The sequence below is a fragment of the Oenanthe melanoleuca genome, chromosome 1A, assembly GCF_029582105.1.
Source record: "Oenanthe melanoleuca isolate GR-GAL-2019-014 chromosome 1A, OMel1.0, whole genome shotgun sequence".
In the NCBI taxonomy this organism is placed as follows: Eukaryota; Metazoa; Chordata; class Aves; order Passeriformes; family Muscicapidae; genus Oenanthe; species Oenanthe melanoleuca.
Window position 1 is genome coordinate 938,820 of NC_079334.1, and position 288,358 is coordinate 1,227,177.

Genomic DNA, 288,358 nt, shown 5'->3' on the forward strand with positions numbered 1-288,358 from the left:
TATTACATTGGACATATTTTGATTAGCACCCATTAAATACAGCTGCTTCCAGGAGCTATGGATCAGAATACCAGTATGATTTCAGCAGTGTGAATATTTCATCTTGCCTGCCTATGACCCATCTCAATTCTAATCTCTGCATCTCAGCATCCTTTGTATTTCACTCTCAAGTCTTGATTCTCATCTCCTACTAGTTGGATGCATTATTTACTTGTTCTGGACCTCACAGACCCAAGCTGTTCTCATTCTTTTGCTGTGGTGCTCCCCTTTTCCAACCCTTCTGATTGTCTTACTGGCATCAGGTCTGTCACCCCGCAGCACTTGTCTTTTCCAAAAATCCCAGCCCAGCAGCAGTAACTGCTTTACAGGCTTTTTTTGCTCTTCCCTCTCTCTAAGAGTTTCTTTGACTCTTTTATTCCCTTATCATCCCAAGGTTCAGCTGCCAGCCCCTTGCCTTGGCTCTCTTTCTATCCTGACCGGGCTTTTTCTCCCTGAAGGAATTCCTGTGACCACAGTGAATTTTATGCTACAAATCAATTCACTCCTCTCTCCCATTTCTTCCTCTTGGAGCTAAACAGCTCAAATACTTCCCTGACTTAATGAAATCCTCCCACACACTCGATTGTAGTTGCCCTTGACTCACTCAGCTCTTCTCTTCCCTCCCCTATAATTCTCTCCTCCTCCCTCACAGAAGCATTTGTGCCTGTTCTTAAATGTTTGCTTCCTCCAGCACCTCTTCTTCCCATCCCATGATTTCATCTCCTCCTGCTCATTTGTATCCCACTATTTTCTGCTTTTCTCCTGAGAAGGCTTGTTCTTTTTATCATCATGCCAGCATGCTTTAGTTTCCCTATCGTGAGTAAAATGCAACAACAGCCTTTTGTCTCCTCACTATTCCTCCCCTCCTCTTTTGTATTCATCACTGAAATTCCAAAATGCAGTGCACAGGATTAGTCTTAAGAGTTATTGTCCTCAGATATATTTCCCCCTGCTGCCTACCCATCTGTCTGGGCCTGCATATGTTTACTTTTACAGTTCTTCTTATTCAGAGACATAGAAAGAAGTCAATCAAGTGTCTCTTCCCCTTTGCTGTATGACACTGTGATCACTGGGAGTTAAAGGCAGAAGGTGAACCTAAACTGTCTTTTAATATTCATGGTGCACAGGTATCCTGTAGGCTATTTCAGGATTCCTATAGTGATTCAGAATGCTAACAAGGACTGGAGGAAAGGGAGGATTTATCATTTTCTTTTCCCTTCTCCATATCAGGATTTTGAAACAAAGAAAATGAGGACAGATATAACATCACAGAGAGTCATGGGAGCCCCATAAGACATGGTTATTAAAAATGGCACAACCATGAATAGAGCTATGAACACCTGATGAAGGAGGAAAAAAGATAAAGGGTTTGCTTCAGACAGAAAGCTAAAAGACAGAGTGGGTGTCATAGGATCCAGCTCCCACAGTTAGAGTAGATGTGTCTGTTTTTAGAAGATAATTATATATGCACACAGAAGTGCATGCAGAATATGGTGAAGGTAGGATGGGCTATACATTTCACCTCTCAGGATCAGGGTATGTCAGCCAGACTAGACACAGAGACAGCAATCTGTCTAAAAAAAAAACCAACAAAAAAACCAACCAAAACAAATGAATAAACAAACAAAAACAAACACTCCCCACACCAGATTCAACATAATGTATTGTTCTTTCGAATATCAAGTTTCACATTAGACCATAAAGGTTTGCCATCTTATATTTCAAACACAACTTACTCTACATTTCTGTACTTATCCTTCTCTGGTAGTTTTATGCTTCAGTGAGCCATAAAATGAGCCTACTGGAGCATTCTAGACCATAATCTAGATTCCCTTCTGGTATAAAACTCTTTAGCTTCCCCTGAGGCATAAATGTTTTAGTCTTTAAATTAAGTGCTTCTAATCCATGTTGCAACAGTGTGGGTGAATACAAAGTACAAGGGCACAAACAAGAACCAAAAACTTTAAGCTCTGTTAATATAAGAACCTTTAGATACCTCTGTTATGCCCAGAGCCCTGGGGGTGGGTAGGACTATGTTACATCCCCTTTCCACTTTCTTCTCTCACTTTTTGTCCAAATGGATAATTATGTGAGAAAACAGGACTTGGAGCACCCAGATTGTCAAAGCCTCTCTGAAAGTCCAGATTTGTGCTGCCCCTCTCCACATTTGAAACTGAATTTGCACTCTGCCTTCCATGGAGCTCTCTCTGGTGGCTGGAGGGGTGGGAATCCAGCACAGAGAAGTTTGTGCAGTCAGGCAGTTAAAAAAAGGAAGGTCTGAAGCCAAGCCCTGGTGACACCTTGTGCCAGGGAGTGACTGGATTTGCAGGGTAAAGCTCTCCATAAATGAGAGGGTGGCTGTGAAGATGCTGGTCAGGCACATTCCTGATGAAAAGGTCTGATGGGAAGAACATTTCTCATGATGATGTGGATGGGATGAACCATAAAAAAATAATTAATTGCTGGCTTCATTTTGATAAAATCCCAGGGGGATCTCTCCATCAGAACCAGCATGGCACTTTGGGTGAGCTGCTTGGTGCCCAGGCTGTCCTCCACCAAATGCACTGTGTGAGAAGGGCTCCCTCCCAAAATGTGCCTTGGCTGATTGCTCCCTTCAGTCCTTTCAGTCCTCAGAAAAGTCTCATAATAATGCCAAGGTCAAGAGAGAACCTTCACAACTGGAGCTCCATCCCACAATGAAGCACAGAAGGGAAGGTAAACCCCAAAATAGCTAATACAAAACTGCTTTGGTCTTTTTTGCCTCAGAGCTTTCTCCAGAGAGTGGAAATATTTTCTTAATGTGGACCTTGATTATTCTTTTGTCTGATCCTTATTTCCAGACACATTATTATTACTATAGTTGTAATAATAATAATAACAACAAATTGCTGCTATTGTTATTATCCTTGCCTCCTAAATAATAGCAACAGGATGCCTGAAATAGCTGATCTAAATAAGAAATACTAATTCTGACAAATATGAAAGAAAATCTCTGTTTTTTCCCATCATTTCTACTCTTGCATAGCTCACAATGCAGGAAGGAAGACTTTATATTAATGGTTGTCAGTTTCATTCACATTTTCCTCTTTTTTATGCCTCCAATTCCTTCATATTCTACCACTTTTTATCAGTGTAATCAGCTGAAGAAAGTCAAGTCAAAGAATATAGAAGACATGGACCTCCAATTAATATTCCCCAAAAGCCAGGATATGGCATATATAAAGGGGGGAGAAGAAATAGATATATCTTTTTTTCAGACTTTTTTTTTTTGTTTCTTGTTGTGCAATTAATTTATCTTCAAAGTCTGAGGCTGGACATTTTTTAGCAAATTAACAGGCAAGGGTATGAGCTGCTGCAGCTCCATCATTAATGTTGTCACTAGCAAACTTCCTGACCTGATTTTGGCATGTGCCTATGGTTCAGAGGGGCAGCATGCACTGGAGACTGCTCTCAGTAGGCATGAGGATATATTTTTTTTTAGTTCTACAACCAAAGTCTATTCTGGGCCATCTGCCCTCAAGGGCTTGGCCTGTTTCTGTGTTTACTGATCAGATGGAGCCTAAACCCCACAAGTGACAGAACAGCAATACCACACACTGCACACAGTTGTGCTGGAGTACTTGATCACCTAAAAGAAATAGAGACATCTGATTTAATAATTCAGTAAAAAATGTATTCTTGAGCAGAAAATCTATTGAGATAAAAAGTGTGCTCAGAAATTGCTAAAGCTTAGCTCCACAAATAGGTTTTCCATTAAGTCCCCAAGATACTGCATTAGTTTAGATAATAGCACCTTGCAATGAAAATCTATGTTACAACAGAAGATATTCATCCCAATTTTATTTATTTTTGTTTCATTTTAAGTCAAACTCTAACTGACATAACCCTCTGTCACCCAGAGTGTGGAATGAGAAATGAAATGAAAACTTAAACAGGCTGAAATAAAACCTGAAATTCAGAGGCTGAACTGCTGTTTCAAACACTGCTCTTAGTAATTCCATGTGTAGCATGCTTTGGTTTGCTTTAACCCTGTTGAAAAAACCCCACATTTATGAAATTACACTAGGCCAGATAACCAAAATGAAAATGCAATTACAGTTTTGCAGCTTTCTCTCAGAATGAATCCTCAAGTTCACTATGTTTTTAGATTAAAATGACACCATTAAAAAAAAAAAAAAAGCATAACAACAAAAGTTTCTTGTACAAAATTGTCCTAATTTACAACTTGCTCTGTTTTTCATTTCTACAGCAGGTAAATAAAAGAAAGAAAACAAGAAGGAAAATGACATAGCCATTAAATTGAGAAGTCCAAGGTACTTCACTCTCTTTTTAACTCATCCTGAAAATTGGACTGTTTCAGGAAGAAATAGAAGCTCAAATAAGGAAATCTCCCCCCAGTCCCATCTTCCTTAAAAAAGCTTGGCTGTCTGGAAGACTACAAGGCATAGAAAATGCAGTATCTTTTACACCATTACATCTGGTTCTAAAATATTTTCTTTGCATTTCAAACAAGTTCTGTTTATGATGGCACAGAAATGTCTAATGTAAAACTTTGCTGGGTCACCACTGGGGCTTTGTAACCTCTGCACAGGAGCATCTTGTGTCTTTCACGAGGGATGCAAAGTTCAGGGCAGGCTCTGCCTCTTTGCCAGCCACTATTTCACTTTCTGAGTCTTTTCAAGTGCATTGATGAAACATTTCCAAAAATCACTAAGGAGGCAAAATTTATATGTTTTTTTTTATGAATGTGCACCCAAGTTTTTGTTTTTTTGTTTTTTTGTTTTTTTTTTGTCTTGTGGTTTCTCAATCCACATTTAATTTTGGAGGGTTTAGCTTTTTTCTCCTACAGCTATAAAGCCCTCCTTGTCTATTTGAATGACAGCTGTATTTTCACATAATCATGTGGTCCTGGAATCAGGGGTTTTAAGGGAGAATCCAAATCAATACTGTAAAATATCCACCATAAATCAAGAGACCTGAGAGTCTCCCAGCTTTGCAAGCACACAATAATACCTGGACATGCACATGAATCCTGGTGAAAAAGCCTGGCAGGCTGTGGGCTCAATTTTCCCTTCTAGCTGATCCCAGGAGGAGGTGACTGGGGCACTTGCTAAGCAGCAAGAATATCTGTTGCAACTCCTTACCTGAAACACAATTTTTTAGAAGGATACAGAGCCTCCTGTGCCTTCCTGCTCACAGACATTTCCAGGTGAGCTATGTGCTTTCATTATCAAGGAGGTGGAACTTTCCCATCAGGAGCTTTTCCTTCCTGTTTAACCGGTTTATGGCAGCGATGATTCTCTTCCCAAGTCACCCCTCAGGGAAAATTCCAACTGCAGTAACAATAAAAAGGTAACACCTTATCTATTCTCCTTCTGATTTGGAAACCAAACCATGCTTTTTACTTTTATTTATATATATATATAGTGGTAGATTATCTCACACTTTCAGTGCAAGTTTCCAACATGCTTAAAATAACAACTTCATTAGAGGGAAAGAATTGCCTCTTAGGGAGATTTCTGCAGAAGAACAGGATTAAAATGCTTTCTCTGCTCCATCTGCATGCTCCAAGAGGAGCTCCCAGCCAGTCATGGGGAGAGGGACAATACAGACCCCTGATGGCAGAGTGGCTTTGGCTCCTCAGTGTGCAGAGCTGGGATAGCCCAGGGAGGAAGAACCTCCCTTATTCTGGGATATTTCCAGGCACCAGTGAGGGTTTGGCTCTCTGCAAAGAGCCTGAAGAGCTGCAGTAAACACAGCACTGGCCACGTCCATCTCCACAACCTGCAGGAGCCCAGTGCCCTCCATAAAAGGGAGCACAGGGGGAGTTCCCTCGGGGACCACTCATACCATTCCTTAAAAAGTTATGCATTGCTCTGCTGGAGTGGCTATTCCCAATTCAAGCAGAATCCCAAGGCTGTAACAGCAAGGAAATATCCTCAGGAACAGGGAGGGAGGAAGTGTCAACAAGCCAGTATTTTGGTTATCAAAAGCCATGCAGTAAGACTGAACAGATTAGGGTAAAGCACAGAAAGTTAATAATTAATGTCTGATATCTTATATCTGATAAACTGAAGTTCTAATTTGCAAAAGCACTCCAGGATAAAAGCCCCAGCTTTTAAAGCATAAAAGCTGTCAGTGACATCACTGTGATGCTGAAGCAGCTAGACAAGAACAAAACTTACTTCAGTTGGTGAAAGGTGATGCTTTTTTTGCTGTATATTCATATATTCTCTATATATTCTGTTAAAATATCAACTTGCTGTGTGAGCTGTTTGGTGGTATTTGTGCTGTACTGTGCTTCTTTGCAGTGACCACTGTGCAGTGATCCTGAGCCAGAGGAACACAGCAGTTTTAGGAGCTGCCCTGTCAGAGCTGATGTGGTGCTGCTTCACCTCACAGGGATTGGGCACAGCTGGAGGAGGAGGATGGAGAGAACAGGAAACACACATGGGGAAAGCTCTTATTCCAAGCACACACAAATTGCAAAATGAGCTGGGACCCCTCTCTCTCCCCGTGGTGATTTCTAGGAGAAGCCTATGAAGGATTTCCTTGGGAAACTCAGAACATATTCAGAATTTTCCCAGGCTTTTAGGGCAGCTGGAATTTGTTTGTTTTGACAGGGAACTGCTGAGTCACTTTCTACCCTAATTCCTCCTAGAACTACCAAGAATTGTCTCCTCCTCTTTGGCTGGCATGTGGAACAAAATCTCCAGAGACAAAGGAACCAGACAAGCCCCGGGATGTTTCCTTTATTTCTGTTCCATATTCTCGCTGCTCCACCAGCCGGCAGGAGCCGCAGATTGAGGATTTATAATGTATAATTTATTTATAATCAGGATTTGATCTAGCTGTGCCAGAGTGTGCTTTTTGGAGCCAGGTCTGACACAGAGCTGCAGGGACAGAGCTGGCAAAGTAACCTCTGCACACCCCAGAAGGAAGCACAGGATCTTCAGCAGGTTTTACTCCAGTGGTTTCACAGGAGCTCTCTGAAATAGAAATCGTGTTTGGAACCTTCAGGCTTTGAGCAGTAACAGGCTTGCAGAGGGAATGCAGCAAAGTGTTTGAGCAATCCGTGGGGATGGAAAACTGGCCAAACAGGGAGGAAACTGCTCCATTTCATGGGATCCATCCCTGTGCTCCTATTCTCCAGTGCCACCTACTGTCACTGCCCCAAAGCTGAGGCGCGGATCAGAGATTTCTGCGTGCAGCACAGCGGAACTAAGCTTTGTTCTGGCTCCAGGGGACATCATCTTGTCTGTCACCATCACTGACAAATATGGTCCCACTCAAAAGCTGTTCTTTGTGGGAAACATCCGTGATTGTCCATGTCCTGCTTTGCAGAGGGCGTGATGCTTCTCCTGGAGCAGTAGTGCTGCACCGAAGTGATGGCAAGGGAAAAAAACAAAAAGGAAAGGAAAGGAAAGGAAAGGAAAGGAAAGGAAAGGAAAGGAAAGGAAAGGAAAGGAAAGGAAAGGAAAGGAAAGGAAAGGAAAGGAAAGGAAAGGAAAGGAAAGGAAAGGAAAGGAAAGGAAAGGAAAGGAAAGGAAAGGAAAGGAAAGGAAAGGAAAGGAAAGGGAAAGGAAAGGAAAGGAAAGGAAAAAAGGAGTTGTTTTGTATCACAGGCCCTTATTTCTTTCTCACAAGTTTCATCAAGCAGGGGTTGTGCCCTCCTATCTTGCTTAGTAAAACCCAGCAGAGTAGATGCTGCTGGGCAAAGAAAATAAAAGTTGCAACAGACACAATAGGGAGGTTGAGTCATTACAGTGATTCATCAGTAAAGGAGACATTTGTTGTAAAGGGCAAGAAGGACTTGTAAATTCTGAAAACACTCCTCACCCTCTGTTTGCTCACACAGAACAAGGGAAAGGACAGAGAGGAAAGAGGGGGAGGGAAGCAAAGTTCCACTTTGCTGAGAAAAACAAATTGAAAAAAAAGATGTTTAACATAGAAAACATTTTCACTGGCTCTGCTGACACCTACATCTAATATACAAAATAACTAAGTTACCAACCCCCTCCTGGGGATTGAAACAGACTGTTGTGGAAGATCAGCCTGCACAGCCTGCACACCCTGACTGCAAAGCTGGCTGGGACTAAATGTAGCCTACGGAACCTAAACTCTCCTTTTATTGAACAACTTTTGTACTTTGATCTTCTGAAAGGAACGGTGCCCTTGGACAGCATTGTTCCTGGCAGAAACAATTACTCTGTTTTGAAAAAAAAATCAAATTGCTGAAAAAATTAGGTGATGAAATGGAGCAAAGTCTTAATGTGTATTAAAATATGCAGTTAAAATAAGAGAAGCAGGCAATCTGTTATGTGTGTATACACACACACTCATGTATGAAGGCGCATGTGTGTGTATCTAAACACATGTTTTGGGTGTATATGTTTGTATATTTGTGGGTGTATAATTTTTAAACCAACTGAAGAGCATTCCTTATATGCAGTGCGTTTATAAAGCAGCTGCTTAGGTAGCTGATCCGGCTGCAGCTTGGGCTGCCTGTGCCCGCCAGCCGAGCGTCCATCCCGCATCCCGGGGGATCGCTGAGGGAGCGCTGAGGGATCGCTGAGGGATCGCTGAGGGATCGCTGAGGGATCGATGAGGGAGCGCTGAGGGATCGATGAGGGAGCGCTGAGGGATCGATGAGGGATCGATGAGGGATCGATGAGGGAGCGCTGAGGGAGCGCTGAGGGATCGCTGAGGGATTGCTGAGGGAGCGCTGAGGGATCGCTGAGGGATCGATGAGGGATCGCTGAGGGATCGATGAGGGAGCGCTGAGGGAGCGCTGAGGGATCGATGAGGGATCGCTGAGGGATCGATGAGGGATCGATGAGGGATCGATGAGGGATCGCCAGGGGAGCGCTGAGGGATCGATGAGGGATCGCTGAGGGAGCGCTGAGGGATCGATGAGGGATCGCTGAGGGAGCGCTGAGGGAGCGCTGAGGGATCGCTGAGGGAGCGCTGAGGGATCGCTGAGGGATCGATGAGGGAGCGCTGAGGGATCGCTGAGGGATCGATGAGGGAGCGCTGAGGGATCGATGAGGGAGCACTGAGGGAGCGCTGAGGGATCACTGAGGGATCGATGAGGGATCGCTGAGGGATCGATGAGGGATCGCTGAGGGATCGATGAGGGAGCGCTGAGGGAGCGCTGAGGGATCGCTGAGGGATCGATGAGGGATCGCTGAGGGATCGATGAGGGAGCGCTGAGGGAGCGCTGAGGGATCGATGAGGGATCGCTGAGGGATCGCTGGGGGATCGATGAGGGATCGATGAGGGATCGCTGAGGGATCGATGAGGGATCGATGAGGGATCGCTGGGGGAGCGCTGAGGGATCGATGAGGGATCGCTGGGGGATCGATGAGGGAGCGCTGGGGGATCGCTGAGGGATCGCTGAGGGATCAATGAGGGAGCGCTGAGGGATCGATGAGGGATCGATGAGGGAGCGCTGAGGGATCGATGAGGGATTGCTGAGGGATCGCTGAGGGAGCGCTGAGGGATCGATGAGGGATCGCTGAGGGAGCGCTGAGGGAGCGCTGAGGGATCGATGAGGGATCGATAAGGGAGCGCTGAGGGAGCGCTGAGGGATCGATGAGGGATCGCTGAGGGATCGCTGAGGGAGCGCTGAGGGAGCGCTGAGGGATCGATGAGGGAGCGCTGAGGGATCGCTGAGGGATCGATGAGGGAGCGCTGAGGGATCGCTGAGGGAGCGCTGAGGGAGCGCTGAGGGATCGATGAGGGAGCGCTGAGGGATCGCTGGGGGATCGATGAGGGATCGATGAGGGATCGATGAGGGAGCGCTGAGGGAGCGCTGAGGGATCGCTGAGGGGTCGCCAGGGAGCGCTGAGGGATCGCTACGCCCCGAGCGCGCTCCCGCTTTCCCGCCCTTTTGCCGCCATCTTTAGAAGGTCACCCGATTCATCTTTGGTACGGCCCGGCCGCCATCTTTGGTGTGGTACCCTGAAGGCCCCTCACAAGGGCGTCTCTCTAAGGCGCCTGTCTGAATCCGGCCCCGACGCCGCGGAAACGGCTCCGGCGGCGGGAGCGGCGGCAGGCAGCGGCGGGGACGCCTCTCTCGGCCGGGGTCCTGCCGGCTCTCAGTCGCTCGGGGCGGAGGAGCCGCCGCTGGTGAAGGGGCCGGGCCGGGGCTCCTGTGCTGTGAGCCGCTTCCCCCGCCCTTTCCAGGCAGCCCCGCGCGCATGGAGAGACCTTTGGATGCGTGCGGGGATGGAAGAGGCGTTCTCGAACTCGGGCGCAGGGTGAGTACGTGCTCTCCCAGCTCGGGGCTGTCCCGGCCTGCGGTTCCCAGCCGGGGGGGGCAGGAGCAGCCGTGTCGGGGCCGTGCGGGGAGCTCGGGGCTGGCCCCGGCCTGGCGCCTCTCCTGCCGGCTCCTTTGGCACGGTAGAGAGGGGTGCCAGGCGCTGCTCTGGGACTTTGTACGCAAGCGTTTTCAAAATGTATTCGCAGAGATTGAGCTGTGGGGGAAGCTGCAGAGAAGGCTGCCCGGCACAGCCCCCCAAAATGGGGCTCCCCCGACTGGGCTCCCGCAGAGGATGGGGCAGTTGCAGCCCCCTGTCATTGCTGTGAGATTTGGTAAGTCTGGGGAGGGGTTTCCTGACTGTCCCTGTCTCCAAGCAAGCTGTGCCTTGTCCAGAAGCCGTGCCTGGGAGGGGACAGGCATCTCCTGTGGGTTATGTGGGGCTGTGCTGTGCACCCTGGGGGTGCTGACTGACCCCCTTTGTGCCGAGACAGAGGAGATGCTGCTGCACCACGTCCCCAGGAGAGCCCCTGCCTCCTTCTGCTCTCAGGGATGGGACTGGGAGACGCCTCCACGCCGAGAGTGGCACTTGGCATGGCTTCAGTCCCCAGTGGAAGAGGCTGGGCTCCCCGCTGCCCAGAGCTCCTGGTTAGGGACACCCACGCCTGCGCCTGGCTCAGAGTCCAGGGTGCACTCAGTCCGGATCCAGCCTCGAGATGTTCCTGCTGCAGCTGCAGGTGAGCTCAGCTCTCCCTCAGGGACACCTGTGCCTGTAACAGCTCCAGCCCATGGAGCCCCTGCACGAGAGCTGTTCCTGGTTCTCACAGCTCCTGCTCCTGCACCCCTTGCTCACTTACTGCTCAGGATATCTGAGGGCCCAGGTGATTTCTGTTCCTTCTGCTTGTTTCACTTGCAGGTGTTTCCCAGTCCAGCTTGCTGAACCTCCAGCTCTGACTGTTCTTCCTTCCAGCTCTGGCTCTGAGATGCTGCACTTGATGGCTGCTCCAGTTCCTTCCAGCTCTGGGTAAATAACTGGTGTCTCTTGTGTAATCTGTGTCCGTGTTCTGTCCTTTGTGTCCATCTGTGTTACCTGTGTCACATCTCCATGCTTTATCAGCATCCTTCCAAGCCATGGTAGCCAGATTCTACTCATGACAGGTCCTGACAAGGTTCACGCTGCTGCTTGGTGAGTCTGGGGAAATTTGGGGTATTTTGGGGTGTTTTAAAGAATTTTTAAGGAGTTGTTTTGGGTTTTATTGGGGGAATTTGGGGGTTATTTTGGGGGCGGGAGGTTTAGGGGTTTTTAAAAGGTTTTTTGGAGGAATTTTGGGATTTTTTTTTTATTTTAAAAAGGTTTTTTTAGGGAATTTTAAAGGGTTTTTGGGTATTTTTTAGTGTTTTTTTAGGGGATTTTAAAGAGTTTTTTTGGGGTTTTTAAAGGAGTTTCAGGGGTCTTAAAGGGGAATTTTGGGGCTTTTTTGGGAGGATTTTTAAAGGTTTTTTTGGGGGTTTGAAAGTTTTATTAAGGTATTTGTTAGGGGTTTTTAAAAAGTTTTTTGGGGGATTTAGAGTTTTTTTTGGGGGGATTGGGGGAGGTTGTAGGGGATTTTTGGGAGTTCGCAATTTTTTGGGGGAATTTCTGTGGTTTGGGATTTTTGTAAGGGGGAATTTGAAAATTTTTTGGGTGGGTTTGTGTGGTTTCTTTTTTTTTCTTGTTTTTGACCTTTTTTTGGTTTGTTTTGGGGTTTTTTTTTTTTGTTGTTTTTCTTTAGGTTTTTCAGGGTTTTAAAAATTTTTTTAATGGATTTTTTAAAACTATATTTTCATTTTATCTCCGCAAAATTTCCCTCCCCAGGTTGGTTTTTTCAAGCACCACTACAGGGAGATGCTGGAGGGCACCGGGAGCCCCAGGATTGAGAGAGAGGAGCCCAAAAATTTTGGGCACTTCCCCCTCCCCCAATCATTAAATCTCCATGGAACCTTGCCCCGTGTATGTGTGGAGTTTTTGGGAATTATTTTGGAATTTTTGGGGGGATTTTGGGAATTTAGGGAGGAGGAAACACTATATAATAAATTTAAAAAGGATTTGGGAAAAAAATCTGGGGAATTTCACCCCAAAAATGGTGAAGGGAGCCCCAAAACTCCACATGGGATGAGGTGGTTTTAGCCACAATCGAGGATTTGGCCCCAAAATCTCCCCAAATTTGGAGATTCACCCTAAAAATCCACCTGGCACACCTGAGTTTCACCCAAAACCCATGCTCATGTCAGCTGATCCATCGCTCTGGGATTGATAGCTCATGTCTGATCCATCGCTCTGGGATTGATAACTCATGTCTGTGATCCATCACTCTGGGATTGATAACTCATGTCTGATCCATCCCTCTGGGATTGATAGCTCATGTCTGTGATCCATCATTCTGGGATTGATAGCTCATGTCTGTGATCCATCACTCTGGGATTGATAACTCATGTCTGTGATCCATCACTCTGGGATTGATAACTCATGTCTGATCCATCCCTCTGGGATTGATAGCTCATGTCTGTGATCCATCATTCTGGGATTGATAGCTCATGTCTGATCCATCACTCTGGGATTGATAACTCATGTCTGATCCATCACTCTGGGATTGATAACTCATGTCTGATCCATCCCTCTGGGATTGATAGCTCATGTCTGATCCATCGCTCTGGGATTGATAACTCATGTCTGATCCATCCCTCTGGGATTGATAACTCATGTCTGATCCATCCCTCTGGGCTGAATTGCTCATGTCTGATCCATCCATCTGGGATGAATTGCTCATGTCTGTGATCCATCGCTCTGGGATTGGTAACTCATGTCTGATCCATCACTCTGGGATGAATTGCTCATGTCTGATCCATCACTCTGGGATGAATTGCTCATGTCTGATCCATCCCTCTGGGCTGTGCTTGAGATCTGGGGGATGTTGCTGTACCGGTTTGTGTCCCATCCTGCCTGCCAATCAACTGCTCTGGGCTCGACTGCCAATGCCTGCCAATTAATCGCTCCAGGATCGACTGCTAATGCTGATCGATCGCTCTGGGATCCACTGCTAATGCCTGCTGATCGATCACTCTGGGATCCATTGCTAATGCCTGCTGATCGATCTCTCTGGGATCCATTGCTAATGCCTGCTGATCGATCACTCTGGGATCCACTGCTAATGCCTGCTGATTGATCACTCTGGGATCCATTGCTAATGCCTGCTGATCGATCTCTCTGGGATCCATTGCTAATGCCTGCCGATCGATCACTCTGGGATCCATTGCTAATGCTGATCGATCGCTCTGGGATCCATTGCTAATGCCTGCTGGTCGATCGCTCTGGGATCCATTGCTAATGCCTGCTGATCGATCACTCTGGGATCCATTGCTAATGCCCAGAGCAATGGACTTTAAACCGAGCCCCGCCCCCGGGATACGTGGCTGCGATTTTTAAAGGGGTTTGGGGTGCTTTGGAGGGTTTTAAAGGTTGTTTTAGGGTATTTTTAAGGGATTTTTAAAAGGTTATTTTGGGATTTTTTTTTTTTGTTTTAGTTTTTTTTTTTTTTAATTTTGGGTTTTTTCTAGGGGGTTTTTGGGGGTTTAGCCCAGCGCTGATCCCGTCCCTCCCGAGAGACCCTGAGGCCATCCCCAGCGCTGATCCCGTCCCTCCCGAGGGACCCTGAGGCCATCCCCAGCGCTGACCCCGTCCCTCCCGAGGGACCCTGAGGCCATCCCCAGCGCTGATCCCGTCCCTCCCGTGTCCGTCCCCCCCGGGACCCTCCCCCAGCCCCGCCCCTGCCCCGCGCCCCAGCCCTGGCTGCGCACCCGCCGCTAACGCCGCCTTGTGGGCACAGCGCGGTACTGCAGCCGCCGCTCGCACCGCGCGCTTCCCGCCCTCGCAGCCGCGGCCGCTCTCGCAGCCCGAGCTCGGCGTCACCCTCCCCTCTATTCACACACACCTCCCGCTCCCCGCTCGATCCGGACAGCAGCGGGGACGCCGCTGCAATCCGGATCTCCAGCGAGGAGAACAGCATTGCTGCCCTGCCGGATTGAGAAATCCCGGCGCAATTCCTTGGGGAGGTGGCGGGCACGGGGAGCTGAGCCTCAGGCCGGGTTCGGGCAGCGGCAATCGGGCGAGGAGGGGAGAGGGGAGATTCCCCGCAGCCGTTCAAGCCGGCCCTGCCGGGTTTGGGTGTCCCTGCCCCGAACCCGATCCCGCCGAGGGCTGAGGGAGCGGCGGGATGCGCTGGGCTGTGCCGAGCCCCGGCCCCGGTCAGGAGCGCCGGGCAGCGCCGGCTCCGAGCGGAGCCCGCCCGCCCCGAGCGTTTCCCGTTCTCCGCTCGGCGCCGGCATCGCCCCGGAGTCCCGCGGGCTGAACCCCGCGGCGGAGCCGGGACCGGAGCCGACCACACGGAGCCGGGCCAGCCTGGCTCACACGTTTATTTCCCCACGCGATTTTTAATTTAAAGCGGAAACGCTGCCGCCCGTCTCCCCAGTGCCCTTTATTGTCGGGCGTCTCTGCGGATTCTCTGCCCGCGCTGATCAGAAATTCCCGGCGCTGCGGGCCCGGCGGGTTCGGCTGCCCCGCCCCAGCGAACGGGCCGGGACCGGAGCCCAAGGGCCCCACCCGGTGCCGGGAGCAGCCCCGGTTCGGCCCGGGGAGAGGGGCCGGGCCGCGAGCGATGGTCCCGCCCCGGCCCGGGCAGGACGGGACCGGGTGGAATCGGGGCTCTGTGAGGCGGGACCGGAGCCACCGCGGGCGGTACCGGGCGGTGATTCGGGGGCGGTACCGGGCGGTGACTCAGGGCGAGGCTGAGGGTGGGGCCGGGGCCGGCCCAGGTGTGCGGGGCCCTAGTGCGGCTGCGCGGGATGGGGTCTCAGTGCGGCTGCGCGTGCCGGGGCCGGGTCCAGCCCAGGTGTGCGGGGTCTCAGTGCGGCTGCGCGTGCCGGGGCCACAGTGCGGCTGCGCGGGGCGGGGCCGGGCCCGGCACAGGTGCGCGGGGTCTCAGTGCGGCTGCGCGGGGCGTGGCCGAGGTGATTTAACTCCAGGTAATTGGCTCGGCCGCCATTTGCTCAGGTTGAGCTCGCTGCCGACGGGTGGCTGCGTTGGAGCTCCGCGCACAGGGACAGGATGGATTTCTGCTTTCCCTCCTCTCAAACCCTCTCCCCCTCCTTCGTCCTCCTCGTGTTTCCCTCCTTTTTCTCCCTTTCCCGCCTTTCTCTCTCCTCCTCAAACCGACCCTTCCCCTCCCTTTTCGGCCTCTCCTCCTGTTTCTCTCTCTACCTTTCCTCCCTCTTCCCCTTGTTCCTTTTCTTTTCTTTCTCCCCCAAACTCTTCCCTCCTCTCCCCCAAACCTGTCTCCCCCATTCTCCCTCTCCTGTCCCCACCCCGCTCCCCTCTCCTGTTCCCCTCCTGTGTCCCCCGTCCCTCTCCCCCCCCGGCCTTTCCCTCCCCGTCCCGCTTCCCTCCGCAGCCCGAGCCCTCCCTGCCCCTTTCATCCCTGCGTCCCTTCTCCCCTGGCTGTCCCCGCACCGCGGGCTTCGGGGCGCCGCATAATAAAGGCCGGAGAGCCCGAGCGGCGCCCCCACCGTCCCTGCAGCCCCACACGGGGACTGCCCGCCCTGCGGGTGTCCCCATGCCGGTCCAACACACGGCCCGACACCGCCGGGGTTCCGGCTGTCCCTACATCACACCGGGGGTCCCGGGGTGGGGGGTTCAGGACGGGCCCCCTCGCTAGGAGGGGGTCCCGGGGGGGTGGGGGGGGGTTCAGGATGGGCCCCCTCCGGAGGAGGGGGCCCGAGGGGGGGGTTGGGGTGGGAGGGTCCCCTCCGGAGGAGGGGCCCTGGGGCGGGGCGGGGGCGGGGCCCCCTCCGGAGGGGGGGGCCGGGGTGGGAGGGGCTTGGGGGGGGTCCGCCCCCCTTGGCCCCTCCCACCCCGGGCCCTCCCCTCCGGACGGGGTCCGGCCCCGAGCCCCTCCCCAGGACCCTCCTCCGGACGGGGCCCGAGGGAGGGAGGGAGGGGTGGGGCGGGTGGGGGGGAAGCAGAGGGGGTCACGTCACTCTGCAGCGTGAGCAGACCAAAAAAAGACGACAAACGAGCGGCCCCTCCCGTCCTGCCCCCCCCACCCGCCCCTCCCCTCCCTCCCTCCCCCGGGCCCCGTCCGGAGGAGGGTCCTGGGGAGGGGCTCGGGGCCGGACCCCGTCCGGAGGGGAGGGCCCGGGGTGGGAGGGGCCAAGGGGGGCGGACCCCCCCAAGCCCCTCCCACCCCGGCCCCCCCCTCCGGAGGGGGCCCCGCCCCCGCCCCGCCCCAGGGCCCCTCCTCCGGAGGGGACCCTCCCACCCCAACCCCCCCCTCGGGCCCCCTCCTCCGGAGGGGGCCCATCCTGAACCCCCCCCCCACCCCCCCGGGACCCCCTCCTAGCGAGGGGGCCCGTCCTGAACCCCCCACCCCGGGACCCCCGGTGTGATGTAGGGACAGCCGGAGCCCCGGCGGTGTCGGGCGGTGTGTTGGACCGGCATGGGGACACCCGCAGGGCGGGCAGTCCCCGTGTGGGGCTGCAGGGACCGTGGGGGCGCCGCTGGGGCTCTCCGGCCTTTATTATGCGGCGCCCCGAAGCCCGCGGGGCGGGGGAAAGAGGAAAAGCGGGCACGGAGGATGGGAATGGGGGACAGACGGGGCGGTCGGGGTGGGTGACCAAGGACCGAGGGCGGGGGGTGCCGGAGTGTGCGGGCCAGCGGGGACGGGGACAGGGGAAGGGGCGCTGGGGGGGGTAATGGGAGAGTGGAGGAAGGAGGGGAGGATTGAAGGGGGTGCAAGGGGAGCAGGGAGAGGGGATGGGGGGCCCAGGGTTGGGGGAAAGGGACGGTGGAAGGAACAGCGGAAGGAAAAAGGAACAGGGTAGGGCAGGGTAGGGTAGCATAGGGTAGGGTGTGTATAGGTATGGGGGGGTGCGGGGGAGCCGGGCCGCGGGGAGGGTTTGGGGGGGAGGGAGGGGAGGGCTAGGGGGGAGAGGGAGGGGGGGGGGTTTGGGGGGGGGGAGGGTGTGGGGGGTGGGGGAGGGGAGGAAGGGAGGGAAGAAAGAAGAGGTGTAAAGAAAAAGAAATAAAGAAGAACAGAAATATAGAAGACGGAAGAGACAGAGCCCGACCCGCGCACCACGAACTCCGAGGAGCAAATGGCTCCGCCGGGCTCGCGCCGCCGTTTAAATCCCCCTCAGCCCCGCCCCGCGCATGCGCTCTGGGGCCCCGCGCACCTGTGCAGGCCCCGCCCCGCGCACCTGTGCAGGCCCCGCCCCCGGCCCCGCCCCCGCCCGCGCCCTTTAAAAGCGGCCGAGCCGCTCCCGGCCCGCTCCATTCGGGAACGCTCGTGCTGGGATGCGGCGGGATCCTCGTCCGAGCGCTGTGCCGAGCGCGACCCAGGGACCGGCCCCGGTGCTGCCCGAATCCCGAGGCGCTCAGGTAGGACCAGGGGTGGGGTTGGGTTCTGGCGGTGCCGCTGGGGGTTCCGGGCGGCGCCGCCTCTCCCTGGGCTGGCGGGTGCGGATCTCGGGGCCGGGATGGCCGCGGGCAGCAGCCGCCGCCCCGGACGGGCCTGCGGCCGAGCCCGGCGCTGCCGCTCCCGCTCCGGCCCGGCGGCCGCGGGACTCCGGGCCCGGTCCCGCCGCGGCCGCGGGGAGCCGGGGCTGTGCCGGTCACCGCGCCCGGGAGAGCGGGCCGGGATCTCCCCGTGCGGGTGGTGGGTCGAGGCTGGAGCCGGCCGGGGCGCGGGCAGCGCCGTGCCGGCCCCGGGAGCCCCAAGTCCCGCCGCTCCCGTTCCCCGTGCCCGCCCAGCCCGGGGCTCCTGCCCGGAGCGCTGCGGAACGAGCGGGGCTGGAGCCGGCTGAGATGCTCCCCCTCCCCCTTGCTCTGCAACGCAAAAAAGCTCTGCACCGGCAGAAGCTTTTATTGAAAGCTGAGAATATTCTTCTTTATTTCCAGATCACAGGATATAGTGGGGTCGAGAGAAATCCTGAAATCTGACTCTCAGGCACGCAGCATGTGGCAGAATTGAACTCACATCCCGGCCAGTACCTGGACTCTGCTCCGACTGACTGAGACAATCTCTGGGTCACAGGTATGAATCTCCTAAGGCTGCGAATCCTTGGCTCCAGCAAGGGAACTGCAGCTCCTTCTCTTCTGCTAAAGCTGCTTTACACACCAGCCCCTGCCATGGCTGTAGGGTAGAACTGGCTGGCAGCTGACATGACAGCACCAAACTTTTCCCATAACCTTGATTTTCCTGCCCTTTCCGGGATTTACCCACCAGCTGTAGATTTGCTCTTGCAACATTTCTTTGCAGAGAGAAGTAAGCAGGACAGGTTCTGAGGCTTCCCTTGCTGCATGACCAGAGCTCTTCTGGAGAGTGGCAGGGGGCATTTCCTGCAGGTGAGTGTTGCCAAAACGAAGCAGCTGCTGAAGCTGGGGCTGCTTTTGAGGCTCAGAGCTGCACAGAGGCCTCGGTGGCTCCTGCTCGCTGCCAGCAATGCTCCTGGGTGTTCCTGTGTGTCCCAGCTGCAGGGAATGGGGCAGGAGGAGGCCAGGAGCCCCTGGAAGGTACCAGCCCCTCCTGTCCCTGGGCTCTCAGGGAGGCCTGTGCCTGCAGTGTCCTGCCTGTGCCTGCAGTGTCCTGCCTGTGCCAGGCACACGGCCCGGGATGGGCGCTGGGTGCCCGGTGGCCGCTGGCACGGACACGGCTCAGGGGCTGCTCTGAACAGGCTCCTGGAGATGCTTCAGCCTGGACACAGCCACTGACAGCCCAAAGGCACCCCAAGGAGCAGCTGGCACTGCCTGGTGATGGCAGCACAGGCTGCGTGCAGAGGGGCTCAGACAGCAATTCCTGGTTCCAGCCTCCCAGAGCTCCCAGGCAGCTGCCAGGTGTGTCCTGTCCACCCCAATTCCCTTCCCTTCCAGCCTGAGGCCATCACCCAACAGCAGCACTAAAGCCAAGGCAATCTTCCCTCACAGATACTAAATCCAACCAACAGCCTGCAGAGATGCCTTAAAATCACAGGTTCAGGTGGGATGAAGTTTTGTTTGGACAATGGTGGGAGTTTCCAGGGAGCCAGCTGGAAGTGCAGAAGGGATGGAAAGCTTTCCCAGGTGGGTCCCACTGGAGGTGTGCTGGAGGCAGGGATGTGCACCCTTTGCTGAGGGAAAAGAACTTGCAGAGGCTCTGAAAGGATCTGAGCTGCTGCAGGGAGAGATGTCCTCCCGTGGGCACGGGGAGCTGCCTTGGCACGGGACGGGAGCGCCCCCGGCCCTGCCTTCTCCTGCTTGAAAATATCACCTGGAGCCCCGGCTCAGGGGGGCTAAATCAGCTGGACTCCAGGCAGCTCTGTCAGCTGCCCCCAGGGACATGGGTGGGGCTGGGGGATGAGGGCTTTAGATAGCCAGTTGTTTGGAGCAGATGCCTGTCCCTGTCCCGATGCTGCTGAGCTTCCTTGGACGCTCTGCCCGTTCCTGGCACAGCTGGCGTTCAAGGGGCAGCTCTGCACGGGAATATCCACCCTCCGTGAGGCACTGTGAGGGTATGGCAGCAGGAACTGAGCAGGGAATTGGGGGCTGTGGGATAATTCACGGGAACTAGCAAAGCTGAGAGCGAGCCCCGAGTCTGGGCCCTGCACAGAGAACAATCTTTGTGCTGCCCTGTCAGCTCAAGCCCCTGGGCTGGGGAGTTTTGGGAGTCAAATATATGGAATGACACCAATCACAGCAACTGGGCTGTGATCACCCAGAGGGACAATCCAAGTCCCAGACAATTCCTCCACAATCCACTCTGGAGAAAACACCCTGTGCCTGCCAGGAGCTCTGACTCTGCTTTTCCCACCAGCTCCTGAGCAGTGTCAGGGCCACCATGAGGGCTTTAAAATCCAGACAAATCCCACACACTGACTAATCCAAATGAAGAATTGCATTGTTGTCATCAGAAGCTCAAAACTCTGTTATGAATTCTATGACAACAATGTAGTGGATTCCCAGGAACCTCATTAATGCTCTTGGTTTCATTTTTAACTATTTTTAATTCCTCATTTGGCAGCTTGTAAAACTTATCCTGGAATTCAGAAGTCAAGCAGGGTTGGCTTTGGATTGACCTTCACCTCTGGTCCCACCTTGTGCAAACACAACTCATGCCAGGTGAGTGAACTCACCACCTCAGCTTTTCCCTCCAAAACATCCCCTCCTTCTGTCCCTGCAGATGGGCTCAGACCCACTCCTCACCTGCACTGCCACCCAGGTGTCCATTCTGCTGCCCACAGTGCCCAGGCAGGTCCCTTTGCCTTTCTGCTGCCCCTCTGCAGCCCGAGGCTGCTCCCTGCTCCCTCTCTGTGCCTCATCCCCAGGGAGCCTCTGCTCCCTGCCTGGCTGCTGTGCCAGGGCAGGGGCACAGAGAGTGCCCAGGGCTGTGCCAGGGCAGGGGCACAGAGAGTGAGTGCCCAGGGCTGTGCCAGGGCAGGGGCACAGAGAATGAGTGCCCAGGGCTGTGCCAGGGCAGGGGCACAGAGAGTGAGTGCCCAGGGCTGTGCCAGGGCAGGGGCACAGAGAGTGAGTGCCCAGGGCTGAGCCAGGGCAGGGGCACAGAGAGTGAGTGCCCAGGGCTGAGCCAGGGCAGGGGCACAGAGAGTGAGTGCCCAGGGCTGAGCCAGGGCAGGGGCACAGAGTCCCAGGGCTGAGCCCTCCCTGTGCCCTGCAGAGCCCTGGCTGTGCTGCCCAGGGGTCTTGGCTTTCCCAGGGAAACTCTGCTGGGCTCCCTTCAGTTCCCTCAGCATTCCCCTCAGAAATGCCACCTCCCTGCCCTTGGCATCCCCTGGCATTTTCCTACACAAACACTTCTGTGTCCTCTCTAAACTGCCCCAGGGTTTCACCTGAATGAATGGCATGAGCTGTGCCCAGGGCTCATCATTCACCCAACCTAAATCAAGAGCAAATGCTGGTAGGGCTTTAAGAACTGGAAATACCTTTGAAACAAAATAAATTACCTTTTTCTTCTGGTTCTTTCTTTTTCTTTCAGGTGCTGGACTTGTCTCTGTGGATGTGTGCTGAGCTCTCACTGCAGGGGACTGCCAGGCCTGAATGGCTGTGAGTTTGTGTTCTTCTCACTGGGAAAACAGAAATTATTGTTAATTAAACCACAGAAATGTTTTCTGAAACCTTTCCCCATTGCTGGTACATCTTCTCTTTCTGCCTTTAACTTTACAGCTGTTCCCTGATTTCCCTGCCTCACTTCAGTGCAGCTCCTAGCTGGGAAAAACTGGGATAACTTAGAGGAGACAGAGGTGAGACTTTTAGCTGGATTTTTCTAAAATTTTCTAATGATACTGAACTTATTTCCAATTGCCCCAGTGAGAAGAACACCAACTCACAGCCATCAAAAGCTCCAAACCCACTTAACTGAGGCAGGTCCAAGGAGAAATCCAGCCATGCCAGGCTGAGGCTGGAGTCTGCTCATAATTCCTTGTTGGTGTCTGCTGCAGTCTAGGAATAGCTCTCTCATTCTTCACTTGCTTGATCTGCTTTTATATCCCTGATTCAAATGGAGTTAGGCAAACTTCATGTTTGCTATCAGGCTATGAAAAAGCCTATTGTAACCAGCACAAGCTTTTCTTAGATGGAAATGTGCATGCAAAATAGAAAGAGCTTTGATACTGAGATTTTTTTTTTTTTCCCCTGAGATTCAAGTATTTTATCATTTTAGTAACATTCCATTTTCCTGTTGCACTCATTTTTAGAGTGCATCTTTTGTATTAGCTCTGAGTATTATAATTCCTTCAGAATTCCTGTGGAGGGCACTATTACCATTACTATACAATTAGCTACAGCTGGATGTAATAGAGATGAACACTAAATAGCTTTGCTGGAGGAGGCTCAGTGTCTTTTAACCCAGACACCTTCTTTACTGCTGCCTGGTTTGTTACTCTGCTTTAGGAAGTATGAGGAACCTCAGATACAAAGAAGAGAATTTACAAGTTATAATTGTACAAGTTTGTTATGCAAAAAGGTGCTGTGGATTTGTTGGTTTTTCCCCCTGTCATTATCTTTGTTAGCAAGTACTAGAATTTGGCATAACCACTCAAAGGCTTTGTACAAGTGATATTTCCCAAGAGCCAGGATGATTTGTGATATTTGGGGAGGGATGGAGGAGCTGATTACCTTGTGGACCCTTCCTGCTCTTGCTCCTGTGAGACCTGTGCTCCATTCCCTGTTCCACAGGGCAGAGCCAAGGCATCTATTCCCCCAGGATTTAGAAAAGCCAGCACACCATAAAGTGAGGCAGGGATAACAATTTGGAGCCAGCAAACAGATTAGGACTCACCAGGGTTTCTGAGAAAAGCTGCATGGTTTTTTCAGAGCTGAGAAGGAAATCAGAAATGAGCCTTGCAGTTCATAGGAAGACTTTTTGAAGCAGGAATAAACTCCTGGAAGCTTGGCAAAGTCAAGCTGGAAGTGCAGGATCTGTCAGACCTGGCTGCCCTCCTGCTACCACAGAGCAGATTGCAAGATCATTTCATCTCAGTGCCAGAGATTCCTGGAGCTGAAAGCAGGGATGAGCTGCACTCCTCCAAGAGACTTTGACTTCTTTCAGTGAGAGTGGGTTGTGTGGGATTATTCCCTCCTGTGTTTTCTGGGAAGCATCACAGTTATGTAAAGAAAAAAAATTCTTACCTTTGATGTTACTACTTTCTCTTATTCCTTTTTCTTTTATGACTTTCACAGATAGTTCATCTGTTTTCCAATTAGAATAGAAATGATTTGTGAGAGTTATAAGGGTTGTGGGATATTATATAATATAGAAAAAAATATACTTACACTGTGATTTTAATTAGGCTGTCAAACAAGGAAAAGAAGGAAGGGTGTATTTCAGTTATGGCAGGAATTATGTACAACTATCTACTATTACTGAGAAAGCAGTGGCAGAAGAAAAAACAGCCAGAATAAAAACTATTAGAATGAAAATCAACAGAGGTTTTGAATTAACTTCTTGTGAACTTAGTTGGTTCTGCATTGGTATTTTCAATGAATAAAAACTAGCTTTGCTTACTTTCACTGATTCCTTCTACATTTCAGCCTGAATTCTCATTCTCTAATTATCACCTAATTCAGACAGTCCCCATCCCAGAGTTTTGTTTCAGGCTCTTTCCTCATTCACAAACCTGCATTGCCACACTGAACACTCACAGCCTCTCCTCTCAATCACTGCCCTCAATAGCAATTGAAGCATTGTGCTTTAGATTAAAAGATTTGTAAAAGCTTAAAAGTGAATGACATAAACTTTGCAAAGAGATGTAAGGGATAGAAGAATAAAAAAAGGTGAGATTTTGGGTAGACTAATCTTGACATTGTCCTTTTATAGCACTGCCCTGGCAGCTTTAACTCCTGCAACCAGCACTCAGGCAGCCTCAGCCTGGGGCCCAGTCACCCTGGCAGCATGACAGAGCTCAGCATTGCACATCAAGGAACAATTTCTCCAGTGTATAAGGCAGCATTCAGCTCCCTCCCTCTCTTCTCACCTGTCCCTTAAGTTTAATCTGGGACTAGCACAGGTACTGTGCACATGAAAATCCTTCTTTCTGTTATCCCTTTGAAGCCTTAGGACAGGAGTGGCACCCTCAGAGTTCAAACAGAGGCACAGAAGGGCTCCTCTTTCTGTCCCCCCCATACCAGCTTTGTTTTCCCCTCCATGTAGTTTCACTTGCAAACAAACCCCCCAGTGCCTCTCTAACTCAAAAGATCTTGCAGAGCTTTCTGAGTGTGAGCACATGCAGTGGGGCCAGGCAGGTGCAGCACCCAGACTCACTTTTTGGATAATACATTTCTTTCTGCTTCAAATGTGACTGGCACTTGTAATCAAGGCACCAGGCAACACACATAGATCTTCAGGAGCTCAAAAGGGTCACAAATCTACAAGCTATAATCAAAGATGTAACTCTTTGGTGCTGAAATCCAAGAAACAAGCATCTTACCTGTTACTGGAATGATCCAGGTGGGTGTGCAAGCACAGTTCTCTGCCCAAATTCTCTGCACAGCTCTTAGAATGCAACCTCTGTGACTTTGGTTCCAGCTCAGTGTTGAGTAAACTGGAAAGGAGAAAGCAGAGGGAATTCTGGATCAGGAAACCTGCACTAGCTGTGTTGTGCTGTTACATAAGCAGTCAACTTCTGCATTTCTAAAATTCCAAACTCAGATCCCATTTCTCTGGGTGAGGCTAGCTCTGCTATAACTGGTGTGCAATTTTTCATCGCACAAAAAAACCCCCAAAACATTCAGAAACAAATCTCTTGGCACCTATTAAATACAAAATAATGATTCCACAAGATTTGATGGACAGATTAGACATATTAATAAGGCTAAGAAAATAGTGAAAGTTTGGAATTTGCTAACTACCTTACAGCATTCAGGATAGCCATAAGAGAATTTTGTGGTCCCTGGAGCCACATGCTGATGTCTGCCCCCTCAAGCTCCTCCCAAAAGAAGTGCTCACAGCAGCCCATCAACTGAGTAGAAACAGCTGTGAACCAAACCCATCCCTCCTGAGTTCCCAATTTTCCTAAGAGCCATCAGGTTACTGCTTTTGTAACCCAAAGGAAAGATTTAAGAAATAAAATTATCAAAGAGCCATGAGACCTGAATTTATGACAAGCAAGGATTCAGAAATTCTGAGGGCCCAACTTGCCCAATCTTTTCAGAGACTGGGTAACTAAAATGCTAAAATGTGCAGGATTAAGCATAAACCTTTGGTTTCATTGCTCAGAGCACCACTTTGGCTTTTCCAGGCAGGAGGCTGCAGCTGAGCACTGGATATGCATCTGTTTGGACAAATATACCAAAGGAGGAAACATGGAATAGGCATGGAGCCCCTTTCAGATAACAAAGAGAAGCTTGAGCCACCCTGGTGCTGATAAGTCTATAGAGGCACCAGAAAATAACCCCAAAAATTATCTTGCACTCTATTTTTTTAGTCAAGCATTTCTGTGTTCTTGTCACACTGCTCTTTCCCTCAAATCTGAACTGATAAGCTCCATGAACTCAAGAAACTTTGCAAAGAACTGAAGTTTCAGGACCCCTTGTTCCTTTACTTGCCAAAGGCAGAAGCTCCTGATCCCTCTGCATCTCTGAGGGCTGAACTGCAGACAGAATTCCCTGGAGCCTGGCCTGAAGGGGCTGCTGCTTCAGTGAATTCCATTGTTCAGGGTATTAAAAACTGAGAAAGTAAAACAGGTGGCAGGCACTGAGGGTGGAATTCTGTCTGCAGAGGGGTTTAATGGGGCTGCCACTGTCTTCAGACAGGACAGGGTTTCACAGAAAACATGCAGAAACATGCTACACAAAATTTAAACACTTCTTTTGTAAGGCTGAGTTTGGCAGTAAAATTCAAATGATGTTGCTGACTTTTCCTGAAAACTCTTCTAACATACAAGAAGTTTCTGATCCTCTGTCTTATCCTCAGAGAAGAGAATGAGGAGAAATGTTGAAGAATTTTGTGTTTAACTTCAACTCACATACAATTTCATTTTTCTGAATATTTTACCTTGATCTCAGTGGCATGATCAGCATATTAAGATATAGGCTGTCTTAGTACTGCCAGATGTAGGGAAGAAGGGAAATTAAGACAGAAAAAGGGCAACAAATAAACCAGGCAAAGCTGTGTGGCAATGGATCAGAAATCTGAAGCAAAGAACAGCAAATGAGGATGGGAGCAAAGGAGAAAATCATCAAAGAGGGCAACAGAGTATGGAAAAAGAAATAAGCAGAGGAAGGAAGGCATTATCTAAAGCAGAAGTGCAATGGAGGCAAAAAATATTAAAACAGCAGAAAGCCACCACAGAAATTAAAAACAAAGTTGTGGAGAACAATCAGACAAATTATGAAAATGGCATAGTGACAGGAATAAGGGAAGCAAAGGAGCTGAAAGAGAACAGAAGGACACACTCCACCTCTGGGAATACATCTAATTGCAAGCAGGAGCTGACCACACTTAGTGGACTAAATTCCAGGGAACTGAGGGAAAGAAGCCACCCCACATCCCAGCCCCACTGAGCACACAGTGAGAACATGAGCTGCCCCTCAGTGCTCCCAGCCTTCCTCTGGCCTAGCAGGGTTTCTCTCCTCTCTGCTTTTCTCCAATATTTTTGCCAACCTCCCTTGACCTCCTTAGCTGTCTCTGCCTGTTTCTCCCTTTGCACCTCTCCTGTTTGCTGTTCTGCACCCTGGTTTAAAAGGACAACTGCAAGGAGTGCCTGTTTCCATCCAGCAGTCACTGAACTGAGGATCACAGCACATCCACAAAACTGCAGAACTGTTCTAATGGAAGGAAAGTGCATCAAGGAGAAAAAAAGAAGCCCAAAAAGGTCGGTGCAATTCAATATTCTGAAGGAAGTTCAGTGAGCAGTTCTGCAGAGCAGAAAACAAGAACTCTTCCTGGTCCATTCTTTGCTCTAGAGAAAGGGAAGCAAACCAGACCTGGAGTACCAATGAAGCACTTCCAACACTCATGGTGTGTGGGCTGTGAGTGACACTGAACAGGTTAAATGTCATTTATTAGAGCTCCTGGTCAGCAGCCATCCTGCTAAACCCAGGACATGTTCTCAGGCCATGGGTTTGGGATGTTGTGCTCAGCAGTGCTCTGTCACCTGATGCACTGCACTAATGTAGCTCCAACCTTCACACTGGATTCATTCACAACAGGTGGAGTTAAGGGGCAGCAGTGGAACCAATTCAGACTTTGTTTCCTCCTTGAATAATTCCTGACTGGGGTGGCTCAGCTGGGACTCTGCACAGCCTGGGTCATGCTCCCTGCTCAGGGACATCTGTTATGCACTAGTGCAGGTAAAAGTGATGTCTTCCCACGTGAAAGCAGCTTTATAAATAGAATAAAGCCTCTCTTTCACTGGGCAGAATTCTGGAAGGACAGGAAGAATCACCTTGGTTATGGGCACAGCTGAACTTGCACCATTCTCATGGTGAACGTTCCTGGATGGAGAAAACTACACATTTTTCAACTTATCTCTGTTCTCTGACTAAATTCTTAATCTTTCAAACCCAAAAACTTCTGTCAGAATGTAAAACTTGCTAGACTATTTATTCCCACCACAAAGGTTCCTTGGTTCTATGCTGACTTTCCTAGTCAAAAACCAAACAAAAATGTAACAAACTAAAATCCACAAAATCCAACCCAAGAAAAAAAACCACCCCAGGTGATGATTCCATTGAGGCACAGTGTGAATCAGCAATACACTATATTATTCTAGGGGACTTTAGAAAGAGCAAACAAGGAAACAAAAGCATGTAAAAAAAGACTTTTGAGCATTTTCACATGAATCAAGCATTTCCCAAAAAGGAAACCAGAGAAGGATTGCAGTCCTGACCTGAACTGAGGATAAAACAGGAGAAAACTCAGGCAAGTGAAAAATCACAAGCATGATCTGTGAAATATTCTGACAGCTGGACAAAAAGTAAAACCAAGAAGAGAGCCCAACTGTACAACCAGAGCTTTTCAAATTGCCTGGCAGGGATGATGCAGGGAGCAGTTCTTCCCACAAATGAAATGCAGCATCCACTCACTTCTCCTTGTGCTGCTGGACCTGCCCAGCTGGCCCCACCTGGCCCCTGAGCTGAGCACTTACCACACTGAAAGCTCCAGAAATATTGCAGTTTTCCAGTTAAAACATTCCAGTGAACCATCAAAACAAGGGGCAAGGGGAACTGCTAAGCATGAAAACCAATCACAGCAGGGATTACAGAGTTTAAATTCAAGTAAAAAGGACTGTTCACAGGACTTCAATGACTGCCATCTTTATGCTCCAGGATTTCACCACACAATTAAAAAGACAGCTCCTCAGTACATGCTGTGTCAGCCAAACTGACTGTAAAGTGCTCTCTGTTTATCAGAAAAGCAATGGACATCCAGCTGAGCACCAGGCTCACCTGACTGTGGGCAGGTTTCTGCTGCACATGCACATTTCAGATTTCCCAGCTCCCAAGGCCTGGGTGAGCATGCAAACCACACAGCAAGAGTGTGCTGTGCCATGGGAGTGCAATTCTTTTCTGGATAAAAGTCTCCCTGGTGTCAGCAGTGTGCTCACACACACACTGAAAATGCACACAGGTTAGATCTGAGACAAGTTTTTAAAATCCTATTTACTGCCTTTCACTCCAGCCCCATTCTACAACAGAGTGCAAGAGGAGAGTTTATCACTGTAAATAAGACATTCTCTGTCAGATCCTGTACATATCCCTGTTTATTTACTGCAAATTCCTTAAGGCAGGGACCATTACTAATGCTAAATACATTAAAATTCAAGTTGAATAGCAGAAAGGAAAATAAGCAACAAGTTAATTAAAAGTGCATCAAACACTTGATTGGAAAATGAAGTGCAAACTGTGCATTTGCAAAGTGCAAAGGAAGATGCAAACACCCCTAAGGAAAATTTGCAGTGGGGAAGAACAAAATTAAATTGATCAAGTGGGCAAACAAAAAGTTTGCAACTTAAAAATAATATTCTGTCTTTGAAATATAAGCATGAAATCAAGTGTTTACTGTGAAAAAAACAGAACTGTTTTCAGGAGACCCAGCCTGCTTTTACCTATTTTACAAGGACACCCACACATTTAGTGTGGGAACTAGAGAGTCCTTTGCACATGCAGAAATAACCCAGAAATTCACAGTTGTGAGAGGAATGCAGGCTGATGGACAATTACAAGTGTTTCCACTAAAGCACAAAACATTCCCTCTGACAATTGTCCCTTATTAAATCTCCTGTGAAGAAAATGTCTGTATTACCAGGGGAACAGCCATGATAAATGAAAAATCTGTCCTGTGGGTCTGACTCAAAACACACCTTCAGACTCAGTTTTCAGAAGTGGAATTTCCAAATGAAAAGTGACTGTACCTCTGTGTCAGTTCAGCTCTGTGTATGCTTCAGGCAAGTCTTGAAAATCTGTTACAGTCCTCAGGATGCCCACACATCTCCAGCTTCTAGAGAGGAAATCAATATACACCTCTTATTATAAAATTAAAATTATAAAAAATATAAATAAATAAATAATTTTTTTTTTTTTTTTAATGCTGACACTATTAAAAGCAGCAGATAAACTCAGTGATGGTCGTGGCATGAAGACTCTCCCACAGTCAACAAGAAAATTTGAATCTTCACAGTTGTGGTGCCTTACCTAATTAGTTGTGTCTAATTCATTATATAGAAAGAGCAGGGGTTATATATATATATATATATATTTATATAATATAAATAAAATATATATTAATAATAATTAATATATTAATTAATAATAAATAAATAAATAAATAAATTAATAATTAATTAATAATATATATAAAATATATATTTATAAATATATAATATTTATATATTATATAAAAAAATCAGGGGTTTCTGTTTCTTTGTTACTTTCATTAAAGCTGGAAAAGGATTTCAGGGTTTTCAGAGCTCATGAGAGCACAAATTGGCCTTGCCCTCAGAAGAAAATAAAGTGTATTTTAGGAAGATGCCGATAAGGTCCTTTGAAGTAAATTCCTTTACATGCTAAATAATGATAAGATGGTATAAAAATACTTTAAAATATTTCTTACTTAGCAGAACTTCAGCATTTATGAAAAAAGAGCCACGCTGGCAGGCCAAGAGCTGAAGGGTTTTCAGTCCACTGAGGATGTTTGGTATGGACAATATGCCCAAATTATATATCCCCATAAATCTGAACTTCCTAAATATTGATAAAAGGAGCTCATTCCAGGGTGAGGAGAATCTATTTTTTGAGACATGATAGTTATTTCTATCCTTCCATCTTTGCCATCTCCCTTCTGAGATGTCATTTCCACCCACATGGAGAGGATTTCTGACTCATCTCACTCAGGGCTCCCTGAAACCAAGTGATATATTCAGCACATTTACTGCCCTTCAGAGAAAGGCAAATCCCACAAAAGGGGGAAATCCTAAAATCCACCTCAGCATTGGCACCAAGGCTGGCACCCAGACAGAGCCTCAAGGGCTCAGAGCTGGATCCACTCTGACCCTGGTCACCCTCTCTGAGCTTCAATTCCTCCATCTGTTTACTCCAACCACTTTCCTCCCAGAAAACAAGCAAGGAAAGAGCTTTGTGATTTCTCTTTTGATACTCACAGGCATGCATGAGGCACAACTTGAAAGTCAAAGTAGAGAATGGAAAAATCAAACCCAAGAACTCTTCTGCATTGGTGAGAAACTGTTTTACTCTTGAGATGCAGATTTTGCTTTCCCAGATGAGGACAATATATATTTTTTTCATGCAGTAGATTCCTCATGCAATAGTAGTGATTTTCTTGTCCACCAGCACCTCTCCATGGCCTTCTGAAAAAAATAAGAGTTCCATGAAAGACTGCACCAGTGGGAAATGTACTTACATTAGCTGTAAAAACTGAATAAGCCTGAGGAAAACACCTCTGTGTTCCTTCAAGCCCAGATCATGTCCCTATTCCACTTATACCCAGTTCTTCCTCATGCCAAGCAACTCCAAGTTCTTCATTTTAGTTTAATTTTCCATCACTTCCATTTTCCTCTGAAGCCCAGAGAGTTCTTTCTATGCTGCAGATTAATGCCTGGCCCTTTCAGCCTTCTCTTTTACACCACTGTAATTCTGATTCAGAGCCTGCAATTCCTTTCCAAAGGTTGGTATTTGATCCTCCAACTTTACAGGATGTTCCTGTGCCTGATATTTCACATTAATCCCACCTCCTAATTTCTCTAATCATCTCAAATGCCACATGAGGATAAATTCACTGCTAACATTCCTGCTGCCTTGTGAGTCATCACAAGTCAGGGACTAAGAAACTGTAATTGAAAAATGCTTCTCTGCAACTTCTCCCCCTGAAACATTTCACCTGATCAACAAATGATGCTCAGGGGACTTCTGTCTTCTCAGCATCATCTTGCATTCCAGAGATAAAATGTTATTGAGTCAAAAAGCTCAGGTAAACTCTAATTTAAAATATAAAAAAAGAAAAAACAAGCATATAAATTCCTAGGACAGAAAACTCACATTTCTCAAGCTGTCAGAGTTTAATTCTTATTATTACAGCATTCTGCAGTGGGACCTTGATGCCTCACCTGAGATTCAGACCTCACTGTGCCATGTGCTGCATGAAAACAGGGTGAGAATCAGTCCTTCCCCTCCTGTGTTTGAAATCCCCAGAAAACCAAAACAATACTCCAAGTGAAGGATTGATACATCACATTCCTGCTCTCAGACCTGCTTATTCCTGCAGTGGAGTTGAGGGGATTTGGGATTTGGGAAGGAAAGCACATCAAAGGCAGGTTCAGACTGTGCCACAGATGACACAATTTGGGAGTGAGGTGGGGTCAGGAGCAGGATCCTGGCAGCTCCATAGGAATTATCCCATTGCCCATTTCCCATGGATTCTGCTGCCTTTGCTCAGCACAAACAGGGCTGGTGCTGGCCAGGGCAAAGCCCATTTAATGCACTATTGAGCATTAACACTGCTATTTAACTATATTATTAATCTCTATTATTAAACACTCTTGAGTGGGTAAAAGAAAGGAGAATCTGCCCAGGCTGTGCTGTCACACAGCTCTTGTTCTCATCCTCATCCTCCTCTGTTGTCCCCAGCCCTGATATTCCTTCAAACTTTTTATAAAACACCAGCACTGAGACATGAGTGATTTGTCATCTTTACACCTTGTAAATGCAGCATAAAAATAAGTTGGACTGATTGAGATTACACTGCTGAGGCAAAACAAAATAGGGATCAAATCCAAACTGACAGCTACATCAATTTTATTAGTTTGAAAAGAAAAATTTACAAAAAAACTCTAATCCAAAAACCAATAAAGCACTTTGCCAAATACGATGTTATCTGAGACTCGTCATATTAAAAAAAAGTTCTATTAAATCTCCCACTTTCAAGTTCAGCATCAAAACCACTCAGTTTAAATGATATTTCTGTCATTTTTTTCTTAACCTTCATGAAAAATTTACTACGCCATGCTTAGAATTACTTGAATAATACATATCTTGTTTTAAATTCCAGTTATTACATGCACTTGTAAAATGCTATTTGATTTGATTTTTTTCCTCCCACACCTTAAGCAAAATATGTGACAATTTTGTTTTCTCTTGGGTAGCATGTACACGAGCTAACCCATTCCTGAGGGATTTTCAATTGCCAGCTAATCCAAAGCTATTTCTTCTAGAATTGCATCCAATGAAGTTAATGGACTCAAGGGGCTTTTTTTTTTTTTTTTTTTTTTTTTTTTAAACTCCAGAGTGTGTGCAGGGTTGTTTTTCACTTTGGGTAGTTTGGGTTTTTTACATAAAAAGGCCCATAATATATTTTCTCTTTTCTAGTTCTCACACCAAAAAAAAAAACCCAAACTACAAGCCCATAGCAGCATGGCCAGCAGCCTCCACTGCCTTAAAGGTAATAAATGGTAAAAAATCCTTTTTCAGAGTCTCTTTGCTTCTATCACGATTATATGCAAGTCCAAGGATATTTACCTTATCTTTCACAGAGAAATTGTTAAATAGAGCTGTTAAGTAAAGAAAAAAAAAGAATAAAACATACAAAAACTCTCCCAATTCCATATGCTCTGCTGTTCCTTTGATCCTCCCACCACCTCACTCATATGGACTTGTTCTCAGAACAAAACTTCACCTCATCTTTGCCTTTTCCCAAAGCCTTTACATCTAATTTTTCCAAACCAAACCCCTGAACTGATTTTGGATCTCTTATGTCTGACTTGGTGGATTTTTGAGAAATAATGGAGCTTTTATCCCCATGTTTTGGAGCTGACACTTGGTTCTAAACAGTAAAGTTTTTCCTTTTGATGAAACCCTCCCAAATATCACAAGGTCAAAATGATCAGGGAAATGTGGAGGAGAAGTCTCTCATCTCTACTTGAAGCAGTTCTGTTCAATTCCTTAACTCTTAATGAACCCCACAGAAAAATGTGAGCATACAAAAGTCTTCTGACTGATTAAAAAGAGGGTATCCCAAGAGGAGCTAATTTAATATTAGATCAAATGAACTGGAGTTGAAATTACCATGTTTTTGTTGACTATTTTAACATATTCAGGGAAGGCAGAGGGATCTTTGCATATTTCTGAGTCTCTTTGTAGTATCATTCTTCACATGTTACACTAGTCAGTGTGGAATACATGGATTTGAGGGGGTGGGAGATGTTGTGGAGTGGATTGCTGATGCACCCCAGAGAAGTTTAATAAAGTGATAAAAGAAAAATCCTATCATAATTCATTTTCTGCTTTGTTTTTTTCTGTGTTAAACTCTGCAAGCCTCTAACAATAAAGCTCCCCCAAACACTTGCTGCTTTCTCAAGAATTAGTAGCTCAGCTTAACACAAAATCAAATTGTCAGAGAAGCCACAGTGCTCTTCCCCCTCCTCATTCCTTGTGTTGTGATCTCTGAATAAAGACTTATCCAAGACTTCCAGGAATATTTTCTGGCAAATTTCTTGCCAATGAAGAAATCATTATAAGGAAATGCAACTCTGCTTTTCAGCTTAGCTCTGATTTTTTCTTTCAGAGCAGCAGCAATGCTTCCTCATGGCAGTTAGGCCACAGATATTTTACAGCAAGGTGGGAGAAAGCAGAAACCACTTCATTTAAAATCTGGCAGTCAATAGTGCTTTGGGTGTACTTGAGTGGTGTGAGGCTGTGGGCTGAGCCACTCCAGTCCAGCAGCCTTATTTTGTGTCTGTGGCTCTGGACACAGAGCCACAGAATGGTTTGGGTTGGAAGGGAGCTTAAAGATCAGCCATGGGCAGGGACACAAGCTAGAAATGTTTAATTCTGTCTGAAACCAAAACATTTCTCATTTGTCCTACATTCCCTGAATTGGTAAACAAAGTTGTTCTATAATTAACTAAGGAAAAACCCAGCCTAAATCCATGGACTATGGTTCCAGAAGAACAGAAATAGTGATGAACAAAGTGCACAACTATTCTTTCATTCTGGGTGCCCTCCCAAGACCTCAAAATCATCCCAGATTAACACAGCAAATAAGTGTTGATGCATGGATGCAGCACCAACTGCATCTGAAGGTAATGGAAATGTTTGGGTTTTTCAACCTCATGTGTTTCAAGTAGCTAAAAAGAGCTTTTCTTCTAGAGCACTGAAAGATGATGGGCTAAAATTTGATTCAGTGATGGTTCAAAATTCAAGGAAAAGAACAGCTACACAACAGATACTGAGTGGTTTTAGAAGGTAACAGTGAGACCTGGAGCACAGCCATGAAATTATTGACTAACTAGCTCTCATCTTTGTCACACCAGCAAAGATAAAACATTCCCAAACCTGCTTCCCAGAAACCACACAAGCTTATCCATCAGCAGGACAGCAAAGCTTAGCACTCAGCCAGATCAAAGATGGTCAGTCACCTGTGCTCCCACAAAAGAGGTCAGAAAACTGGAAGTGCTGGCAAAAGAAACATTTCCTTTTAGGTCCAACATTTCCTTTTTAGGGCCAACACACAGAGGAATTGCTGAGGAACTTAATGGGCATTAAGTGCCAGTCTTTGCCCAACGTTAGAAGAGAGGACAACTAACCTGAACAGCAAGTGTGATACATTCCTCTAATTAAAAAAAAAACAGTAAAGAGAATAAAAAAGCAAGGGCCATAGGCAGTGATAAAAACACATTTGCAAAAGCAATTGGCACTAAAAGGAAAAGTTTCTATCAAACCTACAGCAAATACAGCTCATTTTTGGGAGCACAGTGTGAGAGATCACTGAGGGTACATGACAGACCTGCAGTGCTGGAGACCTGAGCTGCACACTGAGATAAAGAGAGACTTTAAGAAAATAAATAAATAAATAACAGTTTAAAAAATCTATGTAATTATGAACATCACTAAAAAATGTCTGAGGTTTTGACTCCAGAACTATGAAGCATTAAGAAGTAAACTATTCCAGACAGACCTGTGGGTTGTAGCACAGCTGAGAGTTTATTGCAGATGGTTGAGGGTAAAATGCTCAAGGAAAGAAGGTGCAGTATTCAACGTGACAGAAAAGTCACCCTAAAAATGTGTCTTCCTCCTAGTGCTGGTCCAATTTCATCACATATTATCAGGGTGTGGTGGTGCCACCTGCAAGCACACACTAAACATGCACTTACCTTGGGTAGAGCCTGGAACTGTGCTGGTGCTGCTCAAAACAATCTGCTGTAGGCACAAAACAAAAATAATATTGGAACAGTGGTGCCCAAGTTCTGTTTCCTTTTGTTTGGTGTAACACAGAACAACATTTTACACTTTTTGGGCCTTCCCCACAGCTCACTAAAACCAGAGGAAGGATTGCCACTATTTCACTGTCTTTGGCACTCAGTTCTACCTGAGTCTTAAACCATTCATGTTTCCTGTGATGACATACAGAGAAGATTTATCAGCTCAATATTGTTATATATCCTTTAAATTTTTGGAGGAATTGATTGTATGTCTACTGATTATCAGCCCAAGGAAGTTATTCTCCAAGAGGAGAGAAAGAAACAATTCCCAAGCCTGTTTTTGGGGATGTTCCATGTACACATTCTGGAGCTATTGCTGTTCTTCCAGCTGTGGAAAGCAGATTGGACACTGTCAGACTTTCCCCACTGTGCAGGCTCTTCTAGTAACACCCTCAGCAGGTTAATAAATTATTTTATGTCTCTGTTGGGACATTGTTTCAATCACAAAGCAGAAGAACCAGGTGCAAGTTCACCAACTCACCTCTCAACCATCATTATCATCTTCACTCCAAGCACTGGAACAGGAGCTGTGTATCCTCGTGGTTTTATACAAATTCAAATTGTATTAACTGATTTCTGGTGCCACCAGAAACTTCTCACCTCCAGAGAGTGTTGGGTTTCTTTTTGTTTCTAGAGCAGAATACACAATAATACAACAATTTGGTCAGACACAGAATGCAGACCATAAAAACAAAGGGCTATTTACCATTTCTGCCATCTCCCTGTGTGTATCCAATATTTTCCACTCAACAACTTGCTGCCAGGACTACAATTATCAACCAGAATTCAGAACTGTAAACTCCCTGCATTGAACATCTTAGTATATTTACACAGTAAAAGATGAACAGAAATCTTGAAATATAAGAAATCAAGAACATCACTTCCAGCAAAGGGGCAGGTAAAACACAAAAATATTTCTTTTTCTGGGGCCTAATGGAACTTACTTGCATTCAATGGCCATATTGCCCATATCTGAGTAAATGCTTTGCAGGTAAACCAGTTTAACCTGAAAAAGATGAATTAAGCTTAAAAATATATAAAAATTGTTAAAACAAGGGACAATAGTGAGACACTGACCTTGGGAAAAAATATGCAGTGAACATTTTCAGTGGGTCACTGGGTTATGTACAGATTTACAAAGAATAATTGTGATCTCATTCCCCAAGAGGTGCAGGTATAGACCTGATGGATTATTGGAACAACTACAGAAACCTGAGTTCACAATGGCATTTGAACCAGATGGTATTGGCAGGTATCTCCAAAGAAAATCCTTCTCACACTGCAAAGGATCTGAATTCAGAACAATTATCATTCCCTTACACAGGGATCAGCTGAAACACTCATCAACCCACAAGAATGTGCAGCTCAAGGCACTCAGGGTACCATGACCTCCAATGGCTGATGAGGAGATCATAAAAATTCTGTCAATAATAGCAGCAAGGCTGCAGAAAAAACCAAATCAAAGAGGGATGACTGCAAACCCAGACATGAATGTGGCCAGGATTTTGATGGATTAAGACTAGGCTACAACTGGAGGAAACTTTTGAGAGATAATGCATAAAGCTGCTGCAGCAATTGGAAACAGGGACAGCAAACAGAAACAGGGAATATATTACATTTCTCCAGCTCCTGCAGGCACTGGTGCCCCTGTCCAGGTATGATAATCATTACATGACAAAGTTTATCAAAAGCAGACTAGGAAGACAGAAGAAGAAAAAAGAAGAGATTGCTGGAGGTCTAACAGAATTCACCTGGCCAGGGAAGCACCATGTGCACAGGCAGTGATCAGAGAACCACACAGAGCTATTCAATTCTCAGGGATGGCAGCCCATGTCTGACTAGAGAAATCATGGAGAAATACATTCCTGAATGCAGAAAAAATATCCTAAGTACTTTCTGCTGCCATCATTTTAAATCAGTGAGTCACTGTGTCCCTCTGTTTGACTAAACCAAATTATTCTTAATGACAGAGAGCAGGGGTGAGTGGCTCAGCCTCTAGCAACTCTCTTCTTCAGTGCATCATCATTCTAAAAGAACACTTTTCCATTTTTTCCAACACCTCCTTGTGTGGAGGTTGAACCCTCCTCTTCCTCTTTCCATGGGGGGAACATCATGAATTTAAACCTGTGCACAGCAGCAAAGGCACACTGCTGTTCCCTAAAGAACTCAACAAATGGCAATAAGCTCACGAACTCTGTCCCAAAAAAGAAAAAAAATCCCCTATTTTGTGGGAATAAGTAAGTGTACTAATAGGCTAAATTAAAAAAAAAAAAAAAAAAGCTGCAAGTATCAAAATGGTATATTCAGGAAAAAAACAACAACACAAATGTGTTACCATTAAAACATGCAACTCTTTTTTCTTTAGCAAGACTTATTTATCACTGGGGGTTTTGTAACTGGGGTTTCTCAGGGGGACTCTGGGCACCTGAGCTGCTCCAGGCTCAGGGCACAAGGCACAGCTGAAACAAGGTTTGGGATTCTCTCACAAACAGGCAGGGCTGGACCTGTGTGCTGGAATATCTGAGATGTGCAATCTCCCTGGAAAACCACGGCTCACACTGTGCAGGATGCATTTCCAGCACTGAGGCCAAGGAGTTACATCAGGGATTCATTTGGCATTTCCTCTCCTGATGCTTTTTCTGTGCTTGTGGCTGTTCCTGCTCCTTTGGCACAAACCCAGACTAGCCATTAGTCTGTGGATTGCCATTGCTCTGCCAAGCTTTGAGAACATAAACAAAAAATAAAAGCCACTTTGCTAAGATGACAATAAACATTAAAAGCCCAATAACATCTCTGTGCAACTTTGGTAACAGTAAAATATGGAGCCAGCTTTCATGTACAAACATGGAAAATGGGCTAAAATCATTAAGGCATTAGAGCTGTTACATAATTAGAATTGTCATTTTATATCTGCCACAGTAAAAAAAGCTATTTTACTTAGAGTAATTACCATCAGTGATTGGTGTTATTGTACATGCTGATTAAAATGTTTATTTCTGTGAGGAGAAAATTAATTGAGCACAAGAAAGCTAAGGATAAGGAGTAGGGCTTTAACAATATTTTACAAGGGACACAAAAAGAGGGCCTTAACCTATTCTTAATGTGATTTCCTGAAAAGTGTCTTAATCTAGACTATGGCTGCCTTGCTTTGATCTAATTACCCTAAAGAACCATTATTTCCATTTTATCTTCAAAGAGATACAAAAGATCTACAAAAGGCAGAAAAACCTAAATGATGATGTTGTCTTCATGTGGATCACACAAATGTATTTGATAAAGTGAAGAATATTAAAATTACAAAAAAAAATTTCAAGCCTTATCTTTCAAAAGCCAGGAGAATTTCAGGAATGTGAGAAGGAGGAAAGCTGTTTTAGGAATGTGGGATTACTCAGGTTTCTTAAATAAAAACAATAAGAACAATTTGTGATGCACTGGTGGCCTCAATAGATTTGGGTATGAATAATACATGAATATTTGTGTGAGGAGGAAAGGAGAAAAGTCCCTGTGACTCTAATACAGGTGGGTGTTTTCTGCAGCACCTGCCCTGCCTCTGTGAAGAATTATTTCCATTTCACTCTCAGTTTGTGTTGCTGCCCCACAGACACTCACAGCAGTGGTGCCTCAGGGAAAAAAAAAAAAAAAAAAAAAAAAAAAAAAAAAAAAAAAAAAAAAAAAGCCTGAATCAGCCTGGCTTCTATCAAGTCCTGCTGTTCACAGCTCCAGCTGCAGCTTCCTGTGATGCTCAGGGCTTCTTCCAGCCTCCAAAGGGTTTTCCTCTTGGAGTTTATTTTTGTGCTGGATTTGGAACTCCTCTAGAGCTTTCCCTGGTTACTGTTCTGGTTTCTGATTGTCTTTTGTGTCTCTGATGAAGAGAAGTGTGGAACTCTGACATATATTCAAGTCTCAGAGTTTTTCCTGTCAGGTCACTTCTCTAACCAGCTCTTTTTATCTGCTCCTGAGTTTCTCCTTTTGAAATACAAACTGAATCAACAAGAGACCTACAAGTCCAAAGAAATCTCTTCTTTTCTTATGGTCTCTATATCCAGGTTTGTTTTTTTTTGGTTTGGTTTTTTTTTTTTTTTTTTTTTTTTACCAACCAATATGAACCATAGAGCCTTCTCACAAACTGAAAGAGTTTACAGTTCTTGCATTTCTTTTTTGGAACTTGTGCAAATACAGCATCCTTTTTTTTAAAGTAAACTTTACTTTACAAAGCAAACTCAAGGAAAGACTGAATGATTTCTCTCTAGATCATATAGGACCCTTTTCTTAAAGCAGAAAAGGGAGGATTTTGGCTTCTTCTGCTGAAATTGTGCCAATCAAACTTATTCTCCTCCTCTGCAATATAAGCACTTTATAGACCTCATAACAAGCACTGGTTTCTAACACTTATTTTTCCAACCCACCAGAACTTAATTTCACTGGTTAGGAAGCAGGGAGAGGGGTGCAGGAGGAGCAGGAATAGGAGAGGGAAGCCTTGAGCACTGCAGGCTACAAAGATATGCATTTATCAATTTGATTTAGTCCTGCTGCGTTAAGGATACATAAATAGGCAAAATCCAAGGCACAGGGTGAAGTTCCTGTGACAATGCTACTGTGTGTCTATCTTGAATTACTCAGTGTGCCCCATTTCCCTTTAATAAGTGCTCTGATACCCCTGTAGAAACAAACACAACATGGGTGGGACAGTGCACCTCACAGCTCCACAAACACTGGCATCTGTACCCAGCATGGCAATGCCATTTTAGTACAGCCCAACTGTCTCACAGCAGAGGGCTGGAGACCCCTGAGAAAACAATTCAAACAATTCTGGTGCAACACAGCCCTGTCAAGACATGTCTGGATGGCTGAGGAACCAGAAATGTATCTGAGCCAGGGCATCAATATGATTTAAAACTTAATAACTTTCTGTTCCCAGAAATAAAGCAAAGTTGGTATTTAATGGCTGAAGTACTGCCATTTTCTCCAAATTCCAGTAATAATTTAAATTCATGACTCCTGTATTATTCATGTGGTTCAGTTTAATACAAACAGTATTTCTGGTGCTCAGTGTTTATGGAGAGTGTCTCTTTAGGGTATACCTTACTTTATGTCAAACAGATGCTGGAAATAACTACCTGGTGTTCTGCTGCTGTGGACTGGGGATTAAAAATAGGGATCATAATTTTCTAACTTGAACAAGGGAAAACATAAGGATCTTTTCTTGACAAGATACCAATCTCATTTATTCTTCCTTCTTTTCATTTATCTCTGCTGTTCTCTCTCTCTTCCCTCGGAAACAGTACTTGCCACACAGAATTATTTAAAAACTCAAAGAAAACCCCCACTTCTTATATTTCCTTATTTGCTACACCATCCCCTAGGCCCCTTCAGAGATAAAACCCCAACTATTGTAATTATTGCAAAGATGTTGAGAAGCAGGGGGACAACTGCACCAGGGCACCAATTTCCCCTTCTGAGAACACACCTGCAAGTGCTCCTGGAAGTCAAAGTAAAATAAATGGTCATTTGCTATTTATGAAACTAATTACTTTTGCAAAAAATAAAGAAATAACAAAAACAACCTTGAGAGATTGACAGAATCACAGATTCCTTCATCTCTCTTGTGGTTTTTGTTTCAACAAAGTGCTTTGGGATCATTTTCATACCTGTGTTTTTCTGCAGAGTATTAGAAGAAAGAGGAGTTGTTATTTCATTTCCAGTTTTCAGCAGAAGTCACTGACTTGAATAAATACTTCATGGAACAGTGCAGGATATTCAACAGCAGGTAAGTACCCAGCAGTTCAAGGTGCTTCACTTTGCCTTTCTGAATGTCTCAATGTCACCCTGAAATAAAAATCAAAACCTTAATTCAGCTTCATTTAGCAAAGAAAATTCACAGACTAAGTTCAGAAATATTTTTTTATGTCATTTATATTATCAGATGTCCTGTAAAGTATTTGTGTTCTGACCAGGCTGTTAAAATCTGTCCATTTATTTGTTCTTCCATGATTAGGTTTCTATCTATAAACATAACTAGTATTAAGTGTTGTTCTTCTGTTTCCTGCTGACATGGGCTGTAATTCATCAATATTTTCCCTTTGATTAACTGAAATAGAGCATCAGTATTAGGATGTGACTCTAAAATGAAACTCAGCAGGATGCAAAGGTTAAAACCAGAATAAAACTATTTAAACCAAAGATTGCCTCTTATCAACATCCTTACAATAACAGGGTCACTGACCACTGCATATTGCTTTTTTTGTTTTTCCTTATTAAGAAAAAGTTAATTATATATCTACAGATTATTGAAAGCAAAACTACTGAAAACCAATGGAGAGACAGGTTATAAATTTGCCTAGGATGAAAAGCAGGATAGATTTCCATTAGCCTGCTTAGAAGTATCTCAAAATATTTACTTGAGGGACAATCCAGAATTTGTATTTTATCAAGTGTTATGCTCACTCTAGGAAAAACAAAGATCCATAAACAATCCATGAATTGGCTTTTCTTCACAAAAAGCCATTGTGGAAGTTTAGACTCAGCATCACTGAAGATAATATCAAAAAAAGATATCTCTGTTATATGTATCAATTTAATAATATTTATAATCCATGCTCCATAATCTACTGCAAGTTTTCCTCATCCACTCCCAAATCAGCAGTCTAGAGTGATCATTAAATTAAAAAAAAACAACAGTAAAAAACCCAAAAAATCAAGCCAAAACAAAAGAAAATTTTAAAAAACCAAACCCAAGAAACCAACAAAAAAGCCCTACAAAAACCTCACCACACAGACACCCCTCTTTTCTTTTTATTTATCAGTGAAGAGGAATGAATTTCTTTCACTCTAACACTGTGTGAGATGGATCAAGATTTCTCTCCTGCAGCAGGACTAGAAAGGATTTTTAAAACAAGATCATAATTATAATTATTATCATTATTAATTATTATCATAATTATCATTAGCATTTAACAAGAGCACCAGAGAATTTCCATCCTTCTGTACAAACATGCTCACATACAAGCAGGCACACAGCTAATTTTGTGTGATATTACAGAGCAGCAGGGACATAAAGGGTGACCTGTGGGGTGACACTGTACCTCTGTATCAATAAGGAACTATTGTGCCCAAAGCTAGGAAAATAAATTAACAATAATGCATTTAGATAGAGTGACAAAGTTTTACTTGATTTTTTTCTTAATGGTATAAAAGGCCTTTGACATTAGTCCTCACACCTTTGAATAAATCATCATTACCTATTGTCTATTTCTGGATATAACTACACTATCAGTGATTTTTTTCTCAGTTAGCTTTCTGCTTTGTCTCTGACAAAGAGGCCTTTCTTCCCCAAAACACAAAAAAAAACTCCATTAAAAAGTCCTTGCCATTGATTGATCTATTGTACAAGTAAAATCCTTGACATCTTTTATCAAATCCACATTTCAATTCAGTCCAAACCAGAAGTTAGCAGTGAGACTGCAGTGGGTCTGATGGGGAAACAAAATAAAAGATATATTAGAAATAAATGGGTAACAATAGTTCTGGCATCCATGGCTTCATAGAGAACAAGAATAAGAGAAACCCAGAAGTGTGATACTAAAATTATTCATGGCAGAAATTCTGTAGTCTTTATAAGTTTTTCTTTGATCATAATTTCACTGCATTTTTTTTTCATGTCCCACATTCCCATGGAAAACCACAAAATTTTTCCCTTGCAACCTACAGCACAAACTTGTGAATCCAGGTTAAAAAAACTTTGTTTCTTTTCTTAAAGTTTTTTTTTTATTATTAAAAAAAACCAAAAAAGCCCCCAAAATCAAACAAAACCAAACCTGTCAGAACCTTGGATAGCCTAAATGAACTTATAATTGCTCCTATGAAATCTGAAAGGGCAGAAACTGATGCACAGGAAGTTCCACCTGAAAACAAGGAAGAATTTTTCCAGTGTGACCATGAATGCAATTATATCTTCAGATCAGGATTCTTTTTTTTCTTTTTTTTTTTTTTTTTTGAGCTGGGTTGTTCATTCCAGCAATGGTGTTTCATTCATCTATGGAGACACTGCTTTATTTTTTTGGTTTTTTTTCAGCTACAGCTGAGTGAGAATTTTGTAGGAATATCAGATGACAAAGAGGGAGGGGGGAACCAAACCAGGAACCCCCTTTACAGTTCCAGATCAGCTGTTGAGTAACAGAATATCTCACACTGGAGGCTCAAATTAAGGCAGTGCCTGGGAACTATAAAGTTATGAATGAACAAAATGACAAAAGTAACACAAATTTTAAATTGAGATACATACAGCCAGTCACTGATATACCCACACCTTCCACAGAGAGGCCAACCTCTGCTCTGTGTGCTCCAAGGTGAGTTTTTGTTTCTCTGTGCTGAAATAAAGGACAGCTTGGTTCAATCCTGTGTGACAGACACCTGCCCCTAAACAGCCCTGAACTGGAGGGACCCAAGTGAACAGCTCTTGTAAACTCCAACTCATCAAGGAGATCACAGAGTTCTGTGCTTGTCTGCTCATCTTCTCTGTAAAAAAATCAAAATAAAAAAAAAAAAATACCAATAAAATAACCACTGCAGCCTGTTGCCCAGGAGCTATTTCTGATTATACAACAGGGAAATATAGAAATGCTTTTCTTCAACTCTGTTCTGAATTACAGCACTATTCAATCAACAGCAGCAATGATCAGAGAAAGGGGCAGAAAACTGCTGCTTATTTACTGAGGATCTTAAAAGCCTAGATGACAAACTCAGCCAAAGCCAAACATACCATAAATTTGGGGTATTTATCTGCCTTGTTTTCTACACCTGCTGTAGCTGAGCACTCAGCTGAGATCAGAACCTTGTTTGGTTAAACAATGGAAACAGATTCTGCTATGGACAATCTTCTCCCAGCTCACAAGTGACAGAATTCACTCCCCCTTAAACTGGCTATAAACAGCAACAGCTGTAACTAAAATAAACTACTCTCTAAAGCCAAGTAAGCATCCCCCAGGGAGTCTGTGCTCTCTAAAAACATCAGTTTATTGAGATGCTATCATGGCATCTCAGCCTGGGGCAAAGCCACTGAGCATTCCCTTCCTGTGTGGAATCATTCCACAGGCTCCTGTCAGTCAGGATAAAGCACTTGAGGAAACATCTTGTTTCATTTGCTTTATTGCAATGATGAATATTGCTCAAGTGCTTTTCTTGTTTGATAAGTCATTGAAAAATTACTGATCAACACATTAATAATAATTTACTATGATTTGATGCACTATGTACATGATGTTTTGTGGGTTTTTTTCTGAAAGGTAGGAATGTAATACAACAGAAGCAGTTTTTCCAAAATATTTGGATATTCAAGATGTAACCTGTGTATACTTTGACCACCTACTGTGGCAAACTCTGTTCCATCATTGCCTCTGCAACCTTGTGTTTGTAACATGTTATTTTCTGTCTAGAGGCATCAACTTAGTATGAAATATATTTTTAAATACTAAGTGAAAAGGAACAACCACATAAGATATAAAAGACTGCATCATCAAGAATGTCCTTAGTCTAAAACAGAGTTGAATTCAAAATACAAGATCCAATTTTATAAATGCTTATCTTTGAAATAATTATGTATGCAGACACTCAGATTAGAAAGGAACAACTAAATTTTAGGGTAAAGTAAAACTGAATTTTATACCAGGCCATGAAAAGTTCCATTTCTAAACTCTCCCAGTTCTTTTAGATTAAAGCTAGCTGAGGCTTTCCTTATGCTGAGCTAATCTGCATTCATGAAAAATTGATCCCACACTAAAAATTAGAAATCATTAACAGAGCACAAGAGAGGAAGATTTCACAGACTTGGAAGCAAAACTGTTTGTTCCTCCCATGTTCAGTCTATGAACAAATACACACTTAGCTGGAGGAGAAAAAAAAACCAAAAAAAACACCTTTTGGGATATTTTAAAGACCCAGACCCATAAGGACAGGCTTCCATGTAACACCAGCAAAGAAGAAGAAAACATTTCAGCTCACCTTTTAAAACATTCTGGTAGGGCATGGTGTCAGCTAGGACAGGAATAAACATCCATCAGGCATCACAGACTTATATAAGTACAATTAAAATTGCTTTTCCCCCTGCACATCAAGGGTTCTGGGCATGTCTGGGATCTAAGAACAACCAGATATATGCTGCCAACTTCTCCACACAGCTTACAAACTATTTATTTAATAATTTTTAGTGTTTACCAACCTGCTAGAGGGATGAAGAGGTCAATTAATTGTGTCCTTTATCTGAAGATGAAAGGTTACTTTCTGCTACATAGCAAAACTACATCATGGTTATCAAAACCTACAGCCAGAGTGAGAATATTTCCTGTAGAACAAGAACCCTTTTTTCTTCTTTTTTTGTAAGGAGTGCACAGAGGGTGGACTAGAGAATCTCCAGAGGTGCCTTCCAGTCCTCACCACTTTGTGCTCCTGCAATATGCTCTCACTCTTAATTCTTTTGACTGTCACAGACAAAAATCAAAATGTGTAAATTTAATGTAACTTCTTTTATGAATGCTTAAAACATAATTGCATCTTCTTTATGGGTCTTCTGCTAGCTTAGTCTCATTAAAATTCATTCTTCTGAAGGTGCAGTGCAGAGAAAAGGCTGCTAGCATGTCACAATAAACCAACTGGCTGAAACCCTGCAGAAGGGAAAAAAAAAAGATGTAACATTTGCCTTGTACCTTGTAGTTTATGAGAGAAGATATCTAGAAGCAGCTGTAAAATAGTCATAAAATAAAATTGGAATTTATATCAAAATCACTCTTAATACCTTGGGGCTTTTCTATCTCTGCATAGTTTACCCTGGGAGATTTAGTGGTGGAGTTTTATGTTAACAGGCTGGAAGTTATAGTGGAGTTGTCAGTGATGCTGCCTCTTTCTGCTGTGCCTGCCTATATATCACTCTATTTATTTTTAAATAGCAAGACAGCAAGCCCCAGAAGGTGCAATGTGAAAATGCCATTGGCAACAGCTGAGCAGTTTTAGACTTGTTAACCACCTTAATGAAAATGCCACTGAATGCAAGCATCCTTAGATTTTTTTGTTGTTGTTTGTGGGGCTTTATTTTGGTTTATTTTGTTTTACAATAAAGTTGTTTTGTTGTTTATTTTTTTTTTTTAATGGGGGTAATGAGAGGCAGGATGAACTTGCACACAACTTCTTCTGTCAAAAGATATTTCTTTAAAAGAGAAAAAAGCAACAAAATGAAGCAGCATGAGAAACTGCCATAAAATTCCCATACATTGAGAATGAGTGATGGAGCTCTGGATGGTGGCTGGGGCAGCAGTGAAAAGCAGTTACTCTGAAGACATTTAGAAAAGAAAATGTTGACCTGAAGTCCTTGTCTAAGATAAAGAAGATATGTATGTGCATACATATGTGATAAGAAAAGTGCAAGAAACAAGTTTATCAAAGTTGAAGGACTCACATAAAAAACCACAGAGAATTTATGGTAAATTCAAGCATCTTCCTCTAGGTCCTGCCTCATGAGGGATAACATCCCCAGTGTTTTACAGCTGGGGAATAAAAAAAAATCCTCATAAAATGTAAGGTTTGTTTGACATCAGGACTGAGATATTTACTTCCACATTCAGATAAGATGCTTCCCAGTGCCTGCTGAAGTTTCACAAGGAAAGTTCTTACAGCTTTACTGTCCTGTCAGCCAAGTCTCAAGTCTAGCCTCAATATTTATCAAGCTCAGCTTTTATCTTTTGTCTGCAAGCTTGTAAAAATGTGTCATTACAGAACTCAATTAAGGGTCCTGTTCCCAGATGCTCCAGCATTCCAACCCAGAAATCTGTACAGTTAACTTTCAGTTAAGGAGATTCTCAGGAATAAAATGAATGTAAAACTGGTGCAGCCAAAGTACTGCCTGAAATTATTTCTCATTTGTAAAACAAAACAAAGTGCAAATGTTGAATGTATTTCCATTTCTTTGATTACTGCTTTGTATAGTGATGTATAACACAGATCAGTGGAGAAGACTGAAATGAAGCAGGGAACAAAAGAAAATAAAAACCAATTACCCACAGTTGTTTACAGCATGATTACAAAGGGAATTGTCAGGCATCTCCTTTTGATTAGAAAGATAAGATAAAGAGAATCTTATTGCAGCTTCATGAACATTAGAAATGGGGAATTCTGCAAGCTGTAAGAACAGATAATGAGTTACCAAGCCTCAACAATTCACCTGCTCCAGGCAGAGCTGCTGCTGCTCCCTCCGTGTGAGAAGAGCCAGCTCAGTCAGGCCAGCCCAAGGTGAGCACTTGGCTCTGCTTGGGAAAATTGCAAGAGATTAAAGAGCTACTGGGCTGGTTTTTCAAGTATTTCTTGCTAGGGGAAAGAGGAAGAAGTGGAAAAGGGAACTGCAACAGCAGCTGGAAGCAGAGTGCAGATGTTTGCTGCCACACCTTTCAGCAGCTCTGGGAATCCTGGAATGGTTTGGGACCCTAAAGATCATCTGCTCCAAGCCCCTCCAGCCTGGCTTGAGAGGTTTGAATCAATCCCTGTGGCAGCCAACAGTGCTGGGAGAAGCAGCTCAGCTCCTGCCATGCCTAGCCATGCAAAACCTCAGTCTTTTCAGTTTTGATATGTCTGTAGCTCTACCTGGAGCAGTAGGCATTGCTACTGCAGAAAATACCTTAGAAGCTCAAAAATATAGTAGTTAGCCTGATGTAAGACTTTATCAGGGAGAGCTGTAATCAAATATTTTACTGTACTGGGCCTGGCTTGGGGTCTTTAAACACTGTCTGGAATGATGACAGAGCTACAGGCAGTTCAAGAAATAAAGCAAGAACAAAACCTGCACAGCTTTCTTTGCAAGAGATTAATTTCCACTGGGAGTAGAACGGCTGGGTTTGAGTTATCCTAATCCTCTTGAGCCACTACATGCCTTTAATGAAGTGTGGACAAAGCCAGGCAGTGCTTAAGAAGCCACAGAAAAGACTTTGTAAAACAGTTTTGAGCCCACAGAGGTTGGCACACTTCTTGTTAGAGCAAATAGATTTAAAAACTCTGAAAAATTAATCAAATCTAAATGGGATTTATATTTGCCATGAGCAAAAATTCTAATGACTCTGGCTTGGCAACATGGTGACAATGTGACCAGGGCTAACCTTAGCTAATGTCTAATAACCCAGGATTTGCAATTATTTGATTATCCTGGGACCAAAGCCAGCTAAGTATTATATTCCCAGGGATGTGAGTGTATTTGGTACCAGTTGATTGTTACCACCTATGTATGACACCATCTGGAAGCAGGTTGACTGCTATAAAAAATAATAAATGAATAGAAATAGAAATAAATAAATAAATAGAAAAAAACCAAACCCCAATATTCAACAAAAAGGATGAAAAGCTGTTAAGTAAGAAAATCTGGTCTTAGCATGTAGACTGAACAATACAAAAATTTTGTTTAAAAAACCTCCTGTTCACTTTATTATCAGCTAACTCTATATGAAATTGCATTGGAGCAAAAGTAGTAACTTCTGGCAGTAAGAGGTTTCTGTTTGTTTCAGAACCAGCAGGTTATTTAAGGTAAAAACCTCATCAGGGTGGAGACAAGCTGGATGCCACCAGTCTCATTTTAGGAGTGAATCAGCAAGGAAAATTTAGACATCATGCTCCAGTGCCTAAACATGAGGTACCCTGCTCCCCAAAAATCCTGAGCAGATCAGGGTGCCCAGGGTGTCAGGGATGTGAAGGGCAGGGAGCTCACAACAGGATTTACACAAGTATGGGTCAGTGCAGAGGCCACACACCAACTTTTAGACCTGTAAGTAATTAGGCACCCAAGTCCACACTAACAGAAAAACATCTATTTCCTCCAGGACCAAGGGGAGTGAGATAAAGGAATTCATGCTCAAGCTGAGCTGTACCTCTTTCCTCAAGAAATCAGTGAGGACACTCAAAACCCACAGAATTTTAGGAAGCCTGACAGACTGCCCATAAATCTGAAAAACTCCTCCAAATACCTTGTTATAAACCAAGTTCATCTGCAAGAACTTGAATTTAGTTATTTGCCAGCAGCACAGAAGTGCCCTGCACAGCCCTGCCAGGTGTCTGGGGCCATCCCAAAAGCAATCAGGTCACTCTGGGGACCAGCTGGTTGCTTTTATTGAGCAGATTGTTTTTATCTGAGTGATAAAAACCTCGTAGGCTGTGAACAATGCAGGGCATCAAACGAAACATTTTTAATGAGCAACATAAAAGATGAGGAGGAGGAGCACAAGAAATGGCAATTTAGTCACAAGATGGGGAAAAGGAGCCCCCAGAACACGACATTTTATAACAAGTGGGGTTTGCAGGAAGCAGAATTTAGAAGGGGAAACAGAATTTTTCTCTAATTAATCCAGTTGGGTACCCTGCAAATCAACCACGAGTGTTCAGGCATCAGCTGACTGAATCTGAAGAACAAGTATTACCATATTTTGGACCTGTTTCAGATCCAAAATAAGTTGTTGAAACTCCATTAATTTCAATGAAGATGCAAAATTGGCCTTTTTACTGTAATCTTCTGCATCAACATGAAAGGACAAGCATAAACCATTAAGCATTAAACTGCCTTTGTATTTTATTTCTTTTATGAGGCCCCTAGCAGGACATTAACAGCAGATTACACCTTTTGTGAGCCATCTAACAGGATATTAACAACTGAAGGGTGCCCAATAAATAAAATTATTGTTATTACTACTATTTATAGCTGGCTTGTCAGTACCAAGCAATAAAACTTGAACATTTGGAAAGTCAGGATCTACTCCAGCACTCTACATTTCCAAACATTCTCTTCAACAACATTATTTTTTTCAGCCCAGCTTGAACACAACTAAAACTTTGTTTCAGCATCTTGATTTACCTTTAATTTCAGGTGCTAAAGATGCACAGCAGAGATCTGAAGTGCAGGCACAGCCCAGCCCAGAATAGCTTCAGATGGGAAGAAAATAACCAGGAGTTGCAATTCACAATGGCAGAAGCACAACTGGATGCAAAGATGGAAAACAAGTACACAAATATTTCATTCTCAACACTCTTTTTTCATCTGTGGTGCCTTTCTACATTCTGTTCTGCTTTCTCATCACTCCCTGCATACTATTATTTCAATATGTCTTGCTTACAATTACAAACATTTTTTAATTCATTATGAAAAGAAAGGCAACTGTAAACTTGGAATAAAAGGTTATTTTTTTCTAGAACATCCTATTTAATAATAAAAGCTCTAGCCTTCAAAAACTCAAATAATTTCCAGGAGAGAGGGTTCCACAGCTGAAACTAAAGTACAAGTAGATCTACACTCATCAGACACACCCTTTTGAGTGTTTCAGCTTTCTAGAATCAGGCTTCAGGTCTGGGGTTTGGCGGGAAAAATAAAACAAACAACTTTTAAAATTTTTTCTTCTTGTCCCCAACTTTCACTTTCTTCTATCTTTAAGGTTACAAAAAAAATCCAAAGCTTGACATTGCTCTACCAGCATGTACATGGGAGTAATCTTACTTGTATTTACAGAGACTGCATAGGAACAAAAGATGATTTGCCTGCAGAAAATCAACATTTATCTGGGTTTCAAAATCCTGAAAAGCACATATTAGTCCTGATATAGCAGTACTATGTCCCTAGCCTAAACCTTGCTAAACTTCTTGCTGTGGGAAGACAAACTTACACATTTCTGGCTTGGAAAACCTTTATTGCATTTAAAAAGTCCAGAAAGGACTCACAGCAAAATGTTTAAACAAACATCACACTTACATATAATTTTTTTTCAAACACAGACATTAAAAAGCTTAAAAGGTTAATGTTTGCTCACAGTTCACAACTGTATCTTGATTTTTTATTATTACCTAAACTTCCTTTCCTTTTCTTACTCTCTTTTTATAGTTTATTGTCTTATCTTTCTTTTCCCCTTCCATTCTCAGAGTGAATTTTCTGTCTAACAAGTCAGGGAAATATTGAAAGCCTAATTTCTTCCAATGACAGTTGTTTTAGTAAGCCTTTAAAAAATCTGGGATTGGTCCTAATAAAGCACACTAACCTCTGAGCTCTTGGAGAGCAAGCCCTACTCACCCATGGTAAAGCAGCAAAGCCAATTTTCCAAGAACTCTCTCAGATCAGTTTTCCCACTGCAGACAAATTTATTTTTAAGAAAATAGCTCAAGTTTCCATCTACAACTGCTTCTTGGCTGCCAAACACAGACTATAAAAAAGAAAAAAAAAAAAAAGAATCCTAAGAATTGTTAAGATTTTTGTTTCCATTGCTCTCCCCAGCTTTTTCTCCTCCCCTCTGTATTTTATAAAAGGGTTGCTCTGCAGTGTGCTTGCTTCTATGGATACCTTCCTTTGTAAAGATGCAGAGCCAACTGTTCTGACTCATGGGTAGGACACCAAAAACACTTGATGACTTCCACTCAGCATTTACCACAGACAGAAGGACACAAAACAGCCCTGCCAAATACCTTCTTGTTTTGTTCCTTCTGCCTTAAGGGCTTCTGCTTATATTCTGTCTCTCTCTGTATAAACTGTGCCACAGAAGCAGATAGAAACCAAGAGAAACAGAGTTTTGGATCCAAATGACTTCTAAAAGACTTCCACTGGCTTCAGCAAACTGAAAAGGTGAAAGAGGCAATGCAGAGAGGCTGTTTTCTGCATCTAGCACCCAAATTTGTGCCTCCCCTCTGCATGGAGTGTGCCAGTCTGGAGCAGGAACCTCTCCAGCAAATTTCCTCCCACCAAAGCAGCACTGCTCTTCTGCACCTGCACCTACAAACAAGTGGGGAGCTTGGGAATGGGATGCACTTCCAGGATCTCTGGCTCCTGGGCACAGGACTCCAAGCCAGGAGCTGCAGGGACATGGTTGGATGAGGTGTTTCCATGGCTTAGCCAGGTACAGGTGAGAGCAGCCTGCAGCTGCAGGGGAGCAGGTTTCAAACCTCTTCAGCTGGACAGTGATTCCTGCCATTGATCAGCAGCAAACACAACCCCTGCTCTGCTGGAAAGCTGACAGACAGCTCCTGTGCCAGGGCTGGTGCAGCCAGGCTCTGCAGAGCACAAGGAAAAGGCAGGGGGGATAAACTTGTGAGGCACACTCATTAATTATCTGATGGCTGGCTGTGCCTCTGGCTGCCAAGGAGCAGGAGGGGGGACACAGGGGGCAGGATCTGCTGTCCCAGAACATCCATCACACACAGCTCTGCTGCTGGCAGCACCCAGATTTGCACACAGAGCTTGTGGCAGCCCATCTCTGTGCCCTGCACACCCTGGAGCTAGAGCAGAGCTGGCCAGGGTGTTTGGGATGGCACCCAGCCCTGGGAGCAGGGACCTGCCTGAGTCCCTGCCCTTGGCTCACCTACCAGCACCATCCATTCACCCACAAGGGATCACACATGGACAGCCTCCAGCACCTGATGCTGTCCAGAAATGTTTGTGCAACTCCTGCTTGTCTTGTCAGGTCACAGCACAAATCCCATACCCAAAATAGAAACCCTACCACTGACAGCCCACGTTCCAGCTGATTTACTGGTCCCAAAGGTGGTGCAAATATGTTTAAAAAATCTATCAAAGCCCAGTGGTATCAGTTTTTCTGGTGGCAGACTGCAGCTCACCAGCTATGGTCTTCAAGTATTAGATAGCAGATGAAATACAGTTGTTTTTCACAGCAATCACAGGGGATTATGGACATAGTGATGATTTTGCACACATTTATGGTTTTACAATCCTTTGCTCTGTTCAGGATGAAATTTTACCCACAATGTAGAGGTAATCAGATGCTGCTAGTTTATGTAGCAGAACAATGTAAAGCAAAAAAAAAAAAAAAAAAAAAAAAAAAAAAAATTGGGAAACTGATATCAAAATCACTGAGGATAAAGATCTAATAAAAGAACAAAAGTCTTGGCTTAATTTAGAGTCCCAGAAGCTTCCCTCATTTTGTTAAAGCACTGCTGTGCCAGCTTTGAGAGAAAACAATGATTGAGAGCCTTCAGCCATGCCCAAATGGAAGCTGCTGCCAAGGATGGAAAGTTTCTCCAAAACAACAGGTAATAGTTTGTCCAATTCCTTGTAACATGGTAAGGGACTATAATTAACTTCTATTTGTTGAAAAAACAAACAACCAAGGTTCTAAATCCACCACTGCCTACAGGCAGAACTGCTGAATTCAAGGATGGAATGTGCAAACCTGTATCTATAGTTCTGTCTCACACATCCTGGGAATACAACACAAGACATCTTGCAGCCTGGAAAACTTAGAACTGCACAAAAGTTACCCAGCTCAAAACAATTACTCTGACATTCTTCAAAACTAAAAATCTCCACCAAACTCAAGGGAATGTGACACCTGGGATCTGATCATTGTTCAGTTTTTCATAAAAAAAAAAGATGCTGCAGAAGCTTCACCATTAAGAAGTTTTTCCAAGAGTCAAATTTTTTACAACACTGATCCATTTGACAAGACTCAGATACTGAATGGAGCCTGCTGTGTTTCCAGTCATTATTGAACAAAAATAAAGTTATATGGTTCTGCAGGAAGTGGATGGAAAATATTTGACTTAATTCTCTAGACACTGACATACCATGTCCAGTACATAAAAACTTACTGGTTTGATGGCCAGCAAAAATTTGAATTACAAAAGTGAAAAAACCAAAAAAACAAAAACAAAAAACCTGCATGTTGAAGGAACTCCAAATGTAAGGGAATCTTCTGTGTTAGAAAGAAAAAACTGCCTGGTTATTTGCTGCTGCTCCCCACAGCATGCAGAAAGGGACTCACACATCCCAAACCACAAAATATTGGTAAGGAGGGAAGAGGAGCTCACATCTCACAGAGATCTGCAAACCAACTTCACACCCATAAATCAGGGGCTGTTTGCAGAGAGGGTTCAGCCTTTTCCAGCTGTCCTGAAATCAGTTCTGCAATCCTGACTCAGGCACTGGATAGTGATTATGGAAAGCAGGAGACTGCAAAAAATTCTGAACACCAAGATTAATAACCAGTTAGATACAGCCTGCTAACAAATTTAACATTAATATTTCAAGTGAAGAGTGCTTTTCTAGGTTTGAGGCAATAGACAAGTTCCTTCTCCCATTAGTGTTTTTGTTCAGCTGTGCCTATTCCCTTTCCATCATTCTTTAGATCCTATTTGTCACCATTTTATGTTGGTCCTCCCCATTCAGGGGAAATTAGCTTTCCAAAATAAAATAAGTGCTCTCACAGACTAGACTGAATGCAAACTGAATAGCAGAAGGAACCATTTTTGTCTGATAATGTGGCTTCCTCCTGATCATTAAATAAATTTTTCTTTTCAGACTTTGTGAATAAAAATTGCTCTCTCTTTTATAGTTTTCATTTGTGGATAATTTGCAAGTAAGTAATTATGTTTATTTGACAGCTAAAATTAAAGATGTATTTTATTGTTTATTTGTCAGAAAAAATTACCAGGCCACCAATTTTTACTCTGTTTATGGGTTGCCAGTACACAGAATATGCAGGCAAACCACAATTTCATTTCTGAAAGAGATCTGCTATAAAAATATAAATTTTCACTTCCTGTAAACATTTACCCTACTAAAATTTACTCAATTTCATCAAAGTCTAACACTGAGAAGATAAAACTAAGCCCAAGCTCTCCTTAACACATGTGGTGCCCAACTTCTCAGAACTGCCTTATGCCAAATCAAAATAATAATAAATTTCCATTGCTATAATTCTCTCTCATCTGTGGATTTCAAGGCATCATTAGAGTTGCAATTAAAGCTTCTCTGGCCTCTAGGACTGCATGAGGAGTTAGGGTTGCTTGGCCTTCCAACACCCATCTTTGTACTATTAGATCTGCTAAAAGTGCAGTCTGCTGTATTTTAAAAAATACAAGTACTTTTAAAAAGTATTGGAAAATACTTTAAAAAACTATTTTAAAAATAAAAACACTTCAAAAGAAGTATTTTTTTTACTTTCTTCTGTAATGCCCCTTTCTTCTGGGATGGAAACAACCCCATTTACAGGCTGCAAGCCAATCCTACACTGAAAAGCAGCACCAGGCAGGAGCATCCTGCTCCTCAGCTTTCCCATTCCCTCAGAGCCATCCTGGGAGCTCCTGCTGGGAATCCTCAGCTCAGGGAGCTCAGCACAGCCCCTGCTGCCAGAGCAGCTCCTCTGAACTCGTGGCTTTGCTGTGAGCTCCCAGACCTTGCACTGCAAACAGCTGCTCTATGCTTGTTTAATGAGCCACAACACTGGGGTGTCTGCTTGGGAAAAAAACACCAGGGGACAAGGACAAGGCCCTTTTTTTATTTTTTTTTTTTTTGGTGAAATTTCACAGCTTTCGTTGAGTCAAGGAAATTATTTTCTTCTGATTTCTGCTGTGCTACCTCTACTCACTAATCTGAATAAATCCTTATGGCAAGCATGGTAAACCATTCTAAGGAAACATTTAAACAAAATTGCTATTTTGGAGACTTTACTTTTAGGTATCTCCAGTTAGGCATTAAAAAAAAAAAAAAAGAGCTCTGCTGAGCCAGCTGCAGACAAGGACATCCTGCTCTGATCTGTTGTCTAGACTTCCTTCAGCCAAGTGAGAGAAGCAGACAGTTCAGGGCTGGGATGCTGGCAGGCAAATGTAACCATGGGTTTGTGTTCACTGGGCACAGAGAGGATCCAGCCCCTGCCCAGCCCAGGACAGACCCAGCAGAGCCCATCCAGCCAGGGGAACCTCCAGCAAACTCTGCCACGGGACTTTATTCTCCCACTTGAAATATTCAAGTGTGCAGCATTTTTATAAAGGCCTGAAGGGTATTTCAGTCTAGAAATTGCCACAAAATGAAGCACTTAAAAAGATGTGCAAACTGATATTTTGGAAAGTGTTGGTTCAGCTTTAGAGGGGAATATTCAGTGGGCCCTTCCTGATTTGGGCACAGAACAAGACTTTACCTCTTGAAGCTCAGGCTGTTCAGGAGGTTTGGTTATTTCCCTCAGTTTCTGCTGTGCTGTAGTTGGACTGATACTCACTTGCAAATTCAGTTCTTTGCAACTGCAAGTGGTCAGAAGAAATTTAAAACTTAGTTATACATCCAATTAACATCACAACAGATACTCACAAGACCTGGTCTATAACATCTTGAGACAACTTGCACCATCTATTTTTTAAAAAATATTTAGTTTTTAAATACTTTTATTTCTTAGAAAAACTTCTTGCAACTTGTTTTGAAGTTCTACTTTTCCAACAATGAATGCAATGATGGATAATTTCCCCTAATTTTTTCTTTAGATAATGTTTCATGCTCTCTCATTTTCTTCCATTGAGATATTGTAATCATTTCTATGAAATTTATAGAGATGACTAAGAATTTATGCTTTTAATACTTTCATAGTACCTAAACTTCCCCAAAAACTGTGCAAAGAAGTGAAATCAGAGTCTAGAAAACAATCTCTCTCTGATTCCTGACTTTGTTTAGTCAGTTTAGAGGATTTGAATAAAGTTGGTATTTGTTCCTGACACCAACTTCCTTTTCCAAACTTGTGATGATCTCAGCTTCTCAAAATTCCTTGTAAGTTTTCATCAGAAAAATTAATATGCACAAATACCCTTTGAATAACTAATCTCTGCTACTCCATTTAAAGAATACAAAGGGTTTCTATTACAGAGTATAAAAGGTTAAGTGTTAAATTCTGTAACAGAACCACTTAACTACATGTTGTATGTGCCACACCTATGGAGATTTAACTGATGGAAGTCACTATGGATATGTTCACTCTTCAGGAAATGGAATAAAAACAGTGCCCTGCTGCTGCAGCTGCAGGCACATGTACAGCACTAGAAATTGCCAGAAAATAAGAATTTCCCTCATTTGATCTTGCTATTCTTTTTCACAGTGCAAGAGTGCAGTGAAATGTATTTAAATAATTTCCAAGAAGTCTCATAAGCTCCAACACCATCTGTCTCCCCCTTGCAATGCAAGGAACAGCACAAACTCCACAAAATTCACTATGGAACAGAATATTCCCTGTCCATGACATTCACCTCAAACATCCTGTATTCTGAAGGTATTAATTTTGCAAACTAAAACCTGCATTAAAAACATTCTCAAGCCAGACAAGCATGGACTTCCCCCCACCTTAAGAGCAAAAAAGTCATTGAGAAAGTCTGGTGAGCACTGAGCCCAGGACCTGAGCCTGAGAAAGGTCAAGTCTGTTCTAAATGAGTTCAAAAATCCACATCCTCTGCCCTCCCACTATAAATATATATATGCCCTCCCAATATAAATGCTAAATTATTTAGATAAGCTTTTTGGGACAAAGGTTAATGAGCCTTTAGGTCAAAACCCAAGTAATCAGCATTATCAAATTAAACAGCTATTCTTTTTGTTGTGCTCCCCATTTTTCCCCCAGGGGAAAAAAAAAGTTATTAACCCAAATTAGTAACAAGCAAACCAAAACAACAAAAAATCTTTTTCCAAGAATTCTTCCTAAGCTTGAATGTTATATCCATACTGAACAGTCTTTATAATCACAGACCTTTCTGTCAGATACACTTCTGATTGATTCTTCCAGATCATAATCAAGATCTTAGTTTGTTATGTACTTATGAGAGACACAAACTTTCCTGCCTCAAAAAAGAGCTTTGCACCTAAAATGAAAGGACAGTGCTTGTATGAAATAGAAATGTTTAAAACACGTAGAGAAAATAAATTGTGCACTTGTAAGTCTGAACAATAGCTACAAGAGTTCAGGATTCCAGGCAGTAAGTGACTAATGACCACCACAATTAACAGACACATTCTTCACTGCACTTAGGTGATTGTTCAGATTTGCTGAGATAATTTGTTAAACTCCTGCATCACAAACACAATTATTCTCTGCAGCATTAAATTGTGCTACAGGGAATGGGACAGCACAGGATTTAATGAAAAGGCCTGGGAGTCACAGGCAGACATGAATTTCCCTGCTCAGCTCACAGTGACAAGGAAACATCTCCAGGAAAAGTTTTCTGTGGAACTACCAGGACAACAATCCTGGAGTAAATCCTGTCAGATGGGACTGGGTTAACTCTAAGAGTTTGGAGCCCAGGCTGGGCAGGACACTGGGTCTCACCTCACACTTGGAGCTGGTCCTGGAGGTGAAAGTCTGAAATCTTCTGCTCAGGCTCCTCCAGCAGGCAGAGGAGGCAGCACAGCTTCTACTGGCCCCAAATCTCCAGTTACAAAATCCTGTCCTCAGTGCTTATAAAGCTTTTCCATGCTGTCCATTTTGGTTCATGTTTTCCAGGTATTTGCCTCTTTGGCTTTTTTAAGTGCCTCTTTCACAGTTTCAAATAATAATATGAGAAAGGGGAAGAACAGAAAAAAACCCAAACCAAAAGCACCAAGTGAAAACATTTTAATGGGGCTGAGAAGCTGCCATGCTATCAGAGTGGGATTTAATTTTGGCTGGAAACAGAAAAGGCCTTCACCTCACAAAGAGAGTTTTGCTCCCATACAACTTCCTACAGATCTCAGTTGTAGCTCCCCCCTCTTCCAACATCTGTTCAATCTGACCCTGCACAGCTGGTTTTGTGACTGCATATCTAAGATGATTTTATCAGTTATACCAGGGGCCAACTGATAGTCAGCCCTGCAGAAGGTACTTGTCTATTCTTCTTCCCCTTGCCACTGTTCTATTAACAGCTGCTATTACCTTCAAATTAACAAATACACTCAAACATGCATTAACATCTTCAAATTATTTTACAGACTACACCAGACATTTGGGCTGTGCCTTAGACATATTATATCTGCTGCTTCAAACTTTTGTTCTTATCATTCTATACTAAGAATATGTGTATAAATCCTGGTCATGACATATATATTTAAAAAAAAAAAAAACAACTATAAAACTTTTGGATATCTTGTAGAAAGCTAAAGAAACTAATTCATTATAAATCAGGAGAAGCTCCATTGTTACTGCAATGCCAAAAGTTGCATGGAACCAGCATCCAATCCTAAACATCTCTAACTCTTCAAAGGAGAAAGGTTTAGGAAATATCAGACTGCTGGAAAGGCACAACAGATTTTCTTATGTGTTTTAATAGCAGCCTTTGGGATTAGAAACACTGCAGTATCAAACATTAAAATAGTTTCTTTGCCTCCTTTACATCCTCTGATCAACTCTCATCCATGAATTGTAAAGTCTCATGGAGGCATTGTAATTAAAATGCTTCCTTCCTTGCTGGAACCATGCTGATTTCTGAAAGGGAAGGGAAAGACATTCTTCCACTTACAATCGAATGTAAATTGTATAATTTATTAATTATTTCAGCTGCACTTGATATTTATTTTAATTAATCTTTAAGTCAGACATTAACACTGGGGAGTAACAGCAGGACATCACAAGCAGCAAAAGGTTTTTTCTTTTGCTTGAGTCCTTATTTGATGAAAAAATAGATAATGCACTTTTTTTTTTTTAAAGTACGAAATACAAAGTTTGAGGAAATTAAACCATGCACAATGGATGCTTAAAAAATTAAAAAATAGGAACCATTTGAATGGGATACCCATATGAGCAGCCATGGAGACACTGGCCATGCCCTGCAGGGCTGGTGGGAAGAGCAGATGATGACAGCTCCAGGCAAAGCTTGTCCTCCCTCCATCTCATGCCAGCCCTTGCCTATCCCAGGAATTTGTAGCTGGACCAACTTTTTCCACACCACTAATAACTTGAAGTGGCAATAGGAAGCCACAATATTTTTTTTTTTGTTCACTTTTGGCTTTGTTTTTTAAATTAGGAAGCATTTTCTCCTAGTCAAGCTGAGCTTCAGCAACCTGGCATTCTGCTGAATCTTTTATTGCAACTGCAAATTGGGAATTATTTTGGCCCCTTAAAACATTGAGTACAAGACACTCAACTTTTAACCCAATTTTCACCTAAGCATTATTCCTTACTAGACTGTTACAGGATTTACATAAATTCACCCAGTACCAGCTGCTTTACTTCTCTGCCTTTGGCCTCTACAGATACCAGATATATATCAACATAAATATAATTTCTGGGAAAACACAGGCCCTATTTTCTTGCAAAAAAAGGACAAAATCAGATTAAAATAGACAGACCTGTCTAAAAATAGCGTGGGTTTCAATGTTTTGGTTTTTCTAAGATGATAATAAATCTGTTTAAGAATTTTGACTGTTCATGCCCCTAAATAAATCACTTAGTGTGTCATTTTTCTTCATCCACCTAATTGCAGCTGGAAAGGAAGGGGAAGAGAAAAAGCAAAGCAATTTTGGCATGACTTTTGTGCCAGGGTCACTCAGGAACAAATTTGGTTCAGAGCATGGACAGGATTAGCTCTGTAGCTCATCACTTTCTCCTCCTCCTGACACTTCTTCTTTCCCTGTGCCCACACACTGTCATGCCCAGCTCTGGAAAAAAGGCTGACACTGAGTTTTTATCTTGCTTTACTTAGAATTGCAGCAAACAACTACCCTCTGGAAGAAAGTTCTTCTACTGTATGCTGCCAAACTGTAAAAAAAAAAACCAAACAAAAACAGACAAACAAACAAACAAAACAAAACAAAACAAAACAAAAAAAAAAAAAAAAAAAAAAGAAACAAACAAGAAGGGAAAAAAAAATAGAGCCACAACTGGCACTCCTCACAAACTCAAGAATTTCAGAAAAAAACCTCTGTCATTCCACCTATGTTAAGTGGCTCAAATTTGAACAAGATTTGAACACTGGACAAGACAGCTGCTGGGTTTTTAGGCAGGAATTACTTCTCAGCATTTGACACAGCTTCAGATACTAAATATTTTCATTACTCACACACGTCCCTCTCCAAAAACCTCTCTCCACCAAAAAAACACATAACCCAAGAATAAATACTTTATTGTAGTGTAAAAAAAGAGGAGAAAATCTCCATGCTAAAGTAACCAGAGACATGTGCTTAAACTTCAGGGACTTTACACTTCATGGAGGTTGCTCTGCTAATGCCAGCCCTTGTTTTTGTAACCAATGCACAGAGAAATGCAGTGGGGAAAGCAGCTGCTGCTCTCAGGCAGGCACTGCAAATGCCACTTCCATGGTCACAGCCCAGATAAGAAATTCCAGGGCAGAAACAACATAACTTTCCTTTTCATAACTGTTTTCTGAATCTGTCTGGTCACTCTGAGTTCATGCCATAATTTCCCTTTTTTATATGCCTTGCTGCTTTGCACATTTCAGTGAATCTTCACACACAATATCAAGTACAGACAATATAATGGGAATTAAAGCTCTTTGGAAGCCACAAATTGAATTAGCAGTATGAAGAATCCTGTAGTTAGCAGCAAGTCCAAAAAATCTAATAGGATTACTTGGGGATTTAGGGATGAATCAAGTCCTACCCAAATACTTTCTTTTTTGGCTTTCTCCTCCTCCAAAAGTGAGCATATAGTGACTGCTCTTCATAAAAATGCCCAGAAAGAATAATTCTCCTAGTTAGTCTTTGAAAGATCCACTTCACTTCAAATTCCATGAGCACTGGAATAAATATCATGAGCAGCCAAATAATTTTGTTACCGTGTCTACAGTTTAAAATAAACAAAACTAATCTCTATTAACAGAATATATATTATTGTATTTGCTGCCAGTTCCATTCAGGACAGATTCTCTGCCCAGAAACATGGGGAAATGAGGGAATAAAATTCAGTACTCTGCCACTATACAAAAGAGCTCCTTCTAAGGCAGAAATTATGACTTAAAAGCAATCAGTGCCAGGCACAAAACTACAGAGCAGTGGAGCCACCCCCCAAACTGGAGTCAATCCCAGGGGAATGGAGAGCTGGAGTTTTACATTACTGCTCCAGGAATCAGCTCAACCCAAACCCTGTGGGAAAGCCCACAGCCAGGCATTTATCTACCACCAAACAGGCAAATTGCCACCGTAGATTTAGAGATTTAGATTTAGAGAAGTCAGCTTTTCCATCTCCTTTCTGCTCTCTGGCTCCAGCAAAACTGTTTCAGTTGATGTTTGTTTTTTTTTTTTATTGCCCACACCACATTGGGAAAACTGGTTATGGCTGAATTATATCCATCTGAAAATGTGCTTGCTGTGTCTAGGAATACCCCAGGGGGCAGGTGGAACACACACACACCTATTTGGGACACAGCAAAGTCAGTCACCCTCTGCTACAATACACCCTCATAACTTGAAGCACTCAAGAAAAATTCAGCTCTTTGGCTGGAAAGAATTCATAAAGCTCTGCAGTATTAGCACACTAGAAGGAGCAAAAAGCTTTGATGTAATTATTGCCAGTAGGTGGTATGCATTAACTATTATTTTCAAGCCAGCAGGTTATTCAGCAGCTTCAGAAACAATAAAACCCTCAAGACTTGAGGGGAAAAAATAAAATATCTTAAAAAAATCATTAACCAATTTTATGCATTCATGATAAATTGCAATTATAAGCAGGCACTCATGCTGGGAATAATTAGCAGCACACCTCAACATTATTGAATGTCAATGAAGTCAAGAATACTCCTCATGGAAGAACAATACAGAGGAGGTGGCCAAGTTGTATCTAAAAGGAGGCAGGAGCAATTTTGTGAACTGCAGGAAAAAATGCCAGCTGTAAATAGAACAGGCTCTCAGTTTGCAGCATTTCTTCCAAAGCAGGAACCAAACAGGATGAAGGACAAACATTTCTTGCTAAAGTTTAAGAGAGGGTAGACAGATTTTTTAAAAGACTTGTTGATAATCAGGTATTGTTCCTCTAAATCAGATCTCTGGTGAGTGTTTTGAGTCCTGTCATCCACAGGAGTCTCCCAAGACTGTAAAGTGTCCATCTAAGGGAATTACTAATTTAACATAAAATGCACTTTGAAGAAGCAGTCACATGAATACAAAATGCACATTTCAGTGCAATGTGGGCAGGTAAGGGAGATCAGCTCAGCTCCTGCTCAGTTTTGGGCAGTTCCCCTACTTCCAGTAACTCCAAAGTCAAGTTTCATTCCTTAAGCATGCATTTGTAAATAAAAGAATTTCTTACCAAAGTTGTTGTTGGCAGTGTCTGGATTCATTTTTCTCTCCTAACAAGACTCTGTTGTCTGTTTTTAAGGAAAATGGCAGAAGAATTATTCTTTAAACAAGACTGCAAGAAGCTGAAGCAAACAAAAATCCCCACAAATATGTAAACCCCCAGATCTGCAGCACCTTGACTCTAAATTAATTGCCTCAGACTAATCAAGAGCCTGAGTAGGAGCCACAGACCTCTTAATATCTAAGTTTGTGCTCCTATAACTTGGCTGACAAATGTAGAATTTATGGGCAACTAGAAGAATTCCTAGCTATATGGAAATTCTTATGTGAAAATATTTCCAATGAAGCAGAGAAGGCAAAAGATTTTCCTGTTAGTCTTGGAGAGAAGCAGGATGGTGGGTTAGTATCACAAGATGATAAAATACTTCGTAGTCCAGTAGTAACTAAGGAATATGTAAAATAAACACAATATTAATATCCCTGGGTAACTCTCAGAGAACACTTGAATTATATTTACAGGTGATTTCTATGGCCCACCTGTATCCAAACACAATGCAATTTTTGCCTTGTTGCAGCCCTCCAATATTGAAAGGAGGTTTATAAGAAAGATGGGGACAGATTTTTCAGGGGGACAAGTAGTGGCTCTAAACTAGAAGGGGCAGATTTGAACTCAGCACAAGGAATAAATGTTTTTACAAGGAGGGTGCAGAAACACTGGAACAGGATGCCCAGAGACACAGGGAATTACCCATCCCTGGGGACATTCAAGGTCAGACTGGAGAAGGTTCTGAGTAAAAGATTCATTGCAGCAGGGCTGGACTGATGATCTTTAAAGGTCCCTTCCAACTGAACCAATTCTGTGATTTAAACTGAATATCCTTTACTTCCACATCACATGAACTAGCACCCCAGGGCATTCTGATCAGTGCTCTTTACAAATAACAGTAGTCTTAAATAAATATATTCTTATTTTCAAAACTTATTTTAAATAAATATATTTAAAAATAAATATATATCAACACATATTTACTATATTAATATAGATTCAAGTAATTATAATTAAATATATTAATATAATAACTTTATTATTATATATTAATAATGTATTTACATAATTATATATTATATAAGGATATAATTTATATAATGTAATATATTAATAATACATAAATTATATTTAAATATATTTTTAAATGAATATATTCTTATTTTAAAACTTTGTTAAAGAACTTTGAATAGCAAGATTGTGCTCAGAAGAACCACAAACTGAAAAAAAAAATATATCCCAGCTTTTACTGAAAGACTTTTTATCTCCTGGCCATGCTACAGGACATCATGCAGGCATGGCCTGACTAAGCTGGGCTTTAGCACAGGCTTAGGAAAGGCTCTGCAGGGTGCCTGGTGCCAGGAGCTGAAGGCAGGGACATTCCACCCCAGCCCTGCCCCAGATGTGTCTCCACAGCTGGAATGTGAAGGAATCCACCAGCTCCAGGACCCTGTGCCATGTGAGTCTCAGAGAGAGAACAGCATGCAGGACTTGAATTAAGGTCTTTAGAGAAATTAAATTATATTAAGTGTCACACAGACACGAAACAGGGGTGCAAGCTTTAGTTTTAAGTAAGTAGGAACAGTATTAAGCTGCATGGATATGAAGTAGAAGTATGAATCTTAGTTTTAAGTAAGTAAGAATATGTTTTCAGTGCCTTAAAGAGCACAAGCCATGGAATCTAGTGTAAGAGCAAGCTTCCAAAACAAGCTTCAGTGAGAGCTCAAAAACAGAGTCCTAGACATAATAAAAAACAGTTAAAAATATATATATAGTAAGACTATTGCTTACATACTTCAGATAGAGCAGATAGGCTATATGCATAAGTTATGCATGAACTTTCTTATTATAAACTAGAATTCTGATAGGTTTAGAAGAAATGCTTCAGATTTGTGTTTTTAACTCATTGGGTAATCTGTAAATAGAAAATAAATCTGTGTATTGGAGTGAGAGCTCTGTCACTCTCTCTTCCTTCACCATCATCATCATCCTCACCACCACCACATGAAAGAAGAGGAATGAACTCAGGACCTTCAGGTGAGACTGACAGAAGGGGATGGGGGGTCTGGAGAGGGAGAAAGGACCAGCAAACCTGCTGCAAGGCACACTCCTGTCCTACAGGGACAATGCTGGTGCTCCCAAAATCCTGCCAGGAACCCACTGCTGGAACTGGAGACAGGTTCACTCTGCAGTGAATACAGAATTATTGCTGTTTGACTCGAAGGAGATTGATTTGAGCCAGCTGATCACATAAATACCCCAGAGCTCCATTTCTGGCCATCCCCAAACCAAGGCAGATGATGTCTGGAAAGGCTGAGCTGGAACAGAGAGCAGGCAGAGCAAAAGGAATAAAACAGGAATTTATTGAAAGGATCCACTTTGGGCAGTGCAAGAGCCCAGCCAGGGCTGCACCCAAATTAAACCCCAGATGATCCTGGTCACAAGTTTTTACACTTTTGTAAGTTTTGGTCCATCTCCATATTGGGGTCAATTACCCAACCACAGCCCCAGGGTATGAAATCTCAGCCCCTGGCTTGCCCCCCATTATTTGCCACACAGAGAATAAGACCAAAAATACCAGTTGACTTTGAGCAAGTTGTGGTTTATATATTTTTTCACTAAGAAAGTGTGACATGTCCTACTGATTTATAAAGTGTTTGTTTCTATGACAAGTGTTATTTTCATACACATCTTCCAAAACTCTAGTATATTAGGTATTCACCTGAGTTTGGAAGGCAGACAAGACTTAAGAGAAGGTGTAAAATACAAATTGGGTGAACTCATTTGTTTACTGTATGAAAAGATCATGTTACTGTTGTGGTGCACAAATTGGAAATAAATAAACACCATTTATGTGCATTTCTGTCTAACACCAGCAACACCACAGCCACAAACCCAAGCTCTGCACACAGATGTATTATGAGAAAGGAAGAGAGATTTGACATCCATGGAAAAGCAAAATAGCACTCACCTCTTAATTTAATTCTCTTCCTTAGAAGAAATTCGAGGGTGTCGTCTTCACTCCTAAATTATGGTGACACCTCAGCCTCACTGAAGTCATATCCCTGCTCATAAACAAATTATTTTAGCCAGAAGCTCATGAGGCCATAATGTCCTCATGGTACCTATTCAGCAGCAAACACACTTGGAATAACAGCACAGGCAAGGGATGGGTCATTATCAAGTGCTAAAAGAAGGCCTTTCCCAGAGCAGCTCCAAACAGAAGATTTTCTGATGAAGTAAAACACCTTCTAATGGCTTAAGAGCACACGGGATGCACATCAGTTTTTACAACACAGTTGATTTTTTTTACTTACCCATTACTAACTACAAATTCTCTTCCTTTGGCCAAGTCTGAGTCAATAAGCACCTTCTGCTACCAGGCTGCCCCTAAATCATGAGCTGTTTTCTGGAAGATTCAGGGTTCTTTTGGCAAAAAGAGCAATCACTGGATTTCCTCCTACTGGGAGGGCACGGAGGCAGAGCTAAGGTTGGTGTGCCATTAACTTGGGCACTTCCACACATTCCAGTGCCTTGCTCTGCTTGTTTTCCCAAATGGGGGATGGGACAGAATTTTGTTTTCCCCGCTGGGATGTTTTTGTTGTTTTAAAAGACCTGGACTTTCCCAGAAAATAAATTTAATTGCTTGAACCAAGAAATCTGAGCTATGCACACAGCAAAACGCTGATTTTTTTTTTTTTTATTCAATACATTGATCTCTGTGCACACACAGTTCAGTTTTACTTTATGTTTCAACTCAGGCTGTTTTACATAACTGGAAAGAGATCACAGTTCCTGAAGAACCTACAAAATTCAAGACAAAAAGCAAGCTGGACATGTGAATGATAATCACAATCTAACATGATTTTAAAAGGAAGAGCAAATCACTTAACTCTTTTAAAAAGCAAGCACTTTGACAGATACCAAAGACTTTCAATTCCTGATACTGGCACTTAAAGGTAAAAAAAAAAAAAAAAAAAAAAAGAAAATTGGGAAAGCCAAAAAAGACAACAATAAAATCCTCAGAAACAGTAATTTTGGATTTGCTGGGCAAGGCACTAAACAGAAAGGTCTGAAACCAACCTGCAAGCCCAGAGTGGTGTTCCCCAAGGCTGAAACTTGTCCATAATCCTTTATCATGCAGAAGTGCTGGCTGGAACAAACCTCCAGATGTTCACAGCTCCTCCATCTCCAAGCAGTGCAGCAGCTCCTTTGCACAGAGGTTTCCCACTCCTCTTCAGCCTTCTATCCCATCCTCCATCCCATTCCTGGTGCTCTCCAGCACCTCCCCAAAACATTCCTCACCTGTGCAGGCTCAGCCATCCTCTGGGGAGGAGCAATCCTCCAAGGATGGAGAGAGACCAACAAGCAGCTCCTCCCCTACCGAGCCAGACTCTCCTTTCAAAAGAAAAAGTCTCAGCTGCAGTTTAGCAAACTCACTAAACAGCTCTGCAAGCAACAGAAGAAAGGAAGAACTCTAAAGATGAAAGCAAACAGCAATATTTTCTGACCTCTCACTGAATTTGAGGGATAAAACCCCCCAAACCTAGAGAAGGCGTGAGAAAAATCTCCCACAGTAAAAATCTGATGAGCTTTGCAGCATCCAAGGAGTTCATTTGAGCTCAAGGAGTGCAGTGTATGCTGACACTTAAAGAAGGGTCAGCAATACCTGGCTGCCCTTAAAAACAGCTTCAGTTCAGACATCAGACTTCCATCCAACATTAGCCAGCAGGGTATGTGTGGTATAAAGATTAAACCACAGATCTGACAAGCATCTGCTGAAGCCCCACCTGCAACAATACAATGTTAAGATCTCTTAAATAATAAACTGAATTACCTCTCCAATCCATATTGCTGATCCTGGTGAATACTTGAGAGTAAACAATGAATTGCATGATCTGTGAAGAGTCACCTCTTTCAGATTTGGCTTCTGAAGTTTTAAACTGACCTTGAAATGAGCTTTATCATAAAAAGCAAGCACTTTTGGAGAGCATAATTTGCTATGAGGACAGTTTAGGCTGTAGCCTTAGACTAAGACTGAAAAACATTAAATCCTTATCATGCATGAGGTTCAGGACTGAAGTGTAGGTTCAACTAGAAGGAAGATATAAAAATGGCCCTTACTTGCCCACTATATCTCCTTGTGTCTGTTTGCTGCCCTGACTCTTTTTTCCTGCAGCAGTTTCACCCTCCAGAGCAGGGACAGGCAGAGGCAGGCTGGATTCAGGCATGCATCAGTGCCCAGCCAGCCAAGCTGATGTTTGAACCTTCTGCAGACTGGAGCAGAAGTAACAGCCTTGATCCTCCAGTCTGAGGCTGACTTTGCAGTTCTGGAAGTCAATAAAAATGTTTGACTTGTAAACTGAGCCGATTTGGTCCGGATGCCACTGAGAAAAAAGAAATGTAGTGCTCTCAGCATGTCAGCTTGACAGGGTCACTTTGCTTTTCTGACCACAATTCTGCTTTAAAACCAACCTTTCAGCAGCTGCTCAGCTCCAGTCATCAATCCTGCTACTGCTGAAAAGCAACTGCAAAAACACCCATTGACTTCAGCAGGAACAGGATGAGGCTCTTATCTTATAAATGATAGTCTTATGACACACAAAGTGAACATAAAAAGTCTCCCTATGATTTAGACAGGCAGAAAATGTCCCCATTGACCCAGCTCAGATCACTAGAAACCTACATCCATTTGTTTTCAGTTCAGCAAACAGAAGGGTTTATTATTTCTTTAAAATAAATTGAGCCAAGGATTTGATAGAAAACAAAACCTACTCTGTCTCTGATGGAAGCTGCAGATAGGTTTCATAATAAAGTGGAAAATCTGTGATTCTTAACCATATCTAGAAGGTAAGCACAGCCCCCTGACTAAGGCTGCATTTTATAAATTGTGATAGATCCACACTCAAAACACTCCTGGCTTACCAAACTCAAGACTTTTACACTGAAAATATCTGAGCCCTTTAAACGGAGCAGCAACATTGTAATGCAAATTATCAAGTTGCAGGACCATTAAAATTCTCCTGTTTCATTGCCCTCTGGGCAACAATTGGTTCTGAGACACCAGAAGCCTCCAAAGGGAAACGGAGCAAGAAGAGAAGCAAAGACATGATCCAGCCATGTGAGAGTTTCAGAGCCAAAATTCATTTCCTCCACTGCAGCATTTTTACACAAAGAGTTGTCCCCAGCAGAACATGCTAAAATGGATTTTTTTTCCCCTGGTTGGTTTGTCTGCTTCTGCAAATCCATTCACTGACAGTCTGCTTGGTTCCTGGCTTTCACTGCATCTCTCCCAAATTGTTTGGCTCTGTTGCAAACAGAGATTCTTCCCACCCCACACACTGAGCTGTCATCACTAAGTGTGTTCTGAGCAGTTACAGTTTTCCATGCACTAATTAAAGCTTCATATAGAACCTCAGCTAATTAAAATTCCAACGAAGCAATTCTGAAATAAACTGTCTGCAACTGGGTATTTACATGACAATACCTGCTGATGAACCTGTGTTTCCATTCTTCTTTTCCCTCCTGCTTCTTTCAGCAGCACTGAACAGCTGTGGGCACACAAGGCATCTAAAACAATTCAAGATTCAGATGTTAAACCTTGAGGTAATTTTCCCTTGCAGCCACAACCCCCATTAGTGCCTCTGCAATATGCTCTGCACTGTTTTATACCTGAGGTTTATTTCTATTCCTGAATTCCAGAATCCTACAGCTACCTCTGATTTTTATTTATGTTTTTTACTGTCATTATCCTCACTGTGTGCATGAAAGTAAAATAATTTATCAATTTCTCATAAGAGCCTATCAGCAGGAACATCTCAGAGTCAAAGAAAGTCCAAAGAATGTCAGTTATAAATTTACACATTGCTCTCAAGAAAAACAAATAAACAAACAAAACAAAAACCTAAACAAAAGCAACTAAATACAAGCCAAACCCAAAAGCTTTCTGTGAATATGTTGTATTTTTCTCTTTTTGTTTATAAGCCAGAAAGGTACAAGACCTCCCATGCTGTAAACAGGTCCTTGCCAGACACACTTTTAGTGTGGTACAATCAAGACAAGCTTGAGTCAGACCAGCTCCTACTAGATTTGAGACCAATAAAAATATTCCATGGCTTTTGTTTTCTTTCTGATGGCAATTCCTCTGAATTAATAATTCTAGCCCTGAACTGTTTGCATTATCTACTGCACCAAGCAAAACAAAACCCTTAGAGAGAACCTGAAAATAACACTGGCCATACTCAACTATAAAAATTTCCATTGCCTAAACAGAGAAAAGTTCAAAAAGTACATAAACAATACAATTATTACTATGATTTTGGACAATAAAATCACTTCAGAATCTCAGTTTTTATCTACATAGGAAACATAACCAAAATATCTACTGATTACCATTTTTATCTCCAGTGGAACTCTGTGCCTGAACACTTGGGCTATAAGCACCTTACTCTGATTAAACTGCACTTAGTAAAACATGAAGTAGCATTAAATGAAAATATGATGCACTTAATTAGAAAAACTGACCATAAAATTTTAAGCCAAATCACAGCTTTAGTGTCAGAGGCTCATTGAAAACCTCAGGAATGTAAGTGCCAGTTTTCCAAGGGCAGTTCTGCTCTCAGTCACTGGAGTGCTCTCACTGAATGACACACCACCACACACTAATAAATAACTGCAGTTACACTCCACTTGCAAATTCTCTGGGACTGTTTTTAGAGAGCACAAGCCCATTACAGAATGTAGGCAAAATCACAGAGTGTGTTATGAATTGTCTGTTCTGGCTGATGGATATTGGAGGGCTCAGCTCCTTTTCACATCTTGCAACAACAGTGCTTTAAAGAACTTCCAAGATCTTTTAAAGATGTTTTTTTTGTGGCTCAGTCATAAATGAAGTGGGAATGGATTTAACAGGACCTTCAGCTAAGTTTACCATCACATGAGGGTCCAGCCAGATACTCTGTGCCATCATCCAGGCTGTGATTGAGGATATCAGATAAATTAGATAACAGTGGTGACTGGGGGACACCACTAGTGGCTGGATCTCTTCTGGACTTTGTGGCACTGATCAGAGCCTTTCCAAAGCTCCAGTTTTGAATGGTGTCACTGGCCATTGCCCTGGCCAGCCCACGAGGATGGGCAACCTGTTAGGCAGCCAGGATTTCCCTTGTACTCAGCCTGACACTACTTTTTCAATCTGAGCCTGCTGTGTCTTGTCCTCCCACATCAAGAGCTTGGTTTCAGCTTCTCAGAAACTGAAAGGGAGCAGAAAGGTTCCTCTCCTCCCAGGGCAGGTGCTCCAGGCCCTTGGCAGAGTTTGCTGCACTCACTGCAGTCACTCTTACTCCTCTTGCAGGGGAAAGGGATGGCAAAACCAAAATCAGCTTTCCAGGCACGGTCTGATGAATGCTGAGCAATGCTGATCCCTTCCCATAAGCTGCTGTCCCTCTGAGCTTTTCCTGAGGCTGGCTGCAAAACACATCTTTTCCCAGTCCTCACAGACTCTGTGACATCCATCTCATCATCTTTCAAAGGCAGAGAGCACTTTAAGGAGCCTGGGGTGCAGAAAAGCTGTTCCCAGAGAGTTGTTTGGCTGAAATTTGCCCAGCTCTTGTAAAGCTGTTCCAACTGCAGGCTACTTTTGAAAGGAGCAGCTGAGTCCCTCATCCTGCCCATGGTCACATATTCCCACATCCTTCTCTATCCTCCTGTTTGGGATGCAGAGTTGGGTCAACTCAGTTAAGTGACTCAAGATAAAACCAGATGCAAAACCTCTTTTTCCAGTTTATTTTTGTACCATATCAGCAAACTGATCCATTCAGTCAAGACCACAAGATTTGAGTTCTACAGAAATCACTGGAAGAAACAGAGGGTAGAGCTGGATGTAAACAACTTTTTATCAGCTCAAGATGGACATTAAATCTTTTCTTGAGTGTTTTCCTGGATCTAAACCATGGCAACCACAGAGCTAGAAACAGCTCTGTATTTTCCTGCAATGTTTAGATTCTGATGCAATTAGCATATTGTATTTGGAGAGTGAACAGCTCCTACAGAGCAAGCCATGAATAAATGTTGACTATTTTCATTTCTACTTTATCCTTCTACTATGTATTGGCCACAACAACACAACTCCTGCACTCTGAACTTCACTGTACTAATCTAGCAGAAATTAAGAGTTTAGTAATTGCTTATTTATGTGATCTAATAAAAGCCTAAGCTGAAATATACTGGCATGAGATGCCATATAGCTCACAAATATTTTAACTTGTAGGACAGGCAAACATCCAAAAACACATAACATATATAGTAAGAAAACATAAAATCTTTAAAAAGAAACTGTGTCACTCCTTCCCACATCCCATAATGATTCAAGTAATGGATTTATAGCAAGATAAGCCTTGCTGGGAAAAAAAATTCCTCTGCTTCACATATATGTTGACAGATTTTTCAGCATATCTACAATAAAAAAATGCACAAGATCTGATTTTGGGAGTGGGGAAAGTGACTGGCTCTTCAACCCATTGCAAAGTTCCTTGTGATCTGTTTTTCCTGCTTCAGTATCTGGGAAAATTTCTAATATAATGCTTTGCTTGGATCATCTGTTTCCACCCCTATTTCTTTCACATATTTTAGGGGAAAGCCATCAGTTGTAGTTCCCACAATTATTGTATATAGGAGACTTGTTTCCAGACTGTAGGAAAAAGTAGATATAATATACAGTTATACATATATATATATATAATATTATATAATATATTATATGTATACACTATATATATAATATATACTATATATATATAATATATATAATACCGTTTGTACTAATTTTGTAATATACTAAATCCTCTTCATATCACAACTCCCCATATTTTTTCCTAATTAAAAAAATTAAAAATACATAAAATAAAGCACTATCTCTCTGCTCTTTCCTAAAAGAAGTTGAGTCTTAATTGCTTGTAGACAGCAAGTTCACAGTTTTTTTTCTCCAATTGATGGAAATTACATAAGTTTTTTCACTATGTATTTTTGTGAGTGTCATTTTTCAGACAGCTCAGTAGTTTTTGTCCATTATTTTTTTTTTTAATTTTATTTTTTCTTTTCAGATTTGACCATCCAAATGGGCAAACCACCAGAAATGGTCTTTGATTGTAAAATTGTAAATTTTATCAAATCAGAGATGGAAATTTAGTTAAGGAAAAAAAAACAAAAAACAAAACAAACAAAAAAAAATTATTGTGCCAAATAACCTGTGGCAAAAGTTAATCTTCCTCAAATGTCATGGCTCCTTCCAGAGCTTTTTACCACAGCTGCTTTTGGTTTGTGAGATTTTTTTGGGGTTTTGTTTGTTTGTTTTTAATTTCTTGTATAAATAACATCAGTGACAGAGAATAAAAACTGGTTTCAACCATTAAGAGTTTTGCAATCACCTGGGATGTAATAGACACAATTTTAAATTGTTATTTGATTCAAGCCAGGGTTTTTAAACCTTAAATAAATGTTTCTCTATCAGAAGACTGTTTAATTACTTTAGGATGAAAATGTCTGTCTTATTTTAAAACTTTTGCAAAGCATATCTGGACAGTAATTATTTTTCCTCCAATGCCAAAAGAGGGGAAAAAATCTCAAACATCTAGAATTATCTCAATAAGGAATATTCCTGTCTGGCAAATTCCATTACAGAAATTATTTTTTAAATTTCAGAGATTATCAATAAGAGATACCAATTATCAATGAGATTATAAAAAACTTTCTCTGTATACAGTGTTCAATTTGTAATGTATATTGCAAAAAAAATATAGTACAGAACATAATTAAAGGACACAAGAAATTCTGTTCTGTTACAAATAAAATTCTGTAACTTGAGATAACATTGCTCTAGGCACTAAAAATAAAAATTGTCTTCTTTATGTTGGGATTTGGGTATAAGCACCCTCTGTGAGCATTTAGCCTTGCAACTCACATTTTTCTGAACTTGGATTAGGTTAAATGTTTAAGGATTTCTGTTTTCTGGGAAAAGTCTCTCATATGAGACTCAAGCAAAGTAGAATTCTGTCTAAAAGTAGAAGTTACAATAATTATATATAAGGAAGATATATACCATTTAAAATCCCTTGCCTCTTGCCATTAACACCTTAATTATTCAAGAAGGATTTTTAAAGCTTTCAGTGCAAGCCATATGATGAGACTATTTTAATGCTGTAATATTTGCACTGCAGTGAAATGTAGAGGTCTTTATCTTGTGCTAGTCCCTTCATGCTTATACATTCAAAAAAGAATTTGTCCTCAAGTTTGTGTAGAACAGGCATAAAAGATGGTTCAGGTATGTACTCAGAGTAAGAAACTTAAAATCAGCTTGTGCACTAACAGGACTTTATCATTGAGGAAATTTGTAATTTCTGCAATAAAAACCCCAAACCAAGCACTTTCCCACGGCCAGCAAGATAAAATTTCAGCCCCTTAATAAAACAACCTACCTGTAAGAGCAGTTCAGCATTTTGAGGAGGAAAATGGCAGTTTTCATCTGTTCCATTGCACCACACAAGGTGAAATACCTGGGATTATGTTCTATCAGATTTTCTTTCTGTCATGAATAAATACCTCTGCATGTTGCACTGAGGAATGCATCCAAGCCTAGAAATGATGAAAACATCAAATTCAGCTGAAAATCCTGTTCTGCTAGTTTTGTTTAGTTCTGCTGTGGTTTTAGACACCCTGGCCTAGTTGACCAGTTTGTTTTCATGTTAAGAGCAGCAGGTGGAAAAGTTAAAGCACTCCACCTGAAGATTTGGTGTAAAGTGGATTTTCAAAGATCTTACCTGGAAGACATCACTCCATAAGCCAAAAGGGGATTATTAAATCTGCAGGGACTTAACCTCAGCAAGTTATAGAAATTCTGTGCCATACACAGAGAACAGCAGGCATCTGCTTCAGCCAGTGGCTCCCAACTGAGTTTTTGGGATTGAAGCATCATTGTTGCTCACAGAACACAAATAGTTATATCACTTGCAGAATTCTGAAAACTTTTAGCTAAAGCAATTCAAAATCAATCCTCTACCACGTTCACTGAAAAAAGTAAGTTTTTTTGGCTAATCATTTTTTTTCATTGTGTCTATTAGAAGCCAACTCTATTCACAGCAGAGACTCACACATGCAAGCAGAGTTTACTCACTTGTCACTTGAGCAGAAGAGATTTCTCTCATTTTTGGCCACCAGACCTGAAATTCACATGTAATCTTCTGCTCAATGGAGAGATCAGCTGTTTTCTGTGCACCTCTAACCTTATACAGATATTTGCACCCATGGGTAATGAAGGCAAAAGCATCCCAGAACACACAGATTTGGCACTGGAAGGAACAGAAAGTGACAATTGTACAAGTTGCACATAAGGACAGTGAACACTTAAAGAGTGCAAGCACCTAAGGCAATTTAACAACATCTATCACAAACTTCTATACAAAAATCCAAATACAGGCAAATAATTCATAAAAATATATGGTCACTTTACAGCATTTCTTCTAGCTTCATGCTAATCAAAACTTTTCAACAAACAGATCAAAAAGTATTCATTGCAACTTGAAATGGTGTTGCTTAGATAGGTGAGCAACTTTTGCTGGGAAGTTTTGTGTGGGTGCTGATGTAGAGGAAATTTGGTATTTGTCCTTCATGTGTGGAGAAATTAAAAAGTCTCTGCATATAACCTTGTAAAATGAAAATGCAGCAACTGGAAAATGGACAGAAATGTGGCTATCCAGGAGTTCCTTCCATTATAAATTTTCTCAGTTCCACTTAGTTCTAGGAAGGGCTGGAGAAAAAAACTTTCAGAAAAGAAATGTTCACATTGTTTGATCTTCTATTAAACTTAATTTCTCTAATGCATTAAGTTACATGCATACCAAATATGCTCAATGAATCATCTCAGTCTTCTTAACACATTCATTTTGTTTTACTAAAAGAAATAAAATCCCAGGGCAGTACATTCTTTAACATGTGAAACACCCTAATTTGGTCATCATATCTGCTGTTTAAGCCAGGGATGTGTTTATGTAGCTAAGTTCAAATAATGGGAACAGAAACCTGGATACTCTTCTTCCATTTGCAGAGGGTATAAAATAAGAATTTGGACAATTCACATCTCAAGTGCAACACCTAGTACCACAGCATTTGATTTTTAACAATTCAATATTCAATATTTAACAATTCAACTCAATATTGATGCTCAGGTTCCTGTAAAGTCTCTCTGTCTTGTTAAGTGGTTTCAATGTATATGAAATAGCCAAATATCAGGTTGTGTCTGTTAATATTGGCTCAAATCTAATCTCAGCATCCTGCTATTTCAAAAGCAAATGTTAAAATAGCCAAAAAAAGTCAGACTAAAGTTCTTTTAGACACTTTAGTAACTTTTGTCTCGTGAGCAAGCAAAAGCAGAACAGGATGGGGGGGAATGGTTTCAGATGGTTTCAGGGTCAGATCAGATATTAGAAAAAACTCTTCCCTGTGAGGGTGGTGAGACACTGGCACAGGTTGCACAGAGCAGCTGTGGATGTCCCATCCCTGGAAATGTTCAAGGCCAGGCTGGATGGGGCTCTGAGCCACCTGGGATAGTGGAAATGTCCCTGGCCAAGGCAAGGGGTTTGGAAATGGATGATCTTTAAGGTCCCTTCCAGCCCCAGACCCGTCTATGATTCTGTAAAAAACCTCCACAAAGCAAAATACATGTTTGCTCTGGTCACACCTCCAGCCCTGAGCGACTTTTAACTTGAGAGGCAAGTTGCATCTGCCTGTTAATTTCTAAATGTATTTTCCTACAGTGAGCATTTCCATCAGCTGTAACAAACACATTTAAAAACCTGCCTGTGTTCTTGAGCTCATGTGAATCTCTTGTACCTGTAACACCCCCTAGCAAGCACACTGCAGCAGTGCTTTACTGAATGATTTATATGATTCACAACAGCTCCATCAGAATAGAGTAAAATACTGAAATATATACTTATATAAACCAAACCAAATAAAATAAACATGAACAGAACAAGCATAAAAGTGCAACCAACCTGGATGTTAAAACAATCTCTTATTTCAGGACTAAATAAACCTTTGCACAGAACCAAGCAGACATTTGAGAGCACTCGAGGAACCTCAGAATAGAAGGGGTACAGCAGACACAGGGTGTCTTTTCAGGGGTGTCTTTAAGCCTTTTCTACCTCTCCACATCTGTAGGATTTTGCTATGTCACATTTTCCTTTTTCACAGGGGTACTGCAAGTCTTAGCTGGACACCATACACCACATTACTCTAAATTTAAACTCAATAAAAACATTCTCAGGCACAAAAAGGCAACCCCACAGAAGTATTTTACAAGATTAGAGCTTCAGTGAGAGTCAGATGAGAGTTTTGAAACCCAGGGCAGAGAACAGACAAGAGCAAATAACTTCTATTTTTTTTTAACAAGTTAGCCTCAGAATCACTTTTTTATAGAAGTCCCTTTGGTTTCTTCACTTTCCTATTCTTGGTGTAAAATGATGACAAGCCTGCAAAACAAACTTGGAGCAAAACCAAACACTTGCACACAAAGGGGAATCCTCTTTTCTCTCTTCTCTTCTCTTCTCTTCTCTTCTCTTCTCTTCTCTTCTCTTCTCTTCTCTTCTCTTCTCTTCTCTTCTCTTCTCTTCTCTTCTCTTCTCTTCTCTTCTCTTCTCTTCTCTTCTCTTCTCTTCTCTTCTCTTCTCTTCTCTTCTCTTCTCTTCTCTTCTCTTCTCTTCTCTTCTCTTCTCTTCTCTTTCCCTTTCCCTTTCCCTTTCCCTTTCCCTTTCCCTTTCCCTTTCCCTTTCCCTTTCCCTTTCCCTTTCCCTTTCCCTTTCCCTTTCCCTTTCCCTTTCCCTTTCCCTTTCCCTTTCCCTTTCCCTTTCCCTTTTCTCTCTTTTTTCTCTCTTTTTTTCTCTCTTCCTTCCCTTGTTTTCCTTGTCCCCGTAGTTCCTGAGTGCCCGGGGGGAGCAGGAATCGCAGGAAGGAGCCCTGCAGAAAGTTTGTGCGGCGGGGGGAAGGCGCTGGGGCACTTTTGGGAGGAGGAGGAGGAGGAGGAGGAGGAAGGCGCCTCTCAGGAGCTGAAGAGCCGGCCCCGCTGCGGGCAGCTGCACCTCCCCCGGCGGCGGGAGGAGGCGGGATGAGGGATGAGGGATAAAGGGCGAGGGATGAAGGATGAGGACGGGGCGGTGGCACCAGGCGCTCCGGGATGGCCGAGGTCAAGGTGGCCGTGCTGGGCGGCAGCGGGGCCGGCAAGTCGGGTAAGGCAGAGCCGGGAAGGAGCGGCCCGGGCTCGGTGAGAGGGAGGAGCAGCTAAACCCGGCTGTGCTTCCACCCGCAGCGCTGGCCGTGCGGTTCCTGACACGGAGATTCATCGGAGAGTACGCGGCCAGCGCCGGTGAGAGAGGGAGGGAGGGAGGGATGGAGGGAGGGAGGGATGGAGGGAGAGAGGGATGGAGGGAGGGATGGATGCAGGGATGGAAGGATGGCAGGATGGATGGATGGATGGAGGGAGGGATGGAGGCAGGGATGGAGGGAGGGAGCGAGGGAGGGATGGAGGGAGGGATGGATGGAGGTAGCCAGGGATGAATGGATGGATGGATGGATGGATGGATGGATGGATGGATGGATGGATGGATGGAAGGAGGGAGGCAGGGACGGAGGGATGGAGCCAGGATGGATGGAGGGAGGGCTGGATGGAGGGATGGAGGTAGCCAGAGATGGATGGAGGGAGGCAGGGATGGCAGGGATGGATGGATGGAGGGATGGATGGATGATGGATGGATGGATGGATGGATGGATGGATGGATGGAGGGATGGATGGATGGATGGAGGGAGGGATGGATGGATGGATGGATGGATGGATGGATGGATGGATGGATGGATGGATGGATGGATGGAGGATTCCCCGGGGACAGCAGGATGCGGCGCCTCCAGCGCTCATTTGGGGGAGAAATGGGGTAACCCCGCGGCGTGGCAGAACTTTGCGGGGAGATCCGGGTTCCCGCCGGGTTATCGGTGCCGTGCGAGCCCGGGGAGCGGAAAGGGGAGCCGGGTCGGGGCAGAGATCGCTCCGAGGCTCGCAGAGCAGCCGTGGAGCGGCTGGGACGGGAAAAGAGCCGGGCTGCGAGTGGGAACCGGGGCGGGCTCTGGTCAGCTCGGCCAGAGAGGGAGAGAGTAAAGGAATAGACTGAACGACCCCAAACAACTCCTCCTCTCCTGAATATCCCCCCCGGCTCCAGGGGAGAGGGGAGGCAGCTTTTAATGCAAGCACCGAGCGAGGGAACAGGAGCTTTGTGGCGCTCGCCGCCCGCAGCACAGAATGTCACATCTCCTGCCAAATGAACATCCCCGTCCTTACCGCACCTCCAGCTCCTGGGAGGCGGCAAAGCAGCGCTTGGACCTTTACATCCCGGGTGGAAACACTGCCCAGCTGGCACACAAATAACTCTGGAAGTGTGCTGCCACCCCAGCTGGTGTGGCAGAAGTCCCAAAATTTAACGAGACGCAGAGATTGCCACCCACCTCCCTGCTAAAGGGAAGGACCCTCCCCACACTTCCCTCCCCCCACAGAAATCAGAGTAGCTTCTAGTGATCTGTAAATAATAAAGAAAAAGGAAGTGTTAAGCTGAATTGTATGGAATATATCCAAATGAACTTATTCTGAAGGAGGAGCTACAACTGCACGTGTTCCTGCCATTAGTTGTTGTTACACAAACACAGACTGAGCACAGTTCGTGTCCCAGCTGCTGCTCTGGGTCTGAGCTACCACATTAAATTATGTGCTCACATTAAATTATGTGCTCTCTGTGCTCTGTGTGTGCTCCTGTGGGAAACAGAAAAGGTGCCAAACTCTCAGAAAACTGCGTGAAAGCAAATCTCAGGATGGAGAGAAAAAAATCCCAACGTGTTCAAGTCACCTACAACCAAGACCAGGCTCCGTTCTCAGCCTCCAGTACTGCAAGTCCTGTAAAAGGCTTTTCAAACCCCAGAACATTTTAATTTTTAAAAATGTTCTTTGGAAGATAAGTTGAGCACTGTTTCTAGAGATGAGGAAAGTGGTAATAGGAGTGGTAAAAGAAAAATCATGCCACTATTCGTGGAGTCAAAATAATAATTAAATTTTGTTTAATTAAGGAAACAAGCAAGAGGCTGTATATTTTATATCCTGAGATGCTTGGGACTGATAGTTTATCATCAGATGAAGATGCTGAGTTCCAGACACCACAGAGCTATCCCTCATTACACAGTTTTAAGTGTGTTTTCTGTAGTGTCAACACCAATTCTTGTCCCTGTAGTTCAAAAAATGACAAACTATAGTGCAGAAAGCCTGTTGGCAATTACAAACTGGTTACACTTGCTTAGAACATCCTGCTGGTTAGAATAGTAGTGATGGTGTGTCTGCAGTAGAGTTCCCAGTGTTGATGGAGAGCTCTAAATCTGAGATGCTACAGAAATATTTTTGGACTAGGTCCTAAGGACATGGTCCTGGAAATACTCTTGGTCTAATGCTGCCTGGTATGAGATGTGATGTGAGGGTTGGGAATTCCCCTCATCTCCATTTTGGAGGAGGAAAAGCAGGGTCTGAAAGTGTTCATTCACCAGGACTTTGATGGGAACACCACAGTGAAATGGTGTTGGTCTGCCTAAGGGATTGGGTGATGCAAAATTAAATACATTTGTTTCCAGAGTCTGTTCAGAAAAAAAGTCAAGCTACCAGCCAACAACAACAAAACAAATAAAACAAACACAATAAACAAGAGAAACAAAAAAACCCTCCCTAACAACCCTCTTCACCTGCAAAAAAAACCAAAACTAAACAGATCAAAGACAAAAAATCCTCAATTTCTTGAGAAACCAAGCAAATAACCAGTATTCAAGGAATCCTCAGTATTACCAAATGTCACTGTTGGTTTTTCTTTTCTTTTCACTGTCATTCCCAGTCTAACACTGGTTTTCTCTGGATAATATCTGTCTGCTAGATTGCATCTACACTAAGCACTTGTGCCTGGATGGGAGGCAGATACACCTGGAAATTTATGATCCTTGTTCACAGGTAAGAATTGAGCAGGAGGAGGGTAAAGAAATCTGTTCTTCATTACCTGTATATGGTAGAAAGGGTCAAGGGGTTACAAACTTTTAGTTGTTGCAATTTGTGCCTGCTCTTTTTAAAGACTGAAATTTTATAATTGCTGGGGCTCTGAAGTCCTGAGTATTTTCCAATTTCATCAAAGAAACCCTTTATTGCTGAAATTTTCTGGAAATGCATTTGCAATTTGGATTAATACTTACAGAAATAACATCACTTTTCCTTCACATAGGTAAATACAGAGATAAGTTACTGGAATACATGCAGTTTTCTAAAATACCCTAAATGAATGAAGTTTAGCTTATAAAGCAAACAGTTTATTACATGGTGCACAAATGGTCTGGAACTAAGCCTTGCATTCACACAACAATTTCCTTTCCCAAGGGAAGGCATTATGCAGCTTGTACACATTGACAATTAAAATTTAATCCCAGTCAACCACTCTGAAATAAAGTTTTGTATTAATTTACTTAATTTACAGGAATAGAGAAGCTTAGGTACTGTGTAACACGTGCAGACCTAGGTCTGGCTGATCACCCTGGCTCTCCAGGTTCCTTTTTGGGCAGCTGGGGTGAAAACCAAACCACTGAAAGTCCAACCCCACACTTAAATTCAGGGGTGTAAAAACTTAACCAGTGTTTAGACAAACAGCATTGCTTGTGCCAGGGCAGGAAGGATCCTGAAATAGCCACCATGACCTGTCTTGTACTAGTTCTTTCCATAGGAACAAGGTCTAACTTTAGTTATTTAGAGAAATAATTTATTTTTTTCTAATCAGATTCCAGTATTTTATCTATTTTTAGGTCACATGGTCTTGCTAGCTGCTGCCAAATCATGCTAAAAAATCATAAGCTAATTTTAAAATCATAAGCTAATTTTAAATAGTTTGATGGGACAGTCTATAGCTGTTGCTTTCTGGAAATCAGAAGTGTGGCAGTTTCTTGGTGTGAAGAGGGTCAAGGATTAGTACAAGCCTATAATCACTCAAGTTACTTTTGTCACTGATATTATTAAACTCAGAAGCAGATTGAAAGAAGATTTTTTTTTTCCTAGCTCCTCAGAAATTTAACATGGGTAATTAGTGTTTGACACTTGGACAATTCAAAGAGGAAAGAAAACAAATGAAGACAATGTTAAGGTTACTGCAGTCAGAATATTAGGAACACACAAACCAGAGCTCTAACCACAAAACACACAAATGCTCATGGCTCCTGTATGCTCCATTCTCATGTGACCCTGCAGAATATCAAGCATAAGCAATGGCTGTTCAGGGTGTGGAATTTCACTGCTTAAACAAAGAGTAAATGTCTCACAATGAGCTGTTCAGTGATCCAAAGTGCCATCTTTGATGCTGGTTATTTATAAGGCTTTGGGAGCAGCACTAGCCTGAGCTCAGTGCCAGCAGCTAGACTGTGGGGGTTTTACTGTTGGTTGGATGGTTGCTGGACAGGCTCAGGAGCTCTCTATTTTCTGTTCTTCAGGTCTGTAGCTTATTATAAGGGTGTGGGTGTAAGAGAGAGTGTAGAGCATGGAGAGTGAGAGAGTAAGAGCAAGGGGGTAAGAGGTAAGAGGGCGATTTCCCGTTCACAATACAATAAGTATTCTTCTATGATGAATATTCTAATTTCCATTAACCAATCTAATACAATATACTAATTTCCTAATATTTGCATGTAACCCATAGGAATCACTAAATTACCATGTTTTCTGGCTTTCTTATCTGTAACCCTTATCTTCAGACCTTTCCTGCCAGCCTTGGGTCAGGATCTCTGTTGGTTCTTTGGTATTTGTGGCATTTGGTATCATCTAAACAAAGGAAGAGGCCTCAAACCTTCACATGGCTGTTTTCAGCCTCTATGTTGAAAAATGCTAACATCTCTATTTCATCTACTGTTTCAGAACTACTTGCTAGGCACTCATAAGGTTTTCCTATTTCATTCCCAACACCAGACCTATTAAATATCTTCTGCCATGGAAGTTGCTCTGTTCTGGCATTCTCAGTGGCAGAGAACATGCTCTGAAGGTACAGGAGTAACATTCCTTTTCCCTGTGCATGTGAACCCCTCCAGCCTCAGCAGGGGAAGCTCTCCCTGCCAGAGGAGCTGCTCTGGGCTGATGGATTGATCATTGTTTACGACATCAGCGCCCGAGCGTCGTTCGCGTTTGCTGAAGCGCTGCTGGGCCGGATCCGAGAGTCCCACACTGCAGGCTGTAAAAAGTAAGTGCTGCTGCTTCATTTTTTTATCCTCAGCAATCATAGAGAAAAGCTGAGAACACTTTTTGTGAGCTTGCAGGCCACCCTAGCAGCAATTAAAATCCAGCAGCATCCAACACAATTGTTAACACAATGCCAACAGCAAGGTACCTGAAGGTAAAATGTGTGGCAAATTCCAACCTATTTTACCATATCCAAACCCAAGGACATCAGGATTTGTGTTCTTATTTCTTACAGAGCTGATATTTCAATGATTGCCATAAACATTTCTGCTGTGATTAACATGGGTAAAGAAGCCTGGCATAGTCAGTCTGTGCTTTTACTCTCCCACTCAATTACCAATGCACAAGTAGAGGGGATGAGGAAAGCATTCCCCACATTAAAGGAAAGAAAAACCACAAATATCTCCTAAACTGCATTTAGCCATGACCTCAACATCGTTTGTGCACATGGGTGACCATATGGTAAGAAAGAAAGTATTGAAAAAAAACAAAGATTCACCAGAACTGCAGGTGTGAGCGTGGATGGGGATGTGTATTCCTGCAGCAGTCAGCTGAGGTGCTTTCTAAATAAAAGAGTGAAATCCTTCATCTATATCAGAAGCAGAGTAAAAACCTCATTTTTCTGTCTGTTTTACTGCTGACCTTTCATAATTAAGATTAATTTCTGGAAGGAATAGTTTTAGCAGAAGCTTGGAATTAGATTTCCTGTGTTTCCTTCTGAGTTATGCCACTGACACTGATGTACCTCTTGGGCTCTGTTCTGTTACCTGCAAATGGAGATAATGATCAGGTTGCTTCTTCATGTAGTCCAGGTGCTGACAATGTACTCAGCAGCACAGAGCATGAAGAAAGCAGTGGATTAAAAAATACATTCATTCTTTGAGTAGAGAAAACAAAATGAAAATCTACTGGTAGAGAATAGCTTGTCTGGAAATTCCTTTGCCAAATGGAAAACTAGAATTCTTCCCAGCAAGGCGAGGGGGCTGGTGAGTTCATTTTGGGTTTTTTTTTTTTTTTTTTTTTTTTTTTGCAATGCTTGCTATCCTGAACATACATATTTTCATACACACTGAATATGATATGATGCAGTGTTGCACACATCTGTTCTCTAACTGGAACCTTTTTCATTTCAGAATGGTCGAGTCATCGATATTTTTGGTCGGCAACAAACAGGATTTGTGCCACATCAGGGAAGTTGGCTGGGATGAAGGACAGAAGCTGGCAATAGATAACAAGTGCCAATTCTGTGAACTGTCTGCAGCAGAGCACTATCAGGAAGTTGTGGCAATGTTCACCAAAGTCCTGAGGAATATCACTTCCAATTCCAAAGGGAAGGAAAAGAGACGACCAAGTGGTTCCAAGTCCATGGCCAAGTTAATCAACAACGTGTTTGGAAAGAGAAGGAAATCTGTGTAAGAGATGGTTAGGCTGGAGGGTTGGAACAAGCTGAAATAATGGAGCAGAGGCAGCTCTTGGGACTCACTGAATTTCCTGCAAAGGTCAATATCTGCAGGAGTAAGACAGTGGAAACCAAAGGTGGGAGATATGGTCTAGACTTAGGAGACCTGACCTACTTCAAGCTCTGCTACAGATTTACTGATTAGGGCTGTGCCACTTATACTGTAAGCTGTTCCAGAGGGGAGGTTTAGTCTGCATTTATTCAACACCAACATGGTCTTGGATAGAGCTTCTAGGTGCAACTGAAGTATAAACAGTTATTTCACAAACTCATTTATATTGGAAAAGACCCTTAAGATCATCAAGTCCAGCCACTAACCAATCACTACCAAGTCTACCCTAAACCATGTCCCTAAGTGCCACATAACATACAGTAAACTCAGCCCAGCTGAGCAAAATCTTACTTCAGAATCTTCAGTAGTTGTTTCTTTGTGTGCAAGAACATTTGCACTAAAGAAAAGCAAAATACTGCAGCTTCACGTGGTAATGTATTTGTATTTAACTCAGGTCCTTGTGTGCCTTACACTTGCTGAAATTCATACAAATTAAATGCTTAGACACCAAATCCACAAAAGGCATTCACCTGCAAAGCTGCCTTGCAGAGGCACCAGAAGTAGGGAAGCAGATATATAAAGCAGTATTGTCTCAGTACTGTTTCAGTATCTTTTTTTTTTATTATTGTTTTTTTTTTATTCCATGAGTGATGAAAGAAAGTAGAGAGGGTTGAGGAGCGTGGAAACTGAAATGTTAGTGAAAGGTTAGTCAGTGAGCACTGGACTGTTGTTGAGTGAAATAATTTTACAGCAAGGGCCAGCAGAAGGCCTGGGCTGATCCCTTTCACAGAACAGTTTTTTTAAGCTTTAACAAAAGTTTCATTGGCTGTAGGGTGGTTGTGGCTGATTGATCCCTTTCACAGAACAGTTTTTTTAAGCTTTAACAGAAGTTTCATTGGCTGTAGGGTGGGTGTGGCTGGTTGATCCCTTTCACAGAACAGTTTTTGTAGCTTTAACAAAAGTTTCATTGGCTGTAGGGTGGGTGTGGCTGGTTGATCCCTTTCACAGAACAGTTTTTGTAGCTTTAACAGAAGTTTCATTGGCTGTAGGGTGGGTGTGGCTGGTTGATCCCTTTCACAGAACAGTTTTTTTAAGCTTTAACAGAAGTTTCATTGGCTGTAGGGTGGGTGTGGCTGGTTGATCCCTTTCACAGAACAGTTTTTGTAGCTTTAACAAAAGTTTCATTGGCTGTAAGGTGGGTGTGGCTGGTTGATCCCTTTCACAGAACAGTTTTTTTAAGCTTTAACAGAAGTTTCATTGGCTGTAAGGGTGTGACTGCTCAATCTCAGATGGCAGAGAAGCTTGGAAAGGGTGGACTGGCAAAGAGCACAAGTTCTTTAGGATGTCTGCCTGCATTTAAAGGTCAGCCTGCTGGTAGGAGCTGTGCTCACAGAGAGTGTTTTTCCCAATAACCAATGTCCTTACAGCTGCTCATGGCTGTGGCATTGAAATGCCACTGGAGAGAGCTCTCAGCACTGCCAGCTACACTTTTCAGCTGTGGACATTAAACAGCAGATGGGTGCAAATGTGCTGTCAGGTTACACTCAGAGCTCTTCCTCTAGACAGCTAAATAAGGGCTTAGCACAGCCTGTTTGCAAGGGCTGTGCTCATACAGAATTATGAAAGGGAAGTGATCTGAAGATGAATTGCTGCCTTTTATCCAGGGGACAGATGGGATTCAGTCTTTGTAGGATGCTGAGTTGAAGCCTACCTCTGCTCTGAAATCTTGCCTGCATTTCAACTAGAAAGGTTACTTTCAGTTTTTGAATGTTCACCCATATGACAACATACAAAGGTTATATATAATCCTAGCACTAAGGCTCTAAAATAGTACTAAACACATTTTACTGTGTTGACCAAAGATCACATTCTTTTCTAAGGCAAAATATACTGTTTATTTCACTTGCTATAAGACTACAAATATTGGAACATAGTTCACAGTTACAGGCACAGGGTTGTTCTGTTTTCCTGCTGCTCTGCCATATCAGGAGCATTGTATTTTAAATCTGTGCTCAACATCCATGAGACTGAATGTGCAGATTACTGATGTGCACCCCTCAGCTTCCCAGCCTACACAGGGTTCCAGAACTACCAACAGCTCTTTGTGGCTTCATCTTGCTCTAGTACTGCCAGATTCCACAACTCTTATTTGTATTTACTGCTCTGGTATTAAATAAACTGGATATAAGATGGATGTATTAATGTGGGTTTTTGTTTCCTCTTTTCTATAAAGCTACAGACTTTTGACTTGTGTGAAAGGGAAGCACTGTGCAGGTCTGAAATTCAGAATGGAGGAGGTAAATCTGGGAATCAGCCACTTGCACTGAAGAGAACTCTGGCTGTGTTTGCTGAGCACAGTGAAGAAATCCTCGTGTGCCTTGAAGCAGTGAAGAGAGCTTTTTAAAAAAATGCTTTATCTTTTAAAAATTAGTCAAAACAGCTGCAGAGAGGCCAGTTAGTTTTGTTCATATTCCTGGGGATGTGGGCTTTCAGATAGATTGAGCCTGTAGTATAGCCCAAAGTCTTTTTGTCTGTATGGAATAAGTTGGGACACAGAGCAGCTGTCACCTGGGCCATGTGCTCCCCTGAAAACATCCTGAAACTGCTGGATGATTTAGGAACAGGATAATTAAGCATACTAAAGCACCTAGCACACACATAATTTGGTGTTGTCAGCATCAGGATTTCACTTGTCTTTTATTGCTGATAAGTGCTGATGTAGAAGAATGCAGAATTTTAAAGCAGATACACATTCTCCCATTCTGAATGTATTTTTAAAATAACTTTTACAAATGAAGGCCCTTAAAATTGCCTAAAAGGCTGAGACACATGTATATATATATTTTGCTAAGTGTTCTTGGAGTTCTAAAGGAGAAGGAAATATATTAACTGGCACAGCCACATTGCAAACAAGAAATTAGTAAAAGCCCTGTTTATATACCACAGAAAATGATGTAAATGATGTCTGATGCTCAGCCTTGGCAGTGACATCACCTAGAGCATATCAGACACATTGAAGAGTGTGGAAATGAAACTATTTGTGTTGTCACATATTCCTTCATCATACAACCTCATCCTTTCTCACCAAAAGATTTTGAAATTGCTGTCCAAGAATCAAAAGTTTCTTGCTGTCATGCCTAGAAGTCCTTGCTAAGATGAACTTTTTAGTTTCAGTAAAATTTTGCCTGAGAAAGGCACTCAGAATTGATGTTCATTCTCGCTGCCTTCAACTCATTTTTACTTTGGAAACAGTAGCATGGAAGCCAAGAGATCCTACTGAAATATAAAGGGAACAGCCCCTGGCTCCCAAATGCACTCTCAGGGATTTTTGAAGCTCTTCCTCACTACAGTTTTGAAATAAACAGTTTAGACTAACACCACCTCAGCTCCCTTTCCCACTATTCAAGAATTGCTTAGAAAATCCCACTACAGCCACATTCACAACAGGGCAGAGGGGAAAATGTCACAGGAAAACTCAGAGCATGACACTCCTGGATAAAAAGGAATAACCAAGTGCAGTACTGAGTAGAGCAGCCAGACAGAAGACAAAAATAAACACCACAGGCTTTTTTATCCACTGCTAGAAGTGGTTTCTGAAATGATGGACAGGGGAACATTGGGTCATGTGGGGAGTGCTGATGCTTTTCTGTCTGACTGCTCTGCTTTGGAGATGTCTGATCCTGGCACTCTCCATCTCCAAGGCAGACAGAGGTTGAACAGCTGATCCTTTCCTTGAATAGCTGTGATCCTTTCACCAACAGCCAGACCCAAATCTCTCAAAGGCATTTTCACACTAAAATAAGAGGACTATGAAAACCACCCAAAGCAGAACTAAATTGTCCAAGAACATGGATTTTCCATCAGGATTCCTGTTGGAACAGGTGCTTCAGGTTAATGAGGTTTCATGCATTGCTTACAGACAGAGGAACAAACTCCAGCTCTGACTTGGCTGGAAAGCAATCCTTGCCTATCCTCTCTGAAGTAACAAACACATGGAAAAACAAACAAACAAACAAACAAACAAACAAACAAACAAACAAACAAACAAACAAAACACCTAAAACAAAACAAAACAAAACAAAACAAAACAAAAATCAAACTAAATTAAAAAAAAAAAAAAAAAAAGGAAAAAAGAAAAATTAAAAGAGAGATCCAAATAATCTCAAGCAATATTAGACTGTATGTTAAAAAACATGAAACCTCTACCTGCTGTCCATAGGAACTCAGGACTCTTCATACACTTAACATGCCCATGGGGAATGAAAAATGAAAATAAGGGGAAGCTAAGTTCTGATGTGCCCTTCAGCCAGTTTCAAAACCAAAACCTCTGTTTAAATGCCTAAAAGTGCACCTGGGCTCCTAATTGCCAACTTCTATTGTGATAAAACTTGGGTTTGGTATTTCCATAAAGAAGCAGTGTTTAAAGTCTTCTCTTTTGTTAGTTTGGATTCTTTCCCCCCCAGTTGATATGATGTGAGACAGGCAGACTATTCTGGGTAGAAAGTTATTTTTAAACAGGCATTACTCTTTTTCAGAAACAGACTGTAAATTTCTGTCTTCTTTTAATTGCTTTACAAAGTAAATTGAGTCCCTCTGGTTATATAATTAATATCCACATTTAGCCCTGTATATTTGACATGACTTGAGCCATTTATTGCTACATTCATTTTTCATGACTGGCTAGGAGTTCAGATATGCATTTAATTACTGCTGAACTCTGGGAAATATCCAAAGTTCTTCCAGGGAGGTGTCCTAGCAATAGTGAGAAATACATACCACAAATAATAAAATTGGAGAAGAGTGATCTCTCTGAGCAGGTCTTTCTCCTTGTACACCCCTCTGCTCACATTGAGCAGTAAAATGTCACCATATCTATACTATATAATGCATTTTACCACTTGAAATAAATATAAAAGAAGTGGAAAATACAACATCTGACCTTAAAATGTGATGTCTGGTGAAGATATAATTTTTAATAAACACAACTTTTTAAGTAGGCTTCACACATGTTTTTGGTTGCAGTGTGGTTTGTTCATTTTGTTGGGGTTTTTTTGTTTGTTTCTGTTTTCCAAAGCTATTTCCAGCATTCCAGACAAATTCCCTCCCAGAATAAACCTTCTTTTAAAGATGCCATGAGCTCCCAGAAAGTTCAATAAACTTTTGTGCAGTGCCTTTTAGAGGTGACCTGCTGTGTAAGGCTGGGAAGCCCGAGAGCTTTCCTGCTTCCAGCATCTCCCTCTCGTGGCCTTTTCCTCACACTCCATCCCTCCTGTGCTCAAACATCCCTGCTAATAAATAAATCCAAGAGCTCTGATCACAACATCCAGGTGAAACCCTCCTGCCTTCCAATGCTCCAACATTTTGCAATCGATTTTTTTGTGTTTAAAAACCTGAAATCTCATGGGCTTCACTGGGCAGGATCCTAATTAATGAAACTACAGGTTAGGGTTTTTTCAGGACTGACACTTCTGAGCTCAGCTGTTTCACTGAAATAAAGTTCAGCTCTCTTGTCTAAGGTGCTGAAATATTTCCTATTGACATCCCCTCCATTATTAATATCCTCATAATATTAATATCCTCAATATTAAAAAATTAAAAAATATTATAAAAAAGGCTCCAGAGCTTCTGTCCTGTTTCCAGACACATATTTCTCTGAGAGCAGGTTTGACTTCCAGCTTCCTGAAGGTGTTATCCCAGAGCATGGCAGGGAGCAAAGCCACACTTAGGCAGGGAGCTGAGCTACACAGAAAGAGTTTTCCTTCTCTTTTCTGCAAGCTGCAGTGCAGATTCACTGCATCAGCCTTTAAATAAGCAAGGTCACTTCCTGAAAAGACCCCAGTGCTGGGTTTGCCCAGATCTGCTTCTAGATTCCCCCCTCATCCTTCTGCCTCTCTACCCAACAGTTTACTTCATCAAGGTGATGCCTCAAATCTCATAGAAGAGTCACTCTCCAAAAGTCTCCACCAACCCTAAAGGCAATTAGGGCTGGGGATCTCTAAAGTGGGGTGAGATGAATCATGTTCCAAGTACAGCCTCTTGGGGATCCTGGCTTGTTATTCTGTCCTTCATCCTCAGCACAGAGCCCATCTGTCCTGCTTTACAAAGTCAATTGAGTCCCTATGGTTAGACAATTAACATCTAACTTGAGATGGCCTCTGGGTCATTTAATGCTAAATTTATTTCCTATGATTGATCAGAGTGCTGGGTTACATTTGATCTGTGCTGAACTTCACCAAACACCCTGAAATCCACCTGTCACGAGTTAAATTAATGGATGAACTGGAAATGAAGCTGAGGCTAAGTTAAGTGAGTGCTGCCACAGACTGCTTCCAAGCCAGCTCATTAAAAACTAACTAGCAGACCTTGATGCTTCACTGCAGTCTGCAGCAGAGCCATATTTTAACTGCTTGGCTATGGTAACTCCAAAAACCTGAGGAGGAGAAAGTTGAATCAGGTCTCCCGACTTCCAAGCTCCTGATTCAACTGATGGGTTGTTTTCTGACTTGGAAAATATGTTCCTACAATTTGTTGGTGAGCAAAGGCATCAGCTCACTTTGTGACTTATTCTGATAGCAATTAGCAGCCACATGGAATGAGCCAAGCTCATTACTTGCAGACAGACACCATAAAATCCCTGCACCACGTGTGCCTTCATTGGCTGTTGCATGTCCTCCTCTTTGCAACTGGGGGATTTGGCACCAAATGGCTCTAACTCACATTATTTCACTAGACAGGAAGTTTAACTGGACAGCAAAGCTGTTCAGGGAGTTGTTTCCTCTAGGCCACCAGTTTCTGACCACATCCCCAGTGATCACAGCACTGCACACCCAAACCTCAGAATGGGAGACTCAGCAGATGTGAGCTGCTGACTGCCTTACTGAAAGTGCCAACCAGGGGTTCTCCCTTACATCCTGAGACTTTTTTGTCAATAATCTTAAAGAAAATGCACTTGGAAACTTGGCTTCCTCGTTCAAATTTCACTCCCAGGTTCAGAAGTTGGTGGAGGACAATGTGCAGACAGGGCTGTTCAGAAAATGTTCAGTGGGCACCAAGGCTGAAATGTTGTTTTCCACTTTTTCCCACCCCTATGTATTTAAACTGGTAAACTAGAACAGAAATGGCTTCACAGTTTCTTTCACATGAGACATCACCAGGGGAGCATTTTTCACTTGGCAATGATGTGGCTGCATACAAAAAAAACTAATTGAAAAAAAAAATCCTCATCTACAGCAATGGATTATTAGCAATGGCCCTTGCTGGCATGTATCTAGCTAGGCCTTATTCTTCCAATTCTCTGCCTGAGAGTGCCCTCTGAGTGAGCTTTCTACTTATTAACCATGAGTCACATAGGTAGAGGTACTTGTGGATAAGGGTTCTTGTGATTGCTGGGCTGATCTAAGTGGATGCACAATTATATGATTAAATACAACAACATTTTTTACTAACTACATATAATTTTGGCTGTCACTCAGGATTCAATTGCATTAGATGATTCACTAAATGACTGAGGCAGTCTGGGATCTGTCCTATACAGACCTTAGGGAATACTGCAAATACTGAACTAAATCACATAACTTATCTTAAATGCAAATGGGAAAGCTTTACAAAGAAACCAATCTATACTCATCTTTTACTGTATTTGGCATCTCCTTCTGTTTGCCTACATTTTGGATCATTAATACAGATTTACAAACCTATGCTGTTCTTCATGGAGCTTTTTCTCTTTCTAAGCATGCAGTTAGGCCTATGATAAAAAGAAGCAAAGTTGATCTGTCCTGAATGGTCAAGTCTGGCTTCACAGAATAAGCTAAACTAATTTTTTTTCCCCCATATCAACTTCTAAACAGTTCCTCCAAAGAGACTTTCTCTTTGCTCTGCTCTAAATCTCCTAGGAGTCACACCAGCTCTGCTCTGCTGGTTTCCTCTCTGTGGTTTCCTCTCAGTCCTGCTTCAACCTCTGGGTCTTATTGCCAAGAATTTAGTAGCAGACTCTGATTATGAATGAATAAAACAGATTCAGTACAGTTATGATCATATCCTGATCCATGTTTGACATAATGCACTGGTACATGTTGGAGGCATGGGGAAAACATTTCCCTCTCTCTTCTCTTTCCATAGGCACATGCAATAAATCTGTTTGTTTCTGGAAATCCAGAAACAATTATAAAATATTCCAGTGCAGATATACCCATGCAGGGGTTTGACTAGGGCAATATATTCAACATTTTATATGTGTATAACCAGGACTGGTGAGGTTTGCAGAGATAAACAGACCATGCTCTGGAACTTCTGCATTTCCATTTGGCTCTGCCCTGCTTTTCTGAAATTTCCATTTCCCCAGACCCACAGATCTACCTGGTACCTTTGGGAGGAACACACACACACAGGCTTTAGTCCAAACCTTCCTTTTCCCCAGCTACCTCCCTCCCTTCACCCAGCTGCTCAGGAGAGATGCAAGTCCTTGTTTTTAATTTGATTAAACCTGGGGTCAAACCCTGCTTGCTGTTATTCTGGAACAAGCACAGAATGACTCCAGGCTCACAGTGCTACAAGTGAGAATTAAATTACACCCCGAAAATTCATTTAAGAATCTTTCAGACACTTCAACAGATGGATATATCAGGCACAGATTCTCAGGTCAACCTCCACCAGAAGGCATCTCTCATCTGACTTCCAGCAGGAGCAAGATGTGGTGATAGCAGCTAACAATAGAAAGGGAGTTACAGTAAGGGTGGGGAATATTTTTCCTTACCAAATTCACTTGATTTAATACAAGGCTTTCAGAATTAATGGTGGCTTTGAGTGATACCTGTATGTTTTATAGGTTTATAAATTGATTGCAGTAAAATCTTCCACGTCCTATATCACTAGGTATTGTTTCAGCCTATTACAGGAGATATCTATCTAGAGTTGACTGAATTGTATTAATCTGATCCTAGTTTAATGATGCCTTAACATTTTTATGGGAGAATTTAATGTTTGCAATATCCATGTTCCTTATTTGAAAGTGTGACTTATAGGTTCTCATCTCCCTTAAATTATGAAATCCTTCAGCTAATAAAGGAAAATGATTATGGTTTGCAAAAAAGGCAAAGTCATTTAACAATCCATATAACTGTCTATTGTAGGTCTTTGCATAATGATTGTAATTTAGCTATTAGAAGTTCTAAAGGCAGTTATCAGTCATATGCTGCAATGCTGAGGAAATAAGTGAAAAGTCAAATTATTTAAGGACTTTGTACTTTCCAAAGGCAGGAAAAAACCCAACAGAAATCAATAATACTTTTCATAATGAAAAAAAAAATGTTCTATTGGAATAACCAGTTGTTGGTGGCAATTTTTCTAACTATTCAATATGAAAATTTTCAACTTGTCCCCATTTCACTGTCACAAAAGGATCTTATAAAGATATTTCTGTGAGCAAAGAAATCCAATTTAGGAATGGAACCTGCGATTCTTGGTGCCCAAGATTTCTCATTTTCCTCCTAGGCACTTGGAAAGAGGGGAACAAAGAAATCAGAGGGGCTGTAAACTTGGAAAATATTTCTTTTTGAATTTTAAATGCCAACCTGAAGTTGACTTCATATCTAGTGTATACCTTGACAATTTCCTTCAAGGATGATGGCACTGCATGTTGAATCCAGCTTATCAAACTGGATAAAGCAGCTTTGTGTCCCTCCAGAGAAACAGGCTGGAGTCAGTTCTACAGAGGGACATGAAGATGATCAATAATGGCACATGACATGTGAGTAGAGGCTGATGGAAATATTTAGCCTGAAGAAGAGAAGGTAAGAGAAGCATTAGGGATTTAATTGCCCAATCGGGGGTATAGAGGATCAGCACACTCTGAGATGCACAGTGAAAGGATATGGGCCAAAAAATACAAGTGACAGAAAGGAAAATTCCAACTGGAGGTATGGAAATAAGTTGAGAGTGGTTTAAACACTGAAACAATTTTTCCAGCAAGGTTGGAACTTCTATTCTTGGGAGTGTTCAAAGCTTGGCTGGGATATTTATCAAGAATTTCAGCTGTGTTCTTAATGGAAGCTAAGGTGGCTAGATAAAAATTATCTAAATGAGTATTTCTTAAACAAAAGTAGCAATCTGTTACTGCATGATATTCAAAATTGACTGTGGTAGGATAACTTCTTTTACTTCAGCTCTGACATTTGCCCCACCCCACTTACATTTGGCATACAGCATATTTTCTGTAGCAGACCCAGAGGTCAAGGCACAGAGCTGACAGAAGTGCCAAGCACACAGCTATTAACAGGCACTGTAGCATGAAATATCCAGAATGAAGCAAATCTTGGCATTCACCACCCACCTATAACACAGAGCACTGCCTGACAGACCAGATATTGTGCAAAGACACACCTGTAAACCCTGTATTTACTGTAGTTCTAACTAGCTGCTGTCAGTGAGTGCTGACCACCCTGCACATCAATTGATTTCTGTAATGACATCTTTAGATGGATCTGCAGAACATGCTGAGAAAACAAGTGGTAATGGCCTGACAGAAAATGCATTGCTCCTGTGAACTGCTCATCTTTCATTCACTTAAAATAGGTGTAAAACACACAGGCAAGTTACAAGGAAAAAGATGCCAGGTTACTAAAGGTGAAGGGAAAAAAAAGCTCTTTTCATGCACCCTGTGCATGTTAAGTCCTTTGAGAAAAATGGCTTTGAAGAATCAATTAGTTCCTTGCTTCTTAAAAATTAACTTATTGTTACAAAAGAGTCTGATCTATCCCTTTCAACAACATTCTCTGCTTACATCAAATCCAGATATGTCTCCTGTAAATTGTTCTGGATGCTGTATGTCCTTAAAAACACCCAACATCAACAACAACAAAAGCACCAAAACTCTCCCAAAGAACAGAAAACTTTTTACTTTGAAATTAACATTTGAACTATTTAAAAGAACCAGTTAATGCTGCCTGTGTGAGTATTAAGAAATAAAACAGTTTCTAAGGAAAGCCTTTGATAAAAGCATGATTACAGTTTAAAAAGACAAAAAAAGGGCTCTCAAAATGTCACATTTCTGTTCAGAAAAAAAGCATTCCCTGTGACTTCTTACAGCATATCAGCCCTTGCTGCATCAAAAGAGCTTTTGCAGGATCCTCAGACAATTTAAAATGACATGAGGCTCTCAAGTCCCCAGGAGATGTGACAAGGACACAGACAGGCACTTCCACCCACCACTCATGTCTGAGAGGACTCTTCCAAATTGTCCTTTGCTGTACTCGTTTTTCATAAGCCTCTTTTCACCTGCATCATTCTTGTTGCTTTGAATCTCATTTTTTTTTCCCTTCTCAGCTGACTAAAAGCAGGATTCCCAGCAAAGATGTCAGCACCAAAGAAATTATTGGTGGCACCACATCTAGAGAAGGTGTTATGCAAATTTGGGTGGTGAGACTCAAACCCAAAGAGCTGGAATGACTGGAAATTATATTATTATTATTATTATTGTTGTTGTTGTTGTTGTTGTTAGTTTTATTATAATTAAATTTATTATTATTATATTATTACTATTGAAGATGCTGTGCACTGCATCTGGGTTTCAGAGAGGTTTTGCATTAGTGACCACTGAGTAATTTTGGCTGAACCATGATCAGACTTATTTTTTTTCTTATTTACAGCATAATGTTATGGAGTGAGAGAGAGGCACTGGGTGCACATCTTATCAACCAACTGTTCTGATTTAGGCAAATATAATCCACAATTGGAAGTTGATTACTTTGGATAGTTAAGCTCTAAAGCTCCATTTAAATATGATGAGTAAGAAACTGGGCTATTAATAATAATTATTGCAAATGTCACTGATTTCAGATTATAAAACTTAATAGCCTGTCACCATCAGGCATGTGCTCTCCATAACTGAGCTGTGTACCAACCTGTTCTTGATTCTCTCTCTGAATCACTTCAACACCATTTGCAAAGCTCTTCCTTAGAAAATAAAACATGTTTTCCATGCACCTGGGGAGAGGTTGAAGGGAAGAACCCTTTTTCTTTTCAGGATTTTGTGACAGAAACAGAAGTCTAAATATTTTCCTCCTTGTAAATATTTGTGTTAAGCCTTGACACAATCAGACAAGTTTTATGAATTGTTTTATGACAGATACCTTGACCAGTTCTTATGTCAGGCTTTCAAAGCTTGATAGCCTGAGAGTGCAAGATGGTTTTGGCATTTGAGCTACATTTCACTTGAAATCACAGCAAAGGAACTGGCCTGGTCAGGTTCCATCAACTGACCCTTTCTCTTCTACCTAATTCTTTCTTCCAGCTTCCTCTAAAAGCTAAAACCCAAGGCATCACTCACAGATGGGTAAAGGTGAGCCAAAATACAACATAAGAATATTAAATTATGAACTCAGTGCTTATTCCAGTTTCAAACTCAAATTTACCACAGGAAGATTTTTTCTTCTGCTTTCTGACTCCTTACAGAGAAATCATGTAGGAGCTCTAGCAATGTGCAGAGAAAGAGATGAGGGAAATACACATGAGTTAGGGTGTAGATCCAGGCTCTGGAAATCAGGAAACACATTCTCCATATAGAAAAGGAGTGTTTCACAAATCCTGACTACACCCACTGTCCAAGTGACCAAGTCCTTTATGAAAAGGGGGATTTTAGCTGCTCTGAAAACCTGCCACAGTGAATCCCTTACAATTTTATGCCTTGGTTTCCCAGTACAAAATTTGTGTGCTAATTAAAATGTTTCTTTAAACAAGGCTTGGAAATGCTCAGCTCACAACACCTCATATAAACAAACACTTGCCATATTATGACTCACAAAATTGGAAAGTTTTTCATATAAAATAAATGAGGTTCAGAATTATTCCATAAACCAGAAGGACCTAAAGCCACAGTGCCATTTTAACATGGAGCAGATGCCTTGAATAGAATAAAATATTATTATAATAGCTTATTACTATTACTATTACTATTACTACTACTACTACTACTACTACTACTACTACTACTACTAATAATAATAATAATAATAGTAGCATGACCTAGGGACCATTTCTGATCTCTTTTGAGTGTTTATTTATAGTCAATAAATTTTGTGGTGGACAATCTCCATTCAGCAGGAAGAATCTTACTTCAAAATAAATGATTAATTACACTATATATGATAATGTCACTAGATGAGAACATTTTATAGTTGTGTTTTGTTTTGCTTTCAGTTTTTGGGGTGCCTTTTTTTTTTTTTTTTTTTTAATAGCAAGAGGTTATATTTAAAATTCCCACCTGTGGAACATTTTGTGCAACTGAAACAGAAACTGTGACAAAATTATCTAGATAGGATTATGTGACATCTTTCCTTTGAGGATGTTTTGTGGGGATAGGGAGAATACTATCCCCAGTATTGAATTAATAAAACTTCCAGGAAACTAGGAACACTTAGTTTGGTAAAAAAAGATCAAGTTTTTCTCAAGCCACATTTTTCCAATCTGACTATCAATTGCCTCAAATTATCAGTACATTCATATTTACAACCATGAGCCCATGTCCCCTTCATAATATTAGCTGCTACATTAGCAAAGAAATTCAGATTTACAGGGGATCTGGAAAGGGAGAGGGGGTTTGGCACCAAGGAAATGAAGGTGCCTGAAGGGTAAAGAGCCACAAGATCCCAGCTGAGGGGGTGTTGAGATGGTGAAATTCCTCACTGGGCCTCAATGCCCACAGAATATCTGCAGAATTATTCAGTGTCCAAGCTGGATTGTTCATACTTTTCCACAGCAGCTCAAATTCTGTGCTAAGAACCTTGCCTCTCTTTTAACTCATTTAACCACTTCAGACAAACTTGTTTTCAAATACAAATCTGACTGACCACCTTCAATAATTCTCAAATAAATTAAATTTGTTGTCTGCTGTCACCACAACCCCATACACACCACTGATCAATCTTTTTCTCCTACTTCTGGTTATGTATAACTTGATATCCACATTTATTTTTTTTTTTTCCCTTTTAACAAAGTGTTTCTGGGAAACAGATCCTACAGTCAGGATATTTGTCTCTCTCTTCTTGACAGGCCTATGCAGGAAGATAAGAACCCTGTTGGGATGCTGAATAACCTACCTGTGTACAGTGCTGCTCTAAACATATGGCTCCAAAATTCAGAACATATATATCACTGGGGAAGTCCAGATAATTGATTCATAAGTCAGCAGCATCAGGCAGGTTTTTGATGGTATCTTTATAAATAGGCTGGTGCTTTCAAAGTGCCTGATGGTATCTCTCATACTGACATGAAAGGCATTTGGAGGTTGGAATATGCTGGTTATGCCATTTGTATTCTTGGTGCAGTTCATGGCAGCTATCAGGTTCTTAGACTATTAATGCAAATGTTTGGGTAAATATCTTTTGCATAGTTACACTCTGTAGTATTTAAACTTTCAGTCCTTTTAGTAACTTACTGCATTTTTAAAAATAATTTCAAGGTCTGGACGTCCTTGTGAAGAATAAGCATATTCTTCAAAACTGACATGACTACAGTTTATGGCTGAAAATCAACAAAACAAAATTCAATTCAAAAGAATGCCTTTGAGACTCTTTTAAACCCCCCAAAACAGATCACCAAGTCCTTCAGAAACAACAGCTGAATGGAGCCACACATTCTCAATTCAGTGAAACTTTGGGCCAAACTATAGAGACAAAAAAAAACAACAAACCAACACACAAATATTTGGTGTGGCTCACTCCAGGCACACCAAAGTGCTGGGCAAGACACGTGATTTGGTTAACAAATTATCAAAGTGAAAGCAAGATGAGCTGCTGAAGGGATCCCTGAACTTGCAGGAGGATTTGCTTTCCAGGAGCTGGGTGTGCAAAATTAAGGGGGCTGCTTTGAAAACCTCTTAATCTGTATTTTTCATTTTAAGAGAGGGGGGTAATTGGTAAAACTGATGAGGGTATTCTTCCCTCTTCTTAAATATAAACACTTAAAAAATGATCATTTTTATATACTCTTTTCTGTATGTACATTTGCATACATATAAGGCATAAGTATTTTGAAGCTGTCCTGGATTGTAACAGGAAAAAAAAAGGATTAAAGAGGTGCCAATGAAAATGAGGTATATCCACATCTTGCTGGTTGGTTAACTGGAAAAATTCACATCTTTAATAAAAGATGTTATTCCCTAGATGTCCTGGCTACCCACATTCCATACATCACATCAATGATGTTTTCAGTCACTCTGTGACATAAAATGAGAATATCTGGCACACACTGAGACATCTTACCTCACACTTTTCACACTTGCAAATGCTCACAACTACTTTGAATTGTCTAATTGTGGTGAATTCCCAATAAACAACCCACAAGTCCAGATTTGTCTCTCATATCTGTGTTCTGGAACACCCCCATGATCACCAACAAAAAAACACCCTGAGCATTTGGAGAAGCAAGATGTGGTAAAAATCACTGTGGTGAAAGCTGTGGTGCCAAACTCTGCCCAGGGGGAGGGTTTGGTGATGCTCTTGAGGAACCCCAGCAATGCTTCAGGTGGGAATGAGCTGCACACATCTCCTTTGTTAATCTGCCTTTTAAATTTACTCCTTTGTTAATCTGCCTTTTAAATTTACTCCTTTGTTAATCTGCCTTTTAAATTTACTCCTTTGTTAATCTGCCTTCCTAATTTAGATTTGCACACAGTATGTTTTCTCAGGATGAAAACTCATTTTTCAGTTTACTCATAAGCAGAGTTTATCAAGGAAGCTTAACACAATTTCATCAAAACTACTGAGGCTGAAACATCGTGTGTTTTACTCAGTTTCTGTTTTCAGCACACAGAGGTGGATCTCTTTCTGAACAGCCTCTTGCATTTATCATATGCATAGAAAAACACACAAATTTTAACCGTGGAGTGTTGATATAACTATCAAAATCTTTTCACAATATAAAGAAATGAAGCCACTCCTGACATGCAGAATAAAACTGAAGTGCCAGTTCCCAATTCCACACAAGCTTGGGAACAGCAAGAGGGCACAAAGTGCTGCAAAGGGTCTTGGTGGCTCTCACTGCACACTCCCAAAGTCTTCCCAAAGTGCCAGGGTGGGAATTATTTCCCCCTGCAGTTATTCAGACTGAATCTTTCTGCTTGGACTTCCAGTCTGGGAAAAACCTGACAGCCAAAATCTGCTTTGAGCAGCCTGGTCTGGTGAGAGATGCCCATGGCAGGGGGGTAGGAATGAGATGGTCTTTGATGTCCCTTCCAACTCCAAACCATTCCATGATTCTGTGTGAAACAGAGGGAGAGTTCCCAGGCTGTACCCTGCAGGGGATGGAGAGCACCAAACCCTGAGCTGCTCACAGCAAACAGCTGCCTTTGCTTCTGGCTTGGAATTCCTTCCCCCTCCCTCCCTACAAACACTCCAGAAGTAAATCTGCCTCTTCAAACCCCATTGAAAGGATAATCCTCAGAGCTGGAGAGCCCAGCCCAGCACTCAGCTGCCCCAGCAGAACTGCAGTGTGCTTCAGCAGACTTTCCCTTTCAATACCAACAATAAAGAGAAGGCAGAGATGGAAATTTTTATTTACACAGATATCCAGATATGAAGCTGTCTAAATATGAATAGGCAGCTGAAGAATGTAAGAGAATAAGAAGAAAATAAGGACAGATGAGAAGATCATAAAGGGTTAGGCCTCCTCTGCAAACTAGGTTTATATCTTTTGTATTTTTGCTCCACTAAACCACTGGATGGTGCAAAGGAGAGCTCACATACATTCTCCTGTTTTATCAGTGTCTCACAGATTTTTTTTTCTTTTTGTAACAGTTGTTTCACATTAATTTAAAAATATTTCAAACAAAATTCCACCAGCAAGCCACTCAAAAGTCTTAAAACTAGGGAAAGTCCCAAATCTAGAATCATGGAGTGGCACCAAAGGAGAAGAAAAAAGTTAATGTGCTCCTGCTTGCTTATCTGCCTCTAATAATCCCTCTAATAATCTGACCCATGGTGCTTTATTCTGCAGCACCAGGGCAGATCAGAGCAGCTCCCAAGGAGGAGTTTCCATCCTGTAGCAACAAACACTCTTCTTCTTTCGGTGAACACTGTGGAGGGGTTAATCACCTATCCCACTCTGTCTCTTCTGAAGTCAAATTTCTTCTGCCTTCCAACCCTCCCTCCTTTCTTTGTCTGGACCCTCACCCCATCAAAAAAAGAGGAAATCTTTCTTTCCCTCTTCTTTCAGTGTTGTTGCTGTCAGGATGGTGGCATTCCCTATCTTTTGGATCTGTTTGTTAATGGCTTGCTCAGCCAAGGCCCCCAGGGATACACACTGTTATCTCTGTGGTCTCTGTATCTCTTCTGAATTTATGCATCCTGAATTACTGGGGTTCCTGTGGGAAACTTTTCACTGCATTATCCAAAGGGCTGGGAAACCTTTCAGCCACTAGGACTTACATCTGTCCTTAGAATATCCCTCCATTAAAGAATATCCCTCCATCAAAGAATATCCCTCTAAAGCTTCTTGCACTTCCTTATTGGTCATCCAGCTCATATATCAATCAGGAATTCTTCTACTTTCTCCCTCACCCTCAAATCAAAGCATCAGATTCAGGTGGAAACCACTCCCAACTTCCTTTCCACCCCACTCTCCAAACTCTGAGAAAGACTCAAAGCTGGAAAAATTCTCATGAAAACTGGGCAGGAATCAGCCAAGACTGAGGCTGAGCTGATCTGGGTGCAGCCCATGAGTTTGGAGTGCCATGATTTACAGAGACACACATTTCCCCTTCTCTGTCCCTTATTGTTCTTCCAGGACTGCATTCCAACACCGGAGTGCCTGGCAGTCCATAGTGCATTTAATCCTAATGACATCTCTGTGAGCCATAATTTTCATTTCATAGATGGGCAACTGGGGCACATTACACACTCTGTTCTTCTCCAGGAGTTTTATTGGCAGGGGAGATTCCAGGTGGAGCCTGCTACAGCAGAATAAGGATGTCCACACAGAGGATTATATCAGTGTTAAGGATTTTAGGAAATTCCTCAGTGCAGTCACATATCCATATACTGCAGCAAAGTAATCTTCTAAAATTTAAAGGGTGGTTATTTGGGATATTTTATTTTTTCCCAGGAAAAAAAAAAAAAAAAAAAAAAAAAAAAAGTGATGGTGGGAAAAATTATTTAGAGAAAAAAAAAGAAAAAAGAAAGGATGGTCCCTTCGGTCCCAGTAGGGTCTCCTGAACTTTGCTGGCAGATATTCTCCTGTTTGGTCCAAATCAGATTTATGCTTTGGCCAGAGACAGGGAAAATCTTCAAAGCTAATACTGCTGGCATTAGCCCTTCATAATCCTCCCCAGTATGAATATTACACTTGCTGATTTCCAGTCCGATGCTACCACTGCTGGCTCAAATGGTTTATTAAAACTTTTCCACTGGACCTGCTTGGTCATGCACCATTTCCTGGGCAATTTTGGGACAGAGATTGTCTATTCCCACTAACCTGATATCACCTTATTCCATTCCAACCCAAATGAATTTGCACTCATTTTTCTTTTGACTCCTAAAAGCATCATCACTGAAAACTATTAAAATTTTAAGACCAAGACAGAGAAGCTTCTGGGTTTTCTTACAATTTCAACAATTTCCTACAAATTTTCCTAGACAGGGTCCTGCAAAATGCTTTTTAGCTCCAAATTAATCAGAAACACAAGAATTTCTGAATGCTTTATTTGAAGCAGTGTCTGAGAAAAAAAGATACAAACTTGAAGCTTTTCTGTTACTCAGAAGACTAAGGAATGCTATCATTATCATCACCTTTGATCACAAGATTTGGTTCTGTGTTGTCTTTTCAAATTAAAAAAAAAAAAAAAGAAATAAATTTGAAAAGGGTTGAATAGTGAATTATAACCACCTGAAGCACAAATTTGACAAATAATTAAAATTCATCTTGGGGGTTACTACAAGCAGCTTAGCTAAATCTGCTGGCTCAATACTTTCTAATACTTTTCAGAAAACAGAAATATCTCAGATCCCCATTTTGTGAAAGTAAAATACATTTTCCTGAACAAATGTATGAACACATACCTTATTGATGTTATCTATATTTAATTCAGCTATTAACTCTAAATATCTGATTCAGGTAGGAAAAAATATTTTTACTTAGAGATATGCTATAGCTTGAGGAAAACAATTGAAATAAGCTTATACTAATAAGTATTAATGGTATGATGTCTATAGATATGTACCTCCATCATGCTATGGATTATATGCTATAAAATCAAAAGAAAATACCTTTATAGCCAATCCTTATTTATTAAAAAAAACTAAACAACAAGGCATCAAAGGCTAAGAGTCCAAAACAATATTTGTTACACTTATATAGATTCTTTCTTACAGAATTTTTTTTTCTTAAGTGTCATTAAAAAAAAAATCCCAAGCCACTGGACACCAGATTTTCTTGAGAAATTCATGAACCTTTTGTCAGGCCTGGTGTGATTTTCATTACAGAAAAAAAAGAAAACTCAGAAATGTTTTGTGTAGCTCCTAATTTCATCACAGACATTCCCCATAATCCCAGTACAGAAGCAAAAATCAGAATTTAGCATTACTGTTAATCAGACTCCTACATGCATATTGCAATTTGGTTTTCTGCAGGAATCTCACATATTCTCTCAACTATTTCTCTATAAGTAAACTAAATTTTGACACTTACACCAATACTTTACATGAGCCCCCTGGATAAATAAAACTGAGTAGGTGTTCCAGAAGATAAAATTAAAAATTAATGAGTCACAAAGCACCTGGATATTTTAGACAAAATGCAGGGGCTTTTATGAATAGAGCTTTGCTCACTGACTTTATTTTTAGCTGCTGCAATGTGTCTTTTACTCTCTTAAATGGAATTTCCATCCCCAGGAGGGACAGAATAGAAACCCAGCACTTAATATAAACCCAGCCAGGGTTTTGCTAAACCTTGAATTTAGGCAGGGAAGTGGGCTACACACCAAGCAGAGCCCAGAGCTGTGCAGGCAATGCATCACTTGTGGGACAGTTTCCCTGCCACCCATTTAGATATTTTCAACACACAGGTTTACTGCCAGTGCAGTTTTGTTAGCTTGGATATTTTAATAAACCTGGAGAACCAAAACAAAAGCAAAAGTTCTGTGTTTCATCATCTCTTTGTGTAAAGGCCATGTCAAAAGAGAGGATTTCCAGGATAAAAAAAAAAATAAGCAAACTCAAAGAAGTTTGGAAAAGGAACTTAGATGCAATTAAAAGAGCACGTGTAATTACAGAAATCAAGTAAATCTGATCCAAGTTTTGTGCTTATAGCAGAACTATATGCAGAAGAGTTAAGAAAACTCTGAAGATAAAACTTAAAGACAGGTAATATATTTTTTTACAGCAAATAGCATGGGTGGAAAATCTAGATCAACTTTTGGGCACTCAGCCTTATTTGGAGCTGACACATAATAACAGCCTATTCTTGCTTTACCAAAAAAGGAGGAAAAAAAAATCTCAGAGGTTCTTTCAAACACTTTACTTCTGAAACAGCCTCCATTTCTTTTTCTTGAGTGATGTTCAGGGAGATTGGAGACCTTGGCTGCTCCTTGAATCCCTTCTACTGAGTTGTGACCAAATGGTTTGGGTTGAAAGGTTAAAGCTGATTTAATTCCAACCCCCCCTGCCATGGGTAAGGACATTTTCCACTAGACCAGGCTGCTCAAATCCAGCCTGGCTTTGAACACTTCCAGGGCTGGGTCATCCCCAGCTGCTGTGGACAAGCTGCTTCCAGTTTCCACTGGAAAAATAAGAATAAAAGAATAAGAGTAAGAGTAAGAGTAAGAATAGGAGTAAGAGTAAGAGTAAGACTAAGAGTAGGAATAGGAATAGGAATAGGAATAGGAATAGGAATAGGAATAGGAATAGGAATAGGAATAGGAATAGGAATAGGAATAGGAATAGGAACAAGAATAGGAACAAGAACAAGAACAAGAATAAGAGTAAGAGTAAGAGTAGGAATAGGAATAAGAATAGGAATAGGAACAAGAACAAGAATAGGAACAAGAACAAGAATAGGAACAAGAATAAGAACAAGAACAAGAACAAGAACAAGAACAAGAACAAGAACAAGAACAAGAACAAGAACAAGAACAAGAAGAATTTCTTCCTAATATCTAACCTAAACCTTCTTTCACTTTTGAAGCCATTCTCCCTTGCCATAACAAGTCCTGGATCATCCTTTAGGTACTGGAAGGGGCTCAAAGGGCTCCCCAAATCCTTCAGTTCTGCAGGATGAGCAGCCTCAAGTCTCAGCCTCAGTGGCACAGGAAGGCAAAGCTCACCTGCTGTGCAAGAACTCTCTGGATTCACCCTGCCAGACCCATGTGCCTTGGTGAATGGCTGCACATGAAAGCAAAGATGTTTTGCTCTGTTAAGATTAAAACCATGGATGTTTTAATCTTCACCTGCTTTTGCAATCCTGACCATTAAATAGAGAAGGGATTTAGAGTAAAAATAGCAGTGATTCAGCCAGTACATTAAAAACCACAAGACCCATTAAATGGAGTTTCTAATAAAAATTCTTGCTAACTAGTTAATTGGAGTTGCTAAATGATTTCTTTTTATAGTAAAAGCTTTATAATTAACAAGCCAGACATTGATTTCTAGTCATTATCAATTTCTCTATGATTATTATTGCTTCTATAATAATCTTCACTGTATTAACATAGATTAAGAAGCTCTTTAAAACAGAGCAGCTTCATTAGCTCCTGCTATCACAGGAGGACCTGCAGAACTCCAGTTCACCAGCACACAGAAGCTGAAAATAAACCCTGCAAGTCTCTCTTCCTGGGGGCTGGCAGGAAACCTCAGTGCTCAACTCTGAGCACTTAACTGCCAGTCAGTAAAGCTCCTAAAATCATTAACTTGTACAGCCACAATATTTCTTTGTTCATCTTTATTGTTCTATTAATGAAACATCTTTTATGCCATGGACCCACTACGTTTGGGAAACCTTATAAATCCACTTGGAAAACCAGAATTTTTTAACTGGGCAAGGGAAAGTGGGGTAAAACAGCCTTGAAAAAATAAAGAGCTGTGTAATAAAACACATTTAGCAAGCCTGGGGTGGGGGATGAACAGCTCCTGACCTTCAGACATTAGGGTGGACTGAGTGGAATAGGGATGGGACCCAAAACACACAATTTTGCTCCTCTGAAATGTGCCTGGGAATCTCAGCAGGTTAAGGTTAGTTCTCATCAGGGAGAGCAGCCTGCTGGCTGAGCCTGGCTGATATTTCCCAGGGAGATGTGCAGAGATTGATAACAGTGATGGCTGTCCTTAGGACACACACTGACCTCTCATTTCTGCCTCCAAATCTCTGAATTCAATAAAGTTTTACTCCAAATTTGTCTGTTTATAATAAAGTTACACTGACTGCTTTGCACTGAGACTGATGTTTGATTCATGTGGCTGCAGAGAACTCACCAGAAGTTTTGCAACAGCACAACATCTTTCTGAGCCATGCAGGGGTTTTATTTCAGCTATAGTTCCCTAATTAATAGACTAATTAATCTGTGACATAGGGTATCTTGTAAATATTTGTATTTTGGGTGAACTGTTATACTCAGGCAGTGCAAGTGATCTCACTCAACTCTCCTCCATGAATTTGCAGAGGGTATCAAAAACAGAGCTCAATGGTTTTTTAAATATTGTGGGATGTTTTATACAATGGATGGAACAGGCAGAAGGAAAAGCCATATGCAACTCTTCCATGTCAGCACAAACTTACAACCCATGAATTCAGACTTCCCACACTCCCAAATATCTCAGGTATGATGATATGGGTTTGCCTGTCATGAAACCTGATAATAGCAGGGAAATGTTGAGTTTTTAAATGCTGAAACCAAGCTGGGCTCAGAGCTGCCCTTTGGCACTCACTCATTTTATATAAATGTTACAATTGTGGATGAGAGAATGCAAGAAGGAACAAATTGTAAGGTAATTATACTGATGAAGTAAAAATAAGAAGCATTAAAAAAAAAAAATCCCTGTGTTTGAAACATTGCCTCTATTTTTCAACATAGTTCAAAAGTGAAATGTGTTAAAGCTGCTTTCTCTTGTTATCTACAAAAAATCTTTTCAGCTCTCAATAAAGTTAGTCATAATAGGATTTTAAATCAAATTTCATAGATTTCCTTTGTCAACTCCAGCCTAAACTTTGCTCAGTTTTCTCTGTCTTTCCCAGGAACTAGTAGCTAGGATTCCACCAAGCCTGCCCCAAAGTGCTCAAGTGCTAAAGGAAGAATTTTGTGTTTTCCTGTGATTTGTTAAAGTTCATTAAGATCTGTTAGACTGACTCAGTGATTTTTATATTAGCAGAAATCTCAATCACTCCACAAATGAACACAAAAAACCTTACTCTTTTTATAGCTCTCCTCATTGAGAATAGCAGAAATATGAGCTAATTATGTGAATGTGGAGGATGGTTGGGAAAAGAAAGAAAGAAAAAAAAAACCTTTTTGAATAAAGCTTCAAGAGGGAAGAGGGTGGGACTTTGACTTACCCAGAAATTTTGATTTGGGGGAAAACAGAAATAAAATCATCATCACAGTATCTCACAAAGAGCATGTCATCAGGTTGATAAGGGTCAAGAAAGCAGAAACCTCTTAGTTCCTTCCATTGTAAATTCACTCTTTATAGTCCTTTCAGGACCTGATCTTTATAGAGCTACCTTGGAATTTCTAATTATATATCTAAATAGATACATAGATTAGATATATAGATATCTATATATATATATACAGATATAGATATATATATATACAGATATAGATATATAGATATATACAGATATAGATATATAAATATATAGATATATAGATATATACAGATATAGATATATAGATATATAGAGATATATAGTTTGGTGTAAATATACTCAAAGATCCTTTGCCACCTGCCTGCTTTTAAAAATTTCAAAGGGAGCTTTACTTCCCTGCCATGAGACCTGGCATTTCATATTTCATGCTCTTTATTCATGAGGCTCAGCTGAAACTTGATTTAGGAAAAGCAAAACTGCACTATGCAACAGTACAAAACTATTAAAATTAATTGATCTGACCATACCCATCAGTGAATAACTGGGGATGTAACCATGGAATCATCATGCTTTTTGAAAACTGTCTAGATAGATTTAATGGATATACACAGCAGTGTGATCTAAGGGAATACATGCATTCATTTCCCTTTTCCATTCACCTAAGAGGGTACTGCAACTTTTATCTGATGCCACATTAAGCTATAATGTCCACTGATATGCAACAGATAAGGAATTGCCAAAACTTTCTTTGATGTCTTTCAGTCATGTTTCCATCAAATAATTCGCTGCACAAAGAATACACAGAGAAATCACCAACTGCTTTGTAACCAGCTAATTGGTTTAGACTAAAACCATCCAAGTTCTTTTACATCTTTAATACAAATCCTCTTTTTTTTTTCAAAAATCCTTATTTTATTTATTTCATCTAGAGGGGGAAATGGCACATATTCATCTGAAAAACTTATGGAGTTTTTCAAGAACAAACTCTTTCATCCTGCAATGCAGAGAACATCAAAGGGCCACACCTAGGAAAATATTATTTTTCCTCTAAACTTTTTGTCCCAAGGCCATAAAAAGTCTCTTTGCTCATGTCTGATTTATGTCTCAACAGTGTTTTCAGTAACCTGGTGAACAAGCACTCTGGAAAACCAGCAGGGAATTGCTGTGTTCTAGTACAGCACATACAGAACAATGAATGCAATGAAACCAATCTGTTTTCTCAGATATGAACAGCACATCAGTGTAATTGGTATTCTAATTTATGACAAATATCTTGTGGCTACAGCAACAAGGGAATTGTGACATAAAAAGGCCCAAGAGCTTTGCCTCTTCCAACACCTTGCTTCTCTAAATTCAGTGCACAGCTGGGTTAGACACACACTGGAGTACTCAGGACACAAGTATTTCTTCTAAATGCTCCACAGCAAAGTCACCTTGGTCCAACTCTAATAATTCCTTGAGAAATATTTTTGTTTCCTCAGAAAGTGGATGAAATAAATTTGAAACACCAAGAATAAAATGGCATTTTGCTGTGGTCCTACCCCAGTCCTGGATATTCCTGTTGCCACAGGTGGGAGTGACATGGCTTGGATCTCTCAGTCATTAAGTGACCTTTATAATCCTTTATAATATTATATCCTTTATAATATTTATCACTATAGTGTGAGAAATCTCTGATTGACAAGACTGTGCTGGTTATCCTCAGGACACACTCAGAAATATTTGAGAGTTTCCTGGGTTTTCTATTATCCTTTAAAACATCCAGAAGTTTTCCCCAGATGAGGCTTTTTTTCCCTTTTTAATTCTAAAGTATTATTATTCTTCTTTAAAACAAAAACAAACAAACAAAAAACCCACAAAAAACCCAACCCAGAACTGATGAAATTGCTACCTCCTGGCTTTGCTAGACAATGCAGAATTTCTTCTGATGCTTTTGGAGTATTTGATGGCAGTGCCAGGAAAGCATGTGGGGTGGTGGGACTTTGAGGATGCAAACACCTGGGTAAGTAAATTTACAAAAAGATCTTTTTTTTAATGCAGAGTGCCACCCTCTGGTAGCTTGAGTTCCACTTGAACCCCTCCTCAGGGTTCCAGGAAGATTATTTGTGAAGCAACACCTAAACCATCCTTTTGTTTTCCTTCTCTCTCAAATTGGCTCAATCCTTCCCTGGGGTCACAAACAAAAGGAAATTCTTGCCTCTAAGAGACAAACTAATGATGAGAGCCTGGGGAATGACTGTACCTGTTGGTTTGCTGAGGGCCAGAAATGATTTGTTTGTTGTGCTGTTTATTGTAGGGTTTTTTTTTTGCCTCCCATCCAGCTGAAGTTTGACCAGCCCAGGCTTTTATTAGAGTTTGCTTTATGCTTAGCTTGTATGACTTCCTAAAGAAATAATCACTTTTCTCCTTCCAGAGACACTGGGCCTCTTTAAGAACTCTGAAATATGGTGGGTTGTTTTTTTATTCTTTTTTTTTTTTTTTTTTTTCCTTCCTCAGATTGTTCTGAAGCTTAACAGCAGTACCACATTTCTAATTAAATGGACAGATAGGATGCTGATAACATCTGCTTTCTGTAATAAAAACTATTGATATTGTTGACCTGACAGATTATCTGCAAAAGACAGAGCACAATGGCCAAATCTAAAAACAAGGGAGGAAGAGCAGCTTAGCCCAAGAATACATACATTATTATCTGTCCTTCTGCCTCTTGGAATTATTAGAATGATTATAGAAATTATCAGTCATCTCTGCTTCTTGTTCTGGCATATGAAACAGAAACACTGATTGAATGTCATGAAGAACTGACTTTGATCTTTTTTTTTCTTCTTGATGGAATGACTTTGTGAGATGTTTTTTTTTTTTTTTATGGCAGCATCTCCTACAGGAATACCCAAGATTTATAACAGCAGCTGCCATTTTTCAAAATTTTCCATCATGTTGTATAGAGCAACACTTCAAACAGTAAAAAAATATCCTAAAAGTAATTGAGAGCTACAAAGCCTTTCATTGAAAAACCTTAGCCTGTCACAGCCCAAACATGAGTTCTATTTAAAGTTACTGGTTTTTTTGGGGTTTTCAGTGAAAATCTCTCCCTCTGTGAATTAAGGCCCAGTAAATACCCACTCAACAGTTTCACTACTCTGCTCAAAATCCCAACACTCAAAAATGTCACACACTTTCCTCAATTGTGGCAAAACATTGAAAGTGGCAAAACCAATGGTGCCTCAAGGAAAAATCTGAAATATTCAAGAAAAATCTTGGCCCTTCATGCAAGGACTGGAGCACTGAGAGCTGCCTGTGCCACTCAGTTTTGTCTGGATGTCTCCAGGTCATGGGAGAGGCAACAGCCACCTATTTATCCCTGGCTCCTGAATTTCCAGAGGTAAATAAACAAGCAAACAAAATGCTACTCTAGTAGATTTAATCTTTTCTTTTTGTTCCCAGCAAACAGCAGCATCTTATTTTCAGAAGCTGAATCATTTGCCAAGTATTCAATATTCAGGAGTTGGTTGAATATTTTAGCCTGACTGGCATCCAGGTTTTTTTTTTATAAGAAAGACTTAATGGAGAGTTTATCTGCATTTGCCAGTAATCACAGGAGTCAAGGAGCATGGGCTTTAAGAAAGAAAACAACCAAATATCTGTGTAGAATCCTTATCTTTAGATTACAGTTTGACTTTCTTTGTGCAGGTTTTCTATGCAAAATTAAAAAAAATTACTGCAGAAGGAGAAATCAAAATACAAAATTAATGAGGCCAAGAAACTCAGTATATATATTTAAATTACTGTGCCTTAAGAAAAAAAAACCCCAAAAAACAGAGGACAGAAATGCAATGAAAATATATTTAACTTCTAAAAATTTTCCATTAACTCTACCTAAAAAAATATTCTGTTTTCAAAATATGAACAAAAAACTTCCATTTAAAATCAGATGGGAGTTTCCAAAAACCATTTCACCTCAATTGTCTGTAATCTCACTCACATTCCACACAGGTTCTCCTGCCACCTAATGTGCATTAATTTTAAATTCAGCAGATAAGATAATATGCTTGGTCATGGTCTTCAGTCAGCAAGGTTCTTGTCACAGATATTTTTAGTTGATGTGATGCCACTTCTCCCAAATTTCATCCTAAAGTGAATTCTCAGGCAATTTTTGGGCTAGAACAATGTCTACCCAGGCTCTTCTCATTTCAGTGAGCTAGAACTCCAGTAACTTAGCTCAACATTTTCTCAGCTGCCAGAATTTTGCACAAATGTTTTCTGCCCCCATTCTGATGGGATCTCTAAGGTGAAAGTTTAAAATTTGGCCTTCCTATAAAGATTGGGAGTTCTGGAATAAAGTATTTGCACAGCCTGTCTGAACCTCACCTTTCTGAATTCCAGGGAAAAGCAGAAGTCTGTCAAACTTCTCTGCAGGACCAGGCAATTTTTTCTGAGCACAATTTACAGCTCTTAAATCTTATTTTTCTTAATAGATGGAATGTTTTATTAGCAGCACCTTCATCTCTGACAACTTTCTTATTGCAGCTTTTGCTTTCTACTCCAAAGGCCTTGGAATGTGCCTAATAACTAAACTCATGTTCTACCTTTCCATCTAAATAGCCATGACTGCCATTAGGGAGATCTGACAAGCTTCACAATCCTTCTAACTCAATTTTTAGCCATCCTAATTTTTTAAACTTGTTTATGCAACCAGACAGCTTTTCCCATAAATATTTTTTTCCTTATTTTTTTTTTAAGTTACAAAGCAAATTGGCACCACATATATGTAGCCCAATGCCCAAATGAATGTAAAGTTACCACAACAAAAACCAATACAGGGGAGATTTAGAAACACTTTGGATAAACCCAGATGAGTTTCTTGCTCTTGAATGCACAGGCCATCAAACTTTGTTTTGGCTTTTAAGTCTATTAAAAAGGGAAAGATAATCCAATACTCTTAATAATCTAGAAGTGAAAATAAAGGTAAATAATCTGAAGTGAAGCAGGAAGGCAAAGCCATGATTTTCTTCCCCCACTGTATGTTCTGTCTTGGGTAAAGAAGCTGCCTTGGGAGGGCCACAGTATGGATAAAGTCATGGAAGAAACTTGAAGATTATTATCTTCAAAATGCAGCAAATTGAAAGGACAAGTTTAGTTGAAATATATAAGTTGCCTACAGAGTAGCTCCAATTTTTGTGGTACCAGAGGAAAAAAAAAGAAAGATGCACATTTGCTCTACATTGCATGGGGAGACATTCCTGAAATCTTTTGTGGGTAAAGGCACACTAGTCAAAAACCATCTTTTGAATCCTTAATAATTTAACCTGTTTGGTTTTTTTAAACTTCTCAAGCTTGAAAAAACATTTGCCTGATACAAAAATGGTCCCCAGGGTTCTACACGGATTTTTTCACGGGTTTAAGGCTCAGGTCTAAAAGAGTTTTGCCATTCCCTGGTCTACATAAAGTCAGGGAATTGGAAGCTTTCCTGCCACCCCCATAACCTGCTCACATTTCTGCCATTACATCATCTGTAAAAAACCCACAGAGGTAATTTCTCTCTAAAGAGAACATTCTCACACTCTGTTCTGCCTCTTGGTGCCTGGGGAATCCCAAATGGTTTGAGCCACTCAAGGCTGCTCCTCTCTTCTGGTCAGACCAGAAGCAAAATGGAAACCAGCTCCTCCTATCTCACACACTGAAAAGACATGTAAGGGTTTTTTAATATGGCAAAAAATGAAGCTAAAAAAATATTTTAGCTGTGATATCACCTTGACTGTTGTTGAGTGCAGCAGTTATTCACCATCCACAGCCTGAGCAGAAGCTGCTTTGCAGTCAGAGTTAACAAGGCAGCTCTTGCTTCCAGCAGAATCTGAAATTCTGGTGCTGCCACAGCCCAGCCCTGGCAGCCAAGAGACCCAAATGGGCAGTGCCCAGTGTCCTGTGTGCTCTCACTCCTGGCCCCAGGCTCCCTCCTCACGTTTACTGCAGACTTTGCAGCCTTGATAGGACCCTTGGGACTCCACTTGCTATTTCCCTGAGTTTTTCCTCTGGCAGAAGCAGCCAGGGCAGCAGGGATGAGCTCTGCCCTGGCCCCCTTGGCTCTCACAGCTCAGCTCTGCCCTGCCTGTGGCACTCAGGCACACAGGGCTGTGCTAGGAGACACACCAGAGCTGAGGGTGGATCACTGAAATGCAGGTTTGCTGCAGTCCCCCAGGAAAGCAGAAGGTGTCAATACCATCCATCTGAATGGCTCAATGGCTTAGGGGAAGATGATTTTAATGGGACCAAAAAGAGCTCATGGAACAGGCAGTGCTCCCCAAGATCATCTCAGCATGGGACAGAAAACACAGTCACAGATGTGACATTAGACTGGAGAAAACATTCATTGAAGGTGAAAAGGAAAAACATTAATTTGTGTCAGGAGAGGAGAAAAATCTATTCTCCAGCAGCCAAAAGAAAGGGAAAAGAAGAAGAGGAGAAAAGAAAACCTGGAGGACAATAGAAAATTACTTCTCTATTTGGAAATCTGTTAATCACAAAAGTAATGGAATTGTAAAATATATTTCCTTAGTATTGTCATTATGATTGCTAAATAAGGAAAAGGATAGAATGAGAGCTGTTTGTTTATTCCCACAAATTTAATTTGCACTAAGTACAAACTAACTCATTAAAACAACTAAACCCTCAGAAACAGTTAAACAAACAGGACCCTGCAGCATTCAGAGGAAGGATCCTACCAGAAATCTGTGGGGGTAGAGAAAATGGAAAACTTTGTGGACATAATGATGTTTACAAGCCACTGTTATGAAGTGGGATAACTGCAACATGATGTTTGATGAACTGAAATGGGAAAAGAAGGCAGGAAGCAATTCAGCCAGTCCATATTCCTGGGGTTACCCCCTGAGAGTCTAAGCTGTCATTAATATCAGTGTGCAGATGCCCAGCCCTAATTGAGAAGAGCTGCAAATCTCTGCAGCACTACATTATATTTCTATATGTCTGAAATCACTGACACTAGGACACCTCCAACAGCATTTTGCATCAAAACCTCCCAGTTTCACTGGGCTAAACTGGAGGATTCTTGTGCATCATGTATCTGTCTCACACTGTGGAACAGCCAGAAACAAGATCCCATTTACAAGAGCCTGACAGTGGCTCTACCCTGGATGGACCCCAGACATGAGTTTTCACACTTTTATAAGTTTTGATCCATTTCCATATTGGGTTAATTGTCCCATTACAGCCTCAGGTAATGAAGTCTCATCCTCCTGGGTTTCTCCCTTCAGTTCCCCATTGTTTACACTTTTTTTTTTTTTTACACCTGAGGCTGTAATGGCTATCCTTGACTCATGGGTTGGAAAAGGATTGTTTTGTCTAACTAAGCTGTGAAGAGAATTTGCTAACACTTATACGAAGCTCAGAGTCCCACACCAAGAGTCTGAGAAATATGGAAGTTAAAAATTTCAGGCACCAGAACAACCTGGTCCAGTGGAAATTGTCCCTGCCTACAGCAGGGTGACCAAAACCAGATTATCTTTACAGTCCCTCCCAACCCAAATCAGCAGGTGATTCTGTGATTTATCTCTGTCACAGTATTTCCCTTCCAACTGAGGTCATCCCACCTTAGAATATAATTTTTGAAGAAAAGACAATTTGAGAAAAAAGTAACCTCAAAAGAAAGGTTCAATTTGGTCAACCTAAGGAAAACACTTTGGTTTAATTTAACAGAATATTTAAAACTGTCCTATTCCCAGAAAATATTTCAGTCTCATCAAAGATGAGACAGCATTTTCCAACTAACTATTTTGATGAAATTTTTCTAGCCCCCTCTAATTATTAATGCCACAGTCTTTTTATCTTTGAGGAGTTTTCTTCTCCTTAATCCCATTTAACCCCAAATCTGAATAATAACTTTCCATACATAATCCTATTGATGTATATAAGATTTTCAGATCATGCTTCCCACCAAGCAAGGTAAAACAGACAGTGCTTAAATATTGTAATAAAGAGATTTTGTACTGAATGACAGTTTTTTCTCTTTATGATCTCAGCACTGAAGAAAAAGCATCGAACTGATTATATTTCTTGTTTTAAATATTCATGTGACAATGTTGAAGAGAGAAATGAATATCAGAATGAAAAAATGACAAGAAAAAAACGACTACAAGAAATCTCTAGACATTTATCACAGGCCTAGAGGATACAAACCAATCAAGTGCTAAAATCTGCTCTTTGATCGAGATGCCCAGTTAAAGCCTACATTATTAATATATGATTCTGTTTAAAAAGTCTATTAATCAAGCAGGGATGAATGATTAAGTGGATAAAGCACTAGCCTTTGACCTAACAGGCAACTTTCACAAATCTCCTGTGAGTTCAATTCATAAAAAAAGAACAAGAATGCTTCAATGGCTGCATAAATTATCTGGAAACAATGGTTCCCATTGTGTCATTAAACGATTTTCATTTGCATGCAAGGCCATCTCCATTATCTGATTGCCAGGCTTGCTGCAGGGTGGGGGTGATCAATAAAGCCCGTGGCTTTCTCCAATAATATCAGTAACAACAGCAGAAAAATCTCCTTTCAGCACCCCAGCCTTGTCTTGCAGGTATTCCCAGAGCTTTGGAAAGATTTGGGGAAAGGCCTGGATGCTGAAGGCAGCTCTGCACACAGGAATTCTTGTTTTGGTGGGATGCTGGGTGAGGAGACACAGAACAGAGGGAACACATCCACTCTTCAAGGCCTGGGGATCCTCAGGAGCTCCAGACTCATCTTGTCATGCACTGGATTCTCCAGGAGCACTGGGCACACAGGGGTTTCTGTGAAGTGTGTACTGAAGTGAGCATTAAAGCAAGTAAGGACTGAATACATGGCTTTTAAATAAATGACAGACTCAAGGCACTTCACACTCTACTGATGCTGCTTTTTTAGGTTTTTACACGTGCCCCAGATTGCCCAGTGGTAATCAGTGTTTCCAGTTCCTTTTGCACTGGCAGCAGAGATCAATTTACTAATTCTGGTCGAGGGCAAGCAGGGGTCTGTCTCACTGAGCATCACCAGGGAAATCCTGTTGACTTTGGGCAGCCAGGAGGCTGCAGTCTGTTCTTCCTCTCCTTCTTGAGAAGAAAAAAGTGATTTTTTTAGGGCTTTGAACACTAAACTGCTCAGTATCACAAGCCCTCTCTTCTGTCACCGAGCACTTGATTTGTCATCATGCGATATTTATTGAACCAATATTGCAAAATATTTCTCAGACTTTTTTGTTCTCCTCAAATGTGGGAAATGCTGACTTTATGTTGATATACAGCAATTATTGGGCTTGATGTGGAAATTTCTGATGGAGGCTCTGTACCTGTGCCATGCTGGGGTTTAGGTTGGGTCACACAATGATCCTGTTTGGAAATGGGGCAAATTAACAGTACTGTCTATGAAAACATAATTAGAAATAGAGTTTGCCAAATTCATCTCACAGCTGAGGTCAGTGTAGAATACCTTTGTTTTTTGTATGAAGATTCATCCTTGAATGGAGCAGTTTGTCTGGAGAACATTAAAAAATCCTACTTAACATATACAGTAAATTCCTAAATATTAGGGCTTACTATTCCTAAATATTAATAGTGACCACTAGCAAAACAAATAACAAAAGTTCTGCTGGCAAAATATTGTTTTATGTGTGGATTTTATAAATAAATTACCCTAACCAGACCAGTTTTCCAGGTGACAATCAACTGAAAATTAATAATCAATTTTTTTATTGGCAAAGAGGAAAAAGAAACAATGGCACCTCATGCTCTCTCCATAGGTAAACAGTTTCTGATGGGAAAATGGCATGAAATATTTTAATGTCATTAAAATAAGCAAGCAAAGAGTAGGAGCTGTGTTTTATTTTTGTGGTTTCTGTACAAAGCTGAAATTTAGATCAGCTTTGTAGAGTGGGTTTTTTGTTGCTCAGAATTGTACGGGCAAATTTCAGCCTTTTAAAAAATTGAAAAGTAAAGGGTTTTTTGGAAGGGACACAATTTTTCTCTCAATAGAACCTTTTGCTCTTTACTCACTTTAGGATCAGACTGTTAAATTGTCCCTACCCACACAAAACCTCGAATTTTTTCCCCATTTCTGAGGTCTAAAATAGAAACTATTGGTGCAATTCTGATCTATTCCAGGACCCATTCAGATATCCCACAAACTCTATTGAGAATGACTAGGAAATTTGCAGTGTTGTATTAAAAATTCAAGTGTAATTGCTTTGCTGAGCCTTCAAGGCACTTCACTGAAATACTCTGAAGTGTCCCTTCTCCCCAGGAATGGTGTGAGCTGGGTGGAAAACAGACACAAGCTCCCAACTCTCTTCCTTTTGAGAAAAAAAAATAAAAAATAAAGCATTAAAAAAATGCAGCTTACAGCAGAAACTGAGCTCAGATTTAGAAAAAATTAAAAATAATACTAATTCCTATTCTGAACAGATTGAGCAGAATTTGGTGCCTGCCTTTGTCACACAATCAAACCATGTTGTTAATGTGGAAGTTTCACAAGTTACACCTGCACAGACATCTCACCTTTCTTAGCACACACAGGACTGACTTACTGGAATTAGGTGGGCACAAAAAATACCAGAATATTTTATGGAGCATCTTCCAGAAGGGATCAGGCTCGTGCTGATCACTGCTAAGCCATGCAAATACCCTGCTGTAAAACTGCCTGTGAGGTGCTGTGGTTGGAAGGCTCAAAGTGAAAGCTGCACCCACCATTCAGGTGGGGGATTTAATGATTAAAATCTGGGTTAATCAAAAATTAAAGTCTGGGTTAAAGGCCTTGCACACACCAGGACTTATGGAAAGGTTTTGGCCAAGATATGTGGAATAAGAAGTGGAGTTGCCATAACTTCACCTAGCAAGGCAGGTCACAGAGAACCAAAGGGACAGGAAGGGGAGAAGAGCACACACACACTGGCCATGAAGATCCCAGATCAGCTGAGACCAAAAAAATGATTTTCCTTGCTTTCCTCATGAGATGAGCTAGAGCTGAGCTGCTGTTCCAGCAGCTAACATCCCTGGACAGGTATTCCAAAGATACAAAACCTGGGCAGCAGGGGAGGTCCAGTGTTATCAGAAGCAGGACAGAATTAACCAATATCAGATTACTGACCTTCACTGGGGCTCAGTGCTGGATCCCAGTGCCCTGTGTGCTGTTTTAGCAAGAACTCACCAACTATGGTACATACACAGGAGTAGATCTTTAAATAAAAAGAAATATTTGAAGATAAAAGTTGACTAGGAGGAGTTTTGGAAGGCAATTATGTCTGGAAGAAAGGGACTGAAACATTTCACAACATAATGCCCACTGATTTTTTGCTAGTCTCTAACTAGCTAATGAGTTCTCCATAATTTATTGGGGAAGAAGTGGCCAATGCCTCCTCATTGGAAACAGACTATGCACCTATGCCACATAAAATCCTTCCTTGTTGTCCATCAAAAAACCTGGAAATGTTATGCCCTTATAAAAAATTTCTGACTGGATGTTATATCTGTAAAAATCCAACCTAAATCCTTGCTCATATATCCTGCATGCTCCAGAAAGTTTCATATCTGAATTAATTTTTGACATTTATGGCTTAGCCCTACATTTGATCTATATCCAGGTGTATTTCTGCATTAATTTTTTGGCCACACCAACACTGTCACAATGAGCAGGAGCATTTGCAGTGTCTGAAATCCACCTGAAATTGGGAGATGCACTGGCAGAGCCAGGAGAGGGCTGATAACTGCAGAGTGCAGCCCAGGTAAAGTCTGGGTGTATTATGAACCATCCTCCAAATTTGCTACAGCCAGGGAACAAGTCCTCCTTTCCCCTTGGAGAGCAAAAATGACATTTAGAAACAAATATAAAAACGCCTTTGGTGATTTAGAAGGATGAAGGAGGAGACTTTGTTTTTCTTTTTTTTGGGATAGCATTGGTCTTAGGGACATAATGCCTGGAATTCATTCATGTTCTGGCTATTTACAGAGCATGTGTGAAATGCTACATGCTCCTTCAGCAGGTCAAGGCCTTGACCAGGTGGAGAATGTCCATTAATGCCTCTGGGCAGGCAGGTGACACATCATGACTCCAACCCCTTGTTGCCCCTACTTATTCCAGGCATTTATTTGCTCCCTCTCTTGATTTATGAGAGGCATTTCTAGTTAAATGCGTAAGTAGGTAAACACTTTGTAAAAGAGTACACTCAATATTCAGAATTCACAAATGCCAGGAGAGGCTAAAAGACAAAATCCTGTATTCTTTAACCATCAAAAGTCCTCAGTATATTCCTAAGCCTCTATGTAATCTTGAAAGGTCAACAGACTTGGATTTTTTTTTCTGCCTGAAGGGAATATAAGCTCCAGGGGGTAGGTTTTTCTCCTTCTTGCCTCTTTCCTGCAGTTTGGAAATGCTGAAACTGATGAATATCAAATTAGGAATATTATTCCTGTTAAGTAAAAGTTGAAGCTCTTTCTACCTACAGTGTGGGCAGAACTTTTTACAAACTTTAAATGGTTACAGGAGAGACTCAAACCAAAACACTTTGGCTGTGGATCCAAACTTCAGGTAACTCAAGAAGGGAAGAAATTCCAAATTGGTTTGGGGAACAGAATTTAACAAATTTACTAAGATGTTTCATAGTCTTTGCACAAGCCTTACCAAATCATTGCAGTGGCTGAAAATTCAGAGGTTACTTTAGAACACACAGAAACAGCTCCCAACAACTTCGAATGGGATGGAAATTGTGATGTCAGATCTGATTTAGAGTAGAGGGGTGATTAAACAGAATTGCACAGCAGTGATTTGGAAATGCTAAAATCCTTATTCTGCAAATATTAAGGAAAATCTATAAAGCAGAAGCAAAAAGAGGAACTTCAAGTTTTTGTTTAATGTATTAAAAGGGAGCTTTGAGTTGCTTTTGCTCCAGTTTGAGTCTTAAGTAAAAATCTGGTTTGATCAGCTTTTATGCATTTGATGTCTCTATACATTTTGCTGAGCATGTTTGTTTTGCTGTCATTCAGCAAACTTTGAACTGCACTTCTTACTTTTAACCTACTTAAATGCATGTGTGTTTTTCTTAAATTCCAGTTTCACTTTGCTCTGCTAGCCTTTTATCTGTTCAGGACTGAATATCCCTATTGTCTCTGCAGTATTTACATGTATCTGGTTGTTTCAGATACATCACAGCAACAAATTATTCATGTTAAAAAAAAAAAAAAAGAAAAGACAAACACCTTAAAATAGATACTACTATAAATATTATTAGGTGGTGTTTATGGTTACATGCCTGGTTTCTATCTAGTTGTGTTGAAAAGAATGAATAGAAATCATATTTAACACTTGGCCATGACATAAGCCTGAAGACTACATGGTAAAAAATATCTGTTTGCAGCAGAGTGTTTGTCCTCAGTGTGAGAGCTGCTCTGATAAGGCAGGCTTAAATAATCACCTCCCCTGGCCTGGCTTTAATTCAAGTGACAGGAAGCAAGCACTGACTAGAAATCGATCAGAATCAATGGCCTGATGGCAAACTGGCAGAGAAAAATCCAGAGCATCAGCCAGGAGCAGCCCCAAGAGCTGGGGCTGCAGGGACAGGTTGGTTCTGTAGCACTCACTGCAAACCCAGCAAGCACTGAGAGCACAGAAAGGTGATTGTAATACTCCCCCTCCCATTTCTATCTTAGGAACCTTTCAAAGGAAGAACAAGTGGCAAAATGTTTTGCTATCAGCTGTCTGATCTGCAGCTGCAGAGCCACTGCTGCAGGATTTGGGGTTTTTCAGCATAATCTGCTGAACAGAGCAGAGACGTGGCAGCACACAGACAGTTGTTTTGCTGCCTGGTTATTTAACAAATATATATTTATATATAAATATATATATTTATAAATATATATTTATATATATATATATAGTGCCCTACCTCTGCACTTATATATTCCTTTTCTCTAATGAGTCTTTGACAACCACCAGGTAATTAGTAAGAAATGACTTGGAACCATGCCATGATCTCTCACGTTTCTGTCTGACTGACACAAGCCTGGCCTCAGAAATGCTGAGGTGATTTGATCAGGGTGAGCCAAAGCTCTGCCATCTCAATCTCTTCCTTTGCCTCAGCCCCAGGAACTTCTCCCACTACAGAACTACTTCAACATTTCTTCCCATCTCTTTCTCTGCCCAGACAGCAGGCAGCCTATCTATTCCTGAAGCAGAACATCATGTTTGTCTTAAAGATAAATGAAGGTATATTAAAGTCTAATGATTGGATTTTACTCCTTATCAAGGTACTTATATTTTTCCTAAAAAAAAAAAAAAAAAAAAAAGTTGGATTTTAATTTTCTTTTTAATGCTTTTAATGTTAAGGAAATTGCACTCCCAAGTAACTAGTTTGTAATTTGTGATCATGCATGATTCTGATAGTGAAGGAATTTCATTACAGGTAGGGTAAAAAGAGGAGAATGCATGTACATTTGCATGTCCATGTGCAGGTAAATAAATACTAAACCACATAGATAACAGAGGCCATTATAATTTGAATAAGATTATATTCTCTCTAGGAGAGATAAAGGGTAATGAAAGACAATTCAAAGCTAGTTTGTTATTATTTCATCAAACACCTCAGCCTCAAGCTGATAAAATTCCCTTGCATAGCTCCCAGGAGACATTAACTGCAATGATGCTGCCAACCATTTGTAGTGATCTCTAAAAGCATTAATTTTACTATTTAAATGAGTTTGTGATGTAGTATGAGAGAGGGTAAAGCTAGAGGTGAAACTGCTACACAAGCTTTCATAAAATGACTACCAGTGTGTTACTGGGCATGACAAAATGAATTATTTTCACAACAGACAGGTGCTCCAAAGAGACTTCAAAAGATTTAAGCAGAAGTCAAGTTGGAAAGTGCTCTGTGAAGTAACTTTCACTGTCCTCATCACCTTCAAGGAAAGACAGAAATTTTGTTTTCCTATTTTTTCAAACTAGCAAGGAGTATCAGACTCCAAACTGCCAGGGAGTTTAACTCAAACCTATTTGTTCTTTTCTTTCCCTGTTCTGGTTTATAATTTTCCTTAACTGTTTAAGGAATCCTTCCTTTTGTGGCCCAATTGTTGAGCAGGTTTGGGCAAGTGGTTGCCACATCCCTGCAGGATTAAGCACAGATTGGTTTATTGCCACATGGATTTCTGCTCAAAGACTGGAGAATTATTAGTCTGGTGTCATTCAGAGAGCACAAACCTGAAGCTGGCCATGGTTTGGCACCAAGGGCTTCAGAGGAAAAGGAGTTTCAATTCATTTTACTGTGTCAATCCCTCCCTAGAACCAGAACCAGAGAATTTTCAGCTTCTAGGAAATCTGAAATGCAATTAATTGACATTTTCTGAACTAAGGAAGTGATGGGGAAAATGAGACAAGTAAGGCAGTTGTTTGTCTTATTTCACATCAAAATGTTTGTATACTTAAAAAAATTCATGCTTGACTACAGACTTGTGTTAAAATCTCATTGTGAGCCTGTTCAGTCAGACTTTCTCAGGGGGAGTATTCCATTAACACTTGGGAAGAAGAGGCACAGAAGCAAAAGGCACAGTTGTCACAGTGTGCCACCTGACAGGCTGGGAGGGAATTTAACAGTCCCAAGCAGAATTTAGAATTTCAGTCCCTTACAGGAATGCACTGGGAAAACAAGGTGATATTGGTAAAAGGTAAAATAGGCTGGGCTGAAAAGTTGCTCAAGGCATGCATATGTTACACAGAATGCTTGGGTGGATATTCTTCTTAAAAGAGAAAACAAAACAGAACCAAAAAGCCCCATCCCAAACAAGGGACAGCATAAGGACTGCCCTGCTCCAGCATAAATAATCACTTCATAAATGAACCTCTCATCCACAAAAACCAATATTGTGGCTGCTGAGCAGGACTTAGCCACTGGCCCTGGATATCCAAGCAAAAACCAGAATATTTTGACTTGAAATTTTATGTGGTAGACCAAATTTAGTTAAAAATAAAACCAATTACTAAAAAACAAACAAATAAAACCCCCAAAAAACCAACAACAAAAAAACCAAACAAGCCATGCAAGAATAAAATAGAACAGGAAAGAAGAGGAATTATTCAGGCCTTTGCTAATTTAAAAAAAAAATTATTTACAAAGCTTATTGTAGAATTTAAGGATAAAATTTTAAAGAACTTGGTCAGGTTCCCTAGCAAGTGCCTTTATTTCACTGTATAATTAAATAAACTGTACACAATGCATGAGTGCTAGAGAACATTACTGAGTTTCATTCACACCCAGACACAAGGCAACTTATTTCTCCCTTCTTCTGCCTATCTGTGATACTTATGATTTGATAATATAAAATAATTGATTGTGCTTAAATTGCCTTTCAAATTTTTTTTTTTTTTTTTTACTGTAATCAAGAGGGTTTTGCCAGAATAAGACCAATGAGAATGTGAATTAATATGGATGCTCACCTGGTAATTAATTGGTAGTATTCACACAATAAGTTATTTTCCCCACAAGAAGGGACAGTAGAAATGTTCAAGATTATTTTGTGGATTAGATTTTCAGTGCCCATTCTAAAGATTCTCATTTGGAATAACACACAATATTGTATTTCCTTTTCTTTCTTCAAGATTTTTGTTTTCTTTGAGAACAGAAAAAATATTCTTTTTTTTTAGCTATATAATATCTTTTCTATCCAGAATGAATGCAGTCACTAGAAGTACCTGGTAGTAGTGAAAGGGGATTTTCTACTTCCAATCTGATTTTTGTTCTCTGACAGTTACCAAGTGATGGAGAATATTTCAAGGTATCTAGCAAATGCTTTAGAATTTTGCATTCAAAGCTGCCCCTTTTTCTGAGCTGACAAAATAATGAGGATAAGAGTGAAGTTGCAGGTAATACTTTCAGTAAGAAATATTTTTCTTTTCACAGCAGAGATTTTTGAAGATTCATAATCTTTGTTTGGTTTTTTGGTGTGTTTTGTTTGTTTGTTTTCCCTTTACACCATTTCCTCAGCCAAAAGCAATTCTAGCATGCACCAACAAGCAGTGCCCATCTCCTGGAGAGCTGGTGTTTCCATCCCTGCCACACTCACAGGCAGATTTCAGAGCCTGCTTGCCAGGACTGTTGCTGTCAGCAGCTGAATCTCCCCCTTCTGCTGCAGACATCAGGACTCAGGGCTGCTCTTCTGCAGCAGAGAGGTGACACTTGCTCTGCCTTGGCTTTGCTTCCAGGCTTTGGATGAGCAGTGACAGGGATGTCCAGTGCAATATGTTCAAAGATCCACCCAAGGAACCTCCTGCTGCAGGAACCAAGAGAAGCAGGAGAGCCCAAACTACTGGCAAACCAAGCCTGAGTTCAACCTGCCTCAAGGAGGATTTATTACCTGGACAAGAACCTCTTGGACAGGCAGTTTATCATTCCACTAACACTCACACTCACTGAATTATGTCCAATAGGACACAAGTGGAAGCCACAGGTCTGTCCTCTCCCAGATCATCAATAAAATATTTCCATCCACCTTAGTGGAAGCAGAACTGGGCACATAGTTACTATCAAGTGCTAGGAGGGAAGAATTGACAGAAATATTTACTGCAGAATTGGCTTTGCCAAGATTAGACTAGAAACCAGAGATTAGTTTCAGCCACAGAAACACAAATGGAAAATTATCAGGTTTGTGACAGTTTCTAAAGGTCTATGACTTATTAAACCATTTTTAATGTATTTTCTTGAGAAATGCAGAAACATTAGCATCAGAGATGATCTGATAAATCACATACTCATGACAAAGTCTCACCAAGTCAGGGTGAAACATGCAAAGTCATCAAGAGTTTTTCTCAGTTCTACCCTTCAGAAAGAAATGTTATGATGCACATGGAGAAATGAAACTTTTTCCTTTTCCAGCAGAGGACCATCTCCTAGCACCTTTGGGCAGGGCAAAAAGAAAAGTTTAGTGACAGGATGAAGGAGCAAGATTGAGATCAGCCTCAAATCCTGCCTGAGCTGTAAAACTTCCAGGAGAATAAATTTGGATTTCAGTGTTTCCTTTCACCAGCAGCAAGTGGGCAGTCATGGCAATCCAGGTGCCACCAAAAACCTTCCACAGTGAGATAAGGACCCAGCTAGGGGAGCTCTGTGCATCCCACTCCCAAAGTGGGATCCAAGCAGGATCTGTTCACAAATTGATCTTGACTGATGCTGCATCACAAGCCTGCCACAGATGGTTTTAACAGGACTATAAATGGCAGCTTCAAGAAATGCTTATGAATCTTATCCACAGCTGGTGATGGGGCTTTCACAATAAGGAATGGATCTGCAAAATCAGCACAGATCCACATTTTCATTAAACAGTTCAGATGTTCTTCATGTTCAGCTTTTTCTTTCATATTAATCTGCAAAGCTTGATTGCAGACCCAGCTCCCCAGACTTGATGGAAATTCAGCAGTGGCACCTCACTCTCACCCTTGGAGTCTTCACAGGGGTAATATTATGTATTTTCCACAAGGTGGGAAAAAAAGGTTAATGCATCTTTTAATGCCCTGAATAAGGAGCATTGCATTACTCTTTTGAAGAGTTTGATCCCTGGGGAATAATTTGGGTGAAGGTTTTCCAGTCATATCCCAGCCCTTCTTAAAATCACAGCAGATATAATCAGTTTTTGAAATGCCCTTTATACCTGTCAAGCTAAATAAGATTACAGATTTGTCTGCTCACACAAGTGTGATGTCATATAGTCCCATTTGCTGCAGTTCAAGTCATTATCTATCTTGTCTGAAAGTGCAGTGTGCATGATCTGCAAGATCAATGTTGGGTTTGTGAGAGGGGCAAAACCAAAGGTGAAGGCTGCCAAATCCCCAGATGGAAAAGCAGGAGCCAGGATGTGATAAAGCAGGGCTGTCCCTGGATATGGCAGAGACAGACAGGGAATTTTCAAATCAGCAAGAGGCAGCTTTAAGGCAAATATCAGAAACACAACAGGAGAGGAGAGCATGGGAGCAGCTCAGTGTTTGTTGGAGCTGATAAGCGAGATCAAAGCTGTGAGTGTGACAAAGAGCACACCAAGATAATCACAGGTGCTCTTCACTCATCTCTCCAACACCCCTGGGGCACCAGGATCCAGGGAACCATTTCCCTCCATGCTGCTCCCACTGTCCTGGAGACACCTGCCTGTGGGACACAGCTGGCTGTCCACAGCATCCTCACACCAGCAGCACAAGGGAAGGGCACAGCTTGGGCTCTGGAACACAATTCCAGAGACTGCATTCAAAGGTTCAAGACTGAAATGCTTTCAGGCCAAAGCTCTAAGCAGTAAAAGAGTTTTTCCAGGCACAGGAGAAATGACTGGACCTGTGATGTATTGCTTTCAGATGAGCACTTTTCCATAGGTGTGCCTGCTCTGAAACTCAGCCTGAATTTCATGAAGCTGTGATGAAACTCAAATGTGAACCTTGCCAAATCTGTTCAGTGCTCAGGGTCTGTCCCATCCTCTACAATTTAGCTTTTTCAAAGACCTCTTTTTTGGTGTTTCTGTAGGGCTTTTTTTCCATATGTCTCAACAATGCCTTACAAGCTGACCTGGAGTCAGGTGGATGTATCAAAGTGTTAACTATCCACAGTTATTTTGGAGAAATAAGTTATAAAGCCAAAATAGGGACACAGATTTACAGTGGAATAAAAGAAATGGTAAACCTTGCAGACACTAATACAGACATATGTTCCCTGAATAAATTCCTAAATGGAAATCCCATGTCTCTCTCTCATCTCACCCTATTCTGTCAAATATGGAAAGACAACAGCTCTTCTTTCCATATTTGACACGAGCATCTTCAAGAACTGCAATATTTTATTTATTTGGCATATATTTAAATCTCATGAGCAAAGACATGAAGTTGGCTCCAAAACCCAGAAGTTACTGGAAAGGTTTTGGTTTTTAATCTAGTGAGCACTGTGTCTTCTTTGGGGTAGAATTCTGCCTGGGTTGTTGACTAGCAGAGCTGAGTGAAGATTTTTGAACTGGGATCCATTTCACCTGTTTTCATAGAGACCAGAGTATTCCTAAACCAGCTTGGCTCATCTGTTTCTACAAATAACACTTCATGAGTGTTCAGATACTTTACCAGGTATCTCTTAATTCCCAGTGTTCAGTATGGACTTGGCTATTTTACTGTGCATTAAGCATAAAAAAAAGTTTTATTTAATTTTGCTGTTAAAAAAAAAAAAAAAAAAAAAAAAAAAAAGACCTGCCAGCTTTACTTCAACTTGATTTTTAACTTGCTTCACCCTTGCATGTGACTTTCTGCAAGTATTAATCTCCCAGGCTGTATGTACTGTAATATACATATATATATATATATTTTGTTGTTGTACTCCTGAATGCAATTCCAATAATCTTCCTATACACCTGTGATGGTTTTCACTTCAGACCAAGCATGAGCTTATCTTATATTGGGTCAAGTTGTTTACCAAAATCTCTATCTTTTTTTCCACTAAATAATTAAGTCTATATTTGTATATAGTTATTTTGTATCATAGAACATTAGATATTTTATACCTATATGCAGTGTTAAACTATCACTGGCAGTTTAATGAAAGCCAAAGCTGATCTACATCTGTTCCACCTTTGGAGGCAGAGCTGGTACAGGGAAGGAGTGCTTTCTCTAGGGAATTCCAGCATTTTTCTTTCTGCTGGAATATTTAGCAGTTACCTTCAGGAACTGATGATCTCAGTATTCCCATCCTGTAACTGGGACATTGTGAGGAATCTCAAAAATGTGGGGTTAGAAATGTACCCAAACCTCCCCTTTCTGCCTGAAATAGCACATGCAAACTTTCTGTGAAAAGATGCCCCTTACTCAAACTTGGTACTGAAACTTTTAACAATTCCCTGCCTATAAAAACATGATGACAGCAGCAGTTTCAAACAGGATCTTTTTTCCCTGTGTTGCTGAGGTGATCAGCTCAGCTGCAAACAGGACAAGCAAACAGGGAGGTGGAAGAGGAAAATGTTGTTAACAGGGATCATGATGTTATTTATTGAAGGAATATTCTGATCTGTTTTTCTCTTCCTGCCACTATCCACTTTATTTCTAACTTTGAAAGAAATCATTCCAAGAATTTAGTCTGCAGGTTAAAAGCATAATAAATATTCAAAAAAGAATATCCTTCCAAAAAACCCTTCACTGGAATGACTCAAAAGTGCTGGGGGATGCTGGTGAGGCTTTCATTAAGAATTTTGTCAGGTGCACATATTTTAGAATAGGTGTTCTACTGATGTAAACACTTAAGTCAATGAAATTTCAGGTTCATGAAATAAAGCTGTAATTAATGAAAGTTCAAATTCAAATGTGCAATTGGAAGAGATAGCTTAAAAAAAAAAAGAAATTCTGGCAAAATGCAAGGCAGCCCTGACTGTATGATCAACAGGATTGTGTTAAGTCACTCAGTCATGCTAATTCATCCAGTTTTATTGCTAGCTCTTCATTAACACTCACACTCTGTAATTATGCAAATATCTCTGAAGGAAAAAAATATTCTTTCCAAATCTGTTTTTTAGCTCTGGGGGGAGTGTAACAACATATGCTTTTCAGATACTGAGAGATGATTCCACCACTAACAACATGTCCTTAAATTAAACTGAACATCTTCTTCACACAATCTTTTTGTGTACCTGAATATGACTTTGGCCCAATGCAGGAGCTCACTCTCCCCAAGGTGGGATTGAATCTGGTGAAATTCCTTTTACCCATCATTACTCTATGTTATCTAATGGCTTAGGAGATACCCTGATCTGTTTGAATCTTCATTTTGGCTTTCTGCTTATAAATGCCTTTACCTGTCTTTCTGCAGGTTAGGGGCATGTTAGGGGTGTGAAGTCAAATAATAAAAAAGAGAAGCAGAAGTCATGTTCTTTTGGAGAAAGAGGAAAGTCTGATGTGCCAGATGTGCTGCTGTGTCTGGTGCAAGAGCAGAGAGCACTGGAGGGTTCTGAGCATGGCACACCAGGGATCAAGAGGTATTGGTTTAAAGAAGAGTGTTTGTGTCTCCACAAATAGGGGGAGTCAAACCAGAGGCATTTCAGTCCCAGCTTTGCAAACCCTGGCTCTGCAGACACTTGCTGTGTCTGTGAGGGGATGCTCAGGTCCAGCAGTCAATGCACAGTGCAGGAGATGCAGGGAGAGGGAAAACACCAAATTCTGGAGCTCAGAGTGTGCTCAAAGGCCAGGGTCCATTTCATTAGTGAAGAGGAACTAAAAGACCTTAAGATCCTTTACTTCCTACTGGTTTTTGCTAAAACCATCACAGTAATTTGCCCTCTGGGAACCCCCAGCCTTCTGCAACCCCTTAGATCCCACATTAGCTCACAAATCATGAGACCAGTGAACAAATCATGCACCTGTGGTTCCATTTCAACACACAGTCAGCCTTGGCATCCAAACACATTCCTGGAGTTGTGTTAAAGCATTCATCCTTAAAATAAAATTTCTATTCAGTTTGTCACTTGCTTGTGTCCATTGCTCAGCACATTCAAAACAGAACCTCAGGAGCACCCAAATAATCCTGATTAGTACAGTGATGAAAAAGATTCAACATCACATTTCATCTCCACACTTTTCCTTTTCTATAGAAAAAGGCAAGAGAAGTGCACATAATTAACTGTTCTGCTCACTGAAGAGCTTTAGGATCAGGTTCAAGCTTGACTTAATATTTAAGGGTGGCGTGGTTGTGGGGAATTTTCTTTCTCAGCAATAAGGAGGAAAGGGACTGAAGCCTTGGGCACAGTGAAAGGAGAAAAAAAACTTAAAAAAAAAAAATTCTGCATATTATGAGGGTTTCAAGTGGATGGAACCTTCAAGACAGGATGCTGGAATGATAGGCAGTGAGTCTAAGAGGGGGCACTACTTGGACAAAACCTGCATGAAGCTGAGCAATCTCCTCCCAGCTCTGTGTACATACACATCTGAATGCCAAGCTGCCAAATATGACAAATGTGACAGAAATTTGAAGTTATTTGCCTCTTGAGTTTGACTGATAACATTATTTAGTGAATATATTTTTCACCTTCTAAGTCACTGAGGTGAAGAACTGGTTCTGCTTTGGTCATATTATTTCAGCTTCTTGGGACACCTTCATGCATAAAATACACCCTGACTGCTCCCCTCCCCCAGAGGGGCCAGTGCATGGCAGCAAATTCCAAAATAAATGAACACATTCTAATAAAGACAAGCTTGACATGAAATCCTGTGTCTCTGGGCACGTGCACACATATCCTCCACTGCTCCATGATCTCACAAAAAAACAAACTGTTTAATTCTGATTTTTAAAGAGCAAAATCATTTGCTATATTGAAACAGCCCATTCATCACATAAAGCATTTGATTCTGTCACCTCAAGTACTTGTTAAATCACTTCCAGCTGCTACAATCAAGGGCTAGGTACTTCCAAGGCCTGACACTTTCTGAGCTCTATTACACCTCTAAGTGTGATTCTCCAATCCAATTCTAGCCTTCATAATAATCAAGTGCCCACTCCACTTAACTTCAAGGCAACTGGGGAACCTGGAATTCTCCATGTATGCCTGTGTCTGATTTTCAATCAGATCTCTTCAGCCCAAGACTGAAAGCTCCTGAATACCAGCTAAGTGCTAAAGTGGCATCATTTGCAGCTTGCAGCAGTGTCATCAGCAGCACTCCCATTGTGAAGCTCCTGTTTTTTCCAGGTCCAAAGCAGTGTGTTTAGTCTGAGGCTGAAATTAAATATACAAGGCAGAACATAGCTGCAAGCATGCAGAGTGTTTGCCAGGTAAACAAACTCTGTCTGCTCACACAATTTTCTTGTGTGGGTCTTAACTAAGCTGCTGCAGGTTGCAAAAAATTATGCAAAAAAAAAAAAAAAAAAAAAAAAAAAAAAAAAAGCAAAAAAATTATATTTTGTGTGCTACAAATGGTAAACTCTGGAGTGAAGGGCTGGTAAGGAATTGTGAATCTGGCTGGACACAGGTTGTGATACCAGCCTCAAAGCTGAAACAGGAATCTGAGTCATTCCAAAAGAAGCATCATTATAATACTTAGGATTATTTCCCCACTTCTCTTTCCTTCTTTTTAGGAAGATCATCTATTGTTTTTGCCTTTCTGTCAAAGCATCAGCTCCTGCCCACCTCATGGGAGAGGCATCATTGCACAGCTGTTCCCAGGACCCTGAAATGCTGTTGTGACAGGAGCTGCACCCAGATCACCTGAATATTCCTGCATCCCTGAGCAGCATCTCCTGAGTTTCCCTGCTGGTGCAAACCTGCAATTCAGCCCTCACTGGGCCTTCTTTGTTTTCCAAAAATACAGGAGATTGCTTTTACAATGCCTTGTAGGAAACAGCAAGAAAAGAGGGACAGCAACAGTTTTCCACTGACACAGACTAAGGAATCCCATTCCCCACAGAACTTCAGTTTTCTCTTCTTCTGATGGAAAAGATAAAATATTCCATGCTACAGCACACATGACATTTAGCCTTGCTTTCTCTAGTGCCAGCTAGCAAACTGCTGATATATTTATACCTTTCATAATAATAAAAAATAAAACCCTTAAATCCTAAAATACCCCTCACAAATGCAGCAGCACAAGGCAGACCATGCATAGCTCCATTTTCTAGGGTTTTGTTTGCTGTGTTTGGGTTTTCTCTTCCAGTAAGGCACAAAGGAGTTTTAGCACTTTGCTGTGCTTAATTCATTCCTCCAACACTTTCAGGGATTAAATCTCTAGGGACTTATAAACCTCAAGTCCCCATTGTGTTCTTTTTATGGGAGAGACTTGTGGGACTCTGCCTATGTTCTTGAAACCTGTAGGACAATAAGTGCTCATAAAACTGTTCTTTTGCAGTTAAAATTAGACAATCTATTCAATTGTTGTTAGCAGGGTCAGACAGACAAATGGCAATTCAAAAGCTCAAATTTTTAAGATCAGCTTAAAGAAGATAAAGATTTACCAACTTGCACAAGCATTTGCATTTGGCAAAAAGGATTTTTTGCTTAGTCTGCCTGTTATGCTGCTTAGAACACCTCAAAGTTTTCTGTGGTTTTCCCTGAAAGCATTTTTTTTTAAACTCTACTTTTCAAAATACATATTCATTTCCTTGTGGCAAAATCCTCCAAATTTCCCAATACAACTACTTTAGGAATTTAGTGGCCAAAATACTCTTGGACAAAATGATTAAACATCAGAACTGATTAGATAAAACATCCTTAAGAAAGGGGACCTTTTCCTTTCTTTATTTAGAAAGAAGCATTGCTACACTCTGGATGAGTGAACACATTCTACATGCAAAGCTGAATATACAAACTAAATTCCCACCAGATAAAACACAAGGTGTCGAAGAACACTGCCAATATTTTGTGAACTAAAAGCTTCCTGTGTTTTGTGAGAGAAGCACCCAGAATACCCCTAAAAGGCAGGACTTTATGATGAGCTGGGTGTTTTTTTCCAGACATTTGTCAATTAGCACTCAGCCCAATTCCTGCTGCTGGCTTGGGGAGGGGCAGGAGAGCCCTGGCTGTGGCTTCAATCCTCTCAGCCTGGAGCCAGAAATTCCAGATGAGGCACTCCTCACTGTTAAAGGGCTCTCAAAAGAGAAAGAGGAGCAGGGATATGGACACCATGAAGCACAGATGAGGAGAGCTAAGGTTTGACACATGCATCGACTGCTGCCCTGAAAGAAAGGGGAAAAACAAAGCAAAATAGCTTTTTCTAGCCTGCTGAATGAAGAAATGGAAAATGACAGAAAGTCTTTTGGATGCTTATGAATGTCAAATACTTTTAAGTGGCTGCCTTTCCTTGTCACTTAACATTAAAGAGCCATCTAGAAATACACTTATGCTCAGTCATTTGGTTAGGGACATAAGGCTGTGCTGACTTACAGCTTCAATATTGATTAGGTGAAAATGGCAAGGTTGGATTTTCTTTTAAAACAGCCCCCCTTGGTAGTTTATGCATTATCTTTGTATAGTTTTTCCACTATCAGTGTGTATTACTTAAACAGATTAAGAAACAGAAATGTAAATTAGTCCCACAAGAAACCCTTTCAAACTCAAAATCTTCTCTTTGCCTTTGTTATTATTTTTCCTTCCTCAAAACAAGTGCCTGTACTGTATATATTAAAAAATACATTACTCCATAAGGTTTTTCAAACCAAGCATTTTTCTGGTGGATGAAAACAAAAGAAGGAAAGAAAGAATTAATCCTTCCCAACTAGAGATGTGTATTTTGCTTCTAAGCACGAGTAATAACTAATCAGAAGAAAATCATTATTGTTTCCTATTCTCTTGTTAGAAAATTCCATCCTTTCATTTGTGCTAAAATGTAAATTAACTCTTTGATGGCTGTTAACAGAGTGAGTTGGTGTTCCCAATGAAAACAGGAGCAAGCAAAGGCCAGAAAGTAATTGTATGAAACAGCTGGACCAGATGTCTGAGAGTTGGTTGGGTGGTTCAGATTCTAGCTCAGTGAGTGGGAGAACCAGGTGAAAACCAAACAGCACCATTTGTACCCCTAAGTACTCAAATATTCCTCCCTGTAACAGTGAAGTCTGCTATTCCAGCCAGGGAAAGGAATTATTTTCAACTCCTTTCCCTGTGCCAAGAAGGCATAATTCAGGTGTGCCATGCAAACCTTCCTGTCACTGAGTTTTTAAACTTTCTTCTTCCCCCTTAAAAATGCTCATCTGCAAGATCAGATTATTTTCCTTTGTGCACTCAGGCTCATCACTGCACTGATTTTTATTAAAATTAGATCCCAGTGAGGAGTTAGGTTTTTCAGGCAGCTGAAGTAATTGTGAAGTCACTTAAAAAAAAAAAAAAAAAAGGAACCAAACACCAAAGAGAAAACAACCAATGAACCAACTAACCAACAACAAAACAAACCATCCACCCAAAAACACCATCACTCCTGGAAAACTCAAATTATTGAAACATTTCAGATTAAAGATAGAGGTTCAGAAGGTTTTTAAGGTGATAGAGACAAAGCACAAGTTCTGCTGTGGTCCTGCACAGATCTGTTGTTTCAGAACAAAAGATTAATGCACAGCAAGATGCCAGAATGAACTCACAGCCACCTGCCAACTCCTCTCCCTTTTCAACCAGTTCCATTGAAACAAAGCAGCACAAACTCATTTGTTTCTGTGGTTTAGAGTTTGACTGAATTGTATTTTCAGGATTTTTAACCCTGTGCCACGGTTTCAGCTCAGCTGCAGGCAGAGAGAGGATGAGTAAGGAGCTCACCACACTAGTGTGGCTGTTTGCCATCAAAGAATTGAATGTGGGGTAAATTGGGATGGCCAAGAGTGCTCAGCACTGCCAGCAACTCATGGTTTTGATGGATAGTGAGATACCAAAACCAAAATTAGTTGTAAGGATTTGTGGAAGAATTTCGTAAGAGTAAAATAAATTAAATTCTCTGCACATGGTGAAAATAAGCCCTCCCCTCAGCTTAAAGTCTGATTATATACTAGTTATTATCATTAAGGAACAGGATCTTGGAGCAATTTTAGCTAGTTCAGTAAATAAGCCACATCAGAGATTACTAGTGATTAAACAAGCAGACATTGTTAAGAATGAGTAAGAGAGAAAGAGAAAGCAAACCAGAAAATATTGTCATGATATTTAATGAAAATTTAAATATTTAATACTGAGATCAGAAATATTAATAAAAGGCTTCAAGGATGCTGTGAAGGGTGACCCTACTTGAAGGAGGAATAATCAAATATTAAGAAAATAAAAACAAGGGCTTGATATTTTGATCAGGCAATGGACTGCATGCATTCATGACAATAACTCTTTGCTGTGCTCATATATACTTTAGGATCAATCCCTTGAGCTGTGTTGAAGAGAACTAACCCCACTGAGAGAGCACACAGGAGGGGTCAGCCCTCCCTGTGCCACTGCAGAGATGCAGGACATGCCCAAGCCCCCCTGGGACTTTGCTTTCTGCCTTGGACCCTGTTCCATCAAACCCAGCTCATTATGCAGTTCTCTGTTTTCACAGAGCCCTTGGAGCTGCCCTTGGAGAAGCCACTGATGAGGAAGGTGTTAGAGATCAAAACCAGACTGGAACTGCACACTCAGACCCTTCATCCATGGAAGTTTGAATTGGGAACTCAACCTCAACTTCTGCTCTTTCCATTCAGCACTGGCTGAGGGTACAAATATCCCACAGCCAGGCTCAGGTGCAAACCTGAAGGTGAACTCTCTGGATTCTGCCCTTCTTCTGACTTTAAAGTGCATCTCAGTGGCAGCCTCTTGCACATGGTGCATTCTCATTGAAGTGCTCATTTTTCTGTGTGATACCAAGCACTTCAAAGCACACTCCTCTGCTTCTCTGCTGCTCATGGGCTTCAGCAGAGAACAGCAGCTAGGTTGGGAGTATTATATCTGACTTCTAATTCCACACAACATCAAAGGGACATATGTATATTTTAAAGAATTACAGCTAGAGCTGTGCAAAACTTGCCTTACAAGCCCCAAACCTTAGTAGTGTGTTTGCATCCTCACCTTTCTTTATATTATCCTTTTCATGCTCTGTGTTAGGATCACAGAAAATCTGTTGATAGAACAACTCCAATTATCCCAAATAAAACCAAGACACTTGAAAGGTTCAGATAATAAATGATGTCCTTGGTGTTCACAGGCACAGAGGAGACTAACTTCTTTCAGCTAAGAAGGAATACCAAATAATTGCACAAATACTACATGCTTGAAGTTTGTCATCTGCTTGCTCTCCTTCCTTTTTACTCTGCCTGATCTGAATTCCCCCAAGTTTTTTAATTCTCTCCAAACCATTTGCATCACTACTCTGCCTCCCTGAAATAATGACACAAAAGGACTCCCCACTCTGACAGAAACAATACCATGCAAACCACTTGGGAAGCTTTTAAACCTGCACTTGACATTTTTGAGTTTAGGGATGTGAGGGGATGTTTGTGCTGAAGTTGTTCACCCAAAGGCACTTTAGGTGCCCCCATTGCTGGGTCACCATGTAGCAGCTCCAGCTCTCTCAATCTTTGATGTACTCGTGTTCCTGACACCCCAAGGGAAGGCAAGAAGTGCCATTAGCTCAGGTTTATAATGAGGACAATGGGGAGGAGTAGGAGAAGAAGGAGGAGAAGGAGAAGAAGGAGAAGAAAGAAGGAGAAGAAGGAGAAGAAAGAAGGAGAAGAAGGAGAAGAAGGAGAAGAAGGAGAAGAGAAGAGAAGAGAAGAGAAGAGAAGAGAAGAGAAGAGAAGAGAAGAGAAGAGAAGAGAAGAGAAGAGAAGAGAAGAGAAGAGAAGAGAAGAGAAGAGAAGAGAAGAGAAGAGAAGAGAAGAGAAGAGAAGAGAAGAGAAGAGAAGAGAAGAGAAGAAGAAGCCTGGTTTACAGGAGTACTGCAGTTCCTAAGTCACTTAACCCTTGCCACGAGCAATACTGTGGTAAAATCCCAAGTTCTGTGCCCCAGGAAGAGCCTGGCTGAACCTTTTCTGTGCTGCCCCTGGAACCCAGCAGGGGCTCCTCTGGGAGCAGCCTGCATGCTGCTGCTGGAGAAGGAATCATTACACATGTTTATTGTCCCTAAGCTCCACCAGAGAGACCTTTCTGAGAGCACAGCCTGTTCTGGGCCTGGCTTTGAGGTGTTTGCACAGTTTTCCTGCAGCCCATGACCCCTCTGCCCCACACAAGGCTGTAAGTGATGCTCTTGTGTGTAAATGTCATTCAGGCTCCTGCAGCAGCACTGCTCCTGACAATCTCACCCTTGCACAGGTTTATTTGAATCTGAATTGAATTTGAATCTCCAGTAACCTAAAAGCCTGTCCTCTGAAGGACAGACCTTGTTCATGCCCAATTGCACATGTGTAGCTTTGCACAGGTCACAGCTCAGAAATTCAGAAGGAACTCAGAGATGAACAGAAACAGCTTGTTTGCTGCTTTTTGAACCACTGACCATTATTAAATACCAAATTTAAAGGGATAAGCAAGCTTGCAGTGAGTTTTAGAATCACAGAATGGTTTGGGTTGGAAGGGACCTTAAAAATCATCTCACTCCAAACCCTGCCATGGGCAGGGACACCTTCCACTGCACCAGGCAGCTCAGAGCCCATCCAGCCTGGCCTGGAACACCAGCAGGGAGGCAACCACAGCTTCTCTGGGCATCCTGTACCTCACCAGCCTCCCTCCATCTACTTATTTACCCCCATGGGATGCATGAAGTGAGAGTCAAAGCATTTTTCCCCCTCCTCCTTTGCAGTAAACAGGAAGACACCATGATTAAAAAAAACAAAACAAAACAAAACAAGAAAACAAACAAACAAGCCCCAACCCCCCCCAAAAAAACAATAAACAACCCAAACACCCATCCTCCCCCAAATAAACAAACCAAATTTAAAAAAAAAAAAAAAACTCAAGAAAAGCAATATAACATAAAACATTTCCCTCCTGCTGGTATTTTACAGATGACAAGGCATGAAATGATTGATCACACCCTGTAATGACGGATAAGGACAATTGGCTGAAAGGTCAAAACTATTAAGTAAATAGTAAAAAAAAAAAAAAAAAAAAAGTGAGAGAGACAAGACAGTATATTTCTCTCTGAGGCATAGTAAGTTTAAATGGCAGGAAACCATGTCATAGCCACACTGCTTCCATTTAAGCTTAAAGGGTATTGAACTGAAATATCAGCAATTAGGTAAGCATTTTTTCATGTTCTTTTAAGGAAAATTTGAGCAGGGTTAAGATTGTTTGGATTACCTCAAATGCATATTTACATGGGATAAGACAAGGAGGAACATTGTTAAACTGAAAGAGGAGAGATTTAGATGGGATGTTTCAATTAAATTCTTTGCTGAGAGTTGTCCAGAGCAGCTGTGGGTGCCCCATCCCTGAAAATCAAAGTTAGGCTGATGGGCTCTGAGCAAGCTGGATAGTGGAATGTGTCCCTGCTCATGCAGGGGGCTGGAATGGGATGAACTTTTAGGTTTTTTTCAACCCAAGCCTCTCTGTGATAACATTTATGACCATAGTGGGACTGCTGTATTAATTTCCTTCCCTTAATTTAGGTGTGCATCTCCATAGGCAAGAAGAGATTTTTAAAAAATAACAATTGATGAGTACAAACTGAATGTGTTCACATCTCAGGGCTTGTGGAGCTCCCTGGATTTTAATGCAGTTTTTCCCTATTTGGATTTAGCTGGGCACAGAGGAGAGCCCTGAGGAGATGCTGGATACCCTCAAGGCCTGTGGCCCAACTCTCTGGGTGGGATGCCACAGATGAAGAGGCTCTGTAGGAATTCCCAACTAGCAAACTGATTTATTTCCATTTTCTAAAAGCAAAAGCGTTTTTTATTTTGTTTAAATATAGTATTTTTTGTAGTTTTTTTTCCCCTTTTCTTTCTTCTCTTTCTAAAGAAACCTCTGCAAACATCTTTCTCTCACACCCACAAATCACTGGATCTACTTAGCATTTCCTGAAGAGGTGCAATTTTTAATTTTTTTCATATGTGACTTTTTTTGTGCTAGTGCATTTGTCAACATTAGAGTAATTAGCTCAAGTTTCATCAACTAGCTGGTGCAATCTGTTCAGAAAGCAACTTTGGAATGTTAAAAATCCTAATAAGCTTCAGTTAAAGCCTGAGGGATTTGATTTCAGTTGTGTTTAAATTCAGAGGAAGTTTTTTGGTAGATAAATCAATAGCACTAAAAAACACAAGAAAAAAAAATAGACTAATTAAGAATGATGATATTAGGAAGAATTATTTTTTTTTTAATGATATGTTAATTTGCAGCACACTTTAAAAAAAATAAGTAGTATTCCACACAGGAAATACTGAATTAAAGCACATCCAGAGATCCAACCCACAAAAGCTCCCATCCATCAGTAACCTCACATTTTTGAGTAACCCAGCTGAAATAAAAATATTTGAACCACAAATAAGAGGTTATCCAATATCAACTGCTGGTGAAATAGATCCACAATAATAAATAGTTTCTGTACTGCTCTTGGTTCTTGCTTTTCTTGTGGCTGTTTGTGTCCCAACATGAGCATTTGTACATTTTAATTGCAGACAGAATCAGTCAAGGCAGAAACGAGGAAAAACATGTTTTTAAAAGCATAAAAAGCACTTTCTGATAGGGGTTTGTCTCCACCAAAAGGCAGCACAAAAAATGGAGCCTCTGGAAAACATCTTGAACAGCTGCCTGATCAAAACCATCATTTTGAAAAGCAATCTCTCTCCCCTGGAAACCTTTACTTAACAATTCAGGAGGAAAGAGGCTTGAAAAACTTTCAAGCAGGGAAGTCACTCAGTGAAACCACATTAACAGCATGGGACTGTGCAGCATGGATGATGAGGGGTGTAAATTAAGATGCACAAACATATGACTTGTGTGGAGGGTGACTTCCCTGAGGCAGCTGTAGGGGAAAATAATATGGGAAGAAGCCAAGAACAAACACCTGCTTGGTCACCTTCATTCAGAAAAGCCCTACAAGCCATGCAGGAAAATTCATGGCTGGTACTGTGCAATAAAAGTGGCAATTTGCACTTCCACTGTGGCTCAAAGCTCCTTCTCTCCCTGATTTTCTGTCCACTGCACTCTCTGATAGATAGATGTGATATTTTCACAGGGATAGGACCAGCAGAGAACTTTTCCTGAAAGAGTGGAGAAATTGGAAAGGTCTAAGGAAAAGGGCAGCAACAGATGCCATGGATATAAAATATGAGTATTGTTCTTCAGCAGCAAAAAGAAGGAAAAACCCAACCTGATAATGGCATCCTCCTTATTTGATCACTCCACAGAAATACCTCCTTCCTAAAAATGCCTTCTCTGAGAGACCAAATTAGGCCATAATACATTTACTACTTAGCAATAATGTACTGAAAATTATAACTTGCAGGGTTTTAGCTAGTACTGATTATTTCTCCAGCAAACAAAATTAAACATGCTTTTAAAATCTGTTCCCTGACACTTTTCCTGGCTTTCCTTCTGCTTTGCCTCACAGCACCAGAAATATAGGGCCATGTTCTGATCTTTAGGAAACACACCTGTGCCTGTGTCTTATGGGCACAGCCAGAGCTGGGAGAGGATACTGGAACACTGGGTGGATGCAGGCAGAAATCCTGCAGCACGTTTTGGTTCATGCCATGTCTGTGTGGGGTACAGATCCCATAACTCCAGTCCTCTGTGGTTATCCCATAACTCCACCCCCAGTGGTTATCCCATAGCTCCACCCCCAGTGGTTATCCCATAACTCCACCCCCAGTGGTTATCCCATAATTCCAGCCCCAGTGGTTATCCCATAACTCCACCCCCAGAGGTTATCCCATAACTCCAGCCCTCAGTGGTATCCCATAGCTCCACCCCCAGTGGTTATCCCATAACTCCACCCCCAGTGGTTATCCCATAACTCCAGCCCTCAGTGGTATCCCATAGCTCCACCCCCAGTGGTTATCTTATAACTCCAGTCCCAGTGGTTATCCCATAACTCCACCCCCAGTGGTTAAACTCCAGCACCAGTGGTTATCCCATAACTGCAGCCCCCAGTGGTTATCCCATAACTCCACCCCCAGTGGTTATCCCATAACTCCACCCCCAGTGGTTATCCCATAGCTCCAGTCCCAGTGGTTATCCCATAACTCCAGCCCCAGTGGTTATCCCATAACTCCACCCCCAGTGTTTATCCCATAGCTCCAGCCCCAGTGGTTATCCCATAACTGCAGCCCCAGTGGTTATCCCATAACTCCAGCCCCAGTGGTTATCCCATAGCTCCAGCCCCAGTGGTTATCCCATAACTGCAGCCCCCAGTGGTTATCCCATAACTCCAGTCCCAGTGGTTATCCCATAACTCCACCCCCAGTGGTTATCCCATAACTCCAGCCCCAGTGTTTATTCCATAGCTCCAGCCCCAGTGGTTATCCCATAACTCCACCCCCAGTGGTTATCCCATAACTCCAGCTCCAGTGGTTATCCCATAACTCCACCCCCAGTGGTTACAAATTTTTTAGGTTTTTTGGCTGTTTTTCTGGCTAGTGCCTGCTTCTTCTGCATTCCTTTGGAAAGAAGAAACCATCATCTGTGTCTCTGTTCTCTCCTCTTTCCCTGTAGTTTATGGTGAGTTTAACAACATCTCTCCCCTTTCTATGGAAATCCAGGGAGCTTTGACCACCAGTCCCAGGACTGACACTTGATATCTACTCTGCTGTGACACCAAGAAAACATTGGGAGCAAGCTTACACAAGTTGAGGAGAAGCAACTCTTGTTTTGGTTTTGCTCTTTGTTTTTGCAGATCTACCTGAATAAATGTCTGTAATTTGTGAAACATACATTCCTTATTACACAGAGTGTAATAATTGCTTAAATTCCCTATTACAGAGTGTACCAATAAATAAATGCCAACTTTCTAAACTATATTTATTGCCTGAACTTGTTTAACATGCATTTTTTTCCATCTATTGTGTTTTAATAAGAATTGTGGTTTATATATTACTATTTGTGCTCCTCTGGCTTTCTGGGTTTCCTTGCACATATGGCAATCACACAAATAACCTCTTTTTCCTCCTAGTTGGCAAGCACAAATGCTATTACAACCAGTTCAGTGCAGGGTTCTGCAAGGCTGAATGCATTGGATACTCTCAAAGCTCAATTTGAAATCTCCTTTTTTTAATTTCAGCCCTTCATTGCTGAATCCTGCCTATTATGAAGTACCTTGAGAAAAGTTTATAGGATCCATTGTAATCACCAGCTTAAAGATGGCCACAATCTGAATAGAAAGAAACTAAATATTGAGGTTGGTGTTCAACAGGGTGATCCAGTGTCAGGATGTGGCAAACAGGCAATAAATACTGAGGGTGTTGATCAGACTTCATGATTGCTTCCAGGACCATTTTCCCTGTTAGCAAAAGGCTGGTTTTGCTGTTTAGCAAAGGGGACAGTAGTCATAAAAAAACTGCTCTGATTTTTGTTTTTTTTCCAACAGACAAACCATCTCCCTTTGCAAAGAGACTGAGGGGGCTTAAAATCATTGCTCAGTTTAGCAAGTCTGAGGGTTTTAGGAACAGAGTTGCAGTTACACATATTCTACAGCACAAAAAGAAAGTTGAATGACAATCTTAATATTCCTTTCTGATATGATGTATTGTGACAATACAAATCTATTTGTAGCTTTTAAATATAGCATGCTATATTTCAAAGAAGATTAAACTGTTGACAAAACAAATCTCCCAACAGTTAAAGTGCTCCTGCTTTTAAGATACCATCAAGTGTTGGGCAGTGTTTTCCCCGTGTAATCAAAAGATTTTTGGTTTTTGAAAACATCATCATCTATCAGAAGATAGCCAAGAAGACTGGATAGCCATCTGCTGCCAATTTTTAATTTCCACTGTAATAAACTCATTATTCTAATAATAAACTACTGTGCAATAATTTAGCAGCAATCCCAAAGACCAATGGATTTTCAGCTGTTAGTGTAGGCAGAGGCTAAACCTGACATGCAGAAAAGCAGCACAGCCAGACAAACAGTACACACATTTCTGAGCTGCTGTTTCAGCTGAATAAAATCAGAAACCCCTGACAGACTTCTTCAAATTTGATTTTGCCAGCTAAGGTCACCCTTGAGGTACAATTGGATCTCACTGGGGTGAAAAGAACTAATTCAACAAAGAATATGGTGTGCTATCAGACCTATCCAGCGATTTCCTAGTGGAAGTGGCTTGTAAAACAGAGAACAGCTGGCTTTTACAAGTTTTATTTCATTTGCTTGCCTGCCTGGAAACAATAAAAAGCAGAGAATTTCACTTGAAGAACAGTTTGGCATCCTCACTCCAAGAGCAGAGCTCTCCACATTCCCAGAGTGTTGCCCCTTATTTATATTCCTGAGCTGCCTGCTACCTCTGGGCCTCCCAGATTCTGAGTGCTGCCAGGGTCTGCCTTCTCCCAGTAGAAATCAGAGCCTCAGAGAGCAGCTGCTTTGCAGCAAGAGGGGCAAGAAATCAATTCTCAGCTGTGCCAGTGGCTCTGTGCCAGTGGAGGATACCCCCACTGATATTTTCAAGCAAGACCTTGCATCCTCGTGGCAGCACAAAATTTCCAGGGTGAAAAACCAAATTGAGCTCCCCTTCAGAGATACAGATATGAATCCAAGCCTGTTTATCAGCTCCAAATGTACCAAAACTTTGAAGAAAGTTTGGATCTATAGCTGCATTTTATATCATGAGCCCATTCCTACTCCTGACATATCTCGCTGTGCCTGTGATTAGGAAAGGTTATGACTGTGAATCATGGCTTGAGGAAATGTGTAGTACACCTGTGTACAAGAGTAAACTGAATTCAGTTTGCTATTTATCTACTGTATTTATCTCAGTTAAGTAAACTTCGAGTTTGTCAAGATTTCCTGCTGGAAATTCTCATGATAATACGAGTATAATTGCCTTTTTATTGCCACAGACATCTGCTACAGTTTTCAAACAAAGAAAATACTGTGGGTTTTTTTTTTTTTTCTTCCCCAGGCTTTCTCTATAATAAGATCCTCTCTTATTTTGTGTGTGATAGATTACAAAGCCAGCTGAGGGGCAGTAGAAACCAACCAGCCAAACCTTTCTCCTCCAGACCCTCTTGCCATAAGGACAAGAAATAAAAAGTTGTACAATAAAGACTGCAGTCCACCAAATGACAAGCAGCTCCCTCCCATCCTTCTCATTTTCCTTCTAAGGGTCTTAAATACTTTCAAAATGCCTGTGCCAAAGGCAATGTGGCCAAAAAGTCATTTATGTTAAACCTCTGGCTCTTGTTTATTCTGCAGGGAAGTCCCTAAGGTGAGCAGATCAGTGTTTAAATACCTGGGCACTTCAGGGGTCATCCCCTGCCACCACAGGAGAACTTGTGCTCTCCTCCTCACTGAGGGAGAATGGGGATCACAGCTTGCACTTGCTGGTTTTGATACATTTTGGCACGAGAACTAAAGAAACTGCAATAAATAAAGCAATTGGAATAAATCTGGTGCAGTACAAAGGAAGGCAAATCCTGTCCTTCAGCTAAAAAGCACTCCAGAAATATTTTGGGAATATGTGCATGATGTCCAACAGAATCTGTCCTTACTTGAGACATTTCAGTACCTTGAGGGATGAGGAGGAAAGAGTTCCTCAGCTTTCCTTCAGAGATGTTTCTGGAGACACCTGCAGTGCAGGCAGCCACAAAAACCTCTTGCTGCAGACTTCCATCTGCCTTAGCCCCTAACCCAGGACCAAGAGTCAACTTGTCAAACCCCCTGCCCTGAGCCAAGAGAGAAATACCAGAAACATCACCTCCCACATGGGGCTGGGCAAGGGCTGGCTGCTGCTGGAAGATACAGCTTGGAAGGGAAAACTGGAGGGAGGAACACACAGCAGCTCCACACTGACTGGAGTTACCTATGGGCTCAGAATAACAGGGGCACTTCTTTATTTTTTATTTTTTTATTTTTTTTAAGCACAAAAAACCCCCCCAAACCAGAAATCAGATCTTTAAACTAGGAGACAAAAAATGGATTTTGAACTCCTGATGTCCACACAGATGCTGACAAACTCAATAGCCTCACTGTGGGAAGAAATTTAGAAAGATATTTCCTGACACACAGTGGATAAAAACAAAGTGTTCAGCTTTCATTTGTCTGAGGTCACACAACAATATCCAGGCAAGATTTCCATCTGTGACTCAATCTTGCTAAATGGTCTCTGTTGAACAGTTTGTTGTGTGATAGATACACCACAGGACAGAAAGGCTGCTATTCAAATTAAATTAAATCATAAATTAATTAATCTATAAAAATATAGAGTATAAAATGCCCAGTGTTCTCTCATAGACCAACAGCTACATTTTCAACCATGGCTATCCTGATACCCACCACATTTTTTAATGGGTATAAGCTTGTCATGAGCAGCAACACACCTCAAGATGCTCAGATGTAACCTAAATAATATTCAGGGCCTTTTTTTGCTTTTAGTATTTCACTGTGTAGTTAAAAATATACTATGGAAAAGTACAATTCTACCTCTCCCCCAGCCCCAGCATCTTCCACTTCCAAGCCACAAGAAACTTCCCTGACAATGACATCCAGCTGGAATCTGATATGTGGGAAGGCAAAGATCTGATCCTGTGGTCACACAGAGAAAATTCAGACACATAAATTAAAAAAAAAAAAAAAAAGAAAAAGTACTAACTCGTATTCTTTTCCATTTTCACATTTTAATGTTTATTCTGTTCTTTGTGTGGTGAAGTGTTAGTGATTAAAGGAACTTTTTACAGATTATTCAATGTGCTTCCCTAACATGTAGCATATTTAAAATGAGATTGTCAGAAGGACAGACTCTCCAGAGGCACTCAACTCTCAAATCCCTCAAAATCATCACTATGTTCTCAAGGCAAAGCTCAGGATACAGATACAGTGGCACAGAGGATGATCACCTTTAAAAGGTGGTAAAATCTGTTTAGGTGAATTACATTGCTATTAAATTCCTATTATGTATATTAATTAGATTGAAATATATAAAATATATAAATATATATAAAATATATTAAAATATATATATATATTTAAAGACTTTCATAAGTTAAGCTTTTCCCCCCCAACTTTTTATAAAAAGAAGTTTAAATAAACACATTGGAATATCTAGTGACTCAATGGTGTCATGTTCAGATGAATAATCATTAAAAATCTGGAGGCACACCACTTCTATTAAAACTGCTCAGAGGAAGGAAACTTAAGTGAAGTTTTCATATATTCTGTGTTTAAATCAAATATATTCCCAGTGATAAGAATCATTCTTATAGTCACCTACCAGGAGGAGCAAGATAAGTTAGACAGCTGACTGGTAGCATAATTATGCTCCAATATAAAAATATAACCATTCTCTTTGCTTTGTTAATAGCTCTGGCAATCTGAACCAACTCAGAAAAAAGCAAAAAAAGGTATTTGTCTGTCTGAAAGTCATCACAGCACTCCTGAGTAATGTTACTTTGAATAAAGGGCTGACTCTGTTAGAACTGACACACCAGTCAGAGTTTCTCAGGGACAGAAGTGGTGTTTAAATCAGAAGTGAATGTGTGTTTAAGGCACTTTTCAAGACATTCTTCCTGCTGTCCTTCTGACTGCTCCACAGTCACTGCAGCCTCGTTGGAGATGTGACCTTTGGGCAATTTCATCAAATTGAGAACTGAAATCCAGGGGCTGGCCAAGGCTCTCTGATGCAGGTGCAAAATTTCCCACTCAAACAAATTATAAAAATAATAAATATGCTTTAAAAAATAATGAATCATAACTGCTGTGAGTGCACCCTGCCATGCCTTTCCACCTAGATTTTTCACTTGCTTGATGAAGAGAACAGCCTTGAACACATCAGGAACAGGGACTAAGTTTTTCAGAGCCTGTGTGGAAACAGTGCTGGGAAGGAAACAAAATCCACCAACATGCTATCCTCTACTGCCATGGGTATCTTCCCTTTCTTTGATGTGAAGAATTATTTCTACCCTTTAGATTTAGCAAATCCTTCATAAAATGGGGGAAAAGCTGCAAAATAAGGAAAAAACCCAACACAAACAAACAAACAAACAAAAAAACCCAACAAACCAAAATACCCAAAACAAAACACTAAAAAAAAGTATATACAACCCTCAAATTTTCCTTTTCTTTGAGATTAGAAGAAATTATCATTGTCACATTTCCCTGTGCACTTTAAAAATAATAATAATAAAAGAAAAGGGTTGTGATGGTACACTGAAAAATAAGTCTGTGCCCTTAAATGAGTACAGATTAGGCTTTACATGCTGGGGAAATAAAATGCAGAAATTGAAGAGCTCCATAAGAGATTGTCTCATTCTGGCTGACACACACAAGCCCTGCCTGCTCCTTTCCCACCCACTCAGCTCTGCCAATGCAAGTCTCTACATCTAAATCTATGGAAAACCAAAACAAAAACCCCCAAACCACACATCCCTTGAATGTTGCTTTAACTAACAGAAAATGTATCAGTGTCTTCCTTTTCTTGCCCATCAGTGAAGTTTTATCCAGAGCAAAAAGCAAAAGCAAGGCAGTGTCCCTTTCCCCACAAAACATAACAATAATAATAAAATCAGTAAGGGAATTAAAAATCACAGATTTGAACACACAGCTGGCTGCTTAGCTATCCATTTTGACAGTAATCATCTTAATAAATTTATTATAAATATCCTTAATAATAATTTTTGCCCTCTGCTGTCCCCCTACTCCCCCAGCAGCAAAAGTCAACATAATTTTCTTTATACAGACTCAAGCCCTTTTTAGTAACATTAATATTAGAGGACTGCATTGAGGGTGGTTGCATAATTTCTAGCACAGTGAAGTCCTGAACTAGGACTGGAATTACTAATATCACTGAAATTCTCTTATTCCTAATAATAATAAATTGAAAATGACTGCTTGGCTTATCTCTGTAAGTAATGGGATCACACTAAGACAGGAGCACCCAAGATAAATATTGGATCTAAACTCCTGACAGGAAGACAACTTAGAATGAGAGATGGGAAGAAGTTCTTTCCCTTGAGTTATACTGATTTAGAACAAGGGGAAAGAGCAGAAGTTGTAACACTGCACTGGACTGGCCAAAAGCACAGGGGGGATGGAGGAGACAACCCAGATAATTTACACTGCAAGCCTGCAGCAAGTGAAAATAAGTACTGGCCTAAAATCTTGTGTGATGCTAACTGGAACAGTCTTACTGAAATTTGTGGCTGGAAAAAAAAGTCAGGAAAGGAAAAAATCATAAGGGCAAGTATTTGTTAACAGTTGATCCAGACTAATGGTTGGATTAATTAATTAATGGGTGAATTCAGACCCTCAGGAACAGGATCTGCCTCTGACAAACTTTAAATATTCTTGTAGGGTGCATCTTGGTACAAAAGTTATCTGAATTAAAGGAAAAATATTTCTTTATTTGTTTCTACACAGAGCCCAACAGCTACAGGAGAAACTCCCTTGCTTGTATGAAGGGGAGGTTTAATTTTTTAATTAAAAAATTAATGGAGGATGGAGCACTCAGTACTGTGATGAGCAGGTCAGGACTCCTCTGCAAGCTGGCATTACCCCACGAGGTAAGGGATGCTAAAAATGACATTTCTGACTGATCAACCCTCTGTAGTAAGCAAAGGGAGAAAAAAAAAAAATGGGGAAGAATCTTTGTGGCAGGAGCTTTACTGCATGCTCCAAATTACTTCAGAAACCCCCTCCATCTTTAAAATAAAGGGTCAGGACCTGCTCCTACAAACAAACATTTTCCAACCCACAGAAACACAGCAAATCTCCCCATCCAGTTGGATGCCATGTAGCAAAGCCAGTGTGGATATTTAGGAATTAATTCTTATCTCTGCAGGGGTGGCTCCCTGAGCCAGGAGAGCACCAAAATAAATCAATTTGTGGGAGCTGCTTGGCTGCAGCACTGAGGGAATCTGGGCTGGGCTGCATTTCTCTGTCCATGAGCACTGGCAGCTCTCAGCCACTGTGGCCAGCAGCTCCTCCCCATCTCTTAAAAAAAAAAAAAAAAAAATTAATTCTCTTAATGTCTCAGCGTGTTTTGCACTGCTACCTGCTCTCAGTAAATACAACTCTGCAGGGATTTGGTGTTTTTCTAGTTACCTGGCACCTGGGGAGTGGGAGCTGGCTCCTGCCAAGGGTTCCCACAGCAGCACTGGGGGGATCACAAAATTCCCCAGCAATTCCCAGCTGTCCCAGGCCGAGCCCCAAGCTAAGCCCAGCTTCCCAAGTCTGTTTGCATTGCATACAGACACCTCAGTGTGCTGACCCTGCAGGGCACAGCAATTTTCACATCCCAGAGCCAAGGAGCTCCCAAAGCTGGCTTCAGCAAAGTCAGCAGCCAAGCCAGCTCAGGGCTCAAGCCCAGCAATGTCTGGGCTTCACCCTCAGTGTAAACTTGCAGAGAGGGGTCTGGAGAGCCCAGCTGACCTCTGGAAAAGCAATCCTAAAGCATCCTTGAACTTTTGTCTTTTTATCCTCGAACTTCTGAAGTGCTGGGCTCATTTTGGCTCCCCCTGGAGCCAGCCAGACCCCCAGGATGCTGTGCAGGTGAGAAAGTAAAGATATTGGGGGGATGTTTGTAGCTACCCACGTTTCACATCCTTCCAGTCATCTGGTCCCACACCCCAAGAGCCTGGTACCCTGCCTGTGAGAACTTTCAGTGCTTGATATTTTCATCAGAGATTATAACAGAACAATTAATAACAACCTGTTGTAATGATATTTTCATTCCTTTTCCCTAGGAAAATTAGGATCACTGAATATTAGTTTATTCCAAACTCACAAGCACAAGCCTGCCACTCTTTGGTGCTGCTCTCACCAATCAGCTGGGTCACAGATAAATGGAAAAGTGTGTGTGTATATTCCATTCCTGCCTCCCTGCAGCACCAAATAATTTCATTGCCAATACTATCTGTGAGAGCAAACCTGCATCAAGGGTTGTTCACTCAGTAAAACAATGCAACAAATCTGGATTCCTGACTTGAGCCTGATCAGAAGAGAACAATGCTGCTGAAAAATCATCCAGACAATGTGGCTCTGCCCATTACCTACAGATAAAAAAACCTCTTTGGCAGGGGAGATGTTTACAGCTGCCCTCATCAGAAGCTTCTCACAGATTTTTATTCCACCCTGCACCTCCTGTTGTAAATCAGGCTTTAAAAAGCAGATAGCAGCACTGATCTCATGTCAAGGGCTAGAGATGTTTGCTTAATGGGCCTTTAAACTGTTTGTTTTTGAAAATACACATACCACTGCCAATACAATAACTCCCCACCATATTTTTTTTAAGTTACTCTGTCTTTATGCAATAAAAAAAAAAAAAAAAAAAAAAAAAATACCAATAACTTTTGTTTGTTTGCATTTTTCCCAAACACTTTCACTCTTTTCTGGTTTCTTTGTAGAGAGCTTGTGGCAGGAATAAGGTTTAGAAATACACCCTCTTCAATAATTCAAGAAAAAAATAAAGAAATAAAGCTGATTGTATGAATCTGAGCTGAATGGTCACTCTGTTTCACAGAGGAGTGTTAGTGCATCTTTGAGGTGCAAATGCCTAGAGCACACAGATCTGTAAAACTCTGATTCTAGAACTCTGCCAGGAGTTTTAGGGGTTGCATTTCACTTTTTTCTGGGCTTGAGAAACTCAGCTGTTTTGTTTTTAATAATTACTTGACCTGTTGTTTAAAGCACAACAAATTACCTTGCTCAACAAGTGTATGTCTTGAACCCTTTATAGATCTGATGAAATATGATTTATTATGTACATCTATAATTTTTCAGAGGCCTTTTTTCCCATCTTATTGTGTAGATTGCTGCAAATATCAAAGAGTCCAACTTGTTTTTGTTTTCCTTATCAGGTGACAACCAAAATGAAAAGAGATTTTCAGCTTTTAACAAGTTTACATATTTTTCCCTTTAGGTCCATTTTACAGTTCTCAAACATATGAAAGTTTTAAATATAATTTGTTCCTAATTGCAGAACAACTTGTTTTCTATTTTGATTTCCTGTGGACACATCTATGCAAATTTTCTCCAGCAACAACAAATTATGTCAGGTCATAAAAACACAGAGCAGGGGGATAGAAAAAACAGTTGGTTCTGAGGGTCTGCTGCATCTCCTAGATTTCCTTAAAAGATAGAAAACTGTAGTGCTGATTAACTTAATAAGCTGGGCTAATTACAGAAAGTTCCAGAAGACATTGCAGAGCCAGAAATTCCCTAAAACTAACAGCAGGTGATGCTATTTATACTTTGTTTTTGTAAATTGCAAAATGATTTAGAAAATAAGTGTGTCTTGAGTGATAATAAACTGATTTAACATAAATTGAATGGAAGAAGCAAACACACCTCCCACCCTGATCCATAATTAAGGTTTCTAGTTTCAAAAGATTGAGAAGGTTGAACTAATAAACAAAACCTGGACTGAAAAGGTAAGAAATTACAGAGTGCATAAGCTTTTTCTACTAGTAGCCCCAAAGGCACAAAAATTGGAGAGAATTTGTATTTTGCACAAGGGAAGAATTATAGAGAGGGGTTCTGAGTACTACAGGATTAGCAGCAGTGTTTTTAAGAATGCCAGAAGGAAGCAGAAAGCTTTCAAAGGGAGGAAGAAGGCATTTATTGTTCATAGCTGACAATAAGGATTGAGTGAGAACAACTGGAGTCCAACAGACTGCAAAGTAATGGAAATAAAACATAAATGACTCTTCACTCATATGAAGCCAAAAGGAAAAACTGCTGCTCTGAAAAGGAGGAGCAGAAACTGAAAAAGAATAAAAAAAATCTGTATGGACTTAAATTAAAGCTAATTTTTTGATAAGGTTCACGTTGGCAAACCTGCTCTAAAGGTGGAATAGCTAAAAAGGAAAAAAGTGATAAACTTAGAGCTGAAGGAGGAGGAAAACAAAGGACCTGGATGCACTCATGTTAAAACAACAACTAATGTGTGCACAAGTGTTGTGTTAAAAAAAAAAAAAAAAAAAAAAAAAAAGACAGGAAATCACAAATTATTTCTTGATGCTTCAAAGAAATATCTGGGTTCAGGCAGCACAATAGACCATTAGCAAGTCTGCATTTAAACCTGCATTTAAACACTGGGGAAGAAATGAGCAACTCTTTTCTCTTTTCCCTCAGTGCACAACCTGACCTAGTGCAGAAAGCTTCAGGGAAGAAATCTTCTGTGGGAAATGTTGACAAGAGAATTGCAAAATAGGAAAATAGTGACATAAGTGGAGAGTAAGATAAAATGCAACACAGGTTTGCTAAAGTAGGAGTTGACAAACTTGACATCCTCCTTTGATACAATTTTCTAGACAAGGGCAACACAGCAGATCTAAATCTCTTTGGTTTGAGAAAAGCACTGGATTTTGTGTTACATATGGCATTCCTAGTTGAAAGGGAGGGGATGAGGGTTAGAATTACACAGTTTTACATAGCTATTAAAAAAATATATATTATATAAAAAATATATATATTATATAAAAAATATATTTATATATATACAAAAAATATAGCTACTAAGCTCTACAGCTAGTCCTGCACAGGTACAAGAGCTAGCAGAGCTGGCAGCTCCCAGTGCCAAGCCAGAGGGATGCCTGAAAACACTTTTTCAATGGCTGGCCCTGCAACAACCTTTATTTTCATTCAGCACCCCGACACACAGCAAAGAGACCTGCTGAAGCTTCCCAAGCATCACACTTTTCAGAAATATTGCCAATACACAGAGGATCCAACCACTGCAGGGCTGCAGGAGTGCTTGGAGTGTTGCATTTGGGGCAGCATCTCTCATTGTGGAGTACAGAGTTCCAGGTCAAACATCTAAGATTAAGGAAAACCCCTCACATTTGGAAATGCCAGAGGGGAAAGAGGTTGTGCCTTCCACCTGGGACCCAGTCTGGGCACCTGGGAACAGCCAACAAACAGAGTCTGGGTTAAAACACACACACACTCACTCAAAATAAAAAATACAGCCCAGATGTAGTGACAAAGTGAAAACACACTGCTCTGACCTTACCCACCAAGGGCCTGAGCAGACAAGGCAGTTAAATGGGGTGCAGACCCCCTGGTCTCTGAGCTAGAGGTGCTGCTCCCTTGGCAATGTTTATCTGAGTCTGTCTGCAAAAGGAGACCCACCCAGAGCCACTATTACTAACCATTCAAATTTACCTGCTACATTTTTGGGGGTTTTTAGCTATTTTTAAGAAATCATTTTGATTCTTCAGTCAAAGTGAAGAACTTGTCAGGGTGGAAACCTCCCCAAAGTCCTCTCTGATTCATGGGATATGAACCTACTTCAGCTACATTCTGCTCAAAACTGGATGACATGGAACATCCAGAGGGAGCTAGATCAATCAGAAATTAAGACTTCCAGATGCCATTTTATAAATTAATGATTTGGTTTCCCATTTGCACATGTGCTGATGTAAACAACAATTCTCAGAAACCTCCTAGTACAGAAAAAAACAAAGGGCCCAGCAGCATATTTTAGTGTTAGAGTGGATCAGTAAGTGCATTTATTGCAGTTCTTTGAGGGGTTGTGCAATATGTATCACAGACAAAAATATGTTTTATGGGTCAAATCCTGCTCTCAAACTTCATTAGAGGCTTTAAACTGGCATAATGGAAAATGAACATGCTTCCTCTGAGATCTCCAGATCGCTTTTGAAATAAGGACAAAAATAGGAACTAAAAATATTTACCATCTGGAAGATACATATAATCTACAAAAGGAAAAAAAAAAAAAAAAAAAGGATGCAAAGTAGCCACCTACTCATTAGAATTGATTACCTCTTCTAGATATAGAAAGCCATCCACCCAAGTTTTCTCCTTTTGGCACACTCTGGCACAAATTATAACTGTGTTTGACAATGATCAAATGAGTGTTGATGCCTTTTTTTTTTTTTTTTTTTCCCTGAAATATCACCTAGGTGATTTATCTTTATTAAAAAGGAAAGAGCTGTTTGTTCTAATTGTACTAGAAATAAATCATGTGGTTGGCTGGGAGTTCCTTCTAAGGAAAGGCACAGACACCACCCCACCTGAAACTTTGGTTGTCCCATGCTGTCACTCCTTATGTGCTCAGGTGTGTATGAACAGGTATTTTAATGGCCCTGCTGTATCTCTGTGAAGGGAATGAGCTGGCTAGAAAAGCCCTTAAAACTAAAATAAAATAAAACAAAACAAAACAAAATAAAATAAAATATTAAAATAAAATAATCAGAAGGATAAAGGTGTTCCAAACATTTGTGTCAGCACTGCAGGATAAGCCAGCTGAAGTGCCCAAAGAAATTCACCCATACCCCATTGTGTTAAGTCTGTGTGAACTCAACATCTAAAGTAAAAAATTGGACTGATGTTTTACAAACCATCTATTTCTCATAACTTTCTTCCTGTTTAGTGCCACCTGATAAAATAACCCAAACTCCAGCTCCCAAAGGCAGAGCAAGGTATACTAAAGAAGGTTTTTGCTTTTCTGATAAAATGCCTTTATAACAATATCATGAGAGCATTCAGTTGCTCCCTATGCTTAGACTCTAGCAAACAGTCTAGAAATCACAGTACTCTTCAAAAGAATGATGGTTGTTCCAGTTACTTATCACAATCATTCAAACAGCTTTAAAAATACATGCTTCATTTTGCTTAATATGTTTAAGACCACAGTGAAGGGGGAAAAAAAAGCATCCCAGTTTCCCAGGAAAAATAATTGCCAAAGCAGAAGGGTCAGTTTCTTTCCCTCCAGGCTTGCAACAAATCAATGGCATTGCTTGAGAAACGGCTATGGAGAACTGGGGAAATAACTAGGAAATTACTAAGAAGCTGTTTTATTATGTCTACAAGAATCCAGTTATAAACTGATTACTGAAAGAGACAATCTGTTCCTGCACTCTAAAACTGAGCTGTCTGTTCATTATTCTGAATAAAACTGGGGCAATCCCAGAGTGAAGGAACATTGTGTTGCCATTTCTAGTGGAGGGGCTAAAACAGGGATTCTGGTAAAAGTAACTGAGGGCCAACCCTGATACTTGAGATGAAGTATCTTGGGAAAGGGACTTTTGTGACTCTTTGAGCAATCAGAGCAGCTCCTCTGAAGATGAATGGTTGCTCCACTAAGATAATTTCCACAGACACTGATTACAGAGCATTACACTGAGACTGACATTAAACAAATCATAATCTGGAGGAAAGGATTGCAGTAAAATAGACACCACAGTGACCAGAAGGTCCACAGGGTTTGTTATGGGCTGCACACATTTCTACTTGGGGGCACCAGTTGGAATCGAGGGAGAATCAACAGCCTGACATTTACCCAGTGAAAAAAATAAATGCAATAATCTCAGCACATCAGAAAGTGCATCCACACAAACACATGAGCACATCAATCCTGTGTTGGCAAGCTCAGGAACACCTGGCAGGGAGAGGGTTCTGCAGAGACAGAGATGGGGAGAGGCAGAGCAGCAAACAGAGCTGCCAGCTCCCAGATCATACCTGGGATACTTTGGAGCACAAAAACAGGCTTGAAGGAGCAAGCTGTCAGCTAGGGATAGACCCAGCTCCAAGGAATGTTCAACCAATGGACAGCCATCCAGGTTCAGGGGATGATTTCATAGATGAACATGAAAAAACCAGCAGGGTTGGGCCAGTAATGAGTTTGTTACTGTTGATTTCTCAAGTATGAGAATGCAGCATTCCTACTCCCCAAGGAGATGGGAACAACTAAGCCAGAAGTCCAGAGACACCACCTGGTTTGTGTCTTACTGAGTTGAAGGCAGTCCTGGTTTATGGTCTGAAAGCTGCCCCTAAAATTACCCCAAGCAATTTTACCCCAAGTAGGTAACTCTTTTGGTTTCAATGGAATTTTGTTGGATTTGAAGACAATTTTGGTTTATTCTGTGTAGACATTCTTCCATTTATACCATCTTCTGAAAGCCACTTTAACACTGCAAACTGTTTTCCTATTATTCTTTGCATTAAAGACCTAAAATCATAATCCAAAGATGAAAAAATCTCTTTTCCTGACCCACCCTTCTTCAAGTGTTTACTGTTTTAGTTTCATGTAAGCTTTACTGTGATAATTCCTAATTCAGGACTACATGAGATTTAGACTGGAACACATTTTTCTGCTCCCATCCAGATTCTCATGCTCACAAAACAGCCAAAGCACTTTGGCTAGAACTTTTCAGCTCCACATGAAGGCACCAAATGAATTACAGAACACACTGTATTCAATAACAGTGAACACTTCAAAGCTTCCCAATAACCAGGGCATGAATGTAAAATGTGTTGCTCTGCACATCTAAGAGTTTTCCCCTTTCTCATCATGTTCTTTGAAAAGGTGGCTTTATTCAGATTTTTGTGACTGTTCTTGTTCTACAAAAGCACTTTTAGGATTTTATTGAGGTTTGCATACACCAGTGCTCAAGACGAAAGGCTTTCATGTCAATTATTAATAACAAAATCTTTCATCTGTCTATTTAAAAAAACTAAAACATGATCCTTTTTTTCCTTATTTTGATGTTTAATTTAGAATGAAAATCAAACTTTTTAAAAAAGATTTCCTCACTATCACAAGGGAAACTACAATGCTTTTAAGAATTCTCTCTATGAAGATAATGCCTACTAAAAATAAAATAGAAAATAATAAAATAAAGGGCTTAATTCTTTTTTAAAAAGCATTGAGCATATTTAATTATTTCAACAGGAGTGGAAATGCAGTCAGGATCTCATGGAACCAGAACACAAAATGCTGTTCCTACTAATGTATTTGGGGATAATCAGCTCATTGGCTTAGAGAGCAGCTCAACAGGGACTTCAAGAGTTTTAAAATCAGAACTGCAAGTGGACTCTATTCCAATTAATTTTTATTTCTGCAGCACTAACTACCACAGAAAAACCCTGCTTCCCTGAAACACTCATCACTTTATACAGACTTCCCTTCAAAATCTCAGCTAGACCTACCAAATTTCATATTTAGGGTTTGAAATGAAATTATTTTGTTTGGCACAGCAGCACTGTCAGTTCTTGAATTTGATTTCAAAAAGTTCTTGCCCTTCTAATTACATTTATAATTCAATTAAGATTCAATACATCTAGCCTGATTTCACATTTCTAACACATTTCATCTCTGAATTTTGAGCTTTAGGTGGATGCACCTTTGGTACTTTCCTATAGCCCCAACACAATGCAAGTGCTGGAAGCAGCTGCACAACAAAAGTCAGGTGGCTGCACACCTTGTCTGGCTGTGGGCTCTCCCATCAGCTCCAGAATCACACTTACTAACCTGTCCTGTTTGCAATACAAGCAGAAAGGATGCCAAAATCCTGTTTCTAAAATGTGGTTGGATTATTTGTTTAAGGAATCAGCAGATAAAATAACCCAAGTATATTTTTTCTGTAACTTTTTCTCCCTGTACACCATGTAGCTGCACCTCAGAGCAGTTCCACATTGCTTTCTCTGTACAGAACTGACACTTAGATTGTCTTCTCTAGCAGCTCCTAGGACAATTAAAGCTAAATTTGTTTCATGGCCTTCACAAAAAAAAAAAAAACCAAAACCCAAACCAAAACCACAAATTTAGGGCCTCTAAAAAGTTTGGAGGCCATTCCAAAATACCATTAAAAAAGCCACAGGAGCAACTTCATATTTTGCATTTGACAATGTAGAGAGAGGAAAGATAAAAGCAGCATGAGTTGGTGCTGAGGTCTAATGACAGGGTTTAAAATATTTGAACTGCCATTTCAGCTTCAGATTAATCCCATAATCTCTGACACATTATAGCCACACCATACCTCAGTTTTACCCTCTGTACATCGAGGACAACAACATTCACTCCCATTTTTGAAGAGGTTTAAAAGTTTTGTTAAAAGAACACCAGATAAGTATAAATAATTATAACAATCAGTTTTGGTTATCAGAGAGCTTAAGGGGCTCCTTCACACATGACTGATGGGTGCTTTGGGAGACAATTGAAGTTTTTAGGCAAGATTGTGCCTTTTGTTACCTTTTCTGCCTTTAATTATTACTTTTCATCTTCTGATTAGGCTGGTGCTGATCAGGAAATCTTACCCACAATTGTTAAGTGAAATAAATCCCTCACCTTTTTACTTGACAGCCCTGAAGCTCTTTCATTGTACATGGAGCCACATTAATTATCAATTCCTACTTGCCTTCCTTCTCCCCACCACACAAATGAAGAGGCTCATCCTGTTTTACTCCTCATGAATGACAGCAAAGGTGTGATCCATTTGTTCTAATTTAGTCACCACCTGCCCAGGATCTGAGGCAGGCACCCTCAGCTCTGTTTATTATCAGCAGAGAGAAACAGGTACCCCAGAGAGCAATTTGTCTTATCCCAAGATGGGGGTGTCTAGAACAGGTCACAAAAATCACACTCTGGAGATTTTTGGGGGCATTAAGGCAGCCTGAGGTGACTGGCTCAAACTTGGGTGCATAACTTCTGGACATCCCACTCAGAATGCCCACAAGAGCTGCTCAAGTGATGCAATAATTCTCACTGCAGGCTGACACAATCTGAATGGGACCAGCATCTCCCAGCACAGATAAAGTCTGGCCTGGACAGTCACAGTTAGCAACCCTGCATTTGATGCCTGACATGAACCAGGAGATAATGGTGGGATTGCAGCTTTGAGAGCCACCAGGTGAACTCCACCCAGCCATCATTAATCAAACACACTCTGCTTCCACATCCCAAACTCTGGGGCCTCCAGGCATGAGGCAGCAATGCTCAAATGTGCAGCTGAGCATCTCTTTGTTCTGGAGCAGCAAGTTCCTTATTGCTAGTGACAGTAAATTAGTTACTATGGATTCACAAACACCTGGTGATCCCAGTCTAATCATTAACCTTCCTGCAAGGTGGGAAGGTTCCCTATCAAAAGGAATTAATTGTAAATTTGGAGCCTCACTTAAAAAAGAAAAGATTCTTAAGGTTTGTCATAATTGCTCAGAAGATTGATTAGAGGTACCTTTGACAAAGCAATAAAGATGTAGGAAGCTTTATTTTCCAACTTAAATCCAAACACAAGACCCAGATATGTGGATAATCATCCCTGCAATGCAATTGTCTCTCAGGGGACACTGGTACATCCTACAGGGCACACTGCAACAGCACAGAGCAGCTCAGGACAAGAATTAACTAAACACACCCAGCTGCTGACACTCCTTCCCAAGAAACTCTGGTTTCTGTCCTACTGGCAGAGAGGCCTCAAGTGAAAAGATAAATTAACAAACTTCCAACAAATTCAAAAAGAAGAAAGAACAAAGGTGGTGCTTCTGTCTGTAAAAGCCTTTTAGCTCCTCCAGAAATCTGTCTGTACCTGTCCCACCCTTGAGTTCTTCTCTCCTGCAATCCTGCTGCCATCCTAATCACTTTTGAATATCACAGTTGCTTCTTTTACTGTTTTATTAAATCCCAACTCTTCAGACTTCAGGTGTTGGAGGTACTGAACATAAATTATGTTCTGCCCTGGGAAGGGACCCTGGTCTCAGCAGTATGGATTTTCTTTCCTTAGAAATCTGGCTTGAGTTAATTCAATGTGACACCATCACCCTCCTCCCCAGCAAACAAACAATTACCCTGTTGGGAACTGCTACATATGTGATTTGTGCTTATTTAAGTTTGTATCTATGTAATTAATATACTTTGTATTCATTTATATACAATTGCTGTTATTAATACATTGCTGCTATATTTAACTTTGTTGTTTGGTTAATTAGACAAAATCCAAAATCCAAATCCATTTATAACAGAACTCATGCCACTTTTTGTTCATTATTTCCTCTTTTCTTAGTTTCAACTGACTCTCAGTCTTAGCAGCTGTCCCACAAACCTCAAACACATATTTTCATCTCAACATGAGCACCACAAAAGGAAACTTTCCCAGAAATGCCTTTTAAGGGACCTTGCACTTCAAAATCAATCCAATACTTGAAAATTTGACTTTATATCTTTTCCCTTTTGAGAGAATATATTCTTCATTAGATGCAAAAAAAGCTGAAATATAAAAAACCTGGAGTACTCACAAGAATGAAGAGAGCACAGGAACCAACAGCCTCTCTGCTAAGGAACCATCCAAGCTACAGCTGCCCACCTGATCCAAATTTAAAGGCTTGCCTGGAAGTGGGTTGGGTCAAAGAAATACTCAAACTTTTAAAAAAAAAGCCTTTTTAAAAAACTTTTATTTGTCTGCATAAAATCACATAAACTGTTGAACTCTTTTATTGACAGCATTGTTCTTTCTTTTATATAATTTCCCAAGAACATTTTGTGTTTTGTGGTGACATCCCCAAAAGGGACCCTGTGCAGTAAACCCCTATCCAAACCCTCATACTTTCAACAGGAATCAATATTGATCATTTTATTCAAGGGATCCCCAACCTGCAGGAAACTTTACCCAAACAACAGTAACAGGTTGTTATTATTATTCTTTACAAGAAAAGAAAAAGTTAATAGACATACAGTAAAACATATCTCTGTCAATTAAGCTTTGAATTCCCAAATTCAAATGGGCATTTTTCTCTTGATGTTTGGTACAATTTTGTACAAATGCTTCACTTGCACACCCACATCTTAATCTACTGTGTTTATAAGGTTTAACTCCACAGACACATCCTTGTCTTGGAGTCAGAAATCTTCAATTTACATTTTAAGCTAAAAATGGACTAGAAGGAGAGTACCAAGGAATAAAATGACTTCTATAGGTTTGCTTCTTGGGCCAATATTGGAACTGGTAATAACATCACATTCTCCTGATCCCTGCTCTAGCATTATTAACAGGCTCAACTTTATTTTAAACCAGAGTTTGGCAAGCAGACCAGCACCAAGTCTAAACTGTGTGTGTCTCACCTGAATGCAAATTTGCAGTCAGCCTTTTGGTTTTGTGTCACCATCATACAGCACCATAGAGATTTTTCAGGGTTTATTGTACCCAAATGATAATTGTGATAACTGGAGAATGACAATCTCTTGCCTGAGTCTTAGGGAGCCAAACTGAGCTGAGTACAGATGCACAAAGGCTCCAGCCTGCATCCCAGGTATCATCATCCTGACTAGTGAAATAAAAATGATTTAGGTCACACCACAGAAGTACTCAAAAATCAACACTGCCCTGAATGCAAAATGAGGGTGAAGCCAATAGCTAGCCTGAACTTTGTTCACAAATTCAAATTTGCAACAGCAGCCATGCCAGCTCTCACTGTTTTCTTTGGGACTGTTGTGATATTTGTTGTTCTTCTTAAAGTCCTGACACCTGAGGTCTAGGGATTAGGTGTTGATCTCTGCTTTCTTCTGAAATAAAAGTAACTCTTTCAGGTTTGAGGAAATGCTTCTAAATGTTGCCTGTGCATGGCAGGCTGTGGGCTGGTTCTTCCTCTGCTGCTGGGCTGCCAGACCCAAAGCAGCTGAAAGTGTTTTTAGTAACTCCTGGGGAAGTGTATGTCTGCTAGCAAGGTTTTTGGAAATTTTTTTTTTTTTTCCCTCTTTTCCAAGCTGTCTAGTATCAAGATTTATGGAAAGCTGCTTGCTTGTGCTCTGGTGTAAAGAATAGGTAGACCAAATTCATGCTTAACTCTTCAGGCAAAAAGATAAGAGAAAATAAATAGAAAAAAATTTACCTCAAGCCCGTATTTGCCACCAGGATTTGCTCCTGGTTTTCTTGCCAGGAGATGTGTGTGGGGTGCAGGATGTTTCTGTAGCCTAAGAGGTTGTGAAGAGACACTTAAATGTGAGAAAGTTTTCCAGTGCTGTCCTTTCCATGTCCTGCTCCAAGAGGATTGTACAAATCATGGACAGGATGTGCTTCAGTTTTCAGTCTTGAAATTTCAACCCATTCCCACCTCTAGTGGGACTAAAATAGTCACTTTTCTAAATTTAAGAAGCTGTTAGGAAGAGGAAGATTTTGTGCTGTTCATAAGCACTATGATTTATAAAAAAGAAAATAATGTTTGTGAGCAGCCTCAAGACAAAATTTTATGTTATTGTTAATTTTCTAGGATTGGCTAGTAAAAATAAATAATACAGAAATCAAGGAATGGAGGTGGCCATTGGGAAGAAGAGCAAACAACAACTTCATATATTTTCTTTTTTGCATGGAATTTTCCTGGAAGGGCACATTTGAATCAGAATAGAAATGGTTTTTATGCATCTAGAATCAAGAAGTGTGAATTCTCCTGATGAACAGGGTGTCCCCTTACCCAGTAAACACTTCTCATTTCTGATGTTGTTTGAATCCCTCTTTCAAACAAAAGGTTTAAAATATGAGGAACAGAAGTGAAGGATACAATTTTTTTTTTCTATCTGTGTCTTTCACTTAGCCTCACAAGAAAACATCATTGAAATTGTGCTGGGTTTCCACCTCTGTAGGGACTTCAGCAGCAATTCCTGCATGAATGAATAATGTGTGTAAAATAGATCCACTCTGCAAAGCTTTCCTCCAAGATATTTCTGTTCAATGAACTCTTATCAGTTCAGACCTAGCTCCCCAAATTCAAATACCAACTTTCCTAGTGTTTGGAAAAACCATCGTATTTAGCAATTACCTTCAAGCTTTTAAAATTTTTATTTACATCTACATCCTGGCACATAAAAAACTATTCCACATACTTTATTCTTTTTTGTAGCTGTTTTTTCCAAATGAAATAAACCAGGCAATGCACAGACTAGATTACAAAGATTTTACCTGCTGCTCTGAGGCCAGGTGTGCACATAACCAACACTGGGGAAGCACATTTCTAATTTTGCTGTACAAGACTGGACATTAAATGAGAATTTCCATTCAGAGAGAGCAGCCTTCCTTTAAGGGCATGAACAGCATGAGGTAAGAAAAGTATATTCAGGTATTGTCTGCCTTGATTATACCATCTCTTTTGGCTTTTCACAGGAGTAGGAAACTAACTGGCTTGCGTTCTCAGCAAGTTACTGAAGTGTAATAGCTCCCCCTGCCAGGTTTAGATAATAAACTACATTTCATACATGTGTAGATAGATACCTTCACACACACTCCAGAAATAAATTAACACCTGTGTTACCATTTGCTCTCATTGCTTTAATCTTCACTGAGTATTAGATACCTAATGTGTATTAAAGTAATTTTGTAAAACTTCCAAAGGAGCAGATATTAATATTAATTTGAATTCAGTGTGGGTGAGAGAAATGTAAAATTATTCCAAACAGTAAGGGAGAATTAAACTAAATTACAAAATTTTAATTTTGCTTTAATTTCGTGTTAACTTTTCAGCCTTCTATCAAATTAACCTATTTTTTAATCTTAGGCAATTAATTTCATGAAAGGTAACTGTGGTCCAAAACTGTGGGCTGCTGGCAAGCTGGGACCAAATTCTTTGTTGTTGCACCTTGTTTGGGCCATTTTTGTCTTCAATAAAGCTGATGGAAAGAGTTCAGAGCTAACAGCCTTAACCTTCAGAAACCTACGATTATGACTGAAACAAGTGCTACAGATGATTCTGAAAGTCCAGCTATTTTAAAAAAATGGTAGCTGAACAGTTAGAATTCAAATCTCTCATAAAGTCCCTAGTTAAAAACACTTAGCAACTCTGTGGACACATTAAAATGTCTGAATACATGTTGATATTAGAGAGGAGATACAATGGTAATGACTGTGTTGAAGTTCTGAAAATTTGTGTGAAATTATGTAATACTAATAATGATGATAATAGTAATTATAACAACAACAAATCATTCAAGAAAATATATTTTTGCCATCCTCTGCTTCCATCTCATCCCCACCCTGGTTTATGTATTAATATTTAGAGCCAGCAAATTTTTTGATAATCTTGCATTTAATTTACAATGAGTCAGTCAGGCATCCTTCACCTTTAATGCAAATTACCAGTGTATGTGATTAATGAATTTTTTATTGCTGGATGTTTACTAGAGTCAGTTCAAAATACTGATTAACTCTAAATTAGGTCCCATGGAAATCATGGAATTGTTTAGGAAATCGTAAATAAAAAATGGATTCTTCAACTTTTGCAGCTGCTGCTATTTGAGGTCACCTATTTTCCAAACTGGGACAGAAGATTTTCCTGTGGTTTCACCAAGTCCTTAAATTTAATTTCCTATTCTGGAAGGAGCTGGACTGGTAGGAACAGAAGGAGAGGTGACATGGGACATATGTGGGAATCAAAAAGGTGTTTGCTGAAATAAAAACTCCTCCAGGAGACAGCTGTGATGAGTTCAGGAGGGAAGGCCCTGGCAGAGCCAAGTCAGGCTGGTGGTTTTTGGGGAAGAAACAGAAAAATCTTATGAGTGCCTAGCAAGTAGTTCTGAAATATTCTGAAATAGAGATGTTGGCAATCTTTGACATAGAGGCTGAAAACAGCCATGTGAAGGTTTGAGGCCTCTTCCTTTGTTTAGATGATGCCAAATGCCACAAATACCAAAGAACCACCAGAAATCCTGTCCCAAGCCTGGCAGGAAAGGTCTGAAGATAAGGGTTACAGATAAGAAAGCCATAAAACATGGTAATTTAGTGATTCCTATGGGTTACATGCAAATATTAGGACATTAGTATATTGTATTAGATTGGTTGTGGGAAATTAGAATATTCATCATAGAAGAATGGTTATTGTATTGTAATGGGAAATTGAGCTCTCTTAACCTCTTTGCTCTTACTTCTTCACTTCTTACTCTCTCACTCTCCATGCTCTACACTCTCTCTTACACCCACACCCTTATAATAAACTACAAACCTGAAGAACAGAAAATAGAGAGCTCCTGAGCCTGTCCAACCAACAATTTAACCCCACAGGTTAAAGCCTGTTTGGTCTCTGTGAGAGCTGTTAGAACAGTGAGTGTGTGTATGGAGCTAAAAACCCTCTTTGATCTCAGCCCAGGGACAGAGCTGACAGCAGCAGCAAACAGAGTCTGTCTGTCACGATTTGAGATGCTGAGCTTTAGGGATACACAAGGGGAGATGAAATTGGGATGAAGATAAATGCACTTATTTCCTTATGGCTACTCCATTTCACTGTCATTAGCAGCAGCAATTCTCAAGCAGCATGTTCAGAAAAACTCATCCAACAGACACCTGTTTTTCAAGACTGCCCATTGCTAAGTGAGAAAGACCAGGGTGTACTTTAAATTTTTTTCCTGTTGTTCCACCCTTATTCCTGTCATAATTTCTAAGGAGAAAAATAAAGAACAAATTCCTATCATTTAATGCTTTGATTTTAAACCATTGGACACTTCTGTGATCAGCTCCAAGCTCACATCCTGTGCTGCTGACAGCTGTAATGGCATCAGGATGGATCCCAGGAAAAGCTGAGGTAAAGTCAAGTTAAGGAATTCAAAGCTTGAAATCTTGTGTCCTTTAGAAGTGAAATGATTTTTTTAATGCCTGTTTGTATGAAATCAAAGTCAAGGCTCCTATTCAACACAAATAGGGACCTGTTTTCCCATTTGACCAGAAGTTTGAGAAGTGAATACTTGGTTTGAGAGATACCAAGTAAATCCAGGAACTTGTTAAAATAAATTTTGAGAGGAAATATTGCAGATTCCCTAGATTATTAGTCACTTGCATTCAGGAATCTATCTGGTAGGAAGCAAAAAGAAAAGGAAATCACAAAATTAATCACACATCAGAGAACCTTGTCTATTAGGAATTTTGTCTTTTATGAAAGCATTACAGAGACAGAAAATAAAACAACACATGTTGATTTTTTGGGAGAATACAAGTCAAGGATAGAGAAAACCATCTAAGCTTTTATGGGAGGTGGACAAAATACATAATAATTTTTATATTGTAATGTGAGAAGACTTTAAGTCTACTTTTGCATGATTAAAGTACACACAGGTCTTATAAACAGAGAAAAGTGAAATGGTCAAGAGGTGACCAGGGAGAATAAGTGCACAGGGAAAGCACAAAGCACTTCTGTCCATGTCTCAAAGAGACTGTGGTACGGCTTGATTTGAGTTTATATCTGTTACTAAGCACAGAAAATTGTGTAAATGCATAATTAGCATGTCCATTTGACAGCCTACATGATCTGCCAGTACATCTGAGGGAAAAGATCAAAGCAAAGAATTCACAGACTCGTGCATGCAACTAGGAAGTTATTGTGTGACTTTTTCAGTTTAACTACAAATTCTACTTGTATGTAAAAATGTCATTTACATTTCTGCAGAAGTTCTTCTAAATTAACTTTCATTATTTATTAATTTAACCTGATGATGTCTTATAATTAGAACTGCTGAGAGATTGACTACAGTGTGGCACTTCCCTATAATTAGAACTGCATTGTTCATGGCTGTAGAAGTTTTTAATGCACTCATTCACACCTCTGGTTGCTTGAGGAATGAACTGGGTGAAAAGACCTAAAGACCCTGAAAATATGGGCACATGTAAATATATATAACTACAGTGTTACAAATCTAGGCTAGGAGTAGTTTAATTTAAATGATTTAGATGGCAAATAGTTATTCTGATATGGAAAGAAGCAGTGGGAAAGTGAATGGTAGCCCAGAAGTTGCTAAATTATACATATGGATTCCTTGGAGGCCTGGTTATATTGTTATATATATGCATTTTATATAGGAAATGCAGGGATATAGGAATATTTTGATATAGTGGCAAATGATAGTTGCATACCATAATAATAATTACTGTTTATTTACAGTAATATGAATTACCTCCATTTTCTACTGGAATAACAAAGACATAGATCTGGTCACTGACTTTGCCCAACAGTCCTTTCAGCCAAAGAGTGACAGAAGCAGAAATTTCCTCACTCTCTTAAAAGGAAGAGAAATCATGGAGTAAGGACATCATCAAACTCTAGGTTTAACTCATTCCCTATATTTCCTATCACAAGTGTTGCCTTGAGCATCTTTAATGGGCCCAGCAAAGAGAAAAGAAAGATGCTCTGTCCTCACTGACCTCCCTGGCTGTGGCAAATCCCTGAGGTGCCAGGCAGGGAGAGCAACTTGACTTTTTCAGGATGGCAAAAAAAGCAGCAAAACCTTCCACTCTCCAGATGGAGCACTGTTAATATTCCGGATTTGTGGCGAGACGCTATTCTGAAACAAATAAAGCAAAGTCATAAAAAATGAAGTTTATTTGCCATATGGCTGTTTATTTCTGTGTGCTCCAGCTCAGAGGTAAGTGATGTATGGTTTCTCAATATGGCACATCCCCACACTCCTCCCAGGTGCACAGGACCCAGCACACCTAGATCAGCACAAGGCAAACTCCTTTTGATTGCACTGAACATGTGGCACCGTGGCTTAAGGGATTTTCTCCTTCACTTGAAGAATGAGACATGTTTGACAGCCAGCAGAGGGAAAGATACATTTAGGACTGAAAGGATGAGCACAGGGGGAAGAAGCAGGTGGATGCAAAGGCACAAAGATAATGTGGCTGGTTGTTCAGTGTTTCCTATGTGAAATTAGTGCTGGGGAATTTGGGATTCTGGCAGCCCAAACAAGCAAAGGTTTGTCTAAAGGGAGAGTGAAAAGTGAGCAGCAGCATCCCTGGCTCACCACCAGCTGATACAAATGTGAGCAGGCACAAATTCCTGGTACCCATCAGAAAATGGCAAAAACCAGAAATGGCAAAACTTCCAGTTTCAGACACTCACAGGTGTGTCCAGGGAAGGAGTGGTGCCCGCCTTACAGGCATTTAGTGGCATTTCACACTAAAAATAAATAGCATAATATGTATATAAAATATACAAATAGCAGTATCTAGCAATGTTGACTCAGTCTCCAGAATTTTCCTCTGCAGCAGAGGGCAGCCACAGTGTGCTGGCCTTTCTGCCCTCTCCTATCTCAGCACATGCACCTTGAACATTTTTTAAAAAGTAAAAATAAAAAAAAAAACTTGCTAAGGACCTTAACATCACGTGTAAGTTAATTTTCCTGAATTTGTCAAAGCAATCAAAGCCTGCCACAAGCACAAGAAGTTCAGGAGTTTAGAGCATCTCTTCTGTAGGAGAGTAGAGGTGTGCATTCTCTGCTCTGCTGCAGGAGGATGAAAGTGTTACAAATATTACATATATATACATATATATATATATATATACACACATATATACACACATATATATATATACACACACATACATATATATACATATATTACATATACACACATATACATATATATATATATACACATATCTATATATATATACACACACATATATATAGATATACACACACACATATATATATATATATATATATATATATACACATATATATACAAATATAGCCTACAGTGTTACACTGTAGGTAATGTTAGCCTTGCAATAGGACAGTTCCAGTCTGGAATGGGTAGCATTCCTTTTACCTTCCTTGGCCCTGATTTTTCTCTCTTGTTTCTAGGACATGACTGAAGTTTGGAGTAGAAGCACATATAAGTGAAGTGCATTTAGACACAGAAGTATTTTGGGGGATATTAGCACTCCCAGCCTCACAGCTCAGTGATGACCATATAATGCTCATGGAAAATAAAAAAAATGTACTGAGAATCTCACTATCAAAGCAATTATTCCCACACCTTCCCCTGACTGTTCATCCAGGACATCCATTTAAGAGAATCAGTGACAACATACAGAATAATTTCAATGACTTTGCAACCAATGACATTCCAACCAAAGGCCCAAAGCAAGGCAATAAGAATTCTATGGTATCCATAGAAAACCAAAAATCTCTTTTTGCTTTTGTTGCTTTGTTTTGATGGAGCTGAGACCTCAGAGCTCCTGCAGGTTTTGCTGTGCAGAAAGTTCTGAGGAGGCATCAAGAGAAACTTGAGGGGGAAAAGTGTGGTGGCTCATCCATTTAAATTCTGGATAACAAGGCAGAACTTTTCTGCTGGTGGCTCTCTGGCTATTCTGGTGATAGGAACCTCACTTAGGCAGGGACTTAATTTTAATCCTGATTGAATCAAGACTCTACCTTTGTGCTTAAAGCAAAGCATGTGCTTAAGTACCTTGTGGTGTAGGGGCCTTAATTACATTATGTGTGTGAGAGGATATGATAATCTTAGTTGGCTTTCCCAAGAGAGCCTTTATTTAATAAAATAACTAGGTTTAATACTCCACAGAGTCATGTGGGAACAGAACTGTGCTCCTCCTCCTGAAGCCCAGTACAGGGTAGACTGTAATTTAATTGTTGGAAGCACAGAAAGTGCTGAGATGCTGTATGTCTTAATATTGCTCTGCAAGAGCATGTTTGTTTCTATTTTGGAATACCTTGGGAAACCCCTGTGCAATGCTACCACCAGCTATTCACAACCATGTTTGAATTTACTGATGTTCTGTTCCAGACCAGAGCTGTTTCACCAGATGAGAGGATGGGAAATAAAGTCCAATTAAATGGAATTCCTTCAAAGAGAAGGGATGCAAACAAAGCAAAAATAAAGCTCATGTTCTTTCCCAACAGAATCACCTACCTGCTCCAGTGAGGAAAATTCAGCACTGTAAGACCAGAATAAAAGTGGGGCAGATTTGCTTGCCAAGAGTTTCCTCAAAAGCCCTTTTTTGATTATTCTATGAGTCTGTTCTGTGTGAAAGGAGCAGAGGAAGAACTGCTGAACTCACTGTAGTTCCTCACACATCACACTGAGGTGTTCATGTCAACCTTTGCTTCTCCACAGCACATCACCAAAACGTTTCCTGCTGCTCCCCAAAGTTAAAGGTGACACTCCAAGGTAATTATTTGGGCTGGGCAACTGCAGGCAGGTGGAACCCAAGAGCCAGGATTTCACCTGAGCCTTACACAATTTATTTTGACAGCTGTGGAGTCTGGGAGAGATTTTTTTTTTCCTATTTTTTGGGTATATTTCAAGTGGCTTTATGTATATAGCATTTCATCACTCTATTGGTTTGCAGCAGCAAAGCTGATTTGGTTAAATGGCAAAGAGCAACAATTTCTATTAGCTGATTAATATATATTTTGCTTTTATGCCATGGACAGGTTCCATGTTGTGTTAGTTTGACAGCAACACAGTGTGCTTTTGCTTAAAAAAGGGTCCTAGGCTGGGAAAAAAACAAAAATATTTTGAATTAATATTAAAAACGCATAACAATAAAATAAAATTAAAACAAATAAGAAGGCAATATTATATTATTTGTTTGCACATTTATTTAATGGAAAAATTATCTTTTACCTCAAAGTAGCGAATGATATTTTAGCCCACTCTTTTAATTTAGTATATGCAGCAATTTAGGATTAGGTTTTACAAAGCTAAAGATTAAAAAAAAATTATCCATTAGAACTGTTAACTGTAAGTGGCTTCCAAGAAATTCCTACTCAGTTCTCTTTGGGATTGACTAGCAAAAGGGATTTCTGGAGCTAAGGACAACTTTGTGCACCCAGCTTTCAAAGTTTAACTCTTCATGCTCAGGTGCCACCTTTTGGTCACCAGCTGGAGTTCTGCAGGATCAGATATTCCACACATTTCCCAGTGCCTGGAATGCAGAAATCCTTCCACCTCCTCACTGAGGGAGGAAGGGATTAACAGCAGTGACAGATCTGTGGGGTTTTTCCCAAAAAACCCACAGGTGTGCAGTGCATGAAGGTCTGCAGTCCCTTCCCAGGCTGCAGACTAGCAGAGAAATTACAATTTTAATGGCTACATGCCCAGGAGTGTCCTCCCCACGTGTGGTTTTCCAGCCCTGCATTAATGGTTGAGAGGTGTACAAGCCCTCACACAGGATTTTAGGGGACAAGTTGGGTAAAACCAGCCTGGGTGTTAGGAAATTGCAGTTAAAAAAGTGATTTTCAATAATGTTACTATTTACAGGCTTAACCTTGCTTCCATCTGAGTCAGCAGCAGACAGCCAATGGTTTCAATACTGGAGGCTAAAGCACTCAATACCTTTCAAACTGTAAGGTCAGAACAAGAACTCTGGATGTACAGCAAGGGAAAGAGGGGAAGGAATGAAGGTCTGTAAGAGATATTCAGAAATTTGAGACTCAGTTCATCAGCATCAAATTTCACTTTGAATATGTATAAATTTCTAAGTGATGGAGGAACTAAGCTGTCAATGCACTTACACATTAGTCTAAACTCAGATTAATTCCAGATACGTGTAACAAACAGCACCCAACTTCAATCATTTGCTTAGTTTAAGTATTTGAATGGCTTAAACTTAGCCATATGCTTAAATCCCTAATGAACAGAGACCAGACTGCCTTCAAAAATGAAATTTTTACATTTAGCATTTGCCTAAATACCGATTTAGGCTCAGGGAGTTAAATCTAGGGAATAATTTTAATTTAGAGAGACAGAGGTAAAAAGAGGGAGGAAATTCTTTCCTTCTGAGATGGAAAATCAGACAGAAGGGGACTCTGATATTCCATGTAACACCCCACAGCATCCTCCTCCTGCTATTTTCACTGTAAATAGAAGTTCACTTACTGCCATTCACTTCACAGGAATCAACTAATTTGAAAACTGCTTTTACATCTCCCCTCAGTTTTCTGATCTTCTGACTAAACAAGCCCAGTCCTCTCAAATTTGCTTGTAAGACATTTTTCTGTATGTCTTTGATCATATTTGTCATCTTCCTGTGGACTGCTCCTGCTTTCTTCACATCTCTCCTAAAATGTAGTAACTTGAATGGGAGATCAGAGTTGAAGACTTTACCAGAAAATTGAAAATATTACTTGCTGGGATTTGTATGTGATGCTTCTTTTTATACATGGTGGTTAAATGATTCATTTATGTCCCTTATAACCCCAAAATAATTTCTGGCAAGTCTACTGTGCCCTCCCTCATTTTATATTTGTGCAGAAGTCATGAGTATGGTCAGAGAGAATAAAATTAAGTACAGCTGCTTGGCCTGTGCATCATTTAACCACCTCTTATTTTCCCAGACTATGGCTCTAATTTGCTAAAACTGTTTTGAATTCTGATCTTCAGGGTGCCTGAGAGTTTTCCCAATTGGATATAATCCACAAAAATTAATAAACATGCTCAATTCCACCCTCCATTACTAAAAAGGGGGGAAAACACAAAGCCCAGGAGAGGTCAAGGTATGACTCCTCCTTCTCTGCATTGCTCCAGTCTAACAGAAACCAATTAGTGCTGGGTTTTCTTTTGGTTTGGTTGCTTTTTGGTGTTTCTTTTTAAATATAATTCAGTTTTCTAACTGGATGTGCACACAACACTTGCCCATTTTGCATTTTCTTGGTTTATTTATGGTAACATCTTTCAAATCATGTCAGAATCAGATGGTGACTCACAACTGCTTCATTCCATGAATGCTGTTACCCTGCCATTGAAGGAAAAGTGATTGGTTTGACAGCTTAGTCTGATGTATCTGTCAGCTGTTACTTATCACTTTTACATCCTTTGCTTACAGGTGAGTTGAGCATTGCTCCTTATCTATTTGGCCTAGAATTTCTTTATCTGCAATTCTCCCCTGTTTAAAAATCAGATACTACATTCCCCCATTTCCTGTATTCTAGATTTCCAATCATTCTCTCATTTTCCCATTCACCTGTTCTAGGTTATTTCAGCACATCCAGAAATAATAGAAAAAAATCCTATTTTTCAAAGTAATCTCTAACTTATTCTTTGCTTATATGAATCTCATTTCTTTGTGGTGGAGAGCTGAACTTTTTTTTTTTTTCTTTTAAGTAAAGAATGGAGAAAAATCCCCTTGGGAATTCAACGACATCTTTATCATTTTTATGTAACCCAGTAGCTAATAAAGGAAATAATGGGAGATTCTCCTGGACAGAATCAAAATTAGCAGAATCTATCCAAAACATATCCCAACAATGTAACCAAAGACATGGGGTTTAGTTTAATATTTTTCCCATACTGTATGGACACACCCCTACATAAATATATATCTATCAAACTGCATACTGAGCAATTGCAAAATCAAATTAGCAGGAAGGCAAAATAGCTTGAAAGCTACTTCAAAAACACTTTTCAACATCTGTAAAATTATTAAAATCTTGGGAAAAAGCCTCCTTGTACTTTTTTTTCACTGAACTAAAAATACAGTAATTATAGTTCTGTGCCATGTTGTTCCCAAATTATTACAATAAATATTTTGCCTGCATTTCTTTTTTCACTTTTTCATCTATTGATTCTTATGCAAAAGTGAATTTAACATGATGCAGAAACATCAGACAGGCAAGGTTCCCCTTTGCATTTGCTGGGAGCAATTTATACATACACCATTCATTGATCCTTTCTCTACATTCCTGTGAATATTGCAAATTTCTAGTCTGTTTTATAAACGGTGGAGTAAGGCATGCAGAAGCGTTGGGGCAAACCTGGTGACATGGAAGGGCTGCTGCTTTTTCAGCCTGATGAGCAGAGAAGAGGTTAAGGAATAGGAGGGAAAGGATCTGTAATAGTCATCTGACACCTCAAAATTTAAAACCTGCCCAAGATAAAAACCGAATCAGCATGGCTGTGCCTTTGCATTATCACCCTAAGTTCCCTGGCCACTGAAGACTGCACCCTGGAAATGAGGAGTTGATGAATGTCAAATTAGACAGGCTTGGCTCTGCAGTGGCAGCCACGGCTGTGACCTGCAGCAGGAATTCAGAATTCCTTTCAGCCAGACTGCCTCTCACTCCCTTTGATGCCCTTCCACTGCCAGGAGGGAGCACAGGGAGTTCAGGTTTGTGCCCTGCTCCCCTGCTGTCCCTTATTTTCAGGCACTGAAACCCAGATGAAACCCTGAGCAGCACACACAAAACCCCCTCCACTTCCATCAGCAACTTTTGCCCTTGTGAAAGTTTCCACCAGAGAGCCAGTGAGCCCATAAACATCAGCTGTAGTCTGGTGCTCCAGCAAACTTCTCTGTCAAAATCCTATTTATCACCTGCCCAGGGTTTTGAAAGGTGGGACAAAGCTTCCAGCCTCTTCTCTAACTTAAAACTGCTAAAGTCAAGACAGCAAACTGCACCTGGAGCTGCCTGGAACATTTGGAGCAGCCCAAGGAGAGGGAGAAGTGGCTCACACCCTTCTGCTCCTCACTGGGTTTAGCAGAGCTGGGCCATGGGAGCACATCAAGGATGGGGTTAACACCAAGCTTAACACATCAAGGATGTGGCAGGGCTGATTTATCCTAAAACCAGCATGGGATTGTGGATTTGTTTTGTGCTTGCATCCTGATCAGACTGTTTTTTGGGACTGATGGTAATCTCCTCAATTGCTTGGAGCACATCCATGTGTGTGGAGCTCAGTGTCCCTACTGCTGCTCCTGCTTGGAGGAAGCAACTGCAGACAAATTACTGGTCTTAACTTCCTAATTAAGGAGGAGCTGGAGGGAATACATCATGGGCAGCAGGAAAAAAAAAAAAAAAAAAGAAAAAGGAGAAAAGGAATTTTTTTTCAAGTTTATGCTTCAAATGATTCATGGGTTTCAATACATCACATGCAGTCCTGGTTCAACAAGAGTCTTAGGCAAGTGGATTGCTTTAACTTGTAACCTTTTCTGAAAATGACTGGAAAGCTGAATAGGGTTTCATTTCAAAAATGAAAGACTAAGAAAGGGCAGAAGTTAGACCTGAGAGGAACCATGTTTGTTTTTCTGTTTTCAACACTGGCTGGGGATAGTTCTTTCACATGACTCTTTTGTAGCTGATCCCCTGTAGTGGGAATAAAGATTGATGTGTCTATCACTTCAGAAACATGTCTTGACTTTTACAAGCCTGTGAGATCTAATAAAGTTTGTAGAGATGCAGAACTCACAAACAAAATTGAAGTAACCTACCCTTAGCTTTGGTCAACTCCATATCCACCTGTAAAAATGACATGATCTTATATAAATGATTTTATCATACATAAGTAACATCTGTATAGCATTGTTTAATAGAACACCCCCCTAAAATTGAAATAGATTAATGTTTTCCTTCTCTTCTGTAGCCATAATTTCTACAAAACTAATACTTCCATTCAGCACCCCTACCATCCTACTTCCTCCCTAAAAAAGTATCAAGAAATATTTATGACATGCAAAAGGGTTTCCATTTCTAAGGATATGAAATGTGTTCAAGTTCTCACAAGAAATAGAGCATTACACTTGGGTTTTCATTTAAATATGATTTCTGAAAACTAATAAAAAAAATTAGAAATGTTGGTGCACAGAAAAATGACAAGTGAGAAAAAAATGCATATAAAAATATCCACAGGATAGCATGGGGAACTAAATGGGGGAAAATTACTTTTGCTTTGGAGAGAGCATTATGTAGGCAAGGCAATTTTATTAACACGGTTGGATAAAATATAAAGGGTTTTCCTAATCTCAGAGACTTCAAAAGAGAATTTTTTGGAGACAATATTAATATCAAAGCCAGTTGTCACTATTATTAAAATGCTCTTTGCTCTTCATTAGTCACAAATGATCCCCTCGACTCACAAAAAGGTACTTGGTAAATTAAAAGCTTTTATGTAACACTCCAACAAAAGTTGAACGACTCCAGAGTTAAAAGGCAACTCTCAGGTCTGTCAATATTCAAAGTGCCCAATTTTTTTCCTTTTTTAAAGCAGCAATTTCCTTGGGGCATTTACTCATTTCTAGATCTGTGAAGAGGCTGATGAGGAACGGGGGATTCATGGAGAGCTCTGTCACTCTGAGCTCTCACAAGCAATCGTTAAAATCCATGTACAGCCCCTCTGGGGATAAACAGGTCTGTCCATCTGCAGGGCTCAGCCTGGATTTGTGCCTGTGTGAGGGCATCCCTCCTGCTGGCTGCTTCTCCCGTGCCTAAGAACTCCAAAAAGGTTTTTTAGAGTGGTGCTAGCCAGAGCACAGCCCATCCCTGCATCCTGCCACTCTCCATCCTGTCTAACTGCAGCTGAACTCCACAGCAGCTCCTCACCACCCCCAGGGTGAAAGACTGCAGGGATGGATTGTGGAATTTCCACACATGGTGTGGGGAGCTCACCAGGATTTGGCCACCCCTGGATTTGTTTTCCCCACTGGGCAGTGTGTCTGTGAGGCTGAGATGGGGATTCACTGCTGGTTTTCACCTTCACACAACCCTGCTGGTGGTTCCATTTATCTGCTGTGCCTTTGCCTTGTGGGGAGGTTGGTGCTGCAATGGTGGAGGCAGCTCTAAAAACCAGATTTCCAGGATTTTATGCCTGCCCTGACACTGGTTTGCCTTCTGCCTTCAGCTGTATCACTTCTCCCCTCTGTGCCTCAGTTTTTCTATTTATAAAATGGGAAAAGAAACGGTGGGCTAAGGCTGAATTAATACCTCTAGACTGCAAGAGAAAGGTAATATAGTAGTACAAAGTATTAATTATTATATTATCTCTCTCCTTTTAATGGATTTATATTTAATTCAGTTACAGAGAGATGCTTTGTTCGCATAATAACATTTTCTACTGCCTTTGAGGCTCATAGGAGCAAGCTTGTGGGAAGGAAACTGCTAAGTGTTTGAATTTAGAAAAGCTGCTGGTTTCAGTGTATTTAAAATGCTGTTGAAGTCAGGACGATTTGAATGTGTGAGATTTCAAATGTCTCATTGACACACATTGCAAATTCCTTCATTGCCTGAGGGAGCTACAGCAAAAGGGAAAGTTGGAGTCTTTTAGTTTCACAGTTCAGGCAGCTTTTTTTTTTTTTTTTTTAAAGTGAGTTAATGATGGAGCATTTGCCTGAGCAGCTGTAGCAGAGCAATCTGTCACTGTGAGAAGGCTCCTGGGGTGACTACCAGGACGTGTCCACTAGCATTGTACCTCCTTGTCCAGGACCCGTGTGCAGAGCATCCCAGCCAGATTCCTGAGTGGGAAATGGGAATGATTCGTGGTCTGGGCAGAGGCACAGGCCCAGCTCAGCTGTAAAAACGGAGGGTGAGGCTCTGCTGAGGGTCTGAGCCATGCTCTTGGTCTCAGAGGCGTGCTGGGTTTGTCACACAGTGTCCCCTCACTGCACACCTGCCAGGGGACACACTGCAGGGGCAAATCATGGACCTTTACCAGCCTGATGGCAGACACAGATCTGCTGCCTCTGCACCTCATGCTGATGTTCAAACAAAAGCAAACAGCATGCACTGGGGCACACCAGGCTGCACTCTCCCTGTGTGCCTTTACTGGGAGAGTGATGCCCATCTCCAGCTCCAGAACAGCAGCAGATTTTCAGGTGTGGGAATGAATTCCCCCACATCAGGACTTGGCAGAGGAACCAGGATCTCTGGGCTGGAAAAAGCAACCAAGTGGTCAGACAAAATTCTTGCCCTGGGCACAGGAGAAACAGCACCATAGGTCACGCCTGGGTTTGTTCAAGGTCACGTTTTGTGTTACTGGAACAGTCTTTCAGTTATGGCAGATAGAACACAATTGACTTGCACTCTCCCATTCATGTCATCCACAAAGATGGAGCATCCAATTGGATGCACTGGATATTTCTAGTGGGAAAAAAAAAGTCCAAGTGAAACCAGAGAACTGGTTTCCTAAGCTTTCCACCTTCATTCTGTGTGTTGTAAAGAATATGGCTGCAAGAAACATGCAGTGATATTCCATGTGAAAGTTTCTATTCCAAAGCCATAATTTCAGCTGATGTCTATGTCCAAATAAAAAATCAAAAATATGAGTAAACCAAATCCAATATATCTCATATACTCCTCCAGCTCTCAGAAGATAAAATTCTATATATCTAATACATTTTTTCTGGTTTTGGAACTGAAACTCTGGAATCACAGCTGCTGATTGTGAATAATGTTTGAAATGAGAAATCCAATCTTTCAGTGAAGAAATTCTTCCTGGAGTCCAACTGAACCTTTCCTGGCACAACCTGAGGCCATTTCTGGTCCAGTTGGAAATGTGAGGGTGTACTCCTGTCCCTGCACAATGAAACTCAGTCTCAGGAGATTCTGTGTGGGATCACATCTACTTCATTTCTGTCAAGATCCTCTCAGGACTGGAAAGTCATTTTCTTTTCATGTCACACTGCTCTACACCCAAATAAATTATTTGCTCCATTATTTGTGCAGAAATTAACAAAATGCCATTTTATCTGGAATTTTGCCCCACATCCTCTACAGATACCAATCTCAATGAATTATTTTTCTTTTCAACCCACTCCTAAGAGTCTGCTCTAAACTTTTTTGTCCGTGTCATCCAACCTCCCCAGTCCTTCCCCACTAAATGAAGATGTTCCCATAGGTGTGATTGACAGGCAGATCAAGCTATTTTTATTTTTAACTAGATTCCCAAGAAAAAAATATCAAGCTGTAGTATGTTTCAGTGAAATGGACTCTGAGAGAATACCAGGAACCTTTACAATTTTTCCTCAAATTTTTACACCATCATTAATCTGACATATCTAATTACACTCTGTGTGTTCTGATACAGAGCTGGTAGAGACTATTTATTTTTGTAAGACTGGGTATTAATGGGCCCTGAACACTGCTGGGACTTCCAGATGTCATTGTAGTAAAACTAAGTAAAGGTAACCTTATGAAAAGTTTCTCTGAGCTGTAGCACATTCCCACACCTGCAGGGAATAAAGATACTGAAGGTGCATTACAGAGCTAACCAGAATGTAGAATAAAGATACTGAAGCTGCATTACAGAACTGCCCAGAATGCAGAATAAAGATACTGAAGGTGCATTACAGAACTAACCAGAATGCAGAATAAAGATACTGAAGGTGCATTACAGAACTGCCCAGAATGTAGAATAAAGATACTGAAGGTGCATTACAGAACTGCCCAGAATGTAGAATAAAGATACTGAAGCTGCATTACAGAGCTAACCAGAATGCAGAATAAAGATACTGAAGCTGCATTACAGAGCTAACCAGAATGTAGAATAAAGATACTGAAGGTGCATTACAGAATTAACCAGAATGCAGAATAAAGATACTGAAGGTGCATTACAGAACTAACCAGAATATAGAATCATAGAATCTCCTGAACTGGAAGGGACCCACAAAGACCATCCAAGCTCAGTTCCTGGCTTTGCACAGAGCAGCCTGGGAATTACACAATATTCTTGCACTCTGTCAGGCTTGGGTCCATGACCACTTCCCAGGGGAACCTTTTCCAGTGCCCAGCCACCCTCTGGGTGAAGAACATTTTTTTGATATCCAGCCTAAACCTGCCCTGACTCAGCTCCCTGCTGTTTCCTCAAGTCCTTCACGAGTGAAGAGATCAGTGCCCCTCTTCCCCTCACAACCAGGTTTGCCATCAGTCTCTTCTGCAAGGAAAGAAGAATTTGGGATGGAAAGAAAAGCAGCACTGCAGGGAAACCTGTGCTGTGTTGATCTCCAGTTTTCCCAGTGTGAATTCTCTCATCACTCTGGATCTGCACATTAGTGGGTGTTAGGCTTGGCTTAGCCAGCAAAATCATCCCTGCTTGTGCAAGGGCAGGGCCACTTAGTGCCTGCTCACTGACCACTAGGTCCAGGCTATCCTGTGTTCTAATGAACACATCACAGCAATAGCTCAGAGCTCCCCATATTTCCAAAAAGCATATGTTGGACAATGTAAGCAAAGAGAAGCCCTAACAGGCTTCACTTGTCCTCACAGTCCATCTGTTTCCTGCTCCCCACCGAGCACATCTCTTCTCCTGCCTCCCTTTCAGGTGCACTCTTACCTTATGTAACGTGCTTTTTACTGGAGATCGATGCTGTGACCCTGTCAGAACTGCTACAGCAGGGGTGACCTCGGTAATGACTGTCCACAGCCTGCCAAGCTAAGTTGGTCAGTGTTAGCTGATTAAACTTTTAACAACATCCCCTGTGCGATAAAGGGCAAAATGACAACTTTGCCCATCGTCAAGGTGTCTGTATAATAAACTAATTAGTAAACCACACAGTCTGTGGAGCTTTTAATGAGTGCTATCGTCTGGCCTCTGTAATAAAAACCCAGCCTGCCCCCTTTTGGGATTCAATTAAGGCACAGACTGTCACATGCTTGGCCTGGCTGATCAATGAATCCACCCCGACCTTTGTCGGAGCTGTTTGCAAGGTCGCTGGCAGTGGGGAGGGAAGCCAGCCTGGTGCTGGGGAGACAAAGCCACAGCACCCAGCAGGCACCAGCATCAGCTGCTCCTGTCCTCTGACATCAGCACAAGTTTCTCTCACACAGAGGTTAGCTGAAAGAGAATGTGGCAATGTGAGTGGATATAAAATTTAAATGGATGGAGGCCGGTTCTTCTGGACAGAAAGGTTTCCCTGTTATTTAAAAGCTTAATAATTCCTCCACATCTGCATATGCCTAGACACCTGTGGGGCTTTTAAACAGCAAAATGTGCTATCAAATGTTTGCTCTCTAAGCTGTGTTTATTGCTGTGATCCAGATACACAAACAAAACAAACACAACAGAGTAGCCTTAGATTATACAAAGCAACCTCCTTTTCAGGTCCTTGCATGCAAATAATACTTATCAATGTACAATTCCAGAAGGGGTTTATAGGACTGAAATAATTTTTATGGTGCTCTATTGCAATTTTACAGGCAGGAAAAAAAAAATTGTCACAGGCAAGGACTCAAAGAGATACCCAAGTGCTGTGGTGAAAGCATCTTTAAAAGTAAGGATTTCAAGTTTCAGTCCTTTCACCTCTGACTTCCACCCTCAGGGGGATAGTAGAGTGAAGACAAGACCTTTGGTGCCATTATCACCTGTCCTGAGCAGTGCTGAGGATACCTGAGCTCAGGCAAGCTCTGCCCACAGCTGAGCCATGGATGCATTTGGCTTTTATTCCTGCTGCAGGAGCAGTCTGGAACCTCCCAAACATCACTTCCTACAGCCAACAAGAAAGAACTGCACCTGGATGGAGTTTATGGCTTCTGCACAGGTGAGAGCACTCACCTCCAAACAGTGGGCTTGCTCTTCTGTCCTCTGCTTGTTTTCATTCGAGTTGAATAATCTCTCCTCTGCCACCTCGGAGTGTTTTACAGCCTCGGGGAAAAGAAGTGTCTGAAAGGTGATTTTTAACTGCTGTGATACAAAGAAAATGAAAAAAGAATCTGGTCACAATTGTCCTGCTGATTCAGAAGCTGAGCAATCTCTGTAGGCAAAACCCACTTGAATTTCTATCAAGAGATCAAGTTCTGTTGGTCTTCAAACACCAAAAGGGCAGAAACACGAGGTGATTACAGTGGTACAACAGGGATGGCTAGTATTTGCATTCCTGCTATTTGCATTCCTGCTATTTGCATTCCATTAGAGGTGGAAAACAATGGGAATGCAGATCTTTGCTTTTTCTAATGTAGGCTAAATAACACTTACCTGCTCACCCTTGACTATTCAGCTACAGCAATCAGGCAGTTTGCTTAGATATCTAACAAAAAATCTATATGTATTTTAAAAAAATATTATTCTTCATTATCACTACTCCAGTGACTCCCCTGCCTCTCTGAGTGTCTTCCTATTTTCTCTGGCACTTGTGCATGCAGCCAGCCTTGCATTGCTAACTGTGGTTCCTACCTGCACCTCAGCTTCCACTGTGCTCCTCTCCTGCCAGAGCTGTGACGAGTCACAAGCCCTGCTGACATTTGAGACACAATTTTCTGTGCACCAACACCTTTCAGCAGCAGGTCCCTGATGCCAGCTCTCTGCTAGGGCCCCCACTTTGCCAAAACTCAGGATTATTAACTCTGCATTATTCCTTCAGCTGCTGCCTCCAAACCACAAAGGAAAAGATGATCCCAGCCCAGGATGGCTCGTGGGGCAGACAACAGGTGAAGCAGCCACTGAAGGACCAGAATTCTGCATTTCTCAGCAAATTCAAACAGTTCCTTTCTCTGGGGCCAGCCTTGCTCCTCCACACCAGCCCATAAAGCACCAGCAGGAGGATTTTGTGCCTGGCAGGTGTCACTCTGCTCTCCTCCTTCCAAATGCAGCTCCAGCAATTAGTTTCAGAATTTTTCCTGTTAAGATGATTGAGAGGTAAGGAGTTGCTTGAAGGGGAGCTTAATAAAAGAGAAAAAGAAAAAGCAAACATTACCTTACTAAAAATAAAACAGAATATACATATATATATATTTTTTTTTTTAAATTTATTTTTTTTTTACATTTTGGAATTCAAGTAGAAAAAAATGAATGCTTAATTAAATGCTGTGATTTTTTGTACTCCTCTCTGGATAATGCAACATTTAAACCAGGAATATTATGTTAAGGGGCAGTATTTATTAAAACCATGTCAAAGCTGAATTTAGATTTCAAAGCCTCATATGTCTCTGTGACAACCTGCATATGTCTCTGTGAATTTTTTACAGAAAAATTGCATTTTGGTACTGTCCTCTGCTGTTTCTGAGATGGCTACAAGCCACTGGAATATGTTTCTTCCAGTTGTATTATTTTTTCAAGCAATAATCTGTGACTTAAGGTAACATATTTTGATAGTTCTGGTTATGTTGCTTTGTGCTGTTGAATTAACCCCCAGATCTTCAAAATAGGTTTTAAGTTGTGCCTACATGGTCTCACCAACCTCAAGGCTCTCTAGACATATATATGGGTGTAGCAGTAGATCATATGCACTGGAGAAAATGTTCAAATGTTTTCAAAGAAGAAAAATGTGAAAAAAGCATACATAGATGTAAAACAAATTTAAGACTCAAAAAGTTTTTCATTAAAGAATAGCTTAAAACATTCTGTGTGTTATTCTTTCGTTCTGCACCAAGAATTTAAAACTTTGAGAAAATGAACTATATAAAATAATTAGTGCTTCATTGTACCTTTTCTGAGTTTCCCAGCTGTGGCTTTATATGAGCTGCTCATTTAGACCTAAACTCAGAATTAACAAACACCATACACTTAGATACTATCAACCTAATTCTTACCAGATGAGCAAAGGTGTTTTGAAAAGTTACTGGCCCAGATCTCATATCTTCACTAAGAAAATTACAGTGTGCAATCTAATTAGCTTTTCCTATGGTTAAATTTACTTTTTCCTTGGGTTTGCAGATGGCTGGAGCAGGATACTCAGACTAACATGCAAGAAGGCACCATGAGGTTCAATGACTTGTGCCTCACCTAAAAGTCATGCACAGACCTTGAGCAGTTTGACTTTGTGGCTGATGGAATTACCATGAATACTCATCTGCACCCACGGCTAGGGATGGGAAGGAGGTTTTCATTGCATTCCATCATTATTCACTGTGGATCTTTCCTCCCCAGACCCATGAAAACCAGCTCTTCTTCCCAGCTGAATTAAGTGGCAGACGACCAAAAATATAAAATTTCTGGCTACCCTTTTCACTCACATTGCAGAATAATGGAAAATATTTTAGGAAAACTCTCTGAAGAGGCATACTAAAGATCAAGACAGTAAAAATAAATATCCCATAAGCTAAATCTCTCTTTTTTTTTATGCTTTGCAGAGGCATTTTGCATCAAACCTTAAGCAGCTGTGACTGTGCAAGATGTGCTTTATCCACGAGGGTCCTCTGTGCACAGAACACATCTGGGACAGGCAAAGCAGCTCCAATTACATTTGATCACCAGCATGGGAGGTGAGATGCAGGAGGCAGGCAGGGCAGAGCATCCTGACTAGAGAGAGGGCAAAATTGCTAAATTCAGATCAGATGAAGTCTTGAAGTTTTTTTGAGAAGGGCTGAGATGGGTCAGGGACTGAGCAGGTCTGGGGACAAGCAGCACCTGTGACAGAAACCTGACCTGCTGATGCACAGTATCTTCCTTTTCCTCTATTCCTGGGCAGACATGCACCCTAAAGAGCTAACATTTGATAATAGCCTCTTAGCTGGAAACCCAAACATTCCTGTGAATATTCATAACCATTTCTGATTTCACCTGAGTTTGTTAATTTGGCACCTGAGTGGCTCTCTAGCTCAGAAGCAGCCATGAGAATTGCCCATGAGTTTTATCTGTCAGAAGGTTGGTGAATTGATAAATTATGAGTGTGTCAACACAAAGATTTTGCTGCATTTATTTTCCTTTAAATGAATACTGGGTAGTATTGGGTATGAAAGGCTCCTTGGGAAACTGTAGCTAGGTAAAAAGCCAAAAAAAAAAAAAAAAAAAAAAAGCAGAAAAGTATAAATGAATTAAAAGTTTTACAAACTCTTCACTCTAGTATTTAAAAAATTAAAGCTCTGAAAGAAGGCTGCTCACATGGATTTACTGATAAAATCAGGAAGTTGAACTTTTCCTTAAGTCAGCCACTGCTTCTTTACAAGAAAGCTTCAGATTTTGCTACTTGGGCTCCAGTATGAAGGGAACACTTATAAGAGATTAATTTCTTAATCAAGGTTTTATATACAATTCTGATTTAGCATTCTTGAAATTTCACCAATCACAGTTAAATTATATTCATCAGTCTGCTTTTTAGCTCCTTCAAAATAACTCTAAGTACAAGAAGCTGTGAATTTCTAAATCTTCAAGAAGAAAAGACTGCTGAAAGAAGATTTGAGCTCTGATTTTCAGTGGTTTTATCAACTGGAGTACTGGCAGTTGCCTTTCTGTTGTAAAGGGAAATGCCTCAGAAAAATTGATCGTTTTAACTTCACACCACCTCAAAGATCCTATCACTGCCACCCTTTTAAAATGGAGATACTAAGACTAGATTTTTTCACAGGTTTGACAACATTTTTTCTACTTCTGTGCTCAGGGGTTGGAGGCTTGATTTTAAAAAGTGCAGAACATCAGCTCCAGCAGAAATCTGCAGCTCAAGAAGCTGCTCAGTGGCCCCATGGAGAAATCATGACCTGCAGATGCCCTTCAGGCACAGCCTTGCCCAAAGCCAGCCAGTGAGATATAATTACTGCTGAAACAAGAGTTTGTGACATGGAGAGATTTTTAAATGCTATTATGTGTTTGTATTGTGATAAAATTGAAAAACACTCTAAAGAGGAGGTCACCTCCCAAAGACATTTTCTTACACTTACATTTTCCCTCCTGCATTTAGAGCATTATGGTACCAGTGGTGTGGGAGAGGCACAGCTCACAGGAAGATGCTTGCCCAGAAATCTAAGTTTTGCAGGAGGATTTATATCCCTTTTGACCCCTTGCAGGCTCCAAGCTGACCCAGCAGGGCACTGTGATCTAAGACAGCATTTTAGGACACTTGCAGGGAGCTTAGAACTGCATTTAAAATCAAACACCTTGCACTCAAATATGTTTTTAAGTGCTTACTCCAGAATTCAGGTTCTGGTATATAAATTTTGTTAAAGCATTATCTACATCCAGAAGGGTTCTATGAACCCTTCTTGCAAAGGAGGAAGGGCATTGCAGAATATCCACATCATGGAAAGCAGGTGAGTCTCTAAGTCACATAATTATTTTTTTTGGCATGAGCAGAAGGGAAAGAACATTTTCTCCAGCAAACCTTGGCAGTGCCACTTTCGTGGCAGGGCAAAGGTGCAGATCCCAGGAGAACACAGAGTGTGCTGCACCCCATGAGCCTCATTCCAAAGGTTTTCCCAGATCAGAGCCTTGAGGAGGATGTTTCCTTCTCCTGCCTCTGGAATGACCAGCAGACTTTCCTGGGATTCTCTCCCATCTCGGGTTTAACCACTCTCACTTTCTCCTGAGCTTGCTCACAAAGCCTTTATCTTATTTGTCAATGTTTGATATTAAAATAAAGAAAGGTATTAATCTCTGCAGTGACCTTTCTGCTTTATTTCTCCTGGAAGGGGATGCTGCATCTTTTGTAAGTAACTTCAAGGCAAGACATTATGCAGTGTTCAAACATATGGCTTTTATCCAGTTAATCATTGTGCATTACCTGCTTTCATCAATGCTCAGAAACTTAATTCCAGGATTACCCATTCCCCAAAAAACCCAAATAAGAAAATCAGAAGAACAGACCCAAACAATAGAACTTTTATACCAGGATAATTAGAAAAGGAACCTATTAGCCAGGATTATAATTACTGACTAACATATTAAATGACCTTTAACATTTACCTTAAGCCCCAGATTTCTAGAAAACCAGAAAGGTTATGAATGCCATATTAGTAATCTTTAATCTTTATTACTGCTGTGGACAGAATTTTAATGATTTTTAAATAGGCAGCGGTCACTAACATATCCCTATTAAAATAAAAAAAATCTCATAAAAAATTAAATGGATTAAGACTTCAAATGTACCATCATCAAAAGTATTATCTAATTATGGAGTTCAGTGAACAGGCCAAGTGAAATGGTTGGTAATATTAGTTACTTACCACATGGGAATGCCCGAGATTTATGCACAAATAGATTCTGCTTCTGTTGCAACATAGTAATTAAGAATTTGTCAGGGAAATTTGACCCTCTAGGGTAGATATTACTTTGTAAAATAAGAATGGCAGAGCACTAGTCTCCTTGCTGCACATAATTTAACTTGATTATTTATACATCAAAGGGAGTCTGCAGTGACTGCAGTATAATATTTAAGTAGAGGGATATTAGAGAAAGAAGCATCTATTGAAATCTTTTTCCCAAATCTCCGTGAGAAAATAGAGGAAATTTTCATAAAGCATTTCATTTTGCATATAAATTGGTGCCTAGATTGTGCCTGTGAATTTACTGCTGTCAAATTTAATTTTTCTTTAATTCTTCAGGCCCAGATGTGAAAAGCTCTGTGTGCAGGCTGCAATTTTCAATGCTTACAGGTAGCACCCAGATCGATAATGTGTCTTTATGAGAAATTACCATCAATGTTATTGAGTATGCATTTTGCTTTATAGGATAATAAGGTAATATGAAATGCCAATTCATTCATTAGGAGGAAGCTAAGTGCTTAAATGAAATGGGTGACAGGTCTGAAAAAAGATGTAGTTGTGGGCAGGAAGTCAGGAATGGATTTTTAATGACCTAAATACCAAAAGGTTTTTACCACTTATTTGCATTTGCTTCCTATAAACAATATTAACTTTAAAATAAAAGTGCTTGAATATTTAAATTGCAGTAAGTGATTCCACTTGAAGAGGCTATTTGGAAACACTGGTTTCTGGGAAACTCTCTGCCTGGCCTTTTTGAAGACCACAGTGTGAACTCATCTAATATAAAAATTAAAATAAAACTCATTTAAATTGACAGGCATAAAGTGAGCACATTGTGGGCAAGGCCAAAAACCAGAGGTAAGTGTGTGAAAAACAAACAAACAAACAAACAAGTTCTTTAGCTCTTTGTTCAAAGTACAGTGTTCTGCCAGCTCAGTACAGTAAAACAGCAGGTATTGAAAATAAGGCAAAAAGAGTTTGTCAAGAGAAAAGAACCCAAACTAAACCCAGATCCCATTGTTATTGTTCAAGACTGCACCTCCTTAGAGCACAATATTAAAAAACAAACAAACAAACAACAACAACAAAAAAAGTGGTGGTGTTTAAAAGTCTGCTCATAAAGAAATTAATTGACTTCTAGATACCTTCAGTGTCTGAAATCATGACCACGAGCAAGGAAGTTAACAGACTTTTTGCAAAACCTCACCAGGTTTTTTTTCCCCCAGGTTCTCTCTCACTTTTTTTAGTTTTACAGTTCTCAGTGAGTTGTTTGCCCCTCTTTTCTCTGGACTGGGTGCCCCATAGGTGACCCCTGGGGCACAAGGGGACTCTTCCATCTGATCCTGTGTGGGTTGGAGCCTCTCCAAGGACAGGACCAGAAGTTTCAGGACTTTATTTGCCTGGCTGGGAGCAGAGCTGGCTTTTCCAGGAGCAGAATTCCCTGTTTGACACACAGCCCCATCCCCTGCCCTGCCCAGCATGGAAAGCCTCCACCTGCCAAAGCCTCATGGAGAAATGCCAATTCTTGCCTTACTGATATAATTTATTAGGATGTAACACAAGACATGACAAGGAAGTAATTCACAAGCCTGGCCAGGGAAAAGCACATCCGGGTTCTCCAGTTTTCCCCACTCCCACTGCAGTGTGTTATTCCAATTACAGGAGCAGCTTCATGCTGGGTTTTTTTCTACAGAGATACAGGGACCTGACTTCCACTAAAAATGATGGCATTCTCTTCAATTAGATCAGAATTCAGAATTCCTCAATAATGATTTTCCTGAAGATTTCATTTGGTCTTTTATGAACCTGACATTTTTCTCTTCAGCAGTAAATAAGACACTTTATTTACTATCAACACCTTAATACGGCAGCTTTATCTTTTATTTTTTCCTTTTGAATAGCTAACATTGTAAAAACAAAATAGATACCAGGAAAAGCTTTAAAGTTTTATTTTTACTTCTACTTTAACTTGGAAATGGCTGCTTTGCCTAAACTTTTTTTTAAAAACTTTTATGTAGGGCTCTTTTTGCTTTTTTTTTTTTTTTTTTTTTCCTTGACCTTCAACATCTCAAACTACAAAGAGAGGACTTTCTCTAATGCTGTTTGAATAGACTGTATTTTTCTTTTAAGGAGCCTTCCACTGATTTTTATCCTTCAGGGATCAATGGCTGCCTCAGTTCCATAATCTGACAAGCTCTAGAGGAAGCAGAGGGCCCCCACTTCTGGAGCCAGAAATGTTAACTTGAGATGGCAATGGATGCATTCTCACACTGAACTCACAACAGCCTGAGGAGAGCTTTAAAGTATCTTAGCCTAAGTCCCTCTCTTTGGGAGGACTGAGATATGGGAGGAACTCCAGTATTATTGTTAATCTGTATTACAAAAGCACCTAACAGCCTCTGCTGAGTTCAGGGCCCCATTGAAAGCAAGGGTGGATAAAGCTGGTTCAAATATGTGCTCATTTCAGCATGACCTATGAGTGCCTTTGCTTTCTGCTAATTCTGACTCTTTTCCACAAAACTCTTTGTTAAGTTTGGAAAGAGGGAGGGGGGAAGGAGAATGGAAATGCTGATTCACGACTGAATTAAGCACTGCTGATTTTGTTGCAACAGTTACTTGGAAGAAACAACATTTAATGCTGTAAAGCAGCATTGTATGCATGCATATTTTGATCAAAACAATCTGCACATCATCACACAGTTCTCAGAATTTCTTCCCCAATGTCTCCCTGTGGTTTTTTGCCTAGACCACAATTGCTTCCTCCTGTTCAGACACATACTATACAGAGCTAACACTTTGACTTTCTTTAGTGCTTCAGCACTGTTTACTTTGTCTCACTGGCATCCCAACACCTTGAACATTCCTACAGATTGAGAGAACAGGCAGGGTGAGCCTGGAGCAGCATCCCACAGAGGGACTGTGTAAAGGGAGGAGGGATGGGTGAGCTGAGGTGTGGTGGAGCAGCAAGCTGCCCTCCTGGTCCTCCCCCAGAAGAGGCTCAGAATCCTGGCTGGAGTCTCTGGGTGCTGTGCTCAGAGGAGAGCAGCCAGCAGCTGCCATAATTCACTTTATACTGCCAAGTCTGCAAGTCAGGGAAGTGGAGATGGGCCCTGCCACATCTTGCTCTGCCACTTTTGTACTGCCTCTAGAATGTGCTGACTTGGAAAATCAGAGTGGCACCAGAGGGACTCTGATAATTTAACAGTCCTTTGATATATGCCAGTGCTCACACTGGGATGGGACAACACCATTTCTGATTTGTTAGAATTGGTGGTGGAGTAGAACAAGTACTACCTAGGGTTTAATGTAAAACACTTAATGGGATTCAGAGGGAAGATGACAGAATATATTCACAATGAGTCATATATTTATGTCCATATTATGTAGAATGTAACAACATATTGCAACCAGAATATGATAGATTTAATTTACATATAGGTTTCTAACTTCTGTCTTCAGTTCTCAAACTGCATGGGAACTCCAGACACTCAAATTTCTACTTCTAGCATCAAATTATATGCTAGCCCTTGGCTGGGAGTGGGTATCAACCAGACCTGGCAAAAATGAACATCCATATGAGCAGCAGACCCTCTGCATTTTCTTACCTTAAGCAAGAATTTCAGAATTTCACTCCCCACCTCTCTCCTGTGGATGAGCAGTCACTGCTCTCTATTTCTTTGACCTTGCTTGCTGTGTTGGCACTTTCAGGAGCATCATCCTCTGCTGGCCAGGGTCTGACATCCCTCATGGGTTCTTCTTCCCTCTGCAATTTTGAGTCAAACCATTCCTGTGGCTTATATGTCACATCCAAAGAGCACTGCTCTGAAAAACTCAGATATCTTCTAGCAATCAAGTAGGCCCAGTGAAACAAAGAAAGCTGAGAGAATGGATATTTACTCCAAGGGGTTTTGGGTCAGGCTTTTGATATGCTTCATCTTCTATACACTGTCTACAGCTCTAACAAATTTACAGCCAATTACCAACAGCAACAACTGCAGAGGTTTCTGATCATCTACACAGTGCAGTGGATGATCACTGAGAGATGTTCCCTTGCTGCATTGCTACTCTTAAAGTGGTTGTGTAAATGATTTCTCTTAATAATCTAGAAACTGCTTTGGGATCTTTCTTAATAAATGGATTTCTACAGCACATGCATTCCTTCTATTGTTACTTATCTTGAGTACTGTCACACAGAAATAGCGATTCTCTGTGTTTATTTGGTTTTGAAATAATATATAATCAGTACAGTTAAAGATTTCAATCCTGTCTTGGAAAGCAAAGCACTCTCTGTTAAATATATTGGCCAAAAGTATGCAGACAAATGCATCCAACAAAGTCCTCTAGTCCTTTAAGAATGCAAGAGTGTGTGTTTTTTGTTGTTGTTGTTTTTATAAAAAAGCACCTAATCTCATATCCAATATGTCAGGAGAGCTCCTCTCTGTCATTTGCACAGGTTCTTCCTGTATTACTTTTATATTCACCTGTTTGGACATTGGATGCAGTTTCACACATTCCTTCCCTAAAATGAGGCCCACATTAAACACATTTTCCCTAAATTGTTACTATCTCCTATTTGTAGTTAACAGAAAGCAGTGCAGCTAGTGTGAGTATAATTATCCATAATCTGTTGAGCACTGATGGCATCCATCATTCTTCTGGCAGGAGGAAACCTGATTCCCACACCAAAAAGCTTATCAACAAAAAAGAAAATTTATAGCTGATACTAAAAATGTGGGCACTACATACCTCCCCAATAATACCTGTGGTGAATTTCGACTGATATTTGGCCTAATTTCCTAATTTTGGCCAAACAAGCTTCATATGCTAGAGAAATTCAAATTTAAATCCTGACATTAGCTTATAATAACAGCATTTAAAACATGTGAAGCCTGGGAGCTTCAGTGAGGGGGAAGAATTCTGTCAAGATAATTAAATGCTCAGTGTATGCTGAAAATTTTGAGATAGCAGTACTTATTTTTTATGTTTTTAAAGCCAGAAGTGAAGATTATACAATTATGCATTCTTACTCTTTTCTGCACTTGTGTGTTTATGTCTACACAGCCACTTAACATTTTATATTCATGTAGTGAACTTTTTTGGTGGGGTATTGCATAATTCCTTGAAGAAATGTCTTCACCAATGACTGAAACTTCCAAGCACTGTCCCAATGCAAATAAATATGAAGAGAAGAGAGAGAAGAGAAGAGAAGAGAAGAGAAGAGAAGAGAAGAGAAGAGAAGAGAAGAGAAGAGAAGAGAAGAGAAGAGAAGAGAAGAGAAGAGAAGAGAAGAGAAGAGAAGAGAAGAGAAGAGAAGAGAAGAGAAGAGAAGAGAAGAGAAGAGAAGAGAAGAGAAGAGAAGAGAACCAGGTAAAGTTCCTGGGTCAGTGGTTGGACATGGTGATCTCAGAGGTCTCTTCCAACCTACATGGTTTTGTGTGTGAATATTTACTAGGTTAGTGATTTTTCTAATGATCAAAGAGTGAATCTGCATGAGACCACAAAGACACAGATTATCAGAATCTAACCTACCACAGAAGAAAAAAAAAAAGATTATGTTGAATTAAGAGTTAACCTAAAAACCCAGGAAAGTCTCCTTCATTTCAGGGAGGAAATAAACAGAAAGTTCTCATCAAATTTGTACCTTCTGAAGGACATTGGAATCTCTTTCACAAAATCACAGCTCACTTTTGGTATCTAAATATTTTCACTTTAATTTTGCACTTGTCTTAAAAAGCTGAGATTTTGTCCTTTCAAACAAGCATCTCAAGGAAAGAGACAATGGAAATTAACAGACAGAAAAGAGGGGAAGGAAAGACAATTTTTCCACTAAGACAAAAAGTTCAGCTTGGCCTCAGTTTTTTTTTAATCAGCTTCTCATTTGCATGAAGTAACATAATTTATTATTGTCAGCAAGCAGGACTCATTGCCTTAATAATGGTGCACCAGCATCTGTAAGGCATCCAAGTCCTCTCCCAATCTCCATCTTAACAAAATCTTAGTTAGATTAATAATAATGCCTGGGGATTCTGAGCTAAGCTTCATTCAGTCTTACAAAAATTTAAATTCAATATGCAATTCAGTGGGAAATAAGTTTGCAAGATGCCACAGAGTTTTCAGTTTGTGTTTCAAGAAACAAGGAGCAATAGGTAGAAGGTGAAAAATGCATAATGTAATCTCTCTCTCTCTTTTGCACAACATAAATGTGAGAATTTGAGGCAGCTGTTAGCAGTCTCAAACAATTTTGTGAGCAGGCCTCGTGAGGCCTGACACTCCCAACAACCAAGAAAGTGCACAGATCATTTTTAGAGTCATTTTCTCAGTTAGTCTGGCTAGAAGCAATGATGCTGAGAGGTTTGCTATGCATTACTCTGGAGTATCTACTTTTGAGGGCTCAGAAACATCAATAAAATATGAAATACATGTGTTTCCTTACCTCCTTCATGCTACATCCCCAAAGCATCATCCAGGTTTTAGGTGAAGGGTGTTGCCTCCATCAGCGTTTTTGTAGATTTGCTTTCATGCCTCTGCAAACCTTTTCTCTTTCCATCTCACCAGAAAACAATCACAGAACTTGGGAGAGTTAAAAATATGCTGCTCCTGCAAAGAACTGTGTGGCTGGAAAGTAATTATGCTGAGAGCTGCTCTGGGTGGACAAAGGCAACCAGATTGCTTGAGAGTGTGACAAAACGCTGAATTGATCAGAGCTGTCTAGAGACAGAACAAAATTTCTTCTTGGGATGTTCAGTTTCAAGACCTTATTTCTGTAACATGTCAGTGACTGTATGTCACCACCATGAGTTACTCCATTTCAATGTGCATTTATTTTCTGTTAATGTTATAACTTAGGAAATTCAAGAGGATGGAAAGGGTACTTGGTTCTATCCCTAAATGTCAACCATGTAAGTGCTTTGACTTTTATTTTCTATTTGCTTTGGTCAGTGTAAATTTCTATGGGTTTTGCTGGTTGGGGGAAGGGGATTTGGAGATGTGCAGCTCTTGGTTATTAATATTTGACTTTGTTAGTGCTATCTGTTTACCGTATGGCTTCTGGAAAAAGATAGGAAATATTAGCTGGTGAGTCCTTAAAATGCACAAGGTGTGAGCACACTCCTTGTGCCTGCACACTCTGCATTTAGCCTGACTGACCATGCAGGGAGCTTGATATTGTTTCTTGATACTACTTTGCTTTTACTTCATTGTTTCACTCTTTTTACTCTTAATACATTTGGATGGTTGAGTGTGAGTGAATTCCACATGCTTTGTACAGGCTGGTTTCTCTCCTTATTTCTAGGATAGAAAGATGAAGGCTGTTTTTAGCTGCTGTTTACATTCCCAAAGCTGGATCCTGCACATAAATGAGTTTTTATACAAATGCCTGGGATTTTACACAAATCCCATTCCTCTTTTGCTTAGAAGGAGTTACAAGACAGCTCTCTCCAAAAGCAGAAAAGGCTGCTGTTAAAAAAGCAATAGTAGGCCAGGCTTAAGGTCCTTAGCTGGGCTCTTTTATTTTGGGACTTTTACCAAAGGCTGAGAGAGACCCAAACAAAATATCAAATATCCACCAATACTGACAGCCTAGCACTCACACTTGGCAGGGTATGAAATCTGTTTCTATAGGAAATCACCTTATTTTACAGAAAATTGGAGCTGTTGCCCTTTTTTTTCCCTTTTCCTTAAACTGTACATGAAAACTTTTGGGGGTTGGAGGTGATGGCTTATTGTGCAGTGAAAAATTGGTTTATGCTCAAATGCCTTTTGCAGTCACAACACTGTTCCTCACCTCTTCTCACATGAAAAGGCAGCAGTCAGAAGGTTGGGGTTTTTTTTCCTGAGATCATTTATTCTTTCCAAAGCCAGCTCCAGGTCCCAGCGATGGAGCAGGGCTGTCACAGGGTGCTGTCCTGCAGCGTGCTTCCAAACAAGTTATTTCCCTGGTTTTCTTCGTTTTTCCCCCTAAAAAGTGATGAAAAGGGACGTGGATGTCAGTGGGATGGTCTGAAATCCCTTGGAATGCTGCTGGCACTTTCACCATTCCATGGGAGGCTGTGCAGTTGTGCTGGGAAGCCACTGGGTGTCAGCAGGAATGTGAGAGCCAGGCAGAGGCTTTCCCTCTCCACAGAACACAGCACTTCACATCCCTAGGAATTCCAGCCAGGAAATGCCTGGCAGGACTTCTGCACCCTGGAACAGGAGCAGCAAGTGGTCCCCGGGTCAGTCAGCTCGACCTGAGGAGCAAAACTCTCTCAGTTCATCTCCATCCTCCAGCTCTGAGAGTTAAGAGAAAGTTGGAGAGCCAGATTTTAAAAGCCAGGGCCTCAGCCAGCTAGCAGGACTGCTCAGGATCAGAACAAAATCATCACTGACAAGACACAAAATCCTTTTAGCACATCAGCTTTTCAGACATTAATGCAAGGTTTGTTTCTACTTACCATAGACCCAAAGTTCTGCACAGCTTTCACTGATTTTTTAATGTGTATTTCAAAGCACCCAGAGATCATGTGAAAACTGCTCTGTTATACCACTATACAGTAATCCTCTGGTAATTTGGACCTCAACCCCTCTAAAACTCAAGCATATTGTGATCCCAAGGAAAAGCAAAATAATTGAGTCTAAAAGTGCTCTTGCTCTTTGCTGTTATTGATACAATAGTCTGGCTGGTTCTGAGAGACAGAACAACAGGCAACACACTCCAAATAGTAAACTCAGAATGAACTCATCTGCTTTGAAACAGGAGCATTAAAAAATTTTGTAGGCACACTGTTATGGATCTCACTGTATGTCTTCTTTAAATCAGTAATGGAAACAGTAGGATGAAACAAAGATCCAGCAGCCACAGACACTTCTGGTTTTTTAGGAGATGTAGACATCAGGAAAATTTTGAATATTTTTCTCTAGAGAATTCTAGACTCACTACTGCTAAATAACATCTGAGGACCAAACCCTGTGAGGTGCAAAGTTTCTTGAAGCTGTGCAATCTTCAGTGAGGATGGAGAGTGCCCCTCTCATGCACAATTAGGCTTTTACCCTCAGAGATTCTCCAAGTGTTTATCTGCAAATAACACAGGGATGCTCCCAGAGTGGGAGGCTGCTGAAAAAGCTCCATCCCCTCAGAAGTGGGGCTTTCAAACTCTGGCAGCAAAGTATTAGCTGATGTGATGCTCTGTGGAGTGGCCTGATTTAAATAAACATACTTTATTCATAATGAAGGGAATGCTCAGATTTACTCTCTCTTTTCCCTCTCCTCCCTTTTCATTGCTCTTTTAAGGTGCAGAAGGTCGTTTTAATTCCACTCAGAATTACTTCTCTAAAAATGTTGGTAATTCTGACACAAGCATCACATTTTACTCTACAGGCACTCAGTGAGCATCTCTATGAAGGTTACAGGAGAGCACCAGCTATAGCTCTGTTGTGTTCATTTGCATACAAATTGTCAGCCAGAAGCAAATATTTTCAAACACTGAATTATATAAAACCTGCTTTTTTGGACCGAATTTTAATTTAATTTTTTTTCCACAAGAATTTCTAAAGAAGTAACTATTTTGTTTTAGTTTTTTTTTTTTTTTTTTTTTTTTTTTAATAGCCATATAAACTCAGGGTAATTTCTCCAAAAGATAAATATTTTGAAATTGTTGTATAATTTCTTTATAACATAGAATTTGAGGACTAGCCATCATAGATTTAGGTTCCATTATTCCAGGTAGTCTACAAATGAACACACTATTCGGGCCACAACTGCAAAAGCATATTTATGACAAGAGAAAAAACAGACATACATGGAGACAGCAGGTGGGAAAATGAGGAAAAAACATAAAAGAAATGTTTTTTTTTGCATAACAGACTCTTTATCACCTGTGCAGGAACTGTCAAATGATAAAGTGGGGAGTGGAGATTTCAGAGGTACTGGAGGAGACTGAGGTTTTACTTGGGAGCTTAACAGATATGTCTGTGAAGATGCTTTGGTTTCTTTCACACACCAGAGGAGAAATACAAGCTGGATTATTTCCACTCCTACAATGTGAGCTTCACTTTTTTATCTTTAGCAGTGAGAAGCAGACATCAACAGGGATGATTTGAAAGAGCAGAGGGCACAGAACCACCTGAGTTACCCCTCACCCACCTCCCCCCTCTCCAGTGGGGTGTTACACCTCGGAGAACTTCTCACAAAAACTCTCCTGTCCCCATGAGACAGCAGGAGATGGGCTGTGCCTGTTCCTAAACAGCCTCTGCTGTGGTGGAATTCCAACTCACCTGGGGCAGATTTTAGGGGGCAGTAACACCCTGGTGCTGTGGGAAGCAGCAGACTGAAGTACACTCAGTGGAAACATGCTAGGAATCTTGAAAAACAAAAATCTCGACTGATTAAATGGAAAAATTCATTACATTTGGGGTCCTATTCTTTTGAAAGGAAGAGGCTCCTTTTTTTGGTAGATATTAAACATGAGCACATCCACACACATCCAAGAAAACACATCCACTGTGCCCACATGATGTGGCTACAAACTGTGTGGACTTGTCTTTCCAACCTCATTTTAAAAACCCAGGAGAGGGAGGTCCTGTGGAGATGTGAGCAGTTCCCTGAGTGAAAAATCAAATTTCAAAGGAAAAGGATTTCTGAGTGGCATGGACACCATCCTCTGCCCTGGCCACTTCTACAGACATGAACTGGGAGCTGCTACAAAATCAGTCCCAGGAATGCCAGGAATGACTGGGTGTCCAATCTTTGGACTGGGACACAACTCTCCAAGAGCAGGTGGTGACAAGAGTGGCACAAATACCTGTCTCACAGAGTAGAAAGGCATCTTATCTGACTCTGAAGTGAGTCCCTGGCTATGGAGATGTGAAGGGAGAGAGGAGAAGAAGGTCACCATGCAGTAAAAGACAAACATATCTGATGCATGCAATCAAGTGGGGCCCGTAAATTAATTTTCAGCTCTAAAAATTGACTATCTCCTGGGGAAATTCTATTATCGAAAAACAAGATATATTCCAATTAGGAGAGAGGTCATATAGAGGGCAGGATAAAAAAGAGAAAAGGAAGAAGACACAAAAAAAAAAAGACTTTACATATTAGAGCTCTAAAGGTATGACTGTCACTAAATGGGACAAAGGGGAGGAGGCTGCGAGGAACCTTCATTTGCAATGCCCTTGATTCCTGTCATTTGAACTTGAAGCCTGAATATTTTAGCACAGTGGTGCCTTGCAGTGCTCTGGCACACGGTGTGTGCTGCTGCCTGCTGTGGATCTGGACCTGGGATCACTCTCAGCACGGTGGGAAACACTGAGGGGAACATTTTCAAAGCAGGGAGTGGGGATTGCACTGCAGGACTCCCACTGAAGTCAGTGTAAGATGTGTAGCTGCAGCCCTGAGAGATGATTTCAATACTTCCCATATCACTTAGAATTGCCAAAAAACATTTCTGTTACGAGAACTTTCCAGGGACTGATGTTTGACTTCAAACTTTTCACTTTCTAAATTGTGGGCTTTGATGGGTTTTTTGGAAATACCAAATATTGTTGCCATCTGTTTTCTGTAGGTGTTGCCAGCTGATTAGCTCATTATGGAATCTACTAATTGTTAGTGGAGAGAATAGGTATCCACCCAACTCTTCACTCTTTTGCTTAGCAGAATCCATACAAACAATGCACATTTTGGTACCAGGTTTCCTGTCAAGTTTGTCTTGCAAGATTTTATGGCATTTTGGGTCACAGAATAGTACTAAAATTTCTGTGTTAATCTGAGACTTTCTAAACTTCTCCAAAAATGAAATGTTCTTAATAGTACTAAAACTTCTGTGCTAATCTGAGCCTTTCTAAACTTCTCTAAAAATGAATTATTCTTTTATCATGCAGCCCCCACTTCCACCCCAGAATGCATATTTTTAGTTTTTCAGAACTGATTTTTTTTCCCTACAGAAAATTGGATCTTCTGAAATAAATAAATTTTATGTTTCAGCAAAACTAAATTAAAATTCAGTCTATCAGCTAAGTGAGGAGCTGTCACCAGCTCTGAGTAATGGTAAAAATATTGAGCAGGTAAGGGCAAAGCAGGAGGCTGAGGTTTTGCACAGGCAGGACACATAATTTTTATGTATCTCACTGATGCAAAATTAGAGATGTTAATATTTCAGATAAAGAGAACTACAGGATCACTGGAGCTGACTCCACAGAGAGCTGGTTCATGGAGTGGGCATTAATGTAAACCTTAATTTTTACACAGAAAATAATGAAATTGCTATCTGTATTGGATTCAAGTAACATGCTGAGTGAGCTGGGAGCTTTGGACTGGAACACAAGAGCAGCTTTCAGACAGGAGTGGGAAGCCTTTCCCACCAGGACAGTGCTGTGGACAAGGTCCTGGCTGAAGGCAGAGCTGCTGTGGCTTGTTCTGCTTTAAGCTGGTTTAGTTTCCTGCTTTCCTGCTGAGCCCAGCTTAATAACAAGAGCAAAACACTAGAGAATGCTGATGACAATTTTGGGAGACATGAGCAGCATGGAACAAGATTAGAACCACATCTAGAACAAAAACAAAACAAAAAAAAAAAAAAAAAAAGAGAGAGAGAGCAAGTGGGAATACAAGGGCTTTAGAAGCCAAAAAAATCCAGTTGCTCTGTATGCTCTGCACCTCTCTGTATGACAGAGAGGGAAGAGTGACTGAACCACGAATGAGGCACCAACAAGGCAGGGAAATGAGCATTTGATCTGGAAAGGTGATTAATGAAATCATGCAAGAGTAAAACACCTGTGAGACCTGGAATGCTGTGTGTAATCCAGGTCAGCCTGCTACACGAAATATGAATGCAAACTGGAGCTGATAGAACAAAGTACCAGTAGGGTGCTCAGGAGAAGGGAGACCCTTCCTCATAAGAGAAAATGCAAAATGCTCTAAGAAGCTCTGCAGCACAGCAGCCACAGCTCAGGGCAGAGCTGGCAGGGAGCTGACCTGCCCAGGGCCAGCAGGGTGGGGACAACAGGCTGAGCCTATTGGGGCAGCTGGAACTTCTCCATCAGCTTGACATGGGAGAGCAGGAGTTCCCCAAAATCTTGAACTTGGCTTGTCTAACACTGTGGGTAAAGGATTTGAATGTTTTTATAGATACAGTAAAGGGATGAATGTCCAAGAGCTAGAGGAGCTAAAGTTCTTAGGATTCAGAGTATTCTGGTGAGAGGTAAAAAAAGTTACTAACAACCCCTGGAAAAACTTCGGCTGAAAAATTACAATAATCTTTCAAACACTGGTAGGAGTTGCTGAAAACAGGTTCCAGTGAAAGTAGTGGAGTGCAATTAATACGACAAGCTCAGGAAATTGAGTATCTAATCCCAAATGTCTTTGTGATGCATCTGAAAAAGATTCTATAAACACACACCTGGAGAACTCTTACACAGCTTGTGTTTCACCTGTTTCATACAGGTGTGAAAAACTACAAATCTTTTTCTCCAATTTAAATAAATTTTACTTGACATAAACATTATCTTCTGTTAAAATCAAACAAACAAGCCACCCAAGGAAAGCAGAAACCCTTTTCTCTTATAGATGGAAGTGACTGATGGGCAGTTTTCAGCAAATCAGGGTTTGAACAATGGAAGGTATTCCACCAGAGAGTGTTGACAAACTCTGCTTTCCAGGCAGTAGATGTGATGCTAATTCCTACAGCTGTTTGGAAACAAACTTGCTGAAGGGAGTAATGGGAAAAAGCAGCAGCGTGCAGCAGATGCTAAGTCTACAAGAAAAATCTTGTAAGGAGGGTCAATTCTTACATGCTGCAATTGCAAACCAGCCTGTTACCCTTATTCAGGAAGGAAGGGATGATCCCTGATCAAAGCCTGGAATAAGGGTCAGATTCAGCAGCAGCACAAGGCAGACACCTCAGTCACTCCTCTGTGTGTCTGGCTGGCAGGACTGTCCCATCTCTCATTTTCTGAGCACTCCTGCTAGATTGGCTCCATTCTTCTGCTAAATGGGTTCACTGATTAGAGCATTCATATGGGAAATGTGGGTTCAATTCTTTTCTCTGGCTGAGCATAAACAAGCCTGCATCTCCCAGGGGAAAACTCCAACCATTATGCAAAGAGTATTCGGGAATGATGATGCTGCTCAGTCCTTCTTGTTGAAGCTTTCTATGGAATAATAAACATACATTAGACCAAGGAGGAAAACGAGCCCTGAGTCAGGATTTGGAGCCAATGGGGAGCAGACTTGCACCAGGCTAGGAGCAGCTACACTCATGTGTAGGTCTGTGCCACACTGATGAGCATTTCCTGGAGCAGGGAGGAGCCCTTGGGGTTTCTCCTCTTCCCAACAGGTCCCACTGCCAGCAGAGAACACAGCAGTGCCAATCCTTGTGTTTTCCAGCCCCCCACACTCCCTTTTATTTTGTTACCTGCAGTCCCTACCCATGGCAGGCAGAGTGGGATGGATGGGCCAGTGAGAGATTCTGGCTGGGAGGTTCATGGAGTCACAGGCTCACACTTCTTTTTTCACAAAGCAGGAATGAAAACCCCCAACTTTCACTGCCCAGTTTAAGTCCTCTGGGCGTTTGCCAATGTGCTGGGAAGAGAGAGGCAGATTTTCCATCACCATGAGCTGTGAGCTGGAAGGACAGCACAGGGTTTGATACCCAGCAGGGCTTGGCCAAGGCAGGGCAGAGGATCAGGTCTGACCCTTCCAAACCCACTGCTGCTGGAAGGGGCTGCTTTGGCTGACCCAGCTTTCTTTACACTTTATATCTAATTTTCTGGACCAGTTGTAGGACCCAACTGCTTCCATTTTAAGCAGCTTTCCATTGCTGGGTTGCACATTCCTGCAGCAGGTGTTTGAGGCTGAAGGTGCTGGGAACAACCTGCACTGTGATCTGTTGTGAATTTAGCTCTTAATGAGGGCTGTAGATCTAGTCCTAGGCACATATCCCATTTTGGAAACGTTCTAAGAGATTGAATAATAAGCCAGTAGTTATCAGTTAATTACTGAATTGTGAAAAATGTCAGAGCAGATGAAGAAATGCTCACACAAAACCAATGTATTCATCTCAACAGCTACATTTGCCTGATAATGCAGTTCCAAATTATTTATTTACGCTCATATTTGCACTGCAGAGCAATAATAAATGTTGTGAAGTATTTTTTTATAAAGAATCAATCTTGTTGTATTTTGCAAAAAGTCAAGAAGTTGCAATAATGTGAGGCCTTCCAAAATGCTGTAGCTGCTATTAAATATTTGCTGTGAAATGCTAAAGAAACCATTGTTTTTTATGTCAGTTTTATGGGATATGTGGATAGGTAAAATGCAACTTAGTGAGCTTTTACTGTATTGCTTACTGATTCCAGGCATATAACTCACAGAATCCAAGGATGGATTTGCATATGTTTGTCTTATTACATAAACTGAACAGAGATTTCTTGTAGATATCAAACAAAACCCGCTTGAAATATATTCCTATGGCTGCCAAAAGGGGGTTTGCAATGTGCTGCTGGATAAAACTTGTCAGTGGTAAAGGAAATACAAGAAACCCCCAAGAAATATGCAGAAAAGAGATGTGAAGGTGCACTCTCTCAGTTACAATTACATTTTACCGTTTTGAGGACTTGCTGATGGATGTTTTCTCAGCAGCAGGTTCAGGGAGACCTGGCCCTGCTGATCCTCTCTGACTTGCAGTGTGACCAAGCAGTTTATCAAATCAGGAGAGATGGCCTGAGATGTGAACTTGTCAAGGGGAAGAAAATGCAGGAGGACAGGGAGCCTGTGCTGCAGCAGAAGGTCTGACCATGGCACAGAATCCTTCCCACCCCAGCTTTGTCAGGCAGAGCTGTGAGCCACCTCCCCATGACATACAATGTTCTGGCACAGACAACAACCAGCAAGGCTTCAGAGAGGGGCTGGGATTCCACTCACTGGATTTAAAGGAGCAAGGAGAGAAAGCTCTCAGACTGGAGAGGGGGAAAATGAGCAGGAGTTGACTGTGATGTTGGGTTTTTTTATGCAGGGAGGTAACAGCACTGTGAGAAACATGGGGTTTGTCATCACTGATCAGACAAGTGCTCTGACTTCTGCCTCCAGCTGTGACCAGTGCCTGATGCTGGGATAAAAAAGCCCCACAATACATTTAGCTCAGCTGAGTAGAGGGAAACAATTGAACCTGGCTGTTACAGCCCAGAGTGTGAGGCCAGAATTCCCTTATTTATCCACTCTGCCTGAGTGCAACATGACATTTCTCCATATCCAACCCTTCCTGCTGAAGTCAGTGGGAATGCTGAGTGCACATGAACTGCAATGATCATAAAATTAGTCAGACTTATTAAAAATCCTCTCACAACATTTAAAACTCCATGACCATCTGTTGAAATGAATTCAACACTCCAACTAGGGAAAACTGAATTTAAAAAAAAAAAAAAAAAAAGCCCAAATTAAAATCAAAACCAAAACTCCTGTACTTAGTAATTCCAGTCAGAGAACTGGAATTCTGAGCTTAGCCACAGCTACAGGAGGTGTGGATGGCAAGAGGGAGGAAAGAGTAGAGAGCAGGAGACACAAGAAAATCTGATGCATAAGTACCATTTCAAAGAACATTTCTTTCAGCAGCAGGTCACCATAAATATCCTCTGGACCACCCTTCATCCCACTTTTACTACCCACTGTCCCTCCTGAGTGCTCATGCAGCTGTTTGGGTTATTTACAGGGTGAAGAATCCTCTGAGCCAGCCTCAGACACAAGGAGGGGAAGGGAAAGCACAAGGGAGAGAAGAAATGGCTTGTGAGGTTTTGTGACCTTGATTTCCCTGAGTCCTTAAAGAATTCAGACCCCCACAGTGCTTAGGAATGGCCAAAATACAGTTGAGAGTGCACATTTATTTTTGGTTGTTGTCATTTATTGTTGGTTTTTTGGTTGTCACTGCTGTGCTCCCAGTGATCACAAAGCTCTGCTCTGTTTCCTCTGTGGTCAAGGGTCAGCTAAAATTTGGGGTGTCAGAGCCTGCTGCACCTCTTCCCTCCAAGCAGGTGCCAATCAGCTTTTCTATCATTATATAGAATAAAATATAAACTATATAATTTATATCATTATATTTCTTGTTTATATGACTGTATTAGGGTTGGGGTTTTTTTTCTGTTTGTTATGTGCAATTATTTGGTTAAATCTCTTTTGCAAATAATTTTTTAAAAAATAAAATAGAGAACAGAGAGAGCTTACCTCTGTGGCTGTGAGTTGCCAGCTCTGTGAATGTGTTACCAGGTGTGTTGGTATCTGGGATACTCTTGTTTCCTGAGGAGATTACTGCAAAAAGAAATGTGCTTATCACCTGAATAAATACAAGGAATACAAGGATAAATACAACAATAAATACAACCAATACAAGGAATCCCACACACCAGGTGAATTGATCATCTTCATACATAAGAATAATTTTTTTGCTCTCCTTACTGTACCCTCTAAGCTCCACAGCCTCAGAGTGCAGGAATTTCCTTCAGAACAATCTACAAGTGCTGTTGGATACACATTAAAACATGGTAGATGGATTCTGAGATACTTGTATGCCCCATGACAAAATGCAATGTAAATATCTCATGTTCATGCACTGTGGAACTGGAGATCTCTTACCTTGTGGTCCTGGATCAAGGGTTCCTCAGTCTATTAAATAATACTGAAAAAAACAAACCAAACCAAAAAATGTTAAATTGTCAATCTGTTAATGGAAAAAAAGCTAAAGATATAGAATATATAAATATAAATATATATAAATATATATATATAAATATATATAAATAATAAATTATATATATATATATATATATATATATATATATATATAAAAAGATATAAAGATGCCTCTTTGTCCCAGATATTTTCACTGTGAAATATAATCCATGCCAGCATAAACTAGTGTGAAGAATACACTTGTCTGCAGGTAGGATAGTCAGAAACTAACATCCATTTTTCTGAAAGATTCTTTTTGTAATTGTTTGAACTCTTAAAATCTTAAATATTAATGGAAACTTACAGTATTTGTAGAAAATGCTGTTTTAGGAACATAACTATTATTGCAGCTATGGCTGTAAGGAGTAAATTTCAAAGACCAGAGTAGGATATTATGAAAAATCAAAGTTCCAGATGTTCTTGCCAGGAATAGAGAGTTAAATCACAGGATAGATATCTGCTGTGGAGTGGAATACCTCATGGCAGAATAAAGATTTGTTGCACTTTAAAAGAAAAACTTTCACAAGATTCTCCTTGCAGGAACTTAAAATAAGAATAATCCAACTTTAAAATGAATGAAATTTTCCCAATTACATTTTTTTCTTTGAGAATGTTATGTTTTCAACAAGAAGAATATTTCAGCATCATTTTTTCCTCAGTACCAAAAATGCTGAGTAAAAAGCTGATTTTTACCATCACTGACCTTCAAGGGAACTGCAGTCCATGTCATGTTTTCTGTCACTCCAGACACTCCTGGACACTCTTTTTTCCCATCACACTTAATCATAAGGAATTTTTATTAAGATGCATCACTAAAAAGGGACTCTGACATTACAGCAGATATTGTCTGAAAAGAAAGTTGGACTCTCAATTACAAGAAAGGAATTCAACAATCTGTATGTTTTTATTTTCATGAACTAAAAACAAAGCAGAACAACAAAGTCTTTCTGGACAAGTGTTAACAATCTCTATGCATGTGTTTGTTTTCTCTGAAATTTTCTATGAAGTTAAAATTTGCCCAAATCTTTGCAGACTTGAAACCAAATAGAAAAATCAGTTCCTTCTGGATATACATATACTAATAAATCAAATTCAAAGTTCCTCTGGCTGAAAAAGGAGATAACAAACAGGTGAGTGAAAGCAATGGAAATAGGAATTTCATCTAAAGGAAAATGTAAGCATTGTGTGGGGTTGTTATGTAACAGGACAGAAAGGACTGAGGCTTTTTTTGCAACTGGAGAAAATGAGCTTTGCAGGTTTTCCAAGGTCACATCAGCTGTTGGGTGGAAGGTTTTGTATTGAAGTGGGAAGAAGCAGAATAACTCTGGAGTGATGTTTTGGCAAACCAGGCACTGTGATGCCACCCTTGGGATGGAATGTTGTCACCTGAGTCCTCACTTAACCTGAGGACACCAGGGCTGCAGCCCCAGTGAAAGAATAACTCCACAAATTACACTTTTAAGGTAAAACATCAGGGAACTCCTACTTAGACAGGCCTGTGGAGCTTCTTCCACAGCTTAAAAAATGCTGAAAACAAGGCAGCAGCTCCCAGGAGGGCAGTGGCAAAGAACACAAATCCAAGAACTCTTCCACAGCTTTCATTTCCACTTTTTGCTCCTGTGGGTTGACAAAGAGATGCCCTGCACTCAGTGGGGCTTTCTGGAACCCTCAAGGAGTTATTTCTGTGTTCTCATGCAGCTATTGACAGAGGGCACAAGGAGAACTTTTATAAATTTTATTTTATTTTAAAATGCAGCAGGGATGCAGCCCAGGGAGTCTTTAAGGCTACAGCAGCAATTAAAGAGGTTTTTAGGAGGGCTTGACAGATTGCAGTCTGGTGGCACTACTGTTCCTTTCTCAGTGACAAGCTGGCTGGATCTGATTAACAAAACAGCACAAAAACAACACTGAAATATGTCTCAGAAACCAAGGAGCTTTATCAGGTTTCTTTGTTTTTCCAGGAGAAAAAAGAAAAAAAAAATGAAGAAGAAAGTTTTACAGACTTAAGTGAAGCACAAAGTCATAATTCATTTATCTTTATAGGGTGTGCTAGCTGAGATCAAACTGGACTCTACCTCATGGTAAGCAATATCACCAGAATGATTTCCATTAAAACAAGGTCTGTCTCCATAAAGTGCTGCAAGAAATCATGGCATCAATGGAAAATCCCAAAAAGGGAATATTGAAGTACCAGTGTCATGGGAAGAAGCCTAGTGGGGCACACAGAACCTTTCTACTAACAGGGAATAGCTTGTGCAATGGTAAGAGAAGATTTTGGGTTTGTCAGACTAGCAATTAAAATTAAAAAATAGATTTTATTTCTAGACTGAAATTTTTTTACAGGGAATAACTAAAAAATATTAAGCCTGGTGCTGTTCTAACGAAATCCAGTTTTAGGGTAGAACACTTAATCTAAGTTGTATGCATTATGAAAGAAGTCAAATAAAAATACATGGTACTCCCAGGTATGTAAAACAAGAAAAATTGCAAGACAATTTGCATGTGCATCTTTGTCATCTGCAGAGCCAAGCCTGAACCTGCTCCCAGCACAAGGAACTGAAGTTCTGCCATTAAATTCAGTGAGTGTGGATGTAACCCCTCTAGATCTTGCATGTGTATTTTAATAGATATAAATTCACACCATCCACTGGTTAGAAATCACCTTTTCTCTGTATGGATTTACTGTCTGATGCTGATCAACTTTATATAGATGAAAAACAATGACCTAGAAGCAGAAGAGCTTCACCAGTTTAATATTTCCTCAGGCTACTTGCAATAACTACTAAAGTAGAAAACAAATAGATAACAAGAAATACAAGATCCAGAAACTGATTAAACAGGGCAATATGTTTGTGTTTAAGCAGGCTCAGCAACCTCCTAGGAATAACAAAGCAGATTTTCCCTCTGGGAAAAGGGTACAACACCACAGTCAATTCCTGACAAGAGCCATAGGAGAGGACAAAATTTGAAATATCAAACAGAAGAGCACTAACAAAATTTTAAAGGGCCATAAAAACATCAAGAATTTAAGGTGCTAACAGCATTATTAATAATGCCCAGGATAAAATTTAATGGTTAAGATAATCACCAAAACAAAGTTCTGTGCAATGTGTAGCAAGTGGCTTTAAAGCAAATTTTCAGGTACATGAACAGAGAATTTCTTGATAGGAGCAAGATTTGGGCACAGAGCTCATATTAGCTAAAAAAAACCTTCACAAGGCTTTACTGGAAGGCCTTAAACTTGCAGCACTGAACCACTGCCTGTGCTGCAATATATGTAATATATTCAATATATTCAATATATGCAATATATGCAATATATGCAATATATGCATATTTGCCTTTGAAAAAATATTGTGAATATCCACTGAGAGAAGATCATTGCCCCTGATCTGCAGAGAGCAGAGTGGGAGATAAGTCATGAACAAGGTGCATAGATACTCACAGGAAAATCCAGATGGTGCTGCTGGCCATGCACTCCTAAAATTAAAAAAACAAAAACAAAAAAAAAAAAAACCCCAAAAAACCCAAAACAAAATAAAAAAACCCCCCACAACCAAAAACCAAACAAAAACAAACAAACAAACAAAAAAAAACAAACAAAAAACCACCAAAAACAAACAAACAAAAACCCCAAACAAACAAACCAACAAAACAAAATAAAACAAAAAAAACCCAAAAAAAAAAAAAAAAAAAAAAAGCCAAACGAAAACAAAAAAACCAAACAAGCAAACCAAGAAAAAAGGAAAGAAAGGTCAGTGGAATAAACCATTAATATCCTAATCGGTTTCCCAATCTTCAAATGAAATTCAGAAAAGAGAATCCCTTACTCAAAAGGTCAATACAGTTAAAACAACAGGTAAGCAAGCCCTGTAATGGAGGATTTTCTGCTGCTCCTTCTTTTATTGCCACCTTGGTCAGTCAAATACAGATGGAAGTCAGATAGAAAAACACACAAAGCAAGGAAAAATTCATCTGGCATTGATCTCAAAAATGAAAAAGCAATTCTGTGCTGATCTTTGTTTGCATAAAGTTTAAGATGATTTTCAGGGGGGTTTAACTTGAATTTCTGATAAAATTATTGCCTATCTTATTTTTTTTTTTCATATAATTAAAGCATTATTATCAGTAAAAAAACATCAACAGCCATTTCAATAAACAATGTTGACAAAAAATATCATGGCAGATTCCAAAACAAGATTTTTTGAAAATATGGAAATTCTGTATGCAAATATATTCAGTTTTAAAAAAGGTTCAGGCTGATTGTTTTGCAATAAGCACATGCAGTTTTTACTGCTTTTATTTTATTGGAAGAACTTCAAACTATTTCAAAATTTGGATCTGTATTTGCATTTTTGAAATTCAAGACAGCTGTCAGTTTTCATATAAAAACCCACCCTCCTCTACTGAGAACTGAACAGTTCTTAGAGTGAAATAATAAAAACATGAGAAATGTTTGCTTAGGCACACCATCATTTCTCCTTGAATCTACCATGATGTTATAAATTTAAATGTACCCAATATTGATGATTTTGTTTGGTTGCAACCTTAACATAATTGAAACAGCCAAAAAATTCTGGTGAAGTCAATGAAAACTTTGCTTCCATGACAGCTTCAAATTTTTACAATGTTACTGACAGAAAAAAATAAATCCAAACCAGTTTATCATGAAGATAAAAATTAACTTTAGAGTGTTAAATCTCTGTAGTACTTAGGAAGAGGCAAACAATTAAAAATTATATAAAATTTAAAATTTCAATGAATGAAATTTAAAGGGAATAGCATCCTGCACTGTCATAGAGTTGGACATTTAAGAAAGGAGTCATGCTAAACATTTATTCAAGCCTGTGTTAGAGTGGTTACTGGAGAAAATAATCCTTTGTAATGGTGATGATTCTCTATTTTATCTGTCACATTGTATAACCATTTCCTGACTGCCAAATTATTACAACCTACCCCAGCTCAAGTTCACTGCTGCTCTACACCCATCATGCACTCACAGGCCAAACAAAAATATTAATGCAGAGCAATACAGGAATAAACCCCCTTTTATCCCACACAGCTTCATTAATTGCAAACTGAATTTCTAGGAAGCTCATGCAAGGTATGTGGTGAGGAAAACCTGAGCTGGGCATTCATTCCTTTTTTAAAAAAAAAATGTTATTTCTATTTTTTAAAAGGCTGTGTACAGTTCTGTGCTTCGTGCAAGAATTTCTCCTTTTTTGATTGTGCTGAAAAAACAAAATAAAATAAAAAAATTAAAATTTTCCAAACCCCCAGTTTATTATGGAAGTGAGAAGGAAGTGAGCAGGACACAGCAGGCAGAGGCAGATGAGCCACCCCAAGGATGTAACACAGCAGAGATCTGAGCACACGTGTAGCTGGACACACATGAGCATCCTTTAGGACACAAGGCTGTTAACATTCAACAAACTGCAGAGCAATTCACCCACAATAAATCTGAAAAAGGAAACAGCTGAGATATGAATATTTAAAACTTTGCTGCAGCAGTGGACATGTGTAATAACTTTTCAAAGAGATTTTCAGACGATTTTTTTTTTTTTAATACTGTACACACAGCACTTGTCCTAAATACATATTTACATTATGGACTGAAAAAGCTCTTTTAGAAACTGTTCTGGTCTTTTGGGTAAATAATATTCCTTTTAAAAAAATTATGAATACATATTTAACTGATAAACTAGAATGGCTCTATTAGAGACATCATAAACAATTTTTTAACTGTCTAGTGAATATGTTTACTGCAGCACAGAAAAGAACCCAGATTATTTAAGATCTGGAATTTATTTTTCAACTGCAGCTCTTTTGCAATTTTAAGCCCCCTCCCCAGACAAACAAAAACAATTCTCCTCCCTCCCTTGCTCTCAGTACTGTCCAGTATGAAGCTTTGCAGAGGTAACTGTGAAGGAAAATAAACATTTTTCTGTGAACAGTATCATTGAAGCACTGTGTTCCAAACCATCCATCAATCACTGTTGGCTCCTAGACACACAATTTTAAAAAACTTGTGATCCAAACTGTTCTGTCAATGGTATGGGTGCACTGAAGAGTTAGAAAAAGGGATTGGAATAATTTTTCTCTCTGCCCCCAAACAGAAAACAAAAAATCCTAACTGACCCCAAAGAACCTAGTTAAGAACTGAACTCATTTGTGGGAAGCTCTAAAACTTAGAGCCAGTGTTGGTTAATCTATGAATATTCAACAGAATAGAGAGTTTTGCCTTTTTTCTACTGAGAAAATATCTAAATACACAGATTTATAAAAATGGTGTCTGTTCAAAGGGAAAAAAAAATCCTTGAACTGACTCTTCAGCCCGATTTATTGACTCAGTTTTGTTTAATGTCTGCACTATTTGTGATGTGTAAAAACCCTGGCAAGCTGATCCAGATCTCCACCTTTCCTGTAAGATCTTTGGGCACCATTCTTCCATGACTATTAATTACTTTAAATGGAATTTTTAATATTTTACAAATCGTGTAAAGGTTGATTTTAAAACTTCACTTTGCTTACTTAAAATTATATGGATGTTTATAGCCTAACAGATACCACAGATCTTTATAATGTGAGATGGAAAAAGAAGGTGGTGAGAACCAACAATTTCTCATCTCTAGGACATATTTCATTCATTTTTAACTGAGTCCCAACTTCATTTAGACACCTAAAGGTTTCCAAACATTCCTAAGCAGAAGTTCCCATACTGATATTTTATAGCCACAGTTTCAAAAGCTCTCAACATCCAAAAATGCTTTTGGAAATCTGGCCCCAGCTGTGAGCAGTGACCTCTCCTGAAAATCTGCAGGGATCTGGCATGAAGGCATTTGGAACACTGCATTTAGTTGTGGGAACCTTAATTACCAAAAACATATTGACAAATTAGAGAGAGTGCAGAGAAGAGAAACAACAATGTTCAGGGGACCAGAAGAATTTACATATGAGGGAAGATGAGAAGAGCTCTCTATGAGTGGCTCAGCTATGATAGAATTTAGAGAGGGTGTTCCTCATCTTGTGTGGAGGGTGGGGAGGAAAAAATTACATGGAATATGAGGTTGTAGCTACAGCTGCAGGTAAAGAAGGGAAAATAGCATTTTCTGGGTCTTCCAAAGAGCAGCCTGGCAGTGAGGTCAGGCTCTGAAATGAAGGGAGCAGGGTCCATTGCTGGGGTTGCATCAGAGTTTACCTGTGGGATGCAGCTCTGAGAGTCCAGAGAAGCCTGTTCACATCCCACCTTCAAACCAAATGGTTCTTTGGAGTGGTTCAGCTGAGTGGAAGTCTTTGGAATAGCTGAAACAAAGCCATATGAGAAAAAAATAAATATTGAGAATACTTTTTTTCAGAGTAAAGAACAGTCACTGAGCTATCACATTTTTAAAGAAAACACTTTTACCTAAAGAGTAATAATGAATAGTTGTTGTGGCCCTGATACCAAAGGAAATAAACACCAGTTCTTGACCATAACAAATATTTCAGAACCATGGGATTAAGAAGAACAGCAAATTGTGACCCATGAGGTCAGGAAGGTCACAAGCACATGAAGTGGTTACCATGTGTTTGGATACCTGTGTGTAGGCAAAATAGGCTTAAACTTTGAACTTTTATTATTAGAAACTTGAAGAAAAAAACCTAAAACTTAGAATAAAACTTTCAGAACACCTTCTCTTTTCCACAACTTTTTTTTTTTATTATTATTATTGGCAATGTACAAAAATAATTGAGTTAGTTTATTACTAAAAAAAGGTATTTTACCAATTTATTTGGGAGAGGAGACTTTTTTTTTTTTTATTTTATGGAGATTTTTACGCAAGAAACATTTTTTTGTGGTTTTGTTGATACAGTGAATTAGTTGTCTGGGAGAATGGAGACTTTTCCAAGGTCTATTAGTTTTAAAATGTAAATCTCACAAAGGGGTGTCCATCTTTTTTAATAGTTTAATCAGTTATCAATTCTCAAACCCCATCACTGATAGGTTTTTATTAGACATAAAGGAAGTCTACACTATGCCTGCTCCATGTGGGAAAGAAGAACAGTCCATCTAATTCCAATTCAGAGTAATTTTTTAATTTTAATTTTTTTTTTTAAGTGACTTTGGGCTGAAGGATTCCAAGTTCATCCTTTTTGAAAGGCTGGCACAGTTTTACCTTGTCTGCACCTAGCCCCAAAAAGGGCTGTGTTGGGCAGAACTATGGCACAAGAAACTAGAGAGGTCAGACAAAATGAATTGAGCAGAAAAATCCAATGCAATTTTGACAGTGAGTTTTTATCCACCTTTTCCTCTCCTACCTTGCCTAATTTTATAATCAATATAAATAAATTTTTCTCACCAAAATGTAGTCCAAGCCCATGGAACCAACTGCTGCAGGAGGTCATTGAGTCAGATACTGCAGTTAGATTTAAAAAGGGACTGAATACATTTTATGGCCAAACAACATCTGTACAGCCATCCAAGCTGGGGTAATGGTGATGAAATTTCATGCTTGAGTGTGTAAAATGATTGCTACATCACTCAGAAAGGATTTTTATTTTTTCTTCCCAGGTAGAGGACTACACAATTGAGAAGATGCATTATAAAGAGCTTGGATTTTTTTAACCTTTCTTCCAAGAGTGAAAGATCAGCTCATGGACCTCACTGAGCAATAACTGAACCTTCTACTTCTTCTTAAACATAATGAGGCTCTTCAATGAGATGTTTCATTTCAGGACCTCCAAGTTTCTTTCATTTTTCGCCCACTAATCGATCTCCTGTGCAGGTAAAATAGCTGAAGCAAATGTTAGGGGCTGTGAAGGATATTAATCCACCCTGCTGACCTCAACAGGTGAGAGATGTGAGCTTGCACAGGAGCACAGAGAGGCCTGAGCTGATATTCCATCCAACAGCTGGCTGCATTTCTCATGCAGCTTGCACTTACTGAACATCTGGCTTCATTCAATTATAAAGCAAAACAAACAAAAAAAATTTGATCTTCCTTCAGCAGTCAGCAACTTAACGATGATTTTGACCATTTTTTCTCCTTTTCATCAGCTCAATTCTGTTTCCAGGACTTAATCATGGAATGAATTAAGCAGGGACAGAATATATATCTAAGCAGAAGATCTCTGTGATAACTTGAAGCAAATTTAATTCACTGGGAGGAAACTGTGGGGTGGAACGACTGCTGAAGCACTTAAAACCTCATTACCACATATCCCACTTCACCCTGAGAACTCCCAGCCTGTCCATTTTTGTCCTGGCTCTACCTTCTGCAGGACTTTGAAAAGAAAAGGTTCAAAGAGCAAGACTTTCATGCTCCCCTTTCCCTGCCAAACACTTTCAACTCCTGATTTCAAAGTGGCACTAGCTGGCTGTTCAAAGGGCTGTGGACACACAGGGGGTGAGGTGGGAGGGAAAGGTTGCACTACAAAGCCTGCTGCATTCAGAGCAATACCCAGCTCAGAGGTACAAATGATAATATAAACCAAGTGCCTACCAATAAAACTGCCAGCCTGTGGAGGGAGGGCTGGGAAAATTCTAAATGGCCCCTTCCAGCCCCTTCTCTCACACTGGCATTGTGTCATTATTGGTTTGGATAAAAGCCTAATTTATATTGTGAAGTGCAGCTTTTCCCTCTGTTGCAGCAATGGCCAGGGGACTGCAGAATCAGGAGAGAGGCCCAAACCCTAAATAAGTTAGCTAAGAATACCTAAAGAAGTTCCTACCAACATCTGAAAAAGCTGCCCTGCTCTCTTTGAGTATTCATCCACCTCCCCTTCTCTATCTGGATCCTTTTCATCTGCCTGCCCACAAGATTTGGAACACCATTAATTGGTCCTCAGGGAGGCTGACAGGCCTGTGCTTTTATGACTTGATTCTTTGTATTGTACACATGTGGGCATCTCTCAGGAGACAAACAAAGGGAAAACGTGCTGGAAAGGGGGGCAGGATTTGTATAAGACTAAATGCAGAACAAACTGCCTACCCAATTTGCTGCTAATATCCTAAATTGCATGAATAATCCTCCCATCCTCCCTCTTCCCAACACCTGCTTCTCTTAATCTGCTTTTCCTGATCACTACAGGCTCATCTTCTGAGGAATTCCACCTCCCATTTGAAATCAAACAGCCTAACTCTTATTTTGCCTCACCCCCCTGCCCTGTTCTCCCTCCCCCTTGCCAACAAAAGAGTGAGGTGGTCTTGTGGGAAGATAAAAAGAATAGCTGATCATAAGAACTAACCTGGAGCCAACACCTTGGTCTTTGGTCCCTTCAGCAGTTTCTAAACCCTCAGCACCTGCAGATAATTCTCGTGGCTTCCAGCCTTGGTCTTGGATTTGCTGAGAGTGGGAGACTTTCTGGAATAGCTTTCACTGCTCAGGAAAAACAAAATTTAAAACTCAGACAGTCACCAGCACACCAGCACCAGCCCCAGAGCTCATGTGTGCTTGTGCCTGGGGACAAAGCAGACTGTGGTACAAAGGCACCCATGTTTTTTAAATATCTTTTAAAATTGTTAAAAGCAACCTTGGGTGCTGACCAGCAACATCTCAGAATTCCTGCAGAGATTTGGCATTTACCAACACAGCAGGAAGGTTTTTCCTGAGCTGGACATTTCAAAAGGAGTTCTGGATCAAGCCCTCCTGGCCTCCCTCACAGAAGTTTTGACAGAAAGACAAGGATTTGTCCTGACCTGAAATCTACTGTGCATTTGTGAACCAGATTCACAGCTGCAAGGCAGGTGTGTGAGTGCTTTTACATCCACCCCAGCACATCCTAAAAATCTGGTCATTAGTGCCTGTGCCTAGAAGCCAAAACAACAGAGGCAGAGCACAGAACTTGGGAATCAAAATCCAACATTTTCATTCCATCTCCTTCCTCCCCTTTCTCCCTTAGCCTGGCTGTATTCCAGTGGTTAAGTAATAGATATTTGAAATATCTGTATGAGTATATTTGGAATCTTCAGCAGAGGAGGAGACATGGATCTGCATATTCCATGGCTGGAATGGAGGCTCTGACTCCTAAAAATCTGTGTAAAATGTGGCCCCTTCTTATGCAGAATATTCTTCAAAGAAATTGCTGGCCAAGGTAACCAAAGTACTGAGTATTGCCAAGAAAATTGGAATTTATCACAATCTTGTCCTGAACTTTTTAAATTCATTACAATAAGGAGCTCCAAGCTCAACATGTCAATTTTTTGGTGAATTCAAAGCAACTAACTTTTCCTTCCATGCAGGGACAATGTATATGGTGAGTGTATTTTGCAGGTTAGACCCTTAATTTCAATCTGTTGTAATGATATAAGTCCATTTTTTGATGTTAAGACTTGAGAGCCTGTAGGACAATTTGAAAATTTTAGCTCCATGAAGAGCTTATCTATACCTCTGACTCAGTTTACACATTTGAAGAAAAATCCTATTTGCACCTTGAGTTCTTTTTTTCAGTCCACAAGGAATGTTTACATTCTTAACCTTTGAATAGATCCTAAACATTGGTGTATGGTTTACATTCTTTCAATGAGAATCAGATATATATATGACACAATTTAAAAAATATTTTAAAAAAATTGAATTTAATTAAAAAAAAATTTAAAAAAAAATTCTTTTTTCCCCAGAGACTAATCTGTGAACACAAATTCCTTCAGAGAAACTAAAGGAAATGCCACAGTGAACACTTTACATATGTCAGCTCTTGTTCTTCCAAACTTTTTCTGAGGCATGGCAACTTCTACCTGGTTTTCACACCATGCTGAACAGCAGGAATTTCAGTGTGGGTTGTAAAACCTGCTTAAGAGCCTGTGTAATTTACCTCACGTTGATTACTCTGTGTGGAACAGCTAATGGTACATGAGCTAATTAATCTGTAGCTGCCTTGCCTGTCTGTGCTAAATAGTTGCAATGGCTGTATCTTTGAAAATCTTGATATACCATTTTTTTTCAGTTGTTACCAGTGGCTTTGTGCACCTGGCAGAAATAGGCATTTAAATTAAACCAGGTCTGATTTGAGCCCAGGGTCTGAAGACATCCATAATGGGAAAATGCCCCTGGAGAGAAATAAATACATTGCTACAAGACAAACACTGCTCTCAGCTTGGGAAGAGACAGCAGCCAGGCAGGGCAGATTTTGGTAAAGGTGAAGAACTGAAAAAAAGCATCAGGCTGCAAGTTTTTGGTCTTGAGCTGTTCCCACTATGCTGGCCTGAAAACTAAAGGGCAAAAGGCTCCATTGTTAATCCAGCCATACAAAACACTGCCACCTTTAATTTCCTTTAATTTAACTCCCCTGAAAATGAGCTCAGCCACCACTCCCGAGGCAGGTTTCTATGAAACAAAAAGACACATTTTAAATCTGCAGTTTGGGGGCAGAGCCAAAGTGGCAACCTCGAGGTTTGCAGGGGCACCAGAGAGCCACAGCAATGCACCTCTAAACATGACAGAGAGATCATTTAAATACAGTTATTTGTCACTGGCTTATAGCCTAGCTGGCATCCAGTCCTAAAATCAGTGTCTGGAGCCTGACTTTCAGAGGTTTTGTAGCACTTTTCATGAATAAAGGACTTTTCCTTTCAATGCTTAGGAATACATCGTTGCACTAAAATTGTCACTTTTCAACCCCAGCTGAAAATGTCCCTTTGGGGATTCTCAGCATATGGATAGTTACATTGAAAATCAATTCTTCTGACATCCAGAGCTTTCTTTTGGAGAGGTTTATTTGCTCTACTAACCATTTTAAGCCTCTGTGGCACCTTCTCACTCACCATAACTGCTGTGCTTAGTACCTGGCTCATGAGCATTATTTGATTTCAGCAGCCTGTGCACTGTATCACTTTTTAAATGAATATAAAAACTGCTTCAGCAGTGTCCTGGTTTGTGTTGGTGCTAAACCTCTCTGGCAGAAATGTGAGTGCTGATGGGAAGTGTGGGGCATTGGGGATTTGGGCTCCTCATCTCTGGAGTTCTCCCCAGCCAACCAGGCACTTACCAAAGGCATTTCTTCATCCAGCTGCTGATGGGAGAGGTCCCTGGCTCAGCTCACAGGTCCAATTCTGCCCCAGTGTGCAGGAAAACCTGCCTGAGGAGAAAATAAAGAGGCTGAGTGCTCATATTGAGAAAGGTGAATAAGAGCAGTTGTGGAGTGTCACACACAAGACAAATTACAGGCCATGAGTTTGCTTGAAACATGCAATTTCCTACTAATAAGCCATAAAAAAATATAATTAATTACTTCCATTGTATGTCTTAAAGCAATGACATCTTTTGGCTGCAAGTTTCTGCATTGTTCCAATTCTGTTAGGGGCCAAAGAAGTCTGTTCTTTAAGTTTCCAGTTCAATATTTTCTACCAAACTTATTTTTCTCTTGCCTTTTTTTTATTGGTAGAGGTTTTCTTTTAAGGAGAACCTAGTTTGAAAAACACAGACAGTTATTTGGGGGGGGGTTTAACACAAGCTTAATCTTGAAAATTCTTTTGGAATAAATGGTATTTCAATTTACTTCTCTGCAGAAGAGATTGTTGTTCCATGGACTTGTGTCCCCATTTCAAACTCTAAAGTTCACTTCTTCAGTAGATTTTCTTGCCTTTCAGAGTAAAAATATGGTTAATTTATCTGAACTCAGTGCTAAATTGCTACAGTGCCCTGAAATTGGTCAGTCTTAGATGCTAATAAATAAAGCCTCATATAGCAGCTATCTTGAGACCTGCTGGGCAGAGTGTTTTGGGATTTTTTTTTTTTTTTTTTTTTTTTTTTTAATTTTTTTTATTTTTTTTTTCATTCAGATGGCGTATCACCGAGAGAAGAATCCAAGCACCTATTTTGGAACATATGTTTTCCACAGCAACCATTATAACTTTTTTTTTTCTTGCCAAACCAGTCTAATAATTACAAAGAACAGTATCCACAGAACAACAAATTGTTTTTCTAGTTCATTTTTAAATATCTCACTGTGACCTTTATTGCCATCACTGCCCTATTTTTTTGGCTGAAGTCTCTTTAAGATGGGGAAGTTACATCAGCAATTTCACCTACTCTGAAATCACCTCATCCTGTCCTGATTTATACCCCATGAAATCCTACTGCCCTCAGGGGGGATCTGCAGAGTGTGAGGCTGGGCAGAATTTGATCCAGAATGTTAAATACTGGAGCATCAAAGTTATAGGTTTATTGCAATTATTATTGGTCCCCATTGGTTATTTACTTATGCTTTATCTCATCTACAGTTAAAATTCCATGCTACAAGGTATGTGGGGAGAAATAAAAGCACAAATAGCAAGTGAGGGCATTGATTTGGAATGGGCTGGAGCCTGTTTTCATGCCCCAGGACACTGCAGAAAGGGAGGGCTCCCCACAAAGTGACCTGAGAGTTGGGATTCTGAGCTGTCTGGAAAAAAACTCTGCTGCAAATGGAGGCAGCTCTGGCACTGACACACCAGAAGTGCAATTTTCTCAATCTCAGGGGCAGGATGGGTCTTGGGACCCCCATCTCCCTCCCTGCCATGCCTCTCTCACTGATGAACCTCTTCAGAGGCCTTGAGCATCTTCACCAAAGCAGCACCAGCACATCTGATTCCTCCTGCACCCCTGGGGATATTCTCCTGAAAATTAAGGGGCAAACCTTGGTCACTTCTCAGTTAATTGTGTCTAGAGAAAGGCTCCATGCTCAATTACCACAGTTTGCACTCAAGATTTTCCACACCTTATCACAAATTTAATAATCTGGTATTCTATCTATATCTGTCTGTCTATCTATCTATCTATATCTATATCTATATCTATATCTATATCTATATCATCTATATCTATATCTATATCTATATCTATATCTATATCTATATCTATATCTATCTAATCTAAATTTAATCTATATATCTATATAATCTATATCTATATCTAATTTATTTATCTATATATCTATATGATCTATAACTGTATTTCTATATCTATATCTATATATATCTAATCTATATTTAATCTATATCTATATCTGTCTATCTATATCTATAGTTATATCTATATCTATCTATATCTATATCTATCTATATCTATAGTTATATCTATATCATCTATATCTATATCTATAGTTATATCTATATAATCTATATCTATGTAATCTATATCTATATATCTATATCTATATCTAATATATATAATCTATATATAATCTATATCTATATTATCTATACCTATATCAGGCCTTTTACCACAGATTCCCTCAGTCATGCTCAAGAAGCTAAGGCACAATTGAGAAATTAAATCATACCTAATTATGTACCACTTCCACCCCCAGAAATTATTGTTCTAGTTTATGTGCCCAATTTCAAAATATCACTGCAGATACTGCAGGAGTTCTTTAAATGGCTCAAAGATGTTAATGGACATGTACACAACTGCTCAAGTCAGGTGAACATTTAAAATCAAGTATTTACATGTCAAAGGGAGATTTTGTAAGGGTGGGCTAAAATAAAGCCCTAGAGGCAGCAGTATGAATATCTCTGCTCCTGAAGATTTTACATTTCAAGCTTTTCCTCAGCAGTGTTTGGGCTGACTGAGATGGTTTAACCATGAACACCACAGAGTGTACTTGAGAGAGTTCAAAACACAGGGTAACACAGATCCCACTTTGCACAGAATTACCTTAGAAGTAATCACAATTATAGGAAATCTACCAACACCCAACCAAATTTAAAATTTAAACCATACTGATAGAGGTGCCAGAACAATGGACAGCATAATGAATGACTGTTATAAATTTACATTTTTCCCTTCCTCATGCTAGGCATGAAAAAACAGTGTAAAATCCTCTATAGATAACCATACCTCTTATATCAAGTGAGTACCAATCTAGAATTTCTGATCTGACATATAGGCCTTCAACACAATGAAAAATGTGTCTCCCATGCATTTTTTTTTTCATATAAAGTCTTCATTTTTAAAATCAAATAGATGGAGCTAAGAAATGCTCCAAATTAATTCTCTATTTTCTTTTGCTATGAAAAGTCATAAGAAGTCATACCTTTTTCAGTGGTTGGGAGAAGAAAAGCATTTTACAATCAGTTCTGTAGCAGTGAATTCTGTAGCAGTGGTGAAAGAAATTTCTAATTGAGAAGTTCCCTGTTGCATTATTTCATGCATCTCTTCCCCATTTGGCCCACACTATCTCGAATTTAAGCTCACCAAAAAAATGGACCTTCAAATTTAGCAGTCAGATTTGCCTGTCATAATAAATAGCAAACAGAATGACATGGAAAATGTTTTGTCCTAACAGCTTTTACCAGCCAGCATCTCAAGACTTTTACTGTTTGACAAAACATTTTTCCTTTTATTTTTTTTTTTTGTATTGCACTCACTAATCTAGGATCTAGTCTGCCTCACAACAGTCAGCTGCCATTGTAGCAAGTTACAGGAAAATTATAATGCTTCCTAAGCATTTCCACAGAAACAAATTTCATGTGTGTGGGTGGGCAGTAGGAGGAGAATAACCTTGGGAAAAACACAATTATAAACAGCTGCAGAATGCATTAAATGTAATTATGATTGATTCCTATAAATAATTCTTTGTGTAAATTTCCACTTAAGCTGGATTTGCTGTTCGGGTGCAGTGGACATTTCTGCATTAAGTGATTATGTATTTTTATTATTATTAAAAATACAGATTTTATTTTTTTTTTTTTCACTTGGGAGAGAAGGTGGGGAAAGAAGACTTAATGTACCAGCATGAAATGCTGAAAATCTTGACTATCACAATTAATAGTTTAACAGACTGGACATGATGAAATTGTTTGTGCCTGAACAACAAAGAAGGATTAAAATGAGAAAGAGTGCATCATCCAAAGTTACTGTCAGCAAAACCTCAGAACACTATTTCAACAAGATAATATGTGTATAATGATAAATAGCACCTGATCAACCAGTGTGGAACAGCTGACTAGATTAATAGGACTTGACATTTGTTCTGTTTAATGGAGAAGGTGCTGAGCACCTAGGTTTCTGCTATGCTAATTGCTTGGTCATTTGAAAAAGAAATCAATACAATACAGCCCTCACAGGAGAAAATCTTGACTGATTCTTTAGAGTTCCTACAGCAAAAATACACTAAATCATGGTCATTAATTCATTTGACTAACTCAACACTTAAAATTTCATTCATTCTCATATAAGATTTTACAGCTGTCTATTAGATGAACGTTCAGTGGTGGTGATGGCAGGAAAGTTCAGAGAAAATGACTGCAGAAGGAAGGATGGTTCCTCTGGAAGTTTTGTGCAGCCCAATCCTGATCCACTGCTATTAATTACATATTAATTACATATTAATTACATGGCCATGTGCCCCAGAGAGAGAGGACAGGGGCTGGGCACATCTGTGTGCTCAGCTCTCATGGCACGTGTGGGAGCCACCAGGAGCTGCTCAGGGCTTCAAAAAAACCCCCAAAATCATCTTAGCACAGCTGCAACTCTGCTGACCCTCCTCAGGAGGCTCCAGCCCCATATTCAGCAGTATTTTCACAGAATAGGGAGGGAAGGGACCTGTGCAGAGGGCACCAGTCCAACACAGGAATGCCTCCAAGTGGGTTTGGGATGTCTCCAGAGAGACCCCACACTCTCCCTGGGCAGCTGTTCCTGTTTCTGCCACCCTCAGTGCAAAGAAAACCCAAAAACTTGAGGTGAAAATTCTGTCTTTTAGCTCATGGCCACTGCTCCTTGTCCTGCCACTGAGAAGAGTCTGGCACCACCTTTGAGATATTAATTAATGAGATCCATCTCCATCTTCTGCTCTCAGCCCAGCTCCTCACCTGACAGGAGAGATGCTCCAGACACCTCCAGACACCTCAGCACCTTTGTGGCCTCTTCTGGACCCTCTTCTGGAGCTCCTAGCAATGTTTACACTGTGGAGACCAGGACAGAACACAGCACTTCACACCTGGAGGGCTGAGCACCACTGTCCTTCCCTGCTGGCCACACCCTTCCCCATCACCCCAGGGTCACATTTCTGACCTCTTCTCTTCCCCAGGAGCCAATCACACATGCTCAGAATTCAGCTACTTAACCAGTCTGATGGTCCAAGGCTAACTTCCTACCCTGTGCACCTCCTCAGCAATTGAGGTTTTCATTTAGACTTCCTTCTCAGCTGAGATAGAACCTCAATTTTTCATATAGAACATATAGATGTTGCAAAGCATATCAACATTTGTAAGACAAAATCAGAAATACAGGGACCTGCTTTCCTCATTGGGATCTCAAAAGGCTTTCATGTTTTGGTCATTTTAACACCCCTGACTCTTTGTCATGCATTTTTTGTTTTTCTGTTCATCTCCAGAGAACTTCACTAGCTAACCAAGCCCTCTGTGTGCAGTAGGGATGGGGTAACCATGCTAGAGGTTAAAAATGTCACTTGGGGGTTTGTCCACACTAACAGAGTCAAAACTGAGCTCTGCCTGTGCCCCAGCATGGAGCATTCCTAAAAAAATATCAGCCTGGAGAGCTTCCAAAGCAGAGCTAAAATATTGCACTTTACTGCACTCTTTACTATTGGATCCATGGATTTCTCTTTTTTTTCACCATTTCTGCCTCCTGCATGTCTGTGTGATTAGCTTGATTTGAAATAAAACCTTGCCTTCTTTATAATAATATGATTTGGTGGTGCTACAAACAATTCAGCTTTTACCTGACATGAATTAGGTTATTTTTACAGACTTTTGTTGGAATTGCTGGTAGTTCAGGAGCTTGCAGCTCTGCAAGGAAGAAAAAGGCATTATTTGCTCCAAAGTTACAGTAAATTAATATGAACAACCCTGCTGATGTTCAGGTTTCATTTAGTACATAACATACAGAAATGCTGCTGAGACACCACACAATACTGAGGATTTGTCTGCATGTTTTTAAAACAAAATAAATAAAATAAAATAAAATAAAGGAAAATAAAAAGGGTACATGCTTAACCCTCTTGGGCTAATTTTTAAGGCATTTCTCTAAAACTGCATCAAAATATTTTGTGACTACAGTTCTTCACACTTGACCTCTATTTAGGTACAGAAATCAGATGCAGTACAACAGATAGAGACTCTGAAGCTATATTTATCCTTTTGACCATAAAGGCATTCCTTTATTTTTATTTTTTCCTTATGAGTGGATTTAAAAAGCTTTTTTTTTAAAGACTCCATTACCCTTTTTAAAATAAGGCAGGAAAAAAAAAAAAAAAGAAACAAGCAAAAAAAAACCAACCAACAAGGGCTGTACACATTCTGTAAAAAAAGATTCTTACATCAATCAAGCAAATATACATTAGCAAGAAGGAAACACATTAAGACTCATTTTCCTTTTTCCTGTGCCAGGTTGTTTCTTTTGTACTATATATCAGAATGAAAGTAATTCACCTCTCAAAACAAAATATTAAAGAACAAAATATGACTGTGATGCACTTCTGCAGAATACAGTCAAATTTCCATAAAATGTCTGCAGGGTTTTGCACATTAAAATTTCTCTTGCTAAAAATGTTTATGGAAATAGGTCATTATGCACATTACTAATAGAGAGCAATTTGTTGCTTTTAAAGGAGCTTTTATACTAATAGTTGTGAATAAACACATTTATCAGACACCCTAAACATAAACAATGTGTGCACTGGCAAGCACACACGTGGATCAGAGGAGTTGCTCATTTGGGGCTCAGCTCTGCTGCCATGGAGCTCAGGGGGATTTCTGACAGTTTTTGTTGGGTTGATACAGGGGATTAATGGTGCAATAATTCCAGTCCTACCTGCTTCCCCCCAGCTTGAAGACTTTCTGTGCTTAGTGAAAGGCAGAGCAAGGGCAGGGATGGGATGCCCAAGCAAAATCCATCCTGTGCAGCCACAGCTGCAGGGTCCAGGCCAACAAGCCCAGCCCCACACAAGCATCACCAATCTATTGGGAAAAAAACAGATTTTCACATCAGTAACAGCAAATGTGCCCCTGTGACACCAGAGTTCTGATTGAAATGTTGCATATCCCATTATCAGCACTCAGAAAAAATAAAAGGATGATAACAGCTATTGTAATTTTACTTGACTTCTGAGGAACAAAGGAGATAGAGCCAGGCAATTACACTGTGTAGGTTATCATAGCACAGGAAGCAACAGGACACCAGTTTAAAACTGCAGGGCTCACTGAGGAACATCTTACAATATATTTACACAGTAGCCAGCATCCATTCTCCTAAAAATCCCACTTAAACCACAGATTAGACCACGTAGGAAGTGCAGATGAAATGAGCTGTTTTAGGGAGATTTGCTGGTTCCTGTGGTCCCTCGCTTGGTTGTCAGTAAAAGTGAAGAAAATGTAAAACATCTATCCAATTATTTCAGTTAATATACAAGCATTAGGCATTCAAATTCCTAATTAAGAGACAACATGCCCTGTCAGGCATCTGCATGGGCTATTGAACATTGCCTAGATTGTTCCATAATTATCCTGGCTTAATAGCTCCAGAAATGTAAGCAGTGTGCATCCATGGAGGAAATGCACTGCTCATCCCACGAGCAGGACACACTCAGAACATGCTCTGCACAGGGTGCTGGTGCTCCAGGTTTTACTGGAACTTGCTTTAATGTCCCAGCCCCCATTTGCCAAAAAGAAAAAAAAAAAAAAAAAGAAAAAAAAAAAAAAAAAAAAAAAAAAAAATTAAAATTAGCATCCTTTGGGACAGTCATGTTGTCAAGGAAACAGAGTTTTGCAAATCTATGATTTGCATTGTTGGTAAATTTGCTGCAATTACCTTCTTTTTAAGCCTGATGACTCTGTTCAAAATTTGACCAAAGTTGTTTTAAATGGTGCAGCCACAGCATCAAGATGTCCATTCCATATTCTCTGGCAAAACTCAGCAGATCATGGATATATTCTCCCATGTAAAGTCTGCAAGGAACACAAAAATGAAATATTTCAGCTCTTTGAAGTGGATTTCTCCTGCCCTTTAACCCATAGGCCTTGTTTTGGAAAAAAAAAAAATGTTTTAAGGACTCAGGATGGTTCATGCAGCAGAGTGAAGGAGATGTCCCCAACATTTCTCTGGGGACTAGCAGGAGGAATTGAAGCAATTCAATTCTCAGGTTCCCTGTAGACTGCCATCCCATAAATAAATAACATGAATAAATATATCTTCTTACCTGGGACAGATCTAGCAGACTTGAGTTGATCCAGCTGGTTTTAGGTGGATTTTCTTTTTCATTTTTTTGATATCACCACAGGTATCATTGCCACAGCATCTAATGGTGAACTTGAATCTCTTTAAAACAAAGATTTCTGCTGTAGCATCTCACACCTATTTTGCCAGCTCTGGTGTGAGATAACTTTTCTTCTCTCTTCTAAATATTTTTGAAAAAAAACCTTTGTACTTACCTGTTCTTTCCTGCCCCTGCCCCAAAATAACTAGAATTCTACTGGCAATATCAGAATATAATGGGCCTCAGCTGTGAATTTTCTAGCCTGGAATCTGACACCATAATGGGTATTAAATATGCAAGTTTTTTCTTCACTGGATATGTAAACTTTTTTATTAATTAGATAGGAAAGTAATCATCCATCTGCAGGTATTAAAGGAATATCAATCCAAATGGTAGAACTGATAACATATATTTTGGCTGAACTGCTCATGAGAAAACATAGATGATTACAATTTTTAAAAATATCTGTATGTAATGATATTTAATGTTTTAATGAAATTCAACAATGAACTTTAGACAAATTGAAATTATATATTTAAAGACTATTTTTAGGTCTCAAATATTTTTTTTTCTTTTCCCCTTCTGGTACAAAATTATAAACGACACATTTTTTTTTGTGTAAAAAAAAACCAACCTCAATTTTCAAAAGAAGAAAATGTATTATTCCTTATGAGATCACAAGATAATTAAGGCACTTAACAGAACAGGTCACTTAACAGTATAGCAATATTAGATTATTTTTTCTGTGGACAAAGGTAACCTCATAGGCTAAGCTGTGAGACTGGAAATTAAATTGTAATAAATTAATGTTTTGTATGTAATACATTTATGGTTTGGGGATTTTTTTTTTTTTTTGTTTTGTTTTGGCTTTTTGGGTATTTTTGGTTTTGTTTTGGTTTGGTTGGGTTGGTTGGTTTTTGGTGTTTTTTGGTTTTTTTTTTTTTTTTTTTTTTTTGTTGGTTGGTTTGCAGTTTTTTATTTATTTATTTTTATTTTTTTTTTATTTTTCTACTCTGCAAGGTAGCAACAAGTGAACACTTTTGATCTTAATTTCTCATTAATATTGAGAACAGTGGTAATTAGTTCCATGGTAAAAATCTGGGGGTACTTTGAATCTTTCTTTTCACCTTTTTTTTTTCTTTTTCAGATCTGAGAATCCATGGAACCACTAGGGCAAGCCAGGGATACCTGGCTGGAATATTTGCAGAGTTTTTCTCCACAGGTTTATTTGAGGGAGGAGGGGAGGTAAGACTCAATATTTTGGCTGCAGAAATGAATAAATCTAAACTCAAAATACATTCTGCCAAGCACAAACAGAGAAAGTTGTTGGGGTTCTGGTTGTTTGTTTGTTTTGGGTTGGTTTTTAAATTAATTTTTCTTTGTTTGCTTTGATTAGGTCATTCAAAGTCTTATTTGCTCTGGAAGCTCTAAAATTCTCAAAAAATCAAGAAAAGGAGAACAGAAAAATAGTTATTGACAGGAAAGGGAACTCATTATATTTCTTATTAAAGAATTTTGTTAACTAATTGCCTTTAAAAGAGAGTTTATCATGACTGCTCAAGTGCAGAGTCTGTCTTGTGGAATTTTCACTTTTACTGACTCATTGTTTATAAAATCAGGTGATCCAAAGACAAGAGGTATTTTTTACAATAAGCCATTCTGTAATGAAACAGAGAAATAGAAATCAATTTATCAGATATCATCTGCATACAGAGCTATGAAAAAGACCTCAGGAAAAAAAAGCTCAAGACTGCTGTAATTTGTAATTTGGGGAAGCATATATAAATATCTTCAGGCACCATAAATTTAGATGGTTTACCAGAAAACATTAATAACTTTCCAGTACAAAGGGGGAAATGCCCCACCCACTGCATTCTTCTCAAAACACCTCTACTTCTTTCAAGCATAAATTCTATCTTTAGGTTTGTTAAAAATAATGAAAAAGAGTAGGAAGCAGCCTACTTTTTTCAAGGATGCAGGTGGGAGCCAGTAAAATAGGATTCCAGGGGCACCTTCATATCTTCTTCATATTTTCATAATTTACCTTCCCCTACATAAAAAAAAAAAAAAAAAAAGCAAATTGCTTAAATGTTTTGCTAAGCCCTACTCACCTCTTGGTGTTTCAATGAATTGAGCTGCTATGGCTCCTCCACAATCAGATCTATTTTGACATGCCCATAGCTTGTTGATTACAGCCCATTTCTCACTCTTGACTCCTGAAAAAAGAAGAGCTCAGTGTCAGTGAGCCTCTCACAAATCAGGCAACACAACTCAGCTGCTTTCCTGATGAGCCCCATCAAGCCCATTTTTGGAAATGATGTGAAATAATACAAATTATATAAATAATACAAATCTCTCCTTTTCCCAGGCTAAGATATTTGATGTCCTGCCTTGTATTATGTTGCATATACTCTTACAGAATGTGCCATTCTCCTGAATCTGATTTGGGGCAGAATCAGGAATTTGGTGTTGGCCACCTCTGCACTCATGATGGTACCAGAGGAGTGAAGCACCAAAATTGTGCTGTTGTGCTATTGTTCTCCTGCATTTATCTTACCAATATGGATGAGAAGTGCAGAAGAATTTTCCCTGGCCTCATCACACCTCAGTGTGTTTATTCCTAGGAACACAAGCCAAATTCATTGTAGCTCTGAACCTCATTAGCAATTTTCCTCTATTGAATCACCAAATTCAGCAAACTCTGAATTGGGTATTTTCTGTGTAAGAAAATAAGTGATTACAAAGTTTTAATCAACCCTTTCACTCAGTTCTGTCTGGTATTTGATTGCACACAACTAAAAACCAGCACATCATACTTGTGATAAATTTAAATATTTAAATTGCATTGCTCTTCTGCCTTGTGTGTGAAGAAGGGTGACAGAAAGCAGGGTGAGAATGGAACTGAAATACTTGTACAAATCTTCCTTCCTTTGTACCCCACCTGAAAAACATGGCTGACTTTATTATTTTCTCCCTTCTGCATTCAGTCTATTTAATATAAATACCAAATTCTACTGTCAGGATTATTAATTCTTACACATTAGAGCAAGGGGCCTGAGCCATAGCCAGTGTTTCTCTGCTACAGAGGAAAAAAAAAAAGTAAAAAATAAATAAAAAATACAATTAAATAAATAAATAAATAAATAAATAGAATCCTCCCTGCAGCCCCCTGAATACACAAACAGCACTCTCTACTTTTCCATAAGCAGGTTTTCCAAAAGATCCCCTGGCTTTCCTCTCATAGCTGCTTCTTGCCCTCAGGAGAAGTAACCTGAAAATATTTGCAGTTACCTCAGTGCTTCTTTTTCCAGATATCTCAATAAAACTCTGAATTGCCAAGATCCTGATGAAATGTTCCCTAACATGCTGCTGCTATCCTGAGGATGACACCCAGTCAGCCAGTAGAGTGGCCTGTTGTAATCCAATTTTTCCCATTAAGCAGTTCACTTCTATTATTTCCTGCATTCTAAAAATGTAAATACATTTTTGTATTAAATATGGCAGTGGGCTGGTCATGGTTACAGTGCTCAGTGTGGTTTTAGTAGCAATAATAGTAACTGAAAGAAGACCCCAAACCTCTTATTTAAAATAAATCTGTAGGTATACATAACATAACAATAAAATAATGCATTTTTATAAAACATCATGTATTTATGTGTGTGAATTTAAATATAGATGTCTTATACTAAAATATACATAAATTCAATAATTATAAACACTGAAATTATGCAAAAATTGCTCAAATCACCAGTTCCTATCAAACTCATCTCAAATCTAATAAACTTAAAAACGAGGGCATGCCATTAATAGACCTCTGACTATGCAAATATGGTGTCAGATCCTGGACATGAAACAATGAGATTTTATCTCTATACATTTTTATTTTTTTTACTGTACTACCATCTTATGCAGCTTATTTTATTGCAAAATAAAGTGGGTATATCAGTGTTTATTTTCTGTAACAACTTGAAGACAGGAGGTCAGACTTGTGTGTTTAAGTATGCACTTTTCACTTAATTTCTGTTATGTTGAAATGGAATATGAAATATTCTTAGCTGAACAAGCTGAGAAGTAGAATTTTCTTCCTCTGTCTAAAAAAGAACATTAAAATGAATCATACTCTTAGTGTCACTAATTTGAAAACTGCAGAAAAAATAGGAGCACCTGTGTTGGTATAAGTGACAAAGAAACTTTTGTTAAACTTTTCTGTCTGATTTGAGATCACACATAGGGACAGGTGGACCAGAGCACCAGAGTGCCAGTGTCTACCCAAAAAAACTGCTTTTCATCTCTGATTGAAACTTTTCTTCATCTCTGATTGAAACTTTTCTGCTAGCAGAACATAACAATTTATAAAATTTTCCTTGTTTGACAAATGAGACATCTCAAAGCACCTGGATTAACACACATACACACACACAAAAAAAAAAAAAAAAAAAAAAAAAAAAAAAATCCCAAAAAGACCAAACAAAAAAAAAAAAAAAAAAAAAAAACACCAAAAAAAAAAACAAACCAAGGCAGAAGATTTTGGGTTTCTCAAGCTGCCTCTGAGTCTGGATGCAACCAAATAATAGTTTCAGCTGAACTCTCTTTTCATCAGTTCCCCAGAATTTATTTTGAAGCCATTTATATTTTTGAATGTCACAATGTCAAGGGGCAAAAAGTAATCACAAAATATCTGTAATTTGCATGAAAAATTACTTCTTTCAGTGTTACATCTCTTGTTGTTGACATAAAGGTCCACTGGAAACAAAGATTTTTTTAATACCATGTGGGTGTGATTAACTTCTTTTGCAAAGCATGAATAGAAGAGGGAAAAGTGTTTGCTGGATTTCTAATGGAAAAGTGAGATCCATGGGATCACCTTTGCCTAAAAGTTGTTTTCTGTTCTTTACAAAGTCTGTAGATGAAGAGTTATGTTTGCATAAGCAAATAGAGGTATAGTTAAAGATTTTCCAGCACTCTGACAAAGGAAGGTGCCATCATAGAAACTAGGAGTCAAGTTTAAAAAAAAATTTAAAATGCTACAGCTCTCAGCCTTAAAACATTCCTAGTGTGTCTGCAGAAATGTCAGTAGCCCAAATGGCAAGCATTCCAACAAAGAGCAGAATATTCTTGTTTTCAAAGCCTGTAATTCTCAAAGGGAACATCCCTTAAGTGGTGTCTGGCTGTTTGCTTGTGTGGAACAGGTGGAGGGCAGAGCACACCATGGAGACAAGCTGTGGATGGTAAATCCAGGATGATTGTGGCTTTTAGGGGAATAACACCTGTGGATTTTAGGGGAATAGCACCTGTGGCTTTTGGGGGAATAGCACCTGTGTCTTGGTGAGCATCCTGCTCCAGTGCAAGGTGTGAGCTGCTTGTTCCTTGGGCTTCCCTTCCAAACCACCCTGTGATTCTGTGATCTGTGGGACATCTGAAACCTCAATACTGGTGTGCAGCCTGTGAATTGCCCTGGCTCTGGCAAACCCAAGCCCTGAGGTTGCCCCTGCCTTTCCCCAGCCTGCTGCTGAGCACAGCATCCCTGCAGGGAACCAGCCCTGCCACTGCCCAGATGTGGCACTGGGCCAGCCCCAAACAAAACATCAACCTCGGGTGGGTGAGGAGCTCTCAATTCCAAATCTGAGATGCTCCAGGGGAGTTTGAAATCAAGCAGAACACATCTGCCCATTCCTCATTATTGCTGTTGTTATTGTTGTTATAACCTTTCCTTACACTAATCCACATTTCTGCTCCACATTGTGAGAACGTGAGAGGCTGGAAATAGTCATTAAAATGCCATAATGCTTAAAATTCCAGCACATTAACACTGACATTTTGCCTTCTAAACAATCTCAGGTAATGAAGGTCAATACAAGCAAACAGTCTGTCTGTGGCCCTTGTTAGAGTCTTTCTGTGCTTGGACTTCACAGCAGGGGACTGACTGTCAGGCAGCCTTTTCCTCTTGCAGCTTCTCTCCAAGTGCTTGCTGCAGCTGGCTTCAGCATATGGTGGAATATGAAGATATTTTCTGGGGTCCACTGCCTCAATCACTGTTTAATGATTAATTACTGCAGGCTGGTGTCAGGGTGAGACATTCAAGGCTTCAGGCAAAAGTCTTAACTATCGAAAATGACAGCAGGCGGGATTTTGCCAAAACGAGCAAAGTTCTAATGATTTGCACTGCCTTTTGATCCATCTGTAAACAGCAAGATGGTGAAAGGATGGGACTATCAGGCAGCAAATGCCAAAAATAACAAGGAATTGTTCCCAGAGAGAGTCTTAGGATGTTTGTCTTGTCGAGGAAATGTTATAACTAGATCTCTTGAAACTAAGTGGGGGCTTGTGTGGTACCAGGATGGAAGGAACCCAGCCAGCCACCAGCACAGAGAGGAGCAGGAGGCACAGAGCTAAGCCCACAGTAGCTGGGAGGATGAGGAACTGAGCTTGGAAGTCCCAGCTCCATCCCAGCTGATGGGGATTTCTGCACAGTCTGGAGCTGTGACCAGCCCTGTGGGAGCTCCTGGCAGCCAGAGCCCCTCAGCAGGCAGCAGAGTGCAGCATCCCCATCATCACTGCCTCTGGGGCACTGCTGGGATGTGTTCCCGTGCTCCCTGGGTCCTGGGGGAGAGGCAGAGCTGCCTTCACCTCACCCTGTGGCTCCACAGCCCCAGGGAAGGACAGACCCCTTGAGCCCCAACCTCCCCTCCAGTTACACCAGCCTCAAATTGATGGAATGGGGACATGAGGGATTCAAAGCTGCTTAAAGGCTTTTGTTCATGTAGAAATGCATCCCCATTAATTTGCTTTGCATGGCTCTGTGTGCATATCAAAACTACCCATAAAGACACAATTATCTCCCACCTACAAAGATAAGAATTGTATGTGTGCTTTAATAAAGCCCAGGTTAATTTTCTTCAGATTGCCCTTCATCAGAAATGCAAAATGAGTGCAAATTATGCAATTCACATTTAGTATCATGTTGCAACTGCTTTGTGCTTGTGCCAGTGAGTCTGTGGAGCAATGGAGAATAAGATCTTTCATCTCAAGTGCCTTTGTCTTTGATAAAAATATGAAAAACACTTACTTTGAAGAAGGAGTGTTTCACAGTGGATAGCTTGTGATTCCATCTTCCTTCTGCAGCACCATCACAGAACCCAAAATCTCACCATCTTCTTCCCAGTGAAGACAAAACTGATGAGCACTGGAAATGCTTTTGGTAGTTCAAGGAAAATACTTTTCATTTCCAGGGAAAGAATCTTGTGGTCTGGCTTGCTGGGACACAAAGACTGGTCCAGCCAGGGAGGTGTGTGGCAAAAATACAGAGATGGGAACAACAAGAATAACCTGGGAAACAAAGGAATTGAGAAACAGTTAAAATAAAACTGAAAAAGCTGTGTGCAGTACAGGGGATTGTTTCTGGAGCCACAACAATCTATGGGGTGGGGTGGAGGGTCCAATCTACAATGAGGATAAGAAGCAGAACCAAATAAGAAAAGGGCAGTCAGCCAACCATGGATCAAATTAAGAATATAATCTTATTTGTAAAGGCTGATTAACATATCAGCTCCCATGAGGCAACTCTTCTTTCTCTTCTCCCACCCTAACATCAGAGATGTTCTCTCTCCTAGCAAAGTGTTTCCAGAGTCACAGGTGCTCTCTGCATCTGCAGGTGAAACCACTCCCCTGTCCATCCCAACCAGACACATTTTCACAAAAAAATCCAACTTTTTGGCTCGTGAAAGCCAAAAACCCTTATGCTTTTGGAAAAGAGAAGCAAAAGAAATCACTTTACTCTCTTCTTTTATATCAAGTAATTTCTACTGAAGTGGAAAAGGAAATCCTGAAGAGTGTATTTGTTGCAGGGAAGGGTATTTTTTGAGGAAATAAAATTGACTCACTTTAGATGAATTTACTGCTTTACAAAGGTACTTCATTTTCATGAATTAAATAAATTTTTCATAGTGCATAATCAAAATACTTTTCTGTTTCTCCAGGTTACAGAGTGTGAAGAACACTCAGTTGTCTACTAATAAAATACCAGATTTTGCTGCTTCCAATCTTTAGTCCTTTTGTTATTATGGAAAGAGACTGATGCTAAGTGAGAAGCAGCAGATAATTAATGGGCAGCTTACCTAGCTTGTAAAAGTCACAATCAAATGCAGCATTATCTGTCAGTTTTCAATGTGATATTAACTGGTGGTGGGGGAAGCACAAAAGGTTGAGAGACTGTTTGAATGATCACCAGAAGCATGGATGCTTATTTAAAATCTATCTGAATGTCTAAATACTGTAGATTTGGGAGTTACTCAGTGCAGGTCTCTCAGTAAATAAAGGTGAAGTTATAAAAGGCCACACTTTGGTACTCCCATAAGGACTGGAAATACTGTGAAAACAGCACTTCTTTCCTATTTCTTCTAATAGCACTAGAGAAGACACATGAACAAAGTTACTCAGCCTCCTAAAACCTCCAGAAAAGCCATGAACTTTTAGCTAATATTAAAATATTAATCTGAATTAATCTGCATATGTAGAATTTCAAAAGTAATATGAATTCTTGATAAATTAATGAAGCTTATGGAAACCACATGCTTTTTTTTTTTTTTTTTTTCCTAAGCAGCACCCAAAGAAAACTTGCTATGCAGACTGAAAATTATAATCCAAAATATTTTTTGTGATCTTGAAAAAAATTTTAGAGAGGAAAACCTAGATGGAATTTCAAGGCCCATCAGACACAAAGGCACAACCTTTATAAATGTAGATAACTTGCAAGATGAGTCTCTCATTGTTAATGCAGACAGTTCAAAAGCAAACAGGATTTGGCAGCAGGAACTTTTAACAAGAATGTCATTAAGGAATTCAATCTGCAGACCACAAAGTGATGCACAGCAGACCCACCTGACTCCCCTGCAGCCCATTCCTTTGGATTCCATTAAACACAAAGAAACATTCTGGGTGATCTAAGTGTGTGCCCCCAAGTGAGGAACCCCTCTTGTATAAAATCCCAGGATTGCCAGAAGGTTGCTATCAGCTCTGGCAAATTGTCACCATGGGTGAATGATTTCCTGGATGCCATCTCTACTCATCTTCTGTGAAACTGCAGGAAAACACTGAGAAGACCCATATGGAGTCAACATCCACCATGAAGGGGATGGGAGGAGTTTGACCAGAGAGCACAGCCCAGATGGAGTTTTGGCACAGGACTGCAAGGCCAGGGCATTCAGGCTTAGCCTGTCTCACATTGCAAACACAGGTTACCAGCCCAGCCAGGAGCAAAATCTGTGTCCTTGCTGGATGACATTTGTAACTCCTCCTGCTGCCACCTGGAAGATCCTGATGCATCAGGAGAAGGACACAAATCAAAACAGAGATGAACAATGAGCACACAAAAGGATCCTGAACTCAAGTTGCTGTTATTTTGGGTTGCCAGAGCTCATGATTAGCATCATCAGACACTATTCAGATTTGTGTCAGGTCAGCCTGAAATCTTCAAGTAAAAATTAAAGGGAATCTCAAACATTAATCATCGTCCTTTTAGAAGAAAAGAAAAGTGATTAATGTGCTGTTGCAGTTGTATTATTGTCATTACCTTGTGCTTTAGCTCCTCCACTCCAGAAATCATCTAATATCATTTTAGATTACCTAGCAATGCTTCCTACTACTTATCTGCCATTCCAAGAGCACAGGACTCTCAGAGGTCACGTCCCATCCACCAGAACTGAGGTGATGTCCAAGACCTGCTCTGTTGTCTGCTAAGTGACTGGATATGTCTAGAATCAAAAGGGCAAGAGTGAGATTCTTCTCACATTAAGACTCCCCAGCAGCCTAAAACTGGTAGAAATTCTTAAAAGATTTAGGTGAACAGCAGATTTTTTGGATGCCACCCTGTGAAAGAATATATGCAAGATCTCTGATCTCGTTTAGTTGAGCTGGCATATTTATATCCCAAATTTTATGAGGCTTGAGCTTTCAGAGTAAGGGTGTTATGATGAGTTAACACCACTGCTTAGATTGTTCACCAGCCAAATAGCAAAATTTCTTAATGTCATTTTATGGGACTTATAAGACATTAAACTAAATATGATTGCTGCTCCATAAAACAGAGCAGTTCTCCATATACTGTATGTATGCAAATACAACATCCTATCTCAGCCTCCAGTGCCCATAGTAAGTTATCCTTAGAGTTTAGACTGAATAGCTATTATTGGTTTACATGCTCCTATATCTTTGCATTTCACATAGCTAATAAAGGGAGAAGGTTTTCAAAAAATAGGAGTGATGCCTTATGTGCCTCAGCTTTTCTCTTTCAGCAAAAGAGATACATTTGTCCAATTGAGACACATTTTCAAAATGCAGAACAGGTGAATTTTCAAACCCAAGCAGGTTTAATGAATGGCAATTTTTTTGTTTTTTAAATCCATTTTCATATGAGGCCAAATATTCACATGGATCCATGGGCAAGGTGAGCAAGGTATCTAGAATTAATAGATGATATTAATAAATAGAATACTAAGTGAAAGTTTAAACATGGTCTGAAAACATCTCTCTACTAAGAATGAGAAAAAAGGGCTTTTGTCATAATTACCTACTCTATCAATTTCACTTCAAAGCATATTGTCCACTCTTGGCAAGATTATTTTTAAATTTTTAAATTTTTAAATTTTTTAATTTTTTAATTTTTTTTTTTTTTTTTTTTTTTTTATTTTAACCTTTGTGGACCTCAGTTCTGTTTCTGAAAATAATTTCATCCTGTTTGCAATAATGGGAAGAGCAACCTTAACAGAGGGCCATTACTATAGTCCTATATTTCATTGGAGACATTGAATATAAAATAATTGCTATTGTTTTCCAATAAATTCTGATTTGGGATGCACTGAATCTGGAATATTAACCAAACAATGCCTGAGCTATGAATGTTATGATTCAAAATGCATGAGGTTTTTAAAATCTGGGACTTGGAATGAAAGAGGAAATGAATCATCAATTTATGAAATCACCAGCATATGAAAATCACCAATTAATAAATGCACAAGTTAGATAAAATCTGGAAAAAGTCATGTGTGCTAGTTGAAGCAAGAATTCATAGAGCTACTGATCTTGGCAGCATTACAGAGGTAACATTTTTACAAGGTTAAGCTGGCTTTGAACTTTTCTATAATTTATTAGATGCAAACAGACATTTTTTTCTGTATCAAGCATATGTGTCTTTTTGTTCCTTTACTAAAAAATTATCTCAGATTTTGACAACTGTAAGAGGAAAAAAGTCCTCCTCATTGCATTTTACAACTCCACATTAAAAAATTATCTAAGATATTAAGCCACTAAGAATTGTTCCACATTCCCAACCTTTGAAATGATTGGCAAGGCAACTTTGTGGATAACCCCTTAAGAAAGAAAACTATTTGATATATATTTGTCATCTCTTTTATATTCCTTTACTGCAACTATTTAGCTGTTCTTTCAGACAGACTCTAATTTTGTGGTTTTTTTTTCATTAGCCTGAATCAAACATGCTGGAGAAGTGTTCATGGAAAACTAGAGGTGCAAAACTAAAACTTTAAACTTAGAGAAAGACTGTCCCCATATATAAAATTTAGGCAAATCTGAGCATAGGGGTGATAAAATTCATTCCATATCTTCTTTATGCATTAGTATAAAAGTTCAAGTCCCTGATTCAGTTCTTTTCAGCATTAGTGGCAGCTATTGCTGCAAGGAAATTAATAGGGCTGTCTCACCCACTTCAGCAGGAATATGCTCAGTCCCCAAACTCAGTCCCTAAAGCTCTGCTGAAACATAAATGTCACTGTTTTGAGGGAATACTCAATATATTTTGTTCTCTGAGGTACATCAGTCTCTGAAGCTGCCTCAATGAAAGTTGATGGAAACTCAGGAAAAGTTAGTTGATACTTCCTAAATATCTTTAAAAAAACCAAACCAAAACAAAAAAAACAACTAAGAAACCAAAAATAAGGCAGTTTACCTTCCTCCACTTCTGCCACATTTTCTTTTGGTTAGTTTCTGTGAAATAACCTGCCTGAAATCAATGGTTTAACTGAGTGTTAGAGACCTGGATCAGGAACTTCTCAAGCAGCTCTGCCTGAATGGGAGGTTTCAGTGTTACACTAATTTGGGGTTCCTGGAGTTCCTTTCAACAAGATTCCCAAAGGACTGCAGCATCACAGGTCCAATTTTAGCACATTTAACAACCAAGATTTCCATTATTTCTTAAACTTACCAGAAATAATTAAGCTCACTTACCTCAGAAGTCCTAAAACCAGGTAAAACTAAGGATTTTTCAGTGCTAATCACATCAGAGTGCTCTACCACTCCTTTTCTCTGCATTTGATACATGACCAAATAAATAAGCAATCTATGTTAAGGACAATATACATTAATATTATTTTTTGCTCCAATACATGGTTTCAGATAAACAGGATTCAAGAGTCTTGAGCATTGAGAGTCTGACTGATCTGCTTTACAAAACCTTTTCATTTTTCTCCCTTTTTAATAAACTATTTGTCACGCCTCTTTGGTCTAAAAGGAGAGTAAATGTTTTGCTTTATAATCTCACTTTTTTAACTAAATAAAAGTTGCTGCATAGAGTTTTAGTATAATTCTAAAATATGCCCTTGTAGAAGTTGCCATAAATGTCGACATTTTCAGCAGCATGAATTTATGATGACACTGAATTTTTACAGCACTATAAAAGTCCATAGTCATGATGACATCTACAGCTGCCTTTTCACTAAAATGTAAGAAACTATATTAAGATACATAGTTCAACATTTCCACAGCCTTTAAGGAAGAAATTGTATACACCAGTGAGTGCTCACAGCAGTCTCAGATGGAATAGATGGAAAAGATAGATAAATAACACCCTATGATTATTTAGCTGCTAAATGTATTTATATTGAAATGGAAATCAGCAGAGAGCTCTTTTGTTCCTTTTCAGTTTTTATGTTCTTCTATTGATCAAGGCAAAAATTGTACTTAAAGAGCTTGAAATAAGCTTGAATTGAGTAAGTTGGTCTAGTGGAAGGTGTCCATGGCAGTGGAGTTGAAAGAAGATGGTCTTTAAAGTCCCTTCCAACACAAACCATTCCATGATTCTCTAATTATCATGTTTTGAGTCTGACCTTAAGGCTAGAGGTAGCCAGAGCACTTGGGGCTTTTTTGTTTGCTTTTTTTGGCAAACCAAAAGAAAGTACCCCAAAGACACCAGAAATCTTCACATTTTCTGTAACTAACAGGAAAAAGATGCACTTCTACATGGGATTCCAGCACTTGATTATGAAATTAAATCCGTGAAATATTATGATCCATAAAATCCCATAAAAACCTTGGGCAGATGAGCATAATTCATATTGTGTGCCAACAGCAAGAATTTCAACAAAAGCATCACTGTATTTTGGTGATGCTCTTAAATATGTTCTAGTCCCAAACTATGGGAAGTTTGGGTTAAGGGAAGTCTTTAGTACTTCTCTCTGTGACACAAATATTTAATTTAAGTGAAATATTTCAAAGACTTGATTATTTCCATATACAGGCTATGGGTAAATTAAATATATCACTGGATAAGAGATTTCCTGATTATCTCAATAGGACAAGTATGGACCCAACTCTTCAACCAGTGCACACTCAACGATTCCATTGAATTAAATATGAGTTACATGTACAGAGGGACTGAGGCAGCCTGGTTTAATTAGTGTGAAAATGTCAAGTCCCTGTGTACAGTGCAAACCTAAAAACACCAGGACAGTTAACCCTTTCACTGCTGCTCAACAATGTACACAAGTCAAGTTGGAAAACCTCAGAGGAATGAAATGAGTGTGACATGGTCCAGCATTTCTACAGGAAAATTACTAGGAAAATAGGTGTCCAAAAAATCCCACTAAATGCTCAAGCAAACAAAGCAAGGCCTTTTAAAACTGCTCTGAATTTACCCCATCAAGTTCACTCTTAAGCAGATACAATATCAGTGAGAACTTGTTAATTTTCATTGATCAGGAAAAAGCAAAACACTTAGGGCTGTCCATTTCTATGGGAATTGCAAAAAAACCACAACCAAAAAAAACCAAAAAAAACTCTTCAATTTATCCAAGAATCCCATTGGCTTCGATGTCCAAACATTTGATTGAAAACTGAAGCTATGAATCATAAAAAAATGCACTAATATATCTAAGAGTGGGGTTTTCTAATCAGATACTTAAAAATCAAAATTTTAGGTTTCAATTATTGAAAAATGAGAGAGTATGGAGAATTGTCTCCATTTTATAGTGCAACTACTCTACAGTATTGTTAGATGCCTAGTCTAGAAACATTTGGTATATTTTTTTCTTAGAGAAATAAACTCACACTTTGCCAGCACTGTGGCTACAGCAATAGGAACCCCTAAAAAAAATTGCTTTCTGGGTGAGTCTGCTTTTTCTTGAGGCACTCATTCACCCAAAGCTGCACCTTTCCACAAGTTCCTTGTGACTGAAACTTCTCAGCTTAAGACACATTTGAGTGTTAGGGAAAACTCAAAGTACAGCCCCAGACCAGCTATGAAGGGAGCCCACCCTCAATTTTGATTTAATTTTTCAGCATCAGGAGTTTTCAGACAGAGTTCCATACCACTGATGCCAACATGCAACCAGATATAGTGCAGAAGGAAAATTATTTAATATCCCACATCTTAATTTGTGCTTTTCAGAGTTAGTTCTGAAGGATGTGAGCCCAGACAGGCATTTTCAGCAAGGTGCAGGAACACTCTGCCTTGGTAATTAAAGCCCAGAACATCACCAGGGCCAGAGCAGCAAGAATGGTACAGAAAATAGACAGAATACAGAAATATCTGGAACACTGCACCAATATCCAGCCTTCCCCCTTGCATCTTAATCCTCCAGAAGAGTATTCATTAGTAAAAGAATAATTGGGGCACTGCATGATCTCTGAGGAATTATTTTACATGCATTTATATACAATATACAATTTTTTTTTTCAGTTAAAACACCCCATTGGCAAAAATAGAGAAAAATCAGACTGCATGGTGCAGGGTTCCTCCATACTGTTGCTTTTGGCTTGAATCAAACAATTGGAGTCTGATAGAATAATTAATATTACAAACCTTTTAATCACAGCCTAAGTAAGTAAGATATGGACAGACATAATTACATAGCAAAAATTGTCTAGGCTCTGCTAACTCCAATATTAAGATATTTCCTGGGAAATGGCAAAAAACAATGTCACATTATTTCTCCAATTCATTAATAAGCATGTTTTTTGCACACTGTTCTTCATGGTGTATTAACTTATGACAGGGGTCAGGGCTACATTAAATTATAGGATAAATTATTATAATTAACAGTGCTATTTGACAGTTTCTTAGGTATCTGCTGCTCTTAAGCTTGTTCTGCACAGAATTATTTTTAACAGCAATAAGGAGAATCTTAAATAATAACACATTTTACCTTGAATCCCAACTTTTTGTTACCCTTTGCCAGACAGAGCAGGTGACCTAGAGAGACCTCTAGAAAAGAAGTGATAAAAGATCAAATCAAGTTTAACAAAACCCAGTGTTGTTGTAGCCATTATGGCTATATTAAGGAGCCATCTATGATTTTTTTTTTTTTTTTTTTTTTTAATTGTGTTTTATTTGTTGCTGATTGTCACAACTCATGGTTTTCTTTTTTTACTCTTTTTTTCTTGGTGGTAGCTGAATTTGTATGTCCTCAATGGGCACAGCTAACAATCAGTCTCAAAAGTGGTGCCTTTGGTTGCTACTGCAGCTCAAAATTCAAGAATTATTAAGAATCATAACAAAGAAAAGTCTAATTCTGGAATCTATGGGTGTCTATAATAAAAAAAAAAAAGTGAAAGTTAGGGAAGAATCACACACAACATTCTAGGTGAAAATAAACCTTGGGAAAATGGCTTTTAAAAAAGAGATGAACCTATTCCAAAAGACCCTGAAGTCAAGAACAGGAAAATTAAAATCCTCAGACTTACCATGAGACTTACTTAGGTGCAATATAGCAGCCCCAGAAGACACCAATGCCTGTAGACAATAACAAAAAAAAACAGAAGTGAACAAGGCAGCACAGTTAACTAATGAAGCTCAGGAGGTGACTGGAGCCATGTAGGATCTCTCCAGGCAGTGCCTGACTCCCCCAGTAAGTACCTTTCTTTCTTAAGCCATTTTCTTACACTCCAGTAAGCTTAAGACTTCAGCAGAGTTTTTTTTTTTTTTCACTGTTAAAATACAGTCCAGTGGTAGAAATACAGTGCTTGAAAAATTACAGGTGTGACAGGAATAAATATTTGGCAAATATTCTAGTCCACTGCACAAGTGTGCCTCAAACCAAATTTGACAATGAAGCAGTTTAACCTCAGTGACCCATCCCACTTGACCTTTCCATGGATCCCTCTAACATTCACATGACCAAGATGAAATTAAATATAGAGGAGTACAAACTTTAGCTCTTGGGAAAGGGAGAGCAAATACACAGCTACAAAATGAGGGACGGCTCCTAAAGCACTGATATAGAAATTCATTGCAAAGAGAACCTGTCAACCACTTGCAGAAACAGAAGGGAAAATTTAATTCTGAAAGGAGTTAGTGGGGATGCTTTACCTGAAAGAAAGGAATCCACTGCTGCCAGCTTCCAGAATTTAGCAAAGATGTAGGTTGGCTAGAGATGGTGCCAAGTACAATAATACAAACAACAAATTGTGCAAAGGTTTAAGAAACTACTTTGTGTGAGTGTAGAAAGGTTAAGATAGGACATTACAGTGACTGTGCAGATGAAGATTATCCACTGGCACAGACACAGAAAGAAACTGGTGCTGGCCAAGCTCAGGGACTGAATTAAATGACAGCAGAGAGGTGACAACTCTTCCATGGAAAACACAGCTGGTTGAGCCAGCAATGCCAAAGCCACTTTGCTAGATCCACAACTTGCAAAGGTCTCCTGGTTTATGAGTGAACTGAATTTCAGGAATCCAGGGCATCATATTCCCTGCAGAGCAATCAAAGGGAAGAGGTGGGAATACCACAGAAACTGCAACTGCAAAGGGCAATCTCTGAAAGTGAAGCAGAATAACCCTCCAGCACCCAACACCAGCTCTGACTACCATCCCATTAACATCCTGGTCTCTGAAAACATGTAATTTTGTTATTTTCTCTTCCTGGGAGATCAGGGAGTTGGGTATGGGTGTGATTTTGATATGCCAATGTGTGATGCAGATCCCCTCAAACAGAACTTTGCATCAAGGCACATCCTGAGATGGAAGTTTCTGCCTAATCTTGCATTTTGATTGCCAATTCCAGACAGCATCATGAAGGTTACAGCCTTTCTTCCAAATTATTATTCAGGGTTGCTTTGCAAGGCCACCAGTGTCTGGACATTCTCCAGGGATTTGAGGAAAAATTGGTAATTGTGTATTGAAGTGCACGTGGAAAATGAACAATTAGCAGTGCAATGAACACTGATTGCTTTATATTAGCAAGGCAGGGTTAGTTGTGAGCCAGCAAATGTCCTGTTGTGCCTCACCATGAAATCAGTCCCCACTATGAAAGAGTCACTTGCCTATTTCAAAATCAGCTCCTGTGGGATGTGAAGGAAGTTGTCCTGGAGATGGTTTTGCTCAAAGGCAGCAGAGAGATGAAAAGTTAAAATAAGTGTGCAGATTTTGAAAAGTCTGTAAGTTCAGAAACCAGAATTTGTTTCACACTCATCTTACATCTTAAAGGAAGCAATACTGATGATTGGAAAAAACAGAAAATTGTCAGGGTGAGAACAGGTGTATTTGCTCTGAGTTGGGAGATCTCCACACTTGCAAAGTTACTGAGGTATCAATGCAGAAATCTTGTCATACCTTGAACTAGAGCTAAAGCCCTTTCAGGACATGGCAGAGCTCATCATTTCTGCAAGACCAGGATTTCTCTCTGTGGTGCTAGGCCTGGCCTACACAAAGTTACATCACTTTAATTAAAAGTGCATTTTTAAATCAATTTAACAAGCCCATGCAAACCCTATGTGGGCACTTTTTATTTCAGTCTTGCATTAATTTATCTTAAGTGAATTCCTTCCTGACTTAAGCTAAATCAATAAAAGCCAGGACAAAATCAATTTAGGAGTGTCCAAACAAGTGTTCACATCGGTTTAACAAAATCGATTTATAAAACGACTCAAATTACTTTGGAGTGACTTTTGTGTGAAGACAAGCTTGGCTTAGCTAATTTCCTCAAACTAGACATTTGAAAAAAAACAACCAAAATGAAAAAAACCATGGAATTTCTTTTGCATCCAAGGTTATTTACATTGACAAATTTATCATCATCGAAAAGTTTATGACATTTTAGAAAAAAAAACTGAAATGGGTTAGAAGCACAGTTACCGTCTTGGTCATCAGAAATTTGTCTTCATCATGGATTCATGCACATGTGAGCTTGGTGAAAGGCAAACAGAAGTAGGAAAATACCCAGGAATAATGATGTGATGGAGACCCTTTGCCCCAGGGAGGAGGAGATCTCTGTTCCCAAAATGATCTCAGGGAGAGGAGAAGAGAAACTTTGCTTCTGGGCTGCTCAGTCCTTAAAAATAATATCCCAGAAGTTACCATGGCCCATGAACTCAGCTGAGGGCAGGCTGCAAAAAAAGGGAGGAATGTAATGATTGCAGATTTCCAGGGGCCTGCATCTGTGGAAATTAAAAACCACGAGACAATTGTTTCCAGTGGAGAAGTCTCCATAGACTGAAATCTCCTCTCCCTAATTAAAGGGGAGAAAGACAATTTTAGAGATGGTAAACTGACTGATTTCTGTACATTCAGTGTGAAAGAAAAGAGGGTGGGGAGGAGGAGAAATGTTCTGAAGATTTTTTTCTGATTATCACTATATTTTTCTTATAGTTTCTGTTAATAAAGTTATTCTTCATACCCTTCAAAGTTTGAGCCTGCTTTGCCTTCCTCCTAACCCCATCTCACAGCAGGAGATGGGTAAATAATTCTAGTGGGTGCACTGGGGATGTGGCCAGCACTAAACCCACCCCAGGAAGGAATTCTCAAAGTGCACCCAGATCTGTATTTGAGACATTTCCAAAAAATGAAAACCTTTCTCTGCTTACCCAAAATAGTTATTCAACTAACATGAAACTGTCAGTTGTGTCAGGATGCATATTAAACACTTGTGAATGACAACATTTTGCATCAATCAGAAAAATATAAATTTTAAAAATGTTGTTTAGGAAGAATTCACCATCTCATTTCCCTTTCTGAAAACTGCACATTTCTCTGTGTTAGTAGCAAATTCTACTTGCTACCTCCTAAAGTTTTTAATGTTCACAGATCTGCAATTAACTCCTAAAAATTGAGTTCTTATCTAACATTCAAAACTTTACAACCAACCTTGCAGTATTTCTTTTGGAAAAGTGGAGTCTGATTTGAAGCTTTTACAAGAGAAAATGGAAAGCTAAAAAGGAAATGGAAACAGTTTTTTTGAGTTTTTAGTACTCCCAACAGTGGTACAAATGAGCTGTCCTCACAATGCTGTTATTTAAGAACAAGCAGGAATGTTTTCAGAAAGGCAAAAGAGAAGATTAGTGATAAAATCAGTGGCAGAAGGGTCAAGTTGTAGCATCTAATTGTGAGTGTAAGAAATGTTAATTGTGGGCTCAGCATTACAGTTCCACACAGAACCATCAGTGTGATGCTCAGTGTGAGACACCTGAGAGACATTTCTGATGCATACAACTGTCATCCTTGCAAAAGCTCAAGACAGTGGGATAATCTCACCAAAAACCCATTAAAAAAAATTCCATTAGACTCATAATATTAGGAATATTTTTAACAGTGTGAATTTTATATTCAGGGTACTACTTTATTTCAAAGTGGGGTCAGTAAAATAAATTTGAACGTAGGGTATTGTTTGTGCAGGTCCATAAATCTCCTCTGGGATGGATGTGCTGTGAGTTGCCATCACATACAGCCCACAGCCAGATTTCCACTCATTCACACACTAATCCCATGGCCTGTGGGAAATGGCCTTGTCTGGGATACAAATACTTCCCTCAAGTTTTGGGCTGTGCTTTTCCCTCTGCTGAAGTAATTGCAGGTTGTCAGTAGAAATCCAATTGGTGCTGTTACCTCAAGTGCAGAGGAAACACAGGGAAATGCATTAATCCCCTGCTCTGGTGCTTGTAACCAGCTGTAGCAATGGGAGGGAGAGAGAACCTCTGTTATTTCAGTTAAAGCTGCTCAGGCCAGGCACCATTTCAGAACAAGGCTCTGTCTCCTTCCCCCTCTCCTCAGGTTTCCTAAGCTACTTCTGCCTCCACTGATGATGCCAGAGGGCAGCAAGGTGGGTCTCAGGACTATGAGGAATATTAAAAATGCCATCACAACTTCTGCTTCCACCTTGCAGATGCCAGAGGTGAGCCCACATCCCTGCTCAGTGCTTTGCAGAAGGGATGCAGCAATGCCCTGCTACCCTGTCCTGCTCCCAAGGCTCTGGGAACATCAGGCACCACCTGAATTTCTGCCTAAATAACAGCCAAGGACCATGGGCTCTTGAAAATGGGCCCACCACCAGCTCACCTGCTCTCCCCAGACAACAATTAGGTCAAGCTTAAGTGAACCAGAGAGAGAGATGGTGTCCTTCTATATACATAGAAGTCCTTTTATATATATATATATATATATATATATATATATATATATGTATATGTATATGTATATGTATATGTATATATGTATATATGTATAAATATATATATGTGTATATATATGTATATATGTGTGTGTGTATATATATAAATATATATATGTATATATATGTATATACATATATAAATATATATATGTATATATAAATAAATATAAATATATATATGTGTATATATATATATATATATATATATATATATATATATATATATATATATATATAACCTACAAAGACATGAGACTAGGGAGGTCGGGGGAAAAAAAAAAAGACAAACAGCCAAAAAGAGAAAGAAAAGCATGGAATTCTAAAACTAGGCTGTTTGCATATTGTATGAGAAACAGCTCATCAGGAGGGGTTAAGGAACTCTGGCTGTGCACAGACTGGAAATATTTCTGTAGAATACAAATGTTTTTAAGTCTCATGGTGATAATAAATGATAACTTTGAAGGAAGTTATTTTGTGAAATCTGTGTTATTTGAACCTGGAAATAGGCTTTCTGAATGGAGTTAGCAACACCTTTCTCCTGGCTGCAGCTTTCTATACATCCCTGCAGCACATGGAGCAACCCTGAAATTCCACTTCCATACCTCCAAGACATCTACTGCTTTGCTTATAGAAAAAAAAAAGTTTTATAATTTTTTTTATTGCATAGTGTGTGATGTCAGAAATCAAGGCTCTGCTGTTAGAGTGAGATCTGGATCCTGGTATGTTCTGTTTTATATTACCTTTTTCACATTTCTAAGCACCCTTTCTGATTTCAAAGGCAGCAGTAATTTTGTCTTCAGTGTTGTCTGCTTGCTACCAGAGGATACAGGCAAACTGAGCTTTTTTGAAGAAGCTATCCTTTGTTCACTCTGCTTTTATGTAAATTAAATCAATTTGAGTAAAGGTACACAAGTGGCAAACTGCTTTTTGTTTTTCTACTTACTCACTGAGTTTCTTTCTTGCTGATTTATTAATATTATTTACCTATTATTCTTAGAATCTACTTTTCTCTTATTAATATTGCTGAGTTGTATCAGTGAAGTTTCTTGAACCTTGTTTGTTAATCAAGTGTATAAAGCACTAGTATAATTTCTATTCATAGCATTTGCCAAAGTGATACAGAGAAAAATATTTTTCTATCCCAAAAGAACTTCAGACAAAAAATGCAAGAACAAAAAAAAAAAAACCCAAAACACTGAAAGAGAGAAAAATCCAAGTTTTGCACTTTACATGGGGCAAAAATGTGTAACAAGACCCAGGTTGGTGGGGCCCTCAGACTCACCTGTGTCAATGCAGTCATTTGGATGATTATTTACATTTTCCTTTCTCTCTCTGAAAGCACTGCTCTGGCACACAGGAATCAACAATAATCTTCCTTCCATAATTCTGTAAGCTATTTTGCTCAGTCTGCTTGCCAAAATACTCACTCATGAATATGCAATGAGGTGGAAGAAATATTTCTTTAAGTTTTAAGCCCCTTGGGCCTTTAATCTTGAAGCCTTTTAAATCCAGGATATGATTTTTTGTGCTTGTGCATGTATATGTGCTGAAGTGTGTGCATTGGTGTCACTTCTCTTAACTTGTGTGCATACTTGATTGCTGGAGGGCTTTCATTCTCATTTAGATAGATCATGTACTCATGCACACGTACTGCAAGGACAGGTTGTGCCTATTTCTGATAGTATGGAAGAGACTGATTATCCAAAGTGTTTCCTAGTGCAGATGTGGGGAATAAATATTGATGTGTTCTGCGTAGGGGAAAAAAAATTAAATGAAACTTTTCAAGGGCACCTGTCATACAATGACCACAACATTATCTGGAGTTGTCCAGCCTGAAAACAAGTTTTGGTACAGGAAGATGTGACAACTAAGGCAGTGACCAACTGGAAAGCACATGTCAACAAAAATATTTCCAAGGCACCAGGACACGCCTTTACTTGGTTTTAATATCCATCCTTTGGAGTGCTGCTAGACTCTGGGCTGATAAAGGGGAGAAAACTTCTGAAAGTGAGCTGAAATATTGGGCCTGACAGCCACAACCCTCCACTGAGCCATCCTTTGTTGAGTCTACCTGGTGGAATTTCCTGCCTAAGAGCTCATCCAAGGGTTGGGATATCAATGACCCAGAGCTTTATCCAAAACTGGCCAGAGTGAGTCCCTCAATCCACATGGATCTCCTCTATCAAGCTGTATTATTAATTCAACCAAGGTTTCAAGTATATCTGTATCTTCCAGGAGCATTAAAAAGGTAAACTCAAAGCAGTTTGGGAATGTCAAAATTCCCAGTTTTGAGCTTACTGAAAACAGACATGGAAACATTGAAGGAGAAGGGAAACCAGTGGTTGGGCTCTTTGACTCAGACTTCCAAGTAAGTTATGGTGCTGCAAAATCACAGATTTTCTTTTTTTTTTAGCTAATAAACAACCCTACAAAACTAAGTTATTACTTCTTACCAAGAATTACTCACCAGTCACATAAACACTTTGCCAAGAGACAGTTCTTGCCCAAAAGACTTAACAGCCTAATGCCCCATGGAGTTCTGCTCTGTCTGGAGAATACACCATAAAAAATAATTATGAACTGGTAGCACAAGTTCTGCACTCTGAAAGTGGTCCATATATTTACTGCAGCAATTAAAACTTCAGCTTTTGTGCTGCCTTCTTCCACTTCCTTCCTTAAATTTCTGCCTCTCCAGATTCTGCTCACTGACCTGCATTAAAACTAAGGCAAGCACTGAAGCTTTATGAATTCCTCACAAAAGGAATTTCAGAGATGTGCAGTCAAGCATACACTGGTTTTAGGGGAGCATGGAGATGGAGACAGACAGGGGGATGGTTAATTCAAAACAAGACATGATATTTCTCCACATTTGGGGAAAAATGCAATTTTTCCACCAGAGGTAGGGCTGATGAAGTAGATTATGTCCAGTGGGCCCCATAGGAATCTGAACTGGGAAAAGAAGAAAACAGGTTGTCCCTAATCATGAATGAACTCTGTGGGTTCTTGCTCAAAATCATACATGTTACAAATTGGGAAGAGCAAGGAAGGTTCTTTCTCCCTTTTTTTTTTTTTTTTTTTTTTCATATATGGGTGTATGAGGGCTCCTAAGAACTGGGGAAAAAAAAAATAAATAAAAAAAGGGATAGGGGAGAAAAATCTAGAAACAAAGAAAGGGAAAGAAAGAGATGTATCTGTCTGATGCTGTTAGATTAAATTAGACTATAATGATTACTGTGTGCCTTCACAAAAGACATTTTGTAACATTTAAGATTTCTGCTAATTGAACGAGGTACATTACCATGCAAAAGAATGTTAGTGAAGGTTGAAAAGGACAAACCAACTATTCTCGTACATCACCATAATTATGCAGCCCCATGTTCCAACAATTACATTTATGTAGACCCACTGTTAAAATCAATGTTACTTGTACAGCTAGTCCTTAATCAATGGAATCAGTCAATTTACCATGGTCACATCCTTCTTCTTAATTAAGACAGTGATATCTCTGGAGCACAGGGTCTCAAAGAGATAAATAAGTACAGAGGTTGGGAAATGTCAAAGAGGTGACTCCCCGATTTTACTCTCAACGAACTTGGGAGAAAATAAGACAGTTCCCTCAGTTCAGGGAAGCAGCACAATCTTCTAAAGAGATGGCTTAGCATTCATTAAGAAAAGAGCAGGTAGCAGTGTCTGACAGAAATAGCACTAATGAGCAAAGAGCGCTTTCAACATGCATATCCTTCATAGCCACAGTCTGAATTATGAAGGTTGTGCCACCTAAGCCAGTTTTAATTAGAGTGAGCATGGACCTCTTTGGACAGTTAGCCTTTCTTTCCAAAATCCATTTCAATATGGTGTCATTTTGTTGTCATAATCAAAATGGCAAAGTGATGGAATAACCTACTTAAAATGTCTGTGGTGTTCAAGCAGATATGGCAAACATCCTCTAATGACACATGTAATAAGGGAATTACCTGAGGACTTTGACAGCGTGTTCTGTGTTGGCAGTGTAGCTGGAATGATGATAGAGGTCTCCTCTGGAATAAGGCACAGGTCTTTAAAGACCAGGTCTAAACTTCCTGTTCTACAGGTAAGCCATTAAACTCCCATGTGCTGAAAGAAAAAAGAAAATTCAGATCTGCTGAGCTGCCAGGTGCTGACGTGGTCATAACTCTGGAGATTTTTTTTTCCCCTCTGCAAAATAAACCTGTACTGCCAAACTAAGATTATTCAGCCCTGCTAAAGAAAAACACACATAAAAGACTACTGCATAAAGGGAAACAAAGCTTGAAGTAATTTGCACTTCTCTGTTTATAAAAGAATTACCTTTATAGCACATTAATATGATATTTATGGAATAGTAATAATAACAATAATAAAATAATATAATGGTGTTCACAGGGACCTGCAATGATCATCTAGTCCAAATGCCTGATCACTTTAGGGCTGACCAAAAGCTAAGGCATGCTGATAAAGGCATTGTCCAAACCCTGAGAAGCATTAAACATTTAAAGGACCTCTCCTCCTGAAGAACTGGAGGTATTCTAAATCCAAAAGTGAAGGTATTAAAGGTATTTAGGGGCAAAAAAAGCCACTTAACTGGAGCATTTTCTCTTTAACATCTGTTACAGTCCATGACAGATTTCTTTAAACATACACCAAGTCAATCAGAGTCTTTCTGGGCTCCTATCTGTTTTACCAGATATTTTTGGAAAAGTTTAAAAAAACCTGGCCACAGACATTTAAACAACTCTGAAAAAATGGGATCTGGGAGTCTGTGTCCAGATCCAAGTGGCACAGAGCTGGACAAAGCTCCTGCAGTGAGCTCAAATCAATGACTCCATAAAAAAGCAGCAGAAGAAACATCATCAGCAAATACTGCTTCCCATACCCAAATTAACACCTACATCTGGACTCCAGAGCACTTCTGGCACAAAAAAAGTTGAGTTTGGGGCAACATTTTTAGTTTTGCTTCTTTTCAAAAGGCAGTAAAACAAAAGTAATATTAAAACCCAACTCAGTCAAGAACATCCCCATCTAAATTTGAAAATAAAAGCAGCAGTTTGGCATTTCTCTCAGTAATTTTGTTGAAAAACTCAAAAACTATGTCAAACTGAAGAGAAAAATCCTGAAAAACCTATTGTTCTTTAAAATGTCATCTGAAAGAAATTCATTTATTGAAAGCCTGAAAAGAAAATCAATTTCTGAAACATGACCTTTTTCTCAGAAAAAAATTAGAATTTTTGCTTGACTTACACTTCCACTATTAATAAGAAACAAAAGTGAGTCTATTAGAAAAAAAATAGGGCTCTTCTGAAAAGATAAACAATTTAGTTGTAAATATTTCCCATAAAAACTGAGCTATATTAAAGTTTTAATGGATTAAGACCATCAAGGACAGGAGCCACTCCCCTATATTCAATCTCTATTCTGTCCTACACTCCCTGAATTCTATTGTGTGAGCAATAACTGCAGCAATCACTGTATTTCAGGGCTGAAAATTGGAATATTTTCTCTCCCTTTAGGTATGTTGTTAAATTTAATAAGTTAATGCCTTAAATGTGCTTTGAGAATTTCAAGGCAAAGTAGAGAAAGTTGGTGTTGTTAAAAACTATTATCCTAAGACTGAGGCAAGAAAAATTCTCTTATTTGGACTCTGTATAAAATCATGCATGTTTTTGAAGTTTGCTGCAGCAAAAGCAGTAAAGTAAAAAAAAAATAATAAAAAAAAGCATATCACCAACACAAGAATAGATTATTTGACTTACTATAGAATAATTTTTCTTCTCCTTCACCCTCTCTCCATTTTATGACTTGAAACTCTGCTTAGCTCCTCTAGAATAATTTGCTTCTGCATTTAGGGTATTCTAGGTGAAAGCCAAAACTATAAACTTGAAATGGAAGTGATTTAATATTTGGGGAAAATTGCAATAATAAAAAAAAAAAACAGAATGATTTTCACTGTGTTTGCTGTAAAGAAACAGCATTAAGAGGAAAAAGCCAAGAAAGCTGCAGGGATTAAAGAAGATATTTTATAAATTTGAAAGCAGCTGTTCAGCCATATGTGCTTACCTTTTCATTTTTTCTCAGCTAGGACTCTTTACCCTGGATCTCTACCAGCCTGGCTTGTTTTTAATCCAGCACTATCACTGCCTGAGTAACCAACACCCTCCCAATCTTCACAGCACAATCAGCAGCAAGGAGGCTTTGCTCTGCTAGGATAAAACACACAAATTCTCCTCTTCCTTTAATTTATTTTAAATCCTGCAGATCCCAGTGTGTTGCAGTATGGGAAGATCATGAATTCCTTGAGCAGCTTGGCCATGAACCTCACAGCCCAGGGCCATGGAAGAATTCAGCCATACATCTGTTTAAAATCCCAGATTGCCATGCCCCCCACCCAGCAAAGAATATAAACATGTGATTAACTTTTATCATATAACTTTGCCAGAGAGAGGCAATGCAAAGTAAATGTTTGCCTACTTTTTTTATCTGAGACAGGCAACAGTTCCTGCTCAGGTTTAAACATGATGTCCCTATAAATACAGGCACATGCCTCATCACAGACAGAACTATGAATAAAATAACCTGAAATGAGAGCCAAATATTCCCAAATGCTCGTGAAATTCCCATTCAGCTCTCAATATCACCTCTTGGAAAAGCTTTCCCATTTTGCAGCTCCCATCTCAGAGCTGCTAATTTACGTGGTGTGCTGTCAGGTGTGTGTGCTGTTATGTCAAGGAGGTATTTCCTACATATTAAGTTATTTCACACTGAACTTTGGAAAGCCTGCTCATGCCTTTGTCCTTCTGGGTACTTATTAATAGAAAAATGTGACAAATGGTAGAACTACAGCCAAGATAGCATATTTGGAGAAGGAAAATGAATCACTGCACATTCGACAATGGATCATATCAAACCTGCTCTCAGCCTTGCATACTTTACATTCAATGGTCAATCTTTGAACAAACTACTGCCTGAGCTATAGGCTCCCCAACCCATCCATCACAGCATAACTCTACCTTCTGCTTTTCAAGAAAATTACAGAAAATAGAAGTGCAATAAACCCAAAAAGCTGGAAACAGAGATGACACCCATGACAACATTAAAAACAGAATGCTGCAGGTGTGCAGCCATCCATTCCACGTACAATTAATGCACCTCAAGATAGATGGCTGCTTTTCTCTAATGCTAAATCCATCAGATAATCCATAAGAAGAGCACAAGGCTTGTAAGAGTCACAGGGCACAAAAAATAGAGACCAGGGAAGGAAGAACTAGACAGAGAAAAATCAGAAATGCGTTAAATATTTTTATGTGAAGCAACATTACAGTGCAACTCTGGATACAAATACAACCACATAACACAAAGTCCAAAATCAGGTGCATGGCTCTTTTCCCCACAACAAAGTAATAAAAGCCTGTGATTCAGACACTGAAGTGACTGGAACCAGATAATCTCCTGACTTTGCAACTTAATGTCACCTGTAATCAGCTGCACACAAATTATCTTACTTGAAAAAGTTACTTTTCTTCTAATTTTTTAAAAAAAAATTTCCTTCATTCTACACATCCTGGTTCTGCCCTTGCCAGAAACACAACTGCCAAAATATTATGCCAGATCTTGAGACTTTCCCAGCCAAGATCATCCTCAGGATGATTATGTTATGTACTGAAGTTCATTTAATTATCCACATTTTAAAATGCTGAAGCAGCCTTATGGTTGACTTTAGCTCTTCTTGATTTCATTTTATCAAAGTATATAAAAAACTGCTCAGAAATCAAATTACATGCAAAAAATTTTATCTCCTTTATGGTCATATATTCTTTTATGGAGTATGAGACATCTCTTGTTCTGGTCTTGTATGCAACAGAGGGATGTTAATCAGAAATGCTTGTAGAACATCTGTCCCATATCTACAATCCAATACCCACAAAACACCTTTAAAGAGTCTCTAACACGCTCAAGACTCACAGAAAATGAACATAATTACAGTTTAATATGCCCCAAAAAGGTGATTGGAGAAATCAAGAGTACTGAGAGAATAGTGTGACTGTTTCCAGACCTCTGGAAAAGGAGCTGCTTGCTATCACCTGTGAAAAGTTCTGGTAGTACAGCAAATATGACATGCACAAAACCAAAATTTAAAATATGGCTTTAGGCTTCAGCTCTAGAAGGGAGAAATTGCTCTTTTGAAAGCAGTCCTAAAGACTTGTTACTCATAAGGAGTTATAACTCCACTGAAACAATTTCAAGAGTGAATGTCAAACATCTGAAAACAGTTTTGCAGTGAGGAAGGAAAGGCCAGTGTAATACAGTTAAGAATGGTCTTTTTCCTCTTCCTCCTCCCATTTTCTTCCCTTTGCCCACAACACTGAATATATATTGGCACAGCTTGGGCCTCCTAGAGAATGAAACAGGATTTATGGAGATATATGCTCTTTCATACTCAAGGTACCTCAGAGCACTTTATGGAGCAATGACTTAGAAATGGAGTGACTGTGCTGGCAAACTTGGCTCTCATTATCCCCTCAGCAATAGATCACACACAGCTGAGACACCACAGTGGTGAGAAGGGGTAGAAATGTTGGCCAAAACATGGGGGACAATCTAAAAAAAACCCAAAAAAACAGAACCACAAAGGAGTAAAGAAAGATACCTAGCTCTTACCAAAAGGAGGGCAATGTACAGCACAATTTGATCAATTTGATTGCTCAAAGTGATCCAACTGCTTCTACAATGCTGTTTAATGCCATATACCACTGATTTCCAAAAAAAGGTTGCATGTCTTAGAAATCTGTGTGCATGGTCACAGCTAATCAGATGAAGCAATTGTTTTTCTAACTTGATATAAAATGCACCATTGGAGAGCTGTCAAGCAGCACTGGAAGAGGTGCATGAAGCAGAGCTGGTGGGGCAGCATGATGGAATTCTCTGTGAAGCCAGCAGGACTGGCAGCATCTCCAAGGAAACCAAACGACATGGGAGTCACAGGGTGCAAAGGAGCAGGAATTAGAGATCTGCAGAGCAGTGATCCCACTGGGAGCACAGAAGTGTCTGGGATGATGAGCTCGTGGGGCTGGGACAGGGAGGAGTTCAGGCTCCTGAGAGAAGAGGAACACAACCCTGCAGTTCAGAAGGACAAATTGCTCTGTTCTGGGACCCAGTTGGAAGAATCCCTCGTGATATGGTTTTGGAGCAAACAGAGTTCCAGGAGAACTGGTTAATTATGGAGGGTCAACTACTGCAAGTTCAGGAGCAGGGTACAAGGAAACAAGCAGGTAAACACTGGATGGAGACAAAATCCTTTTTGTAGTGCCTAGTGACTGGCCAAGAGTCAATGGGCACAAGCTGAATTACAGTAAATTCTTATTAAACATCAGAAAAAATAATGGGGGTGATTGGGAAGAGGTTGTCAAGAGAGGCTGGAGATCCTTCATCCCTGGAGATGTTCAAACTCAGCTGAACACAGTCCAGAGCAAACCACTCCAGCTGGCTGTGCTTGGTCAGGGGGGTTGAACAAGGTCTCCAGAATTGCCTTCCAAGCCCTGGCACTCTGTGAAATTGCAGCTCATTGAAAGCTAAAAGGGATCACATCCATGAGATGACACCTATAAACACTTCAGTGTCAGTGAGACACACAGAGAGCTTTAACAGGTTTGTCTGCACAGGCATTATGTCCAGAATAAAAATAAAACCCAAAGAGAAACATTTAATTTCCTTCAGCACAAAATAGTGGCCAAGGGCTGGGTTGGTCTCTTTAACTCATGGAAGGTGACTAAGACAATGTCTTGGTTCCTCTCTCAGTCATGAGCACATAATTGTTTCATTACTTCCTGAAAATGTAGGATGTACATTACAATTTCACAAATTTCATCAGTCTTACAGCTCTGTTCACCTGTGCCTAACCCTGCACACCTGGGGAGTGACAGTGCAGTGATGATCCACAGAAGAGGAGCCCAGCTCAAGTCACAGATCCACCTTTACAGATTTTCCCTGGGGTCTGTGATGAATTTCTGCAGGACGAGAAGGGGCTTAATGTATATCTGACACATTCCTCCAAAATCCCATGTAGAGAAGCACCCAATCCCCATTTCCTGCTTTTCACAGAGAAAACACTGAAAACCTGTGTGGACCCTCCACACACAGATCTGTGGGGCACTGCTGCCCTGCCCACAAATGAGAAGAGATCAAATGAAGAGTAATTCATATTTATAAGGAATCAATTCCAGCAAGAAATTGAACCAAGAAGCTTTGGGCTCAAAGTAGTGTGGCCTCCTGCTGAGATAAGAAGAAATGACTTTGTCTCTAACCAACTAACTAGGTGTCATGGGTGATGTTCTTGCTTTAATGCCTGCCTTGCACATGGTGCCTGATAACTTCAGGGATAAGGGGATAGAAATGCATGTCACAAAACACTGCCAGCATGGGAGTGGGATATGCATAAATGAAGGGATGTGAATGGCTCTTTTCTAGGCCAACAGGCTGTCTGATGTTTCTTCATTATGTCTGGGAGTAATCTTCAAACATGCAAGTCTTGCCTTGAAGAATACATTAGCAAAGGAAGGGTAAAAAGGGTTCTGTGTCATTAAGAGGGCTTGGCTTTAGGAGCTGCTTGTCAGAGAGTAAATAAACAAAAGTGCTGATTTTAAAATTAGTGTTCTGCTACCCAGAGCAGAGGTGGACAGTGCAGAATGCAAGGATTTGTGGGCTGGTAAAAACATCTGCTCATCAGTTTGTCTGTAGGCAACAGGATGGAAAAACAACATTAGTGTCCATTTTGTGTGGAACTCCCTCACAGAGGTCCAAGCTGCAGAGAAGGCTCATTTTTGGGACATCCTTGATCACAGAGCATGAAGCTGGATCTGCTTTGATCTGGTTTGAACTGGTTGGATCCAATCTGACATCTGAAACAAGCAGCCTGAAAAGCCTTTGGGTTCCCCCCAGTCCCTGCTGTGGACAAATGGCCAGTGCTGAAATGTGCTGAGCACCTGCTGAATCCACCTGACCTGAGAAAAATGCCACTCAAAGGAAGCAATTTCAGCTCCCTCACCCTGATTTTTTTTTCCTCTTAAGAATTTCCATATATTTTCAGTACAAAATTCAATATTTAGTGTCCAAATAACGCTGTAATTTGGACTTTTCTTTCTTTCCATAATTCTGTCTGTTCAGTTCCATATATTAGCAGGTAATTGTGGATTGTTAAAGCCATCATATTCAGGATGAGAGGAAAAACCCCTCCTCTCATCTCAGAATATTTATAGCTGCCATATTACTGATGGTTGTGACTGCCAGTTATTACAATATTAACATATTTACATGCCATTTACTACTCAAATGCTAATAAAACAAAAACAGAAAATTAAAGAATTGTAAAATACCCCATTTAATTTTTTTAAATCTTTGATATAGAATTTTTTTTTTTTTGTAAATACAGCAAATGCTTCTAATTATATTTTAACAAGCTAGTTAGGAAGAGGTATGCCTCCTATTGGATCCTAAGTGACTAAAAATGACCTACTTTAATTTTATTCATTATCTCTAACTGTTATTAGAACCTGTATTTGACATATGTGAATATTATTTGATCTTTTCAAACCACATTCATTCTCATTAAGAAAGCCCCAAGACATTTTCTTTCAGAATATTTTTCAAATATTCTGAGATTTTGCTTGTTATGTGAAATGTGACAGCACTTTCAAGTTCTTTATTATAGTTTTTTTTCTACAGCAAGAACCAATTATCCCTTCCCAGTACTAGTGTCTAGTTTTGAACTCAATATTTAAGCAATTAGTATCTGTATCTGTAAATTAATACATCTATATTGCTAATGTGGTTTTAATCATACAAAATGAGGAAGAACAGCCTTTCCCAATGTTGCTAAATGTAAAGAAATGTTTATTTAAGTTAAAACGAAATTAAACTAGGGGAGGACAAGCAAGGGATATAATTTTTATGGCACTTCAGCTTTTCTTTCTCTGAAGAAGACTACTTAAAGGAGCACTACCTTTTTTCCAAGAGAGTTGCTTGTTTTGCAGAAATTGAACTTATTTTCATACTTTTACATACAGTAAATGCTGACAGCATAGACAACTTCATGGCAGACTCAAATCCATTAAAGTATTTGAACTTTTAATATAAAAAAACTGCATTTTAAGTTAGGAATATGCTGAGTGCTATGCTGAAAAAATGTTTCGAGTCAGAAATTATATTTAGCTGTAATTAAGTATCAGGGCTATGAGTTATTATGAATACACAGTGATTGATAGAGATTTCACTGTTTGTTATAAAGCTCCCTTTTTGGGAAGTATCTGTGATATTTCACTGGATCAGAGAAATGAATCTTGATATGTACAGATGCATCAGATTTCAAAATACATTTCATCAGTAATCTACACAAAATAGCTCTTCTGGCAAATGAAAACTAATTTCTTCATTTTGTTTTCTTATCTTGCCTGCAGAAAATGAGCAATAACAAAACTGCACTACACAGATTTGAGTTCATTATTACCTTCTTATGTTAATCACCAATTAACGTTTTCTTTCTCTCATGAATAAAAATTCTATAAATATTTTAGGTCCACTTGCTGATGTGCTGATGGATGGGTTTATCTGACCTGCAGATGGCTGTTGTTACATCCTATTCATATTGATAGTCTCAGAATGTCTACCCAGAAATGCTGGAGAGGGAAATAGAAAAGTTGAGAATGAAGAGAAAAACTACTAAAATTGCACTGAGTCTGCTATTCAGTTGAAATTTTGTGTAATACTCACATCATTATATTTCTTTTCCTGATGGGGAGAGATTATTCTAATGCTACACTTACAGCCAAGTGAACAAGCTGATGAGAAAAAAAATCCAGAGTTGGCTTAATATTTGACTATTGCAGCTAGAATTGCCTTAACTCATCTTTGCTAGATTGGTGGGGAAAGATAAATGCAGAAATTAGCTCAGGTGAAGCTTTTCCTAGGAGTTTGAAATACCTAAATATGGGAACTTTGAGAAAGGACAGGAGGTCTGAGTGCCTGACACTGAATTTAGTGAAAGAAGCAAGGCATGGAGAGAATGGAGCAACATCTGTGCTTTGAATTTCTAACTTTCCCTGTTGATTCAGATCTCACTGCCCAGCTCCTGCTGTCATTAAAACACAGACATTAGCCAGGTTTTATCTTAAACCCCTCAAACAATGGTTTTTAACACGAGAAAACCAGGCTTATTTTCTTAATCTTGGTCTTAGAAACAGTTGAACACTTTCATCCTGTTCAGCCTGAGGCAGACATTCGACCCAGAAAATTTCAGCCCAACATTTCTGGAGTCTGAGAAAGTTGCAAGCAGCAGAACAGGTGTCTTAAACCACAAAGCAATTGTTAAGAAATTAGAAGGATAGATATCCCATCTAAGATGTTCCACTCAGGTCTTCATGCATGGACAGAAATATAAATATTTTGTAGCCCTCATTGCAAGGGGAGCTGCATAAACTGAACCAATGAGGTCAAGCCAAAATTAGTCTTGGATGCTGGTGTTTAACACAATGAAGAAACAGAGGAAATATGCTTAGATTTCAGTTATCCTACAGCTTTGAGGTGTGCATGAACCATGATCCAAGGCATGTAAAGATTAACTTCTGGTTTAACTTATCCCCAATGAAAATTTAGAACTCAGTGCAGGCCACAGAGGAACAGGATAAATCTTTTGTATAGTCTATAACAAACTCTATTCCATGATGAATTACATATCAGCTATAACTGATACAGAATGTGAAAGTACTGCAGCATTGTCACCTCCTCCACTCATTCTAATGCTGCTCTTATTTCCTCTTAATTTTTTCCACTCAAAGGGTATTTTCACAATCCTTGTTGATGACAAAGTAAGTCTGCTTGCACTGGTAAAATTATGGATTGATGTAAGAATTTGAAGATTTCTATATTCTGGTACTTACCCCATCTCTGAGAGTGTAAAGATGTTTTCCAGGGTTTGGTGTGAAATCTGTTACTTCTACTTGTGTGATTAAAATGCAAAACTCTGTTGGAAACAGATCCAAAACTGAAAAAAAAAGAAAAAGAACATTTTAAACTTCTTGTATACAAATGTTACTACACTAAAAAAAAAAAAAGGTTCTACATGCAAAGGTTTTACAAAAATTCCAGTAGACTGGATTTTTTTTGGAAAAGATCTGGGATCACCTCTGAGCCCAAGCTATGACCCAACACCACATGTCAGCCACACCATATCCTGGAGCCTTAACGTGGCTTCTGGTTTAAATCATGTCTGTAGTTACCACAGTGTAATTTGGCACTGAGGAAGACATTGATCACTTTGACAAACCCTAGAAAAAGGAAAGCTTGCTTATATTTTCTATTGCTAGCACTACTGCCAGGATGTGATTCCATGATATTGGTACAAATTAACAAAATGGGGTTAGGAGGCTGCTTGGGATTTTAACATCTCAGGTACCTGCTCATCCTTTATTGCCATTCTCTTCAGGTCAGAACCTGAACTCTTCAGCCAGGACTTCACACCTTGCTGGTTCCTCTTCCAGAAGATAAGTCTGTTTCCATAAACTGCTAAGAAATAGATGATTGTCCTCTGAGACTCAAGGCATTATTCACCAGCTTGAGAAAAGCTGTTCTCCCCTCCCAGAACTGCAGGGAAGTGGAAGCAGAGGAGACAGAGAGGATGCTCTGGTTGAGCAAAGTGGCCACTGGAGCCTCTCCTGGTGCTACAGGACCTGGTCTCTGCCTGAATTTGGTTACAGAAATCCCAGGGTCTCCTCTCAGCAGAAAGGTGAGGTCCCATTTTCTCCCTGACTCTCTCTGGCCCCTAATGAAGAACTGCCTGGAGAGCTCCTCTGTGCTGAGAGCTTTGGGGCTGATATGAGTGAGTGTGAAAGAAAAAGATATGTTTCTTCAGGAATGCAGCCACTCTGAGTAACACTGAGAGTTCTTTATCTCCAATTAAATCATGATGATCATATTTATTTTTTTTTAAATTACATCAGTTTTTAAGCATCATTCATCTCTACCTTCTGCTAATTAAAATGTTCTCTGCCTAGTCCATATCCATGCAAAACTGCAGTTTGCAGTTTGACAGGATATTATTGAACAGTGTGTGAATTGGTTTAAAAGTAACCAGATCTGAAGCATCCATCAGTCAGTAACAGTGCACTCATAGGTCACTGAAGCTGTCAATTTCAATCAACTCTGTAATTAAATACATCACCAATATAGATTTTGTGTAAGAATGTCACTTGTTCTTCAGATGTCTGCTACTAGGACAAATCACACTTCAGTGTCTTTGAATGTGCCTTCTAAATACAGTTTTTTAAAACAGCATAACATATCCATCCATCTCAATCCAATTTGCTGAATAGAAATTTGTTTAGCTAATACAAAGTCTAAACACTGAATTAAAAAACAATGTGTGTGTTTCCTTTTCTGCTTAAATGAATGCTGTAATGCTACAGTAGATGTTTTATTGCTTCTCTTAAAACTCTTCTGCTGGTATTTCTTATGTAGAATAAAAAGAAAGAGCAGTATGTCACAAAAAGAGAAAAATTATTCACATCATCTGTAATTAAAATTGCTTTGCTTCATGTTCAAAAATAAAGGAGCAGAATCTTCAGACATGAGAAAATAAATCATTAATTCTCATTTTTCTAAGGATAGATATACTAGGCATTTTCAAATTAAAAAAAAAAGGAATAAAGGAAAAACCCATTTAGTGCTTTTGAGTGTCAGATTCTTCTATTATACTTGCCACTAGATTGGAAAAGTCTGAAACAAAGCTGAATTACCAAATATATATTGCCTGCCATTTGATTTAATCTTCAAATCAGCTCCAGGAAGCAGGTCCCTGGACAGTCAATCTTTAGTTTTGTAGCCCATGCACATTTTCAATAAGGTTACCAGGGAATTAGGCCCAGTGGGGAGGGGAAAGACATATTGTCTTATTCTAAAGATATTGTCTTATTCTAAAGACAACTGTTGAGATCCTGCCAGCAAATTGCAACTCCCTTAGTGTAAAAAGTTCATTAGCCAGGTGCCTGCTGCAGTAGGAGGGGAATGCTCTTCATGTTTTCCCCCAGAATGGGATATTTGTCCAGTTTAAAGTATAGAAACTCTAAATATTGGAGGCATGACACACTTTAAGGTGCAGCTCTGGTGCTTAGAACAATTCTAAGGGGAATGCTGATGGATGGGGGCTCAGAGATTCACCACATCCCACAGTGAGTTTATGGAGAGCTGGCTTGTTTCCCTCCTTAAGGAGCAGCCCAGGTTTGTGGGAAACTGGATCCCTTAACAGCTGCACCTGGAGCCGAGTGGAAGCTCTAGAAAAAGTAAAATACAGAAATGAACACACAATAAATTTTCTGTGTTGTGCAGTCCCCAAGGGTATGAATCAAAACCTGCAGCAATGGAAACACTTTGGAACTCTTCAGAATATTTAGGTCTACACCCCCAACTCCAAAGCATATGACACAGGCATGTTTTAAAATAAAGACATTTTAAAAAGTCATGCAGCACAAGACAGTAAAAATCCAGGTAAAATATCCCAATGCACATGTCCTGTGAAAGAAATGTGTATGTCTAGCAGAACAGTGGAAAAATAACAATAAACAAAGGAAGAGGAAATGGAATTGATATACTTTGAACAATGGTAGTTTCAGGAAAATGCAGAGAAAGGTTGCTAAGACAATTTTTTAATAAGACTTGGAGGAGTATAGAAGATACTAGACAGAATTGCATCAGAGTGGAAGTTCACTAATTTGCAAGAGTAATTTTGGCATTGGTTCTTCAAACAAATGAAAAAACCTTTCTATCAAATTAAGGCTCAAATAAACATGTGTCTCATTTAAATGCTGCAGTAGCTTTTAGTTTATTTGCATTTCCTAAATTGTTAGGGAGAAGAAGCAAACAAGCAAACAAGCAAACCCACATTAAGAAATATAAAGAAAATGTACTTTGAATTCAGGGAAAATTCAGGGAAATGCAATAAATAGAACTTAATGGGTGAAAGAAAATTTCATCTAGCTCATAAATCAGCATGTTGTTTCACTAAATATTCTCACTGTTGCACCACTAAGGTGTTTGTGGTTTCTGTCTGCAGTCTCCTTTTATCTGTGAACTTGATGATCATGCTTTTTACAATCCCATCAAAAATACTGCTGTGCTTTTCACAGAGCAATGAAATTATTCCTCCCAGTTTGAAATTATTCCCTCTTGCATGAGGACAGCCAGGACAATGTCTCCTCCTGTCCTTCTGCCCCTTACCTGCCTTTGGAGCAGGGTCCCACTCTGGTTTGGAGACTGTTCTCTCTTTTGGCCTCTTCTTGTGCCCTTCTCTCCCTAGTTCTCTAATCATTCCTGCAGGAGTAAACCCTCCTTATCCTCTGCCTATCTTTTCTTCTGCCCATTTCCATCCCTGGGCAATCTCATTTGCAAACAGAATCTCAGTGAAATGTAGCACTGACCTCTAATCAATACCTGGAGGAGTCCCCACCTGGGTGTGGGCTGCAAACTGCACCTCTCCCTCTCTCTTCTCTGGTGCACAAGAAAGGAGGGAGATGTGCATTTCAAAACAGGAAAGGATGAAGATGGGCCTCAAAGGAGTTCCTCATTATCATCTGTAAAGCCACCTCCTCCTTCATCTTCCTGGTCTGAAAATTCATTTCTGAATTTTACAGAACCTGCTAAGTGCTGGGTCCCAGCTGTCCTGAAACTGCTGCTATCTCTCTTTCTCTCCTTTTCCTGAATTCAATCTCCATATATATATATTTATTATTTTTAATTTTTTTTTAATGCTTTTACTGTAAAATCCCTAGGGCAGGGACCATTTTTGTGTTTGCACAGCAATAAGCAAAGTGAAATGCCAGATTCTGACTCCATCATACAGGGAACTGTGGTGCCAGAAAATGTTGATAACACAACTCCAACATCTCTACCACAAAGAATTGGTGCTTCCTGTGAAGAGATGTGTGGAATTGGAAGAACAAACAGACTCTGGGAATGTGCCAGCCCCTCTGAAATGCACTTTTCCTTAGAAAAAACACGTGTGCCTTCAAGATCTGACACTTGGTAGAAAGCCCACTGCAAGAATAAAGGCAACATTAAAATATTAAGAACTGAGTTCCTTCTCCAAGGAGTAGATTATCATGGTCCATGTGGACATATTACCCAAACCTACCTTCATACAGACCCAAAGACTTAATTTTCTTCTATCCTCAGACGTGTCAAAGTCTCTTATTCTGCCTCAGTGCCCCAGAGCAAAATGTGCAGGATTCAGACCATAGTAAATAGATTACTGGGGAGAGGAATTTAAAAATCCATGTGACCAAACCATGAGAACCTAATCACTCTACAACCCAACCAGAGAAATTTGAATAGTGTTTCAGGCACATTAACCTCAAATAGCTGATCTGAGCAATTTTTTTTTTTTTTTTTTTGGTCATCAGTAACAGGTGATAACTCAATTGCAATTTCTCTTGAATTACATTACACAGTTCAACGTATCTGAAGGAATCCTTCCATCAAAATTACAACTCAACATCTAAATATGGGGTAGAAAAAGGTAGCAGAGGACAAGACATCCAAATTTTTCCTGGCACTTTATTTATTTTTGGGAACTAGATAGATTTTACAGGGATTGATTAAGGATCTCAGGTAGATAAGGCACGTTTACAGCAGGCCTGTAACATGTGAAGTTATGTTTAACAACCAGAATAGGATCTATATGGGAAAACATGGGAATAAAGCAAGAAACCTGCTATTACATATGTACTTTACAGAAAACCTGCCACTGCTGTCAGTGAGAGAAGCCCTGCTGCCCTTTTAATTTTAATTCTACACATAATTCTTATTTCTATGACAATAACATTTCTATATATTTCTATATTTCTATAACATGGCAATGGTACCATGGCAGCACCTCCATGGACACTGGCAATTCTTGACAATGGTAAAGACACAGAAATAAATTTTACCTTGATACAGACCAAAGAGTGGGATATTCCCTGGATGGGTGGCTGAATACAAGAAAAGAAATTTGGAGAAAAGCAGAATCGGGAGATTCTTTAAAATTTGATGGAATTTCCATTTTGGAGCATACACCACAGGTTTTTAGATGTGCTTTGATTCTGAATCAATAACAGCATGCTGGTGAGCCAGATACTGATGATTCTCATAAAAATCACTAACTTTTTGCAAGAGTGTCAAGTAATTTTTGTTTCAGGAAGCACCAAAAATGAGAGATTTCTGAAAGCAGAGTTTCAACATCTGCTGGATGAGAGAGGCCCTGTATATTCCAACTCTGGTTCACATTCCCCTTCATATAATATCTTCTCTGCAGGCAGAACAAGAGATCTCATTTATTTAATTCCACTTGAAGTAAAAATTTATGAGGGAAATTAATTTTGTGTTAGGGTTATGTTCTGCTTCTATAAAACTAAAATCCTTTAGTCTAATCTTGACTTTTTAAATCAAAGATGATGGTTAACAATCCAAAGTCTAATACATCTTACACAAGACATTGCTTCAAATCCAAAAGTTTCAATGGTCCATCCTGAAACTAATATTTTTTTTTTCCCCACAATAATTCTACAAATTTTCTATATCCCACAGGACAACATAAAATTTTTGATCAGACCTGCTCCATGGTACAGGATTATTTTATATTCCCCCACTAAGAAAGTGGGAGTTTACATCTTGGAGAGACAATGACTTGTCCTGAAAATGTCCAACTTCTCAGTATTGCAAAAAGCTTATTAATGGAATGTTCTAGATAATTTATCCCTGGTAAGGTAGCAAATTTTCCTTGAGAATGTCATCTTGAGCATTATAGTGCTCAGCCATTCTCTTCCAATATTACACTGTGATAAATAAAATGGGCAATGAAACTTCCTATGACTCTCAAAGGTGAAATTCAGCCCTAGATTGGCCACCATAATAAATATCCATGATTCTTGGATCTGGTTAACTGACCAGCCAAACAAGAAAGTGCAGGACTGTCAAGACTCCACAGTAAGGAAAACTTGAGCAGATGTAGTGCAGGAAGACCATACACTACAAATATTTAAATTTTGACTTCCCTGACACATTCTGTGACTCTGAAAGGGAAGTATTTTATTTTAGTAAAGTGAAATGTAAATGACTCAGTACAAATTTGAACTTTGTGGAAAAAAAAATTGCCTTGCAAATTGCCTTGCCTCCAAGAAAGAAGGAGAGAAATTATTTACAAGTAATGGGACTAGAGGGAATGGCTTCAAAATGAAAGAAGGCAGATATTAGAAAAGAATTCTTTACTGTGAGGGTGCTGAGGCTGGAAAAAGTTGCCTGGAGAAGTTGTAGATGGACACATTCCTATAAGTGTTCAAGGCCAGCTTGGATGGAACCCTGAGCAGCCCAAGCTGGTGGAGGGGAGCTGGAGCTGGGTGATCTTTAAAGTCTCTTCCAACTCTACAATTCTATGATTCTATGAAATTCACTTGAAAAATCAGAGCTAAGACAAGTGCTACTACCCTTCTGCTCCCTTCAGAATGGACACAAGAGGAGCCATGGAGCTGCACAGCTCATCACGCTTCCACCAAAACACAGAGAGACAAAGAGAAGCAGAAAAAAGGTGGTGAACAGGGAAAGTTTAGGAAAAAAACCACGTGAACAGCTCCTCCTACCTCAGGTGCTCCTCACAAAGTCCTGCTCATCTTCCTGGAGGTTCTCTGCCAAAAAAAGAGAGGAGATGCTGATGGATGGAGCTGGCAGGACTCCTGAGAGCTTCAGTCCTACAGGTGTTTGACTTTCCAACCTGCCTCCCTTGAGGAATAAGAAGGAAAATGAAGCCCAAAATCTTCTTAGAGTGCAACCTCAAAATCTCCTATAGAAAAATAAAAGATAAAAACAATGCAAAAGAACCTTTTAGCAAGGAATCTGTTGCAAAGTTCCATTTTTTAATATTTATTGGCTGTATTAAGGAAAAAAATTAAGAATTTAGAAAAAAAAATCAAAGTATGACATATTATGACATTGTCAAAAGACCCAATTTGATTTAGGCATTAAAATCTCATTTTTAATAGTAACTCAGAAATGGACTCAGCTAGACCCTTTCAAAGAAATCTTTGCTTCATTTTTTAACAGCATGAGGATAAATGAGAAGCTTATGAGAAGCAAGACTAATGTGAAATAAACAGATTTTTTTTAGTCATGGCAGGAATCAAAGGACTGCAAAATTCAAAAAAGGATTTCTTTGCTCAAAATAGGAATATTCCTTGTTCCATCTTCTCATTTTAACTTCTCAACCAAGGCTATTGTAAAAATGCTGGAGGTTTCATTGTTAACACTACAAAAAAAATAAAGTGATAGGTTTTTTTCAAGCTCTCAGGACTTGCTATATAGTAGATACTGTCATGTTCAAGCAGCCAAGTACCATTTGCATGGTTCTGTTCTGGAATTTATGGTTCTGTTCTGGAATTTATGGTTCTGTTCTGGACTTTTAAGGTTCTTTATTTGTGCTCTGAACACAGTGGTCCTACCAGAATCCAAGAGCAGGAATTCCATCCATGATTGGGATTTAAACCAGGAGCCAGTTGAGGTAAGAGATGGTTTTCATTTGCTGCAGAATTGTGATAAAAACCAAAATCTGACTCCTGATATCACCACACACTCACTTCTTTGAGCAGGTGAGCTTGTTTTGAGCATGACTTGAAGCCATTTACTGACTGTGCTCCACCTCCCAGCAAAGCTGATTATTTGGCTCCATGCTGTACCCATGTGTCTGCACACCTCTTGGCTTGTGTGCAGCTTCCTCAGAGCACAGGGATCTAACAAAAATGTTAGGTGCACTTATATTGTATTAGGTGGACCAGAAATATAATAACAGAGGGATAAACAAAATTACACTGAGAGCAACATCTTCTGGTTGTGTCACCCCTTTGGTACAGGACAAGAAATACACTAAAAAAACCCATTAAAGATGATTTTGCTTATAATTTGAGGCATATACAGTTTACAGATTATTAGATTAATGACAATTTGACCTTGAAAACACCTCTATCTGCTGAAAGAGCAACACTCCATCACCTGTTTTGATTCATTAATGTATCATTTAACTTGGTATGACACATGTTCTGCAGTTATAATTACATTATGGGCTCCCTATTACATCAGCTCTGCTCCAAGTTTCTGTCACCACAAGTCCAATTTTCCACACAGAGCAATCCAGTGCACTCTTTCCCTATTAGTGTCATCTTTAATGTAGCACAGAGTCTGAACCATTACTTGGCACTGAGAGTTTAACAGCAATTAACCCCTGCTCTGTCCCCAGGGAGAAGTACATCAGCAACTTGCCAAAACACTGTAAACAAGCTGGCCAAGATCAATGCAAAACCATGCTGGCTGCAGAGCACCTACTGTATTAATTTAGGATTGATATAGAAAAAGAGAAAATAGTCTGCATGAGATTGACCTGAAAGGATGGCCCACACAGGTTACACTCAGCTGAAAAGGGAAATTCTAATTCCCTAGCCAGCTACCTCATAAACACACACTCTTTTCTATATTGGATTTTGGACTAAGCTGATCACCATAGGAATGGCAATGATTGCAGAGAATAAATATTTTATTACCAGGTAATGTGTTAAAAAAGAGAAAACAATGATTTTTTTTAATTTTTTTTTTTTTTTTTTAGGTGATGAACTAAATACATTTGACATTTTATCAGCAAAAAAAAGCAAAAAGGGTGAAAAATACAAAATTCCAGTATCTCCCTGTTTCTGGTTACTGAACAGGACAATGATCACCAAATCTAAACCAAAGCTGAGGATTCCTCCCCACAGCATCAAAACAGAGCAAACCAAAGACTGAAAAACTCCCTGGAGTTCCCTCACATCAGCAAAACACTTGTATTGCAGAAGATCTGGAATATAAATTATTTGAAAAAATAGTGAAAGAAATCTTACATCTGGAATTTTCCAATGGCTATTTGTCCATTTCCATAAACTCATAAATGGGAAGTTTTAAAATGGGTACTGTTGACCTAATTATAGAGAGAGATATAGAGGTTTTACATGTAAAATACCTAAGATTGATCTCTTAAATCTTAGAAAAAACAAAGGGTGCCAGTTTAGTACTGCTTAGGCATTGAACTGTTAAATTCATATCAATGGCATGGGATCTTTATTTTTAGACTTTGCAGATTTGGATTGCAAATTTGAAATATATAAACCTAAAGTATGTTCTTAAATCTACTAAAATATTTACTTTAATCTACTGGGAATGGTGATTGCTTTCACTTTTGAAAAATCAGTCTGCAATTTAACCCTTCAGTTCTGAACTTCCTGGACAGTCACTCTTGAGAGACATGCTTAACAATTTTAGTATATGATAATTTTACCCTATTACTTCCCAAATATCCATTTTGGTTTGTTTTCTGCTGAATTAATATTTCAAGTAGAAGTGCAGCTACCACTTTTATTAATTAAGATTTTAAAAAAGTTAAAAAGAGGAAGAAAATATGGATTACTAGTTAAGAGGTAGGAATTTGAGTGGAAAAGCTGGAATGGACTTCATCTTCCACATGCTGATCCAGATACAAAATACCAAAATTTTCAGGTCTAAAAGGTGGAGTTTTTCAGTTCACTTGCAAAAAGGAGAACATCTGAAATTCAGAATCTAAAACCAAACTCAGTTTGTGTCTGAGAATGACTGCTGGCCAAGGTAGATGCAGCTCAGTGCAAAAAATTCTTAACTGCAATAAAGGAATTGCAGTATTTGCTTTTTGAGTTAAGTTGGAAAATTGTGATAATAGGAGAAAGATTTAATAGAAAAGAGTGAGTGGAAATAAAATTGACATTATGAAAAACAAGCAAACAAACAGTTTATAATGCAGAAGGGTTCTTCCATGTTAAAAGGCTCTGACATTGTTTCTTGTCCTAATTATTGCAAATAAAATCAAGACCTGAAAGAGCATGAGGAAGAAAAGATGATTAGAAAAAATATGTGGAAAATAAATTAAATACAAATATAACATTACATTAGGAATGGAAAACCAGGTGCAATCCAGAAGAACACAGTGATTCAGCTCCCTCCATTTTTCACCTGTAGCCCATGGGGTTACATTATTCCCTTTATTGTTTTCCTTACCTCTTCCTTGGCAACAAAAGTGTTTTCATCACAGTATCACTATTCTGTAAAAACATGCTTGGTGGGTAACTCTTCTCCCAGGGGTACTTTGTTTTACTCTGATGTAAACACAGGTGAATTTCATGCTGAACTGGCACCAGGAGGGTAAAGAAGAGCACAGCTGTTCTGCAGCAAATATTCCTTACATCCACTTCAGATTTCACAGCAAGAGCTTTACCAGCATCACTCTAAAAAGGAAACAAAATATCTTTATACCAGCAGAGACAATTTTTTTTTTTTTCCTGGAAATATGAGGATGTTCTGTTTTGGCCTCTTTGAAAGACGTAGTACAAAACACATTATATCCCTCATGTTATTTTCATACCCAAAGTAGTTTTAATATAATGAAGGTGAAAATCAAACTGTTAAGTCCTAGTTTAAAAAAAAAATTAATTTATTGGCAATAAATTAAAGCTCTGCCTAGCTCCTTTATTCAATGTTCTCCAAGTCAAGAGTCACAGATGTTAAGAGCTGTTACAATGCCAAGTTAATTTCCTGAAAATGAGTGCCTGAGGTTGGATGAAGAGGAATCTTACCAGTGTTCAACATGACTGATAAAAAATTAAAACAGAGCTTAGAGGAGGTAAAGGTAAAGGTGATAATAGTGGAAAGTAGGAAAATTGGTTTGCTTTTTTTTCCTCAATAATATCTCAGCTGATTGTAAACACCACAACACAGAAATTTTTTTTTTTTGAATGCTTGTTCTTTTTCCCTGTGCTCTCTGCAGGGATGACACTTCCATAGGACACAGCAGAACTCTGACACTGCACCACAGTTCCTGTTTCCAGAAGAAGTCTGGCTGTTTTATATACAAATAATCCATCACCAGTTGGGATGGGAATGAATTAGGACAACAGAGAATCCCTAAGGATACCACCACAACAAATCAAACAATAATATTGAACCAGCTCATTACTGTTTCTGGCCAGTTGAGCAAACTCAGATTTTTTTTTTTTTTTTTTCCAACAAGCCCCAAAATAAATAATTTGGGCATGCATTTCCTGATGTAAACCTAAAAAACTATCTGCAGAAGAAAAAAAACTTTTCTTTGGAGAGAGACCTTTTTATGAAAGAAAATTTCCAACCACTTCTATCACTGGTCTTCAAATTTCCCTCCAGATATTTCCAGATGTAAGGACTACTCCAAAACCTCACAGCAAGGCTGGAGGCAGGACAAAGCCAGGCTTGTCAAGCAGCAAATACCAAAAACCCAAAACTAACAGAGAACCACCTAATTGACCCAAATAACACCCCTAAGACACCCCTAAAGTGAGACTAATTTCTGCTTGGCTGAAGACTGGAATGCACAACCACAGGCAGGCTTGACTCCAACACTCTGGTCCAGTTTTTTCATTGTTGTTTCAATTCCCAAGATGAAGGGATTGTTTTTATATCTAATAAGAATGCACATGGATTTATCTACCTGGCCCTGGTGTTGTACTGCTTGTTTCTCTTATTCCAGGTATCACTTATGCCAGAATCTCTTCAAGAAGGAGTTTACACAGTGAAATCAAATAATCTTTAATCTGTTTAAGGAGCTAGTATTTCATTTTTACCATGCTGCTGCAAGGCAGCACAGTTACAGCAGCTCCTTCCAGCTGTTCAATACCCAAGCAAGATATAGGACCTGATTCTCTGGGACTTGTTTAGTCATTCACAACTCTGAAAAAGGACCATAAAAGAGAATCACTAATGTGTTAAGCCAGCCAGACAGCAGTGTAAGTGCCAAGAGCTGAAGAGCTGGGGGTTGTACTCCAGAGATCAGCAAAAAAAGTTTAATTTTGCCTCCTTTCTCCTCCAGAGACAGCATGTTCAGGTCACATTCCAGACCCTCAGTTTTGCCATCATGCACCTTCAAGTTCAGTACTTTTGCTTTGACTTTCATCAAATGTTGGAGTCAGCAGGTATGTCTTCCCACAAAGTCAAAGTCAAACTGCAGTTTTGAAGAAATTCCTGGGAATCAAAACCGTGCAGTAACTGTGTCTGTGTAAATCTTTCCTTCTTGCAATTCTTCCTTCCTCATTACATTTGAGTCTTGACTCACTGAGCAATTCTTTCAGACACGGAATCTAAAGTATTTCTCATCTTTTCTACACTCTGATTGGTGTCATCTGTAATAAAATAAAGTATATTTCCAAGAACTAAAATATGAAATTGCACCATGGGCTAAAAACGGAAGTTAAAGAGCATGTACACTTTTTCTGTTCTTCCTAACACAGCCATCCTTAGGCTGAACCAAGGAAAAACAATTGGCATGACTCAAAAAGGACTCTAATAATGGCCAGTAGCAGTATATATCTGGAACCTTTCACCTTCTGAATGGATTTGGTCCAGATTGAGAGCAATTTAAAAGAAATATTGACTTCTGGATGCTTAGTGACCTGTGTAAAAATGAATTAATAATCCCAGCTGTTTCCTATAGGACATCACTAAAAGTGTCAGTGCTGTTGCCAGACCAAAGGGCCCCTTCATTGAAAGGTGTGAAAGATTTTTCACTTCATTTATCAATACAGCACGCATAAATAGGCCACAGACCAGCCAAAGAAACTGAAATCCTTCCAAGTCCCTGGCAGGTTTTGCTGTATCCTGCAATCCATCACTTAGCCTGCACATGTAGGGACATGGAGCTGGATGGCAAGTGACCAACTTCCCTGGGCTACTGAGAGTCACCCACCAGCAGTGATGGGATGGACACACAGGTACAGCACAAAGGGAGAACTGAGGAACACACAGAACACTGACTTTGCTGCAGGACAGCTGGAGGATGCAGCAAAACTCCTAATTTGTTGTTGGCAAAGGCCAGCAAGCAGCTGCCATCCAGTAGAACACAGGCTGTAAGTGGAGATATATTTCCTTGGAGGTGTCAGGGATAGGCCAGAGAAAGAAAAGAACATCAGCACTTGCACAGAGCTATGTGAAAATTCAGGTTTTACTGGAAGAGCTGCTTGGTTATAAAAAGAATAGTTTGGCATGTACAGTTTTCTCATGGTTAAAACTACATCATGAGCCAAAACTTTCAAAGTCCAGCGAAAAATGAGTAATAGTTCAAATCAACATCTGCATTTTTAAATTAGCTAAATGGTTTTTAAAGGCTTTCAGGAAGAAAGAGGTTTTACATGTCTGATTCTCTCTTCTCTTATTTTTTAACAATTAATTGTGGTCATGAGGAGTTTGTCCTCTTCAGCTGAGGTTAAAATGAGAAGCTGGAATGGGGTGGCAGAAGAGCTGATATACCTCTTGCTTTCCTGTGGTCTCAGCTCAGGAATAGCACAAGGAATAGGATTTGTCAGCAGCACCTACAGGAGCCATCAAAGCCAGGACAGAAATGAGGATTTCTAGGTTTCCAACCAGCTTTTAGCATGTTTCCAATGTGACTGTGGGGACATGAATTTTTTTCCATGTGCAAAATGGAAACTACTATGCAAAAATGAAATAATTTTCATAGGCAAAACTATTTTTAAGCCTCAAATGAAGGACACTACTGAATATATATAACCAACAGGTTATGTATTGCATTGCAATCATTGTCAATATCTAGTAATTAATAAAGTTATTTTAAAGCATCTTCAATTCCATGATACTAAGCTGCACAAAAAGAGAGAACACAGTATTTTATATTATGGTTCAAATGATATCACAGCACCCTGAACATCCACTGGCACCCTGAAAAAACAAATGTACCTCAATCCTTTATTCACTCTGGGTAGGGTCTTAAACATGAATAAAAACTAAAAGACTCTTCCAGGCTTCATTCTTCTTAACCCAGAATATCTCTCTCAATTAGGCAAATTAGTCATCAAGCCTAGATGAAGGTATCTACACTGAAGCCAACTGGAGTTTGGTGAAATGAATCCTGCAATAAAAAGCTGGGGAATTGGGAAAAAAAAGGTCGTTTTCAGGAAGATGATTCTTGTTTTGACACCTCTAAAAGCCTGTGAATATCAGCCCCTCCCTCACCACACTAATTCCAGGCTGAGACTTTGACATCTAAGGGAGTGAATCAAAATAATGAGGTTCCAACTTGCAAGAAGATGAGTAAGTAAATGAAACCATGATAATTAGAAACCCAAATGCAGGCAAAAAGTTGTGCATAGGCTGTGCATCTCCCTTTTTATTTTTTCCCCTCAGGCACTAACTTATCTTGGCCAAGCCCTCCACTCTACAAGTTCAGAGGTATTTTAATTCTGAACTTCAAATGGAGTGCAAATAAAACACCAAACAAACTTAGGATGTTGCACAATTGGCAGTGGGGCCCATTTTAATGTTTAATGACCTGGACACCTGTGACTATTGCTAAAAATAAAAAGAGCTAATTTAAAAGGAATTATTGACATAATATAACACAAGATAGTCTGTTAATAAAAATGCATACTTCTAATTGAATGCTGGCACCTAGCCACCAACTAAGCATAACTTCAAAAGCAACAGCTGGGAAAGCATCTTTTAGATTTTAATTACAGTAGCTCATAAGCCACTTATCTTTTCAACTTCTTTCTTCAGAAAGGGTTTCTGTTGCACAGGAGTGAGTTCAAAGGTATTTACAACATGTAGGGTACAAGAACTAGCTCTGGCATAGTCAAACTTCACTTGTAAATTTGAATTCTGGACTAAGACAACTTTTCTCAGCTTTGAAGTGTGAGTCCCATTTGAGCCCAAAAGAACACAGGTTTTGGATTTGCTGTTCAGGTTTTTTTTCCCTTTTTTTGTCTACAGATGCAGGGTAAGAATTTTTATCACATTTGTTCTGTTATTTGTATTTCAGCATCATTTCAGCTGCCTGAAACTGAGGTTGCATCATGCAAGAATTTTACTATTCAAATGCATAGTGAGCACACATCATCTCAGATGGTTCAGTCAGGAAAGGGAGAAGGAACTATTGAAGAGTTTGGGAAATGGGCACAAAGACAGACCTGAGCCCTGGAAAGTGATAAATCCAGTAGCTGCAACCAGAAAACTGTTTTCCTTGTGTTTCTGGAAAAAACTATGCAAGAGTATATATGATTAAAACTCTAAGTGAGTTAAAATTATTTGCTAGACTGGCTACATGTCTTGGTAATTTTGGAGAGCAGGCCCAGAGGAAGTTGTGACTTATTTGATGTAATATCTGAAGTCTTATAGTCTGTGATGCTGCTCTGGATTTCCTGCACCACCAAAGAGACACAGAGAAAGTGAGACAGAAATAATGGAATGACTCTTCCCAAACTAAAAGAGGTTTCTGCAGCCCATCTCTGTCCACTAACTCAAGAAATCCAGACAATTTCTTTAGATTAAGCACCAATAATTTGGACAGCTAAAATTAAACTAACTCAGCCCTGCCTCCAATGTCTTTGTGTCTGTGTAAAAAAACTCTTCCAAAACCTAGGAAATTAACTGTCCATCTGCAATTAGAAGCAAGAACTTTATCCCCAAGACTCTCATCCCACTCTGACATCCAAAAACATTTATGCAAGCTAAAGTGTTGTTGTTATTAGAAACTACACTAACCAGAATAATGTCTATTTTTTCACTTATATAGTTAATAGAAAGAAGATGTGTCTATAGGGGCCTTATAAAAAGCAAACTCATCTCCTTTAGAAACACACAGAAAGACATCCATGGATTGTAACAATATTAGCAATATAACCAGGAAAAGGCTGCTGGAGTGAGTTAATAACAACATTTGATGTAATCAGGAGAACTTTTAAAGAGCTTTTGGAACATTGCAAACCCTGTGAGGACATGTAGTATGAGCCAAAAGAAAAAAAAAGGTCTATTTCCTTAAAGATAGATTCATTTACAAAATGGAATAGGTGAATTGTGAAGTCTTGTGGAAGGGGACTAAACCTGAAATGCACCAGAGGTCTTTTCCCATCCCACAGAAATAAAACATCAGACATCACAAGTTCTTAAACTTGAAGGATTTCTTAACTGCAATTCTATTAACTATTAGTATCTAAGCCAGTTAATCTAAAAGACATCTCTTCCTATCTTTTCTGCAAAATCAAAATTTCTTTTACCCTTTTTTGTGGCTTTTCAAGATATTATTCATACAGAGATAAGAGCATGTCTTTGTAGGAAGATAAATAGGATGCAGGAAGACTTGGAGTCCTCTGTCCACTCTGCAGGCATAAATCAGGCCAGAATTTGACAAGACACTAAGGAAAACATTGCTTTGTTTTGTTCTAAGGTGTCCTGTCCTTCCAAATTGTACAGGACCTCCAGGAGGAACAATGACAGGTCTTTCCCTTCTGAGGGAGACTCTGCCAAAGAAGCTTAGAGCTCTGAGCAAGTTCAGGAAGAAACACTTTTTTGCATTAATTTCCAGTCCCAGTGGGAGTGGCAGAAGTGTAAATCCTGAATCCTTCTCTCCTGCATTGCAATTGTGCTTGTTTGAATGGCAGCTACACAGCAGGTCAGGGTATTCCATTCAAAAAAATGTTAAAAAAAAAAAATATAATTCACATGAATAGCCATTCCCAGCTTTTGGAATACCAAAACTTCAGTCAGCACTACTATAATCTGGACAGTTTGTGCAGAGTTCATCACAAATTTTGAATACAATGATTGTGGTTCTAAAGCCCTACCTGATTAATTTTTTGCATATGTAACCACACACCTTTCACAGCAAAGCTCAGTATGTTCCCCAAACCTTGCACTCTACATTTATATCAAAGGACACAAAAAAGAAAAGTTAATAAAGAACTTGTGACCAGTGTAAATAGGATGACTGGAGTTTATTAATCATAAATGAAGGTGATGAGTAGCTCAGGAGGGATATAAATGAACAGGCAGCCTTGCTGAAAGATCAGAACCTTTCAACACTGAGCTGTCTCTGCTCCTCCCAAAGCACCTTTCTCAGTTTAGGGTCAGACAGCATCACAAATGCAACTGCTAAATCTGAAGGATGCTTTACAACATTTCAGTTCTGTCCTGCCTCTCTTGTTTAATAGCTTTGGGTTTAGAAGTGCAAATAACTTGGTAGTTAGGTTTTTAGGGGATTCAACAGAAGCATTTTAACACAGGTAACAGCTGGAAAAGCAATAAGATTCCCTTTCCAAGGGTTTGACCTTCTGCTTCACTGCAATTACAATCACCAGGCTAATCCTGTGGTAAAGGATTGGGATCATAAAATTTACTCTTTGTGTTATGGCTGCCAGCATCCTCCACCCTGTGCTGAGGCTACTGTGGAAAAGGGACCCAGTTTTAAAGGCTCCTATTCCCACTCTCAGATAAAATTTTTCTCAACTTACTGAGATCTCCATCTTTGGAATGTGGCTCAGTCCTTCTTACTGCACTATGCAAATTCAGCTTTTAAAATGAAAATAAACAATTACATTTGCATGCACATCTCCTTTTGTCACAAACATTGAGGGAAGGGGGAGAGATTGCTAATGGCAAGCATCCATTTAGATGTCAAAGAGTTTTGTATGTCCACTAAATTAAAACATCATTTGCTGTCAGGCCTTAAAGATTTTGGCATTTCTTCTGATTTCTATTTATGATAGCTCTCAGGGGACATGCTGTGAAGCACTTTTGCCTGCTTCAGGCCCAATTGCATGTGACAAATGCATTAGTTTTTAATACCAGAAGTGGACATATACTTTGATGAAGTATGTCTTTAAGCATCAGCTGCTGTCTGCCACCAGATTTTACAAAGGCACTTTAAACAAGATCCCCCCCCAGCTGCCTTGACAATTAAATCCCTTTTCCCCCTGTAACCAGACCAAAGCCAGCTTGAAATCAGCAGAAAGAACCACAAATGGGGTTTGGATCAAGGCTGCAAAGCTAAAAACTCCTGGAGCTCCTTGTGTTGTCTTCTTTTCATGGCCAAGCAGATTGCTCCCTGTGCACCAGGGCTGTGTTCAGGGCTCCAGTTCTCACATCTTCAGCCTGATGGGGCCACATCCCCCCCAGGGAAACAGGTTCCCTGTGCCAAATTCCCTGCCCAGTGCCAAACTCCCCCTCTCTGCCCATCCCTGAGCCCCTCCCCAGCCCAGCCCAGCCCTGCAGCTGCTGCCATGAACTCCAAGTGATTCCTCTGAGCTCATTTGTGGTTTTCCAAAGGTTGTGGGGAAACAGCACCAATGATTATTCACAGCTTTGACCACCCCAGTAAAGTACAGCTGCTTCTGACATCTGCCAATTTTTTCCTTACAGCATGAAATAAAATAATATCATCTTTGTTCTTAGCCCCACTAAATATATAAATACATCCTAAAGTGTAAGTTAATAATTAAGATATCTGTTTGTTTCACTGAACAGCTGAAAATCACCTCATCAAATCTACCTTTTCTTGTCTTGATTTTTCATTTTTCAGTAGCCAGCTGTACACCTTCTGAATTACTGTGCCATGCTAAACAACAACACTTCTTTTAAACAATTAATGCCTATGGTAAAAATAAATAAGAAATTAAGGAGAAGGAGAACATCAACACTGAGCAGTTTACATTATTTCCCTTCTGGTATATATTTTCATAGCTTCCATTTTGCTGTTACATTTTTATCTAAACCAGTCAAATACCAAAATAATCAAATACTGAAGTACACATTCTTTGATTAATGTTATTTGCTAAATAATTTATATAAAAAAGCTGCAAAATCTAGTCAAATGCAGCAAAATACTACTCATCACATAAATTAGTTGATAAAGAAATTGAAATAATTTTTGAAGGGTATATGTGAGATATAGTATTTGGATTAGGTTGTTGCATACCTGACATATATGAAGTTTAAAGAGTAAAAAAGCTTTTGGATTACTTGTGTCTAGAAGCAGACCCCAGTTGCAGAGACTAAATAGTGAAGACACACTAAGAACTGGAGCTTGAGTTTAGAAAAATCACCCCTCTTTTCATTTGTAGGCACCTGAATAACATTTAAGTTCTGTTGGATGGTACTCAAATCCAATTCCTTTTATTAACATGCATGTCTGTTTTAGTATTCCAGTGGAAACAGAAGCAACAGTTTTTCTTGACTGAAAAATTAAAGGACAAACCTAACTTCAGCAGCTGTGTCATCAATACTCCTCATGAACTGTTTTAAAATTTTAGGAGAGTCTAAAATATGATTTTATCTACTGACTTACTGCAACAGCAGAGGAAATCAAATCACCCCTGAATGTCTTATTAGAGCAATCTCTCTTTGACACTTCTCTACATCTTACTTTCACATCTACAGTGCATTTCTTTAAATTAAAAGAGGGATTTACAGGTAAAATATTTTAAGAAATAATCACATTAGTACTTTCTGTAAAAAGGAATTAGATGTGAAATAAGGAAAAAAAAAAAAAAGGAGAACTCTGGGGCTGCAAAGTGAACTACATCTCTATTTTGCTTAAAACCTAGAGAGTTGTTCCTTCTGTAGACTGCAGGCAATTTGGTCTTTAGTCACATTTTATTTTCTTCCAATTCCTTTTTCAGACTGGTTATTTCTAAGAAGTGCCATTTTGTGCCTTATTTCCTTTGTAGCACAAAACATGGTAAACCCAAAGAAAGAACCTTGGTGTCTGTTTTGTTTTTTTTTCCCCAAAGAACATGTTCAAAACCAAGTGCCTACCTTGTTTTTTCCTCCTCCCTGTTGGAGCAAGGCAGTGTCCTGGAGAAGCTCCCAGCTGCTGCACTGCTTCACCAGGTTATTTAAATAAATCTTCCAGTGCTGTGTGGCCCCAGAGATTTTCCCTTCCAGACTCTAAGAGCTGGCATGTCTAGTTATTAACACTGTTTATGTTATTCCCTTTTTCCTTCCACTCCCATTGCCAGGGCAACCAGGCAGTCCTTTCTTCTCTTGCCTTTTTTCCCAACCTGGCAATGAAATTTGAGATCATTTTAGTTAGGAGGTAATATAAAAGTAGGTTTTTATTAAAGACTTTCAAGGGGAGTTATGGAAATATGTTCACAAAAACCCACTTACATGGGGTGAACAGAGTTTGTAGAAGTTTAGTAAATTAGCATTATTGACAAAAAGCACCTATTAGGAGGACAAGTGGTGATGGAATTTTTCTTCCAGGTCAAGCCCTTTCTAAGTTTCCTCCCTTCCAGTGTTAGCTGTACTTTTTATATGAAATCTCCAGGATTTGTATGTATCTCCATATATTTTATGTATCTCCAGGAGTTGTTCCCAGCCCTGGCAGCCAGGAGCTGAACCAAGATAGGATGGGAGCCTGGGGCTTGGAGTTCTGGAATTTGTCTTTCTGCCTAGGGAAACCCCATGGAAAAATACTGGGGAAAATAACCACTGATACAACAGGCTACAAATATAGGTGTGTTTTATGTGTGAAGAATACAGAGAATACATAAAAGGAGGTATATAAAAGGTGAAACCCAAACAGCATCACCTCTAGCTGCAAGGTTTTATTCACATGGATGGGTGTCCATGCTCTGTGTCCCCAGGGAGCAGAGACTGAGCACACCAGGATTGCTCCATGGAGCTCCTGCCCAGGGCAGACCTCTGTGCTGGGAGAGGAAACAGCAGCAAAATGCAGATTTGTGAAGCCCTTGGATCCACTAAACCCCCAGCAGCTCTTAATGACCTTCTAAAAGGAATTTTACAGGCTAAATTATCTCCTAAAGTCATTTATAAAACAGTTTAACACCTGATTAGTAGGACAAACTTGAATTGTTGGGAGCATGGACTTGGTCATGCAATATGTCATATCTACTATGATTCCCAAATTCTCTCATTTTTGCTTAAAAAGGAATTAAAAGATTTCTCACAGGGAAAGACCAACCAACCTGATAAAGGGGACACCACTCTTATTCTTTTTATTAGATGATCACAGAAGGCTGAGAAATTTTAAGGAATACTACAAAATATTACAGTTCATATTTCATTGGGTGCATTATTTAATGATGATTTATCATTAATTATGATATATCAACATATTTCCTTGGAACACATCAATTCAATTTAAAAATTGTGTATTACTGAGATATGATATTTTGTTTCAAATAAATCCTTTTATGCCTTGATAACCTAATAGAGAAGTGAAAAACTAACATTTTCAGAAAGTTAGAATGCATGTTTTGGTAAAAGAAAATTAAATGTAAATTTTTCATCCTGATATGAGATCAAATGAAACTGATTTGAAATCAAAACAAATATCAGAAATTTTTTGGGGGAATGGAAATTCAGTCACTTCTAATTAGACTGGTATATCAAAAGGTATAAAGCTTTATTCAACAATGATTGTGCTGTTTTTTCTAATGATTGTGATTATCTTAGGGTCAAAGCTCTACACAAAAATCACATTAAAGCATGCCTTTAGGTTATGTATAAAACAACAATAATGTTTTCTCCTTTGTGCTGATGAAGAAGCAATGCTCTTTCCTTTTAATACTATTACTGGTTTAATCTTTTCTCTAAGAAAAAACCCACAACCAAACAAAGTAGAAAACTGTAAATCTCACTGTGCTTTTCCCTGGATCCATGCATTCCTTTCTTACTTTTACAGCCACGTGTCTGTCTATGCATCCTAGAACTGCTAAAAATCTCTTTGTACAGCAAATTCTCAATAATAATAAGTCTTAATCATAAATTCTTAGAAGGCAGTTCAAAAGTTTTAGCTGTCACAAATAGATTTGCCCTCATTTGATGCAGAAAACAAAATAACCATGTTAATCACAAAAGTGTATTTTGCTTGAGGCAAGTGACCAGCCAAACTCTATGCTTAGGAGCATCCTCTACACTTCATTTAAATCCACTGATGCTGAAAGATTTGTCCAAGGCACACCAAATATGATTTTCCCCATGTCACCTCTTCATAAGGAGCAAACACAGATCTTGCACAGAATTTTTAGTCTCATTCTCCTGATTGCTTTCCCCCTCTCTATATTGCCTTCAGAGCTGCATGGCACCAAGGGCAGGCACAGAGCTGGGCAGGTTGTCACAGTTTGTGTCCCCTCTGCTCTGGAGATGCTCCAGATCCAGCCACACCCAACCCTCAGCCCCTGCTCTGAGCAGTGACATGGACCAGAGGGCCTGCAGAGCTCTCTTCAAACTAAAATAGTTCATTAATCATCTTGTTTTCATTGTAAATTTTTCATTTTTGTAAATTATTACCATAATTTAATATAAATTTTACATTTTAATTTCATTACTCCTTACTTTCTAGGTAGTGTCTCCTTGCCCAGCCTCACTGCTCAGGATGAGGAAACCTGGTTTGTTTGTCTGTTTGGGGATTTTGTTTGTGGTTTTGGCTTTGCTTTGCTTTGTAGTTTGGTTTCTTGCTCCTCTTTGGGGTTTGCACTCCTTCTGCTATTCCCTGTACTGTCAGAGCCTCCCTATCCCTTGACACATTTATCCCAGAGGAATTCCTCCCCATTGGTGCAGGGTTAATTTGTAAAGGAGGAAAAGGAGTGCTTTTAAGTTTTTTATTGATATTCTGCCTCCTGGAAAGCTGATGATCATTAGCACTGGCCCAGAGGTTCTTCTGTCTTTCATCTGGTTTGGGGCTCATTGACTATCTCATGCTAGTTGAGCTCCAGCTGTCACATCTGCCCTGCCACCATTCTGGAGAGGCAAAACAAAAGCTTTGCCTAAGCTGCAGCAGCTCAGAGTATTAGATTGTTCCACAGGGCAAGGTGGACTCACCCTCACATTCCATGGGTGAAGTGGAGCACCTGAGTTGTTAGCAAATGTCACCTATTTCTGCTGCCACAGAGGCAAAAATGGTCAGTAAGAGAGCTGGGACAAATGTTTGTTCAAAGCAGATCAGAACCCTGTAGTGCTGTTAGCTGCACATCTCTTCTTCTTAACTGAGAAAATGTGAATTATAACGTCATTTCAGCCATGGTCATTAATATGTTAGAGATATTACAATAAAACAATAATAAAAAAGGAGCTCTCTTCAAAGCTCTCTTGTTGACTTCCCCTCAAACCTGATATTTATGGATTTTGCTTAAAATGTCACAAAACCCAATTGCACGACATAATCCACTTATTGCTCTTCAAATGCATCCATGTTGTTTTACAAATTGCAGAAGCCTCATTTAGAGACCAAGGAAAGCTCTTTCCTGATTAATTTCTGGCAAAATTCTCAGTGCTTCCTTCTAGCCCTCTGCTATTCTGAGTCCCTAGATTAGAAGCATATTATTCTGACAGCATCAGTGTGATTCAACTGTTGTGAATAGGTCTGCATTTTTACATCTGAAGCAGAAGCAATCTTTGCTCAACTCACACTTTATGAGAATCAACTAATAGAGAAGAAAAGCTGATTTTTATACTTGGGGAATTTGAGGAACCCCAAGCATTGTCCCCATGCCTACCCCCAAACAAGGGTCTTTTAGCCTTTTTTAACATAAAAAATAGCTTCATGCTTGGCTCATTACAGTGAAACCACTGCAGATTAAACCTCTCTATCAATTACAAGCAGCTGAACATCCTTTAGCATCAAACAGAATGACAAAAAGCTACACTATAATGAGTAATGGCTAAGGCCAATTGCTATTTAATTATGCAGATGACTTAACACCCTTTCATTGATGTTATCTGTGTGTCTCAGAATGAAAGTTATCAAGCACTGCTTTGCTTCAGCTCTTACAGCAGATGAGAGCAGAAGCAAAAAGGAAGAGAGAAGTGGCAAAAACCAGAAAAATGCACTGGCCCATGCACCCACAACAGACAGGAGCTCCAAAATATTGTGGAAAAATAAATTAATGACAGCTGACAGTGGGGAGGGAGCTTGGAGGAGAGAGTGGCAAGTGCAGCAGCAGGAGCCTGGCATGAGCAGCTCCCATGGAGATTCCTGGTCCCTGCATTTTGTAAGAGGGAGATAAGGAGGACAGTGAAGTCAGCCACAACAGCAGAGATATTTCAGATGGGAAGGACCTGGCAGGTCATCTGTCCATCCCCCTGCTGAGGCAGGATTATACTTTCCAGTATCTTCCCAAAAAGATTGCACAGAACAATTTCACGTGAGCAGAGGAAAGGAGCCCAGGACATAATGGATCTCTTCCATCTCTAACTTCTGCACTTGGGCACAAACACTGCAAGTGTTGAGGGACAGGAAATTTGGAGAATCCTACCCTCAGACCAAATCATGCAAAACGTGGTGTTTGTAGGGAGCTCACAAATTATCCCATAAAGGGCATTTTCCACTCACTCACAGAGTGACACCAGCTCTGGGGGCACACAGCAGCATTTTTGCCAACTTGTATGTGTGCCTCATCTTTCAGACTGGCAGATCTATACTATTTAAAAGGATACACATGAATTCAATTACTCCCATTAATATTATAGAGGAAATCTTGCACTTACAATCATTTAAGCTTCCAGTTCGAGACTCTAAAAGTAATTATTATAATAATGTTTGCTTGTATATTTACATTGGCAGAATGACAAAGTTTGTTTAGGAAGTTTCTAAATTTAAAGAGTAATGTTTGCCTGTGTATTTACAGTAGCAGAATGACAAAGTTTGTTTGGGAACTATTATTTTTTCTTGAATTTAATGAAAATATATGTACCTAAGAGTATAGCAGGTCAATATTAGGAAAAACGTGATACATGATTTTTTATACAAATCCCAGGTGAAAAATTTCAGAATACAATAAAAGCACTTAAGTATGTTTCCTTACAATTCTTAGCAGAAGTATAAAGGAGGAGATAAAACACTTGAAAATGCAATTAAAAGACAATATTTAAGATCTTTCTTCCAGGAAATCCTTACATGTGTTTAAAGCTAAGAGTGAAGGGAATCCTGCTGATTAAACCTAACTATAAATATAGTCATTTGCTGATTTTGAACATACAAGCAATTAGAGGAAGGAAAAATAAAATAAAACAGACAAGCTGTTGGCTGGACAGATCTTTAAATAAATTGGTTTGCCAAGACAAGGTTTTGTAGAAATTAGAAATTTAAATCTGCCTCCATTTTGCATTCTCCCTCAACATTAGGCAATTTTTGGGGTCACTATAATATAATTGAACACAAAGGAGGGCAAGTGGTGTTTCAAAACAGCACGAAGGCACATGCATGTTTTCTACACAGCAGAATTAGCAAAAGGCTAAATCTGAAAGGAGAAATGGAAATAGAAAATGTCAGAACATCAAAATCAGTGTTTTGTATTTAGCTGCCAATAGCACAAAGGAAAATAGCTGGCAAATTATGACCATCTCACAGTAATCTGCAGATAAAATAGTAACAGTAATCTGTAGATAAAATGTTATGATTGATAATGTTACTCAAATGTGTAGATCATTGTCAGATTAAATTCACAAAATCAGAAATTGTAACTTACCATATTGGTTTGCATATCCAGTACATGAGCTAATGGAAACACTGAGCTCTCCCTGATTTCTCTTCATTTGTTGCAACAAACTTTGATTTGTTGTCATTTAAGTCTCTGTTAAATGTATATGTTGCAGGTTAGAGTGCTTTACAGTTGCTAGATTCAGCAGGGTTTCTTTTCCAATAAAACTTGAAAAAAACCAAAAAACCAAAAAAGGAAAGACATGAAAGTTCCTAATAAACATATATATATATATATAAATACTTTATATTTCTTACCTTTCTGGAATAACATCCAGATTCTTTGGTGACCTTACATTGTTTAGTCCATCCTCAGTCTATAACTGGGTACCCCTCATTTTTCTCTCATGCAAGTTTTTTCAGCAGATCTTTTAAGCACCAGCAAATCTACATTCAAATATCACAGTGGTAACACTGAGGCATCCATGTAGCCAAAATAATCTACTCCAAAAATGGTAAGTTCCGTATTTTCTTTATATATATATATATATATATATATATAGTTGGATCTAAAGCAGTTTCCCTGCATGAAATCTAAAGAAAGCAGCAATCTATTTCTCAGTGGAATGCTGCCATATGCATAACTTCATTTTAAAATCAGACATTTTGGTAGAAAATGAACAAAGAGTCCTGATGGCATCACAGTCCCCTGAAAAGCAGAGGGCAGCAGGAGGCTGGAGGGCTCCACACCACTTGGAAATCCATTTGTGAGCAGAAATGAAGGAAGGAGGAAGGTGAAGATGCTGATTTGTACATTTTGGGGTAGCTGATGTCAGAGCACCAGGTCTATTCAGGGCTGAACCAGGCTGGGGCTGTCAGGATAACTCAGGTGAGGATTTCTGTGCTCCCTCTCCCTGCAGAGTTAAGTGAAGCCCTGACCCACCAGAGGCAGTGCCTTGCCTGTGCAGACTGCTGTAATACATCAATTTCAGTTCATTCTTTTTAATTACTTTTTTCTTTTTTTTTTCCTTGCAGAAGACTTCTACAACTACAGGCAATCTTAATCCTAATAAAGTGAACATTTAATAAATATTACTCATGCAATTCTTAGAGGCCCTGTAGAGTTCCAACATAAAATCACTTCATTTTAAGGTTTGGGATGTAGAGGGTAAAGTGAGCAGAGGTGATTCAGAGTAAGGGCAGCACTTTGCCACCTTTCCAGCTATGGGAAGACTCTTCTGCAGTGTTTAAAATGTAGGGGGAAGCCCAGTGATTGATTAGCTAGTTAAGTGATAAGGAGGTATATCAGGCAGAGATGCAGAAAAGTACAGATGATAAGGACAATCAAGTATCCTCGATCTGAAAAAAATTACAGTGCTTTCTAATCATTTAAATTATATTTTTAAGTGAGAAAAATTTACTGCACTGAGTCTCTAATTTTCTACATACTTACTTTTTTTCCCTTTTTATTTTTTTTTTTATTAAAGACAAAAGCTATGGGAATTGTGTCCATTTTTCATCCAATGCTGTAATCTTTCCCTGAAAAGGAAATTAGTGCATCATCAGACTTTCATTTGTCCACATAACATTCATATTCTTTGATCTCTTACTGGCACATTGTAATGCTGATAATTATCTTCCTCTCCTGTTTTTTATAATACCATGTGGCATTCTATTATGTTATACATTATTAACAATATTATACACATAATACAATTCTACCAAACCAGGTTGTGGGAGCTGTACAGTATCAGGTAGGCTATTAGGCTTCAAATTAATGATCTCTATAGGTCACAGGCACACTAAGGATACTCATAAAATATTTT

The 288,358-nt window shown here is 40.1% G+C and overlaps 1 protein-coding gene and 3 long non-coding RNA genes across 5 annotated transcripts; 3 read left to right on the top strand and 1 right to left on the bottom strand.

Annotated features, from left to right (window-relative positions):
• Nucleotides 1-17,409: 17,409 nt before the first annotated feature.
• Nucleotides 17,410-18,960, top strand: LOC130248593 (uncharacterized). Its single transcript, XR_008839658.1, has 4 exons — nt 17,410-17,768; nt 18,288-18,423; nt 18,649-18,734; nt 18,861-18,960. It is a non-coding gene; the product is annotated as an uncharacterized LOC130248593 (long non-coding RNA).
• A 1,529-nt stretch (nt 18,961-20,489) lies between these two features.
• Nucleotides 20,490-22,667, top strand: LOC130248591 (uncharacterized). The gene is made up of 2 exons (XR_008839656.1): nt 20,490-20,778; nt 20,989-22,667. It is a non-coding gene; the product is annotated as an uncharacterized LOC130248591 (long non-coding RNA).
• A 1,013-nt stretch (nt 22,668-23,680) lies between these two features.
• LOC130248592 (uncharacterized) lies at nt 23,681-161,693 on the bottom strand. The gene is made up of 18 exons (XR_008839657.1): nt 161,582-161,693; nt 75,785-75,959; nt 75,090-75,246; nt 70,096-70,188; nt 67,924-68,067; nt 66,590-67,828; nt 65,711-65,936; nt 63,583-63,640; nt 50,460-50,582; nt 45,804-46,245; nt 45,587-45,721; nt 43,872-44,104; nt 41,239-41,416; nt 36,072-36,220; nt 30,479-30,685; nt 29,234-29,319; nt 24,308-24,421; nt 23,681-23,764 (listed from the first exon to the last, which is right to left on the bottom strand). It is a non-coding gene; the product is annotated as an uncharacterized LOC130248592 (long non-coding RNA).
• LOC130248590 (ras-related and estrogen-regulated growth inhibitor-like protein) lies at nt 78,762-87,647 on the top strand. Of its 2 annotated transcripts, XM_056482467.1 has the most exons (7): nt 78,774-78,893; nt 78,974-79,030; nt 81,615-81,688; nt 83,791-83,939; nt 85,072-86,243; nt 86,318-86,499; nt 86,718-87,647. In XM_056482467.1, exons 1-5 carry the CDS (start codon nt 78,842-78,844, stop codon nt 85,352-85,354), a joined length of 615 nt encoding a protein of 204 aa, XP_056338442.1. In that variant the 5' UTR covers nt 78,774-78,841; the 3' UTR covers nt 85,355-86,243; nt 86,318-86,499; nt 86,718-87,647. The 2 variants fall into 2 exon arrangements, with proteins under 2 accessions (XP_056338441.1, XP_056338442.1); XM_056482466.1 differs by having other exon boundaries at nt 78,762-78,893; nt 85,072-86,499.
• Nucleotides 161,694-288,358: the final 126,665 nt, after the last annotated feature.

What these genes read in the sequence shown, in the direction of transcription:
- LOC130248590 (XM_056482466.1), top strand. Translation starts at nt 78,842, where the DNA reads ATGGCCGAGGTCAAGGTGGCCGTGCTGGGCGGCAGCGGGGCCGGCAAG. An exon ending in CAGCGGGGCCGGCAAGTCGG is followed by an intron (nt 78,894 to 78,973) that starts GTAAGGCAGAGC and finishes TTCCACCCGCAG; the next exon opens with CGCTGGCCGTGCGGTTCCTG. An exon ending in CACACTGCAGGCTGTAAAAA is followed by an intron (nt 83,940 to 85,071) that starts GTAAGTGCTGCT and finishes TTTTCATTTCAG; the next exon opens with AATGGTCGAGTCATCGATAT.